General features: G+C 38.6%; 3 protein-coding genes and 2 long non-coding RNA genes across 17 annotated transcripts; 2 read left to right on the plus strand and 3 right to left on the minus strand.

The window, feature by feature from the left end:
- Positions 1-1,460: 1,460 nt before the first annotated feature.
- On the minus strand, positions 1,461-124,219 carry MANBA (mannosidase beta). Of its 2 annotated transcripts, none has more exons than XM_059376645.1 (17): positions 123,957-124,219; positions 107,202-107,296; positions 104,052-104,157; positions 102,843-103,013; positions 96,186-96,309; positions 80,740-80,915; positions 79,727-79,837; positions 51,493-51,644; positions 49,188-49,305; positions 47,462-47,548; positions 43,786-43,953; positions 32,026-32,244; positions 23,917-24,081; positions 10,883-11,027; positions 6,728-6,870; positions 5,606-5,863; positions 1,461-3,093 (listed from the first exon to the last, which is right to left on the minus strand). In XM_059376645.1, the coding sequence occupies exons 1-17, from the start codon at positions 124,131-124,133 to the stop codon at positions 2,869-2,871; spliced, it is 2,640 nt and encodes an 879-aa protein (XP_059232628.1). In that variant the 5' UTR covers positions 124,134-124,219; the 3' UTR covers positions 1,461-2,868. The 2 variants fall into 2 exon arrangements, with proteins under 2 accessions (XP_059232628.1, XP_059232635.1); XM_059376652.1 differs by lacking the exon at positions 123,957-124,219 and adding an exon at positions 110,977-111,047.
- A 33,294-nt stretch (positions 124,220-157,513) lies between these two features.
- UBE2D3 (ubiquitin conjugating enzyme E2 D3) lies at positions 157,514-185,678 on the minus strand. 9 transcript variants are annotated; one of them, XM_059376698.1, is made up of 8 exons: positions 185,591-185,678; positions 184,124-184,278; positions 171,778-171,841; positions 171,657-171,709; positions 164,621-164,698; positions 163,458-163,563; positions 160,982-161,075; positions 157,514-158,996 (listed from the first exon to the last, which is right to left on the minus strand). In XM_059376698.1, exons 2-8 carry the CDS (start codon positions 184,145-184,147, stop codon positions 158,951-158,953), a joined length of 465 nt encoding a protein of 154 aa, XP_059232681.1. In that variant the 5' UTR covers positions 184,148-184,278; positions 185,591-185,678; the 3' UTR covers positions 157,514-158,950. The 9 variants fall into 9 exon arrangements, with proteins under 9 accessions (XP_059232681.1, XP_059232689.1, XP_059232663.1 ...); XM_059376706.1 differs by lacking the exon at positions 185,591-185,678 and adding an exon at positions 185,379-185,467; XM_059376680.1 differs by lacking the exon at positions 185,591-185,678 and adding an exon at positions 185,324-185,414.
- On the plus strand, positions 185,436-189,656 carry LOC132001832 (uncharacterized). Of its 4 annotated transcripts, none has more exons than XR_009399696.1 (3): positions 185,436-185,522; positions 186,454-186,518; positions 187,602-189,656. It is a non-coding gene; the product is annotated as an uncharacterized LOC132001832 (long non-coding RNA). The 4 variants fall into 4 exon arrangements; XR_009399695.1 differs by lacking the exon at positions 185,436-185,522 and adding an exon at positions 185,757-186,113; XR_009399693.1 differs by lacking the exon at positions 185,436-185,522 and adding an exon at positions 185,757-185,961.
- A 12,290-nt stretch (positions 189,657-201,946) lies between these two features.
- LOC132001855 (uncharacterized) lies at positions 201,947-223,097 on the minus strand. The gene is made up of 3 exons (XR_009399698.1): positions 223,006-223,097; positions 211,367-211,562; positions 201,947-202,102 (listed from the first exon to the last, which is right to left on the minus strand). It is a non-coding gene; the product is annotated as an uncharacterized LOC132001855 (long non-coding RNA).
- Positions 223,098-223,294: 197 nt separating this feature from the next.
- Positions 223,295-238,546, plus strand: CISD2 (CDGSH iron sulfur domain 2). The gene is made up of 3 exons (XM_059376766.1): positions 223,295-223,522; positions 235,580-235,794; positions 237,437-238,546. The coding sequence occupies exons 1-3, from the start codon at positions 223,420-223,422 to the stop codon at positions 237,524-237,526; spliced, it is 408 nt and encodes a 135-aa protein (XP_059232749.1). The 5' UTR covers positions 223,295-223,419; the 3' UTR covers positions 237,527-238,546.
- The last annotated feature ends 9,414 nt before the right edge of the window (positions 238,547-247,960 follow it).

Genomic DNA, 247,960 nt, shown 5'->3' on the forward strand with positions numbered 1-247,960 from the left:
CTGACCCAGTACATGTGGCAAAATAAAATCTATTAAAATGGTAGAGAGGACTGAACACAGTGCCACACATGAGCTGTGGAGACTGTTTCCGATGTCACCGTTCTCTTACAGAAATAATATGCGTACAGCAACAGCACATTCCTCTCCTTCTACCAGTTGTTGTCCACATACACTCATGTCTGTTCATTCATTGTTTCTTCCTTTACAGATTCATTATTTTCTGATATCTTCTTCCCCTCTTAAAAGTACGTCTAGAGGGGCGCCTGGGTGGCTCAGTCAGTTAAGCGACCGACTCTTGGTAAGAGCTCAGGTCTTGAACTCAGGGTCATGAGTTCAAGCCCTGCACTGGGCTTCAATAGGCATGGAGACCACTTAAAAAAAAAAAAAAAAAAAGTCTGGAAGACATTTGCCTTTAAATTTACTTTATTTTTTACTCTCGCATCATGTTTTAATTGGATAATAATGATTATGGTGTTAAAAAATCCAACCACCATTTACTTAGCATTTATTTTGTTCCAGTTGTTTAGTCCTCACAACTACCTTGAGGGTTAGAGATTATTATCTCCATTTTACCAATGAGACAATTCAAGTCCCAGGTCAAGCAGTCAGCCAAGCTCACAATAACCTACACGCCTCAGAACCTCAGCACACAGATTCCAAACCGTGTCAGTGTGGCTAGAAGCCCAGCCCTCTCTAGGACAGGACGGTCCCCAACCCAGGATGGTGCTTCCATTTTCAGGGCCCTTATTATGGGCCAGCACAGGGCCTAGTCCCCATGTTAAATTTTAAATTCATTCTTCAAGACAAACTTGCAAGGGCATTGTATTTATTTCCATTTCACCATCACAAAACTGAACACAGAAGTGAAATAACTTGATTAAGAGCTGGTAAAGGCAGAATTGTGATATAAATTCTGGTCCATCAATTTCAAAGCCCACCTCACAGGGTGTCTGGCCTAGAAAATTCTCTAGTTTAATGGAGACAGGATTTTCAACATTGACAAGAAAATTATATATTTATTAAGTAAAAATCTTCTAAGATGCATCCCCAAGCTCCAGGCTTTCATAAGACTTTTATAAACATATTGAAATAGCTGAACACATAAGATGAGGAAGCTCTTAGATACTGAAGAGAGGCCTGGATCACCTGCATTTATTGCCATTTAATCAATGAATCATGACCTAAACCTTCTCAGGTTTAAAACCAAATCTATATCTAATTAGGCTTGATTTTCAAGTCAAACTCTCATTGCCACTCCATTCCATAACCAATTACACGATTCTTCCCAGGGAAAACCACTCAAGTACCTTAACCTAGGTTTCTTAAACTCTCCCAATTTATCAAGCAGAATAAAAAGTTGGCCAGAGCTAAAGGGAAATCAATGCCCAGCACACAAATGGACACAAATGAATGTTTCTGGAATGATTAAACAAGCCACAGATGAAACATCACACTGTTAATGCAATCTATATAACTTTTATTTTTTGATCATTTTAAACTTATAGAAAGGTTGCAAAAGCAGAAGAAAATAATTCTTGCACACCTCCACCCATTAACATTTTGCCCCAATGGCTTCATTATGAATATAATTTATAAACATGATCATATATAATAAAATAATTTTATAGCAACTTACAATTAAACAATATTAATAAAAATGACTTATTTTTAAAAAGATCTTTTTGTTTATTTGTTAGAGAGAGTGAGAGCACAATCGGGGAGGCAGAGGGAGAAGCAGGCTTCCCGCTGAGCAAGACCAATGCAGGACTTGATCCCAGGACCCTGGGATCATGACCTGAGCTGAAGGCAGACACCTAACTGACTGAACCACCCAGTTGTCCAGTAAAACTGATCTAAACCCAAGCTAAAAGAAATACACTTTGCTGCCAGAGTCAACAAATATAAATCTAATTCTCGGATTTCGAATTGGGAAGTACATTGGATTTTGCCACATCTACAACCCACACATAATTATGGGTAACAACTTATGTTAGGACACTCAAGAATCTTCAGAGTGACCATAGAGATGTCCATTTCAATGTCAGCTTATTTTTCAAAGGAGAATCACTCTAAATAGACTTTGAAAAAAGCTGTTACTGTCAAAAAAAAATTTTTTTTTGAGAGAGAGAGAGAGATGTGGGGAAGGGCAGAGGGAGAGGGAGAGAGAGAATCCTAAGCAGGCTTCACACCCAGTGAAGAGCCTGACTCAGGGCTCAGTCCCAGCCAGGTTCCCCAGTCAAAACGATACTTTGTAATAAAACCCACAAATGAAAAGAGAATCTTATCCAAAAAAGTAATCAAACGGCAACAATCAACTCCCCAAACTTTCCGACAACCAATATGGCTACTATCCAGAACCCTCTATTGTACCAGCTGAACCTCCATTTCCTCAGGGAATAATAACAAAGCAGCTTCATTTTGATTATTCACTATTTTTCAAGGCTAACTCTGAGAGGCTTACACGAACCTCACAGCCTTCCAATTTGGCTCCACAGACACTGCAGTCGTCATGTTCCTGTGATTCCCTGACAGGACTTTATGAGTGGACTTCCTTTTCTGGGTAGGAAGAGTGGTTGGGTTATAACTGGGTCACATGGTGCCAGAGCTGTGGGGGGAGGGCTAAAATCAAAGGCCTGGCACAGGCTGAAGAACGCCGAACCACGGCCTTGTTGGAGGATATCACCGGAGTATACAACCTTCCCGGACATAACACACTGGACAAACTCTTCAGAGTCATGACTCAGACAGGTGGAGGCAGGCAGACACACTTCCCAGCTTCTTCAACTTGTCTCTGGGTGTCTTCAGCTCCAGACGGTGCCTTAGAAAGGCTTTATTCCAGGGTCTGCTAAAAATACCACCTGCAACCCCTCAGTAAATATCCATCAGGGAAGTCACACGAAGAGACTGCTCCAGTTCGCTCTTGCTGGTGGGTTTCCAAGGGTAAAATAACACAGTCCGTGTCTCTTCAGTCATGAGGAAACCGTTGTCACTGAATCTCCCGGGGATGCTTCCTACATCTAACCAAACAAAAGGAGCAACAGCGGAGGTTTCCAGATCAAAAGCGAATGTGTCACCTTGCTGAGAGATGATAGCCTGAAAGAAAAAGATAAATTAAGTGAACGATGAGGGGAGACCTATTTATTCTACCCACAATGCCTATCAGAATGTGTCTGTGGGCCAACAAGGAGCGTGTCTCTTACAGCTTTGGCTCCGCTGACAAAGTCTCATACTCTGCGCACTGTCTAATACCAAAAAACAAAGGACATTTATTTGAGGCTGTGGAAAATTACCAAATGGTTATCTCCAGCTAAGTGTAAAATATGTCAGTCTCTAATGATTAAGGAGGATATTTCACAAGAAGCTCAAAGCTTTATTATCTCTCACAGCTTTTCTCCGGGGACCAAGAGAGGAACATTTTGGCATAAGGGCCGGGAAGTTTCGATGACTTTCTCAGGATGTATGGTGGAGTTAGCACCACCAGGAAGCTTGTTCTAGAAAGATCCAGCAATCTAGACAGCTGCCTGCCAGGAATTTACAAAAGCTCTACCGTTACAGCCTCCTCTCTTTTGCTGCATAATACCAGAAAGTCACGTTATTAGCACTTTTAACATGTGCAAATCCCACACAATATCAGCAAAGGCAAGTGTAATTTAAGCCCTGTCGTTCACTAGCCAGTTAGTGCACACTGAGGAGAGGCTAGGTTGGGCGGTGCCCCAGAGGGTTGGGGTTTGTGAGGTTCTTTCAGTGCGAGCGAGCACGCTGCTGAGAGTGATCTGGTATTTAAAGCCTCGCCTGACACAAAAGGTGACACCTCAACATGCAGACATGCCACACTGTAGGTGTGACGTTGGGCGTGATGTGTGGCATAGAGAATTCCAAGGTGCAATTTTTACTGTATGTAATTTTGGACTTACACATCATGTGGGGTTCTGAGTTATAAACAAAAAAATGTACTTTGGAGGAAACAGCACAGACACTTCATAAGGTGTATCAGGTATCTCTTTGGATTCAGATCTGAAGCTAGATGTTAAAGTCCCAAACCATACCGCCCAGGGGTTCAGTGAAGACCCTACGGCAGTCACAGGCATGCAATTCCCATGGCGGGCCCCAGTCCCCCTGCCAAGTCTGCCAGGGAAGCCTCGGCTACTGCGGCTCCCCGGCCAAAGCCAGCAGGGGGACTGGGGCCTGCTTCCCATCTGAAGTCTCATCTCTGTACAGGACTGCAGAGCCCAGGGTCAGGCCTGTCGCCTGGCTTCAGGGAGGTGTGGTAAACAACTTCCCAAATCCTGCTGGGGAGAGCACACCTGAGTGTCTGGCCTATGGTAAGCCTGCAGAAAATGTTAACTATTATTACTATTATTAGATCCCTCTGGAAGGGCAAGTCTCACTGAAATCCAAATGAGGCAGGACAAGGGAACAAGTCCCACTTCTCTCCCACACCCACTCATCCTAAGGTAATGAAGGCCTGGTTTAGGAAAGAGAAAAAAACTTCGAAATCCTAAGTCTAGAGCCTGCAAATTGAACTGCTACAGAGTTTTTTGGTTTTATTGTTGTTATTTTTCTGGAAAGAAGCTGTGTGATTGTATGGTATTCCCTTCACAGCTGCTCCACATCAGCTGTTACAGATTACTTATATTTCATTATGTGAGTATCTCACATTAATTAGAAAGATATGTTTTCACTTCAAGGACTGTTTTCATATGATTATTTCTAAGTAGACACACACACACACACACACACACAAACCCTGTCACTGAAGCATTCTCAATGACTTATAGGTCTAAAACAAACGTAACTTTCATTAAACATAGAGAATAAAACTTCTTAGAGAATACATCCAATCACCATGTGTAGGGGAAAGGGTAAGAGAGATTTTCAACCAACTAGACAGATTCCACATTCTCCAGCTGCACAAATTTTAGAACAACACACGCTGGTTATTCCATTTTTTTCTTGGCAATTACAGATTTGATGATTAAGCTACTTGGAAGCAATAAATCAAAGAGAGTAGAGGGATATTTTTTTAAATTTCCTTAGTTTTAAGGACTTTCCTTAAATTTAAATTTTTAGTTTAAATATTTAATTTAAAAATTTAATTTTATTTTTTTAAATTTCCTTAAATTTAAATCCTTAAACTTAAATTTTTCTTAAATATCCTAAATTAAATGATTGTCCTTAAGCCTTCCAAGTCAGAGTGCTTCTGCTGGGGATTCCTGGTCCCCCCTCTACTAAGGTTTGCTGGCTTGTCAGGGTGGCACATGATACTTCAGGGATGAAGCAGGAAAGCCTGGGGACAGAGCCTAGGACATGGTGCAGGAGCAGTTAGCGGCGATGACTCATGCAGCCTTTTCCTGTTGTGCTCAAGCCCACTTCAGAGGGGCCAAGGGCTAGTGGAAGTGGCAGGAACCCTAAGCTCGGACAAACACTGAAATAGAAAAAAAAGTCTTTTGGTCTTTGCTTCTAGTGGGAAGAGACGAACATTCCCCAAGTCTCAGGTAAACTTAGTATCAAGGGGAAATTCTGCAGAATGCAGGAGGCCATGTGCTTCGCTCAGGAGCAGGAAAGGTTGGCAAGGCAACGGGGACCCCAGGCCACTGGTACTTACAGTGATGTACGCCTTGCGCAGCCCCACGCTCTCACTCAGTGAGGACAGGAAGTGATAGTTGGTTGGGCTCCCAAGTTGGCTGTCAGTTGAAAGGTAAAAGGAAACCACACAGCTTTGCCGGGTACAATTCCCACAATTCTCCAATAATACGGGTACCGGCTCCTTATAGAGGAGAACGGCCTTCCCTGCTTTCAGGACAAAATGGTCAGTCTCAGAGGAGCACACCGGCTCCAGCGAACTCCACGTGTGGACTTTCACCTGGGAGAAACAAGACAGGGCCAAAACAAACATTCTTGGTTTCGTTTTGTTTTGTTTTGTTTTGTTTTGAAGAGAATAATAGATGAAAGTCTGAATAGCAGAACTAGTTAAGAGCCTATGAATCCTGGGTTTAACCCCACCCCACTCAGTCCTAGAGCTCATAAGAGAGCAAGTTCCTCAGCTTCTCAAAGGCTCTGCTTTTTCACATGGAAAATGAGAATAAGAACAGCATCAACTTCAACGGCTGACGTGAGATTTAAATTAAGTAATCTGTGGAAGACACAGGACCCGGTGAACTGTCAGGAGTCCATAGCCGTGACCTCTCTGCAGTGTTCTCCAGACTGCAGCCGCCTGAGACTCTGAGTCTCTACCCTCTATTTTTGCCTGACATTGTTTTAAATACAGGAGTGTTTTTCCATATATGTTCGGAATTCTTTTACAGATTTTCACTTTAACAAGCCATTTTTAAGGATTCCTTTCTGTCAAGTTTAGGCTATTTCCAGCTTCTTGTGATTATATGACTTTATGTTATAGCGGCACTTTACAGTTTATAATTTGCTTTCAACTGCCCATCGAAATCCTTCAGGATTGCCTGATGAGGGAAAATATGATATTCGCAGATGAGGAAACTGAATCACCAAGGCATTAAGCCTTAAGGTCATGGGATAAATGGCAGAGTTTTACCCTGAAGGTAAAGGTATTCTGAGTCCAAGGACAGCCCCTTTCCTGCGACAGGCACTAGAAACATTTTGATACAAATCAATTTCTCTTTTCTTTTTCCCAGAAGAAATATAACCAATAACTAAAGAATTATGAGCAAAATCTCTCCCTCTGGCTTAGAAAAAAAAACTCGAAGCAACTTACAGTAAGCTTCGCCTTACAGTCAGAGTGAAGGTCTGAAACACCATAGATGAAAAACACGTCTTGATCCTCAAAACCCATGGGCAACAGTGGAGCGAAGAAATGCCGAGCAAAGTAATGAAGCATCTTCCACTTTCCTCCATATTCTAGAAACAGGCGAGTTAAGAGATGGGTAGGGTCAAGCAGGCAGGGTCATCTCGCCCACAGTCCAGCTGTCTGACTTGTCATGATTCCAGGGACAGAGCATAGCAGAGAGACTCAACAGGGTTACAAACCCACATTTCATTAAGGCCTCGGGGCATTCAAGCCTTTTCCTGGAGGCACCCTCACATCTTGGTGAGGTGAGCATTCACATCTCCCTTACAATGAGGGAAGGGAAGCTCAAGTAGTAAGGCAAACATGCCACAGGCAGGACTCTGAGCCCGACAGGACTCCTAGGCAGCACTTTCTCATACATAATTCTGCTTCTGGGAGCTCGATGTGCCAATATTCCTTTTCACTACATATGCATGAAGAGGGAAATCGGTACATGGCCATAAAAATATCACATATATTAGTAACTGGGTTTTTTAAATTTAATTTAATTTTTTCAGTGTTCCAAGATTCATTGTTTATGTACCCCACCCAGTGGTCCATATATTAGTAGCTGTAAGAAAATATTACAAGTGTATAAGATACCATAAATATTTATTTATAAGCGTTATAGAGAGGGGTGCCTGGGTGGCTTAGTTGGTTAAGCAACCAAGTCTTGATTTCAGCCTCAGGGTCATGAGATTGAGCTCTGTGTGTCCATGCTCAGCAGCTCAGTGCAGAATCTGCTGGAGACTCTCCCCTTCTTTTTCTCTTTGCCTCTCCCCCTCCCATTCGCACGCACTCTCTCTCTAATAAATAAATAAATAAATAAATAAAATCTTTAAAAATTTTTTTAAAAATAAGAGTTGTAGGAAACATAGTCAATAACACTGTAATAACTTTGTATGGTGACAGATGCTGACTACACTTATCATGGTGAGTATTTCGTAACGTATAGAAATGTCGAATCACTGTATGGTACACCTAAAAAAAAAAAAAACATAAACAAAACACTTGGGAAAGAAAAATTTAAAAGGTGACAGAAAGAGTTATTTAGAACTCAAAGTCTTCCTTTTCCCATAAGCACAAAAGGCTCTGAGTGAAATAAAACAACCATTATCATAAATGCCGCTGGCAAGTGCAGACTCGAGGAGAACATCCAAACAGATGATAATTAATGACAGTTGCTCAGATACAATTAGAAGCTGTTGAGAACCTATGAATTCTGTGCCCTGCTGGCAAGTCTAGGATGCTAAACCCCCAAACTGAAAAATATGTCACCATGCCTCTATTTCAAAAAAGCTCTTTCCCACAAAGCACTGCATCACTGAACAACTTCCAGAGAGATGGTGGGGAGGGAGAGTGGGAGGAAGGGGTGGGGGGTGGGGAGTATCGTGTCCAGAATTCAGTGTAAGCTGCTGACATGGGAAATGTGGTTTGAAGTTCAGATAGAACCAACTTATTTGGGTTTTCCAAAATTTCAACTCTCAGCACTTCAACTGCAACTCTTAAATTTCCCCTTAAAAAACAACAAGCGGGAAAAAAAAAAAAAAAAAACAAGCAGGGAGGGGTGGAGAGCCTTCCATATTAGACCTGTAGAATGAACTCACACTTACAACACTGACCTTGAACAACGTGGGTTTAGGGGCACCAAACCCTGCGCAGTCAAAAATCTGCATATATAAAAAATAATAATAAAATAAAAATTTAAAAGTATGTTTTTAAAAATCCACATATACATTTTTGACTCCCCCAGAACTTAACTACTAATAGCTTACTGTTGACCAAGCTTTACTGATAACATAAGTGGTCAATTAACACGTATTTTGTACGTTATATGTACTATATACTGTATTCTCACCATAAAGCAAGCTAGAGAAAAGAAAATGTTATTAAGGACATCAGAAGGAAGAAGAAATACATTTACAGTACTGTACTGTCTTTACCCAAAAAATCTGTATCTTCTTGAACATGCACAGTTCAACCTCATGTTGTTCAAACATTAACTGTATTTGGAAAGTTTTCTCATAAACAGAAGATGGCTCAGACCTGAGGTAACTTAGAGATGCTCGCGTGTGATATCCATTACAGAAGAGACTTTACATGCATGGTTCCAACTTCGCGGCCACATGCAGAACACAGGAGAACAGCAACTGAAGCACAAGGTCTCACTGGGCCAGACACTAGTTACTCATCAGGGACAAAGTATGGCTACCAATTTAACATCTTGCAGTCAGCTGAAGATGTTCTGTGATTTCTGGCTTTTCTATTAGCTCTCAACCTGTCCAAGTTTATGACCCAAGCAAAATAAAATGCCCAGGAGGATTTCTGTATTTGCAAAATTGTAACTAAAAATGAGACTAGTTTTTTTTAAAAGGAAATATATAAGAATCTAGAGATTCCAAGCAGCTATGATCCCTTTAAAGGATCACATTCCCCATCCCCACCTGTATATTAAAGGATCCCCTTTTCAGGTGATAAGAGGAGACACATTCGTTCCCCCACCCTCACTGGCACACACTAGATGCACCAGATTCATTAAACCAACGAAGTAGAGTTAAACAGAGGCCATGAGGCTGCCCAGAGCAGGAGCAGACATAGCATATCATGTCACGCCTTCCCCCTGGCACCTGTTTTCTGTAACAGGTACAAGAAGATGGTAAACCTCTCCATGGAGGCACTGTCCTGCTAGACTTTAGAAAACAAATTCTTGCTCTGCCATCACAACTTCTGTTTCTGGCTTTACTCGCCTTTTCTCTCTCTCTTTTTTTTTTAAAGATTTTATTTATTTGGCAGAGAGAGACAGCAAGAGAGGGAACACAAGCAGGAGGAGTAGGGGAGGGAGAAGCAGGCTTCCCGCTGAGCAGGGAGCCCGATGCTGGGCTCCATCTCAGGACCCTGGGATTATGACCTGAGCCAAAGGCAGATGCTTACCCACCGAGCCACCCAGGCGCCCTACTCACTCTTTCTAAAGAACTCATTAAAATAATCTGCAGTACAGTCATTTAAGGCGAGATCAACAAAGACTAGGTTCTCCCAGTTCTCGAACCAAACTCTGCTTCAGGAGTCCACAACCTCATCCACAGACAAGAAGGCAGGTTCAGAGTCCAAGCGTCTCTGAACAATATCTCTTTGTCCAGTTTTAAGCATCCCAGAAAGGCTACTCTCCCTAGTCTAGAGCTGATTCTCATTCAATACTCTTTTATCTGGTTGGTGTTGATAAACAGTTTGGTCGGAGAAACTTGATCGACACTCCGACTTACCACAAGAGGTGATTCAGCACACTGATCAAAGCACATGGGTAATGGACTCCTTTGGATCTGTATACACAGCTGGTTTAAGAGTCTGACCCAGCAAAGGGGCTTTTTTACTGTGGGACCTTGCCTCACTTTTGCCCCCAAATTCTTGTGTACATTATTAACTGTACTTTGCTTCAAACCACCACTAGTGAACACCAAAGATTCATCATTACTCCTTAATTTTTAAAAATATATCAAAATAGAATAATTCAAACTGCTGGTACCGTGCCAGTCATCTCTCTGTTGCCAACTGATGGAACTGATAACCTTTCCCATCTTAATTTCTGACTCCACATGTTTTGCCTGAGAGATAAACAGAGCAAAAATAAAGATGGCCTTATGAACCTAAAAGGGAATCCGGAAAAAGAACATTTTAACACTCGGCTGGGCCAGCATTCCACTTGGCTGAATTCTTCTTCTAAACAGAGGAAAAGAGGCTTAGGTAAATGCTTCTTTTGCCTGGAAATTCCTCCTAATTAAATTCAAAATTATAAGCAATAATTATAAGACACATGGCTGAGATCTTCATGCATCTACACCCTACATTAGCCGGCTTTTGTGACTCTGCACAGCCCACAACTCCAACAAGGCAGCCTCCAAGGCTCCTGGAGAGACCAGGAAGGTGGGTGAGGTGGCCACAGTTCACCAGCTGTGGGAGGAACCTCTCCACTTAGGTGCCAGAGTCTACTCAGTTTAGTCTGATCCTCAGGCCCTGGGGCTTTGTCAGCTGCCTCTCTGCCCTGGAGTCGCTTTCTCTCAAGGACGCAGAGAATGCAGCAACACTTACCTAGAGAAGCCCAGGAAGGAGCCTGCCAGATGTCATTCAGCTGCCAATAAAGGGCACCCATGGTATAGCCTTGCCCATCCACTATCTCGCTGCGACTGCGGCGGTAGAATTCAGTCTCTATTTTGACACACTGGGCCTGCGTCACCTGACTCAGGGGAAAACACCGAAGCACACAAGTTATTGTTAGGCTTAAGTGTCCAGGTCTGAGAAAATGGCATGTTTGAGCTGTTTTTTAAAGCAGGTTGGATAAATTAGGGACTCTGATTAACATTATGTCTACCATTATCATACTAGATCTGGAACTAGCCCCTCAGCATAACAGAAGGGTTGTCTATAATAGCTGATTTGTTTGGGAGTCTTAGTGTTCTGTTTATGGGTAATCAAGGAAACAGGATGGTATGAAAGGTTCCTTGCTAATGACAGTATAGGCAATGATGGAAAACAGACTATTATTCCAGAATAAATGATAGATGTAGTCAAACACTAATTTTTTTTGAAAGTGATGGGTTTTATAAATATATTCATAGCTACTAATGAACAAAGTTTTATTAGAAAAAAGTTCTATAGGAAAAATAACATTATTTTAAGTCTGATACTGTCTAGTCCCTAGCCCCTTTTTTCTACTCAAGCAACTTTGTCCTTATATCGTGATTTTTGATAATCGTAAATTTTTTTTTTAAGATTTTTGTTTATTTGTCAGAGAGAGAGAGAGATAGTGAGAGAGGGAACCCCAGCAGGGGTAGTGGGAGAGGGAGAAGCAGACACCCCGCTGAGCAGGGAGCCCGATGCGGGGCTCGGTCCCAGGACCCCGGGATCATGACCTGAGCCGAAGGTAGACACTTAACCGACTGAGCCATCCAGGCACCCTGATAATCATAAAATTTTTTTATAAATGTAACTCCTTCATTACAGCAGAACAGATGGTAAATTGTAGCAATGAGACCCATGAATTTAGTTCCCACTGAAGAGGCACTGAAGAACTTCATATAGGACTCTTAATTATTGGCAACATCATTGAAATATCACCCTTTCATTGCTACTATTATCACATACTTTTTAAAAGAGTTTACTTTTTTATTTGGAGAATGCGAGCCAGAGGGGAGAGTCCGTCCCAAGCAGACTCTGAACTGAGTGCAGAGTCCGACGCAGGGCTCGATCCCGCTAACTTTAGATCACGACCTGAGCTGAAACCAAGAGTGGGAGGCCACACCGACTACACCACCACCCAGGCGCCCCTGTTATCCCATGCCTTTAGAGTTGTAGTAGGGGAGGCTCACGAGTGAGAGGTTCTCAGGCTGGTTTGGAGAAGTCACCAAGGAGACCTTGCAGAGATGGTCAGTGCTGCAAGGATTCCTCACTAGAGTGAGGCCTGGATTTTCAAAGGAAGGAAAAGAAGCATGCAGATAAGGTTTCTAGGACACTAAGCCCAGACACTTCCCAAAAGCTGGAAGAGCTCAGGTAAAGGTAGATCCTTTAAACAGAGTTAGGCTGGCTAGTGAGAAAGTCATAAGTGAAGATATGACTTACTTATATGAGATGGTGCCATAGAATTGCAGAAGAGTGAAGCAAGAAGAAATCATGGTCATTCAATAAAGATGTATTAAGTACCTATAGTATGTGTTACATGCTGGTATGGTCCACCCCTCTCCCAGCAGAAAAGATACAAGCGCACCCTCATGGAGCTTACTGGCTTGTGGAGAAGACAGGACTTCATCAGAGAGTCACGCAAATGAATGTAAACTCTAAACAGTAATAAGTGCTAAGTAGGAGGGGTGAGCAATGTTAGGAGTGTGGATCACAGGGAAAGCAGGCCTAGCCGAGGAATGACGATTGGCCTCAGAGAAGAGGAAAGAGAAAAAGAGAGAGGGCAGAACCTGGCAGCCAGACAGGACATGTGCGTTGAGCAGAGAAAATTCAAGTGAAGAACTGAAAGGCACAGAGAGCCAGGAGCAGTGGAAGGGAGGCCAGTAAGATGCAGGGATCAGATCTGGGAAGGTTCTGATGTGTGTCCTGGAGGCAACCATAAGCTCAAGGGGTGAAAGGACCAGATTCACTTTCCCGAAGAAGATGCTGCTGACCAAACGGAGAAACAGAGGTGCGGTGGGGGTTTACAGTGGGATTAGGGCGACCCTTCAGAAAGCTATGAAAACCACCCCAGCAAGAGATGATACCAGCTGTGAGCAGATAAAGAAATGTCCTCATTCAAGAACCAGACCACGGGGACCACAGCAACGAGAACAGCGAATACACTCTAAAGAAAGTAAGAATCTCACAGACGGAGTGGCAATGGTGCCAACTGAAAATGACCACAGGATACATTCGGCATATATTAGTCCGACACTAAGTCAAAGGGAATGAAACAGAAAAACAAACCTATGAAATCTGATGTGTTAGTCAAGCCAATCTGCAATTATACTCAGAAATCTCTAGCCAAGTTCCTTGTAAAAATACCAATCTTGTCCAAACTAAAAGAGAGAGAGAGAGAGAGATTTATTTACTTCTAGGCCTAGATAGGTAGGCAAAGAGAAATTAAGTCCCTTAGTAAGCATTCACGTATGTTGAGTTTTGAGGTACAAAATCAGTGTTGTGGAGCAACTTCTAGAAAATTCAGTGAAGATGAAGCAGGCCCAAAGTGGAAATCTCAGTAGGAACAGATTCTAGGACACCATCATCCATGCCCACTAGAGATCTTTACCTTATATCAGCATGGAAACAACCTTTACAGTTGTTTAAAAGATCTTATCTCTGAACTCATTTATATCATCCTGAGCCTTCATATAACGCCCCCACAAACCAAGCTAAATTGGGCCTATAGCACAAAATCAAGCCAACGATAGTCTCTGCCTCCATTGCACACATATCCACGACCTTGAACAAGAAGAAATCTCAGTTCTCATCCAGAGATTCCTGAAAAGCAACCATTGCTTTATAGACTGTGTGTGGAGTGAGCATGAGAGAAGCAGCTGAGAAGTCCCCATCGGACTGGTGAGTAATCACAGGAGGAGAGGAATTCTAGTCACCAAACATTCCAGAAACGATGGGTCCAGCCCTGACAAGCTGAGAACAAGCATCCAATGGCAACCACCATGGACAATCCACCTTAGATGCCAGCCCACAATCCGGAACTCCCCCTACCTGAAGTATCCCTGAAATCTAGATATACCAAAGAAGCCAAAGAACCTGCAATATTCTGCTATTACCCCCTGAGACTTGGGTCACTGTCAACTCATAAGTGGTGTGGAAGGACGGGTGTCATTCATAAAGTCTGGGACCAGAATCACTATCCTTGGATCCACATTTATAAAGTAGGGTGAATCGGAAAAAAATAACCTCTGTTCTGAGGTGGGAACAAAATACCAATGTGTATCAGAGTAGGAAATTAAGTTATCTCTTTCAGGCGGAAATGAAAATGGAAAAAGCCATACTCTATGAAATAGTCATGCTTCTGCTTAGCTGGATCTAATCCAGAAGACAACTATATATTTTACTGATGGCCTTAGTAGAGGTGACTGCATTTTCTTTTTCTTCATTTAAGCTTCTTTTCAGGAAAAAAAAAAAATCTCACAAACATCAAATTATTTATATTGCTCCAAATTCTTTTCCAATCTTTGTGAACACATATTGTAGCATATACATTTAGTGTTCTGTTCTTAGTTTTGACATGTGTACTTTTTCATGCCCTGGCACTGGCTAGCATCTCTGTGCTTTAAATGGTTACACAGTTATTACCACAGTGTGATTCATCATTCTCCAATTATTAGGCATTTGAATGGTTTCCAGTTTTTTCTTTCAATGCAAGAGCTAAAAACATTGTATGTTCTTGTGTTGCTTCTTTTGGTAATAATAGATGACAAACATTAAACTCCTCGCTGCATAATGCTATATTAGGTTCTAATCAAGAGGCTGCTATAAACTGTTGACCTCCAGGCTGAACTTTGCCCCATACAGATTTTAACTGGCCCCCAGAGATAGGCAGTTTTTGGTTTCTTGTTTTTTGTTTTTGTTTTTGTTTTTAGGTGGGTTTTTTGTCTCTTTATTGTTTGAATGTTGCTTAATGTCTTAAGTCAGGGCCTATAGTTCGGTTTTATCACAATTCCCAATAATCATACTCCTATCCACTTAAATTACCTTCCTAGCCCACACAAACATTTGAGTTTTAAGTCTCTATTTCAATTTTCAGAACTACTTGCAAGATATCTTTCTGTTCTAACTACTTGCAAGATACCTTTATATCTGTTCTAACAATCTCACTGTAATTTATCTTTTCTGGTTTAATAGGTAAGTATTAATAATCTTTTAGAATTTTTAAACCTTTTCTTTTTTTTTTTTTTTTTACATGCATACAGGATTCCTACCCCTGGCTAGCAATGAAAGGAAAAGGACATGAGGCAAGCCCTAACTAGGAACTTGTCATAGCTGAACTTCGTGGGAAGGATAATCAAGGCTCTTTGAACACTCCGGGCTCCAGCACAGTGCAGCATACTCCACAGATAGATAGTGCCATGCCAATATCATGGATCCGGGTTTACCCAAACCAGTAGGTGCCAGTTAGGGCTAATGAATGATGCCTTTGTTCATAAAAATGCAGAAGGTCACTGCCCACTATCCTCCTTAAAGGGATGTTGTAGAACCCCATTTCCCTGGAAAATCTCTGCAACTGCCTTTCCCTTTAAAATTGTACCTGTATTTATACACTCATGCATCCTTCCCTAAAGAGGACAATCTCTACATATAAGAAGAATAAATGCTTAGTCATTTCCTAGGCTTCTAAGTCCCACTGTTAGCAGACAAATCTTATTTTAGTTTCAAAAAAGTCTATTTTCAGCAGCTTGCTTGATTACACTTATGAAATCAGTCTCCTTGGAGAAACAGATGGTAGGGTAAAAAGAAATTAGACCTAGGATACCAAGACCTAGGTTCCAATTCCAGTTTTGCCACTGTGATGGAGATTGCTAGCTGTTTATAAAAACCTACCATCCCTGTCCTCCAGAGTCACAGAGCTATAGGTGGGCTACATTCTCCAGAATCACACCCCTGACCCTTGGAACTAGGCATAGCCATGTGACGAAGCCCTGCTGACAGAATAATTTATATTATTTATTTACTTAAAAATTATTCGACACTAAGACTCTCCTAATAAAGCCATGTTTCAAACTGATAAAATTCATACCATACAATTCACCCTTGTAATATCCAATTCATTGGCTTTTAGTATAATCACAGGTTGTGTACTCTTACCCCTACCTAATTCCAGAATGTTACCACTCCAACAGGAAACACCATATTGTACTAGTTAACAGCAACTCCTCATTCTCCCCTCTCCTCTGTATCCAGAAACCACTCATCTACTTTGTCTTTTTGGACTTGCCTATTCTGGACATTTCATGTTAAGTGGAACGAGATAATATACGCCCTTTGTCACTGGTTTCCTTTACTCAGAATAATGTTTTTGAGGTTCATTCATGTTGTATTATATATTCATATTCCATTCCTTTCTATTGCTGAATAATATTTCATTATATAGGTATGCCACATTTTGTTTCTCTATTCCTGAGTTGGTAAACATTTGGATTGCTTTAGCTTGTTGGCTATGAAAAATGCTATGAACATTTGTGCACAAGTTTTTGTGTGAACACGTTTTCAATATTCTCAAATATACCTTAAAGTAGAATTTCAGGGTTGTTGTTTTTTTTTAAGATTTTATTTATTTATTTGACAAAGAGAGAGAGCTCTTAAGTAGGCAGAGAGGCAGGCAGAGAGGGAGGGGGAAGCAGGCTCCCCGCGAGCAGAAAGCCCAATGCGGGGCTCAATCCCAGGACCCTGAGACCATGACACGAGCAGAAGGGCAAGGCTTAACCCACTGAGCCACCCAGGCACCTGAATTTCAGAGTTCTATGGTAACTCTATGTTTAATTTTTTGAGAAAGGTGTAGGTAGTATCTTTTTGTGGGTTTTGATCTGTATTTCCCTAGTGACTAATGATGTTAAGGATATTTTCGTGGTACTTATTGGTCATTTTCTTTGGAGAAATGATTACTCAAATCTTTTGCCTGTTTTTTAATTGGGGTATCCTTTTCATTATTGAATTGTAAGAGTTTTTAAATATATTATGGACATTAGATCCTTCTTACATATATGACTCAAAAGTCTTCTCCCATTCTGTGGATTATCCTTTCACTTTTGTGACATATTGGCCTCTGACACACAGTTTCTAATTTTGATGAAGTTCAATTTGTCTATTTTTTCATTGGTTGCTTGTATTTTAAATGTCAAATCTAAGGAACTGTTGTCAAATCAAAATTCACAAAGATTTACATCTACTTTTTCTTCTAAGAGTTTTATGACTTTAGTATTAACAGTTAGATCTTTGGTTCATTTTAAGTTAATTCTTATATATGGTACAAGGTAGGGGTCCAAATTCATTTTTTTTACATGTGGATATCCACTGTTCCGATACCATTTGTTCAAAGCACTATTTTTTTCCATTTTGTTATCTTGGCACCCTTGTAGAAAATCAGTTGACCATAGACTTATGTGTTTATTTCTGGACTCCCAATTCTGTTCAATCTATACGTCTGGCCTTAGGTCAATAGCACACTATCTTGATTACTGTAGGTTTGTAGTTAAGTTTTGAAAGTAGGATGTGTAACACTTCCAAATTTGTTTTTTTCCAGATATTCTGACTATTCTGGGTGCCTTGCATTTCCATATGAATTCTAGAATTATTTTTCTCATTTCTCTGGAAATGGTAATAGGAATTTTGATAGGGATTATGTTGAATCTGTGGATCTCTTTGGGGAGTCCTGCCATCTTAATAATATTAAGTCTTCCAATCCATGTCTTTCCATTTCTTTAATTTCCCTTAATAATGTTTTATAATTTTCACAGTGCAAGTCCTGCATCTCTATATATGTATCTGTATATTCTAAAATATTTTATTCTTTTTGATACTATTATAAATGTTATTATTTAGTTTCATTTTAAAATAGTTCATGCTTAGAAAACAGCTGACATTTGTATATTGATCTTACATCCTATAAAGTTGCTCAATTAACTTATTAGCTCTCACAGGTTTTTTACTTTTTTTTAAAGATTTTATTTATTTGCCAGATAGCGCAAGTAGACAGAGAGGCAGGCAGAGAGAGAGGAGGAAGAAGGCTCCCTGCTTGGCAGAGAGCCCGATGCGAGGCTCTATCCCAGGACCCTAGGATCATGACCTGAGCAGAAGGCAGAGGCCTCAACCCACTGTGCGACCCAGGCACCCTCTCACAGTTTTTTAGGTGGATTTTTGAAGCTTTCCTATATATAAAATCATGTCATCTGCAAAGAGAAAGTGTTACACCTTCCTTTCCAATTTCATGCCTTTTATGATTTCCTGGCCTAAGTGTTTTGACTAGAATCTCCAATGCAATGTTGAATGGAAGTGGCAAGAGCAGGTACCCTTGTTTTTTTCTTGATCTTGGGAGAAAACTTTCTGTTTTTCACTATTCACAGTATGATATTGGCTATAGGTTCTTCACAGGTGCTCTTGTCATGTTGAGGAAGTCCCTTCTTGTCCTAGCTTGTCAATTTTTTTTTTTAATCACAAAAGGGTACTGTATTTTTTCTAATGCTTTTCCTTCATCTATTGAAATGATAATGTAGTTATTTCTCTTTTAGTCTATTAATATGATGTATTATACTGATTGACTTTGGTATGTTGAACTAATCTTACATTCTGGGTAAATCCCACTTGATTATAATTTATAAACCTTTTTATATGCTGCTGGTTTTGAATTATTAGTATTTTGTTGAGGATTTCTTTTTGTCTATATTCATAGAAGATCTTAGTCTCTGGTTTGCTTTTTTTAATATGTCTTTGTCTGTTTTTAGTATCAGAATAAACATGGCTTCACAGAATGAGTTACGAAGTACTTTCCCCTCTTCTGTATTTTGGGAAGAATTTGTGAAAGATGGTGTTAATTCTTCTTTAAGTATTTTTTAGAATTCACTAGTGAAGCCATCTTTGCAGAGGACAATTCTTTGATTACTAACTCAATCTCTTTAGTTGTGATAGATCTACTTAGATTTTCTATTTCTTCTTGAGTCAATTTTCATTGTTTGTGTCTTTCTATGAATTTGCCATTTCATCTAGGTTAAATGACTTATTGTCATACAATTATTCACATATTTTCTAACATATTTACTTACCCTTTTTTTTATTTAAGGTCAACAGTAGTGTTCCTTCTTTCATTCTTGATTTAGTAATTGGAATCTTCTCTCTTTTTTTTTCTTGGCCAGTCTAGCTACAGTTTTTTCAATTTTGTTGCTCATTTCAAAGAACTAACTTTTTGGTTTTGTTGATTTTCTCTATTGTTCCAAAGAGGCCTCTTTTAATGTGCCAAATTTCTGATGTCTGCTTTACTTAAGTGCTGAAAACTGATAAAATGCAACCTCAGTAGTTACAGAATTTCCCTTATCTCAACTGTGAAAGGATAAAATACTATAGTTTAAAAGGCAGAAACTTGTTCCAATCATTGCCTGAGAACTTGGAAAGAATACTTAACCTTTCTGAGCCCGTTTACTCAAACATAAAATTAAAACAGAAACACAGATGTCTGGAGATGATGTCAGAATTATGTGAGAAGATATACAATGCATCTCGTGGCCCAGGGCCAGCCATTTGGTAGACACCCAAAGAATGCTGACTGTGTACTTGACTGCTAAATTACATGTTGCATATAAACATAATACATTAGTGTGTAATGTGCTCTATTAATCATTCCCCTCCTTTACTCATCCCATCCATCTTAAGAGCTCAGCATAGACTTTATCTTCTATCAAATCTCGGTGCTGCTTACCAAACAAATAACCATTCCAAGGTAGCGAGTATCATCAACACCTGGGTCTACAACATAGTCTGTTTGTTGTTGTCATTGTTGTTGTTGTGATCAAGTTACATGCAACAGGAAGATAAAATGGACCCCTAAAGAATATGTATCTCTTAAGGACATCCCCAAGTATCTAGCCTTCACTACATGCTTAATACATATGTGAGGAATAAATGGAGGCACTAGAGGGAGCTATAAGCTAAGGGGTTAATAAAAATAGCCCAGCTTCCTCTTTAAGTGGCTAGTGAAGAGACCATACTGGCAGATTAAATTGATCAAAATTAAATGTGTTAGTATAGACAGTCCTCAAACTAATCAGTGAGCCTGTGCAACCCAGCTTAAGAGAGTGTGCCTGGGTAAGTAGGCTATTTGGAATACAATATAACAGGATAACGCAGGAGAAAGAAAGGTGAGGCAAGATTATTTTGGAATTATTAGAAGAATTAAGGAAGTAAAAACCGAGAGGGATACTTTTGCTGTTATAAGGAAAAGCCAGGAAAAGATCTAAATGTGAAGAAACTTACTGCACCACCTTCTCAGCCAAGATATTTTTGAAAGTTGCAAAAACTTGCTTTACAGATCATCTTTTAGAAGTGGTACACAAGCAGGTACTCTGTTCTTCAGAATAGTATGACAGACAGTAAGAAAAAGAAGAGAGGCTGGAGGCAGGAACAGAAAACATGGACCAAGGAAGTTTTATTTCTAATGCACATGTCAAAGATGATTGTTTAAAATCAACATAGTAAGGAGGAGAAGAACGTTTTACTTTTAACATTTCCTGTTAAAAGAAAATCCAACACTAAAAACAAACAAAAATCCTAATTCTGATTTTTTTTCATCTCAGATCCCATCTAGTACAACTGAAGTTCTAGGGGAGAACTAACACAATCCAATTCCAAGCCAATGCTTGATAAGACACCAGTGCTAAACTATCAGATGAAAGCCATCACCAACAAAACCAGCAACAAATAATTCCACTTGTATCATCAGCTCCTAACTACATACCACTAATGCTAATGAGTTCAGAAAGAACAATTATTTTTGTGAATGCTTTGTTTTGAGGAAATAAAATAAAGTAACAGTAATAAAATGAGCAGCTGGGAAGAGGGCAGCCAGCATGAAAAACAACAGCTGAAAAGGTTCCCATGTGTGCACACATACATACACACAGGAATGAGGATCGTCCTAGTTCATATATCAAACCTGAGGCATTCTGATAGAATATTGGCTATGAAAAGCTAATAAGATGAACTTCAACACTTTAAAAGGGACAGATATCAATTTTATCTTTTAATTTGCTTTCTGTGAGGTAGGTTCATAAATTATACATCACACTGGCAAAGCTTCCCTAACTGATAAGCTTATGGTTAAAACATTAAAATCCTCTTTATTAGTTTATCACCTTCTAAAAAAGGGTATTCTTTTGGCTTCCAATTTTCTGCTTCAGCTTCCATCCAGATTTTTGTTTTTATATAGGAGAAAACTGATGTGAGTAGGCATGAGTTTAGATTAAAATTGGCATATTTTTAGGTGCTAAGATGCAAAAATTAAAATGTGATCATGTTTAACAAAAACTTTGAGTCTATTTCAGATCAACTCATATGACTGGGATTAGGCTCCTGCCTTCTCTCTCTGACTTGAAACAATCATGGCAAAAACATCAGATAAATAAGCGGTGGCTTTAATAGTCTTACGCATGCAAGTAGTTCACAGGTTCATGAGATAAAAGTGGCAAACAGAGAGAGTAAATGGAAACACTAAGAAGAAAATATTACCTAAAATTCAGCTCAACAGTTTCTTACTTTAAACATAAATTTAAATTTACCATATAATTCAGCAATTTCACATATATATTTCAACTCAAAGGAAATGAAGATATGTACACAAAGATCTGTATGCTAATATTCATGGTGGTATGATTCATAATAGTCAAAAACTGGTAATAATCCAAATGTGCACCAACAGATGAATGGATATGTGAAATATGGTACAGCCAATACAACCGGATACTATTCAGCAAAAAAGAGGAGTAAGTACGTGTATTTGCTACAACATGGAAACACTTCAAAAACATTATGCTGAAAAGAAGCCAGATGCAAAACATCACACATTGTAGTTACATGAAATATTGAGAAAAGTAAAATCTACACAGACAGAAAGCAGGTTAGTGTTTACCTGCAGCGGAAGGTGAGAAAGGAGAGTAACTGCAAATGGACACAAGGGACCTTCTGGGGATCTGAGAAATGTTCTAAAATTGGGTTATAGTCACGGTTGCATTATTCAATAAATATTCTAAGAATCACTTAATTGTATACTTAAAATGAGTGAATCTTATGGCGTGTCAATTATATCTCAACAGAGCTGTTTTAAAAATAATCCAGGGACACCTGGGTGGCTCCGTCATTAAGCATCTGCCTTCTGCTCAGGTCATGATTCCAGGGTCCTGGGATCCAGCCCCATGTCGGGCTCTCAGATCAGCAGGGAGCCTGCTTCTCCATCTCCCTCTGTCTCCCCTTGCTTGTGCCCTCCCATCTCTCTCTCTCAGATGAATAAATAATATTTTAAAAAATCCAATAAGGTGATAAGGTAATATGCAGAGATTTTAAGTGTACACCTCAGTGAACTTTATCATGTGTATACACCATGTACCAGCACCCAGATCAAGACATAAGGCTTTTTTTGGCACTCTGGAGAGTCTCCTAATACCCATGTCTAACCATAATTCACTATCCCCTCCACAAGAGTGGTGATCACTAAATTTGCTCTCCATCATGCTGATTCATTTTGTCTATAACTAAAACTTCAATGTTTCTTTTGCTCAACACAATGTTTGTGAGATTCATCCAAGTTGATGCTGATATCAGCAGTTCATTCTTTTGTATTGCTATGGAATATTCCATGATGTAAGTATACCATAGTTTATAAATTCCTCTGTTAAAGAACATCTAGGCTGTTTTCAGTTTGGGGCTATTATGAATAAAGCTGGTATGAACATTATTTTAGATGTCTGTTGGCAGACATATGCACTCATTTTTCTTGGGTACATAGCTTGGAGTAGAAATGCTGATTCAAAGAGGAAGCAAATGTTTAGCTTGGATAGAAAGTGCCATAAAATTTTCCAAAGTGGTTAAACAAATTTCTATTCCTACTAACAATGTCTACAAGTTCCAGCTGTCGTATATCATCACCAACAGTTGGCATTGTCAATCTATTTAATTTTAGCCATTGTGCTAAAAAGACATTGTATACCTTGTAGTGTATACTCTAGCATGATTTTAATTTGCATTTCCTTGATTGAGAATGAAACTGAACACATTTTCACATATTCACCGAACACTGGGTGTCTTCTTTGATGAAGTGCCTGTTCAAGGTTTTTGTCCATTTTTTAAAAGGTTATATCCTTTTCTTATTACTTCATAGAAGTTCTTTATTTTGAATACAGATCTTTTATCAGATACATGTTTTGCACGTACTACTGCCCAATCTGTGGCTTGTCACTGCTCTCTCTTAATGGTGTCTTAATTTACAAAAGTCTATAATTTAATGAAGTCCCAATTTATCATTCTTTTCTTTCATAGTTAGTTCTTCTTATGCCCTGTTTAAGAAATCTTTGCCAAGGTTATAAAATTGTTACCTTTCATAGTTGATTCCTTGATCACTGATCAAATTAATTTTTGTATGTAATTTTTGTATGTGGAGTCTAAGTTCACTTGTTTTCCTATAAAGATACCCACTTGATACTGTACCGTCTACTGGAAAAACTAACCTTTCTCATGGGGATTACGGTGGCAAATGGCCATCAACCAAGTAACTATATCATCTGTAAGTCTGTTTCTGGACTCTACTGTGTTCCACTGTTCCATTTTATCCTTGGGGAAAGCTATTGTCTTAATCACTGACACTGTATGGTGATCATGAGCTAGGGAACATGTTAATACACAATTTGTTGTAGAACATTGTGAACCGTTTGTTCTCTCCAAGAGAGGCAAATGCCAAAAATTAACTATTTCAAGTACTATATGTCATCATTTATCTATTTTGAAGAAGATATGCTCCTCAATCAGTGAAATAAAATGCTTTTTCATCACGTAAGGCTTACAGAGTCTATAGGATCCCTTGTGTTAACTGCAGGAACCTGCTGAACTCCAGGATGCAAATGTCTTACCTGAGTAAGGTATATGGTATCCTTGAACGCCTGTAATGGATCTGGGCTTTCCGGGAGTGTGAAGTGAAATTCGACCTGACGCAGCATTTCACTGTTACCATCTGCATGATGTTGTCGGTGAAGAGAAAATTTGCTGTTGTAAGACCAGTCCTCTTTAGATGAAACCTTTCGAGGAAAGAAGAAGAGGTACAAATTGGGAAGTTAGGAGTGAAACTACTTTTCCACACACTTCTGACAAACTCAAAACGTACTCTGCACAGAGAAAAGAGCTCAAGGTTTGCTCTGCGACTCTAATTTCACAGATGGTAGATGTTTTGTACTTATTACTAGTGGAAGAGTAGCCCTGTGCAAAGTTGAATCACAAAACCAGAATATGGCACCTATACCTTCCCTGACTCAAACCTAGGAAGTTTCACTTTGGCATTTCTTTTTCTTTCTTTTTTCTTTTTTTTTTTTTAAGATTTTATTTATTTATTTGACAGAGATCACAAGTAGGCAGGGAAGCAGGCAGAGAGAGGGGGAAGCAGGCTCCCTGCAGGGCTCGATGTCAGGACCCTGGGATCATGATCTGAGCCAAAGGCAGAGGCCTTTATCCACTGAGCCACTCAGGCGCCCCTCATTTTGGCATTTCTATCAAAATTCTTATCTTATCAAAACATTATTCCTGTGTTTAGAACACTCATCTTGCTCATTTTTAAATGTCATTTTATCTATTCAAGTAAATAAATTGTCAAAAAAAATAATGGACTGAAAACAGTAATCTGTTAAAACTGTCAGTTCTTTGACAGGAATAAAATATGACTATTAAGACAGTAAATGCTTAGCACTTGCTTATTTGTTTCTCAATTACTACTAAATATATTTGATATATACAGATGTTTAATTTTGATATAGTTGAAGACAAAAACCAAACAATGATACTCTTTCCCCCTAACAGTAAATCTTTTTTTAGAGCCAGGCACAATTTATGTGATCTGTCATCTCCTTGAGAAGCTATCATCAGGTCAAGGTAAAAACAAACAAACAAAAATACCACACACATATTAGTAGTGTAACTTTTAGAGAAAAACAGACAATCATTCTGCCTTCTAGGTCTATGATTTAATGCTCTTTTAGCATTTGAAAAAGATGTAAGACAACTGCTGTCTACACCTGAAAATATCAGTTTAATGCAGGTTACACAAAGGCTTTGAAAAACAATCTACCGCACACTCAAAAATCCCTAAAAATTAAAAATATTAATCCCTGTTCATAAAATATGACTTATACTTCCCTAGAATCATGCAAGCCACAGACCAATCACCTTAAAAGGAAAAAACTACTCTTTAGGAATTTATTTATAGTAAAATGTAAGTAGTGCACATTACTCATGTTTGATGTGAAAGTTTTTCCAAATTATATGTATTTTCCAAAACTGGTATCACCAGACAGTTTAGAGAACACTAATTACTTCAATTACTTACTTAAAAGAGGTATTAGCATTTACAGTCATCTTGTACACATTTGAGATGCACACCTTTACCAACTGCCTTCCTTTCCTTTTAAAAGCCTGAAACACATCTTCAGGCTTCTCAGCCTTAACTGGTAATGATATGAATGTATCCCATAACTGGTAAACTTGATCTTCTGTTATGTGGAAAGCTTTCTAACTTCTGATAGTCATGGTTTGAGAGTCTATTATAAATTTCAGCTGTAAAAACATTATCAGTAGGAATTAGAAAGTGCCAGACAAGGCTCTAATTGTTTTAAGAATATTACCTCACTCAATCCCCATGACAAGTCTACACTTGTTTTTTTTAAAAAGATTTTATTTATTTATTTGACACAGAGAGAGAAACATGACAAGTAGGCAGAGAGGCAGGCAGAGAGAGAAGGGGAAGCAGGCTTCCTGCTGAGCAGAGAGCCTGATGCGGGGCTTGATCCCAGGACCCTGGGACCACGACCCAAGCCGAAGGCAGAGGCTTTAACACACTGAGCCACCTAGTCAACCCTGGCAGTTCTAGAATTAAAATCCAAATCTGGGAGCGCCTGGGTGGCTCAGTGGGTTAAGCCGCTGCCTTCGGCTTAGGTCACGATCTCAGGGTCCTGGGATCGAGTCCCACATCAGGCTCTCTGTTCGGCAAGGGAGCCTGCTTCCTCCTCCCTCTCTGCCTGCCTCTCTGCCTACTTGTGATCTCTCTCTGTCAAATAAATAAATAAAATCTTTAAGAAAAAAAAAATCCAAATCTGTTTATTCCATAGCCCAAGCTTTTAATCACTATGCAATACTGATAATGGACTATTGAAAATATTATTTTGGGTTCCTGGGTGGTTCAGTTGGTTAGGCCACTGCATTCAGCTCAGGTCACTACCCTGGAGTCCTGGGATAGAGTCCCATATCGGGGTCCCAGCTCCATGGGGAGTCTGTTTCTCCCTCTGACCTTCTCCCCTCTCATGCTCTCTCTCAAATAAATAAATTAAATTAAAAAGAAAATATGATTATTTGACAAAGAAGTAATGCATCCTAAACTAGAAAGGGACATTTTAATATTTTTGTTAAATATATGGGGGGAAAAAAGCCTCTAACTAAAAACCTAAGTTTTATGTAAAGTTATTCTTTTGGTTTCTTTCATTTTCCCAATTACCTAATCCAAATCCTCAACTAAGCAATGTAGTTCAAAAAAAGAGGAATGGTTAAATCAAGGGTTCATAATGAATAGTACATACATAACTTAGCTTCACCTTTCCCTATGTGAAAACACAGTGTTTTGTATCTTTGAACATCATCAGGCATTTCACAAAAACACGGCAACTGCATTATTATCAGAAGGTAAACAGAAAGGCTAATAGATTTAAGAAAAAAGTTTAGCAATTTATAACACTCATCCCTCCCAAAAATGTGAAATGAAAATGATTCAGCTTCTGTGTTAGACAGTAAGCTTGAATCCAGATATCCTACTTGCTATCTGGGGATAATGATGGAACTCTCACTCTCTAGAACCTTGATTTCCTTCCAGACCTCAATCAAAGGGTTGGGGGAGGGAGGAGATCATTGCTAAATGAAACAATGGGTCTCTGGTAAAGAGCACCTGCTCAGTAAATATTTTTGCTTCTTTCTTTCCTTCCTTCCCATTCGAACACCTATTCCTACCTGAGTCAGTATACTCAACTCCATCCTTCATTTTGAAACAAAAGTATTCCTAAAAAATCCACCTTGTAATATGGAAGTGCTAAAAAAAAAAAAAGGAAAGAAAGAAAGAAAAAAGAAAAGAAAAGAAAACAAGGGGTAGATCTAAGGTTACGACATTACTTATTAAAGTTAAAAATATAGGGCCGCCTGGGTGGCTCAGTGGTTAAGCATCTGCCTTTGGCTCAGGTCATGACCTCAGGGTGCTAGTTTCAAGTCCCACATCACCTTCCCTGCTCAGCAGGGAGTCTGCTTCTCTCTCTCCCCCTGTCCCTGTGCATACTCTCTCTCTAATGCTCTCTCAAGTAAATAAATAAAATCTTAAAAAAAATAAAGTTAAAAACACAATATGACTGCATTGTGTGGAAGCAAAAATAGTTGGGTTCAGGTGGTAAAATTGAAGAAGATTCTGAAACTGTCTTAAAATTTTTTTTGTGGTGGGACGCCTGGGTGGCACAGTGGGTTGGGCCTCTGCCTTCCGCTCAGGTCATGATCCCAGGGTCCTCGGATCGAGCCCCACATCTGGCTCTCTGCTCAGCGGGGAGCCTGCTTCCCCCTCTCTCTCTGCCTGCCTCTCTGCCTACTTGTGTCTGTCTCTCTCTCTCTCTGTCAAATAAAAAAATAAAATCTTAAAAAAAAAATTTTTTTTTGTGGTTACTTTACACAAGTAATAGGGGAGGGGAAACAAAAGTTCGTATTTATTTTAAGAGAGCGCACCTGCATATATGAGTTGGGGAGGGGCGGAGGGAGCCAAAGAATTTCAAGCAGAGTCTGTGATGAGTGCAGAGTTCAAAGCGGGCCTCCAGCCCATAACCTGAGATCATGACTTGAGCCAAAATCAAGAGTTGGACACTTAACAGACTGAGCCACCCAGGGGTCCCCAGGTACATGATTATTTCAGCAGATGCAGAAAAAGAGCATTTGACAGAATCCAATACCCTTTTATGATATAAGCACTCAGCCAACTAGGAATAAAAGGGAACTTCCTCAACCTGATAAAAGGCATATATGAAAAACCTACAGTCGGGGCACCTGGGTGGCTCAGTGGGTAAGCCTCTGCCTTCGGCTCAGGTCATGATCTCAGGGTCCTTGGAAGGAGCCCCGCATCGTGCTCTCTACTAAGCGGGGAGTCTGCTTTCCCCCCTCTCTGCCTGCCTCTCTGCCTACTTGTGATCTCTGTCGAATAAATAACTAAAAATCTTAAAAAAACAACAACAACAAAACCCTACAGTTAACATCTTACTAAACAGTAAAAGACTAAAAGCTTTCTCCCTAAGAAAAGGTGTCTGTTCTCACCATTTCTATTCTACATTGTACTGGAGGTTTTAGCCAGGGCAATTAGCCTAGAAAAGTTAATAAAAGGCATCCATATTGAAAAGGAAAAAGCAGAAGTAATTCTATATGCAGATGACATGCTCTTAAATATAGAAAAACACAGAGGATTCACAAAAACTATTAAAGCTAATAAATAAGTTCTGCAAGGTTGCAGAATGTATGTTCAATCTACAAAAATCAACGGTATCTTTATATACTAGTAATGAACAATGTGAAAATAAATTAAGAAAATAATTCTACTTACAAAAAGAATAAAATACTTGGGAACAAATTTAAACAAGGAAGTATAAATTCTGTACAATGAGATTACAAAATAGTGAAAGAAGACATCACATGTTCATGGATCAGAAAACATCTTATTGTTAAAATGCTAATACTTTTGCAAACTAATCTACTGATTCAACACAATCCCTATCAAAATCCGAGTGGACTTTTCTGCAGGAACTGCCAAGGTGATCGTAAAAATTGATATGTAAATGGAAGGCACCCAGAACAGTCAAAACAATCTTGAAAAGAGGAACAAAGTTAAGTGAACTCACACTTCCTGCTTTCGAAACTCACTCCAAAGCTGTAAGTAATGATGACAGTGCATACTGGCATAAAACAGACAGGCAGATCAATGGAAACAAATTGAGAATCCAAAAATAAACCTTAACATTTATGGTTAATTGATTCTGACAAAGGGGTCAAGAAAATCAATGGGGGAAAGAATAATGCTTTCAATAAATGATGTCTAGGTAACTAGATATCCACATGCAAAAAAAAAAAAAAAAAGAACTTGGACACTTTCTTCACACCATATAGAATAATTATCTCAAAATAGATTACAGATCTAAAATTATGAGCTAAAACCAGAAGACAACACAGGAGTAAACCTTTGTGCTCTTAGGTTAGAAAATGGTTACTTAGATACAATAGCAAAAGCACAAAAGATAAATGAGAAGACTGATAAGGACTTCATCAAAATTTAAAACTTCTGGGGCACCTGGGTGGCTCAGTCAGTTAACCATCTACCTTTGACTCGGGTTCTGATCCCAGGGTCCTGGGATTGAGCCCCACATCGGGCTTCTTGCTCAGGAGGGAGCCTGCTTCCTCTTCTCCCACTGCCCCTCTCCCTACTTGTACTCTCTCTCACTCTAATGAGTAAGTAAAAAATCTTAAAAAAAAAAAAAATTAAAACTTTTATGCTTTAAATGACACCATCAGGGCACCTGGGTGGCTCAGTGGGTTAAAGCCTCTGCCTTCGGCTCAGGTCATGATCCCAGGGTCCTGGGATGGAGCCCCACATTGGGTTCTCTGCTCCGCAGGGAGCCTGCTTCCTCCTCTCTCTCTGCCTGCCTCTCTGCCTACTTGTGATCTGTCTGTCAAATAAATAAATAAAATCTTTAAAAATAAATTTAAAAAAATAAATGACACCATCAACTAAGTAAAAAGAAAACACACAAATTAGGAGAAAATATTTGCAAAACATAGATCTGATTTTAAAAAAATATCCAGAATATATGTATAACTCTTTAAAATTTTTTTTTAATTTAAATTCAATTTAGTTAACATATAGTGTATTATTAGTTTCAGGGGTAGAATCTAGTGATTCATCAGCTGCATATGTATGGAGCCGGTGCTCATTACATCAAGTGCCCTCCTTCATGCCCATCACCCAGTTACCCCGTCCCCCCAGCACCTACCCTCCAGCAACCCTATCTGTTCCCTATAGTTAAGAGTTCCTTATGGTTTGCCTCCCTCTCTCCTTTTATCTTATTCTATGTTTCCTTCCCCTCCCCTTCTGTTCATCTGTTTTATTTCTTAAATTTCATATCAGTGAAATCTATGGTATGTCTTCTCTGACTGACTTATTTCACATAGCGTAATATAGTCTAGTTCTATCCACATCATTGCAAATGGCAAGATTTCATGCTTTTTGATAACTGAGTAGTATTTCATTCTATATATATACCACATCTTCTTTATCCCTCCATTTGTTGATGGACATCTGGGTTCTTTCCATGTTTTGGCTACTGCAGACACTGCTGCTATAAACACTGGCACAATTCAATAACAAAAAAACAACCCAAATTAAAAAATAGGTGAAGGGTTTTTGAATAGACATTTCTCTAAGGAAAATATACAAATGTCTAAAAAGCACATGAGAAGAAGCTCAACATCATTAGCCATGAAAAAAAGCAAATTTTCTGTAAATGCTAATCTCCAGAGAAATGTTAAAAAACACAAAAAGGGAAAATTAGTGTTGACAAAGATGTAGAGACATTGGAACCTTCATACATTTCCTGGTGGTAATGTAAAATGGTGCAGTGTTTGCAAACTATGGGAAATAGTTTAGCAGTTCCTTGCAATATTAAACATACAGTTACCATATGGCCCAGCAATTCCACTACTAAGTGTATACTTAATAGAACTGAAGACATCGCTCACAGACACACTCACACAAAAATGTATACAAATATTCACAGCAGCTATTATTTTTCATATTGGCCAAAAAGTGGGAATACACAAAGTACATCAACTGATGAATGGATAAACAAAATGTAGTATATCCACATGATGGAATATTATTCAGCAATTTTAAAAAATGACAAACTACTACATGACAGAACATGGACAAGTCATGAAAACTTTATGCTGAGTAAAAGAAGCCAGTCTAAAAAGATCACATATCTTATGATTCTAATATATGAATTGTACATAAAAGGCAAATGTATAAACACAGAAAGCAGATTAGTGGTGCCTAGAGCCGGGGTGGGAGGAACTGAGAGAGTGGGGAGTAATTTGGATATAGAGTTTCTTTGGAGTGATGAAAATGCTCTAAAACTAGGTCATGGTTAATAAATAAAAAAAAAAAAAACTAGGTCACGGTGATGACTGCACAACTCTGTGACTAAACCAAAAACCCTGAAAGTGTACATTTTAAATGGGTGGATTTTATGGTTGGTGAATTATATCTCAATTAGGAACACATACAACTCTGAAATAAAATCTGCCTATGAAACTGAATCTTTCGGAACAAAGAGTAAAATGCCATAGTGAAAGTCAGATACAGCAACATGAAAGAAAAAGGAGAAGGAAGAGGAGGAGGAAACAGAAGACAAAGGGGAGGAGACAAACGAAAAGAAATAATTCCACCTGGTAACAGTTAGATAAAACTTTACTTATCACATTCATTTCTCTTACTGTAGCAAACCATCCAGTTCTGAATATCTGTAAGTGAAAACAGTTGTAGGATATACAGAAAATAGCAAGTGAGAATTACTTTCATGCATGATAAGAAGTCAGGCTTAAGCAACCCTGGTTCCCATTCAATTTTTATAAATGTAAGTGAAGGAACATAATTAAAAGCAGGTTCGAAAAGTTATAATTCTCAAATTGATGACTACAAGGAATTTAGCTCCCCAAACTTTAAAGAAAAAAAGTTCTCTTCTATGATCTTCCTCAACTTTCATTTAAATACTAGGCACATTTCATTAGACTGTCTATGGCCATACCACCCCGAACGCGCCCAATCTTGTCTCATTTGACTTTCTGAACCTCTGCTGAGAATGACCTATGCCCATCACCTACCATTCTGAATCACTGGGAAATCAAAAGTGGCTTACCTTTTTTAATGTACTGAAGGAAGGCCAGGACTGATATCCATATTCAGATACAAATCGAGCTTTTGGGAAAACTTTCCAATCCCAGCAATCACTGGTATAGTCATAAAAATGTACATCACCAAAATTATTGTCATATGGGTTGACAGAGAGCCAGCCTTCTTTAACAGATTCGGCCCCATTTGTAGGGCTGGATATAATAAAAGGACGAGTCTTGTCTTCCTGAGTCCAGAAATAAAATGAGTGTTTGTTTTAATTCCAATATAGTTAACATACAGTGCTAACATTAGTTTCAGGTGTACAATATACTGATGCAACACTTTCACCCTCGCCCAGTGCTCAACATGACAAGTATCCTCCTTAATCCTTATCACCTATCTCACCCATCCCCCTCTCCCACCTCCCTCTGGTAATCATCAGCTTGTTCTCTATAATTAAGAGTCTATTTCTTGGTTTCCCTCTTTCTCTTTCTCTTTTCTCTTTTTTCCTCTGCTTATTTTTTCTTAAATTCCACATATGAGTGAGATCATAACGGTATTTGTCTTTCTCTGACTGATTTAATTCACTTAGCATTATACTCTCTAGCTCCACCCATATCTGTGTAAATGGCAAGACTCCATTCTTTTTTATGGCTGAGTAATAGTCCATTATATATACCATAGACACACACACACACACACACACACACACACACACACACCCCACATCATCTTTACCAATTCATCTGTCATGAACACTGGGTTGTTTCCATAATTTGGCTATTGTAAATAACGCTGCTATAAACACAGGGGTGCATATATCCCTTTGAATTAGTGCTTTTGTATTTTAGGGGTAGATACCCAGTAGTATGATTACTAGATAGTCAGGTCTGTTTTTGACCTTCTGAGGAAACTCCATACTTTTCCACAGAGGTTGCACCAGTTTACATTCCCACCAACAGTGCCCATGGGTTCCCCTTTCTCTGCACCCTCCCCAACATCTGTTGTTTCTTGTGTTTTTTATTTTAGCCGTTCTGACAGGTGTGAGGTGATATCTCACTATAGTTTGATCTGCATTTTCCTGATGGTGAGTGATGCTGACCACTTTTTCATGTGTCTGTTGGCTGTCTACATGTCTTTGGAGAAATGTCTGTTATGTCAGATCATTTACTTTAAAAAAAAAAAAACACTGTCAAGTTACAGGATGCCAAATGACTGCAGAAAAATAATAGAACCATTAACCTTCTACATTCAACAACCACCAGCACCTGCTATTCACCAATCCTTTCTATCCATTTGTAATTAACACAGCTTACTCCTTAGTACCTGCTCCCAATCTTTTTCAAGAATGCTGTGCCTCTACATTACCTTCTACCAACATGGGTAATGTACAATCTACTGCAGAAGTTCTTATCCTTGGCACTACTGACATTCTGTGCTTGATAAGTTTTGTGCATTGGTGACCAGAAAAAGGGAGCAAGGGGAGACAGAATGTTTAGCAGCATCCCTGTCCTCTACCCACTAGATGCTAGTAGTACCCTGTACACACACCAAAAAATGTCTACAGACATTGCCAAATGCGCTCCTGTCCCTTGGAGGACAAACTCGCCTCTACTTAAGAAACACAGGTCCAGTGCTTAAGAATTAGAGGCTAAGGTGCAGGATATAAAATTAATACCCAGAAATAAGTAATATTTCTACACACTAAAAGCAAACTAGCAGGAAGAGAATTTTTTAAATTATATACACCGTTTATCCTTTTTAAAGATTTATTTATTTATTTATTTATTTGACACAGAGAGAGAGACAGCAAGAGAGAAAACACAAGCAGGGAGAGTGGGGCTTGATCCCAGGAGCCGGAATCATGACCAGAGTGACGAAGGCAGCCGCTTAACCAACTAAGCCACCCAAGCACCCCAAGAAGGAGAAATTTTAAAACAACACCCTTTATAAATGCACCAAAAAGAATAAAATACCTAGGTATAAACTTAACCAAAGAGATGAAAGACCTCTACTCTGAATACTATAAAACATTGATGAAACAAACTGAAGATGACCCAAACAAATGGAAAGATATCCCAGGTTGTGGGCTGGAAGAACCAATATTATTTGAATGTCCATACTACTCAAAGCAATCCACAGATTCAGCGCAATCCCTATCAAAATACCAACAGCGTTTTTTACAAAACTAGAACAAATAATACTAAAATTTGTATGAAATCAGAGAAGACCCCAAATAGCCAAAGCAATCTTAAAAAAGAAAAAACAAATCTTGGAGATATCAAAGCTCCAGGTCTCAAGATTTACTACACAGCAGTAGTAATCAATATAGTATGGTACTGGCATTAAAAACAGATACATAGATCAGTGGAATAGAATGGAGAGCCCAAAATAAACCACTGATTATATGGTCAGTTAATCTGTGACAAAGGAGGCAAGAATATACAATGGGAAAAGACGGTCTCCTCAATAAATGGTGCTGGGAGAAATGGACAGCTACGTACAAAAGAATGAAACTGTATCACTCTTTAACATCATAAACAAAAATAAACTCAAAATGGATTAAAGACCCAAATGTGAAGTCTGAAATCATGAAGACCTAAAAACCATAACAAAACACAGGCAGTAATTACTCTGACATTGGCCATAGGATCATTTTTCTTTATAGGTCCCTTTACCCAAGAAAAACAAAAGCAAAAATAAATTATTTGAATACCATCAAAGTAAAAAGATTTACACAGCAAAGGAAACTACCAGCAGCGTGCGCACACGCACACACACATATCAAGAACATGTACAACTCAATACCAAACCCCGAATAATTCAATTAAAAAATGGGCAGAGGACTTAAATAGACATTTTTCTAACAAAGACATAAAGATATCCAATGGACATATGAAAAGATCCTCAACACCACTTGTCATCAGGAAAATGCAATTCAAAATTAAAATAATCACTTTATACCTATCAGAATGGCTAAAACCAAAAACACAAAAAACAATAAGTGTTGGTGAGTATATGGAAAAAGGGAAACCCTTGTGCACTGTTGGTAGGAATGCAAATTGGTGCGGCCACAGTGGAAAACAGTATGGAAGTGCTTTGAAAAATTATAAACAGAAATACCATATAATCCAGTAATTCTACTACAGGTATTTACACAAAGAAAATGAACACACTAATTCTAAAAGACACGTGTATGTCTGTGTTTATTGCAACGTTATTTACAACAATCAATATATTGAAGCAATCTAAGTGTCCATCAATAGACAAATGGATAAGGAAGATGTGGCGCATACACACACACACACACATTTCATTATATATATCCCATTATATATATTCCATTATATATATATATATATATATATATATATATATATATATATATAATGGAATATGGCACAGCCATAAAAAGATGAGATTGTGTCATTTGAGATGGACCTTGAAGACTAGGATGGATGCACCTAGAGGATATTATGGTAAGTGAAATAAGTTCAGACTGAGAAACACAAATATTATGATTTTTTTTTTTTTAAAGATTTTTTTATTTTTATTTATTTGTCAGAGAGAGAGTGAGCGAGAGCGAGCATAGGCAGAGTGGAAGGCAGAGTCAGAGGGAGAAGCAGGCTCCCTGCGGAGGGCAAGGAGCCCGATGTGGGACTCGATCCCAGGACGCTGGGATCATGACCTGAGCCGAAGGCAGCTGCTTAACCAACTGAGCCACCCAGGCGTCCCAATATTATGATTTTACTCACAAGTGGAATCTAAAACAAAAACAAAAGAATAGACAAACAAAAAGCAGAATCAGACCTATAAATACATAGAATAAACTGATGGTTGTCAGAGGTGAATGGGTCAGCAGCTAGGCAAAATGGGTAAAGGGGAGTGGGAGATACAGGGTCCCCATTATGGAATGAATAGGTCATGGGAATAAAAGGCATAGCAGGAGAAAAAAAAGGAAATAATAGAGGATATTCAGTCAGAATGACTTGAGTTTAAATCTCAAATCAGAATCTTATTATTTTTGGACAGATCTAAGCCTCAACAGACTCTTCTGTAAAATGGGGAAAATAACAGTACCTACTTCATAGGACTACAGTAAATGGTAGAGAACTCATGTGTGGAAGATATGGTTAAATTTCACTGAGATTCATGTTCTCATTTCCATAATATAGAGCTGTTTCTAGGAAGTGACTTTCTAACCTCTTTGCATCACTGTGGGGCTATGTGTCTCCTTCTCATCCTCCTGGAATCATGAGATCTTAACCACTGAACTGTGAAATGAAAATGCTCAAATATTAAAATCCATTTCTTAAATCCATCAGATATGAAAAATGTAATACCAACACTATGAGTAAAAAGATTATAAATGTTTTATAAATATTAATTAAAGCTTATACCATCATAGGTTGTGTATAGAAAAATTCTTCATGACACATGACTAAGCATATCAGATAAGCTAAAAATCTGAACCTAAGTTTTTCATAAATTCTCACTGAAATGTCTTCACATAAATGAATAATACCATAAACTGTACATATTTGGGTGCCAAAATCACATACTATTCTTTTCCCTTTCCAAACTGCTTCAGGATATACCCAAATATTTAAAATATCTAATTAGAGATAAAAAATATAAGGATAATCAGATTATTAAATCACACTTTGAACATTAAAGTTTTTAAAAGTTATATCCTTTGGGCGCCTGGGTGGCTCAGTGGGTTAAGCCGCTGCCTTCGGCTCAGGTCATGATCTCAGGGTCCTGGGATCGAGTCCCGCATCGGGCTCTCTGCTCAGCAGGGAGCCTGCTTCCTCCTCTCTCTCTGTCTGCCTCTCCGCCTACTTGTGATCTCTGTCTGTCAAATAAATAAATAAAATCTTTAAAAAAAAAAAATAAATAAAAGTTATATCCTTCGAAGGCATTAGTACAAAAGCAAATGCTGCTTCCTCTCCCTATCAGAAAAAGTTAACTTATATTATCATATAATGTATATGTAGCAAATACTAGTATAATACGCTTATTAAAAAGTAGTGATGAAAAAGAACCACCATAAAGGAAGGGCTCTATGGTGGAGTTGGGAAGAAGCTCTTTCCTTTCCCTTTCTCCTTATTTCACATATCAACATATTCATATATATCAAGTTCTGCTTTAGCGTTTATAATTACAGAATTTTAAATGACACATTAGACCAAATAGACTTTACAGACAGACACAGTATATACCATCCAAGAGCAACAGAATACACATTCTTCTCAGGTACACATGGAACACTCTCTGAGAGAGATCACCAGTTTGGCCATAAATCAAGTCTAACAAATTTAAGAAGACTGAAATCACTCGAGCATATTTTTGGACCACACGGGTATGGAACTAGAAATCAATTAGAAGAAGATGACTGGAAAATTCACAAATACATGAAGATTAAGGAATATGCTACTGAACAAACAATGGATCAACAAAGAAATCAAAAGAGAAATTGAAAAATACCCTGACAAATGAAAAGGAAAATACAACATACCAAAACTTATGAGATGCAGCAAAAGCAGTTTAAGAGGAAAGATCAGAGATAAATGACCATTTCAAGAAAGACGAAAAATGTCAAATAAAGAACCTAACTTAACATCTTATTAAACTAGTAAAAGAAGAACAGGGCTCCAAGTTAGCAGAAGGAAGGAAATAACAAAGACGAGAGCAGAAATAAATGGAATAGAGACTTAAAAGACAATAGAAACGATCATTGAAATGAAGAACTGGTTCCTTTAAATAAATAAATAAATAAATAAATAAATAAACAAAACCAACAAACCTAATTTAGCCAGACTTGCTTAGGAAAAGAAAGAGAGAGGACTCAAAATCAGAAATGAAAAAGATATTACAAATAATATCTAAAAAATACAAAGAATTTTAAGAGATTACTATGAACAACTATACACACAAAAAAATTGAGCAACCTAGAAGAAATGGATAAATTCTTAAAAACATACAACTTTCCAAGACTGAATCATGAATAAATGGAAAAGGTAAACAGACCAATTAACTAGTAAGGAGATTGAATCAATAGTCAAAAATCTCTGAACAAAAAAAAATCCAGGATCAATTTCACTGGTGAATTCTACCAAATATTCAAAGAAGAACTAATACGAGTCCTTCTCAAACTCTTGTGAAAAAAAGAAGAGGAGGGAAAACTTCCAAATTCATTTTATAAGACAACCATTACCCTGATACCAAAACCAAATAGGGTCACCAGAAGAAAATTACAGGCCAATATCCTTGATGAACACAGATGCAGAATTCTCAACAAAATACTAATAAACCAAATTCATATAAGTAAAAAAAAAATATATATATGTATATATATATACACACATATATATATGTATATGTATATATATATATATGATGATCAAGTGGAATTTATTCCAAGGATGTAAGATGGTTCAACCCTGGCAAGTCAATCAACATGATACACCACATTAATAAAATGAAGTATAAAAATCATATGCTCATGTGAACAAGTACAGAACAAGTGTCTGACAAAATTCAGCATCCATTTATTATAAAAAGTCTCAACAAAGTGATTACAGAGGAAACATACCTCAACATAGTAAAGGCCATATAGGACAAGGCCACAGTTAACATCATACTGAATGGTGAAAAAGTCAAAACTTCTAAGATCAGGAACATGATCAGGATGTCAACTTCCACCCAACAGAGCACTGAAGTCCTAGCTAGAACAATTAGACAACAAAAAGAAATAAAAGGCATACAAACTGGAAAGGAAGAAGTAAAGCTGTCACTCTTTGCCGATGACATGATATTATATGGAGAAAACTCTAAGACTTCACAAAAACCTTTTACCATAAATACAGTAAATTGTAGGCTACAAAATCAATATACGGAAATGTGTTGCATTTCTGTGTACTAATAATTACTAGCAAGAGAAATTAAGAAAATAATCTTATTTACAACTGCATAAAAAAATCTAAGAATAAATTTTACCAAGGAAGTGAAAGACAGAAATTATTATTAAAAATTATAAGACACTGAAAGTTGGGGTGCCTGGGTGGCTCAGTTGGTTAAGTGTCTGCCTCTGGCTCGGGTCATGATCCCAGGGTCTTGGGATTGAGACCCGCATTGGGCTCCCTGCTCAATGGGAAGCCTTCTTCTCCCTCTCCCACTTCCCCCGCTTGTGTTCCCTCTCTTGCTGTCTCTCTCTCTGTCAAATAAATAAATAAAATCTTAAAAAAAGAAAAGACACTGAAAATTATAAGACTTTGTTAAAAGACACTGAAGAAGACATAAATAAGTGAAAAGATACTCTGTACTCATAGACTGGAAGAATTAATACTGCTATAATGTCCATACTATCCAAAGCAATCTACAGATTCAATGCAATGCCTATCAAAACCACAATACATTTTTCACAAAATAGAATGAACAATCCAAAAACTTTTATGGAACCACAAAAGTCTCTGTATAGCCAAAACTATACAAAGCAATCTTGAGAAAGAAAAACAAATCTGGAGGCATCATGCTTTCTGACTTCAAAACATGTAACAAAACAAAAGTAATTAAAACATTACGGTATTGGCATAAAAACAGCCACATAGGTCAGAATAGAGAATCAAGAAATAAATTCATATATGTATGGCCAATTAATTTATGACAAAGGAGACAAGAATATACAATGGGGAAAGGATAGTCTCTTCAGCAAATGGTGCCAGAAAAACTGGATAGTCACATGCAAGAGAATGAAATTGAATAACCATCTTCAACCACACACAAGAGTTAATGCAAAATGGATTAAAGACTTGAATGTAAGATCCAAAATCACAAAACTCCTAAAAGGAAACATAGGTGGTAAGCTCCTTGACACTGGTCTTGGCTTGATTTTTTTGGATTTGACACAAAAAGCAAAGGCAATAAAAAAGAACAAGTGGGACTACATTCAAACTAAAAAGGTTCTGTACAGCAAAGGAAACCATCAACAAAATAAAAAGGCAACATACTGAATGGGAGGAAATACTTGCAATCATATGCCTGCTAAGGGGTTAATAACCAAAATATATAAAGAATTTATTTGTTCAACCCAACAGTAAAAAACAAACAATTAAGAAATGAGCCAGGGATCTAAACAGACATTTTTTCCAAAGAAGACATACAAATAGCCACTTAGTACATGAAAAGGTACTCAACTAATTATCAGGGAAATGCAAACCAAGACCACAATGATGTATCATCTGACACCTGTTAGGATGGCTATTACCAAAAAGATAAGAGATAACAAATGTTAGCAAGGATGTGGAGAAAAGGGAACCCTTGTGCTTTGTTGATGGGAACGTAAGTTGGTATAGTCACTAAGGAAAACAATATGGAGGATACCTAAAAAATTAAATGTAGAACTACCATGTAATCAAGCAATTCTAGTCGTGGATATCTGAAAAAAATAAAAAACATTAACTCAAAGAGATATATGCACCCCCATACTCACTGTGGCATTATTTATAATAACCAAGATACTATAACAATTGAAATGTTTATTGATGATGAATGGATAAAGAAAATGTAGCATACACACACACACACACACACACACACACACACACACACACACAAAATGGAGTATGACTCAGCCATAATAAAGAATGAAATCTTGGAGCACCTGGGTGGCTCAGTCAGTTGAGTATCCAACTTTTGATTTCAGGTCAGGTCATGATCTCGGGCCCAATGTATCAAGCCCTGCATGTGACTCTCTGCTGGGTATGGAGTCTGCTTGGAATTCTCTCTCTCCCTCTCCCTCTGCCCCTCCCCACTTGTGATCACTCTTTCTCTCTTAAAAAAAGGTGGGGGGGGTGAAATCTTGCCATTTGTGACAACACAGATGGACTTTGAGGGCATTATACTAAGTGAAATATGTCAGAGAAAAGCAAATATTGTATGATCTCACCTATATGTGGAATCTAAAAACAACAAAAACAAGCTCATGGAAAGAGAACAGACTGATGGTTGCCAGAGGTGTGAGGTGGGAGGTGAGTGAAATAGGTGAAGGTAGTCAAAAAAATGAAAAGAAAAAGTAAGAGTCTATATGTCTCTTAGGAAGGAAGGAAGGAAGGAAAGAAGGAAGGAAGGGGAGGGGAGGGGAGGGACGAATGGAGGAAGGAAGAAAGGAAGAGAGGAAGGAAAGGTAGGAAGGAAGGAAAGGGAAGGGGCAGGGAGGAAGGAAAATAAGAAGAAAGAAAAATAGAAAAGGAATATCCATAGAACAGTTGAACCTGCCCTGTGCCTTTTTCTCCCTGCCTATGGAAACTGTCTGGTAATTCCAGAAATTACCAGATGTCTGATAATTCCAGACATCCACAATGGATGCACACGTACACACACAGACACACACATACACAGACACACACACACACACAAGAATAAGAGCAACTTCCACATTCAAACATTATTTGCACTGACAATCCTGGAGTCTCTCAGCCTATATAACTTGTCTACTTATAGTCTAATCTACAAAGCATGTTTATTTACACAGAAATCTTCTAAGTTCTAGGTGAAATGCTATGTTCCTAGGAAATATAAATATCCATACTTCCAGGAATTATAAACCCAAATTGGATAATAACTTCAGAAGAAATGAAATATATGAGGCAGAAGATCATTTCTGCTCCCACAAAGGCACTGGGCCCAGAATGTTTTATGGGTGAATTTGTCTCAGTAAAACTAATAATCTGTATTTTATTTAAATTGTTCCTGGACTATAAAAACAACAACAAATGGCTCCTAACTCATTCTGTGCAGGCAGCATATGCACATACACACATACCAACCTGGGCTCTCTAGACTAAATCTGTCTCAGAAAAAGGCTTATTTATTTATTTATTTATTTATTTATTTATTTCAGTGTTCCAAAATTCATTGTTTATGCTCTACACCCACTTCTCCATGCAATACATGCCCTCCTTAATACCACCAGGCTCATCCCACCACCACTTTCCCCCTCCAAAACCCTCAGTTTCTTTCTCAAACTGTGGGTTTTGTCTCTCACGGTATGTATCCCCCTCCGATTTCCCCCAACTCACTTCTCTCCATTTTCCCAGTGTCCTCCATGTTATTCCTTATGTTTCACAAGTAAGTGAAACCAAATGATAATTGACTCTCTCTGCTTGACTTATTTCACTCAGCATAATCTCTTCCAGTCCCATCCATGTTGATTCAAAAGTTGGGTATTCATCCTTTCTGATGGAGGCATAATACTCCATTGTATATATGGACCATATCTTCTTTATCCATTCATCTGTTGAAGGGCATCTTGGTTCTTTCCACACTTTGGTGACCGTGGCCATTGCCGCTATGAACACTGGGGTACAGTTGGCCCTTCTTTACACTACATCTGTATCTTTGGGGTTAATACCCAGTAGTGCAATTACAGGGTCATAGGGCAGCTCTATTTTTAATTTCTTAAGAAATCTCCACACTGTTTTCCAAAGTGGCTATACTAACTTGCATTCGTACCAACCATATAAGAGGGTTCTCTTTTCTCTACATTCTCTCCAACACTTGTTCACTGTCTTAATTTTGGCCATTCTAACTGGTGTAAGGTGGTATCTCGATGTGGTTTTGATTTGAATCGCCCTGATGGCTAATGATTATGAACACTTTCCATGTGTCTGTTAGCCATTTGTATGTCTTTTTTAGAGAAATGTCTGTTCATGTCTTCTGCCCATTTTTTGATGTGATTATCTGTTTTGTTTGTGTTGAGTTTGAGGAGTTCTTTATAGATCTTGGATATCAGCCCTTTGTCTGTAGTGTCATTTGCGAATATCTTTCTCCCATTCCATGGGTTACCTCTTTGTTTTCACAAAAAATTTTGTTTAGATATCATTTTTTAAAATACTCAATATAAATGAGACCCAGCATTCATTTGCTATTACCATAGTCCTCCCTTCTCTCTTTATGAACCTCATCAACTCTACTTAATTTTTTAAAACAAATTTGGCTCCTCTAGGCATTTGAGTTAACAATTCCTACCACAGACTGAGTTTGCTTATGAACATAAATTTTCAAATTCTAACCAAAATATTAGCAAATCAAATCTAGCACAGAATAAAAGAAAAAAGAATTATAGCTAAACAGAGTTTATAGTAGAACTAGTCTGTCATCAGGAAAGTAATTCATAGAATTCATTATATTTACTGAGAACAAGGAAGGAAGGAAGAAAGAAAGAGGGAGGGAGGAAAGAGGGAAGGAAGGAAAAAGTAGCATATGGATAAGTCATCCAAAGTAGAAATTCTCAACATTTGGGGTTCCATAGATGGGCTCCAGAAAAGAGTACATGACAATCTGCAGATGTAAACACCATATTGTTGTATGTGTGGTGAGCTCCACAGATTAAGTTCATCCGCAAAGAAGCCCATAACCCATAAATCCATTCACATCCTGCAGCATTACAATGGACTGTTCTGTATAAAAATGGTATTACTGAAGGTTGCTCTAAAAAAGGGTACAGGGGCTCCTGAGTGGCTCAGTTGGTTAAGCAACTGCCTTCAGCTCAGGTCATGATCCTGGAGTCCTAGGATCGAGTCCTGAATAGGGCTCCCTGCTCCACAGGGAGTGTGCTTCTCCCTCTGACCTTCTCCCCTCTCATGCTCTCTCGTCTCTCAAATAAATAAATAAATAAAAATATTTTAAGGTGGGAGGAGTTTAAAAACATACTACATCAATATTCCAACTGATCCATTTTCAAAACACGTTCTTAAATTCTATTACATGAGAAATCATTACTTACAGCCAAGACAATCTTTCGAATATTCTTCACGTACAGTACCACATAGTCCTTGATATAGGTATGCAGTTCTCTGGCAGGGATATTATACCAATTCATCATCAGTGCTGCTTCATTTTCATTATTTCCACCCCAAATGATGATGGAGGGATGATATTTCAGTCTCCTGATCTAAAATTTCAGAAAACATGAAACAATTTTGCAATAATCAACAAGAAAAAAAAGCCTCAGAGCTGTAATGATTCATAAAATGATAGCCATTGCATTTTTGCACATAAATTCTTATGTACAGAAAAATCATTAGAAAATGGCTTGTAACATTACTTGCAGGAATACACGTTAAGAAATCTGATTCTTTTTACCTAGATTTTATAAACACCAGTAAAATAGGATTCCTCTTCTTTACTGTATAAAACCTGAAGAAAATATAATCAATTTTATTAAAAAAAGAAAAATAAATCAACCCCATTGTTACCTGACTTGCCACAAGAAAAGGCTCTAAGAAATACAAAGGGCAGCAGACATTACATTACAGAGAAGTTTCTCAAGAGTAAGATGGAGTTTTGTGTGAAGAAACAAACGAGGGAGGACAACCAGTTCTGCTGAAAGAGGGACTGAGAGGTTGTCATGGTCTCCACTGAGATCAGAAAACCGCAAGGACAGCTAGAGAGGGTTTTACAAACCAAGAGAGTTCCCAGAGATACTCTGTAAGTTAAAGACAAATATGTGAAATATTCTAAAGGAAAAAGGATGAGGACATCAAGAGGATATCTCCAGGGCACCTGGGTGGCTCAGTGGGTTAAAGCCTCTGCCTTCGGTTCGGGTCACAATCTCAAGGTTCTGGGATCGAGTCCCGCATAGGGCAGGGAACCTGCTTCCTCCTCTCTCTGCCTGCCTCTCTGCCTACTAGTGATCTCTGTCAAATAAATAAATAAAAATCTTAAAAAAAAAAAAAAAAAAAAAAAAAAAGAGGGTATCTCCAGAAATAACTATCAGTGTCATGTCCTGAGAAATCAACTAAGGTTAAGTAAGTTACTGAATATATCTGAATATAGAAGAAGAAATTAGAGAATCTGTCTGAAAATCCTGCAGCCCTAAGAACTGAGCCTCCATGACCTGGGCTCTCTGTGACCAGCCCTACACAAAGGTGGAAGGATCCAGTTCTTCGGATACACTGGGAGATGGACTCCGGCAGAAGAGGACAGTTAAATCTCTTGGAGAACACAGTGAGTCAATAATCAAGAAAAACTCCTCTGGAACCCATTTTAGCAAAATAACCATATTGGTATTTATAGCTTCTCTTCCATGAAATGCATAATTAGAGTGATCCCAGCTAATGAACACTATGATCACTCATCATAATTAGTGATCCCAGCTGATGTTCTCACTGTGGCCTCCTTTCAAGATGCCAAGTATCTCCTACATGACACAGAGATCCATTAAGGATGCATGCATTAAAGGGATTTATCTCATTCTTAAAAATTATAGTCTTGTGTTTTTCTAACCCAGCCTTATGAATACTATTTCCTTTATTTGTCTCTGTGCATGCCCAGGTACGTGACGGCTACTACCAAGTTTGACTGGCACAAGAACACAAATACTTGGGCACCTGGGTGGCTCAGTTGGTTGAGCAACTGCCTTCGGCTCAGGTCATGATCCCCAACTTCCAGGATCGAGTCCCACATCGGGTTCCCAGCTCTTTGGGGAATCTGCTTCTCCCTCTGACCTTCTCCTCTCTCATGCTCTCTCTCACTCATTCTCCCTCAAATAAATAAATAAAATTAAAAAAAAAAAAGAAAGAAAAAAAGAAGAAGAACACAAATACTCAAGAGGCAGAAAGCTCCAGTAACTCTGTGCTACACATACCCTTCAAACTGACCTAGAATTTTTGACAAGCTTTCCTTTAAAATTTTAACAAAGTCTTCATAAAAAGCTCTCCTGTTTAATAATACATAAAAGAATTGAAGGTACATAGACACCATAATTTATTTATATGAGAAAAAAATGTTTAAAAAACTGAAATGTCTGCAACCTACATAACTATAATTAATATATCTTAAGCTCATCTATCCATTCATACTCCTGATGAAAAACCTGGCCCGGTAGTGCGGATACAGAGAGGAACAGTCCCCGAGGCCGCAGGGAGATTACAAACTTGCAGGGGAAACAAAACATTGAACAAGTAATTCAAAGTGTGGTATAGGTCATACAGGGCAAATTTTGTGATCTAGACTTGCAAATATAGAAAGGATCTGCCCCTCCCCACCGAGAAATTCATGCTCAAGGTAGGACGTGACAGAAGAAAATGAGAGAGGTGGTTCGGAAGAGGGTGCTTGATGGGGCCAGGGACACCAGCAGAGACAGGAAATGCCCGGTGTCTTTATCTGGAGGATTCAGCCAGAGATGATTCATTTGTATTTTTTAAACCTTTTTTAAAAAAATAAAACACAGGGGCGCCTGGTTGGCTCAGTGGGTTAAAGCCTCTGCCTTCAGCTCAGGTCATGATCTCAGCGTCCTGAGATTGAGCCCCACATTGGTCTCCTGCTTGGCAGGGAGCCTGCTTCCCCCACCCCCTCTCTCTCTGCCTATCTCTCTGCCTACTTGTGATCTGTGTCTGTCAAATAAATAAATAAAATCTTTTAAAAAATTTAAAAACATAGATATAAAAAAATTATGAAATACTAAATTACTATAACACAATCACCCTCGTAACCACCACCCAGATCAAGAAAGATAACCCCAGAAGCCCTCATATACTCCTTTCTAATTATAGTCCTTTCCTGCTCCCAACAGTAACCACTATCTTGTATTACAGTAAGCACTTCCTTCCATTTCTTTTGGTTTTCCATGCAAATGTACATCCCCAGACATTGTAACAACAAAATCACGGATTTTAACTTGCTTGATGGATTTCAATCCACTGACATCCTTATTGAGTTTCAAATTGTCCCATTTTTGGTTTGTGAGACTCTCATCAAAGTTTTTTTTAACATATCTTTGATAGTGTCGTTGGTATCTCTAAGTCCAACTATTCCAGGGTCATCTATTACACTTCCTGCCCCAGACCTAGAATTGGCCATTTGTCTAAGAGCCCCTTCTCTTAATGGGAAGAATTATTTCAATAGAAGGATACACCATATTATTAGGTTGTCCTAGTTCTTTTGATGGACACAGCTAGGTTGCAATCACTTCCTTGCACTTACAGATCTATAAATAGAAGTGTGTACATACGGTATGCAAAAGAAATCAAGGAGTCAAGAATCACTTTAAATTTTTGACCTGAGAAACACAAAGACTGGCTTTGCCATTTCTCAAGTTGGGGGAAACTGCAGGGAAAGCAGGTTGGGAGATGGTAATGCAAGTTTGGTTCAGATATGTTACACTGGAGATGACTATGAAACCTCCCAGAAGAGGCTCCAAGTAGGCAGCTGGATATAAGAACAAGGAATCCAGCAGACATGTCAGAACTGGGGATAAATCTGAAAGTCATCAGCATATAGGTGGTGTTAAAGCCATGAGACTGGGTGGAATCACCTAGGAAGTCAATTATCTGACTGATTTTCATGGGATTTAGTAAGGAGAACAAAAACACACACAAAAATAAAAAATGAGGAGAGGTTTAACGAAAGACAAATGAAACAAAAGCATTATCCTTCTTCTTGGAATGGTAATAACATACCTGGTAAGCAACTTCTGCTCTCACCGAATTCAGGAAGTCCTGATTGGTTGGATAAAGGGCACAGGCGAACATAAAATCCTGCCATACCTATCAAACCAATAAAGAGCAGTAAAGAACTTCCATAGACTTTATTACACAGAAAGAAATTCTTCATTTTGAACTCTGGGGAATTATCTTTCAGGCAAATGAAAAAACAAATTAGCCTGCTGAGTGTAACCATTTTAAGGCAGTGGGAGAGGCTCTCATATGCTGTTCTGACCTTCCAGAACAGCATAAAACTGTGGGGGGAACCCAAGAGAAGAAAATGTTAAGTAGGGAGAAAAGAAAGAGAAGGAAAGGGAATTCAAAGAAGGAAACAGTGAGTGTGTTGAGGGGAACATGAAATTTGAAAAGAACCTTCCCCCAGCTCCTCCTCACTCATAATACTTTAATTTTCACTGGGAATTTGCTGTTGAGAGATGGGCCAGATTGTTTATAAAAGAACTAATTTTGGGGGCGCCTGGGTGGCTCAGTGGGTTAAGCCTCTGCCTTCGGCTCAGGTCATGATCTCAGGGTCATAGGATCGAGCCCTGCATCAGGTTCTCTGCTCAGCAGGGAGCCTGCTTCCCCCCTCTCTCTGCCTGCTTCTCTGTCTACTTGTGATCCTCTCTCTCTCTGTCAAATAAATAAATAAAATATTAAAAAAAAAAAAAGAACTAACTTTTCATGGCCAAAAGGATTTTTGATGAAACCACATTAAGTTCTTTTTTCTCTCTTTCTTTACCTCTCTCTTTCTTGAGAGACAGACTGTGTGTGCGAGTGTGGGGCGGGGGGTGGCACAGAGGGAGAAAGAGAGAATCCCAGGCAGGCTCTGAATGACGCAGGGCTCAATCTCATGACCCTGGGATCATGACCTAAGCCAAAGGCAGACGCTTAACCAATGGAGCCGCCCAGGTACCCCAAGTAAGTTCATTTCTAGAGAGGCTGTTATTACGCAGTGCTTAAGGGCCCAGGCCCCAAATCAGTAGACTGAGTCAGAATCTTGGTGCCACCACATACACTGTGTGGATTTGAGAAGGTTATTTCACCTCTCTTCCACTTGTCCATTTCCTTACTGATAAAATGGGGATGGAGAACAGCAGTAACTACTTCATAGGATGGGCACGAAGATGAAAGAAAATAACAGAAGCAGAGCACTGAGAACAATGCCCGATCCTCAGTAAGTATTATAGAACACTGTGACACTATCATGACCATCGGGACTGCCAATATTGTAATTACTATTCTTCTATGGAGTGCTTTATATTTTAGAACTATAATACCAGAACTAAAAGATTTTATTTTCTGTGCTTAACCCTCACGAATGCAAAACACGCCTGGAGTACTTGGTAGCAATATTATGTATAGCTTTTCTTCACTGAATTTTACTATTTTTCTTCTCTCTAGATCTTGTTAAATCTTCTTCAATTTAAAATTTTTAAATTGTTTATGCATACCCTTATATCAAAAAGAAAATTACAAATACAGAATGCCTACTACTTAAAAATAATTAAATAATTATGATATTTACCATCAACTATGGTTCTGGGTTTGCAAGATGCCATTTATTCCTTTGCAAAAAAAACCCAGAATATCAGTGCTGGCTCTGAGAAAAGAAGGAACAAGCCATAGCACTCACTCAGAACACAGGTACTCAAAGTGAGTCTATAGTAACATATCAGTCAATAAAATGCTGTCAACTACCCACCATTATTCCTAGTTCATCACAGAGTCTATAGAATTCATCCTGCTCATAAATTCCTCCTCCCCAAACCCGGAGAGTATTCATGTTAGCATCCACAGCAGACTGCAGAAGGAGCCGTAACCTATAGAAGAAATTGTAAAAATAAGTGTTAATATGAAAATCTGGGGATGTTTAAAAAAAGATTTTAAAAACACATGGTGGGGGCCACCTGGGTGGCTCAATCGGTTAAGCGTCTGCCTTTGGCTCAGGTCACAATCCCGGGGTCCTGGGTTGGAGGCCCGCATCGGGTTCTTTGCTCAGCGGGGAGCCTGCTTCTCTGTCTCCCTCTGCCTACCACTCACCCTGCTTGTGTTCTCCCTCAAGTCAAATAAAAAAATAAATAAAATCTTTACACAAAAAAACACACATGGTGTTGATAAATATGTTTCAAAACTCCTTTAGAAAAACATGTTCTAAAATTATGGTTTGGATATAACGCTAGGTGAAGAAAGTGAGACAAAATTATATAAATATTAACTGCAACCACATAAACAAACCTGGAAAAATTGTAGGTTATATCTTTTCTCTGCCCTCTAAATTCACACTGTTATCATACTGCTTTTCAAACTAAATTATTTATTAGTTATTCTTATAGAAAAAAATGTTGTAAACCTTAGGAAGTATGAGGTGATTTTATACAACCATTTCAAATTTTAAGACAAAAACCAAAGTTTGCATAGTAGTACCCAGCTTACTCTTATTTCCTTTTTTCAATTCCTCCAGTCTAGTACAGAATTTCCTCAATTTACAGCGGGATTATATTCCAATTGGCCCATTGGAAATTGAAAATATTGTAAGTCAAAAATGCATTTAACACAGCTAAACCTTCCAAACATCCCACCTTAGCCTCACCTACCTTAGATGTGCTCAGAACACTTACATTAGCCTGCAGTTAGACAAAATCATCTACCACATAGTCTACTTTATAATAAAGTATTGATATCTCATGGAACGGACTGAATACTGTACTGAAAGTAAAACACAGAATGGGTATATGGGTACAGAATGGTTGTGACCATATCAGTTGCTGACCCTCAGTCTAGCGTGGCTGACTGGGAGGCTGCGGCTTTTGCCTCTGCCCAGCATCACAAAGGAATCCTGTACCGTTGTTAGCCCAGGACAAGATCAAAATTCAAAATATAATTTCTACAGAATATGTATCATTTTTACACCATGATAAAGTTAAAAGATCATGTCAAACCATCGTGGGTACCAGCTATTCCTCTTTCTCTAGTCAATTAAATTTCCATTCTGACTCTTCCAATTCCTATTCACATTACCCACAGGAAAATGTATAGCCACTCTAAGAACATCTACTTTGCATCTCCAGAACAGAGCCCAGAGAGGAACCAAGAAGCCCCCAACCACTGGCCGGCCAAGGACCCAGAGTGTTGGGCTTCAACAGGTATACTAGTTGGCCCAGCTGTACTAAACAGTCACTGTCCAAACCAGCCAAATGGGAGGAGCAAGGAGATGAAAAGGAAAAGAAGCAGCAAATTATGTGTCTATGTTGGGAGAATAATTTCATTTTCATGTGAAATTCAAGACAATATGTTTAAAGTAAAAGCAAATTACTACAACATTTGGCAAATTCTAAACACCAAATAATATGGTACAATGCATATTTATACATATGTAAATAAGTTAACTGTGTTTATTTCTCTTCCCAAAGTTTGTTTTTACTATCACAAAGACGGGTAATCACAAACAGGAAATATTATTCTCTTGTGAAGTGTTATTCTCATAGCTTCAGATAAACACTTTAAATTTTCTTCTAGATTTAAAACTGTAAAGCTTTTTTGGTTCCTTTTACTAAGGTAAAAGTAAAGGAATATACAAATAGCTTAGAATGAATAAGGAAATATGGGTTTCCATTTTTAAAAAAGAATGCACAGAAATAATTAAGGTATTTTTTGAAAAATTTAAAAAAAAATTTAATCATTTTTTTTCAGGGACTAACTATCCAAAATATGCATTAGTCATTTTCTTGTTCCTCCAGAGGAAATATATAATAGTTTTCTAAAAATTGGATGGTTTCAGCAGTCTCAAGTCACTTAGCTGTTAAGACTTGTTAAGACTATCTATAGCTTGTGAAAATGGAATGTATGATTTAAAAATCCTTTCCATTCTAAAGTTTCCATCATCCTAGAATTCTGTCTTACCTCTCAGTTCCTTCTACTGCAACCAAAGAAAACAAAAAGGAGTAATTCTTTAGCTTTGGGGGCTTTTAATAAAAAGAAAAACAAGAAATAAAAAAATCATAACTTACAAGTCAGAGGTTACTCGATCCTGGAATGAATCTGCTGGGATCCAGTTCGAGCCTTTCAGAAATATGGGCAATCCATTAATTTTGAAATAGAAACTCAGACCTTGAGATCCTTCAATGGGCTCTTCTATAAGTTCGACTGTCCTAAAATAAACCTTTTATGAACAAAATTAAACAATGAATATCAAATTTAAAACATAAACAAGAGATTTTTTTTTTTAATTTTATTTATTTGACAGACAGAGTTCCCAAGTAGGAAGAGAGGTAGGTGGGGGCTGGAGGTGGGGGGAAGCAGGCTTCCCTCTGAGCAGAGCATAATGTGGGGCTTAATCCCAGAACCCTGAAACCACGACCTGAGCCGAAGGCAGAGGCCTAACCCACTAAGCCACCCAGGCGCCCACAAGAGATTTTATTTTTAAAAAGGAAAGCAAATTTCTGAACAATTTACATGAACATATTTAATGTTAATTTCCTACTTGCTATGAAGCACTTAATGTAGAAGTGCATATTTCAGAATATATATATAATTATTGCCAGATTCTATCTTTTAATAGATATAAAATATAGAAACTATTAAAGAGGAAATATATTCTAGTCTTCCTTATGAAACAGGCATTTGTAATTCCATCAAAAGAAATATATTTGAATGCTCACCATTCTTCTATTTTGAAGGGTGCTTGGGTGGCTCAGTTGGTTAAGCATCTGACTCTCAATTTCAGTTCAGGTCATGATCTCAGGGTTGTGAAATCGAGCCCCAGGTTAAGCTCAGCATGGAGACTGCTTGGGATTCTCTAACCTGCTCTAACCCCCCACTCAAATAAATAAATAATCTCTTTTATAAAAATATATATATACATATATTTGAAGATAACATTTCAAAGTTAGAACAAAAACTTATACTATTTCACAAAATCAGGGGAAATCCCACCAGTTAAACTACGCATCCTGAATAGAAAACACACTCTAATTTTAGTGTTAACATGTGCCTAAATACGCATCTTAGAATCAAAGACATATAGCACTCATGAAAGAAATTGAAGAAGATACAAAAAGATGGAAGACCATTCCATGCTCTTGGATTGGAAGAATAAACATTGTTAAAATGTCTATACTGCCTAGAGCAATCTATACTTTTAATGCCATTCTGATCAAAATTCCACCGGTATTCTTCAAAGAGCTGGAGTAAATAATCCAAAAATTTGTATGGAAGACCCCGAATCGCTAAGGAAATGTTGAAAAACAAAAATAAAGCTGGGAGCATCACGTTACCTGATTTCAAGCTTTATTACAAAGCTGTGATCACCAAGACAACATGGTACTGGCATAAAAACAGACACATAGACCAGTGGAACAGAGTAGAGAGCCCAGATATAGACCTTCAACTTTATGGTCAATTAATCTTTCACAAAACAGGAAAAAATATACAGTGGAAAAAAGACAGTCTCTTCAATAAATGGTGCTGGGGAAACTGGACAGCTATAAGTAGAAGAATGAAACTCAACCATTCTCTTACACCGTACACAAAGATAAACTCAAAATGGATAAAAGACCTCAACGTGAGACAGGAATCCATCAAAATCCTAGAGGAGAACATAGGCAGTAATCTCTTCGATATCAGCCACAGCAACTTCTTTCAAGATATGTCTCCAAAGGCAAAGGAAACAAAAGAGAAAATAAACTTTGGGGACTTCATCAAAATCAAAAGCTTCTGCACAGCAAAGGAAACAGTCAAGAAAACAAAGAGGCAACCCACGGAATGGGAGAAGATATTTGCAAATGACAGTACAGACAAAAGGTTGATATCCAGGATCTATAATGAACTCCTCAAACTCAACACACATGGAACAGGCAAACATATCAAACAATGGGCAGAAGATATGAACAGACACTTCTCCAATCAAGACATACAAATGGCTAGCAGACACATGAAAAAATGTTCATCATCATTAGCCCTCAGGGAGATTCAAACTAAAACCACATTGAGAAATCACCTTACACCAGTTAGAATGGCCAAAATTAACAAAACAGGAAACAACATGTGTTGGAGGGATGTGGAGAAAGGGGAACCCTCTTACACTGTTGGTGGGAATGCAAGTTGGTGCAGCCTCTTTGGAAAACAATGTGGAGATTCCTCAAGAAATTAAAAATAGAACTTCCCTATGACTCTGCAATTGCACTCCTGGGTATTTACCCCAAAGATACAGATGTTGTGAAAAGAAGGGCCATCTGTACCCCAATGTTTAAAGCAGTAATGGCCATGGTCGCCAAACTATGGAAAGAACCAAGATGCCCTTCAACAGATGAATGGGTAAGGAAGATGTGGTCCATATACACTATGAAGTATTATGCCTCCATCACAAAGGATGAATACCCAACTTTTGTAGCAACATGGATGGGACTGGAAGAGATTATGCTGAGTGAAATAAGTCAAGTAGAGAGAGTCAATTATCATATGGTTTCACTTATTTGTGGAGCATAACAAATATCATGGAGGACAAGGGGTATGAGAGAGGAGAAGGGAGTTGGGGTAAATTGGAAGGGGAGGTGAATCATGAGAGACTATGGACTCTGAAAAACAATCTGAGGGGTCTGAAGTGGTGGGTGGGTGGGAGTTTGGGGTACTAGGTGGTGGGTATTACAGAGGGCACGGATTGCATGGAGCACTGGGTGTGGTGAAAAAATAATGAATACTGTTTTTCTGAAAATAAATTAATTAATAAAAAAAGACATATAGCACAGAGTATTTCACAATTTAACAACTTACCAATCTTAATAGCACATTAGTGTAAAATCATTTCGTTTAACGGGCAATTTAATCCCAACTAATCATCACATTAAACTCAATGTTTGAGAGAGCTCTAGAGATGTAAGTGGTGTTCCAAGTGGAAGACAGAATAGGAGCACACACTCCAATATTATAACCACTGAGTGAGAAGAAGCTGAGACCTTTGTCCCTGGGACACTCTAGCCAGGTTAAGCGGAAGCACTTAAGCATGAGCAGCAAGACTCCAGATAGAGAAGACTGAGGTTTTTATCCAAATCTTCATTCCTTTCAGTCATAAACTGGAGCAAGGAATGAGGAAGTGGTTGTACACCAATGAAGCCTCGCCTTGAACCAAGATTATGCTTTTCTTCTCTAATTAAAATAAATAAATGAATTAATCACTTTATTCTATGAAATAAAAGTGCTCACCGTTCTTCTATTTTCTTACCCTTGCTCTTATTACTCTGACATGACAAAAAGATATGAATTAACTTTATGAGAAGACAGAGAATAAGGCTTGGTTGAGGAGGATCTTGACATGGAATTACTATACCTGCTTTAGGGTTGCAAATGTAAAATATGTAAGGCGATTTTCACAGACACTTTGAAAACACTTTGAGGGGTAGATTCAAATATCTAGAACAGCAGTTCTTTAAGTATGGCTGGGGACTACATGGGACCCCTTGGAATCCTGTAGGAGATCCTTGTGTTCGAAACTATTTCTGTAGTAAAGCTAAAATATTATTTGCCGGGCGCCTTGGTGGCTCAGTGGGTTAAGCCGCTGCCTTCGGCTCAGGTCATGATCTCAGGGTCCTGGGATTGAGTCCCGCATCGCATCGGGCTCTCTGCTCAGCAGGGGGCCTGCTTCCCTCTATCTCCCTCTCTGCCTGCCTCTCTGTCTGCTTGTGATCTATCTCTGTCAAATAAATAAATAAAATCTTTAAATAAAAAATAAAATAAAATATTATTTGCCTTTTTCACTCTCTCACTCTTCTGAATGTATGGCCTTTCCAGAAATTACATGATGTGTGATGACATCACTTTTTTGGCTAATGGAATGCATGCTTGCATATTCTGGTGTGTTCTACTTCTACGGTAGAGGTTTAGTATTTAAAGGGGTGAGTTTTCAGATATTAACTCAGTTTGTTCTCAGCTTCTACTGTGTTCTTTGTAGTGTGTCTGGTTATTCCTGCTATAATCTCTGTAACCTCACTGTCATTCAATAAATGCTCCTTTTGAATCTCAAAGTTTCCCTTGCAACCTACACAGAAACACAAAAGAATTAGGTACCATTTGTTAACTTGTTTCACAGTGGTTATTTTTAAGTTTTCAAATGAAAATGAATGTTAATTTTAATTGAAATTCATTTTACAGTTCAGTATTTTTTATTCTAAAGAAGTATTTCAAATATGCTTTTTCTTAAGTTTGAGTTGCAACTACAAGACTAACATTCTCAACCTACACCTATATTGTCTCCATTTAAAAAATGCTGGAAAAAAAAAATGAAATTGACATATCAGAAGTTTTCTTTCTCTCTCTCTTTTATTTTTTTAAAGTAGGCTCCACAGCCACTGTGGAGCCCAATGCAGGGCTTGAACTCACAACCTTGAGATCAAGACCTGCAATGGCATCAAGAGTTGAATGCTTAACAAGTGAGGCACCCAGGTGCCCAACATTATTAGAGTTTGCTGATTCATGGAAGGGAAGAACCTACTCCAAAGAAATTGGGTAAAATTACAAATAAGTAATGAAATTGTGATGAAATCCATATTCCCTCAACTTTATAACTGTTAATAATTTATCTTACTGTGCCTTATGCAATGTAACATTTGAAAAACAATACTTATGGTGCCAGTTAAATTGCAGTATCATTTTGAGACCCATCATTTTTCATATAAAGAAAAAAGAATGGAAGATTTTAGACAAGATAAGCTCTTTAAAAGGCAAACATTGTTTATTATGCTCTAATATATTATTTTATATTATATTACAATGCTTTCAAACCAGAAATGAAAAAGTCACTGGAGCATGTTACAGGACTCATTATGTTACATAGCTGGAAAAGCATTCACACACACACACACACACACACACACATTTTATGTTCAGTTAGTCAACATATAGTATATCATTAGTTTTTGATGTAGTGTTCAACAATTCATTATGAGAAGCACACATATTAGCTGACAGAGTTTTACAGTTGACATTGCTGAATGCCTACTAGATAAAAAGTCAAAAAATGAAATCACAGCATTGTCACTTGGCAATGATAAGTAAGTCATCCAATTAAAGATTTAGCTGCAACAGGATACTGAGCTGATCTCTCATCTGAAGTATCACTGTTTGCCTGAGAAATGGATGAATCTCCAGAATGATGGACTCACTGTTTGCTTTTATTTGTCTGTTAATAAGCAGAATGAATCATCAAAGATTTCTTTTATGTAAATCTCTGGCAACAGAATACAAGAAATGCTGAAATATTCAACGTACTGAATAGTTTCTTTGAATCTCAAGGTTAGCAACAAGTGTGTTAACAACATTTGCCCCGATGTTACAAAGGCAGTGGTGGGTAACAATTCCTGGCACCTCCACAAAAATCAAGGCAGTAGATCCCAACTGTGCTAACTGTCACTGTATCCTTCACCTTCAAGCATCAGCAGGAAAAAAAAAGTCAGTTTCACTTAAGAATGTCCTTGGTAAAGCAGTAAAAATTACTAATTCTATTAAACCCTAACCTTGAGCAGACATCGTTATAACAGTCTGTGTGATGAAAAAATGATAGAATGGGAAATACAGATGAAGTCCCACAAAATAGATTTCTTGAGGAAAAGCATCTGGGCCACTGCTTGAGTTGTAAACTGAATTAGTCATCTGGTTTGTGAAACTTCATATTCACTAGAAAGAACTGCCAGACAAACTATGGTTATTCAGACTTGGCTATCTGGCAGACATTTCTTGAAAATGAATGAAGTGAGCCTTGTCACTTCAAGGAAGATAAGTGAAAGTATTGTGGACAAGGATAAAACTCAAACTTACAGGTAAAAATTAGGATTTAGGAAAACTTATATCTACTCCCATGAGCTCGAGAGCTTCCCAATACTTAAAGACTTCTCCGTAATATCAGTGTGATATTAACAAATGTGTATGTGATATTATATAATGGAATGTTTCAGTATTTGGAAACATCTGGATATCTTAAGACACCAATATTTTTCCAATAACCAATGCACTACGTTATGATATCACATAAAAGATCCATTAAGAATGAGTAAGGCATGGTAATACAGAGAATACAGAGAATAGAGTCAGGTAGTGCTGTAGTAACATTGTAGGGTGACAGGTAGGAGCTGAACTTGTAAGCACAGCATAAGTCACACAGTTGTCAAATTACTATGCTGTATACCTGGAACTAATGTAATGCTGTCAACTATGTCTCAGTAAAAAAAATAATAATTTTAAAAATCCATTAAAGGTGGAAGATACACCAACAGATTTTAATGTAACAGAGTACAAAGTTTTTTAAAATGGCTTCAGATTCCACTTTGCAACTAACCTTTAAGAAACCACCACTGCTTAAGTTCTCCTGCAGTACCAAAGAAGGGCCTCGATCATTTGAAAAGGCTACTAAAGGACTCCTCTCTTTTCCATCTACATACCTATGTAAGATCATTTTTTCTTCGCATGTTTCAATGAAAACAACATGTTGCAAATTAAATGCAGAAGCCGATGAACATCCAGCCATCCTCCATTAAACAACACATTAAAGAGACTTGTAAACATGTAAAATAATGTCATTATTCTCACTACATTTTCTGTTTTATAAATATATTTATTCTTCATAAAATAACTCACACATTAACATATCATGGATTTGGTACTGTGATTTGAAATGAGTAAATATTTAATCCTCAGTTTTAAAATTTGCCCACATAAACAAAGGTACATTGGGGTTCTCAATAATTTTTATGAATGTAAAGTGATTGTGAGTCCAAAAAAAACTGAGAATCACTAATCTAGAAAACAGAACTCACTTACTTCTTTATACCAATTAATGCTACAAACAGTATTAATGATAAAACTCATCTGCCCCAATTTTCTCTTTTCTGTTTAAATTTTCTCATGAAGGGGTGCCTGGGTAGCTCAGTGGGTTAAGCCTCTGCCTTCGGCTCAGGTCATGATCTCAGGGTCCTGGGATCGAGCCCCACATGGGGCTCTCTGCTCATCAGGGAGTCTACTTCCCCCCCACCCCGTCTGCCTCTCTGCCTGCTTGTGATATCTGTCTGTCTAATAAATAAATAAAATCTTTAAAAAAAAATTTTTTTCTCATGAAAAGCAGCTATCCCTATCTTCCACTCCTGCAGTAACAATTTTATGGCCCAGGTCAAAGTAAACCCTAAAGCACCTGAGAGTCCTCAGAGGTGAAGCAGGAATTACCAGGCACCTTTCCCTTTGGACATTCCCTGACAGGTTAAAGGCTGGATCTATGACAGTAACTCCCCATGTCCTCTGGGAGTCCTGATAGGTTAATATAAAAGCCTTCTTCTACAACAGGTATTTTACTTCCAAGGAAATAATGAGCTTTGAAAGAGGTTTTTTGAAAAGTTCCCTGAGTAAAATATATTTACATCGAGAGGGAATTACAAGATCAAAACTATATTAAAGAACTCAAAAAAATATTGTCTAAAAGTAGAAAAAAATACCTAAGAACCTAAATGTGTAAGCCAAGCAGTTTGCATTTAAAACTTTTTAATTTGCAAACTTGTCTATCTACAGTTGAAGATTCCACTGGCAACTCACCAGGTAAGTTTTTAAATTAGCTTTAATGATTACATTTTTGAAATAGAAGGACTAACTCAAAGTACAGAACTGAACACATTTTTTAGACTAAGAGGAATATCTTTTTTTTTTTTTTTCTTTTTAAAGGCAGGCAGAGAGAGAGAGAGGAGGAAGCAGGCTCCCTGATAGGAGAGAGCCCGATGCGGGACTCGATCCCAGGACCCTGAGATCATGACCTGAGCCGAAGGCAGCGGCTTAACCCACTGAGCCACCCAGGCGCCCAGGAATATCTTAACTAAAGGGCTTAAGAGGTATGTGACTGATAACACTGTGCTTCTCAAATTTCTTTCTCTGGCAGACCAGATGATGATGTAATGAATCATTGAGTCATAAACTGCATATCGCCTCTCAGCTGTTTGCAATCAAATACTAAAAAGGCTGCCATAGTTGGGGCGCCAGGGTGGCTCAGTGGGTTGAACGTCTGACTCTTGGTTTCGGCTCAGGTCATGATCTCAGGGGGGTGAGATCGAGCCCTGGGTCAGTCGGGGCTTCCTGCACAGTGGGGAGTCTGCTTCTCCCCCCCTCCCTCTGCCCTGCTCATGCTCTCTCTCTTTCTCTCAAATAAATAAATCTTAAAAAAAATAAAATGCTGTCATAGTATCACTAGATACTAGTAATTTTCTTCTTAAAAAAATCTTATTTCCAAATATTGACAAATGTTACCTGAACTACTTTTTTACTACTTTTTTTACTTTTCAAATAATTTTCATGAATTTCCAAAAACATGAGTCATTTCATTTACATTACATTACAGTGTTTTTAGAGACAAGCAAACACATTTCTGTCTGCTCTAAAAGTGCTTTAACAGGCAGAAGCACTGAGAAAACATGTGCTGGGTTTCCACAAAGAGCTGTCCTCACACAGGCCTGTGCAGGACCACACAAGCCCTAGCAACATGCAGCAAGCGCAACCAGAAGGTGACATCTTCAAGTTTACACCCGCACAGTTGTCTGGTATCTTTGTGGCCAGAGGTGCATTCCCTTATCTGACAGAATAGACAGAATCACTGTTTAACAAATCCCCTCTTCTCTATGACAAAATTATTTTCAGTAATAATAATGAAATGAAATGAATAATGATAATATCCAGAAAAGAAATGCAGACACTTTCCTTTATTTAACTTCATATGAACAGTCATACCATTTTTAAGTAAAATAAAAGAATAGAAAAAAGGAGAAGTGGACCCCTAGTTCGCTCAGTCAGTTAAGCACCTGCCATCGGCTCAGGTCATGATCCCAGGGTTTTGGGATCAAGGCCCTGCATCGGGATCCCTGCTCAGCAAGGAGCCTGCTTCTTTCTCCCCCACTGCCGGCCATTCTCCCTGCTCGTGCTCTCTCTGTCAAATAAATAAAATCTTAAAAAAAAAAAAAAAAAAAAAAGGAAAAGTAACAGATTCATGTACTCAATTATATTAGTGTTTTTGGAAAAAAGTAAATGACATTTCCATATATCGGTTCATTATAGAAATGAATAATATTTGTTATGTTGAGCCTTAACTTCTAACAATGTCAAGAACTTTGTCAAAACTGATCTTCTTTGTGTGTATATGCTTTATAAAGAATAAAGCCAGATTTGTTGATCTATCCTTACATAGTTGACAGAGGAACACTTTTTATTAATTTTAATTTATTAAATTTCATTTTTTTCAAATGAAGCCCAAAATATGCAAATATTTGGGGGGAAGTATTAGACAGAAAGTTAAGTCTGACAGAGATTCATAGAAAATCCCACTTCTCATTAAATTCCAAAAAATGCAGTAGTACCCATGCCTTTGTTTCTTTGAGAACCACTCCAAGTATTTACAAATGCCTCTGGGGTGAAAAGTATGCCTTCTGAAAGTAGCAAAATCAAAGAAAATGCCTACATGATCGTGAACATAGACATTACTTGATCCACTGGTTTAGAACAAGTATCCAGTTCTTGGTGAAAATGACTGGGATATTCAACACAGCTGTTTCGATTCCTCTGGGCACTGTAAGAGCTCATCTTTTGTTGCTCCCCCTGACACTCTTCTTCAGAATTTGATTCTTTTTTTCTATGTAAATGTTCATTTCCTTACATTTTGTTGTTGCACAGTAAATAGCCTTCACCAAAATTTCTGTGTGCTTATCTTCAAAGAAAAGTTTGAAAGCTTGGTATTTCACTGTACATTGTTCAAGGCAGATTCTGGCTATTTATAAATAATGTTTGTATCTGATTAACCTCAACTAAAATTCTACACAGGAAAAAAGAAAGATAATTCAAAAGAGGAAAACTGTAGTAGCAGAGGACAAACTCTGAGCGGATTCTCATGCATCCACATGTCTTTGGATCACAGAGTACTTCAAAGTGGAGATTAACTTTTCAAAATTTACTGTATCCTTGCCTCCTAATGAGCACTCCATCTCGTCTAGGAAAGACTTTCTGTAGCTTTTTCCAACAATGAGATTTAAAAGAATGAATAAAACTTTTCCAAAGTTCACAAAACATCACACATGAAGAAATGTTTCCCAAAAAGAAAACTTCACAAGGTTCAGAGAATGATTTCCAGAAGATAGAAATCAAATATGAGATTAATCTCTTGAATTCCTGTATGAACTCCACCTCAAATATTGGCCACATATGCAGCACCCTCCTGTCACTGACTACAACAGAGGTTTATGAAACAAGCATCCAGTTGTTTCAAGGTACCCTCTGTGAGGTCAGCTGCAGCCTTTCCAGAAATATAAGAATGACTTTTTTATATCAATTCTTATCACCTTTTATACAGACAAATCTTTTATACAGAGTTAGATTTGATCTCTATGAAGCATCTGAAGTGTTAACAAAAAGAATTCCAAGTAGGGGTGCCTGGGTAGCTCAGTGGGTTAAGCCTCTGCCTTCAGGTCCTGGGATCAAGTCCCACATCGGGCTCTCTGCTCAGCAGGGAGCCTGCTTCTCCCCTCTCTCTGCCTGCCTCTCTGCGTATTTGTGATCTCTCTCTCTCTCTGTGTCAAATAAATAAATAAAATCTTAAAAAAAAAAAGAATTCCAGGGCATTTTGGTTTTTTTAATATCTGCCACTACTAAAACATACACTGATAGTTTTAAAACAATTAACAATTCCCACAGTTGTGGGAATGGTTAACTAATCTTCAAGAAAGCAGGAAAGAATATCCAATGGAAAAACGAGTCTCTTCAACATATGGTGTTGGGAAAATTGGACTGCCACATGCAGAAGAATGAAACTGGACCATTTCCTTACAGCACACACAATAATAGACTCAAAATGGATGAAAAACCTCAATGTGAGACAGGAATCCATCAAAATCCGAGAGAAGAATACAGGCAGCAACCTCTTTGACCTCAGCCACAGCAACTTCTTATTAGACATGTTGCCAGGGGCAAGGGATACAAAAGCAAAAATGAACTACTGGAACTTCATCAAGATGAAAAGCTTCTGCACAATCAACAAAACTAAAAGGCAACTGATGGAAGGGGATAAGAAATCTGCAAATGATACATCTGATAAAGGGTTAATATCCAAAATCTATAAAGAACATTTGAGACTGAACACCCAAAAAACAAATAATCCAGTTAAGAAATGGGCAGAAGACATGAATACACATTTTTCCAAAGAAGACATTCAGATGGCCAACAGACACATGAGAAGATGCTCAACATCACTCATCATCAGGGAAATACAAATCAAAACCATATGATGAGTGAGATATCGCCTCACACCTGTCAGAATGGCTAAAAGTAACAACACAGGAAACAAAAGATGTTGGTGAAGATGTGGAGAAAGGGAAACCTCCTTACACTGTTGGTGGGAATACAAACTGATAGAGCCATTCTGGAAATCAGCATGGGGCTTCCTCCAAAAGTTAAAGATAGAACTACCCTACAATCCCACAACTGTACAACTAGGTATTTACCCAAAGGATAAAAAAGCACATATTTGAAGGGCCATATGCACCCTGTTCTATAAACAAGAGCCAAATTATGGAAATAACCCAGATGTTCACTGACTGATGAATAAAGAAGATGTGGTAAATACATATAAAATGGAATACTATTCAGCCATCAAAAAGAATGAACTCAGGGCACCTGGGTGGCTCCGTGGGTTAAAGCCTCTGCCTTTAAATCAGGTCATGATCTCAGGGTTGTGGAATCGAGTCCTATGTTGGCTCCATGCTCAGAGGGGAGTCTGTTTCATTCTGTCCTTCTGTCCCTCCCCACCAAAATAAATAAATAAATCTTAAAAAAAAGCAATCTTGCCATTTGCAACATGGATGGAAGTAGTGGGTTTTATGCTAAATGGGGTAAGTCAGTCAAAGAAAGACAAGTACCATATGACTTCACTCATATGTGGAATTTAAGAAACAAAACAGATGAAATATGGGAAGGGAAAAAGAAAGAGAAAGGGAAGCAAACCATAAAAGATTCTCAATGATAGAGAACAAACTGAGGGTTGATGGTGGAAGGTGGATGGGGATGGGCTAAATGGGTGATGGGTATTAAGAAGGGCACTTGTTAGATGAGCACAGTGCTCATGGGTGTTTCCATGAGCACTGGAGTGAATCACTAAATTCTATTCCAGAAACCTATATTACACTATACATTAACTAACTAGAATTTAAATAAAAATTTGGAAGAAAAAAATTAACAAATAAAGAATTTCAATTCTAAAGATATTAAAACTAGTAAAATATTTCATATATCAATTCAAATATCCACTTACCAAACAAAATATTATATATTCTACATCTCAGTTCACACTTTCCCCCAAGTTTTTTTTTTTTACAGACTTTATTTTTTTAGAGCAGTTAAGATTCATGGCAAAATTTAGGGGAAAGTAAAAAAACTTCTCATATACTCTTTGCCCCCACAGTGCATGGCCTTCCCCATGACCAGCATCCTCCACTATGGTGGTACATTACTTACAACTAATAAACCTGTATTGTTATACAGAGTAGTTCCACTGCCCTCAAAATCCAATATGCACCACCCCTTCCCCTCTCCCTCCTCCCCACAGTCCCTAGCAACCACTGATCTTTTTACCACTTCCACAGTTTCATCTTTTCCAGAATGTCACATACATGGAGTCATGCCATATGGGCCCTTTCAGACTGGCATCTTTCACCGGGTAATCATCATTTAAGCTTCCTCCAAGTCTTTTCAGAGCTAATAGCTCTTTTCAACACTGAATAATAAACAGTCCATTGTCTGGATCCACCAGGTTTACTTATCACTTCACTTACTGAAAAACTTCCTGGTTGCTTCTAACTTTTGGCAATTAGGAATGAACCTAATGTAAACAGCAATGTACAGATTTTGTGTGGACATACGTTTTCAGTCCTTTGGATAGTAAGCAGATCAACTGCTGGATCATTTGGTAAGAGTATGTTTCGTTTTATAAGAAACCACCACACTGTCTTCCAAAGTGACTGACTGTATGTACCACTCTGCATTCCCACCAGTGATGAAAGAGAGTTCCTGTGGCTGCATATCCTCACCGGCATTTAGAACTGTCAGTGTTCCAGGTTTTGGCCTTTTTTTGTTTGTTTGTTTGTTTTATTTATTCACTTGACAGAGAGCACGAGCAAGCCAGTGAGCAAGTGAGATCATGAGCAGGGAGAAGGGTCAGAGAGACAGGGAGAAGCAGACTCCCCACTGAGCAGGGTGCTTGATGCAGGGTGCCAACGCAGGACCCCAAGATCATGACCTAAGACACCCAGGTGCCCCATGTTTTGGCCATTCTAAAGGGTGTATAGTGCCATCCTATTTAAATTTGCATTTTCCTAATGACATGTGATGTGGATTATCTTTTCATATGTTTATTTGCCATCTGTATCTCTTCAAGTTTGCTACGGTCTTTAGTCCATCTTTTTTAAAATTGGTTTATTTTCTTACTGCTGAGTTTTAATAGTTCTTCGTGTATTTTGTTTAACAAGATATGTCTTTCGCAAACATTTTCTCCCATCTGTGACTTGTTTTCTTATTCTCTCGACATTGTCTTTGGCAGAGAAGTTGTTCTGAATTTTTTTTAAGATTTTTTATTTGAGAGAGAGAGAGTACAAGTGCAAGCTGGGAGAGGGGCTTAAGAGAGGGAGAGAAAGACTTCCAGCCTAACTCCCTCGGAGTGTGAAGACTGATGTGGGGCTCAATATCACGACCCTAAAATCATGACCAGAGCCAAAATCAAGAGTTGGATGCCCAACTGATTGAGTCACCCAGGTACTGCCCCAGAAGTTTCTAATTTTACTCAAGTTCAGCTTATCAATTATTTCTATATTAAAATTTTAAGCTTTAGGTCACACTGAAGTAGCTCATGTTTAGTTTCTGTTTTTTTATAATCACTCTGCTATTGTTGTTTCTAATCTACTTTTAAATGCAACAATATGTAAGAAGACAGAGACTAGGGACACAAACCATTCCAAAACAAGTTTAAACTGTTTTAAACTATTATAAACTTACTTTCAAAATGACTATATGCAGCTGAGTCTCCATGATCCTGGGGACAACTATATAACTAAGAGTTCTCCAAATTTATGTCCATGTAAAATGTAACATTTATTAAAGAGTTAATAATAAAAATGCGCTAATTGAAGCCTACATATATGTTATTAAAACTCAAGAATAATTGCACAGATGGATAAAACTTAAACCAACAAAAGATTCTGCAGGGAAGAGTATTTAATCACTGACATTGTACAGAATTGCCAGACACACTAATACACATAATGCACCCACTTACTGCCTGTACCCAGGGCTAACTGCTCCCATGACCCAGTCTGGGTAAGCTGCTATCCACAGCCATTTTGGAAATATTTAATTAAAATGTGACAGTTGGAAAGACAAAAGGGTGGGGGGCGCCTGGGTGACTCAGTCCATTAAGTGTCTGCCTTGGGCTCAGGTCATGGTCTTGGGGTCCTGGGATCGAGCCCGAGTCAGGCTCCCTGCTCAGTGGGGAGTCTGTTTAACCCTCTCCTTTTGTCCCTCTCCCTGCTTGTGCACTCCCTCTCTTTCTCAAATAAATAAAATCTTTAAAAAAAAAAAAAAACAAAAGGGAAATTTACTGAGATGAACAGTGTCCTTCAAAATTCAAATCACTCAGAAACTCAAATGTGACCTTATTTGCAAATAGGGTCTTTACAGATATAATTAGTTATTAAAATGAGGTTATACTGGCTTAGGATAGACCCTAATCCAAAGGCTGCCATCCTTGTAAGAAAAGCAGAGACACACACATACACAGAGAAGGCCATATGATGAGAGAAACAGAGATTTGAGTAACCCAACTATAAGCCAAGAAATGCCAAGGATTACCGCAACCACCAGAATCTGGAAGAGGCAATGAAGGATCCATCTTGGAGCCTTTAGAAGGAACATGGCCTGCCAACACCTTGATTTTGGACTTTGAGCCTCCAGGACTACGAGAAATTAAATTGTTTTTGTTCTAAGCTACTCCATTTGTTACAGTTGCCCTAGGAAACCAGAGACCCACAGAGGGTGACATACTTCACAATCTCTGTGAACTCTCAGTACTGATCAGATGTACGAAGTAGTCAGAAATAGACCTTGATTATTCTGAACTCCACATTTTTTTGGCTATGTACTTGTAAGGTCTTTAAAGAGCCAAAAGCAGCATTTAGAAAGAAAAAGAAAAGAAAAAATCTCACAGGCATTGTGCTCTCTTTCTGCCCTGCAGATACTGCAAAGATGAAACTGGGAACTTAAGAAACAAAGAACAAAGCAAAATTTGGAAAAAAAAAAAAAAAAAAAGGAATAAATCTCCATCATTTTCTAACTGTAATAGCTAGGGGCAGTTTTTTATCTCTTCTGGTTTAGGAACTGCGCAAAATAATTTCTAATTCTGGAATACATATTACTACATTGTCTATTTCCCTACATAATTTAATTAGAGAATCTTGATGCTAAGACAAATACAAACAACTGCTTTCTGTTGCTTTTAGCAAGATTTACCTTACACAGGGACTACATGAGAGACACAAAATAAGTTGTGCTAAAGAGAAATACCAACTAATTGATTTACTATTTTTCTAGAAAGGTTAAACTGTAATAGTCCTTCAAACGTACTTATTATGTCTTTGACATGTATTAGGTAGGAATTCAGTATAATCAATTAGTAGGATAAAAATATTCAATTAACCTGGGCAGAAGATGGCAAAACAGTGATTAGGAAGATTTTTTTTAATCTCATTTACCCAGAGCAGCCTTTCCCACTAAATGTATACACAAAACTTCCTTTGTTAAAAGCAAGCTGACTCTACCAAACTTGCACTTTAGGGTCCCTGTGAAATGACATATTGGACAGAATTTATAAGAGCCCAATGCCTAGCTTTTACTTTATAATTTATTTTTAAATTTCCTATATTTTCTTCATATGACCTCCCTTCATACCTACAGTATGAATAACCTCAAAGTTATTCCTTTCAACAATAAAAAAAGTTCAGTCATTCAGTCAAAAAAATATTATCAAATATCAAATATTATCAAATATCAAATATTATCAAAAAGAATGTCAAGATATTCTTCCCTGTTCACAAAGAAATGTAGTCAGCCCTTTCCCCTCCTATTAGACCCAGTACATCTCTGCTGCATGGGCTGCATCCAAAATTCCTAACTTCTCCAAGGCCTTTTTGTCTGAGTTAACTGTGCTGCTGTCTTGAGACAGACTGAGTTAACAAAAAATAAAATACCCTTATGTCTGGGCATGTGGGTGGCTCAATTGCTTAAGCGTCTGCCACAGGGCCCTGGGATCGAGTTCCACATCAGGTCTCCCTGCTCTTCGGGGAGCCTGCTTCTCCCTTTGCCTGCTGTTCCCCCTGCTTGTGTGCACTTTCTTTCTCTCTCTTAAGTAAATAAAATCTTTTTAAAAATGAGTATGTCTAATCTCAGTGGAAGAGAGGCATGAAAGATATAAAACTGAAGCAAGATGGATTACAATAAGATAGCTTCAAAATAGGAACAGTTTTACATAGAGCAAGCCCAAGGTAACAACAGAACTGTCAGGATACCAGAGCCACTGAGGTGAGATAAGGAGGTGTCTGTGAGGAGAACAGAAGTCCTGACACAACAGCTAGCGCTGGGGGGCACGTGAGCATGGGCAGTAGAAGTGAAACCTAAGCCCTCTGGAAGGCAGCTCAGCAGGCTCTCTCAAAGCTGACCTACGTGTCCCCTGTGATCCAGTGATTCCGGTCCCAGCACAAACGTTGTGCTCTGACTGATCATCATTAATGTTCACAGGGTTTTTAGAGGGGCGGGAAGTGGCAGGGAGGGGTGACCCTGGTGATGGGCATTAAGAAGGGCATAGACGGCACAGAGCACTGGGTGTTATATGCAAACAATGAATCATGGAACATTCCATCAAAAACTAATGATGGACTGTATGGTGACTAACATAACATAAAAATAATAATAATAATAATGTTCACAGTAGCATTACTCAGAATAGCCAAACCTGTAAACTACCTAAATTTCAACAGTAGAATGTATAATACATTGAAATATAACACAACAGTATAAACAAACTACAGCTATATATAACTACATACCTAAACACCACAAGTATAATGTCGAGCCAAGTTGGCCAGACACAAAAGAATATATACCATGTGGTTCCATATACATAAAGGTTAAAGACAGACAAAAGTACACTAGAGTGAGAAGGCAGGAGAGTGGATCTTCGGGAAGGACAAAGGCGCAGTGATTGGGGACGCTCACAAAGGGGGAGGGGGAGCTTCAGAGGTACTAGCAATTGTTCTATTTCTTGATCAGGATAAGTGTAACATAATTCTTTTTCTAATCCCTCATCCAGCATTTCACACATGTTTCACATGTTCTGTAGAGTTTTCTGTATGTGTGTTATACTTCACAATAAACAGAAAATAAAAAGAAATTCCAATCTGGCAACATGGATGGGCCTAGAGGGTATTATGTTAAGTGAAGTAAGTCAGAGAAAGACAAATACCATATGATTTTGCTTACACATGGAATCTAAAAGCCAGAACAAACAAATAAGAGCAGAAAAGAAAAAACAACCAACCACACACACACAAAAAAAACAAGATCCATAAAAACAGAGAACCAACTGACCACTGCCAGACAGGACAGGAAGGGGTGTGAGGATGGGTAAAATGGGTGAAGGGGAGTGGGAGGTGCAGGCTTCCAGTTATGGAATGAGTAAGTCGCGAACATAAAAGGCACAGCATAGGGAATATAGTCAATGGTATTGTAGGAGTGTCACATGGTGACAGACAGTAGCTCCACTTAGTGAACACAGCATAGTGTACAGAGTTATCTGAACTCTATATTATACACCTGGAAATAACGGAACATTGTGTGTCAACTAGACTTCAGTTTAACAAGACAAGAAAAGAAACCCCAATCTGACACATTCCCACCAAAGAAGTTAGACTAAGAGACCCCTGTCAACTCCTTGCTTGTTGAAACACTAGCAAGTCTGAAACCATCTGAAAACATGAAGAAATTTAGGGCTGGCAAGTACTGAATTCCCTGTAAAAACCACCCTGGAAAGGTCAATTAGGTATTATTTCTCACTTACAAAATGTGAAATTAGTCTATACCATTAATCTAAATTTCAAAGGCAAACACTGATTCCTAAAACTTGCAGTGAACTCAAATTTTTATTTCATTCCGGTTTTCTCTTCTGAGCAATCAGAATTGTGGGGATGTGCAAGAGATCCTCTGATCAGCCTCTACCATCCTAGTCTAACGGACAAATGGACATAAATACTCTTCAACATTCCCACTGCAAGCGCATGCTAAGGTGTTCCTCTGTGGCCCATTCTAGGGTGTACAACCTTGCCACCACCACCACATAGCCACTCCCATGGGTGGCCTTGGTGTCACAGGCTCCACTCTAAATTCACTTCCTCATCCAACTCTTCCCTATTACAGATGAATGAAAAATTTCATGAATAACAAGTTAAAGAATTAGCAAATGTAGGGGCGCCTGGGTGGCTCAGTAGGTTAAGCCTCTGCCTTCTGCTCAGGTCATGATCTCAGGGTCCTGGGATCGAGCTCCACATTCTTCAGGCTCTCTGCTCAGCGGGGAGCCTGCTTCCATCCTGCTTCCCATCCCCCTCTGTCTGCCTCTCTGCCTACTTATGACTTCTCTGTCAAATAAATAAATAAAATCTTAAAAAAAAAAAAAAAGAATTAGCAAACATGTCCTCAGCTCTCTGAGGTAAATCACCTTATTCCTTTATCCTCTTTTTTCTTTAATCACCTTCATGGCTATCTTCTAAGCCTTCTAATGAGCAGAATACAACACTGATTTAAATGTTACAGTAAGGTTTTAACAGGCTAACTAAAACAGTACCTTAAGACTCTTACATGACATAGAACATTCTAGAAATAAGATAATTTCAAAAACCACAGCAGGGAAAGATACCTAGTTTTAGACCCAATCCTCACCTCAAATACAAGGAATTTCATCAGCATGTGTACAAGCAGGGTTGGTGGAGGGTCCAGAAAACAATTTCAAACCACACACCAAGACACCTTATAAAACACCATCAAACCACCCTAACATGTCCTAAACAGAAATCAGTACTTTATCCAAAGTGAAGGTATACCAACTTTCAGATAAAGAGATTCCGTTCTCAGCCTCAGATGAGCCCTCAATTCTTGTCCCAGAATCCTGCCATGTTGCCTTAACCCCTTCTAGCTTTTCTCTATAGCAGCTATCTCAAGACTTAACTTTCTCAAATTTCTCACTTGGCCCCATTCCTCTCAACAAGACATTATATCCTAGTGCCCAGGAGAAGAAACAGTTACCTGAGCAGAACTCCCTAAACTTTCTTGCTAAGGTTCACTTTTCCTCTTAAGACTCTGCTGAAAGAAGAGCTTGCAATTCCCACAGAAAGAAATTATATCTTAAGTGGTCCTAGGGATCTTCAAACTTACTTCCATCTTTAAGCTCCATCCTTTCCTCTACATATGTTATTTTATCTTTAACTCCTACGGCAAGATAACAGAGCCCTTCCTCCCCCACTGAATCCATTCACTAGTGTGGTGATGTCATCCCCTACCTTATCAGAGATTTTGCCCCTGAACACCTCTCTGGTTTTGAACTGTTTTCAGTCTTGCCCTGTCTCTGGCTCTTTCCAGTCAGGATTTTGTTGTCATTGCTCTTCATTCTCTTAATGGTGTTCCTTCTTGTGTTTCAACATTTGAACTTAACAGAAAAGTTGCAAAGGAAGTACAAAGAACTGAATACCCTCCACCCAGGGACCCCACTCAAGTTTTTTCAGTTGTCCCAATGATACTGTTTATAGGGAAAAAAGATCAGGCACTGCACTCAGGTGTGATATCTCTGTAGTCTCTTTAAATGTAGAATAGTTCCCTACCCTTCTTTGACATTTTTTAAGATTACTGTAGACTGAAGTACATTTGAAGGTTTTAGCTCATGGAGCTCAATTTGAGACTGCCTGATGCTGCTACCTTAGGATTAGATCCAGGTTATCTGCTTTCACTGGACTGTCACAGAAGTGATGCCATATTCCTCTTTCCGGCTTGTTGGGTGGACACCATGTCACTTTGTCATATTGGTGGTGATAACCTTAACCACTTAATCAAGATAGTGTCTGCTAGATATCCCCACTGTGTTTTTTTCTCCATTATAATTATAAATATTTTGTTGAGAGATGCTTTGAGGCTATATAAATATCTCATTATTTCATGCCTCAGTTTTAGCATCCATTCATATTTCTTACTTGAATTACTTACAACTATAGTAGTTATCAAATTATTATTATTCTAGCTCCATTATTCCTTCTACATTTATCAGCTGATATTCCACTTTAAGGAATCACTTTCCTTCCTCTCATTTACTTGTTAAATGGGTTATAACTTTTTACTACCGCTTTTTATTTTAATGCTCAAGTTTCTCAGATTTGGCCAGTGGGGGCACATTAAACAGTTTCAGTGTCCTTTTAACTTATTCCATCCTTCTTTTTTTTTTTTAAGATTTTATTTATTTATTTGAGAGAGAAAGTACACACATGGGGGGTGGGAAACAAAGAGAATCTTTTTTTTTTTTAATTTTATATTTATTTGACAGAAAGAGAGATCACAAGTAGGCAGAGAGGCAGGCAGAGAGAGAGAGAGGGAAGCAGGCTCCCCAGTGAGCAGAGAGCCCAATGTGGGGCTCCATCCCAGGACTCTGAGATCATGACCTGAGCCGAAGGCAGTGGATCAACCCACTGAGCCACCCAGGTGCCCCAAGAAAGAGACTCTTAAACAGACTCCCCACTGAGCATGCAGCCCCAACATGGGGCTTGATCTCACAACCCTGAGATCATGACCTGAGCTGAAATCAAGAGTCTGATACTAGGAAGGCCTGAAAAGAGCTAGGAAATGTGTGTGTGTGTGTGTGTGTGTGTGTGTGTCTGGATGTCTAGCTGTAAATATACACACATGCATTTAAATTTGTATAGCTCTATTTTTATCTACATATGTTGAAAATCATGAGTTCCCACTACTCCAACTCCACTGGACTCAGGCCAATCCATTCTAGCTTTTCTCTTTGCTATAAGTATACTACCTTCCACCATCCATGAAAAAGCTGGGTCTTAGTCGTTCGCTATATATACCTATTTGCACAGTCTCCTACATGTAGCCACTCTTCTGACCCCAACTGGCCACCATTCCCACTTGGCTCAGGGGTGGTTCCCATCAAACATTTCTCAGAGTCATCTACTCTCTCTGTCTCCACTTCCTCACCTTCAGGCACTTCTCCACCTACTGCAATCTGACTCCTTCTGGTTGAGTCCAACAGTCATCTACTTATTACCAAACCTAAGGCTCTTTCTCACTCCTGGAGTTCCTTGCAGCTTTTGACACTCCAAACATTTTTGCTTTTTAAAATGCCCTCTTCCTCTGGCTTCTGTGACTCCCCACTCAACTGGTTTGCCTCTACCTCTTTGGTCATTTCTTCCTCGATTCTTCCATGGACTTCCCCACCACCTTGGCTTAATTATAATGATGCTGAGCTTTGTCCTAGCATTCCTCTCCATGCAGTCCCTGAGGTAGTTCATCCCCTCCTATGATGACATTAACTTAGTCTGTGGATTTCTGCATCTACTTTTTTAATCCAGACACAATTCCTAAATCCAGACCTACATAATGAAATGCCCATTGAATATCATTCCTTAAGTGTCTCTTAATCACTCCGTACAAAACACATCTAACACAGAAATAATTTGCACCCCATACTGCCCTTCAAACTTGCTCTTCTTTCTGAGTAACTGAGTTCAAAGAAATGCAATCTGTTCAGTAGCCCAAACCAGCATCTTAAGAACCATTAATAATCCACTCCTCTCTCTCATCCCCACATCAACAAGTCTGATGGTTTTAACTCCTAAATCTTTCTCAAATCTACTTCCTCAGCTAGTCTATTGACCGAGCAACCATCATTTTGTGCCTGGATCACCACCACAGTCTTCTAACTGGCCTCCTATTCTTGTCATTCTTCCAATCTGATCTGTAAAATCTTTGTAAAACAAATATGGTCATGGCTGTCTCCTTAAAACCCTTCAGAGAATACCCACTGCCCTCGTGGCCAAGTCCAGTTCCTTCACATGGCTTACCAGACCCTGCATGAACTTGCCATAGCCTACCATTACAAAACCATCCCTTGTGCTACTTCAAACTCAAACTCAGCCACACTGAAATGACTTTCACCTCTACAATCACACAATATTCCTACAAGTCCCTGGGCCCTAACATAGTCTTGATCCTCTGCCTCTTTGCTACACACTGCTTGGTCAAATTTGCCTCATCCTTGAGAACACAGGTATCACCTTCTCTGGGAATCTTCCCAGAATGCTCCTGCTCTGGTCCTTCTACAGTACTCTGTATTTCTCTAGAGTGCTTATTACACTTAATTGCAATTGCTTGTTTAATTATTTAATTTCCCAACCAAATTGTAAGCTTTACTAAGACCTCAGAGAGAAATGGAAACAATGTTTTACTCACCGTTCTACCACCAGACTCTAATAAAATGGCTGAAACCCAGTAGATGTTCCCTAAGTATTTAGTGAATGAATGAGTCTCAAAAATAACAAACCCAAAATGGTTAAATAACTTCAATGTGAGACAGGAATCCATTAAAATCCTAGAGAATATAGACAATAACCTCTTTGCCATGGACCACAGCAACTTCTTTCAAGACACATCTCCAAAGGCAAAGCAAACAAAAGCAAAAATGAACTTTGGGGACTTCATCGAGATCAGAAGCTTCTGCACAGCAAAGGAAACAGTTAACAAAACAAAGAGACAACCCATGGAATAGGAGAAGATATTTGCAAATGACACTACAGACAAAGGGCTGATATCCAAGATCTATAAAGAACTCCTCAAACTCAATACATACAAAACAGATAATCATGTCAAAAAAATGGGAAGAAGACATGAACAGACACTTCTCCAAAGAAGACATACAAATGGCTAGCAGACACATGGAAAAATTTTCATCATCATTAGCCATCAGGGAAATTCAAATCAAGACCACATTGAGATACCACCAGATACCACTGGTGTTAGAATGGCCAAAATTAACAAGACAGTGAACAACAAGTGTTGGAGAGGATGTAGGGAAAGGGCAACCCTCTTAAATGGTTGGTGGGAAAGCAAGTTGGTGTAGCCACTTTGGAAAACAGTGTGGAGATTCCCTAGAAATTAAAAATAGAGCTACCCTATGACCCTGCATTTGCACTACTGGGTATTTACCCCAAAATACAGATGTACTGAAAAGAAGGGCCATCTCTACCCCAATGTTCATAGCAGCAAAGGCCACACTCGCCAAATTGTGGAAAGAACCAAGATGCCCTTCGACAGACGAATGGATAAAGAAAATATGGTCCATATATACAATGAAGTATTATGCCTCCATCAGAAAGAATGAATACCCAACTTTTGTATCAACATGGATAGGACTGGAGGAGATTATGCTAAGTGAAATAAGTCAAGCAGAGAAAGTGAATTATCATACGGTTTCATTTAGTTGTGGAACATAAGGAATAACATGGAGGACATTAGGAGAAGGAAAGGAAAAGAGAACTGGGGGAAATCGGAGTGGGAGATGAAGTATGAGAGACTGTGAACTTTGAGAAACAAACCAGGGTTTTGGGGGGGGGGTAGGGAATGGGTGAGCCTGGTCGTGGGTATTAAGGAGGGCACATATCGCATGGAGCACTGGGTGTGGTACATAAACAATGAATCTTGGAACACTGAAAAAGTAAAATTTAAAAAAAAAAAAACCTATATTCACCACAGCCAAAGGGTACACTTCAGAGACACACATTAACAAAAGGCATGGGAAAATACAGCTTTCACTCCCCTTGCTGGCCAATTCAAAAAATGGTAACTTTAAATGTAATAAACAATAATTCAACCATGCTAGCCAGAATGAAAATAATTATTTCCCACAAACAGAAAAACACGTACATTCCTGTTTCATCAAAGTAACACATAACAACTCAACATGTGAGAGAGCAGACATCTTGTACCAAGAGAGTTAGAGTAAGAGTGAATGTTTTGGCCCTTTAGACGGCTCTAGGATATTCTCCCTATATACACTGTGGACACACACACACATTCACAAACACTCAGAATGTTCAGAAAATACAGAGCATGATTAAACAAAGAAAAACAAATAATGATCTTCTAAAGGATACATTACATGGTGTCTGGCCCAAAGGACAGGTAACACCAAATGTGACAGATGATGCCAGAGTATAACCCCAGCCAACTGCAAACACCAAAGCTTGATGATGGGGGAAGGAGGAGACCTATGAAGGGGATTAAGATTGCTACTACTTACTGTACACTATTACAAGCCAGATTAGGTTATGTCATTTTTACTGTACCTTTTTACTATACAGAAATGACACTTGAAAGACTAAATAAGGGGGCACCTCGGTGGCTCAGTGGGTTAAAGCCTCTGCCTTTGGCTCAGGTCGTGATCCCAGGGTCCTGGGATCGAGCCCTACATTGGGCTCTCTGCTCAGCAGGGAGCCTGCTTCCTTTCCTCTCTCTCTGTCTGCCTCTCTGCCTACTTGTAATCTCTGTCTGTCAAATAAATAAAATCTTTAAAAAAAAGAAAGAAAGAAAGAAAGACTAAATAAGTAGCCTATAGCTAATAAATTCCAAAGTGTAGTTCTTTCCAATCCTTAGTGCTGTACCCCAAACCAGGCAGAACCTAGTCATTTCTTTAGACTAAAGACAAATTTTCCTTTCACTATCCTCTAGTTAAGGTTACCACAAGGTTTATTCACAGATTTAGGGACAAAAAAGATGGTTATACCTTCAGGGGGAAACATTTTTATTGCATTTTTAATTTTTTAATTTATGTTTTTTTAAAGAATTCTTATTAATCTAGATGGATATGATAAAGGTATCATGGTTAGTTTTTTCAAAGATTTTATTCATTTATTCATGAAAGACAGAGAGAGAGAGGGAGAGGGAGAAGCAGGCTCCTTGCTGAGCAGGCAGCCCAATGTGGGACCCGATCCCAGAATCCCGGGATCATGATCTGAGCTAAAGGCAGACGTTTTACTGACCGAGCCACGAGGTGCCCTGTATTCTTTTTTTAATAATGGTCCCTGACAGATGGAGGCACTGGATGAGATTTTTCTAGAGGTACTTTGAGAGCAATACTTTTGAGTACAGGGATTTTGTCCCTCATTGTCCTTTCTAGATAGCTCCAGTTTCAATCTTGACTCTATTTTAGAATTTTTTAAATGACATGAAAAGGCAGTTTTATGTACAATGACCTATATAAGATGTTTTAATTCTAAAAGCAGAACTCAAGGACATTGCTTTGGGAAAAGGGATCCTGAGGCTCACCTATTGTTTTGCCTTTCAGAACCAGAGAGACTTGAGCATATAAAGCACAATGTGAGAGGGGGAACAGATGAAACTGTAGCTCCATGTCAGAAATTGAGTCCCCTTCTGCCACTAGACTCCCTGAATGGTAACAACCAGTCTTATATTCCCCAGGCAAGAGAATAGAGAATGTCTTCCCTGGCAAACACACACACACACACAAGATCTATAACTACGGACATGTGGGTATCACCACAAGATAAAGCTGGGCTTCCACCTGAATAATGAATATTGAAGCTTATATAGGACTTATGTGGACAGTCTCGCTGGCTCAGTTGTTAGAGCATGCGACTTTTGATCTTGGGGTTTTAAGTGTGAGCCCCACACTGTGTGTGGAGATTACTTAAAAAAAAAAAAAAAAAAAACGGGGGCTGGGTGGCTCAGTTGGTTAAGCATCTGCCTTCAGCCCAGGTCATGATCTCAGGGTCCTGGGACTGAGCCCCGCATCAGGCTCCCTGCTCAGGAGGGAGTCTGCTTCTGCCTCTCCTGTCCACCCCTGCTTGTACCCTCCTGCATGAGAGAGCAGTCTCTCAAATAAATAAAATATATTTTTTTAATTTCTTAAATAGATCCTTTAAAAGATTAATAAAATAATAAAAATAAAAAACTTTTTAGGGTGGTTCAGTGGATTAAAGCCTCTGCCTTCGGCTCAGGTGATGATCTCAGGGTCCTGGGATCGAGCCCCTCATCGGGCTCTCTGCTCAGCGGGGAGCCTGCTTCTCCCTCTCTCTCTCTGCCTGCTTCTCTGCCTACTTGTGATCTCTGTCTGTCAAATAAATAAATAAAATCTTTATAAATAAATGAATAACTTTTTAGAGATTTTTTTAAGTGACAACAAAAATAAAGTATCTAATTTTAAAAACTGAAGATAAGGGGCACCTGGGTGGCTCAGTTGATTAAGCAACTACCTTCAGCTCAGGTTATGATCTTGGGGTCCTGGGATCAAGTCTGATTTTCCCTCTTCCACTCTCCCTGCTTGTGTTCTCTCTCTGTCAAATAAATAAATAAAATCTTTAAAAAATAAAAATAAGAATAAAAACTGAAGATAAACTCAACTAAATCTACCAGAAGACAAAATAAAAAGATAAGACAGAATACAGAAAAGAAAATCGAGGTATATTGCTGAGTTCAGGAGGTCCAATATCTGATTAACAGTTATACCAAAAAAATAAAATAAAGATAATGAATGAAAAATTATAAAAGATATAATACAAGAAAACTTTCAGATTGGTTTCTATATTCAAAGAACCCACAAGGATAACTAGCACAAGAACAACAACAAAAATCTACTCATTTTCAAATTTTTAAATTCAGATTATCAGAGATAAAGAAATCCTAAAAGCTTCTAGAAGCCAACAAAAATAGTCCTGTACAAGAAAACAAAAATTAGAATATAATTATATTTCAAAACAAACATAGAAAAGCTGAAAGCTAATGAAGCAATGTCTTCAAGATTCTGAAGGAGAATTATTTCCAACCTAGACTTCCATACCTAGCCAAACTATCAAATAACTGTGAAGACAGACTTTATGTATTTGCATGTTCAAAAAGTTCTCAAAAATGTTATTTCCTACACAGCCTTTCTCAGGAATCTATAATGTATCAGTAGCTATGGAAAGTCAAATTTAAAAAAAGAGAGAAACATGGCTCCAAAGAAACAGGGTTCCATGTTTAATCCAGAAGAAAGATGAAGAGAATACCAAGAATTCACAAAGGACAAATAAATAAAATTCTAAGAATAATAATAAAAGGAAGTTCTAGGACTTAACTGTTGTAGTTAACTGTAGTTAACTGTTGTAGTTAAGTAGAAGGTCTAGAGAGTAACCAAGCAAGATCAAGGAGATGAAGAAATGGGTCTGGAAGAAAGAGTTTTTACAGAGAACAAAAATGAAAATAACAATAAACAATGGATAGAGCACCTAGTGAGCTGATTAAATTTAAAAGTTATTTCAAGTATGTCAGAGAGTTTGTATATGATTTAGAGGAAGATAAAAGATTTTTTAAAAAGCAGCTAGTAACACGAGGCAATTATTAAGTCTAAGGAAAAGAGAAAGTTGCAAAGGAAAGGAAGTATGATTTTAGTATGCCATGCAATTCAGCTTTGAACAGTATATTCATAATATAATAATGTAAACACTGAATACTAAGTTAACAAAAAGGACCATTTGACAACACTGGATGGGCAGAGGGAGGCAAAATATGTACACTGGGGACTAAGAAGAGGTCAAAAGAGAGAATCATATAAGAGAGCTATATCCTTATCTTCTAGGTTTGAAGTCAATAGGTAATACATCAAACTGAAAAATTAGAAAGCACCAGTAGAAGCAGGTTATTTGGGAAAATGAAGAGGTAAAGTTAAAAATGATTGATTCAGAGGAACAGAAAATAGGAACAGGAAGCATTGGTCAAGTTACCCTATTACCTTCTGGTAGTATCAGAGCTTTAAAATTATATATATATATACTAATTTGATAGAATGTAGAATTTAAAAACACAGTAGGAGAATTATTGATAAATAAAATAAAATAATATGTAAAGTCTGATTCATTTACAAATATAAATACACACACATATGCACACATTGAAGCTTTGGAATGCATAGAACTGTTACTAGGGACTGTCTCTGTGTGATTAAGTTACAGGAGTTTTGCTGGTTTCTTCTTTTCCTACAAAGATGTTTTGCTATTTTAACAAGAAATATATTTTTTCTTCACAAAGTATTTTAAAGTATTAGCTTACCTTAGCTGATTTTTCAATACTTAAGCCTCCATCCAGTTTAAAAAGAATTGTCATGTTGTATCCCGTCTGGTTTCCATGTCCATGAGGCCACCAAGTTTCTATGGTAACATTCTTTGAAGAAACAATGTAAGTCATTCTAAGTAATCTATGACATATTTTTAACAAAATAAATAGTGATTAAGAGCATGATATCAATGTCTCATAGATTAAAGCACAGAAATTCTAGGCTCTGTATATGCCAAATTACACCAATCCATAGTAATATTTAAAAATCAACATGCTAGGTGTTTTAGCATGGATTAATATACCAAAAGGAAAAGGTAAGAACAGAGTAACACGGATTTTCAGAAAAACGATTATCTCCATTTCTAACACTGACGCTTACATTTTTCTGTATTCTTAACAGTTAGAATTGGATGTTGAGGTTGACTTTTCTTCCAAACCCAGAACTAGAAATTGTTTGGGGTTCTCACTTTATCCGAATAGTCACAATGTTGCTTTACACCATCCTGTTCAGTTCACAATGATCAATAAGAGGAATAAAAAAGAGAAAGGGAAAATCCAGCCAACTTCTACTCATGAAAGATCATGAGTTTAGAATTAGAATTCTGCATGTAAAATAAGCATCAATATTCAAAAAAATTTACTGTATTTAGTAATTATTGAAATCAGAAATTATACAAAATTATACAAAAATAATCACTGCATTTAAATGTAATGCTTAGAATGTATTCTGGATTTAGGACACTGCAAACAGTGCAGAAAAATTAAGATACAATACCCCTGACTTCTTGAGAGAAAAGGATGTTAAATCACATATTCTCCATTTTCTTAATCTTAAAATTTGGGAATATCATTCCTTAGGTCGTAACATACATAAAATATATGAGAGGTTAAAAGTGAAGAAGGTGGAAAAGTACATTTTTCTTTCATTCTCAGTCCCTTTCTAGCCATTTCTTTTGAATAGTATTGCTTTTCATCTAGCGCTTCTGAAGAAGTACCACATCATTCACCTTATTAATTTTCACAAACAGCTCAACAATTCTTTCCCCAGGTTGAAGTTCAATGCTGTATGACTGCTGTGTTTGCAGTTCAGGGATGGCTACCATCACTTGACCAGAAATTGGCTTTGAGCTGACAACATCAAAAGAAGACTCTATTTCAAGATTCCACCCCTGGGTATGGTTATCTAAGGCACAGAGGAAAAAAAGAAAAAAGAAGCATTATATATATATATATACACACACACACACACACACATATACATATATATATGAATGAAATATGCTAAGCATTATTGCTGCACTCCTTAGGATTCATTGAAGAAAAACTGAAGCAGCTTCTAAACTAATAAGCACTCCACAGATCCTGTCATGACAAAAAGTCCAGTAGAAATTCTCATTTAATCTTTAGGTTTTAATCATTCATTTTGGGTTTTTTGTGTCTTTTTAAGCCATTCATTCTGAAGAAGAATAACCAAGAGTATATATATTATATATACTTCTACCCTAAAAAAGGTTACAATCATAAGTCATAAAATCTTTATTAAATAGGGCATGAAGAGAATATCACAAATGAAAATATAACATAAATTTTCTAAGACTGATATATGTTCAATTCCTTTTCATAAAGCAAAGTAAAAATATAGAGGTTTTAGGCCATATAATAAGGTATAAACTTAGATGTAGTAAAATGTGAAAAAACAGAGATAGACAGTTGACCCTTGAACGACAATGATTTGAACTGCATGGATTCACATATATGATTTTTTTCAAAAAATATATTGGAAAACTTTTTGGAGATTTGTGACAATTTGAAAAAACTCATTATTGAACTACATAGCTTAGAAATACCAAAAGAAATATATAAGAAAAAGAAAGTTAAGTATTATTGTAAAAGTACAGTATCTAATACATATACAAAATATGTGTTAGTCGACTCTGTATGTTATTTATAAGGCTTCTGGTCAACAGAGATTATTAGCAGTGAAGTTTTGGGGGAGCCACTGTGGCTCCTGGCTAGGTCAGTTGGTAGAGCTTGCATGTAGGTGTAGAGATAACTTAACAACAACAAAAAAAGTATATGTGAATTTTCAACTACACAGGAGGTTAGTGCTCTTAATCCCCATGTTGTTCAATGGTCAACTGTTATTTTAAACGTAGATTATTTAACAAATAAATATTTACTGAGAACATTCTATGTGCCATGTACTTTGCTAAGTGATTGGAACTACATGATGATCAGGATAAACATGGCCCCTGACCATGTGAGTTTAGAGTGTAACAGGATATATAGCCAAGTACAAAAGTGAAATAATTCCAGGATGGGAGAAATATGAAGTTTTCTGAAAAAACATTCACAGGATGGGAGATCACTTAACTTATAGAGGGTGAGGGAAGGCCTTTATGAAAAAGCAGTAGCTAGCTGAACCCAGAAGGATTCTTTAGCTAAGTTCAGAGGCAGATGAGAAGTATTCTAGGCACGATGAAAACCAAGGGTGAAGAGCCGTAAGCAATGCTTTACCAAAAACTTGAGCAATAATCAAACTGGTAAGGAAGATCCTTACAGAGGATGTAAGCACAGTCCAGCTCATCCTGGTTCATGTGAGGAGTCCAGAGACTTTACCCTAGATCAGTGAGGAGCACTGGAGATTCTTCAACAAAAAGGAAAACACCCGGTCCTGGGTGGCTCGGTCAGTTAAGCCTCTGCCTTTGGCTCAGGTCATGATCCAGGATCCCAGGATCCAGCTCCATGTAGGGCTCCCCACTTAGCAGGGAGTCTGTTTCTCCCTCTGACCCTCCCCCTTCTCATGCTCTCTCTCTCTTTCAAATAAACAAATCTTTTAAAAAAAAGAAAGAAAGAAAGAAAGAAAAACACGATCAGATCAGCATTGTAAAAAATTACAGAGGGCCCCATCACAATAACATAACAGGATAAAAACAGGAAAAGCAGAGAGATATGAAATTTCTATCTATGTAAAAGGAATAGAAGGTGCCACGTGGAAAATCTTGGAATGGAGAGGAAGAAAAGGGAGCAAGCCTGAAGAGGAAGGTCACGGGGAGAAAAGAAAGATGAGACAGCTGCCTAAGGAACAACACTTTGGGAGTGGAGTCTGTGAATGGCATAGAATGTTTCAAGAGGATTCTGAAGTAGTGTTTTATACTATGTGCGATATAACCCGTTCCTCTATCACCGGATCAACTTACATCACTTAGTCTCCAGAATAGAATCTGGGTTTGGTTTTGGTTTTAAAATAAGACGGTATGCTTTAGGCAAGAGCAGAGCGGAAAAGCTGACTCATATTTTTTAAGTTACACAGGAGAAACCAGAATTGGAGTACCCAAAAGGCTGCATAGGCAGAAAGTGAGAGCCACCAGTGAAAGTTCTCATTCCTTACTGCCACAGAAAGGACAGTGCCTGGTGAAGATGCACTTAGCTTTGTATGACCTATGGCAAGAATCTGAGGAATTTCCTGCTGAGTGGCTTCTATTTTCCTCCATGAAAAAGAGAAGGGAGAAGGTTATCAGCTGATGAATATCTTAAAGTCCCTTCTAGAAATAAAGAGGGGACTAATCATCATGGTTTTGCTGCAAATGAAGGAAAAGTATATATGCTGATCAATGAGCCAAGACTTTGTAACTGGCATTCCTTACAAATGCAGAGCCATAACCAGACCCACTGTAAAGATGATCATAGCACGTCTCATCATCTGCATCCCCCATCAAGCCAAAGTAGAGGTGCACTGGATGCACTCGGAAGTAAAACTAATCCTGGACTTAAGAACTATTTTATTTCTTAAATGATCCATTCTTTTTTTTTTTTTTTTAAGATCTTTTTATTTATTTGAGAGAGCGAGCAAGCACAAGGGGAGTGGGCAAAGGGAGAAGTACATGCCCTGCTAAGCATGGAGCTGGACGAGGGGCTCGGTCCCAGGACCCCAAGATCATGACCTGAGCCAAAGGCAGACACTTAACCAACTGAGCCAGCCAGGTGCCCCTTAAATGATCCATTCTTAGGAACACCTGTCAATGAGCTCTGAATTAATTTGTTCTGATCCAGCCAATTCTGGAGTTTACCCACCCATAGCCTGCAAGTTTTTCTAAGATACAGTAAACTATATCAAGACAACCACACTTTGTTCAAGATACTTTCTTCCTACCAAGTATATACTAAGTCTCTCAATTTCCCTTTCCAGCATTTTTATTGTTTTTTTTTTAAGATTTTTATTTATTTGACTGACAGATCACAAGTAGGCAGAGAGGCAGGCAGAGAGAGAGGAGGAAGCAGACTCCCCACTGAGCAGAAAGCCCAATACGGGGCTCGATCCCAGGACCCTGGAATCATGACCTGAGCCGAAGGCAGAGGCTTTAACCCACTGAGCCACCAGGTGCCCCCATTTTTATTGTTTTTAAACAGAAGCACACACTACAGTCTGATACATAGGTATTTATTTTCAAAACATCCTAAATCTTTGACAGCTACATGATCTTTAGCTCCCTATCATATTCCCTCTGGCTTCCTTTACTGTCTCTTACTTCAAGAAATAATAATAGATAATATTTACCAAGAACTTCCTATGAGCCAGGCATTGCTTTATGCTCTCAACATGTATTAACTTATTTAAGCATTACAACATTTCTATAAGGTAAATTCTATTATCACCACCATTGTCTAGATAAGAAAACTGAAAAATGGAGGAGTTAAGTAACTTGTCCAAGGTCACAAAGCTAGTAAGTTGCAGAGCTTGAACATGAACCATGACAGTCTGAAGCTAGAGACTGTACACTTAACCTCTAAGTTATGCCAATCGTAACCAAATAATGTTCCCCCAACTACGTCTTATTGGTACTCAGAATTTTTACAGAATTTAACAGTTTAATTATATAGGGGAGTATTTAACTTAAAGGTATCAAGTGATAATAGACATCAAATATAGTTTTTGGCTGAGTCTTTAACCACAACAGCACAGAGTCATAAAACTTTTGAACTAGAGGTTGACAGATCATCTAGTCTACTTTCTGGTAAGTGTTTATTTCCTTCTAGACCAAAGGCTGACAAACAACTGGTCTTTGGGCCAAATCTGACCCACCTCCTTTTATAAATAAAACTTTATTGGAACACAGCTGCTATGAACTGAATTGTGTCCCCCCTCCACCTCTCCAAAATGCACCTGTGGAAGCCCTAACTCCCCAACTTATCTGGAGATAAGGTCTTCAGGAGATAATTAAGTTAAGTGAGGTCAAAGGGGTGAGGCCCAATCTCATAGGTCTGTGGTCTTATCAGAGAAAGATAAGACCCCTCCCTCCCTTCATCTCATTCTATTTCCATCTGCCTGTGTCTGTTTCTCTTTCTTTCCCTCTGCCACCACCACCACGGGATCCTGCAAGAACAGAGCAAGAAACGTAGCTATCTGGAAACCAGGAAGAAAGCCGTCAGTACAAACCCATCAGCCAGCACCTCACTCTGAGCCCTCCCAGCTTCCAGAACTGTAAGAAATCAAAACCTGAAGCCACCCAGCCTATGGCATTTTGTTATCACAGGCCAAGCATGCTACACCAACCACTGTCATTTGTGTACATGTTGTCTTTGATTGCCTTTGCACAACAATGGCTAAGTTTGAACAGCTGCAACAAAGGCCAAATGGCCCCCAAAACCTAAAATGTTTACTAGCTGACCCTTTCAGAAAATGTTTACTAATCTCCATCCTTAAAATATTTCCCTAAAAAGGCTATTCTAATCTCTTTAATATCTGTAATGAAAAAACCCTCTGCCTCACAAAATAGCCTTCCTTTTTGCTAGCCTTGGCTATTGTAAAGTCTTCACATTGAACTGAAATCCCCTTTTCTTTAATTTCTAAGTAAAGATTTTAGTTCTACCCTACTAATAACCACCCAAGTTCAAGCCGACGCCTTGGATGTTTCCTATCACTTCCTCTTTGGTGAAAAATAGGAAGGCTCTGCTTGTAAGAGCCTCTGCCAGGAAGACAAATAATACAGTTCCCAAAGGCTACTGGAAGTTTCTACTGCTTCTAACAGGGAAAACATGCTAAAGTAAATCAGCAGTCCTCTGGGGCTCATCCAGTTAACTTCCTTGGGAGCTGACAACTGAAAAAATTAAGGCTGCGGAATTCAAAAACCCAATATGAACACTTGCAGGTGTTCATATGCAGGTGTTCCCCTGCAAGACTATCATGTCATCAGCAGAAGCACTATACCAAAATATTTTTGCCCCCTCCTCTTCTTCCAAATGGAATACAACACTTCCTTCCAGAAGTCATGGAGAATTTAAGTAATTTAGTTTCCAAAAGCACATACAGACTCGTAAATCATCAATAATTTTCCTGGTATTAAGTGGTCACTTCTTTTTATTTGTTACTTTTTAAACATATAATCCTATTTCTAGGTAAGGAGAGCTCCCTTTTATAAATTAAGACCCATTTCTAGAATACAGCTTCCTGTCATACTTCTCCTAGCACTGACAAAATTACCCTTTCCTAAAGAATACCCATCACTCCTCTCATGAATAGCCAAAGCAATCTTGAGAAAGAACAAAGCTGAAGTATCACAATTCCAGATTTCAAGATATACTACAAAACAATATGACACTGGCACAAAAATGCACAGACAAAGGGAACAGAACAGACTCCAGAAATAAACCCATGATTATACGGTCAATTAACTTATGACAAAGGAGGCAAGAATATGCAATGGGGAAAAGACAGTCTTTTCAATAAATGGTGCTAGGAAAACTGGTCAGCTACATCCAAAAGAATGAAACTGGTCCGCTTTCTTATGCTATACTCAAAAATGAACTCAAAATGGACTAAAGATCTAAATGTGAGACATGAAACTATAAAATTCCTAGAAGAAAACATAGGGAGTAATTTCTCTGACACCAGCCTAAGCATTTTTCTAGATATGTCTCCTAAGGCAAGGGAAACAAAAGCAAAAATAAAAATAAAAAAGCAGGACTATATCAAACTAAAAAGCTTTTGCACAGCAAAGAAAGCCATCAACAAAATAAAAAGGTAAGCTACTAAATTCAGGAAGATATTCACAAATGATATACCCTATAAGGGGTTAAGATCCAAAATACATAAAGAAGATATACAACCCAACACCAAAAAAACAAATAATCCAATTAAAAAAATAGGAGGAAGATCTGAACAGACATTTTTCAAAAAAAGACATATAGTTGGTCAACGGACGCATGAAAAGATGCTCAATATCACTAATATCAGCAAAATGCAAACCAAAACCACAATGAGATACCACCTCACATCAGTTCGAATAGCTAGAATCTAAAAGACAAGAAATAAAAACTGTTGGCGAGGTTGTGCACATTAATGGGAATGTAAACTTGTGAAGTCACTGTGGAAAACCATACAGAAGTTCCTCAAATAGTCAAAAACAGTAATACCAGGGCACCTGGGTGGCTCAGTGGGTTAAGCCTCTGCCTTCTGCTCAGGTGGTGATCTCAGGGTCCTGGGATCCAGCCCCGCATCGGGCTCGCATCGGGCTCTCTGCTCGGTGGGGAGCCTGCTTCCTCCTTTCTCTCTCTGCCTGCCTCTCTATCTACTTGTAATCTCTGTCAAATAAATTTTTTAAAAAATCTTTAAAAAGTTAAAAAAAAAGGGCGCCTGGGTGGCTCAGTGGGTTAAGCCGCTGCCTTCGGCTCAGGTCATGATCTCAGGGTCCTGGGATCGAGTCCCGCATCGGGCTCTCTGCTCGGCGGGGAGCCTGCTTCCCTCTCTCTCTCTCTGCCTGCCTCTCCATCTGCTTGTGATTTCTCTCTGTCAAATAAATAAATAAAATCGTTAAAAAAAAAACAAAAACAGTAATACCATATGCTCCAGTAATCCCACTACTGGTATTTACCTGAAGAAAACAAAAACACTAATTTGAAAAGATCTGTGCATCCCTATGTTTACTGCAGCATTATGTACAACAGCCAAGATATGGAAGTAACCTAAGTGCCCACCAACGGCTAAATGGATAAAGAGGATATGGTGTATATGCGTGTATTATGGAATTTCTCTCAGTCACAAAAAAGAATGGACCTAGAGGTTTGTTTTCTGGTTTTTTAAAGATTTATTTATTTATTTTTTAGAGAGAGAAAGAGAGAGTGCACAACCTTGGGAAGGGGTAGAGGGAGAAGCAGACTCCCTGCTGAGTGGAGAGCCTCCTGCTGTTTTGAGGTTCGGCCCCAAGATCATGACCTGAGCCGAAACCAGAAGTCAGAAGTTTAACTGACGGAGCCACCCAGACGCCCCTGGATCTAGAGGTTTTTATGCTAAGTGAAGTAAGTCAGACAGAGAAAAACGAATACTGTATGACTTCATTTACATGTGGAATCTGAAAAATACAACAAACAAAAGACAAGAACAGCTACATAAATACAGAGAACTGATGGTTGCCAGAGGGCAGAAGACTGGGGGGAACGGGGTGGGCAAAATGGCTAATGGACAGCGGGAGATACAGGCTTCCTATTATAAAATGAATAAGGTACAGCAGAAGAAATACAGTCAATGGTGTTGTAATAGTATGGTATAGTGACTGATGGTAGCTGCACTTGTGACCACAGCATAACATATAGACTCACTGAAACACCTGAAACTAAGGTAACACTGTGTCAACTACACTCCAATAAAAAATAAAACAAATAAAAATAAAGAAAAGACGGAGATTAAACAAAACAAGATAACAAATACCGATCACTCCCACCTCTCCAGCAGTGGAATGCAAACAATTCCAAAAAATGGATACAGCACTGGGGATGGGGATAGCTAAGAAGAAAAACGATTAAATGAGTCAAAATCTCCTCCCAGGTCTCCTTCCCAATTACACCAGATTTTACATCCTCTCCTCACTTTGAGCCCAGACAACACAGGAATTCTGCCAAAACAGGGCAAACAGGCAAGGCTGACCTGCTCTCTCTAGAACTTGAGGCCTTTCCAGAGACTCAGGGATACCCTCACTGATGTCCCGCTCCCTGCAAAGGAAACCATGGTCTATAGTTTGTTCCATATAAAATCAATCAGGCAGCCTATCCAGAGAAGGTCAGAGAATGTGGTTCTGGCCACTGACTCACTTTTAAGTTTTTCCAAAACTGATTCAGGGAAGACTTTTTAAATACCAACCAACCAACCACTAAGAATCTGACTTGGACGGAAATTTGTATAAAGAGTAGGCAGCTACATAACCAGAATAAGTGTGCTGCCACTTCATCCAAACAACCTTCAAGACAGTTCCAGTTTGCGTAGATGTGGCCAACACATTAACCTTTAAAAAACCTCTAAGATATACCAGTTTCTCCTCTTATATTCCCGTATGGTCTACTTCTTTGTTGAGATGTGGTCAGAAAAGAAAACAGCTTGGGGCGCCTGGCTGGCTCAGTTGGTAGAGCATGTGACTCTTGATCTTGAAGTTGTGAGTTCAAGCCCCATGATGCATATAGAGATTATTTAAAAATAAAGTCTTTAAAAAAACAAACAAAAAAAAAAGCTTTATTCAGTTGTTTAAGAGAAAAAGGAAAGTGTAAAAAGACACAGAAGTAGAAAAATAAGACATGGCTGAGTTACTTGAATTCAAATGTGTCCATAACTACCAGAAAGACTCTCACACTATATCTTAACCCTTGCCTTAACTGATTATAATTAAGCCCCAAGTATCAATGTCTTTATTAATCATGTGTCCAGCTTCAAGAAGAACTGAATTCTTCAATAAGAATTTCTTCTACTTGGCAATTTCCACATCACTTTGTAGACAAGGTTCCTGAGGCCCCAACTACAGAACGTAACTCAAAAGCTCCTGAGCCAAAAGACAAGTCAAGGGTCCAGGTTTCCTGACTCTAGGGCTCTCCACTTTGCATGCATTTCTCACAGAAGCACCTCTCAAAGAGAAAGACACTAGCAGGCACATGCTGAAATTTGTGTATAAACACTGAGGAAAACCAAAAGCAAAGATACTTTGAGGATCCAGGAATCACACTACTGGGTATTTAGCCAGAAAATGCAAAAACACAAATTCAAAGGGATACCTGCATCCTGATGTTTTTAGCAGCATTACTGACAACAGACAAACTATGGAAGCAGCCCAAGTGTCCATCAACAGATGAATAAATAAAGAAGAGGTGGTGTATATATATATACAATGGAATATTACTTAGCCATAAAAAGAATGAAATCTTGCCATTTGCAACAATGTGGATGGAGCTAGAGAGAGGCTAAGGAAAATAAGTCAGTCAGAGATAGACAAATACCACATGATGTCACTCATATGTGGAATTTAAGAAACAAAAGAGCAAAGGGAAAAAAAGAGATAAATCAAGAAAAAGACCCTTAACTATAGAGAACAAACTGATGGCTACCAGAGGAGAGGTAGATGGGGGGATAGGGGAAATAAGTGATGGGGATTAAAAACTATGCTTATCGGGCACCTGGGTGGCTCAGTGGGTTAAAGCCTCTGCCTTCAGCTCAGGTCATGATCCCGGGTCCTGGGATCGAGCCCCGCATTGGGCTCTCTGCTCAGCAGGGAGCCTGCTTCCCCCCACCCTCTGCCTGCCTCTCTGCCTACTTGTGATCTCTATCTGTCAAATAAATAAATAAAATCTTTTAAAAAAGAAGTATGCTTATCATAATGGAAAAATAAAATAAAATAAAATGATAAAAGCAAAGGTACTTTTTGTCTTTCAGAATCCTAAGTCCAAGTATCAGATACATTCAATGTGAAACAAAGAACGGGGGGAGGGCAGAATATAACAATAAAATATTAGCCTCTTAATAAAAGGGTCTGTGAAAAAGAATGCTGAAATCTACAACCATAAAGAGTGTGTCTGACCCTCTACTAAATGTATAATTATATGTTGCCACAGTTCCTTCATTTGTCAAAATACCATCTTTGTAACCTAAACTATCTCACAAGGGCATGACAACAGTTATGGGAGCATCAAAGAATACAAATATATTTCTTGAATCATTACTGTCTGTAAACCTTAACAGGCACTATAAATTATATCCCAACCCAAAGAAGCAAGAGGTTGAATCTACATAGAGAAATATACCCAAAGGTCATAGTTAAGAATACAGGACAGCATCTGGGGGTTAAGAATGAACACGGAGATGGAAGAACATTCGGGTCAGCATGGGAAAAAGGATCTGCAAAGGAAGGGAGGTTGCATATGTAAGATGAAAACCAATGCTCTAGGGCGCCTGGGTGGCTCAGTGGGTTAAGCCGCTGCCTTTGGCTCAGGTCATGATCTCAGGGTCCTGGGATCGAGTCCTACATCGGGCTCTCTGCTCAGCAGGGGGCCTGCTTCCCTTCCTCTCTCTATGCCTGCCTCTCTGCCTACTTGTGATCTCTCTCTGTCAAATAAATAAATAAATAATCTTTAAAAAAACAAGAAAACCAATGCTCTATCTGGGGGGCGGGGCAGGAGCTATTCAAAGATAGCTGCCTTGATTAGCTTCACCCTGCTGAGCATCTAACAGCTCCTCCTTTCGCCTGCTTGCTTCTTGCATCTTTAATAAGTGATGAAAAGCTGCAGTGTTGAGGTCCTCCTGTGCATGTGAAGAAACAGCAGTGACAACAAGCTGAAATGATCAAGCCACAGAAGGTTTCAATTCAAACACAGGATATTTTCCTGTGCTCCTGCTAGAATTATAGGACAGCCTTCAGCAGCTGCTTTTCAAAGAGCTAACAGCTTGCATTAGCCAGAAAGGCAGGCTCACAGTTAGTTACAACAGCTGTTTTCCCCTTCTTTTACCAAGCAGCAAGACCTCCTCGCTTACTCAGCAGGACAAAATCCTCAAAGATGAAACTAAGGCAAAACAGACCGCAAAGCACAATTTCCCCCCAAAGATAAGTTGGTAAATTCCAGAGGGAAAAAAATCTATTCAGAAGCTAATCACAGGAGAGATTAGTCAAGCAACCTACCTACCCATAAAGATATTTTCAAGGGTGAAAAATGTTATTTTATGGGTAAAGTAATTCGAAGATGGATGAAAAAGTGATTCAAACGAATGCATTCAAAAAATGCATCAAACAAGGCATTGTGCAAGACTGACAAATCATCATTATGTTGTAATTACATTCCCTATATCAAAGGGGAGCAATGACCTTCAATACAGACTTCTGTGGGGAAGGCCAGGATCTAGCCAAACTAAGTCCTCCAACCCAAAGGCTAGGTCTTGGAGAATGACGGAGGGGGCACTTTAGGCTGAGGCAGCAAGGAATGTGGATCGGGTCGGGGGAAGGCAGCATCTCTGAGATGGTGGAAGTGCACAAGCACCCCAGGTCAAAGACCCACAGCTCACCTCAGCTCAAGAGGAGGATTCACATACCGAAAAACTTCTCTATACTATTTTTTTTTTCCTGGCTGTGGTAACAATGCAGCATTTCATCAGAACATACTTATTATAGATTTGGACTTAATGTGTTTATGTAATCTTATGAAAAGCTCATAAAACTACATGATCAACCTTCCCTAATACATTTTCGGGCATAATGTGAACAATTTACATCAGATTACAAATATTAAAGACCTAGCATGGAAAAAACAATTAATAAATGAATATATGTATGAGTCTCTCTCTCTCTCTCTCTCTCTCACTCTCTCTCTGTCTCTCTCTCTCTCTCTCTCTCTCTCACACACACACACACACACACACCACCACCACCACCACCAGACAAGGCCTGCCGTTTGGGCCAGATTATTTGCTTATAAATGTCTTAATCTTTGGAATTGGGGCATCTACCCCCACCAGCTATCTTCTCCCCATCTCTCCTCCCCACCTTGGAAACCCAATTCCAGAGAGACTTCCCCCAGGCCCCCAGCAGATGGGGTCATTCTTCTACTCCCTCCCCAAGAAAAAAAAACAAGAGAATCTTCCTAGGTTTCTACATCCAGTAAAAAGCCTCTGGGCTTCCCTTTTCAATACCAGAGTCAATCTTTCACTGTTCAAGACACTGAAAATGTGGGTGCCCTAGAGCAGCTACTGCTGTTTAAAACCTGATTAGACTATTTCAGGGCTACAAGGGAATTATTCAAATAAACATTTTCTAATAAGGTTTTAAAGAAAGTCATGTCAATGAATTGGTCTCTCTTAATACCTAGATAAATGAATGACAGAAGCCTAAGACATAACGGGAGTAATTCTTGTTTTCCTTTGACCTCAGTATTTTTTTCAAATATAAATTTGTTTTTATTATCTTAAACATTAAGAATGGGTGGAAATCATTGAGGAAGCTGAGGTTAGGGCAAAATCAAACAAATGACCACAGGATACTAAAAAGTGAAAAAGTTTAGAAACCATCATTATAATGACTGAGAATGCAGAAAAGGATATCTATCTATCTATATATATGAATTGATATAAATATATAAGTTTGTAAATGTATTAATAGATATATAAAGTAAACTAATTCATAAGAATTTCAAGTTAATTTTTTAAATGTTAAAAAGACTTTTTACTGTCATCTGCACACGATTAAATTGGGAAGTTATGGTCAGTTATTTCACCTTCGGTGGTAAACCTACTAGTTTTAAATTCATAAATAAACTGAACATTTGGAAAAACAATAAGGTTACGTTCTTCTAGCCTCAATAGGGAGAAGGTAGAAAGTGCCACACAGTCAAATCAGTTAAGCCCTTCATAACAAGTTGGCTGAAATTACTAAATAGGTTGTTTTACCGACTTTCTTCCCTTACTACAGAAGGAATATAAGCTCAGCATAGAAATCTAGAGAAGACAGTCGAGCAAAAGTATAAAATACAAACTATCTGTATTACTATTCCCCAAGATAGTCCCATCTGCATTAGTTCTGGCCAGCCTCATTTCACACTAAAATCTTCAAAAATAAACACATGTGATTTTATTTTATTTTTTTTTAAAGATTTTATTTATTTATTTGACAGAGAGAGATCACAAGTAGGCAGAGAGGCAGGCAGAGAGAGAGAAAGAGAGAGAGAGGGAAGCAGGCTCCCTGCCGAGCAGAGAGCCCGATGCGGGACTCGATCCCAGAACCCTGAGATCATGACCTGAGCCGAAGGCAATGGCTTAACCCACTGAGCCACCCAGTCGCCCAACCTATGTGATTTTAAAGAAAAGTTATATTTGTCTAGTTTTGATTATGAGCTAATCCTCTTAAAAACCTTTTAATACCTCTCACAGTGCCTGCCTCATACTATATACCAAATAAATGCATAAAATATATTAGCTTATTCTCTTTATTATTTTTCAACTTTTAAATAACTATTGATTTCAGTGATGACTGCGGTCTTCCAAAGGAAAACTGGAAAAAGAGCTCTGAAAAAAACTCCTAAATGAAGTTCCTCTCCTCACTTTCACATGTTTATGCTTCAATTTTCTTTATTACATCCAACAACCACACTGAAATCTATATAGAATTAATCATAGTAAGAACTGATGTTTAATATGCACAGGGCATATCCTCTGAACAGGAAGCATATTTTTCTCTATATTAAGTACAAAATATATTGCAGTCACAAAATATCAAAAATGTAATTGAAATGGGGAATTACACTGAATCTAAATTAAATTTTAAACATCACTGAAATAGATTTAATTCCAATAAAATTCACGTAGTCACTAGGGACTAATAAACTGAACTCTAATGACTCATATTCAGGAAGAAATTTTAGTTTCATATTCAAAATTTTAAATTAAACCAGAACAGTGTTATTCAAATATTTGCAGGTATCAGGGTGTCTAGAACACAACAGCACTTTTCGCAAACCACCTAAAACATTCATTAAACTTCAAAACAATTTAAATAAATAACTCTTTGCAAAATCAGACCTCTCCTTCCACTAGATTCTATTATACCTGAGAAAAAAATATCGGTGGGAATAGGAAAGAATGAAGTGTTCTTTGAATTTAATAGCAAAACTCAGTTCAAGTTACACCTCTGAAGAGTTCAGAAGCACTAGAGTGGCCACATTTACACATGCAATTTAAATTACATCTCTTCATGCCCTTTTCCCATTTAAAAATGCCAGCAGCACCAATTACTTCAATTACCCACCATCTCTGATTGGCTTTTGTTTTTCCCTTTAGAAAACAGATTTGGCTCTGATAGACTAGCAATCTCCGGTCCCCAGGACCTTTAAGATAACGGAACTCCTGTACTGACCCATCATCTTCTTGCTGATTCCATCCAGCAGGCTTGCCCATAACTGGATCAAGTTTCACGAGGTATTATTCAAGAACCCCCTCATGGGATGCCTGGGTGGCTCAGTGCGTTAAACCTCCTTCTTCGGCTCAGGTCACGTTCCTGGGATCAAGTACCACATTGGGCTCCTTGCTCCACAGGGAGCCTGCTTCTCCCTCTGCCTCTGCCTGCTACTCTGCCTGCCTGTACTCTATCTCTCTGACAAATAAATAAATAAAATCTTCAGGGGGGAAAAAAGAAAAGATCCCCCTTCACTGGTTTCCCTGACTTCACAAATCCTCCCTGATCTTTGGTTTTCTGAACTACAGGGCCTCCCAACCCACAAGCCTATTACAGCCTTGTTTGGTGTGGTAAACTGTTCACATATCCCCACCCCAACCAATGTGCAGGCAAGAGTATACTCTAGGTCCTTTCAATGCCAAACATACACAGTGCCGGGCAAACAACTCAACAAATATCTGACCGGCTTTTCACTGATTTGTTGATGTCAGTGACACGTTTGAGGTTTTATTCAAAGCTCCTTTCTTATAAATAGTTCCTTCGGCCGAAAAAGTAGTATTTCTTTACCTTACGAAACTTTCTTTGTGCCTTGTTTGCATTCCAGTTTATTTCCAAGTCTTAACAAAGCTAGTTTGTCACAGCTTTCGGAGGAGAAAACGTGCAGTGATGGACAGTCAGCCCAGTGATGGGAGCAAATTAAGAATTCAGCACAGCTGGAGTTCTGAAAGTGAGAACCGAGACCACAAAGAGCAGTACAAGGCAGCAGGCCCAATTCTGTTAGAAGGGAACACTTAGCTCAGAGAAACCTCAAGTGCTCTTGCTTGCTTTCTTTTTTTTTTTTTAAGATTTTATTTATTTATTTGACAGACCGAGAACACAAGTAGACAGAGGCAGGCAGATAGAGAGGAAGGGAAGCAGGCCCCCTGCTGAGCAGAGAGCCCGATGTGGGACTCGATCCCAGGACCCTGAGATCATGACCTGAGCCAAAGGCAGTGGCTTAACCCACTGAGCCACCCAGGTGCCCCGCTTGCTTTCTTTTTCATTTCAAAATATGTTTAAAAATGTTTATCTACCTCCTTCCTATTTTATATTGTAAATTTTCATGACAAATCACAGTTTGTATATATTTTTAATGCTGATAAATGTGCCACAAAATTTTTTAAATGAGTCTCTGAAAGTATATCTACATATTCAAATTATAAGCCCAATTTTTATCACATAGAGGAGGCTCAAAAAAGAAAAACAAGAAATCACATCTCTTAGCTTACCATATATAGGGGAAAACACAAAGTAGTTCAGACGACAAATGTTATAGGCTTCAATTCTGACATCTTTCCAGATGCCCTGAGTAGGAAAGGACGGCCCCCAGTCCCAACCAAAGGAACTCTGCTCCTATAATGTCAAGGGGAAAAAAACCAGATCCCAATTACCATGAAATTTAAACACTATGGAAAACATGTTCTTCTAAAATATTACATACATGTATATTAGTTTGCTAGGGCTATCATAACAAAATACTACAGAGTGGGTGGCGTAAACAACAGAAATGTATTATCTCACAGTTCTAGAGGTTGGCAAGTCAAAGATCAGGGTGCTGGCAGGTCTGATTTCCTCTGAAGACTCTCTCCTTAGCTTATAGACAACCACCTCACTGGGCCTTCCCATAGTCTTTTCTGTGTGTGTGTGTGCTTGCGTGTGTTGTGTGTGTGTGAATGCGTGCCCTGCATGCGTACACACACACGCACACATTACCTTTTCTTAAAAGGACATCATTCATACTTGATCTCCCACCCTAAAAGTCTCATTTTAATTTAATCCCTCTTTAAGGACCTTATCTCCAAACAAGGTTACAGTTTTAGCAACTGAGGATCAGGATTTCAACAAAAAAATTCAGGGAGGAACACACAATCCAGTCCACAATAGTGTTTGTGTATATGTGTGTGTCCCATACAGAGCATCTAAAAAGGCCTCCGATGATCCCCTCCTGGTATGCATGCCCTGTGTAATCCCCTCTCCTCCAGTATGGATTACACCTAGTGAATCACTTCTAAACAAGAGAATACGGGAGAGGTGATAATCATTTCCAAAATTAAGTTATTAAAAAACTGCACCTTCTGTTCTGGGTACTCTCTCCCATAATCTCCAGGCCATGAGGGAAGCCAGCTGCCACGTTGTGAGGTGACCTCTGTGGAGAGGCCCATATGAGTAAGTGAGCTTGGACGCCAATCTGAGCCCTACCGATAACCACATGGATAAGCTTCGGCCCAAACACTTCAGGCCCAGTAGAGCCATGAGATTACCACAGCCCCAGTCCATACTTGACTGTAACCTCACGACTGGCCTTCAGCCAGAGGCACCAGCTAGTCCACACTCAGATTCTTGACTGACAGAAACTACGATAACAAATGTTATTTTAAGCTGGTAAGTTTTGGCATAAGTTGTTATACAGCAATAGATAACTAAAACAGTTAACTAATACATGAACCTATGCAACACAGTTGTTTGGCAGAAATGTGTTAAGAACCTAAAATCTGATTATGTACTTTTATTCTTCAAAAGCATATGACATTGAAGCACTCTTTAACCTCTCCAAAATGTATCTGAACCTATCATTGTATTTAACCATAAAGAACATTCTATTTAAGTGTGATAGCTATAAAGAATGAGGAAACATTTAAAAATAAAGATAATAAACACATTGAGGCTATGAGCTGAGCTTTAGAAAGGAATAAACACCACAATAAGTAGTAAGCTCTTTCTGAATGGAACATTTGTAGAATAGAGCCTGAGGAATCGGCCAAACTGTTCTCACTTAAATATTTCCTAAGATCTGTATTTATCTGAGATAGAGATAAATTAGTTTCCATTACAGAGAAAAACAGAGAATTAAAACCACTTTATACTATTCACATTTGTCTAAATTCACCATTTCAGCATCAGATTCTCATGTCTGGAATGAAAGTCATCTTGGGGCTATTTATTAAAGAGTTTATAAGTTCAAGTATGTAATTCCTTTATTAGAGACAGGGATAAGGAGGAGGGCGAAAATATTCAACATCTTATAAGCAAACTATTTTCCCCACCAAGGGCTACAAATCACTCTTATTCATAAAACTTCCTCAGATAAAAGTTTTCATTAGTCAAAAAAGATTTGTGAACTGCTTTTTATATTTCAGGCAGGAGTACATCAATGTACAAAACAGACAGTCCTTCCATTTATAGTGTTCACAGTATCCAGGAAATTCAGGTGCTGAATAAATAATCACAAGGGCAAAAGACACCAACAGGGAACAATCTAATGGGGGAGAGGAAAGAAAAGTATCAAGCAAGGTTTCCCTGAATAATATAGTATCTTTCATATGGAGATCTGAAGGGCGAGTACCACTTGTCCAGTGTGTTTAGGAGAGAAGTATAAGCATCCCTTCTGTAAGGAACAGCATGTGGCACCTGGATGGCTCAGTTGGTTAAGTGACTGCCTTTGGCTCAAGTCATGATCTCGGGAGTCCCGGGATCAAGTCCCGCATCCCGCATCCAGCTCCCAGCTCCGCAGGGAGTCTGCTTCTCCCCTCTCATGCTCTCTCTGACTCTCTCTCTCAAATAAATAAGTAAAATCTTTAAAAAAAAGAAGAAGAAGAAGGAACAGCATGTGCAAAGGCCTTGAGGTGCCAAAGACTATGACATATTCCAGGAGATGAAGAGGGAACAATAGGAAGAGAAGGGACGAAGACAGAAGTGGGCATGAGTCAGACTAAACAAAGATCTGTTACTTCAGCAATGAGAAAGGCAATGAGAAACTGTTGAAGAGTTTTAAGGACAGTGCTATAATGATTTTTGTCTGAAAAGAAGATTCTGGCTGCTCTATGTAAAATTAATTAGAGGAAGGTAAATTAGGTTGTAGGTTGCAGTTAGGTGGCCAGGATAATACTTCACGCAAGAAATGATGGCTTGAACTCAAGCAAGATAGAAGAAATAGAGAACAGGAAGATTAAAGAACTATTGAAGAGGTAATGTCCACATGGTCAAAATGACTTAGGAATGGACTGGAGGAGGGAAAAGAGAGAGGAGAGTTATCAAAAACAACTCTTGGGTTTCTGGCTTGAACAACTATCCTGGATGGTATTCCATTCAGCAAGTCAGGGAACCCTGGGAGAAGGATTCAGATCAAATGCAGTATTGGACATCCTGAGTTTTAGGTCCCTGTGAATCAGGCAACTGAAGATGCCAAGTAGGCAATCAGTATAAGGCCTGGAGGTCTGGACTTTAGATACAATATTAGAAGTCATTAGAAATTCGACTGGTGGGGCGCCTCGGTGGCTCAGTGGGTTGAACCTCTGCCTTTGGCTCAGGTCATGGTCTCGGGGTCCTGGGATCAGGCCCCGCACTGGGCTCTCTGCTCCGCAGGGAGCCTGCTTCCCCCCTCTCTCTGCCTGCCTCTCTGCCTACTTGTAATCTCTCTCTTTCTGTCAAATAAATAAATTCTTTTAAAAAAGAAAGAAATTTGACTGGTTATTGAAGAAGTGAAGCTAAATGAGATAGTTTAGAGAAGGTACAAAATTAAAGGAGGAATGTGTCTGGAACAGAGCAAAGCATGAATGATACAACTTCTAAGAGGGATAGGTTGATCTGGATAAGTAACTTAGAAGGAATGGCCAGAGATATGGGTAAAAAACAAGGGGGTGGTGGAGAATATTGCTAAGAGGATAGCTGAAGTGATATGCCCCACCATCCAGGCTGAACAGGGAAGAAAGCAGAGGTAAGAGGGGACCTGTGTTGATAGCGCTACTCCACTAACTTCATATAATCAGTAACACACTTAGAAGTCTGTAACCACAGAAATAAGTCTCCAAAATAAGTACAAACACTATCTTACATTCTGAATAGCTATATAGCCCTTCATGCATGCAAAATGCATTTACATTATTATTTCACTGTATGCTCCTATCAACACAGTCAAGAAGGGAACGATTAGCTCCATACATAAATGATGGACTTGCTTAAGATCATTCTGGTCCTAAGGCCAGAATTCAGATCTAAGATTCCTGACTTGCTCTCCAATTCAGGTCTTTTTCCACTAGACCATGCTAGTCTAGCCAGAAACATCAAGATGCAATTCAGTGCTCTGGTTAAGTTTGCCCCAGGGTTAGTGTTCCACACACCCTGAGAGCAGAATCTTGGGTCTGACTCCTGATTTCAGTGATAAGGGCTTTGTTCTATCTAGAGAAACTGAAAGTGTGTTTTCTTTCTTTTTAAGATTTTTCATTTATTCACTAGAAAGAGAGAAAGAGCTCAAGCAGGGGGGAAGGTCAGAGGGAGAGGGAGAAGCAGGCTAGATCCCCGAACCCCAGGATCATGACTCCAGGCAAATGCGGAAGCTTTACCAACGGAGCCACCCAGGTGCCCCGAAAGTGTATTTTATTTGCCACAAACTGAATGGTGGGGTAGAGGAAAACCACTACATGGATATATGCATAACATATACATCCTTTCACTGACGACTGGAAAAGTAACATTAGGATTCAGGAGGTTCTCAAAGATTAAAGACAGAAGAAGAGAGAGAAAACGCGCAAACTCTAGTATTCAAACCACTGTGCCATTTGAAGCCGAAGGCCAAAAACAAAAGGTGAATTTTAAACAAGTCTCAGTACACAGTATTCCACAGATACCTGACTGCTCAGTTACAGACCATTCCTTTACGGTAGTAGGAACAAACAATTGTATTGAGACACTGACACAAATATAAGTAGGTTGAATAAAAGCAGAGGAGGTATAATTTTGACCTTAGTACTTGTATCAGAGAAACATAATTTAGTGATAAATCCAGCCAGTCTGAAGAGAGCCACTTAACTTAAATAATCAGAATTTACTAACTGAGGCTTTAGCTAATAAATACTGGAAAAATATTCTCAATATCTTCACAGTGAAACCATTGCTTACATTTGTTTTTTTAAAACCAAATGCCAATTTCCAAAAATATTCAAAATAGAATTTTTTTTTTTTAAGATTTTATTTATTTATTTGACAGAGAGAGATCACAGTAGACAGAGAGGCAGGCAGAGAGAGAGAGAGGGAAGCAGGCTCCCTGCAGAGCAGAGAGCCCGATGTGGGACTCGATCCCAGGACCCTGAGATCATGACCTGAGCCGAAGTCAGCGGCTTAACCCACTGAGCCACCCAGGCGCCCTCAAAATAGAATTACCATACACTGTAGTATCCCACTTCTTGGTCTTGATGAAAAAGAACTAAAAGCAGAATCTCAAAGAGATATTGGTACATCCATACACAGCAACATTATTCACAATAACCAAAAGGAGGAAGTAACCTAAATGTCTACTGACAGATGAATGGATAAATAAAATGTGGCATGTACATACAATGGAATCTTATTCAGACTTAAAAAGGAAGGGAAATTCAGACACATGCTACAGCATGAAGAACATTATGCTAAACGAAATATGCCAGGCACAACAAGACAAATATGCATGATTCCACTTATCGGAGGTATCTAGAGTAGTCAAACTCATAGAAACAGAAATAATGGTGGTTTCCAGGGGCTGGGAGGAGGGGGAAATAAAAAGTTTTTATTTATTAATGATTTTATTTATTTGTGAGAGATAGAGAGCACAAGCAGGGGGAATGGCAGGCAGAGGAAGAAGCAGGCTCCCTGCTGAGCAAGGAGTCCGATGCGGGACTCCATCCCAGGACCCTGGGATCATGATCTGAGCCAAAGGTAGACCCTTAACCTACTGAGCCACCCACGCATCCCTGGGAATTGTTTTTTAATGGGTATGGAGTTTCAGCTTTGCAACATGAAAAGGTTCTTGGGATTTGTCCCCCAACAATGTGAATATACTTAATACTAGTGAACCACACACTTGAAAATGGTAGAGATGGCCAATTTTGTGCTATGGATATTTTATCACAATTAAAAATTTTTTAATAAAAATAAAATCAAAAAATTAATGCCACAGAGCAAACTAATCCAACCATACTGGAATAAACTCAAGTCATTTAGACTCAGATGAAACTCAAGGAAAAATAATCATCATGTGGATTTTGTCATTTTTTTTGTATGTCATTAGATTTTATGTGAACCTAGCAGTAAAATATAAGAACACATCAGCAAATATATCAGTATTTCCAGAAAGCTTCCTAGTAACACGAATCACTAATAAGTATAAACCATACAGTCTGGTGAAAAGTTGGATAAACTTAAATGCTAAAAAAAATAATTTGTAGGGGTGTCTGAGTGTCTCAGTCAGCCCAAGCATCTGACTTTGGCTCAGGTCATAATCTCAGGGTCCTGGGATCAAGCCTCACATTGGGCTCCCCACACAGTGGGAGTCAGCTTGTCCTTCTGCCCCTCCCACAGCTCATGTCCTCCTTCTCCCTCTCTCAAATAAATAAATAAAATCTTAAAAAAATAATTTGTCAAATTACATTATCAGTCACCTATTTTTCTTCTTTTTCTATTGTTACCTAAGTTTGAGGCATGCTTCAGGAAAAAAATCTAGAAAGACAGCGATTCTTCAAAAAATTCGTATAACCTTTTGGTTCTTATTTCAAGTGTTCCATCCCATGAAGCAGGCAGGAAAGAGATGCCCAACTTCTAAAATACTATTGGTGGGACGCCTGGGTGGCTCAGTTGGTTAAGCAGCTGCCTTCGGCTCAGGTCATGATCCCAGCGTCCTGGGATCGAGTCCCACATCGGGCTCCTTGCTCGGCAGGGAGCCTGCTTCTCCCTCTGCCTCTGCCTGCCATTCTGTCTGCCTGTGCTCGCTCTCTTTCCCTCTCTCTCTCTCTCTCTGATAAATAAATAAAATATTTAAAAATAAAATAAAATACTATTGGTGTCTTCAAACAAGCATTTCACATGCTGGCATACCTCACCCTCAAGCCTAACGCCCCCTCCATTTGCAAGACTGTTACCTTTCGAATGAAGTTTACATGGCATTGGCCCTTCTGCACAGGCGGAGGACAGTCTGGAGGCACAGAGTAGTTAGAGTGAGCTTTGCTCTGCTGGGCCGCATACAACACTGGTGACTGGAAATGCAGCTCAAGGGAATTCACATCTCTAACCACACTGGTAACATCAAAGCTCTGCATTAAAGGAAAGAACAGATGTGGAAGTGGACATGTGTGTAAAATTTTAGATATAGATATAGATATATAAAAATGCGTGAAAGATGAGTAAAATAATTGAAATCTTTAGGGTTAGCCTTTTTGTAAAAGAAAGCACTTCACTGAAATAGTATAACCTAGTTGCCTGCTTATAGGTACAAGCGAACACATTCTCCTACCCAAAAGTAGATTTCTAGGTTTCTCCTTCTATTTGTACTGACAGATGACGGTCCCGGGCAAAGAGAGCAAGCAGAAAATATCTTTAGTCCTGGAATGTCTGCTCTGGCTATTTGAGATGTGGCCTTGAACAGCCAGGGAATTTCCTAGATGCTTCGTGACAACCTGACTCTCTGGTATGAACCGCATGTTATTTCTAAGTCATAAGTTATTTTTGTTTTTGAAAAGTTCTACCCTGGAATGGAGACCAGGATATGATATCTTAATGCAACATCATTTGGCGTTTCACATGAAACTCTCGATCACCAAACAACAGAGAAGGGAACAGCATTCACTGAACACTTCTCCTGTGCCAAGAACTGTGTCAAATGTTTTACATCATTAGCTTATTAAGTCCTCACAACGACTCCACGACTCCTCCACGAGGTCTGTGGTGTTTTCATCACTCAACAATGAGGCAACTGAGAAAGAAAGTAACCTAATCCATGCTTCAAAGAGTATTGCCTGGGGCGCCTGGGTGGTTCAATGGGTTAAAGCCTCTGCCTTCTGCTCCCGTCATGATCTCAGGGTCCTGGGATGGAGCCCCACATGGAGCCCCACATCAGGCTCTCTGCTCAGCAGGGACCCTGCTTCCCTCTCTGCCTGCCTCTCTGCCTACTTGTGATCTCTGTCAAATAAATAAAATCTTTAAAAAACAAACAAACAAAACAAAAAGCATTGCCTGCGTGGGCAATTATGCACTTAACTTTCTCTATTCACAACAATTAACACACAAACACGTAACAATTAACACACAAACACGCATCAGTAGCTTTTAACCTGACGTCACTGGATACTTACATATCTTTTGAACATGTTGCCTGTTTTCCCAATAGGAACACTATTTAGCAGGACTTTTGCAACTGTGTCGACGCCCTCAAAAATCAAATTCACTTTTTGCCATTTGCTTAAAAAAGAAAATATTTTTAAAACAAGATGTGTAAAACATGAACTTAGATAAATCTTTTTTAATTAAAAACTAAAGGAATAAATATTTCACAGAGATTACACAATCTTAAAAGGCAGATTCCAATGAAATGTATTGATTTAATACATTTTTATTTAAATTCAACTAATTAACATATGACATATTATTAGTTTCAGAGGCAGAGTTCAGTGATTCATCAGTCACAAATAACACCCAGTACTCATCACATCACATGCCCTCTTTAATGTCTGTCACCCAGTTACTCCATCTTCCCGAATACACCTCCCTCCAGAAACCCTCATTTTGTTTTTGTTAAGAGTCCTTTACGGTTTGTCTCCCTCTCTGATGTCGTTGTATCTTATTTTCTCTTCCCTTCCCCTAGATCCTCTGTTTTGTTTCTTAAATTACACATATGAGTAAAATCATATGATGACTGCCTTTCTCTGATTGACTTATTTTGCTTAGCATAATACCCTTGTTATGTTGAGTAATCTAGCTTATCTTTCTTCATAGTATTTCAATTGCCATAAAACCATGAGCACAGCTTAACAATTTCCAAATGCATGGACTTTTTTTCTCGGACTTTACAAAATTCTTATGATAGTTTAGTTAAATAGAAGATATAAAGCATTTTCACAAAGTATTACCTTTATGACACTAAGAGAATGTATTAACCAACTAACAGGTATCTATGAGAGAATATGATGTGCCCAGTACTCTGCTAAGCCCTACAGGGAACTAAAACACTCTCTGAATTTAAGGAAATCTGTAATCTAGTTGCCATTCAAGCCTAAAATACAGGAATAAAGAGAAAACATTCAATTTCTTCTATTTTATAATATAGTCTGGTCAGACAAACTACAAATGCTATCAGAGCTTCTGTCATAAGGAAAGACTTCAAGAGAGAAATAAGAATTTCAAGATGAACAGAATAAATAAAATGGGGTATATCCATGCAATAAAGTATTAGTGATAAAAAGAAATGAAGGATCAGTGAATGTGACAACACAGATGGACTTTGAAAACACTGTTAGGCTAAGTGAGAGAAGCCAGTCACGAAGGACCACATGCAGTATGAGATTCCCAGAAGAGAAAAATCCATAGAAAATGAGTCAGTGGTTGCCTAGTGCCAGGATAGGGATGAGGGAATGGGGATGTTGAGAATGGGGAATGACTGCTAATGGGTATGACCTTCTCTCTGACAAGGATAATGATGGTGGCACAACGCTTTGAATATACTAAAAACTACTGAACTTTATACTTTAAAAGGGTGAATTGGTGGCACCTGGGTGGCTCGGTCATTGAGCATCTGCCTTCAGCTCAGGTCACGATCCCGGGGGTCCTGGGATCAAGTCCCACAACAGGCTCCCTACTTAGCTGGGGGTCTGAGTCTCCCTCTCCTCTTGTTCCTCCCCCCACTCATGTTTTCTCTCTCTCTCTGTCAAATAAATAAACAAGTAAAATCTTTTTTTTTTTAAGATTTTATTTATTTATTTGACACAGAGAAAGAGAGATCACAAGTAGACAGAGAGGCAGGCAGAGAGAGAGGGGGAAGCGGACTCCCTGCTGAGCAGAGTCTGATGCGGGGCTTAATCCCAGGACCCCGAGATCGTGACCCGAGCCGAAGGCAGAGGCTTAACCCACTGAACCACCCAGGCGCCCATAAAATCTTTTTAAAAAAAAAAGATAATGAGCTAGTTTCAGGTGTAGAGGTTATGCTAGGGAGCTAAGGGAAAGAATCTGATCAAGTCAGCAGGGCAGGAAGGGATGCAAGAAGTGGGACAGAATAGTCAAGATTAAGTAGTATTTTCACAAATAAGCAGGGAAGATGAAACTAGTTTTACCAATGAAAAATAAGACACTGTCAGAGCGCCAGGGTGGCTCAGTTGGTTAAGCCTCCAACTCTTGATTTCAGCTCAAGTCTATTCTCAGCATTGTAGGATTCATTCCTGCCCCCCACACCCACCCACTGGAGTCAGCCTCCCGCTCCCATTGGGCGGGGAGTCTGTTTGAGAGTCTCTTCCTCTCCGTCTGCCCCTCCCCCCACTCATGCTCTCTTATGGGCTCTCACACGCATTCACGTTCTCTCTCTCTCCCTAAAATAAACAAACCTTAAAAAAAAAAAAAAAGGGAAGACACTGTCATTCCTTTGCTCAAGAATGACAGTGCCTTCTTTTTCAAGACTTTATTTATTTACTTGGGAGAGCGAGGGAGACTCTTAAGCAGACGCCCACACTGAGTGTGGAGCACAAGGCAATATGGGGCTCCATCTCAAGACCCAGAGATCATGACTTGAGCTGAAACCAAGAGTTAGATGCTTAACTGACTGAGCCGCCCAGGTGCCCCAACACTGTCATTCTTGAGCAAGAACATCATGGTAAAACCAGTATGTTGGGAAGATGAATCTAAAGTTTGTGGAAGACGAGTCTAACATTTCCATATATAAGACCAGAGAATAAAAAGACAAAGCAAGAAATTTAGTTGCAGCTTTGGCCTAATTGTAGTCACTTGCTCACAAAGGCCAAGGCAAATGTGGAAGCTGGGAAATGAGGAGAAAAGGGCTGAATCAAGAAAAATTACTATGCTTTTCCTCATGGCTTCATGACATAACATAAGGCCAATGCCATAGCCTCAATGGCTGGCTAACACCACATGGAAAAAATGATATAGCTCTGATCCTACTTGACAAATTATAACTAACATTCTAGTGATTATGTGGTCGTAGGGGCAGAGAGAAGGAAATGGAAATAAGAGAACTCACTAGGTATAGGTGACTCCATTATAACCACTGGAAGGAGGACTGAGTAAGAGATAATTTCATGACTGATGGTCAGTGGCACCATTCTTACATACAAATCAAAACATAAATCAAATAGTCACTTTTATAGGAAAAGGCTTTGGTCTCCCACCTCTCTGACATGCAACCGAAACAAACAAAAGATTACTGCAGAGAAAGAAAAAGATCAATAATAACAATAACTAAATAAATACAGATGTAGATATAGATATACACACATACATACCTAATGTTAAAGGGGATTTTAAATTTCTTGCTATAAGTCCAGTTATCCAAGGAGATCCATCTGTAGTCAAGGTCATTAAATCTGTAGTACGGATCCTGTTGATAAAAATTATGGCAGACAATTATGCAAAAATAAATAAATTAAATAAACATTAAATAAATTATTAACAATAGCCATTTGTCACCTAAAAATTAATGAACTCTGAGCCTAGGAGTGTAAGCATTTCATATGCTGGCACATGCCATCCTCAAGGCTAAAGCTCCATCCATTTAACTTTCAACAAAGTTAACATGGCTTTCAGATAACAAAAAAATACTAAAAAATGTTTTCTTAAAAAATCCAACAAGGGGTGCCTGGACGGCTCAGTGGATTAAGGCCTCTACCTTCAGCTTGGGTCATGATCCCGGGGTCCTCGGATCGAGCCCCACATCGGGCTCTCTACTAAGTGGGGAGTCTGCTTCCCCCTCTCTCTATGCCTGCTTCTCTGCCTACTTGTGATCTCTGTCTGTCAAATAAATAAAATATTTTTTAAAAAAAGTCTAACAAAATTCCTCAATGAAAGAGCTTTGAGATAGAAATAACATAGTTTCATTATCAATAAGAACATGTATGGAGATGAAGATTAGCTGCCCTTGTTAACACCAAATACAGAACCTCCGAGGTATTAGCAGAAAATAAAAAAGTCAGACCGTCTGCTGTGAAGCCCTCAGTTTTGTCTTTTTTTTTTTTAAAGATTATTTATTTATTTATTTATTTGTTTATTTATGTGAGAGAGCGAGTGAGCGAGCAAGCAATAGAGGACAGCAGGGGTAGTGACAGAGAGAGGGGGAGAAGCAGTCTCCCTGCTGAGCAGGGATCCCGATGTGAGACTCGATCCCAAGACCCGGAGGTCATGACATAAGCCCCAGGCAGACGCTTAAAGGACTGAGCCACCCAGGTGCCCTGGCCCTCACTCTCTTATAGCCCTTTTATTGTCACCATGCTTATTGCTGCCACTATTCTAGCGGGCCTCAGGGGGGATGGTTCTCCTCTACTACCCAAACATCAGCAAAACGCCCACTCTTTGGATTCACATAGCATTCCCAAAGTTATTTTTCACCAAGCTTTACTAAATGAGCACAAAAAGGACCTCTACAGGAAACACACAGGCAGCATGGATACCATTGAATGGACCAACTTCAGGTTACCTATACTGTCCCAGACCAGGTCAGCAAACTACAACCTATGGGCCACATGCAGCTCACTCACTGTTTCTGTGCAGCCAGTGAGCTAAGAATGGACACATGTCAATAAATAAAGCTTTACTGGAGCACTGCCATGCCTGTTCCTTTACAAATCATACATGGCAGCTTTCATGCTACAACAGCAGAGCTGAGTAGGTATGACAGAGGCCATACAACCCATGATGCCTAAAGTAGTGTCCAGGCCTTTACTGAAAATGGTTGCCAATGTCTACCCCAGGCAACAGGCCTGCTGGGTGTTCACTGATGCTATTCTTACTGAGTGTCCAGCCCTAGATCCTTCCTTTCATAATACTCAGAGATCCTTCTTTTCCTACCCATTTTCTACACTTTACATTCCAGATGAGGACACAGAAAAGAAAGTGGCAAGTGACGCTTTTTGGTCCATCTTTCTGTGAACAACATCACAGCTACAAAGAAGGAAACAGTGCAGTCCTCCCCCACTGGGACGGGACAAAGGGTGATTTCCTCAGGAACTGCATCTCTAGATGGAGAAGGAAAAGCCAACTTTGTCTAACTTCCACAGAAGTTAGGTTGGCACCTGCTCAGAGCACAAGTCAGTAAGACACACTACAACATGGCTGGGTATATGTCAAGATGGAAAGAATAGTACCTGTCAGAAATTGCTCCTGACGAAGAAACACTTCATTTTATTTTTAAGATTTTATTTATTTTTAGGTAATCTCTCCACCCAATGTGGGGCTCGAACTCACACCAGCACAAACAAGAGTCACATGCTCTATGGACTAAGCCAGACAGAGCCCCTGGAAGAAATATTTTAATAAACTACTAGGGAAGAGTGCAGTTAATGAGATTTAGTAACAACTGATAATCACCAAACTGACTTTTAAGGGCTGATTAACAATGAGGTTTTATTCTGCTAAGTAGGGTGTGCCAGGCCCAGCCAACTTGTTTCCTTTTCGGCTCTTCCAACACACACACAGGACTTAAGAGTCCGATGAATAAGCATGGAATAAATATTTAAGGACACAGGTTTAAAGAAGTACCTAATAATTAGCCTGTCCATGTGTCTCCACCCAGCCTTATTTATAACTCTACACTGTGGACTCAGTCCAATCCAGTTAAAAATAACATGAAAAGGAAGGTGTGAAGGCTAATGTAGTTGCAACATGTCATCCTGCTAAGCTGTGGGGCTGACTGATGATCTGGTTTGTGTGGCACAAGTCCCCTTCCTGTCTCTCAGCCTCTTGAAGTAAGCTGCTTGTTGAGTTCGAGAGGACAAGCTTCTCAGATATATTTTTTCTAGACAAATAGAATTTGGAGGTTAAGTTTTTCTTTTACTTGAAAGAAGCCAAAATTTAAAGACCAGAAACTGGGGCACCTGGGTGGCTCAGTCGTTCAGCATCTGCTTTCAGCTCAGGTCATGATCCCAGGGTCCTGGGATGGAGCCCCAAGTCAGTCTCCCTGCTTGGTGGGAAGCCTGCTCCTCCCTCACCCACTCCCCCCGCTGTGTTCCCTCTCTGGCTGTCTCTCTGTCAAATAAATAAATAAAATCTCCAAAAAAAACACCACCAATCAAAAGGCTACATACTATATGACTCCAACTACATGATGTTCTGGAGAAGGCAAAACCACGTTAACAGTAAAAAGATCAGTGGTTGCGGGGCACCTTTGCCCCCCCCCCCAACTCTCTCTCTCTTACAAATAAGCAAATCTTTAAAAAAAACAACAACAAACAAAAGGGGGGGGGAGCAGTGGTTGCCAGGGATTAAGGATTAAGGGGGAGAGAGGTGAACAGGCAGAGCTCAGAAGATTTTGAAGTTAGCGAAACTCCTCTAAATGATACTAAAATGATGAATAGATATAATAAATTTGTCAAAACCCAAAGATATACAACACCAAGAGTGAACTCTAATATAAATTATATGCATAGGGTGATAATGATAGGTCAGTGTAGGTTCACTGATGATAACAAATGTACCACTCTGTGGAGGGATGTCCTTATGGGGGGCTGTGCCAGTGTGTGGAGGGGGGTATATATGGAAACGTCTGCATTTTCATTCAATTTTGCTGTGAACCTAAAATTACTCCAAAAGATGAAGTCTACTAAAAAAATTTCCTGTAAGGGAAAATATCTTACCTTCCCTAAAATAAAGATTGCAGAAGCTGGGCGCCTGGGTGGCTCAGTGGGTTAAAGCCTCTGCCCTCGGCCCAGGTCATGATCTCAGGGTCCTGGGATCGAGCCCCGCATCGGGCTCTCTGCTCGGCAGGGAGCCTGCTTCCCCCTCTCTCTCTCTCTGCCTGCCTCTCTGCCTACTTGTGATCTCTCTCTGTCAAATAAATAAATAAAAATCTTTAAAAAAAAAAAAAAAGATTGCAGAAGCTTAGATTACACTTTTAATAACTATTCCAAATGCTAAGCAACCAACTTAATTTAGTTCCAAACAGGTCTGACCCCCTTTGCTCATATTAAAACTCTGAGTCCTATTTAAAGCTAACAGCCCAGTCTATCCACTCCTCAAGGATAGCTATTTTTCTGGTCCTTCTGCTTAATTTGTAGTACTCAAACTCACTGCCATGTCTTCTGAAGAAGGAAAGCTTTTCGTGGGAGGGCTCAACTTCCACATCAATAAGCAGGATCTGGAAGACCACTTCAGCAGCTCTGGTCCTATTTCTGAGGTAGTTGTTGTCAAGGATTTACGAGACTCAGCAATCCCGAGGTTTTAATTTCACTACCTTCACCAAACTAGAGCTTGTCTCTGATGCCAGGAGAGCCATGAATGGAGAGTCTCTAGATGGTCACCAGATCCACATGGATCTCTCTGGCAAGTCAGCCAGGGGAACTAGAGGGGGTGATTTTGGGGCCCAGGGGCAAGGTTGTAGTTACTCTAGAGGTGGTGGGGACCAAGGCTACAAGAGTGGCAGATACGATGACCTGGAAGATATGGATATGGAAGGCCAGAGTGCTAATGACCGCTACACCAGAGGAAATTACAGAGACAATTATGACGAGGGAGATGAGGCGTGTGTACCTAATGTAGACACAGGAATAAAACTTCTGATCCAGGATCATCCTTCCAAATGGCTGTACTTACAAAGATTTTTAAAGCTACACTGAAACATCTGTTTCAGTGCATCAACTTCTATTTTTGAACTGACTCCCAAGGTAGCTTGTTAAAGACATTTTAGAAAGCTCAATGTGTTTTTTTTTTGGTTTGTGATTTTTTTTTTTTTAAAGAATGAATTTTTTTTTTTAAAGATTTCATTTATTTATTTGACAGAGAGAGACACAGAGAGAGAGGGAACACAAGCGGGGGAGGGGGAGAGGGAGAAGCAGGCTCCCCGCTGAGCAGAGAGCCTGATGTGGGGCTCGATCCCAGAACCCTGGGATCATGACCTGAGCCGAAGGCAGACACTTAATGACTGAGCCACCCAGGCGCCCCTCAATGTGTTTTTTAAACTTTTTTCTGCCATTTAAAGACAAATTCTGGGACATTTGTAGGGTCTGATTATTTTTCCTTTTACCATTTTTTTAGTTTGGGATCTCAGAGTTGCTGGTCCTGCCCCCCCCCCCAAAATAAGATAATAATGTGCATTTAGGGACATTTTAAGATTTTATTTATTTATTAACAGAGACAGAGACACAAGGAGGCAGAGAGGCAGAGAAAGGAAGGGAAGCAGGCTCCCTGCCGAGCAGAGAGCCCGATGTGGGGATCAATCCCAGGACCTTGGGATCATGACCTGAGCCCAAGGCAGAGGCTTAACCCTCTGAGCCACCCAGGTGCCCCTTAGGGACATTTTAGAATGTTTATCAGAGGTGGGAAGCAATTTCCAAATGCAAATTTGGATTATAAGAAATCAAGAACATGATCAGAGGTTTGTTTTTTGATTGTTGTTGTTTTAATTCGGGGTCACCACCTTGATTACATAGAAGTTTCCTTAAAACATTTGTGAATATCATTTTTATTTATTACTGGAAGAAAAAATATTCTGTTATGTCTCATTCAGCATTTAGGATGTCCTTCATAGCACAGATTAAAAAGTTGATAACTGAAAATAAACAAAATAAAGCTAACAGCAGTTCAGTGTTATACCTGATGACTAAGAAACCATGTAAGTCATTGGGATGCTAAGCAAACCCATGAGCCCTAAAAAACAACAGAAATATCATTTGTTGTCCAAGACAGGTACTCATATAGTCTTATCTTCATCCCAATCATATGCAGTAAATACCATTTACAGAGGAAGAAACTAAAGCTCTGGAAGATTCCACTCCTAAGTCCCACAAGTAAGCAGTACATCCAGGAACCAAATCACCTCAGTCTAACACCAAGGTCTGCATTCTTTCAGCTATCCTCATGCCACACACACCGACACTTTTATATCAGATGATCACCTGACCCAAGGGGAAAGGTATTATCATCATTGCCATCTCGGAACAAAGAGTCCAAGGCTAAAAGTTAAATGAAGTGGCGGAGCACTGATTTAGACCCAGGACATCTAGCTCTAGAGTCCAAACACTTAATCCATTACCCAGTGCTGCCATTATTGTCACAAATGCCACCAACTGTTACAATGTCAGTGCTACCTACCAAGCAGGAACCAGGAGATAAATATGCCATATAAAGCCTGTGCTAGTTATTTATAATTGGCATTTACCATGCTTGCATACGTCAACAAACTATATGGCAACACACCGTACAAAGGACATTATCAGTCTCATTTTCTCTGTAAGCTTCTGAACGCCATCTGTTAGGACTGCCTATAGATACATAAATTCTTTTTTTTTTTTAAGATTTTATTTATTTATTTGACAGAGAGAGATCACAAGTAGGCAGAGAGGCAGGCAGAGAGAGAGAGAGAGAGGGAAGCAGGCTCCCCGCTGAGCAGAGAGCCCGATATGGGACTCGATCCCAGGACCCTGAGATCATGACCTGAGCCAAAGACAGCAGCTCAACCCACTGAGCCACCGAGGTGCCCCAGATACATAAATTATTTAACCAGGTATAGCTTCTCCACTCTCCAATTCTGCTTCAATCCAACACCTGATTCTACCCCAGACATAATTACTTCAAATAGAGTTAAAAAGAGAAAAGGAAATCTTTGCAACTGTCTCATACATAGATGTCTTCTTGGACCACTTCGACAAAAAAAGTTTAAGAAAACATTTATACAAAAATGAGCAGAAGTAAACAATACATTGAGCAAACAATATATTAAGATACAGAGAAGCTACACTCTCCAAACCTCAGTTTGTCCATCGCCAAAAGGAGCTTCATCTATGATTCTTACTTCAGAAGGTGCACAGGTACAAGAGATTCTAAGTTCCTAAGTCAAAACATTTTGGTTGGCCTTAACATCATTTTTGCCTAAAATCCTTAAACTAGTAAATACTGCTTCATCTCTACCACAGCTAAGTAAAAAGGGGTAGAAGTTAAGGCAACTCCTTGTTTCCTGACCAAAGAGAATTTAAAAGGGGAATATAAAAGGAGAAACAAAATGCTTTTCTTAGCCCACTCCACAGCTCCAGACTAGAACTCATGAAAGATTAGCGTAAATGCCCAGAGAATGATTCTAGACTGACACAAAGGGTCAGAGGAGCCACAGATCACACCTGCTTAGGGAGCAAATTTGGGTGGTTGAACAGATCCACAGCCATAGCTCCTGCCTCTGAGATGAAGCTGGGGCAGGGAGAGGGGAAGGGGTAGAGCTCACAGGTAAGAGCAGCAGCAGGGAGCAACCTTGTTTGCATGAATTCAAGTCCCAGCTCAGCCCTAATATCTGTGAGATCCTGTGAAGCTCATGTAACACCCTACTCTTCCATTTTCTCAGTTCTAGAACAGAAATAATAGTACCTCCCAGGATCAGTATGAAAATTGCCAAGAGGTAACATGTGGAAAATGCTTAGAACCATTTATTGCATACAGCAAGCATTCAACAAATGACAGCTATAGTTACTGTTACAGATACTGATCTGAAATGACTTCTAGGGTATGTCAAATTAAAGGAAAAAGTCAGTACCAAACCATATGCATAGAATATCATCTGTAGAGAGAAATGTAGATAAATCTATTATGTATACAGACATCTGTCACAAGATACACGAATGTACACAAGACCCCTGTTAACAGTGGTTGTTTCTGTGGAAAGAAACCAGAAAACTAGGAGACAGGGATGCTTTCATTATATATCCCACCTTTACATTTTTTTTTTTTTATCATTACAGTTAACCCTCAGGGGTACAGCTAACAATATGGTGCTCCTAAACCCCACACAGTCAAAAACCTACTTACTAACTTTGACTCCTCAAAATTAACTACCAATCGCCTACTATTCACCAGAAACCTTACTAATAACATAAACAGTCAATTAACATATTTTGTATATCTATTATACACTGTATTCCTACAAGAAAGTAAGCCAGGGAAAAGAAAATGTTATTCATAAAATCAGAAGGGAAAGAAAACACATTTATAGTACTGTACTCACTGAAAAAAATCCGAGTATAAGTGGACTCGCCTAGTTCAAACCCATTTTGTTCAGGGATCAACTGTGTATCCTTTACCTATTTCTAAAAGTCCTTAAAATTAGTTGACCTCTTTTTTAAAAAGAAAACAATAAGCTGGGCTGATAGCAGTACAAATGACGAAGCAGGAATGGTTATAAGACACTGCAGGCTGGACCTACAAGATCCAACAAGCAGCAACACAGGTGACAAGAAACAAAAACAGCCTCAAAATTCCAGGTCTCATTCACTGAGAAAATATTGGTGTGTTGTTAGAAACAGATAAAAGAAGAGAAACTAAGGATTGGGAGAATTGAGAAAAGAGGCATTTGTATAGACTGAGTTTCAATATTCCATGAAGACATTCAGGTAGAAGAGAGGAGATAAATTTCCAGCCACAAATCAGCAGAGGACAGAGTTCCAGATTAAGACATCAGAGCAGCTCTAGGCCAGAGCCACAGTTTTGGCACAGACACCAAAACTAAGAGACTTCCAAGAGGCAGAGAACAGAGAAGAAGGGATGTGTAGAGTGACCCTCAGGAACTGCATGCATTTATCAAGAACTTTCAGCAAATGGGATGCTCTGGGTGGTATATTTTGAACAGCACATTGTGCTCATCACTGTTCTCACTGGACATCTTTAGATTAAGACAGTAATTGTTCTCTTTGCTTACTATTTCTTCTTGCCAACAGGCCACATGAGATGTGAAAAGATGTGGGTTGCATCCTTGTCCCCCCAACCATTTAAAAGATGCATGACCTTAGGCCATAACTTCTCTGAGCCTCCATCAGTGTAACTAATGATAACCTTCTCCACAGGGCTGCAGTGGGAATTATATGACCAGGTGCACCTGAAAGGGTCAAGGAGAGTGCATTTCACATGGAAGACATTAAAGCACTATTACATGAAGATGAGTTTCATAGTCTAGGTTGACTATATACATGTTCATGTGATAAAGACAACGCCTTACCTAAAGATTCAACTATCAGTTGTTTCTCTGATATCCAGTGTTGGGCCATAAGAAGCAAATCTTCTTATGCCCTAAACACACCCCACAAGGTATCAAATGAAGAAGCATATATCCAGGTTTAAGAATCAGAATTTTCCAAAGCTGTCTTTAAAAAAAAAAAAAAAGAAGGGGTGCCTGGGTGGCTCAGTGGGTTAAGTGCAATTGCACTTAAATTGTTTAATTTTTAAGGGCAATTGCACTTAAATTGTTTAAGGAAATAAGGATATATGGGACACCTGGGTGGCTCAGTGGGTTAAAGCCTCTGCCTTTGGCTCAGGTCATGATCTCAGGGTCCTGGGATGGAGTCCCACATTGGGCTCTCTGCTCGGCAGGGAGCCTGCTTCCCTTCCTCTCTCTCTGCCTACTTGTGAGCTCTCTCTGTCAAATAAATAAATAAAATCTTTAAAAAAAAAAAAAAGAAGAAGAAGAAGAAGAAGGCTTAAAAACCTCACGGTTTTCTCTTCCCCAAAACTGAATATCTGATTATTTCTGCTCAAATTTAAACAGAGTTCTTAACTCATTTATCTCCTTAATGCCATACATCATTTTTAAGCAAACTTTTAGAAAACATACAGACCTTCAAAAGATTCTTTTTCTATGTGTGCCTGGGTGGCTCAGTTGGTTAAGCGACTGCCTTCAGCTCAGGTCATGATCCTGGAGTCCCAGGACTGAGTCCCACATCTGACTCCCTGCTCAGCAGGGAGTCTCCTTCTCCCACTGACCTTGTTTCCTCTCATGCTCTCTCTCTCAAATAAATAAATAAAATCTTTAAAAAAAAAAAAGATTCCTTTTCTACAAGCTTTTGAGATCATTTCACATTATAAAATGATCAAATAAAATCAAATATTCCAGTTTTAAGTCTTTCATAGAAGATGAGTACAGACACCAAAGAAAAGACCTTCTATTTAAGGATAAATTTATATTTGGTCATTTTGGACCACAATCATGAGACTTCTTCCTCTGAAACACAACAAAAATATTCAAATGGGTGATAATGGCATTACAGTTAGAGATCCATAGTAAAATGTTTGAGGATGAAATGGTGTGAAGTCTAGAATTGCTTCAAAATTAGGGGTGGCATAGTGAATGGAGGAAGAAACAAAATGTACTGTGCTGAAGCTGGAGTGATGGATAAATGGGAGTTCACTTTGCTACTCTTTGTAGCTGTTTGAAATGTACCATAACAATAAGTTTTTAAAGTGTATTTACATGACAATTGTCTCTTGGCTACTTCAAGAATACAAAAATGTACATTTATCCACACTAATGCACATATTTTATTAGAATTTATCTGAGTGATAATCGGCAGATTAGGGCCTCCAAGGGCTCATAGGACAGAATGATTAAGACTAAATTGTTAGGCACATGTATAGCTACCATGATAGCCTTGACATTTATATTTTATAAACTGACATATCTAAAAAATCTTCTCTGATCATTTGTCCCAATTACATAAGAAGGATACAAGAGAGTCGTAAAATTTAGAGAATTCCTAAGTATTTGGTGCCTACCAGTTCTTAGTATATGTGTATATTCATATATTTATAAAATGTTTTTGTCAATTTTTAAGTGTAGATTTCAAATATGAACACATCTTCATAATGGGAGTCTATGTAGTTATTAAACATTAGTCTAGATCTATACTTACAGACATGTATAGATACAGAATGATGTTCACCATGTATTTTAAATGAATAAATACTTATAAAACCATTACAGGAATTGATTTCATTTTTATATTATTGTATTTGTATGTACTTAGAAAAATCTGGAAAGACACACATAAACATTTTTATAATGGTTACTTCTGCTTTGTAGTATGTTTTTTATTGTTTTTCCCTTATTCTTTATATTTTATATTTTTGTGCATCGATTTTTTTGTTCAATAAGCATTAAACATTTATAATTCTTTAAAAAATAATTTTAAGAGAGGAAATAAGAAAATTACCAGTATGTGAGAATTTCATACATGAAAAAGTAATGTTTTATATCAGTGAACAAAAGAGAAATTGTTAAATTATGAGATATAAAAAACTAACCATCTGAAAACCTCAAATGGATCAAAATTTTAAATATATAAAGGAATTATAAAGATACAAAAGAGGAAATACATGTAAATATTTACTTATTGGGGTAAGAAGGAATTACTTTCAAAGTAAAATATCCAAGGCAGAAACAATCATGAAAGGAAAAAACCTTACAAGATTTCAATATATAAAAGAGACATTTTGGGGGCACCTGGGTGGGTTAAAGGCTCTGCCTGCGGCTCAGGTCATGATCCCAGGGTCCTAGGATGGAGCCCTGTATCAAGCCCTGTATCGGGCTCTATGTTCAGCAGGGACTCTGCTTCCCCTCTCTCTCTGCCTACTTGTGATCTCTGTCTGTCAAATAAATAAATCTTTTTAAAAAAATAATAAAAAAGAAATTTTTGAAAATATATAACCAGAAGTCTAATAAATATGTATTTTAGATGAAGAGCCAACACAAAAATAAAGGACATAAGTAACCCGAAATCACCAATAAACATGAAATAAACATATAAAAGATGTTCAACCTCACTATAAACTGTGTTTGGTTTTGGTTTTTTTAAAATAATGTCCAAATGGGGCACCTGGGTGAGTATCCCACTCTTGATTTTGGCTCAGGTCATAATCTCAGGGTTCTGGGATTGAGTACCCCCACCCCAGGGGCCAGGCTGCCTGCTCATCAGGGAGTCAGCTTGGGAGTCTCTCTCCTTCTTCCTCTACCACTCCCTCTTCTCGTATGTGCCTGCACCCTCTCTCTAAAATAAATAAATAGTCGGGCCTGGGTGGCTCAGTGGGTTAAGCCTCTGCCTTCAGCTCAGAGGTCCTGGGATAGAGTCCTGCATCTGGTTCTCTGCTCAGCAGGGAGCCTGCTTCCCCCACTCTCTCTCTGCCTGCCTCTCCTAATTGTGATGTTTCTCACTGTCAAATAAATTTTAAAAATCTTTAAAAATAAATAAATAAATAATAAAATAACAAATCATTTTAAAAAATAAGTAAATAAAATAATGTCCAAATCTAGCACCTAAAATGAGCACTCTGATAAAAGAATGGGAATGTAAAACTGTTACAGTTTTTATTATTTATTGAGAAAAACTGTATTGAGAAGCAGGGAGCCAGGAGATCTCTCCCTCTCTCTGTGTCAAATAAATAAATAAAATCTTTAAAAAAGAAGTACATATTAAAAGACCAAAAAAGGGGGTGCCTAGGTGGCTCAGTGGGTTAAAGCTTCTGCCTTTGGCTCCAGTCATGATCCCAGGGTCGTGGAATCGAGCCCCACATCTGGCTCTCTGGGTTCTCTGCTCAGCAGGAAGCCTGCTTCCCTCTCTCTCTGCCTGCCTCTCTGCCTACTTTGATCTGTCAAACGAATAAATAAAATCTTAAAAAAAAAAAAAGACTAAAACAGTGTATACCCTTATGAATCAGCAATTGCACTTCTAAAAATTGTTTAAGAAAATAAGGATATATGGAAAACCTGGGTGGCTCAGTGGGTTAAAGCCTCTGCCTTTGGCTCAGGTCATGATCTCAGGGTCCTGGGATGGAGTCCCATGTCCGGTTCTTCACTCAGCGGGAGCCTGCTTCCTCCTCTCTCTCTCTGCCTGTCTCTTTGCCTACCTGTGATCTCTGTCAGATAAAAAAATAAAATCTTAAAAAAAAAAAAAAGAAAGAAAGAAAGAAAGAAAATAAGGATATATACTAATTAAAATTTATTTATTTTAAAGATTTAATTTTTTTTTTTTTTTTTTTTTTTGACAGAGAGAGATGCAGCCAGAGAGGGAACATAAGCAGCAGAAGTGGGAGAGGGAGAAGCAGGCCTCCCACTGACCAGGGAGCCGAATGCGGGGCTCAATCCCAGGACCCTGGGATCATGACCTGAGCCAAAGGTAGATGCTTAACGACTGAGCCACCCAGGCACCCCACAGTAACTAAAATTTAGTTAAAAGGATCTTCATCAAAGAATAGAAAAAATCGAGTCTGGTAACTATCCAACAGTGAGTGATTGATTATAAATGACAGCAAATATATACAACGAAATCAAAAAGAGCCCTTAACCATGGTTTGTAGAAATATGTTTATCGTGTACAAAACTATCAAAAATATTCTATACGAAAAAGTAGTTATGCTGTATATTTAAATAATTATCAAAAATGTGTATAGACAGAAAAGTTCTGAAAGAATATAGTGTATTTTAACCCACTGAGCCACCAGGTGCCCCCAAGAATATAGTGTATTTTAAAATTTTAATAGTAGTTATCTCTGAAAGCCAGGTTTCCAGGTTTTCTTCTTCTCACCTATATTTTCTAATTTTGGCATACTGAGAATATCTTTATCTAAGAAAACAGAAATGTGGGACACCTGGGTGGCTTAGTCAGTTGGGCATCTGCCTTTGGCTCAGGTCACGATCCCAGGGTATGAGAATCTAGTCCGACATCCAGCTCCTTGCTCTACAGGGAGTCTGTTTCTCCCTCTGCCTCCTGTTCTCCCTGCTTGTGCTCTCTCTCTCTCTCTGACAGATAAATACATAAAATCTTTTTTAAAATTTAAAAAAAAAAAAAAGCTTTTCAAACTTGCACCACTGAGAATTGCATAGGAAAGCTGAAAACAGTCATAACAAGTGTCCCCTTATCTAAGCACTTAAGATATCAGGCAGCTCCATTCATGCAACTCTATGCTCCAAACTCCCAACAGCTTCCCCATTACATGCAGAATAAAAACCAACGTGTTTCCCATGGCTTACAAGCCCTACAAGATCTGCAGTAGATGCCCTCTTTGAACACATTCCCTTCCCCAAGAGCTCACAGGGCCCTAGTCACACTAACCAGCTTACTATTCCTACAACTTCTCCAGCACGTTCCCATCTCAAGGCCTCTCCTCTCTCTGACTTTTTTCTTTTTAAAACTGATCTTATCAAAAAGATCTCTGCTTGGGCGCCTGGGTGGCTCAGTGGTTAAGCCGCTGCCTTTGGCTCAGGTCATGATCTCAGGGTCCTGGGATCGAGTCCCGCATCGGGCTCTCTGCTCAGCAGGGAGCCTGCTTCCTCCTCTCTCTCTCTCTGCCTGCCTCTCTGCCTACTTGTGATTTCTCTCTGTCAAATAAATAAATAAAATCTTTAAAAAAAAAAAAAAAAAAAAAGATCTCTGCTTAAAAGTTACTTTATCAAGACAGCTATCTTTAACCACTTTATTCTTTTTTTTTTTTTAGATTTATTTATTTATTTGACAGAGAAAGAGAGATCACAAGTAGGCAGAGAGGCAGGAACAGAGAGAAGGGGGAAGCAGGTTCCCTGCTGAGCAGAGAGCCTGATGCGGGGCTTGATCCCACCACCCAGAGACCATGACTGGATCTGAAGGCAGAGGCTTAACCCACTGAGCCACCCAGGCGCCCCTAACCACTTTATTCTAATAGCATTCTTCCCCACCAGCCTTCTACCTCTGCTTCCTCTTATCGACTTTATTTCTTTTCCGTGTACCACCTGCCATTATATTATCTATTAATTTGTTTATTGTCTATCTCCTCCACTGGAATGCCTAATGGAACAAAGAGTTTGTTTTCCTCACCACTCAGTTTCAAGCACTTTAAATAGTGCCTGCTACATTGGAAGTGTGGAATACTTACAAGATAATTAGGGGAATGAGTAAATAAATAACTTTGGCCAAGATATGTTTCAAGTTCTTGTGTAAAAACAGTATTTGGCCTTATCTGCTCTAAACGATAGATTTCCTGAGGCCAACACCAAAAGGGTAGTTGTAATAAAGCAGGTGGAGTAACAGCACCATATTAACTCAATAATACTGATGTTGCTGATGATTAGGCCCAGAGTTACCCAATCCCCAAAAGCCTCCCCCCCCCCCCCACCGACCTCTCACTGCACTACCATTTAAAACCTACATCTTGGGGCGCCTGGGTGGCTCGGTAGGTTAAGCTTCTGCCTTCAGCTCAGGTCCTGATCTCAGGGTCCTAGAATAGAGCCCTCCATAGGGCTCTCTGCTCAGCAGGGAGCCTGCTTCCCCCCTCACTCTGCCTGCCTTTCTGCCTACTTGTGATCTCTCTCTGTCAAATAAATAAATAAAAATCTTCTTTAAAAGGTTTAAAAATTAAAAATAAAAAAATAAAACCCACATCTTTGAAAAGTGAATTGTGGAAAATCAGAGAAGGAGATGAACCATGAAAGACTGTGGACTCTGAGAAACAAACTGAGGGTTTTAGAAGGGGGGGGAGATTGGGTGAGCCTGGTGGTGGGTATTAAGGAGGGCCCGTATTGCATGGAGCACTGGGTGTGGTGCATAAATAATGAATCTTGGAACACTGGGAAAAAAAATATTTTGATAAGGGGGAAAATAAAATAAAAAAATAAATAAATAAAATCTTTTCAGAAAAGAAAAAAAAATTTTTAAAAACCCACATCTACCTTACTGAACTTAAAGTTTTTCTAAGAACTTCTGAATATATTTAACAAACATTATAAATTATTTCCATGAAGAAAAGTGAGTTATTTCATACTCTGAGCAACCTTTCTCGTTAGCTAGTAACCAAACCCTGTTTCTTAATATGTAGCCTTGTAACATGAAATAATCATCTGATTTGCTAAAGCCACTAATTATTTCTCACTGCCCTTAATTTTTCAGTAAAATGAAGCAAGGAGAGACCCTGCAAAATAAACACAGGCACTCTCAAAGCATGTGTGAGGGAAGCCTCAGGGAACCAAGGTCTGCTGTAGCCTATGTCACAAGTAGTTTGTTAACTAAAAGTAGTTAAAGTACCCAAATTTGAAAATTAGTTATTTTAAAAAAGATAAACTGGACTATGGTCCATTAGTTATTTTAAAAAAGATAAACTGGACTATGGTCAGTGTCATTTACAAGGTTCACTTCCTTTCTGATACACATTTCTTGAAGAAAAGCTCATGTATACAAGATCAGAAATTCTGCATAACCCTACTTGATGATGCCGTCATTTAAGTAAACTGTGAATGATATTCCCCATAGTCAACCACAGGAATATCATAATTTTTCACACCACCACGGTAAGCGTAGTACAGTTGAGAACCCAGACTGTGGAATGGAGTCTGGCCAGCCTGGGCTAGGATTCCACTTCTGCCACTTAGTTGCTGTGTGATCTGGAGTAAATTCTCTACCTTCTCTGGTCTCCCTAACTCCGTATTATCCATAAAACGGAGATAAGAAGATCTACTCTTGTAGAGATGTTCTTGGGGCTGGTAAAATGTATCAAAAACATCTTGTCCCAGGCAAGAACGACTGAGGAATGGGAATGGAACAGTGCACAAAAACAGTGGAAGGTGTTAAAGTCTGGAAAAGCTCTCAACTTCTCTGCACACAGGCAGCCAAAGAGGAAACCGTCCTCCACAAGGAAATCTATAAATTGGAAGATCTCTTAACACACACACACAATGTGCCCGAAGAAACGGCACCTTTCTTCATATCCCAATCAGCCTTAAAAATTATCTAGCCTTTACACTAGCACTAATAATCCTAACCTTACGCTTGTATGTCTCATTCTCCTTATCTTAGGGTTGCATCAATCCCAACCCGACTCCCTGAGGTCTACAAGCTAAAGAGAAAAACCAAGATATCACTGAATATAGCTAACGCTTAGCAAAACTAGTGTCCCCTAAAGGGTCCATATAAACAGTAAACCCCCGCCTTACGCTTTGTCGGTAACAAGTCCCATCTATGCTCCTCAGTGAACTACAGCAATAGGAAAACCTCCAGTAGAAACACTAGGCGCCCAGTATGAACTTCCGCTTTCCGAATTAGTGCTGTCCCAGACTGGGTCCGGCGGCCCGCACCAAGCCTGGACCCCAGCGGTGCTCTCCGCCTACAGGAGATTAACTGCTTCAACATTTCCCCGCCCCATACCACAAGACCCAAAGAAAAGTTAGGACCAAACCCAGGAACACAGCCCTAAGGCTCGGGGGCTGCTAAGCCGTTCCTGCGCCCCTCTCAGCACATGGGGCACGCGGGTGCAGGTTGCGGCGGGGCGTCCGCACACAGTACCTGGATGAGGCCCCGCTGGAACAGGGCGCTGTGCACGCAACCGGGGACCCTCCCTGGCAGTTCCAGGGAGCCGTTCCCGCTGCGGATCCTCCAGCTTCCCCGCAAGCTGAGACTGCGCCCGAAGGCGGTGGGGCCCGCTCGGCACAGGGCGAGCAGGAAAAGCAGGCGGAGGCGCATACCGAGAGCCCGGAGCTGAGCCAACCGCGCCTGCGGCCGCGGAAGCGCGAGTTCCTCGGAAGCCGCCCGGGCTCCTGCGCTCCCCGTCCGGGCCCCGCCCCCGGCTCCGCCCCCAGGTCAGCTGAGAAGCTGGGGCGACCCGGGCTCCCGCGGCGGGGCGGGCTAGCGCAGAGCTCCGGTGGGTGGGTGGGCAGAATCTGGTCCTGGTGGTACCTCGGCAGTCTGGGCAATTTTCAGCGCTTATTCCTGCTGCTCCGCTGTCTGAGCCAAAGGCGAGAACAGTGCTGCGCAATTGGGACACACAGATCCCTGGGCACGAAGTGGCGCTCAAAGCCTCAGGGAGCTCAAGGACCGACAGTAGGGTGATGAGACGCAGCGAGAGAGGCTTCCAACCGCTTCAGACAACCGAAACACGGAGACACTCACCGCCTCAGCTCCCCCAAATTTCCCGGGACCTTCATCCACACTTCAGAGGCCTGTCGGGCGGCAGTAACGCTCACCTCCTGCAGCTCCACAGGTGGGTCTCAGAGCGCACTCCCACCCTTCAGAGATGAAGCAGTGACTAAAATTACCTGATTCGTAGGGGTCATTTTGAGGGCTGAGAAAATCCGTGTACCGCGTGGAGCGTAGGGCCTCCCCCAGAAAAAAAACAGCAAGTTAGTTAATGTTAGTGGACTACGACCCTCTGTTTTGAAAAGCCTCACAGAGGACGCTTCCTGAGGTTCCAGAAATGTGCACCAGATGTGCAGGCAAATTTAAAATCCTCCAAGTCTCCTCCTCTCAGTAAGGGTGAGACTTGAACTGGGAAGTTTCCTGAACTCAAAAATGTAGACAGTCCAATTTTTTCAGGTTGTTATACGCATAGAAGGAATTAACATGTATGGCTGTTCCTAACAACGCAGGGGTACCCAAGGAAGAGCACAGGTTTATTTCGGGTTTCATTGTCACGTGGTCTACTTAAGTCCCATTTTGCAATAGGATGTAACGCTGATCCTAGGAAGAGGACACGAAATTTTACATTGCATGAAATGGATTTATACCCGTGCTGATATTATCTCCCTTGTTTTCATATTTAGGAGGAAGCTTGTGAAGGGTTCTCCCCTCATCAAATCTGAGCTTTGTTTTGGCTATTTATAATGACCCTGGAAGTGCCTGAACCTGTAGACACAGGACAGTGTTTTACAGAGGCATTATTTTTTCACAAGCCTAGTGTCTTGGCTTTGGGGGTATTATGGATTATCCAGTCCAAGCCTCTGGTTTTGCAGCTAAGGGAACAGAGTCCAAAGAGGTCAGGTGACTGGCCTGTCATACAGTGGCAAACAGAACCAAAATTCTCCAGTTCTGACTTAGTCTCCCTGTAGTAGAGACTACTGATCTTGAGCAGGCTGTGGTTGGTTCAGAGCCTTCCATACTTCAGCAGCATTCTTACTTTTGATAGGAACAAAGCTCTCAACTCAAATAATTTGCCACAACTCAATGCAATAAATAGTCAGCCTTGGTCTGTTCAAAACTAATTACAAGATATGACAGCAAGAGTAGCAAAGGAATTTTTTCATAAATCTCAGAGATTCCATTAAACCCAGTCAAAGGAAAACTCATCCCAGCCAGTATATTTGGATATATTCTGTTGTTCTATTAAGAAATAGTTTAAAGGGGTTCCTGGGTGGCTCAGTCAGCTAAACATCTGCTTGCAGCCCAAGTCATGATCTCAGGGTTATGGGATCAAGCCCCAAATTGGACTTCTGCTCAGAGAAGAGCCTGCTTCTCCCTCCCCTTGCACCTGCTCACATGGGCAGTCATGCTCTCTCTCTCTCTCTTTCTCAAATAAATAAATAAATAAAATCTTTGGGGGGAAAAAATGAAACAGTTTAAGGAATCTATTTTTTTAAAAAAGAATACTCACCAGGACACAAACATGGCATGACATGGATTGCTTCACTTTGAAATCTTATTTGATGTTTTCCAAAATTCAGATTGTTTAAATTAAATGATAGTTTCCTGGTTTAAAAAGACAAGGCTTATAGAAATTAAATGATATGCAGGGTCAACATCCTGCTACAGAAGACCAATGAGGGCTTTTTGGCTCGCATGACCATGCTTCCATCATCTCTAAATATATGAAGTTGGTAAACTCATTAGATTAGAACACCAAGGTATACCAAGGCCAAGGATGTTCCAATCCCATGAGATAATTACATAAATTATAATGAGGGGAAGAAAAATGATTCAGTGTCTGCTTAATCCCCAAAGCTAGGGACAACAGGCCAGAAGTATTTCCCTAGAAAGTTATACAAAGAACTCTTAAACTCAACAATAAGTTCACAAATAACCTGGCTAAGAAGTGGACCAAAGACTTGAGCAGGCAAGTCACCTAAGAAGATATACAGATGGCAAAGAAACATATGAAAAGATGTTCCACATCATTTATCATCAAGCAAATGCAAATTAAAACAATGAGATACCACTACACACTTGTTAGAATGACCAAAATTCAAAATACTGACAACACCAAATGTTGGCAAGGATGTGGAGAAACAGGAACTCTCATTCATTGTTGATGTGAATGCGGAATGATAAAACCACTTTGGAAGATACTTTGGTGGTTTGTTACAGAATTAAATATGTACTTAACCTTATGATCCAGCAATCACAGTGCTTGATATTTACCCAAAGGAGTTAAAAACTTATGTCCATACAAAAATACTCAGGAGCACCTGGGCGACTCAGTCGATTAACCATCTGATTCTTGATTTCAGCTCAGGTCATGATCTCAGGGTCATGAGATCAAGGCTGGGTATGGAGCTTGCTTAAGATTCTCTTTCCCTCTGCCCCTCCGCCTCCTTCCTCTACTCATGAGTGCATGCATGCATGCTTGCTCTCACTGTTAAAAAAAAAAAAAGCATATGGATGTCTATAGTAGTTTTATTAGTAGCTGTTAAAACCTGGAAGCAACCAAGATGTTGACATCAGTAGGTAAATGGATAAATAAACTTTGGTATGTCTAGACAATGGAATATTATTCAGTGCTAAAAAGAAATGAACTATGAGCACTGGGTATTATGTACAACTAATGAATCTTTGAACACTATATCAAAAACTAATGATTCACTATATGTTGGCTAACTGAATATTAGAAAAGAAATTTGGAGAAAAGTGAGTCAGAAAAATCTTATGACCAAAAGAGATACCATATAACATGTATTACTACTTATTAGATATAAAATTATGATACAAAAATGGTATTTGTTATTTCTATTGCACTTTTTAAAGGATTTTATTTATTTATTTGACAGAGATACCGAGAGAGCACAAGCAGGCAGAGCAGCGGAGGGAGAGGGAGAAGCAGGCTCCCCACTGAGCAGGGAGCCCAATGTGGGACTTGATCTCAGGACCCTGGGATCATGACCTGAGCCGAAGGCAGTTGCTTAACCAGCTGAGCCACCCAGGCGCCCCTTTGATTGCATTTTAAAACTGATAAATTAATCTTGAAAAAAACAAAACAAAAAAAGAAACTATCAAGCCGTGAAAAGACAGGGAAGAAACTTAAATACATATTACAAAGTAAAAGAAGCCATTCTGAAAAGGCTATTAAAAAAATAAGATTCCAAGTGTATGATACTCTGGAAAATGTTAAACTATGAAGACAGTAAAAAAGATGAGTAGTAGAAAGATGCCAGGGGTTAGGGAGGGTTGAATATATAGAGCACAGAGGACTTTTAGGGCAGGGAAACTACTCTGTGTAACCATAATGGTGGGTATATATTGCTATACATTTGTCAAAACCCATAGAAGGCATCACACAGTGAGTGAACTGCAGCATCAACTATAGACTTTGGGTGATAACGTAAGTTCATCAGTGGTAACTGTTGGGTCCGTTATCAAAGGAACGAGACTGAGACAAAGTTACGCAAAGCCTTATTCCATGCCAAGCATTAGAAGTTAGACTGACCGGCCAGGGCCGCCTCTGAAGAGAGCGACGCCCCTTGGTCTTACAGGCTAGTTTTTATAGGGCACAATCACAGACATCTGCATATGTGGCTTTGGCTGATTGGATGTCTCCTACCTGTGTGTTTTAGTAACAGTTACCAATGGCCTTGTTTTAGGTATATGTTTTAGTAATAGTTACCTGGAATTGGCCTTGTTTTAGGAGTGTGTGTTTTTTTCTTTTTAAGATTTTATTTATTTGTCAGAGAGAGCGAGCACAGGCAGACAGAATGGCAGGCAGAGGCAGAGGGAGAAGCAGGCTCCCTGCCGAGCAAGGAGCCTGATGTGGAACTCGATCCCAGGATGCTGAGATCATGACCTGAGCCGAAGGCAGCTGCTTAACCAACTGAGCCACCCAGGTGTCCCTAAGTGTGTGTTTTAGTAACAGTTACCTGGAACCGAGAGCAGTAACTTTTCTAGACAACAAAATGTCTACCTAGGCAACATGGAGTCACCATGGCTAAGTAGGCCCATGCAGGCCCTAGGGGATTAACATGGTTTAAGGTGGAATCAACCCCAACAGTAACAAAATGTACCACTCTAGTAGAGGATGTGATAGTGGGGGAGGCTGTGTATGTGTGGAGCAGGGAATATATGGGAGATCTTTGTATTTTTCATTAATTATGCTGTTAACTTGAAATTGCTCTAAAAATAGTCTGTTAAAATATATATTTCTAGAAATTCTGTGGGTCAAAGAAAGAAGACTTCCAGTTAATGATGTGTTGTGTAAAGATCTTGGAAGTTATCACTGCATCCTAAAAATAAGCAAAAAGCTGAACTGAAAATCACTAATTCCATCAGAGAATTCAGGTGATGGCAAAACACTACCCCCAAAACTGGAGAGAAAGGTGGATACAGAGAATCATGGCTTACTATAAGCAGAAACCCATGAACAGAAAGCTCCTCAGGAACAGCACTGGGTAGGAAAACCCACACTATAAATGATGAATTGCTGGAGACTGTGAGTTAAAAGCTCTATAGGGGCCCAGGCTTAGGGGTCACCCAGGCTTTTGTGGGTTTTGCTTTCCAGAGCTCAACCAAATTCTCACACTGAAGATTAGAAAATAGTTCCCTGATACTTCAGCAGGAGGAGATGGAAAGGAACCATTTTGAAATACATCAGACCATTCTGATCTTCTTAATAAGACCTGTCATCAAGAGAAACCATTTAACCAAAGCCTAAACCTTTGGGGTTTTATCAGGGTCTAACCAATCTGGAAGAAGGGAAATTCTAACTCCAACATTATTTATATATTCAATGGAATTCCAGTTAAAATCCCAGCTAGTTATTTTGTGGATTTTGATAAACCTATTCTCAAGTTTATAAGAAGAGGCAAAAGGCCCAGAATAACTGAGACAATTTTGAATAAGCCAAACAAAATTGAACACTACCCTATCAGGAGCGCAGCAGAGTTGGGAGAGAGCTGAGCTACCAGGTGTTGGAACAGCCAATCAAACCAACAAGGAGCCAAAATGAAAGTAACAGTGAAGACTTTAATTACTTACTGTGATAGTATAAACAAAAGGCTAAAATCAAAGATGCCAACTCCCCCTGCTCCATTTCCCCCATGAAATGGCATACAAATTGAGGGTCAGGTGGATCAGCAGAGATACGGGCATTGTCTCACTGTTGAGGGAACCCTGAACAAAAGGTTCTGGCTGCTTTATGAGCCCTAGGGGGAGGGAAGAGAGGAAGGGCTAACAGTAGAAAATTACTGGGTAGTGAGTTTAAGTAGGGATAAATGAGATTAAGGTTTCCCATTTGTCCTGCCCCATAAGGAGGTATTGGCAGAGTCAGCTGAAGAAGACTTCTGCCCAGGACCTCAGATAAAGAGACCCAGGAATGAAGTTATAGGGGATGGGAATGTAAATATGTGAAGAACATGAACAGCGGACATCAGTCCTTCACAGCAACTCTGTTTAGAGACTGTACTACTTGACGGTATACCAAGTCTGATATGAGGGGATGGATGGCTTTTTCCCACAAAGCCTGTCAGGTAAGACCTTTGTAATTGCCTATGGTCAGGCCTGAAAAATTACACATACATCATGTGATCCAACAAATCTGATAGTGCTGGAGATTTATCCATGGAAGATATATAGAGTTTGGGACAAGCTCCAACAGAAGAGTCATGGTGTAGACCCTTATATTCTATAACAAAGCTATGCACTTCGCCATAAAAAACTACTCTGAAAAATGTGTCTTAGTATGCTACTGGGTCTTACCAAATACCAAACATCTGACCATGGTACATTAAAGGACTATGCAGCCTGAGCAGAGGATTATCAAAGCAACCAAGTCATAAAGCTGGGCAGAAGCATCAATGTCCCATTGTATGTAGGAAATGGTATATTCAGGCTCAAGCAAAGCCCAAGGCACGCAAGTAAACTATAAGAATAGGTGGTGTAAGGGCACCTGGGTGGCTCAGTGGGTTAAGGCCTTTGCCTTCGGCTTAGGTCATGATCCCAGGGTCCTGGAATCGAGCCCCGCATCAGGCTCTCTGCTAAGCGGGGAGCCTGCTTCTCCTTCTCTCTCTCTCTGCCTACTTGTGATCTCTCTTTCTCTGTCAGATAAATAAATAAAATCTTAAAAAAAAAAATAGGTTCTTGGGTGCCTGGGTGGCTCAGTGGGTTAAGCCGCTGCCTTCAGCTCAGGTCATGATCTCAGGATCCTGGGATCGAGTCCCACATCGGGCTCTCTGCTCAGCGGGGAGCCTGTTCCCTCTCTCTCTCTCTGCCTGCCTCTCCGTCTACTCGTGATTTCTCTCTGTCAAATAAATAAATAAAATCTTTAAAAAAAAAAAATAGGTTCTGTAGCCTTCCATGTCACTTAGTTTGCCATACCGATGACCTCATGGGGAGTTCCTTATGACCAACTAACACAGGCCTGATTCACATGTAGGCTGCTGGTACAATATATTGGAACTGAGTGTAAAAGTATAGCTGCCAGCCACATTACAGCACCATTCAGGAATGGCCCTCCATGACACTGGTGAGAGGAAATCTCATTACACAAAGTTGTGAGACCTGTGTTTGATTTTTTACTTCATGTGATACAGGTAGCTTGAGCTATAATTATATATTGAACATCTGAGCTGAGCCAAAAGTCTTGTTTGGTTGGGGCCTTAAAAGGGCTGTAAAAGAGAAAGAAGTGCCTGGGTGGCTCAGTTGGTTGAGTGTCTGACTCTTGATTTCAGCTCAGGTCATGACCTTGGGTCATAAGTTGGAGCCCCATGTTGGGCTCCACGCTTGGCAGGGAGTCTGTTTTTCTCCCTCTCCTGCCCCTTCCCGTGTTTGTGCTCACTCACTCTCGCACGCTCTCTCTCTAAAATAAATAAATCTTTAAAAAGGGGGAGAACCTTAAATGAGGGTGGAAACTGGGTGACATGGAGGTCTGGGTAGATAATATGTGGATGGACGCTATAGGAGTGGGCACAACACATGCAGTTTTGTTGTGTCTCACATTAATGCTCAAAAAACAACATGTACCACAGAAGAGGGTCTGGAGAATCAAGTACACAGAAAGCCCAGTCCTTTGGATTTTAGCCAGTTTCTCTGTGTACCACCCCAGTACTTGACATTGAACACATGAAGGAAGTGATCATAGGAGCAAAGATGAAAGCCAAGCAGACCCAACAACATGGGATTTCTCTCACCAAATACGATCTTACTGCCTTCGCTGGTTGCCCAACCAGCCAGAAGCAGAGACTGATGCTGAGTTCTAGATAATGGTACCAGCCTACCACCTATTGGCAGGTTGATTACACTCAATCCTTTGCCCCTTGTTGGGGCCATCACATTGATTTACTGGAATTAATACAATGTCTGAAAATGTTCTGCCTTCCCTGACTGCAGTGTCTCCATAGCACCATCCTAAACTTATAGAATTCTTTTTTTTTTTTTAAGATTTTATTTATTTATTTATTTATTTATTTATTTAAAGATTTTATTTATTTATTTGACAGACAGAGATCACAAGTAGGCAGAGAGGCAGGCAGAGAGAGAGGAGGAAGCAGGCTCCCTGCTGAGCAGAGAGCCCCATGCAGGGCTCCATCCCAGGATCCTGAGATCATGACCTGAGCCGAAGGCAGAGGTTTAAACCACTGAGCCACCCAGGCACCCCAAGATTTTATTTATTTATTTGACAGAGAGAGATCACAAGTAGATGGAGAGGCGGGCAGATAGAGAGAGAGAGAGAGGAGGAAGCAGGCTCCCTGCTGAGCAGAGAGCCTGATGTGGGACTCGATCCCAGGACCCTGAGACAATGACCTGAGCCGAAGGCTGCGGCTTTAACCCACTGAGCCACCCAGGCGCCCAAGTTATAGAATTCTTCTTTTGAAATGGTATCCCTATGACACTGCCTTAGAAAATAGACCTACTCAATGTCAAAAGAAATGTGAAAAAGGCCTCATGAACTTAAGAATCACTAATTTGACCAAGTACCTTATCAGCCAGGAGCAGCCATCCAGAACAAAACAAAGCAAACACTGAAACAGTGGAAATTTCAGCTTAGGTGTCAGAGGACAGTATCTTGTGAGGTTGAAGCCCTTTCCTTCAGGATGCAGTATATACACTGATTCTCTGGCTAGTTTTTGTGCTGTGTCTCCCAGAACTAGAAAACTCGGGTATAAGAACCAAGATGTAGAAGTGGCTGTTGCCTCTCTCATCATCATTATCAGTGACTCACTAATGGAATTTGTCTTTCCTATTCCTGAAACTGTTGACTCTGTTAGGTCAGAAGTCTTAATTCCAGGGGTGGGACAGATACAGGGTTCCACCCAATTGAAAGTTGTGACTAATATTTTGGAGTCACTTTGGGTTCCTCATGCTATTGGACAAACAGGTAAAAACATAGAGTTAATGTACTTGCTGGGTAATGAATTCTGATAGCCAGGTGAAGCTGGAGTTGCTACAGCCTAATGAATAAAAGGAGGATTCAGTTCAGAAACTTAGGGAACATCTCAGTGGAACATCTCTAACATCTCTAACTACTTCCATGCCCAGTGTTAACTGTCAATGGGAAATTACAATCAACGTAACCTAATAAACTCAAAACAACTCAACATGCAATCCACATGGGCCTCAGTAGCCCCAGGCCTACCCAGTCAGTCCCATGGTTATTCTGGCTGCTATCATCACTTTAAATCTCAGATGAGGCAACATGCCACAAAAACTAGAATCAGACTTTCCTAGCAACTGCCCAAAGGTGCTTTCCTACTTTCTCTGACTCACTTTTCTTTTCCTACACTCTCAATATTCTGGGATCTTACCTCCCAAAGAAAACATTAACAATTAAACTTTGCCTCCATCTCTCTTTGCTAGAGCATTCCAACAAAGAAAATCTTCTCTCTCAATTTCTATTCATTAGCTTAATTGTTTGTTCTAGGCTGTCCAATAAAAATTAGACTTCCAGAGCTATTCAGTAGAAATATAATGCATGACTCATAAGTTTGACAATATCTAGTAATCACATTTTTAAAAGTAAAGAGGAGCACCTGGTTGGCTCGATCAGGAGAGCATGTGACTCCTGCTCTCAGGGCCATGACTTCCAGGCCCACATGGGGCATGGAGATTCCTTAAAAAAAAAAAAAAAAAAGGAAGAGTGGGGCACCTGGGTGGCTCAGTGGGTTGGGGCCTCTGCCTTCAGCTCAGGTCATGATCTCGGGGTCCTGGGATTGAGCCCACATCAGGCTCTCTACTAAGCGGAGAGCCTGCTGCCCCCTCTGCCTGCCTCTCTGCCTACTTGTGATCTCTCTCTCTCTGTCAAATAAATAAATAAAATCTTTAAAAAAAAGAGAGAGTAAAAGGAAACAGTTGAAATAAATTTTAATACATTTTATCTAAACCAATATGTAAAAATACTATCATTTTAACATATTCAATGTAATTATTGAGATATTTTACATTCTTTAATACAAGGTTTCAAAATCTATTGTAAATTTTATACTTACAGCACATCTCAATTTGAATGGTAACTTTCGATCTGTATTCAATATCATACGTTTTACAGTGAAAAATATTCACATACCCAATTTGTTCTGAAATATCGGTGCACAATTTCCCATGGATCTCATATTTCTGAACATCTTGTGAGCAGAGGCCCTGGATACTTTTGTTCTGCACTATCTTGTAAAGGATATTTGTATTTCAAACAACTTTGGAAGAAGAACACCCACCCATGTCTTAGTTTAGGTAGTCAGGCAGAGAGCAAACTCTCCCTTCCAGTGCCTTTTTGTTCTATTTAGGTTCTCAGCAGATTAGAGGATGCTGAGTCACAACTGGGAGGACAATCTGATTTACTTAGCCTATTGATTCAAATGCTAATCTCTTCTGGAAGCATCTTCACAGACACACCCAGAAATGTATAACCACTTATCTGGGCATCTTGTGTCCTAGTCAAGTTAACACAAAAAGTCAGCCATCATACAGTTCAGTGAGTTTGGCAAATGTATATATACTTGTGTAATCACTAACCCCATTAAGATATAGGACATTTAATCCTAGAAAGTTTCCTTGTGCTTCTTTCTAATCAAATTATCCCCATCCCAGGTAACCATGTTTCTGATTTCTATCACCAGAGTTTAATTTTGTCTCTTCTTGAATATCCTGCAAATGGACTTGCACACTATGTTTTTTTACTTCTCTTTTTCAGTATAATGTTCTTCACATTTATTCATGACATTCATCCTTATTCTTTTTTTTTTATTTTTTTTATTTTTTATAAACATATATTTTTATCCCCAGGGGTAAAGGTCTGTGAATCACCAGGTTTACACACTTCACAGCACTCACCAAAGCACATACCCTCCCCAATGTCCATAATCCCAACCTCTTCTCCCAACCCCCCTCCCCCCAGCAACCCTCAGTTTGTTTTGTGAGATTAAGAGTCACTTATGGTTTGTCTCCCTCCCAATTCCATTTTACTTCATTGATTCATCTTCTACCCACTTAAGCCCCCATGTTGCATCACCACTTCATATCAGGGAGATCATATGATAGTTGTCTTTCTCTGCTTGACTTATTTCGCTAAGCATGATACGCTCTAGTTCCATCCATGTTGTCGCAAATGGCAAGATTTCATTTCTTTTGATGGCTGCATAGTATTCCATTGTGTATATATACCACATCTTCTTGATCCATTCATCTGTTGATGGACATCTACGTTCTTTCCATAGTTTGGCTATTGTGGACATTGCTGCTATAAACATTTGGGAGCACGTGCCCCTTTGAATCACTACGTTTGTATCTTTAGGGTAAATACCCAGTAGTGCAATTGCTGGGTCATAGGGCAGTTCTATTTTCAACATTTTGAGGAACCTCCATGATGTTTTCCAGAGTGGCTGCACCAGCTTGCATTCCCACCAACAGTGTAGGAGGGTTCCCCTTTCTCCGCATCCTCGCCAGCATCTGTCATTTCCTGACTTGTTGATTTTAGCCATTCTGACTGGTGTGAGGTGATATCTCATTATGGTTTTGATTTGTATTTCCCTGATGCCGTGTGATATGGAGCACTTTTTCATGTGTCTGTTGGCCATCTGGATGTCTTCTTTGCAGAAATGTCTGTTCATGTCCTCTGCCCATTTCTTGATTGGATTATTTGTTCTTTGGGTGTTGAGTTTGCTAAGTTCTTTATAGATTTTGGACACTAGTCCTTTATCAGATATGTCGTTTGCAAATATCTTCTCCCATTCTGTCAGTTGTCTTTTGATTTTGTTAACTGTTTCCTTTGCTGTGCAAAAGCTTTTGATCTTGATGAAATCCCAAGAGTTCATTTTTGCCCTTGCTTCCCTTGCCTTTGGTGTTGTTCCTAGGAAGATGTTGCTGCGGCTGAGGTCGAAGAGGTTGCTGCCTGTGTTCTCCTTAAGGATTTTGATGGATTCCTTTCACACATTGAGGTCCTTCATTCATTTTGAGTCTATTTTCATGTGTGGTGTAAGGAAATGGTCCAATTTCATTTTTCTGCATGTGGCTGTCCAATTTTCCCAGCACCATTTATTGAAGAGGCTGTCTTTTTTCCATTGGATATTCTTTCCTGCTTTGTCAAAGATCAGTTGACCATAGAGTTGAGGGTCTATTTCTGGGCTCTCTATTCTATTCCATTGGTCTATGTGTCTGTTTTTGTGCCAGTACCATGCTGTCTTGATGATGACAGCTTTGTAATAGAGCTTGAAGTCCGGAATTGTGATGCCACCAATGTTGGCTTTCTTTTTCAATATCCCTTTGGCTATTCGAGGTCTTTTCTGGTTCCATATAAATTTTAGAATTATTTGTTCCATTTCTTTGAAAAAGATGGATGGTACTTTGATAGGAATTGCATTAACTGTGTAGATTGCTTTAGGTAGCATAGACATTTTCACAATATTGATTCTTCCAATCCAGGAGCATGGAACATTTTTCCATTTCTTTGTGTCTTCCTCAATTTCTTTCATGAGTACTTTATAGTTTTCTGAGTATAGATTCTGTGCCTCTTTGGTTAGGTTTATTCCTAGGTATCTTATGGTTTTGGGTGCAATTGTAAATGGGATTGACTCCTTAAGTTCTCTTTCTTCTGTTTTGTTGTTGGTGTAGAGAAATGCAACTGATTTCTGTGCATTGATTTTTATATCCTGACACTTTACTGAATTCCTGTACAAGTTCTAGCAGTTTTGGAGTGGAGTCTTTTGGGTTTTCCACATATAGTATCATATCATCTGCGAAGAGTGATAATTTGACTTCTTTGCTGATTTGGATGCCTTTAATTTCCTTTTGTTGTCTGATTGCTGAGGCTAGGACCTCTAGTACTATGTTGAATAGCACTGGTGATAATGGACATCCCTGCCGTGTTCCTGACCTTAGCTGAAAAGCTTTCAGTTTTTCTCCATTGAGAATGATATTTGCGGTGGGTTTTTCATAGATGGCTTTGATGATATTGAGGTATGTGCCCTCTATCCCTACACTTTGAAGAGTTTTGATCAGGAAGGGATGCTGTACTTTGTCAAATGCTTTTTCAGCATCTATTGAGAGTATCATATGGTTCTTGTTCTTTCTTTTATTGATGTGTTGTATCACATTGACCGATTTGCGGATGTTGAACCAACCTTGCAGCCCTGGAATAAATCCCACTTGGTCGTGGTGAATAATCCTTTTAGTGTACTGTGAATCCTATTGGCTAGTATTTTGTTGAGAATTTTCGCATCTGTGTTCATCAAGGATATTGGTCTATAGCTCTCTTTTTTGATGGGATCCTTGTCTGGTTTTGGGATCAAGGTGATGCTAGCCTCATAAAATGATTTTGGAAGTTTTCCTTCCATTTCTATTTTTTGGAACAGTTTCAGGAGAATAGGAATTAGTTCTTCTTTAAATGTTTGGTAGAATTCCCCCGGGAAGCTGTCTGGCCCTGGACTTTTGTTTGTTTGGAGATTTTTAATGACTGTTTCAATCTCCTTACTGGTTATGGGTCTGTTCAGGCTTTCTATGTCTTCCTGGTTCAGTTGTGGTAGTTTATATGTTTCTAGGAATGCATCCATTTCTTCCAGATTGTCAAATTTGTTGGCGTAGAGTTGCTCATAGTATGTTCTTATAATAGTTTGTATTTCTTTGGTGTTAGTTGTGATCTCTCCTCTTTCATTTATGATTTTATTTATTTGGGTCCTTTCTCTTTTCTTTTTGATAAGTTGGGCCAGGGGTTTATCAATTCTTTATTAATTCTTTATTAATTCTTTCAAAGAACCAGCTCCTAGTTTCGTTGATTTGTTCTATTGTCTTTTTGGTTTCTATTTCATTGATTTCTGCTCTGATCTTTATGATTTCTCTTCTCCTGCTGGGCTTAGGGCTTCTTTCTTGTTCTTTCTCCAGCTCCTTTAGGTGTAGGGTTAGGTTGTGTACCTGAGACCTTTCTTGTTTCTTGAGGAAGGCTTGTACCGCTATATATTTTCCTCTCAGGACTGCCTTTGTTGTGTCCCACAGATTTTGAACCGTTGTATTTTCATTATCATTTGTTTCCATGATTTTTTTCAATTCTTCTTTAATTTCCCGGTTGACCCATTCATTCTTTACAAGGATGCTGTTTAGTCTCCATGTATTTGGGTTCTTTCCAAACTTCCTTTTGTGGTTGAGTTCTAGCTTTAGAGCACTGTGGTCTGAAAATATGCAGGGAATGATCCCAATCTTTTGATACCGGTTGAGTCCTGATTTAGGACCGAGGATGTGATCTATTCTGGAGAATGTTCCATGTGCACTAGAGAAGAATGTGTATTCTGTTGCTTTGGGATGAAATGTTCTGAATATATCTGTGATGTCCATCTGGTCCAGTGTGTCGTTTAAGGCTTTTATTTCCTTGTTGATCTTTTGCTTGGATGATCTGTCCATTTCAGTGAGGGGAGTGTTATAAAGTCCCCTAGTATTGTTGTATTATTATCAATGTGTTTCTTTGATTTTGTTATTAATTGGTTTGTGTAGTTGGCTGCTCCCATGCTAGGGGCATAGTTATTTAAAATTGTTAGATCTTCTTGTTGGGCAGACCCTTTGAGTATGATATAGTGTCCCTCCTCATCTCTTATTATAGTCTTTGGCTTAAAATCTAATTGATCTGATATAAGGATTGCCACTCCTGCTTTCTTCTGATGTCCATTAGCATGGTAAATTCGTTTCCACCCCGTCACTTTAAATCTGGAAGTGTCTTCGGGCTTAAAATGAGTTTCTTGGAGGCAACATATAGATGGGTTTTGTTTTTTTATCCATTCTGATACCCTGTGTCTTTTGACAGGGGCATTTAGCCCATTAACATTCAGGGTAACTATTGAGAGATATGAATTTAGTGCCATTGTATTGCCTGTAAGGTGACTGTTACTGTATATGGTCTCTGTTCCTTTCTGATCTACCACTTGTAGGCTCTCTCTTTGCTTAGAGGACCCCTTTCAATATTTCCTGTAGAGCTGGTTTGGTGTTTGCAAATTCTTTCAGTTTTTGTTTGTCCTGGAAGCTTTTAATCTCTCCTTCTATTTTCAATGATAGCCTAGCTGGATATAGGATTCTTGGCTGCATGTTTTTCTCGTTTAGTGCTCTGAAAATATCATGCCAGCTCTTTCTGGCCTGCCAGGTCTCTGTGGATAAGTCAGCTGCCAATCTAATATTTTTACCATTGTATATTACAGACTTCTTTTCCCGGGCTGCTTTCAGGATTTTCTCTTTGTCACTGAGACTTGTAAATTTTATTATTAGGTGACGGGGTGTGGGCCTATTCTTATTGATTTTGAGAGGCATTCTCTGAACCTCCTGAATTTTGATGCTCGTTGCCTTTGCCATATTGGGGAAATTCTCCCCAATAATTCTCTCCAGTATACCTTCTGCTCCCCTCTCTCTTTCTTCTTCTTCTGGAATCCCAATTATTCTAATGTTGTTTCGTCTTATGGTGTCACTTATCTCTCGAATTCTCCCCTCGTGGTCCAGTAGCTGTTTGTCCCTCTTTTGCTCAGCTTCTTTATTTTCTGTCATTTGGTCTTCTGTATCGCTAATTCTTTCTTCTGCCTCATTTATCCTAGCAGTGAGAGCCTCCATTTTTGATTGCACCTCATTAATAGCTTTTTTGATTTCAACTTGGTTAGATTTTAGTTCTTTTATTTCTCCAGAAAGGGCTTTTATATCTCCCGAGAGTGTTTCTCTAATATCTTCCATGCCTTTTTCGAGCCCGGCTAGAACCTTGAGAATTGTCATTCTGAACTCTAGATCTGACATATTACCAATGTCTGTATTGATTAGGTCCCTAGCCTTCGGTACTGCCTCTTGTTCTTTTTTTTTGTGGTGAATTTTTCCGTCTTGTCATTTTGTCCAGATAAGAGTATATGAAGGAGCAAGTAAAATACTAAAAGGGTGACAACATCCCCAGGAAAATATGCTTTAACCAAATCAGAAGAGATCCCAGATCGTGAGGGGGGAAAAGGGGGATAAAAAGAGGTTCAAAAAGGAAGAAAGAAGAAAAAAGAAAAGAAAAAAATAAAAAAAGAAGAATGAAGAAAAATATAAAAAAGAAAAAATATATATATTAGATAAACTAGTTAAAAAACGTTAAAAAAGAAAAGGGTAAAATTTTACGAGAAAAAAAAAAGAAAAAAAAAGAAAAAAATTAAATTAACTGCATGACTAAAAAAAATCACAGGGAGGAAGCCATGAGTTCCATGCTTTGCTTTCTCCTCCTCTGGAATTCTGCTGCTCTCCTTGGTATTGAAACCGCACTCCTTGGTAGGTGAACTTGGTCTCGGCTGGATTTCTTGTTGATCTTCTGGGGGAGGGGCCTGGTGTAGTGATTCTCAAGTGTCTTTGCCCCAGGCGGAATTGCACTGCCCTTACCAGGGGCTGGGCTGAGTAATCCGCTCAGGTTTGCTTTCAGGAGCTTTTGTTCCCTGAGCGCTTTCCATAGAGTTCCAGAGGACGGGAATACAAATGGCGGCCTCCTGGTCTCTGGCCCGGAGGAGCCGAGAGCCCGGGGCCCCACTCCTCAGTGCGCCCTCAGAGAACAGCGCCCAGTTACTCCCATCTGCCTGACCTCCGGCCGCGCTCAGAGCTCACTGAGCCTGCGACCGGTTCAAGGTAACACCAAGCTGCGAGCTTACTGTCGGCTCTGTCTCTGTAGCCGGCTTTCCTGTTCCAATACCCGCAAGCTCTGTGACACTCAGAGACCCTCGATCCCTCTGTGACCCTGCGGGACCTGAGGCCACGCTGACTCCGCGTGGGCTTTGCCCCGGTTTAGCCTCTGGAGCGATGTCCCTCAGCGGAACAGAATTTTAAAAGTCCTGATTTTGTGCGCCGTTGCTCCGCCGCTTGTCGGGAGCCGGCCCCTCCCCCCAGGGTCTATCTTCCCGTGGCTTTGGATTCACGTCTCCGCCAGTCCTACCTTTCAGAAAGTGGTTGTTTTTCTGTTTCCAAAATTGCTTTTCTTCTTCTCTTCGATCTGCCGATGGATTTGCAGGTGTTTGCAATCTTTAGATATGCTATCTAGCTGGTCTCCTGCTAGCTGAAGTAGTCTCAGCCTGCTACTTCTCCGCCATCTTGACTCCCTCATCCTTATTCTTGAAAGATCTTTTTCTTGATATAGTATTCCAGGGTGATAGTTATTTTTCCTCAGTGCATTGAATATAATATTCTACTATCTTCTGTTTCCAGGATTTATTGAGAAATATTTCATTTTCTTTTTTTTTTTCAATTTTTATTTATTTATTTGACAGAGATCACAAGTAGGCAGAGAGACAGGCAGAGAGAGAGAAAGAGAGAGGAGGAAGCAGGCCCCCCACTTGAGCAGAGAGCCCGATGCGGGGCTCGATCCCAGGACCCTGAGATCATGACCTGAGCTGAGGGCAGAGGCTTTAACCCATTGAGCCACCCAGGTGCCCGAGAAATATTTCATTTTCGTTCTTTAGTTGATCTACTTATTGTTTCTTTGCAGGTAACCTACTTCATTTGCAGAAGAAGTGGCAACTCTATATGGACCTCTGGACTACAAGTGGGAGGCACATGGCTGTGTTGAGGCTTGTAGAAGTGGGTTCTGGTGTAAGACACTCCAAGACCCAGGAAACTGTGTATAGGTCATACAAGAACATTGGTTTCCATATCAAGGTCTGCAAAAAGATGATCACCTGGCCAAGGTGGCAAAGTCTCCTATGAATTGTGTTGTAGGCCTGTGGACATTTATTGAATGTCTTTAGACCCATACCAGGCAAACAACAGTCCACACCATGAACTGCTAGAGAACTTTTTCGTTTTCCTATAATATCCCCCCCATTACCTTCTACTGAGAAAGCTTAACATTATGCTCATAAGAAATGCTTAAAGGAATTCAGATGTTTCTCACAAAGGATACAGGCATACCTCAGAGATATTGTCGATTTGGTTCCAGACCACCACAATAATGTTAGTGTTGCAATAAAGTGAATCAGATTAATTTGTTGGTTTTTCAGTGCATGTAAAAGTTATGTTTACACTATGCCGTAGTCTATTAAGTGTGCAACACTGTTATGTCCAAAAAGGCCATGCATGTACCTAAATTTAAAAAAATACTAACCATTGGGATACCTGGGTGGCTCAGTGGGTTAAGCCTCTGCCTTCAGCTCAGGTCATGATCTCAGGGTCCTGGGATTAAGCCCTGCATGGGGCTCTCTGCTCAGCAGGGAGCCTGCTTCTCCCTCTCTCTGTCTTTCTGCCTGCCTGTCTGCCTACTTGTGATCTATGTCTGTCAAATAAATAAAATCTTGTAAAAAAATTTTTTTTAAAATACTAACCATTATCTGAACTTTGAGCAAGCCATTATCACTGATTGCAGATCTCCATAACAAATATAATAATGAAAAAAAATTGAAATATTGTAAGAATTACCAAACTGCGCATACACAAAAATTAACTCACAGTGGGTAAAAGACCTCAACGTGAGGCAGGAATCTGTCAAAATCCTAGAGGAGAATATAGGCAGTAACCTCTTCGACTGGGCCAGAGCAACTTCTTTCAAGACACATCTCCAAAGGCAAAGCAAACAAAAACAAAAATGAACTTTGGGGACTTTATCAAGATCAAACCTTCTGCACACCATAGGAAACAGCCAACAAAACAAAGAGGCAACCCAAAGAATGGGAGAAGATATTAGCAAATGACACTACAGACAAAGGTCTGACACCCAAGACCTATAAAAAACTCCTCAAACTCAACACACACAAAACAGATAATCACATCAAAAAATGGGCGGAAGACATGAACTGACACTTCTCCAAAGAAGACATACAAATGGCTAACAGACACATGGAAAAACGTTCATTATCATTAGCCATGAGGGCAATTCAAATCAAAACCACGTCGAGATACCACCTTACACTAGTTAGAATGGCCAAAATTAACAAGGCAGTGAACAACAAGTGTTGAAGAGGATGTGGAGAAAGGGGAACCCTCTTACGCTGTTGGTGGGAATGCAAGTTGGTGCAGCCACTTTGGAAAACAGTGGAGATCCCTTGAGAAATTAAAAATAGAGCTTTGCTATGACCTTGCAATTGCACTACTGGGATTTACCCAAAGATACATATGTAGTGAAAAGAAGGGCCACTTGTACCCCAATGTTCATAGCAGCAATGTCCACAATCACCAAACTGTGGAAAGATGCCCTTCAATGGATGAATGGATAAAGAAGATATGGTCCATATATACAATGGAGTATTATGCCTCCATCAGAAAGAATGAATACCCAACTTTTGTATCAACATAGATGGGACTGGAGGAGATTATGCTGAGTGAAATAAGTCAAGCAGAGAGAGTCCATTATCATATGGTTTCACTTACTTGTGGAGCATAAGGAATAACACTGAAGACATTGGGAGATGGAGAGAAGTGAGTTGGGGGAAATTGGAGGTGGAGACGAAACACTAGAGACTGTGGACTCTGAGAAATGAACTAAACGAACTGAGGGTTTTGAAGGGGAGGAGTGTGGGGGTTTAGTGAGCCTTTTGGGTGTTAAGCAGGGCACATATTGCATGGAGCACTGGGTGTGGTGCATAAAAATGACTCTTGGAACACTAAAAGAAAAAAATTAAAAATGTAACTTAATTTAAAAAAAAAAAAGAATTACCAAACTATGACACAGAGATACAAAGTGAGTAAATGCTGTTGTTAGAAATAGAGCTGATGCAATGTCCATAATAGCCAAACTATGGAAAGAACCTAGATGTCCATCAACAGATGAATGGATCAAGAAGATGTGGTATATATACACAATGAAATACTATGCAGCCATCAAAAGAAATGAAATCTTGCCATTTGCCACGACGTGGATGGAGCTAGAGGGTATTATGCTTAGCGAAATAAGCCAATCAGAGAAAGACGACTATCATATGATCTCCCTGATATGAGGAAGTGGAGATGCAATGTGGGGGGTGTTGGGGAGTAGGAAAAGAAAAAAATGAAAGAAGATGGGATTAGGAAGGAGTTAAACCATAAAAGACTCAATCTCAAAAAACAGATTGAGGGTTGCTGGGGGGAGGAGGATGGGAGACGGTGGTGGGGATATGGGCATTGGGGAGGGTATGTGCTATCATGAGTGCTGTGAAGTGTGTAAACCTGGCAATTCACAGACTGTACCCCTGGGGATAAAAATACGTTATATGTTTATTAAAAATAAAACTGAAAAAAAAAAAAAAAGAAATAGAGCTGATGGACTGGCTCAATGCACAGCTGCCACAATTTCAATTTGTAAAAAATACCGTATCTGTGAAACAATAAAATGAGGTATGCTTGTATGTTGAAAAGTGCATTTGGAACCTAGAGGCAATAAATTGAACTCAAGCACCAATTAGACATTAGACTTACTCATGTTTCTTTCTATATTTCATAGACTCTCATATTTTACATTTCTCTGTGCTACATTCAGAATTTCTTTATGTTACCACTGCTCTAATTCTTGCTTCAGCTGTGTCTACTGGGTATTAAACCTATTCTAAGAGTTGAAATTTCAATTACTCTACTTTTTTTTTTCCTGAAAATACTGCTTCTGGTTATTTTTCAAGTCTGACTTGTCATTTTTATAGTCTCTTGGTCTTTATACTTCAAACTTCTTTTATTTCTGGCATAATATTTAGGAGTAAGACTCTGGAATTTGATTACCTGGACCTAAATCCCAATCTTCGTTATTAGCCGAGTAACCCTGGGTAAGTCACCTAGAACCGATGCGGGGCTCTATCCCAGGACCCTGAGATCATGACCTGAGCCGAAGGCAGAGGCTTTAACCCACTGAGCCACCTAGGTGCCCCAGGCCACTACTTTTTGAGCAGGGACCCCACAAGTAGCAGGTCTGGGGAGACCCTCCTTCCTCCGTTGGGAGGAGTGGCATGGGAATGCACTGCAGGAAACTGCTGGGTTTAGGAACTCTAAGTGGGGCTGTGTGTCAGAAATAGAAACGCTCAGTCACAGGCCAGGTGAGCATAGAGCACGGTCAGAAACCAGGAAGACAGGTGTGATTGACTCCTTTTCTCTGAGGGCCACCGAGCTCTTGGCTCCTCTGGGGTGGAGATTGGCAGGCCACCATCTTCATTCTTATCCTCCAAAGTGGTACAGAAAGTGTTCAGGGAACAAAAAGCTACCAAGAGCAAACCGGAACAGATTACATAGCCTGGCCCCTGGCAAGCGTGGCGCAATTCGGCCTTGGGCAGAATTTTTAAAATGTTATTAATTTTTTTCTTTTTCTATTTTTAAAATATTTTCTTCTCTCCTTTTTCAAGCAACATCTTACCTTATCAATTCCTTTTTTTTTTTTTTTAAGATTTTATGTATTTATTTTACAGAGATCACAGGTAGGCAGAGAGGCAGGCAGAGAGAGAGGGGGAAGCAGGCTCTCTTCGAGCAGTGAGCCCAAAGTGGGGGTCAAACCCAGGACCCTGGGATCATGACCTGAGCTGAAGGCAGAGGCTTTATCCCACTGAGCCACCCACATCAATTCCTTTTTTAAAATATTTTTAAATTTTCATTTTTAGAGTCATATTCTATCCCTATATATATATATATATATATATATATATATATATATGTTTTCTTTCTTTAAAATTTTGGGATACAGTTTCTTCTAACAGACCAAAATATACCCTAAATTTGGATGCCATTTATTTCTTTTTGTTACCTGATTGCTGAGGCTAGGACTTCTAGCATTACATCAGTGTTGGTTAATATCTATTCCTTATATTTTATATATTTTTATATATATAAATAAGTATACATTTTCAAATTGTTTATATTATGTTACATGAGTTTTGCCTCAATTTTATATATAAGGCAAAACTCACGTAACATAATATAAACAATTTCAAAATGTATACTTCAGCAGCTTTTAATACATTTACAATTTGTGCATCCATCACCTCTATCTAGTTCCAATTTATTTTTATCACTCACAAGAAAAACTCTATATCCATTCTCCACCCCTAATCCCCACAATGCTGGCACACATCAGTCTGCTTTTATCTGTATAGATTTCATTATTCTGGGTATTCATATAAGTGGAGTCATACAATATGTGATTTGTTTCCTCATATGTTTATTTTTTAAAAATTTTAATTCTAGTACAGTTAATGTAGTGTTAAATTAGTTTCAGGTGTACAATATAGTGATCCAACAATTCTATACTCAGTGTTCATCATAAGTGTGCTCTTAATACCATTCACCTATTTTACCTATTCCCCCATCCACCTCCTCTCTGGTAACCATCAGTTTGCTCTCCATAGTTGAGGTGTGTGTGTGTGTGTGTGTGTGTGTGTGTGTGTGTGTGTTTGTCTCTTTATGGTGGTTTTTCTTTATTTTGGTTCTTAAATTCCTTACATGAGTGAAATCATATGGTACCTCTCTTTCTCTGACTGATTTTTTTTTAAAGGTTTTTATTATTTATTTGACAGAGAGAGATCACAAGTAGGCAGAGGGGCCGGCAGAGAGAGAGGAAGGGAAGCAGGCTCCCTCCTGAGTAGAGAGCCTGATGTGAGGCTCGATCCCAGGACCCTAAGATCATGACCTGAGCCGAAGGCAGAGGCTTTAACCCACGGAGCCACCCAGGTGCCCCTCTCTGACTGATTTTTGACCAGCATTATAATCTTTAGATCCATCCCTGTTGTTTCAAATGGCAAGATTTCATTGTCTTTTATGGCTGAGTAACATTCCATTGTGTATATACCAGTTCTTTATCCATTCATCAATTGATGGACATTTAGGCTGTTTCCATACTTTGGCTATTGTAATTAATGCTGCAATAAACATAGAGGTGCAATAAACATATATCTTTTCAAATTAGTGTTTTCATATTCTTTGGGTAAGTACCCAGTAGCACAATTGCTGGTCAAAAAGGTAGCTCTATTTTTAATTTTTTGAGGAACCTCCATACTGTCTTCCACAGTAGCTGTTCCAGATTGCATTCCCACCAACAGTGCACAAGGTTCCCTTTTCTCCACATCCTTGCCAACAACTGTTCTTTGTTTTTGATTTTAGCCATTCTGACAGATGTGAGGTGATATCTAGTTGTAGTGTTGCTTTTCATTTTCTTGGTGATTAGTGATGTTGAGCATCTTTTCATATGTCTGTTGGAGATATATACATATATATATCTATACAGATATATATATCCCATATATATTGTCTGTTAATGTGTAACATGTCTGTTAATGTGTTATACTCATTTTTAAATTCAATTATTTACTTTCTGGTGTTGAGTTGTATCAGGTTTTTATATATTTTGGGTACTAACCCTTTATCAGATATATAATTTGCAATGTCTTCTCCCATTCAGTAAGCTGTCTTTTAGTTTTGATTATTTCCTCCACTATGTAAATGGTTTTTATTTTATTTTTAAAAAATTTGATAGAGAGCAGGGGGAGGGACAGAGGAAGAGGGGAGAGAGAGAGAGAGAATCCCAAGCAGACTCTGCTGAGTGCAGAGCCTGAAGTCAGGCTCGATACCATGACTCATGAGATCATGACCTGAGGCGAAACCAAGAGCTGGTCACTTAACTGACTGAGCCACCCAGGGTCCCCAGAAGCTTTTAATTTTGATGTAGTTTCCAGTAGTCTATTTTTGCTTTTGTTTACCTTGCCACCGGAGACATATCTAGAAAAATGCTGCTATATATCAGAGAAATTACTGTCTATGCTCTCTTCTAGGATTTTTATGGTTTCTGATCTCACATTTAGCTCCTTAATCTATTTTGAGGTTGATTTTTTTACTGAAATCATTTATCAGTTCTAGTAGTTTTTTGGTGGAGTTTTTAGGGTTTTCTATATATAGTATGTCATTTGCAAATCGTGAAAGTTTTCCTTCTTCCTTTCCTATTAAGATGCCTTGTATTCCTTTTTCTTGTCTGGCTATTATGGCTAGGACTTACAGCACTATGTTAAATAAAAGTGGACATCCTTATCTTGTTCAGGATCTTAGTCAAAAAGCTTTCAGTTTTTCACCACTGAGGATGTTGTTAGCTGTGGGTTTTTCATATATGGTCTTTATTATGTTGAAGTATGATCCCTTTAAACCTTCTTTGTTGAGGGTTTTTAGCATGAATGAATGTTGTACTTTGTCAAATCCTTTTTTTTTCATCTATTGAAATGATTATATTGTTTTTATCCTTTTTTAAAAATTGATGTAATGCATCATTGATTGATTTGCAAATATTGAATCATACTTGCAACCGAGGATTAAATCCCAGTTGATTGTGGTGAATGATTTTTTAAAATGTATTATTGGATGTGGTTTGCTAATATTTTATTGATGATTTTTCATCTATGTTTATCAGAGATATTGGCCTATGGTTCTCTTTTATTGTAGCATCTTCCTCTGGTTTTGGTATCAGGGTAATCGTGGCGTCATAGAATGAATTTGGCTGCTTTCTTTCCTCTTTACTTTCTGGAATAGTCTGAGAAAAACTGATATTAACTATCTCTAAAATGTTTGGTAGAATTTCCCTTTGAAGCCATTTGGTCCTGTACTTTTAACTGTTAGAAGGGTTTGTGTGTGTGTGTGTGTGTGTGTGTGTGTGTGTGTTTTAAGATTTTATTTATTTATTTGACAGACGGAGATCACAAGTAGGTAGAGAGGCAGGCAGAGAGAAATGGGGAAGCAGGCTCCCTGCCGAGCAGTGAGCTCGATGTGGGGCTCAATCCCAGGACCCTGGGATCATGACCTGAGCTGAAGGCAGAGCCACCCAGGCATCCCAACTATTAGAAGTTTTTTGATTACTGACTCATTTTCATTGCTGGTAATTGGTCTGTTCAAATTTTCTATTTCTTCCTGCTTCAGTTTTGGTAGGTTATGTTTCTAGGAATTTATCCAGTTCTTCTAGGTTGTCCAATTTGTTTGCATGTAATTTTTCACAATATTCTTTTATTCTTTGTATTTCAGTCTCTTCTGGCCTGTAAAATTCTGCTGGAAAATCCAGTGGTAGTCTTATAGGGTTTCCCTTGTAACTAATTTCTTTTCTCTTGCTGATTTTAAAATTCTCTCAAAAAAATATAATAAAATTCTCTATCATTACTTTTTGCCATTTATTTACTATGTGTCTTAATGTGAACGTCCTTGGGTTGATTTTGTCTGGGGCTCTCTGTCACTCCTGGATCTGGATTCTTCTTTCCTTCCCCAGATTCAGGAAGTTTTCAGCTGTTATTTCTTCAAATAAGAGTTGTTCCCCCTTTTCTCTATCTTCTTCTTCTGGAATCCCTATAATATGAATGTTACTAGGTTTGAGGATATTGCAAAGTTCCCTAACCTCCTTCCTTCCTTCCTTCCTTCCTTCCCTCCCTCCCTCCCTCCCTCCCTCCCTCCCTCCCTCCCTTCCTTTCTTTCTTTCTTTCTTTCTTTCTTTCTTTCTTTCTTTCTTTCTTTCTCTCTCTCTCTCTCTCTTTCTTTCTTTTCCTCTTATGTTCAGCTTGATTGTTTTTCCATTACACTTTCCTTCAGGTCACTAGTCCATTCTTCTTCCTCCTCTAGTCTACTATTTATTCCACCTAATGTATTTTAAATTTCATTTATTGAGTTCTTCATCACTGGTTCATTTTTTAAAATGTTTTCTCTTTGTTAAGGGTTTCCCTGAGGTCCTTCACTCTTATCTCAAAGCCAGTGAGTATCTTTATTACCATTACTATGTTATCCATCAGGCCTATTATCTCCATTTCATTTAGGTTTTTGCTGAGATTTTGTCCTGTTCTTTCATTTGGGATGTACTCCTCTGTCTTCTCATTTTGTCTGTGTCTGTTTCTATATATTAGGAAAGTCAGTTATGTCTCCTACTCGTGACAGTAGTGGCCTTATGAAGAATAGGTTCTACAGTGCCCTCAGTGCAATATCCCGTTTACCAGAACCTGGCATCAGGGGTGTGTCCTGTGTGTGTTGCATGTACCCAGCTGTTGTGATTGAGCTGTTTTTGCCTTCAGTCCAGTTAGCAATGGCTTCCCTTGCTTGTTTTTGGTAGGGTTTGGTCTTTGTGTTGTTGGTGGGCCAGTCTGGGGCTGCCTTGGGCTTGAGTCAGACCAGGCATTAGCCAGAGATGCAGTACTTCTGATGAGGGAAGCTCATCAGAAGTACTGCAGGTAGTACTTGGAGACAAGCTAGGTAGTGAGTGTTGACAACATGCTGGTTCCTGCAGGCGGCCTGTGTGTTTATGGAGGGAGGATAAGGGAGGCAAATGATGCCCTCCAGCTCCTTTGTTCCTGGAAAATTCTCAGAGGTCCCTGACCCTCCAGCACATGCTCTGAGATTAGTAAACAAATCTCCCTCCTGTGTACCACAAATATTTTTCAAACTGCTTCTATGCTATATATCTGTGAGACTGTTTACTGTGCTATCTCTTGAAGGGTTGGGACTCAGTTTCCTCCTGCTCTCCCAGCTTTCACACTGGCCCACTGATTTTTTTTAAGTTCCAAGTTTTAAGTTTCACTGATTGTAAGGACTTGTGAAATTTGACCCTTAGGTTTTCAAGGCTGAATGGTATAGAGATTCATCTTCCTAGTATGGGTCCTCCATGCCTGGGGTGCCTGCTGTGGGGCCTGCTCTTCTCTCCTTGCTGTGCCTGTGGCATCCCTCCCTCCTGCAGACAGTTCTGTGGGTCCATTTAGCTCCCAATTTGGTCTCCACCCTTCCTACCCTCTTTGATGGGCCATCTTTCCACATTTAGCTGTGGAGAGTTGTTCTGCCAGTCTTAAGGTCGTTTTCTTGGTTATTTACACTGATGTGGTGGTTATCTAGTTGTATCCATGGTACAAGATGTGCTTAGGTTCCTCCTATTCTGCCATCTTCCTCAGAAGTCAATATTGAACTCTCCTGACTTCTTTCACTTAGTGTGTCTTTAAGGTCCATCCACATTGTATCATGCATCAGTACATTCCTTTTTATGGCAAAATAATATGCCAGAATATGAATATATGATAATTTGTTCATTCATCCATTTTTTCCACCTTTGCTATTGTGAATAATGCTGCTAAGAACATTAATGTACAAACATTTGTTTGAATTTCTGTTTTCAATTATTTGGAGTATGTATCTAGGAATGGAATTGCTGGGTCATGTGGTAATTCTGTGTTTAAATTTTTAAGGAACTGTCAACCTGGTTTCCATAGAAGCTGCATCATCTTACATTTCCACCAGCAATGTAAAATGGCTCTAATTTCTCCAAATCCTCACTTATTTTCCGTTAAAAAAAATTATAGACATCCTAGTGGATACAAAGTGGTATCTTATTGTGGTTTTGACTTGCATTTCTCTAATAACTGATGGTGTTGAACATCTTTTTCATAGGTTTGCAGGCCATTTGTAGATCTTTTTTCGGAGAAATATTAAAATCTTCTGCCCATTTTTAAGTTGGGTCACTTTGTCTTTTTGCTGAGTTTTAAAGATCCTTAATATATTCTGCAAACTAGACTTTTGTCAGATAGATGATTTGGAAATATTTTCTCCCACCCTGTAGGTTGTCTTTTCACTTTGGTACTGTCTTTGGACATACAGAAGTTTATAATTTGGTAAGTCCAACTTATTTTTTTTTTCATTGCTTTTGGTTTTGGTATCATTTCTAAGAATTTGCCAATCTAGAGTCATAAAATTTATGCCTCCTAAGAGTTTTATGGCTGTAGATCTTACATTTAGGATCTTGGTCCATTTTGAGTTAATTTTTGCACAAAATCCTTTTTTTTGGGGGGGGCACGTGAATATTCCAGTTGTCTTAGAACTAATTGTTGAAGACTATTCTTTCCACATTGAAAGGTCTTAGCACCCTTGGTGAAAATCAATTGACTGCAGATGTGTATGGTTTTATTTTTGTATTCCCAGTTCTATTTCATTGGTCTTATGTTTTATCTGTATGCTAAGACCATACTCTCACTGTAACTTTGCAGTAAATTTTGAAACAGGAAGTATGAGCCCTCAAACTTTGCTCTTCTTTTTCAAGATTGCTTGGCTCTTTGTGCTCTTTTACAATTCTCTATGAATTTTAAAATCTTCCATTTCTGCAGAAAGTCATTAGGATTTTGATAGGGATTGCATTGAAGATGTAGATTGCTTTGAGGATCCTTGTAATCTTAATAATAAATCTAATCCACAAACACGGGAAGTCTTTCCATTTACTTAGGACTCTTTTTTTTCCAGAAATGTTTTGTAGTTTTCAGTGTACAAGTTTTAAACTTCCTTGGTTAAATGTATTCCTATTTTATTCTTTTTGATGTTATTGTAAATGGAATTTACAATTGATCATTGCTGGTTATAGAATAACCACCAATTGATTTTGTGGTATTTGTACCCTGCAATGATGAATTCCATTTTCAGCCCTAATAATTTTTAAAATTGTTATTCTTTAGGATTTTCATTGCCATCTGTGAATATAGTTTTACTTCTTTCTTCCCAATTTTTGATGGTCTGGTATTTTTAGTATCTGAAATTTTTGCAGGTCACCTGGCTCCCACTCATGGTGCTATATTCCTTTGTATATATATATATATTTTTCTTTCTGATATGTTAACTGTGAGCTATTTATTACTTACTGAGTCCCTGCAGAGTGTTTGCTTCTGCCAGTACTTGGCTCCTCTCTTTCTAAAAAATTTAATCTTTTCCTTGATTATTCTGGGATCACCTATGTAGTAAGATTCAGGGCTGCAAATTTTCACAAAGACCAAACTATTTCTACAGATTCTGAGAAAATATTCTCCTGCCACAGAGCACCAAGTTCCAGAATATGCAGACTCCTCACTGTATGCATTAAGGAGGGTATTCTCACTTGACACAACTCTTTGGGTGCATTCTGTGCTTTGCCAGGGTCACAAATATTATAGTTCACTTGGTTTTTCAACTGTTTTTGAGGTGAAAGTTGGGCTTCGGGCTATATTCTTTCTTTTTGGGCTCCTGGCTCCAATTTGTTTTTGGCTTATGAGTACTCTTTTCTTGATTATAGACATTAAAAGAAAAATGTAACTGTAGTTCTTTTACAGGAGAGTTGGTCAAGATAATCATCCATACTAATGGAAACTGAACTGTTCATCTACTGACTGTGATGCTATTTTTCTTACAGTGGCCAGAGTGTACGTTAAGTTTCCATTCATTTCATCAGTCTCCCTTATCTGTGGAGGATAAGTTCAAAGACCTCCAGTGGATGCCTCAAACTGCTGAAAAGTATTGTACCTCTATGTACTATTTATTTTCCAATATATACAGACCTACCATAACGTTTAATTTATAAATTAGGTACAGTAACAAAAGTAAACTAACAATTTTAACAATATGCTGTTCTAACAGCTTATAAAGTTACATCAATGTGGTCTTTCTCTGAAAATTATCTTATTGTACTGTGCTCACCCTTGTGATAGGAGACTAAAATGCTTGCGTGATGGGATTAAATAAATGTGATGTACTTGGGCTACTATTGACCTCCTGACTGGATGATGATCTGCTTCTGGACCACAGGTGATCCTGAGTTAATTAAGACTGTGTGCAAGGGAGAACTACTGTATTTTTTTTTATAGTGTATATATATTTTTTGTACGTTTAGAATTAAAAATATAGCAAGGAATATTTTTGGTGAAGTCTGTCATTTAGTTCATAATCATCTATTAAATATTTGGCCACTGAACAACATGCCAGTCAGGCAGTCATCTGGTCACTGACGAATGTAGCAGAACAAAACACAAAATCCATTCTAATGGCTTACATTCTGTGATAGGGTTGAAGAAACAAATACTACATGCAAGGTGGATAATACTGAATATGCCATGGCACACTCTAAAATGGCAGGGCTGTTGGTGTTTTATGTAAGATAGTTCAGAAACACCACTCTGAAGTTTGACATTTGAACACTTACAAAGAGAGCGCCAAATGGCATCTGAGATAATTCTAGGCAAAGGGAATCAATCTCAAGGGCAGACATCTTAAGGTGAAGAGTTCCCCATGTTCAAATCTTACCAGAGGTCTGTGTACCTGAGCTGAAGGAACTGGGGGCGTGGTAGAGTATACTAGAGAAGCAGAGGTGGTAGGAAAAGTCATTACAACTTGTGGTTCACCTTATTTCAGCTTTTACTCTGAATGAGATGGGAAATGTTTAGATTTGCAGTGATGACGTGAAGTGAGGTTTAAAGGGATTGGTTATCCGGGGTGTTACATGTGGGACAAACTGCTGCCAAATAAAAAGCAGGGAAGACCACTGAGGCGCCTACTGCAATAACCCAAGAGGTGATTAAGCTTTATACCATGGTGGCAGCAGTAAATACAGGGAATAGGTAGACTGAGTAAAAATTAAAAGTGGACCTGAAAGGAAAAAAATGCTATTTAATTTGGAAGCAGAAGTGTGAGAAATCATGGCTGATGACTAGGCTTTGGACCAGTGCAACTCAGTATTTACTGAGCCCAAGAAGAGGTAGTGGTGTGTGCATCTGTGTAGAAAATCAAGTGGGTTTTAGACACTTTGAAGGTACCTTTCAGTTAGCCAGGTGGATTATAAGGAGCTATACAGGAGTTTAGGAAAGAGAGCTGGGAGGTCAGCAAATGACAAGTTAACTATGTTCTCTTTAAGCAACAAGAGCACGAAACTCCAGTTTGGTCTTACTTGACACTATTCAAATTTAATATAACAAGGTACTGAGTTATTTAAGAGGCTCACAAAATATAGTATGCACAATGAAAATTAATTATTTCATAAAACCATTTTCAGTACAGGAAAACTTTGAGGGCTCTTCAAATTTAAAAAATTTCATTCAGAAAGTGAACAATTTGGCTAGACAATGGACAATGGGATCTTAACTAAAATTCCATGTAAAAGAGCAATTACTAGAAAGTGTGCCAGAGTTAAAAATCATGAATTCTTCAAAATGAGGCAAAAAAGGATCAAATAGTTTTAAGGTAGCAGGAAAAAATGCAAAACTGTAATTACTGAAGAACGAAAGAAAACAATCTTCCTAGCCTTTCTAGAAAACCATAGTTCTGGTCTTTCACAGTTCTTCCATTTAACTCTTTTTGGGGGGTTGGGTTCAGAGGTGGTCATGCTTTAAAATCCTATTTTCAAATACCTTCACAATTTATTTATATTACACTGGGACCGTTGAAACCTTTAATAGCTATTTGCGAGTATGTTTAATACATGCTAAACCCAATGAATACTGTGAACACCCTAAACATCAGATTTTACCTTTTCACTCACTTCCCCCAAGGCAGGGGGTACAAATAAAAAACCAAGCAATGTGAAGGCCACAGAATCAGACCAGTGTTCAAATCTTTGCTTCCATTTTCAACCAACACTTAGCCAACGTTTGTACCTGGTTACTCTTTAAATACTTGGCCATTGGTTGAGTTATATAAAGTTTTATCTTTTGTCATAAATTTCAAAGTCGCTAGGTTAGACTAACTGTAGGATGTACATTATTTGTAATTCAAAGTGCTATAAACTTGTCAGATATTTATAAAGATGGAAATGTATTTGGGCATCCAAGAGAAGTTCTCTTATCCCTGTGGAACAGCAAGACGTGTCAAGTAACTACTGATAAGGCTCAAGGACTGCTGCTGTGGGCTGTCAGATCTAGCAGCAGACTTCAGAATCAACCTGGATGGCTTTTTAAAACCAACCACTGGGTTTCTGTTTTCTCAATCTGTAGACCTGGAGTGTGGTCTGGTAATTTCCATTCTAAAGAACTTCCCAAATGATACTGATGACTAGGTCTTAGAACCACACTTTGAGAACCAGTCTTACTTTTTTATAAACCAGTTTTGTAACTGCTATTTTAAAAGGTTCAAAATAGACACAGTATTAAAGTGTGGATTTCATGTTAGCTGGAATTACTGAGACCGAAGTGTCTTTAAACACAGACTTTAATGGTAACAATTCCTTTAAGCTCAATTAACCTTAGCTATTACAAGTGTTATGCAGATGTCACTATTAAGACAATATTTAGTGACTTGTACTGGTTTCCTCATAAAATAGAAGACAAATTCACTTAAGTGTAATCAACAATCATTTAACAGTTTTGTTATGCCAACACAAATCACGGCTAATTTGAGTCACCTCCAAAATCACTAACACAGCATGATCAGTAACTGAAGCATATTTTAACTAAGCCATTAAAAAAAAAAAAAAAAAAAAAAGTGAGTGTTTCACTACCCCTGAGACCACTAGATAACTGTGGTTCATACTTTTAAAAAAATTGTGAGTACACCCACACAAAAAAAGCAAACTAACAAGCTTTTTAAAAAATCTGGTATCACATTGCAAACTTGCCCAGGAAAAATGAGTCACTTAGAATATAATTTACCATAACAGGTCAGCTGGACTATAATCCTCATAGATTGAGAAATTATTAAAAATTTGACCTTATGCATGAAAAAGACCTAGGAAATATAAGAACCAAAATCAATTTTTAATCTTCTAATATGCATCCAGTCCTACACATGGCACTAGTAATATATATGGGGGAAAGGGCAAATTCTTGGATTCGTTTGAAGGTTTCATTGGAGATGATCTCAAGTTCAGTGTCCATACATTCAGAAATGTTGGTTTTTCCAGGTACTTTACTGTTCTCTTAAACCTGGAGAAGCCTTTATGGCTTATTCCCTTAGAAGTGACATAAGAAATGTCATAGAAAGCATCAAATCAAAGATACAGAGAACTGGACACATCTAGTAATTATTATGACAATCAATGGTTTAAGTTATCTCTATCTATACTTAAAGGTTGTCTATGGCTAAAAAGAAAGATCAACTTGAAAAGGAATTCAGAAGCTCTGACAAACTGTTTATTCACAGCTGGCTTTCAGTGATATGCCTACTAAAGCTATTATTTTGAGAGTATAGAATCAGAAGTAATTATTTTGAAAATAGAGCAAAAGAACAGTATTTCTTACCTTACGGAGCAGTAGGCTACTAATTTTGTATTTGTAAGTTGAGTCCAAAATAGCTTTAACAGTATGACATCTACCTTTAAGGAGTAATTTTTAAGTAAAAGATGAAACGAAAAAAATTCACTCATTGGAAAATTGTATAGCTGGGTTGATATTTCTCAATGAAATGCTTAAATTACAGAATTAACAAAGCCAGAACATCTTCGGAAGGCATGCATTTCACTTGCAGTTTAGAGAAAAACCTTAAGTCAATAAACCATGTCCAAACTATGTATTAAAATGTTTATAAAAAAATCAAGCTTTAACATTTATTTTATCTAGCTTTCCACATCTGTATGCAGACAAGGAGTAAGAATGCACATAAATGTAAGCAGTGCAAAAATGTGGAAGTGAAGAAAAGTCACAGATGTGCTAGAAATAAATACAAGATTTTAAGAAAGCAATGGACAAATCAAAATAACTAGGAAAAAAGTAAAACTTTAGGGTCAGGATTAAGAAGGGTGAAGAATGATAATGCCCTTGTTACTACAGAAGTTAAATTAGTGGCACAGATAGCACTTGTCAAACAAAAAATAATCCAATAGCATTGACTTTTATTCATTCATGTTAAGTCACCTGAAATGATATCTGTTGCATTTAAATGCTCATTAATGTAAATGGCTGAACAAATCCATTTCAATGGATATTCAATATCCCACATAGTTAAGTTACTTCAACACAGCCTCATGACAACTCCCACACCAAAACAGTACTTTATTTTGTAAATTTTGACCCATTATTACTCCCATGTTATGGTTTCTTCAGCTGTCGAGTGTACAAGGTGAAGAAAAAAATTTAGTTAGATGGGGGTTGCACCTGGAAAATAAATTTCTCAAACTCCACATACATGTTTCAAAACTGCTGGGTCCCAAGTCCATCTATGAACTCCAGGGCTGCCAGTATCATGTGCAGCATACTAAAGCTACACTATTCGAATAGCTTATTAATTCTGCATAAATCAGGTCAATCAATGTGTCAACCTGTAACAGACTGTGCACTTTTAACTGAACATGGCAAAATATTCACTCTTTTGAACTTTACATCATCATTTGATGTCAAACAATGAAGCAAATCCCAACAGTATATACAAAAACAGCTTTGCATTTACAAAAGATTGTTTCCCATACTGATTAATTCAGGCAGCTAACTCATTGGTTTATGCAACTTTATTGAAGAAAAATAAATCAATTACTAGCAGAGCTATTAGTTGATCACTCATCCATTGACAACTTGCATCATTTATTCAGTGCTATATTAAACAGTGTATTGGAAGATAGATTAACTAATAGCTCCAAGCCTCCTAACAATTTAAATGAGAATTACAAAATGTTTGAGACCCTATTTTGGAATACAAAGGGTGTTTGACTTCCAATTTCCATTCTCTGTAGAACAAGAACAGGTCATTCCTTTATTGACATGCATAAAATACATCACATTTTCTGTTCTGCTGATGCTATAAATTCAATACCAATTCTCCAGCCACATCAGTTATGAGCATAAAGTATATCATGTAACCTCAAATCTCTAACAGTGGAAGGCTTAAAAAAAGACTGGATGCTAGAATAATGCTGCTTCTTTTGATGTGACAACTGAGCATCCATCTCCCTCCCCCTCAGATGATTTCTTCAGCATGTTAGAGCAGTGAGGAATGGTTTTAGTCTCATAACCAAGTTAGAGTGAAGACATTGGCCACATAATACACATGCTCCATTTTTAAAAAAATTCTGAATCTTGGGCAACTGTTCTCTTGTAACTACTTTACAGTTTCTAAAAGCAGTTATTGTCCAAAGCTGGAAGAACTTAAGTCTTCTCAGATGAGCATGTGAATGAATGGAGGGAGGTAAACAAAAAATAAAATTAAAAAAGATGAGGTCTGATAGGGGAGCAGCCGGATAAGAAAAATCAAAAAAGGAACAGTAATTTAAAGTTTATTCCAGCTATAATGCAGGTTATTCTGACTTTAAGGTAGCATCACATGGCATACTTCTGAGTCCATTCCCGAGATATTCTGTTGTACCTGTAAATAAAGAAGATGTTACTTAAAAAGTTAAAGAATTCTTAATACTTAAAAGGAAAGATTTCTGTTTTATCTCCAGACTCATCATGGAGTCATCTCTCAGGTTTATGATTAGAAAGCCAACTAGGAAAAAAAGCAATGTGGGAAATGGAAGCCTTATGCTTCTAATACAATGTTCCAATACACTGAAAGTGTTTTAATAGACACAATAAGGGGACACTGAGATTGGGGAGGCTAACAAAAATCAAAGACCAATTTTCTCTCCCCTACCACTGAGTTAAATGTTCTATTAGAAATTCTGTAATTAGTATCCATTACAACAAATTTTAACATTAAAAAAGTATTTTACAGTTTATAATGGACTTATGTCAGAGTGCAACACAGATTCTGAACCATCTATAAAATTTCCATCAAAGCTGGAACCAAACAATTTTATCTGAATCCTACACCTTGAGAAATTACTAGAGCTTGAGTAATCAGAAAATACCTTTGAGAGTTAAGCACAGGTAGAAGATTAGACACTGGGGAGGGTGGAAAAAAAAGGAATTTTCAAGAGGGATGTGGGTGGGACTGGTATGTATGTGTTAATTAGAACACTTATGTGTTACTTTGAGAAAGGGTGGTGACTGGAGCTAACAAGCCCCACTTAAGACCAGATAAATGGGAATTTCCACTAGGGGTACAATTTGGGGGCATCTATTTAAAAGATCAACAGATAATTCACACACAAGCAAGGTTATTTATTACTGAGGAACATCACTAATATTGACAAATGCTATCAATTTCTCCCTGTATTACATCCATGCCATAGGCTACTTACCAAAAATTATAGTGAGAACTTTAAGAAGTAAATATACATCAAAGGGCACAAGAGAACTTTTAGATTTGTATTTCTGGTTTACACTTTGTAAAATATTAACTAGCTTCATTTCAAACCAAGAACTAAACATGGTTCAACCATTTTTCTAAACTTCGGCATACAGAAGTTCTTTCTACCATTCATGGTTACCTTATTTAAAGACACCCTCTCAAAAAGCCAGCACTTTGAAACAAAGGTTTCATTTAGCATACACGGAGCCACACAAAGTATAGCTGATATTAATGCATGCTTGTCAGTAATGAATATTTAGTTTAGATGCGTAGAGACTTTATTAAAAAAGTATCTTCCCCTTATATTATTTCTGGGCCAAATTTGAACTAAATCACCACATTCCATGTAGTACTGGTATAAAGGTTAAAATATACCAAATTTAGAATGTAAATATCATGGTAGTTTGAGAAAGATACTACTTAAACTTTAATTTCTTACTTCTGCTATATATAACTGCTTTGCCATGCAAAAATTTTCTCAAGCAATAATGACTACTGGGTATACTTTCACACTAAACAGATCAAGCAGTTAACTGTACAGTTTTAAAAAAACTGTCACGTTACCTTTTGTTAGTTAATACAGTGCCTTAAAACATGCAGCACTCGAGTGCTGGCAGTACCATGAATAAGCGCACCATAGAGTGCAGATCCTCTTACCCTACAACATAGCGTATTTCTCTGTCCACTCTCTTGCTAACCTATTGTACCTAATTGAACAAGTATACTTAGCGTTAATTACAACATACAACAAAGTTATAATGGTGGAGTTGTACACAAAGATAATTCAAGTATTTGAGAAATTCAGATAAATTTTGACAGTACCAGTATTTGTTTTAAAAACGTAATTGGGGTAAGGAAAATTTTTGCTTTCTTCCCAGTGACAAAGCAATGACCATGTTAGAAAAATAGAACGTTTTAGACAGGCTATTCACTGTCACATAAACTAAAAACTATTTAAAAAATATCCCATTTCAAAAACTACCTTTCTGTACACTTTATTATCTTATCAGAAATAAACCATCAAATCTTCTTGGCACTGCCACAACTTACAACAGAGTGTAAGCCTAGCTCATTACATCACTCTATATTATTTCCTTTAACTACTATATACTTACTTATCTCTGTCTGTTTTATAGATCCGTGCAATCTCTGGCACTAGGGGGTCATCTGGGTTTGGATCACATAGCAGTGAACAAATGGATAAAAGAACTGCAAATTAAAAAAAAAAAAAAAAAGTCTGTTACCCAGCATTGGGAATTTGGATAAATAAAAGTATATTTAAAATCATATTATTAAAAACCTCAATCCTCAAAAGATTTTTTAGCCTGTATCTTAATGTCAATGAAACAAGTCTGTATAGAGATTTTGCTTCATAGGAGATAAACTCCTAGTAGATAAGGAATGCTAAAAACAGAGTTTTGTTGGGATCAAATTTAGTACTGACTAGCTATAAAAAAATTCTGCCCAACTCAGGAGTTCTCAGATATTCAAATGATGCTATATCAGTTTATTAATAATCATTTTTTAAAAGTGGCATTAAAATTTAAGTAACTGGAGTTTCTTGGTACTATGAAGGGAGGAAATCTAACAAAGCATATGCAGAACACCTGTGCAGTATTATTCTCAGCTGTTAGGCATGATGAAAAAAATCCATTCTCTGGGAGCCAGCTGGCTCAGTCAGGATAGTGTGTGACTCTTCATCTTGGGGATTGTGGGTTCAAGCCCCATGTTGAGAGCAGCAATTACTTAAAGATTTAAAAAGAAAAAAAAAAAAGAAAAAAGAAAAAAGAAAAAAACAATCTTTGCCCTACACTCAGGGATATTCACAAAAACTCCCAACTGCTCCACTGTTTCACTCCTTGAATTTATAAACTAACAGTACTCATTAAATCAATATGGAGATCTAGCTCTATTAACTCAGTGAGTCTTCTCAACTCTAGTTCTTACCTTGACCTATTCAATATATGAACTTGGAAAGATATAAAGCACCACATAGCATGTATCTAATTCAATCTGTACTCCTGCTATGTGCCAGACACTGCAAAAATGTTTTAAAATTTTAACATATAAAAGCTCAGAGTAGTTATAAAAATCTTCAAAGATAACATTACCATGAAAGACAGTACTAATGTAATGTATTACAGCCAAAAGGCAGGAGAGCACGTATAAAGGGAACACAGTGTTGAGTTTTATTCCCAAAAGTGATAAACCTGGAACCTAGTATTAAGATACTCTTGATACTGTATCTATATAGTATCTGTACTGTACTGTGGTATTAAGAGAGCTTGATTTGCAAGGGAACTGGAATGTATCCCAAAAAGGTGAAAAACATCTAAATTTATGTCACACTCGAAATTACAGCAGCATTCACCAAAACTGATTTTTTTCCTTCTCTAAGAGTAATTTCAAATTCATTGTACAAACATATTTGAAATACTGTCTTAATTAGTAACAGTATAAAACCCTCATTTTTTGTACTAAGGAATGCTACATCAACACCAAAACACAAAATTTACTGGAAGGCCAACTTCCCATTATGCAGTTTGTTGTAGGTCATTTGTGTGTGTGTGTGTGTGGGGGGGGGGTGACAAAAGCCACCATAGTCATTCAAAATGGAGGAAAGATGAAGGCACTCAATCTCTTATCTGGGATATTCATGTGGAGACTGGATAACCTATTTGAGATGACACCTAATGGACCCTTATTAAAAGTAGAAGACCAGAATTACTCTAGCAACATTTCCAAGACTCTAATTTTAGCTTATTACTAGGTAGGAACAATCTATTAAACAACACTACCCAAGTTGCTTTAAAAGCCTTTTTACCTAAAAAATACTGTAAGAAACACAAGAATGCAAAACCAGAATTTTCTTATAACGGAAACCAAGATTTAAAAGTTCTATTAAACATCAGATCTGGGGCGCCTGGGTGGCTCAGTGGGTTAAAGCCTCTGCCTTCGGCTCAGGTCATGATCCCAGGGTCCTGGGAAGCATGCCTGCTTCCTCCTCTCTCTCTTCTGCCTCTCTGCCTACTTGTGATCTCTGTAAAATACATACATAAAATCTTTAAGAAAACAAAAAACCTCAGATCTACCATTTTATAAAAAGCAGAAGCGGGAGTTGAGATGGGAGTGGCCTAGGACTCAAAAATACTACAGAAATCTATTAAAAAAACTTAACTATTATTTGCAAATAATGCCAATATCCGAATTTGAATTTTAACTTTTCCCCACAAAGTCTTTAATCAATACTGCTAAAAGCACAAATAGATGTAACTTTTTTCCCTTCTCCACCTCTTACCAAAATATTGGCATAAAATGGAAGTAGGCCCAAAATGGAACTTTATTTTTTTTAAGATTTTATTCATTTATTTGACTGAAACAGTGAGTGAGGGAGCATGGGCACACAAGCAGGGGGAGCAAGAGAAGGAGGCTCCCCACTGAGCAAGAAGCCCAACATGGGGCTTGGTCCCAGAACCCCAACTCTAGCCCAAGGCAGATGCCCAACTGACTGACCCACCCAGAAGCCCCAATGAAACTCCTTTAATTTGAAAATCAGAGGAGCTCAGGGCTCTTTCTCTAAAAGTACTTTACCTTTAGAAATAGTTAAAGCAGGAGACCACTGTGATCTTAGAATATCGAGACAAATGCTGCCATTACTGTTAATATTTGGATGATAAATTCTTGTTGTAAATGCAACCTAAAATAAATAAAAATGTTATTTTTCCCAAGTGAAAATAAGCATCCTAATCTGAAACAGAAGACTTTTAAGCCAGGCTTACAATACTGTGTGACTCACACACACACACACACTCTCTCTCTCTCTCAAATGGCTAAAACCTACTAATACATTTATAGACTAAAAATTACAGAAACTGGTTTGTATATTCTGATCAAGATCTTCCAGGACCTCCCTCTCTTTACTTAAAATAAAAAACATAACTTTGGGGCAAAAATTTTATTATTTAATGATATGATGGCATATTCTGAAGGTTAACTTTGGCTCTACCATGTCAGGAGTATCAAAAGAACATAGTTAACAGTAATCAATATTCATTAAAAAATAAAGGAACTTCAGATTGTAAACAAAATTTACAGACCAACTTATTTAAAGTATCAAGTTACAAAAGTATGTGTTTTAGTCTGCATTTCCACTGTACATAAAATACAAATCTGAATCATGAAAGTGTTTCATCTGAAGTAACTATTACACTGCACCTATAATGGGACTGCAAAGATTGCTGAAGTGCCAATGTTTTGTTATTTCTATGTTGAATTCATATAGGTTTGCTTTCCATTAACTGTTCTGAAAGTCAAGACCTTATGTTTTTAATAACTGTTGACCAGTCACCTTAGTGCATCAAGCAACTCTATGGGCAAATGCACAGGAAGCTAATACTTGAAGCCTACTACTACAAAGGTTAATAATATGCATCTCTATGAGCATAATAAACAGTGGAAAAAACCTTCCACATAATGTATCAGAGTCCTGCAACATTAAGGATAAGTCAGTTCTTATCTCCATTTACAAAGTTCAAATCCAGGCCTAACTGCTCTCTTAACTAAAGGTTAAAAGTCATCATTCTGTATTAGTGACTCAATACATATGTATTTAGCCTTAATTATTCCTAGTCACTACATGTACATACCCCAATTTAGCCTTACGTATGTAGAACCTTGATTTCTAAGAATATTCTACTCCTCTGAAATATTGCACAGATCTTATTTACTAATGGATTTTGGGGGTAAATACTTGCCTTAGGTGGTTTGAAGGGGTAGTCTGTAGGAAAATGAATTGTCAAAAAGAATACACCGCCTTGATATGGGCTGTCATTCTGGTGAAAAGAAAAATTTGCTTAACTCTGGTATTTAAAATACTAATGCTAAATAATGCACGTAACATTTCTATTTTCTAAGCATTTCTTTAACATGAAACAAGATTACCTGTTTATGCTGCAAGAGAGAATACAAATCATTCCACAATTCAGTTCACATTACTAAAACACCACAATCAAAATTTCTTACAGAACAATGAACCCTTATTTAGTTAGATCCCATTTTATTTAAGGCACCAAAGAACTGAAAAATTAACCAGAAACCAAATGTTCTAGAGCCTTATTTTCACAAAGGAAAAGTATACTTAGCAATAAGGTCTACATACAGTATTATATATCAAACCTGAATTTGAAAAAAGGTCTTATATTTATTTCTGAAAATGACAGCCATATACAAATATATGGCTTTGCACCTCAACACACCACTCGTCACTTTAGCAACCCAAAATGTTGGCTATTGCAGGTTAACCTGTAACTACCTTCAACAGAAGCAAAACAGAAACAAAATAGTTTTGTTTTTGTTTATTTATTTGACAGAGAGAGACACAGTGAGAGGCTACCACAAACATGTGACCTGAGCCGAAGGCAGATGCTTAACAACTAAGCTACCCAGGCGCCCCCAAATAGGTTTTTAACAAGTTTAATTCCCATCTGGCTCCTCAAAACCTTCATTTTTTAAAACATTTATTTAGATCATCTCTATACCCAACATGGGGCTCAAACTCATGATCTTGAGATCAAGAGTCACATGTTCTTCCAACTGATTCAGCCCGACATCCCTCAAAATTCTCATTTAAAACCACAATTTTTTTTTGAAGTTTTGAGAGAGAGAGAGAGAGAGAGAGTGTGTGTATGCGCATGCTAGCGCAGGAGGGAGGGGAAGAGTCTTAAGCAGACTGGCATTCTCCACAACAAATTAATGAACAGGATTACAAATCTGGAAAACAATGTGGAACTGCTCTGCCACTTCAACAGAGAACAGAAATTTTCAAGCTATAGCATCACTCTTCCTCCTTTGTTATTTTGCTTATTATATAATCTGAGTATGAAGAACTCTCTTAATATTATACAATGTTAGTACATAAATAACTTGCTAGAATTTTACATTTAGTTTAACCAATACCAGGAAAAAGGTAACACTGTATTCCCATTTTACGGCTAGATACAAATGGGACTTGAATAATTTGTGGCAGAAGAACCAAGACTGGGAACCCAGGTCTTATGAAGATCACTGGTCAATATGGGATCAGTGAATGATGAAAAAGACAGTGACCTCATTAAAACCTTTAGGGTCAAACATAGTAACTGCATAACTGCTTCTGGATATGCAAAGTCGTCACCTGGTGATGTCTTTAAAAATTCACGGTAATTCAGTTATTACCAACATCTACTCCTCTCCATTACAGACAGTATGTACATAGTGCTAATTATAAGCCTTTTATTATGCCCATTCTGGATGTCAGGAAAGTAAAAAAACTTTTCCAGATCTGACACTTAATACAGCTCATTTAATTCCGAGCCCTCTGTAAAATAGTTAAACAATAACTGAATTAATCTAACTCAGTTCTTAGGACACCTGGGTGGCTCAGCCTGTTAAGCATCTTTGTGGCTCAGGTCATGATCCTAGAGTGCTGGGATGGAGCCTCGAGAGCCCCGCGTCAGGTTCCCTGCTCATCAGAGAGCCTGCTTCTCCCTCTGTCCCTCACCCTGCTCGTGCTTACTCGTTCTAACAGATAAATATTTTTTAAAAAAACCTTAACTTGGGCGCCTGGGTGGCTCAGTGGTTGGGCCGCTGCCTTTGGCTCAGGTCATGATCTCAGGGTCCTGGGATTGAGTCCCGCATCGGGCTCTCTGCTCAGCGGGGAGCCTGCTTCCTCCTCTCTCTCTGCCTGCCTCTCTGCCTACTTGTGATTTCTCTCTGTCAAATAAATAAATAAATCTTAAAAAAAAAAAAAAAAAAACCTTAACTTGGGGTGCCTGGGTGGCTCAGTGGGTTAAAGCCTCTGCCTTCGGCTCAGGTCGGAGATTCCAAAGTCCTGGGATCAAGCCCTACATCGGGCTCTCTGCTCAGCAGGGACCCTGCTTCCCTTCTCTCTCTGCCTGCCTCTGCCTACCTGTGATCTCTGTCTGTCAAATAAATAAATAAAATCTTAAAAAAAAAACAAAAAAACAAAACCTTAATTGTTCTACAGATCAGGTATGTATAAGGGACACAAAGAACAATTTCTTACATTGGTGGGTAAGTGTTCTGGTGAAGAGACATGCAATAAAATGTTGCAAACATTATGAAAAATGAACAGGGCATACCAGCAACTTGAAGGAAAAATGACAATTTACTGATTAAGAATGAAGTTCAAAGAAACATATAACTAATATAATCAAAGAACTACATCTTGAGTCCTTCTTACTCCAAAGTCTTTTCATATTGCCTAAAAAATTTAAATTCAAAAAACTAAGACTGCAAAGCAGCATATAAAAAGTACAGAAAAAATAAAGCACAGAATATGATCTGAATTAAATAACATTCCTTTGTTAACAGCTACATTAACTGGGAATAGATGCTTCAAATGGCACAGTTTTACAAAACAGACTAATATGGAAAATGGTTACACAGTACTCCTGAACAGTAGAAGTTTTTATAAAACCAAATTACCAAAGTTTTAAGTTTTCATTCCAAGTTTCATACAATCAGAAGGACCGTATCTGACTGCCTCTAAATAAAGGCAATCTGATGGTAAGATTTAGGGAAAGCCAAATTTAAGAACTCAGGGATGAAAATATTTCAGTGTTACAATTTAACACTACAATTTCATCAACTCAAAGAGGAAAAACTGGTAAAACCACAAGATCCAGAGGTAACCAAACCAAAGTATGCTATCTAAAAAACTGAAGCTCTATTATCAAATTTACTATAAACTAAAAGCAAACAGAAAACAAAAAAAGAAAAAGAATACTTTAATCTGTAACATCACCCAAGTCTTAGAAATCCAGTATAAATTCTGGATTTATAACCTATCTCTTTAGACACCTTCTACTGGTTTTAACTACGATCAGTCCAAAGTCATTCTTTCTCAGTGTCAGTATTCCTCCCCCAGGGCAATCATAAAGTCTTGGTATTCCCCCCACTCCATCCATCTTTTGCTTCTATCTCCTGACTCATACTTATTTTGGTTAAATCTTGAATTTTTCTCTAGTTATTAATTTAATTCTCTAGTTATTAATTCCAGGATATATATATATATATATATATATATATAATTTATATAAAAAGCCTATAAATATTTATCCTTAGATGTCTCCTGTGTCCAAAACTCAAACCACAAACCAGTAACTCATCACTGATCAAAGTAGTTATTAATCTTAAAGATCCTTAAAATCTCTTAAACTAGCTTCCTCTTTTATGCCCACTGCCTGCCACTACCTCCCTTTGTTCATGATCTTACGATCTTTTGTTTATATTATGTTATAGCAATGGCTCACTTTTGATATTCCTGCCTTCACTCTGGTTTTTTTCTTCTAATTTATCCCTTACCCTAATGCTGAAGTTGTCCTAAAACACAAGTTACATTCCTGCTTGAAATCTAGCATAGCTTTCAAGATAAAAGTGCAAACTCCTAAGCACAAAAGGTGCTTTATGGTCTCCTTCAAACCAATATAGCTGGTCTCATCTTCCACCTCTTCTCCATATGCTCTCCCTACTGGACTTAAAATATTTCACACATCTCCTTTTTCTCCCACTTGAAATATTCTTACCTGTATCCTTTTTTTTTTTTTAATTTTTTATTTATTTATCAGAGAGAGAGAGGGGGAGAGAGCAAGCACAGGCAGACAGAATGGCAGGCAGAGGGAGAAGCAGGCTCCCCGCTGAGCAAGGAGCCCGATGTGGGACTCGATCCCAGGACGCTGGGATCATGACCTGAGCCGAAGGCAGCTGCTTAACCAACTGAGCCACCCAGGCGTCCCTTCTTACCTGTATCCTTATCTTCTTCATCTCTAGGACCTTACCTACACTGTACCATCCATCTCAAGTTTAAACATCCTTAAAAAGATAATACAGCCTTCTCTTTGTTTAGTTCAATATGCTTGTTGCCCTTCTTTTATACCTTTCTATACAACAGTTATTAGTACCCAACACACTTATGTAACTTATATTTTCCTCTTCCTCTAGACTACAAAGTTCCTTAAAAAGGTACTGAAAGGGGAAGTTTTCACACATCATTAGCCTCTGCAGGAACTGACAAAATACACTTAAAATAAGTTGAAAAATAACCCTTAGGGACCAGTAAGACAATATCTATGAACCAATTATCTGACCAGATGGTTTCTGCAAGTGATTCTCCTCAGGCTGGTTACATTGTATTACCCCAAAATGGTACCTTCTTCCATGGCTATATCAAAGATTAGGTGGAAGTCAGGGTGGTTCTCTAAGTAACTTTAAACTATCTTTCTGCCAGTTCCATTTCCAATTAAAGAAACATCAAGTGTATAAACTATCTGATAAGGAGTTAATTTCTCCTAACTGCATCAACTGATAGTGGGAACTGCCCTTAATACAAAAAACCAAAAACTTAAAAACTACCAGTTTAAAAACCCCACAGCCAGCAGTGCTCTGTCAATTCTTTTGAAGATTTAATTTTTATTAGTATTTGTGCTTCCAAAGTACCCTACCTTTGGAAAGAATAAGCCAGTTCAAACAGTTATTAGGAAGAAGCATTCTGCCTCATAAATTTAATGATTGAAAACATTTCAAGACTATAAAATGCTAAAATCCAATAGACGACTCTGTACAAAACTTAAAATGAGATGTTCCAGTCCTTAGTCAGGAACCTTTACTTATGTGGCACTGTCAATCACTTTTACTGACCTAAGAAGTACTCCAAAGCAAAAGTACTTTTGTCACCATTTATTCTTTCAGCAAATCTGCAAATATATGGATTGTTTTATGACCAATGGCCCTATGTTTTAGCTCATGTCACATACTAACAAAATAAAGCAATGAGTGATATAATCAAACTGTAATGTTTTATCACAAAATACAATCAAAAGCCAAACTAAGAATGACTTCACTGATGACTCTACAAGGATAACTATTAACTACTCGCAACCTGGCATCTAAACGTGCTTAAATATAGTTTTTGCTTTTGTTAATCACGGAATATATATTTTTTATAAGATTTGTATTTATTTACTTCTCAAACAGAGCACACATAAGCAGGGGGAACAGCAGGCAGAGGGAGAAGCAGGCTCCCTGAGGAACAAGGAGCTGATGTGGGACTCATTCCCAGGACCCTGGGATCAAGACCTGAGCCAAAAGCAGACAGACACTTTAGTGCTTTATTAATACTTAGAACTAATTTTAATAATGAGGTCATTTTAAAGCACCATCTGGATGAAAGATGAGCTTTTATTCGGTGCAAATTTTAAAATATTTTATTACATATGCTTTGAAAATGGGTTATCTATAATGAGAAAATTCTAGAAATTACAAATGCAAGTGCCTAAAAGGAAGGCAAAATGAGTGGATAGAAATAGTGTGAGACACAAGCTCCATATAAAAAAGGGAGGTAGCTGCTACTCCATCCCAAGCCATTATCTAGTCTGGCTTTTTATGTGAAGTTATCCAACTTTTAAAATGTTCTGAGGACCAAATTGGTTAAAAGTCACACTAAATTAACTATGTGTATTTAAAATAAATAAATCACAACTTTGTTACCAAATAAAAAGCAGCATTTTTAAAGCAAAATAAGATTTACAACAGTAAAAACAGGCCTTGAAAACAACTGGAAATGAACAATTCTGACACTGAATAGTTTCTTAAATTAGAATATAGACAGATTTCAAATTAAGAAGCTAAATATCCCCCACTACCACTATACCAAGTTTAACTATGATTCACAATCTCCTTACCTTTAAGTTCTAACATCATAATTACTCTAACTCAATCATTCCTGCTATGGATTTCCCATAAAATTTCTCCCACTAATCACTTCATTTATGTATCACTTACTTCCCACGTTAATCACACCTGTTTTAACTGTCTCTCCCAGTAGGTAAGTTCCTTAAAGAATGAGAGGGACCATGTCTATCCTTAATGGCTGGCACACAGTGAAGGATCACAATGAAGATTACAGTTACCAAACTCGGAACTACGGAATAAAAACTTACTAACTTTTCCAAGAACCTTTCTCCTTTAAGAATGACAGACATCTATCTATAGACCACTAACTCACCAAGTACATTATTGACATTTATGCGGAGATTAAACCACCAAAGGGAGGGGTGCAGATTAAGACATACATATACCATAGAAGAGAAATCCTAAAGAGCCTTTCAAGTCAGAAAAATATTAAGTATTGTGCAAGATACAGTCTTACCCCAGGTTGTTTTACTGCGCTCTAATTCTGTGAAATTCTTAGATGGTATCCATAATTCTGAATATTCAATTATCCAGCATATACAGTTTCTTATCTACCCAGGATAGAAAGGAATTTTGCTGTATTCAAAATACCACTTTCTACCTAAAATTTTTCAAATTTTGTAAAAAACTAAGGAAGAATCAAGTATCAAAATAATACAATAAAAATAGATTTTCAGCAGCAACAGGAATAAGATCTTTGAGTAACACCACGGTAGAGCCAGTTAAATTAATTGGCTCTATAAGTATAAGGAAGCTCTATGACAATGCTTTACATTCCTATGAAAGAAAACTAGAATAAGTGAAAAAAATATGATAGGCCAGAGATGCTATATTCTAGAACCTGAGTACAGGAACAGACACATAGCACATGTAACAAATTACTATTCATTGAATTGTTATGCCTTTCAAAAACAGTACAACTATGGCAATTCCAAAAAAGTACTACAATGTAATAAAATAAACAGAAGACTAAGTTAAATACAACTTGGTCAATGCTGAACCTTTAATCAAAAGCAAAATGTTTTAATTCTTAATACTTACAGGTCCCATAATTGTGGCTTGCCAATGAAACACTAGGGAAATACAAAACAAAACTGTTGTTATCTAAACACATACAAGTTTTTTGAAATTAGCCATTAAAATCTACTTGAGAGTTACTTACTATCATCCCCAACTGGACCTGCAGAACATTGTGCTGGAGGGTCACGGGCCAAATCACTAAGTTCCTACACCAAAACAGAAAATGATGGGTCATGTAACCATAATAAAAAATGTAAGCAAGCAAAGAAAGCCAACTGTTTATTTTCACCCCATTCTTTAAGGAACATATAATCAGTTCACATTAATATATTCTAGTAAAAGAGAGAAAGCGTAAGTAGCCAGTCCAGATCCTGGGACATAGCAGGTATAAATATGAAAATTTTTGTTACACCAACGAAAGCTGTGCAAACCAAAAAAGTTCTATCAGATACTTTCATGGCTTAAGAACTTAAGACAAAGCAGTTCTCAATATCCTTAATACTCATGTTGTCTAATGAACTTCCCTGACATCTCAGAGTTTCTACCATCTCAAATCCTGCTATTTCCAAACCACACTATCCACAGACCTCATTTTCCACTTGAAAAATCGCTCATGGGGCTAGGTAGGTATTCTTTTTTGTTTGATCTTATTCCTGCAACTCAACCATGTCTTTTAGACAACGTTGAGTAAAATTACAACTCTGGAAGAACCTGAAATTTGCTCATAGTAAAAACATGCAGTTTCCAAAAGTCCACCCCACCTTGTATTTACAAATACATACTGAGCTCTTCCACATGACTTGTATGTAACACATATGGATAATGCAGTAAGAAAATAGTTGTTTCTTCACTGTTTTAAAATTTAAGACGATATAACTTTATCTATGTACATATATACCTATATAGACATCTTTATAGGGATTTACAGACAGACCCATGAGGTAATAGTGGGCTTCTAAAAAAAAAAAAAAAAGGAATACACAATGCTGCAGAAAGAGAACTAGAGCAAATATCTGCCTCTGTTATACGGTCAAAATGCACTTTAGGAAATGGCCAATTGTTTGGGAGTGATCAATCTAGATTCACTCCATTAAAAAAAAAAATCAATGAAAAATCAATGCAGAAGAATTGTCCTTGTGGCAATCATTTCACAAAATATCAGAACATTATGTTGTATACCTAAAACTAAAAACATTACAAGTCAATTATATTTCAATAAAACTGGGGTGGGGGGTTGCTCTGATATACTCGATCTTGTTTCTGAAAACTCATACCACATTTGCTTTTAAGATTATTCAACAGCCAGACATCCCAAGATTCACAATTTCAGGATAATGGAAAACCAGATAATTTCTGCTTGCCTTTTAAATATACCTTCACATGTTCAGCATATGTAAAAATGGGAGAAAATTCATTTCAACCACTTTTGATCCTGATAATAGGAATTGCAGAAACTCTTGACTAGAAATTAAACAAATGGTTAAAAGAAACTATGTATGGTTTTGGCTTAAAAATAAAAACAAACACCCTTACAAAGTATCAAGTGATTCTGAACCACATTAAATTTTTGAAAACTATTCCTTTTTTGAATAAAAATAGAAATGTAGGGGCGCCTGGGTGGTTCAGTGGGTTAAAGCCTCTGCCTTCGGCTCAGGTCATGATCCCAGGGTCCTGGAATCAAGCCCCGCATCGGGCTCCCTGCTTGGCAGGGAGCCTGCTCTCCCCCCCCCCCCCCCCCCCCCCCTCTGCCTTCTTGTGATCTCTGTCCAAAAAAAAAAAAAAAAAAAAAAAGTACTTACAACTCGAATTGACTATTATGAAGCAAATTACTTTTTCATAGGCCAAATAAGTTTTCATATGGTATTTACTTACATCCCATAATCAGCCACTTTTATTATAATGGGAATCTAACACCATCTCAATGCATAAAAATTTTACTGTACGGGGCACCTGGGTGGCTCAGTGGGTTAAGCCTCTGCCTTCAGCTCAGGTCATGATCTCAGGGTCTTGTGATCAAGCCCTTCATGGCAGAGAGCCCGATTCTCCCTCTCTGCCTACTTGTGATTTCTTTTTCTGTCAAATAAATAAAATCTTAAAAAAACAAAGAGGTCTTTTAAATCATGTACCAGCCCTCATCTCTAAGATAACAAGTAATTCTCATAACATTATTATGCCTATAGCATAAGCAAATGAGATTACAGAATAATATCATAGCAAGGAAAAAATATGGGAGAAAGCATAATTAACAAGTCATTTTAGACATTCTTCTATATATATATATATATATATAACATTTTGTCTACTCAATAAGTATCTTACCCCGCTTTCATGAAAATGTTTTTTCCTCCAAACTTGTGATTGTAGTGTTCGGTTAATGGTGGCTGACAATCACCTGTTACTCAGGGCTAATCACAGAATTTTGTTACTTTGGCCTGTGATTAGCTCAAAGGGTTGCAAAGCAACCCAAGCCAGGACCTGACCTAATCAAGTCCATCCATCTCTGCCCGGTTTTTCAAACTGAAGCTGGAACACTCTTCCCTCTAAATCAAAAGCTGTATGATTGTGACCTAGAGCTGTTGGCAGCCATGTGCCCTGAAATTACATGGTGAATCCAAAGAAAAAGAGATCACATTGAGCAGTGGAGATAATAAAAGCTGACTTGGCATATACACGTGCAATTTTAGTCCCTGAGGTTATAGCTTGTTCTGGGTTCCTATAGCTATATTTCCTTTGATTGTTAACCACTCCAGTTTTCCTTCTAATAAATCCAAAGGGGGAAAAACCCCAAGCGTGAGGAGACCCATTCTAAGGCAGAGCTACTGGGACCCACATAGACTTTACCCACTAAAGCACAATGTAATGCTCAAGTCTTGTTTTCTTGAAAAACATGTAAGAAAGAAAACTAAGTGAAGCAGTCTTAAAATTAAGCTAGAGGGAGCAGTCATGTGTCCTGTCTAGCAACTTTTAATCTAATCACAGAACCCAGAGGTTAATTTAAATTCATTTCTAAAATGAAAAGTGCAATATCTGCTATTAAAGTTTCACTATCAAAACATTTATTCGCTTATAGGAAGACTGCATTTTTGGTATCCAGCAGGTTAGGTTTGAATAATACCAAGATAAAACATGAATGACTTTCCCAACAGACTGAGGTAATATCAAGTAAGCAAAATGCAAAAACAAAAAACTACATTTCAACAACTCAAGTGCTTAAAATAAAAGCATTCAAATACTTTGTAAATCTTAAAAAGGTAACCACTAACCTTGTGAGGGTTTAAAAACAGTGACAACTGAGCTGGGTCTTGATGGAAAGGGATAAGCATTCCAAACAGAGAAACTCATTCAAAGTTGAGGGTGTGAAAGAACACAAGGCTGTAAAAATTTGCTTATAGTCTTACATACCAGAAACACAACAGGGTATAGGTAGAAAGTAACCCATGTGGCCAGAAAGGTTAACCATGGCTAGGATCTTCCTTGGGTTTGAATATGTCAGACTACCCCAAACACAATGGGAAACGAACAGTTTTATTTTTGTTTTAAAGATTTACTTACTTGAGACAGCAAGCACGGTGGGGGGGCCACGCAGAGGGCACCCTACATGGGCCTCAATCTCACCAACTCATGAGATCATGACCCAAGCTGAAACCAAGAGTCAGATGCTCAACTGAGCCACCCAGGTGCCCTGAACCATGGATAGTTTTTAAGCAAGAATAAGACAAATCAAATTTGGTTTTCACTATTTTTTTATATGTATGGACAAATACTACATTAGGAGGGATTCTCTGAATTTAACTTACTAGGTCATATCCCCAAAGTACCCATAAATCTGTGTACCAACCTGTTAGTTAAGCAAAGCTTAACATTTTTAAAATGTTGTAGATATAATTGACGATCCCTCATATACTCCTTAAATTCCATTTCCTTTCTCCCACAGTAGGTAACAGATTATCCCAAATTTGGCTTCCACTATTTCTCCACATTTTTACACTCTACTAGGTATGTATCTTTTCACACATAGTATTGTTTTGCAGGTTTTCAAATTTTAAGAGATAAAAAACTATGAATACACAGTTATACAAAGACCTATATCTACATATTTCTATGTATGTCTACTATTCAGAACACTGGCTCTTAACACTGTTTATAATAAGGACTTCTAAGACCAATTTAATTACAGCTCTTCTATCCCCCCAAATACACACATACTTGCACAAAATTTTAATTTGTGGGGTTATCAAAGACCCATCCCCATTTTGTAGGAATCCCTAATACAAAGGACAGAGAAGTAGGTAACTACATTAGGAAGCTATAGCAGTAATTCAGGTGAAAGAAGAACAGGAGAACTAAGTCACTGAGGATGATAAAAGATCTTAAATAACAAGCATTTTATTTTTAAAACAATCTTATGGAAACAGGCCTTCTTTCTATTTTTCCATCAATCACCTTACTAGGGGAAAGAATGCATTCAAAGTGTAGGACATACTACTCTTTGGTGTCTCTACTAGACCACTTGAATATTAGAGGTCTAAGGATGGATTTCCAAATGGTTGCTTTTTCAAAAGGGTATCCTTACATCAAAAATGTAGTTTAAAAATTTGATATGGAATTTGGAAAACTGAAAAAAAAAATTTCAACTGTACCAACTCAAGTCTTTATTCTACTCAAGGTATATTTATTGGACTTAAGATAAATTTTCAATGAAGCATCTACTCAAAGATTACTCAAAAGTAATTTTGTCTTTGGTTTTAACTTTACGAAATGACTTTAAACCTGAAATTTTCATAGGCTTTAGGGACAAAAACAGTTTGTAAAATTATATGAAGAACTGAAACCATTAGCTCTTTGCTTCCTAGCAGGGAGAGACAGTGGCAAGGACCAAAGAGAACAGCTCACATAATAGCACCTATAAAGGGTTCATACTGTTGACCACCCCTTTCCCCAAGAACGGCATTACTAAGGTTGTCTCTTGGCCAACTATTAAGACCACTAAAATAGCAAAGAGTCTGGCAGGGAGACTGGCACACACTAGGAGTGGCTAACGGCTCCACTCACAGTGAATCAACTCTAAAGCTGACCAAGGGCATACAAGGACATAAAGAAAAATAAAACCTCACCAAAGTTAGACATCTCTTTGCCATGGTGTGTTCTTCTGGAGGATATTTTCCTTTTGGATCATCTTCCTATGAACTGCTTCTCCTAAAACCTTCCTGTGAAACACCTGGCTATCATGAGAATCCAGGCCTCTTCTCACTTAGAAATACGCTTCTCCTTCCCATTTAAAAGCCTAAACAGACTCATAAGGAGTCAAGCAAATCTCTCTGTAAGGAAACCAAAAGGTACAGCTTAAGCCACTGAGCATTCTCATCTGGAGGTATGTAATTAAACAGTAAAGAATCTGACCATTCCTTTTCTGAGACTCATAAGAGAAAGCCTACAGTTTATCTTGAGAAAGATCTTTGCTTTGATCATTTTAGCACACAATATCTCTTTGACAGTTGACTGTTAGAAGCAAATCATGAAAAGGCTGAGACACTTGCTTAGAAGTCTAAACACACTGCTAAATATTTGCTTCTTGCTTCTCTCATTACACGTTACTCATTTCAAAGAAGTGAAAGGACGGACATAGACTATGAAGAACAGGAAACCAAGGTATTAAACACAAAGGTATCAGAAGTGATAGAGACATAAAAAATGGTCTCTGCCTTTAAAGAACTTGTAAATTGGGAATTAAGAACTATTTATGAATGATGAAGCTATACAGTAGCCACTTCAGATCAGTGTCCAGTAAGTTAATAGGAGTAACTGTTTAAGCATTCTGCTAATCGTTCTTCAAATGATAGCCTCTACTTATGTTAGATTAACATAACCAAAGTCAGCATTTATGAAAACAAAGATGATTGCTATGGTAACACCAAGTTCACAGGTTCCATCCTTGAGTAATTAGCACCACCAAGTTCACAACCATTTGTCATCCCATACTCCACCATTCATCTTGAACATTATCACACAAAGGTCAGAATGATAGTAGTATCATAAATACAATTCCCATCATCACTTTTGGGGAAACTGAGAAGTTCATGCCATCACCGAAAGGTAATTTCTTGTATTAAAGAGTCCACTTCTTTAAAAACTTCTGACTTAAAGACAAGATGTGTGTAACTATGTGAATCAGTGTCATACAGACGGTCCTGCCTCTTAAAACCTATACTGAGCAACAGAAACTACTACCTTGGGGGCTGGATGAGATGAGGCTATGAGGTGGAAGGCAAGAAGAGAGCCTTTACAAGAAATTTTGAGGTAAGAATCACCCTCAAGGAGCCTTTACAACCTAGCAAAATATAAAGGTACACACTCAGACCAATGTCAGGATGAAATACAGTATAATTGCCTAATTAGGCAGATGAGAACTGCTCTAATTGTTCTTATAAAGATCAGGTTTACCATGAAGTAGAAATTTGTATTAGATTTAATGCTCTGAAATTTTTACATACCATGTGTAGACACAAATGGTAAGGAAAGAAACAGCATACATTTCAGAAATGTATCCTTACCATAAGTTACTTAACAAGGAAGCTTAGCAAAATATTTTGGGATCTGAACAATTTCATGGAGCTATAGACTCAAAATAAGAAGGAATAGTCACTTTAAAATCACTACAGCTTGGAATTTAGAATTTGAGAAATAGTTAAAATTTCTTTTACCTTAAGGATTAACAGGTAGGTAGGTTCTACAAACCATGTCTCATTGTATCACTGACACTACATTAATTTCCTGTTTAGTTGTAATTACAGGTTAGACAATGTGCTAGTTTGCCTGATTAGACAAGATACAAAGAATGGGTTGAATAATACTACAATTTTCTTTCTTTAAATCACCACTTAAGTCACTTAAAATTATTCAAAGCTATTTTTCTGTAAGCACTATCTAAATGAGCAAAACAGCCAAATTTAGGTTCTCAGCTTTGATATATAAAAGCATACAAGACATTTCATAAACATAAAAAACAAAATTAACAACAGTCCAGTGGTGGAACACATCCAATTATAAATTAGCTTTGAAATGCTAACAAGACTAAGATGAATGTGAACAAGTACTCCATTCTAAAAATGAACCAGTAACCAAGTACTGATTCACAACTGAAACCTACGAGACCAAATATGACATATCCAGCAATGAAAAGTTGGAAGGCCCGAATGAAACAAGATTATGTTGAAGGTATCGTTAGAGATAAAAATCAGATGTTAAGGGAGAGTATAAAACACTTCATTGAATTTTTCCCTTCCCCAAAGGCAGAGGGTAGTTTTGAGACTCTTACATACCAAGGTTAACTTGGCTAATAAGTTATTCAGTAAATTCATCTATTCTGAATTACACCATTCAATTTTCAAATAAGATCACTATTGTAGCAAAACCAAAAAGAATACAAAATTTTCCATTTAAATAATGAAAATCCTTTAACTTTGCTTATTTCAAAATTTTGACACTGAGAATTAACTACAGTTAGAAAAACCACCCTGAGATGACAAAACATAGTATAAGTAAAATATTTAGATAAACTATCTTTAATAATAATGGGTAAATCTGATATATGAATAGCCCTTTCTTTTCAACAGGTGTTTCTCATACTTGATTTATGTTCTTAAAAGGTAAGTTGCACAAGGTGACAAACACCTATTCGTGTGTTTATATGCTTGTTTCTTCCACTCAAAGCAGAGACTCTCATGGGTAATGACAAGGCTTCCTCATTTTTCTTTATCTCTTGGGACTAGACTACTGTGCCAAACAGTAAAACCTCAGTAAGTATTGATTAAATGATTATTGCTAAGTCTGTGGATCTTAACCAGAGGAAGGCCTCAGAATCATCTGGGTAATTTCAAAATTATGCCTGATCCCAGAGAAAATGATTCCATAAATATGCTTAGTTCCCATATACCATATTCTTTAAGATCTCTGCTCAATATCCTGATATATAAATGCAACTCGTGTCAAAACCCACAAACCGTAACATATTCTACAGAAGGCAAAACCCAATCTAAGACTTGAGATTTCAACCTGAAAACTTTCACGTCAGTGGTAGGAACCTAGTATCTTCTTTACTAGAAAGGGATCATTATAGTCCAAAGGATTTGGAAAATCTTCAAGAATTGACTGTACCTTAAGACTAACAAGGGGTACTGAGTCCTTGAGTTAAGTAACATATAACCTAACAACACATACCTTGTAAGTAGTTTTCCTCTAGTGCTAGTAAGAGTATTCAACTTTGTATTCGTAGGAGTAACGACAACTAGAATAACTGCAGATAAGCAGGATGATCAAAGCAATGTCAAAGTCAGTCACTCTTAATAAAATTAACACCAAGGTCACCATCAGCATCCATGAGTCACACAACCGTCCCACAAATTGAGCTAGCTACTGAAGCACCTTGGGGATCTTAAAGAGACACCTGCAAAATCATGTATCTGGTCTATAGGCTCTTTGGGGACAAGAGTATTTTAAGATATCCCTAACAGTTGGCACATGGTAGTTTCCATAGTCCTTGAAGAGACTAATCAAAAAGGAACTCACTCCTGCTTTCAAAACTTAGCAGTCAACAGCTTAGTTCACAAATTAGCTATTACCTGGGTGTAAGAGTCAAGTCAAATCCCAATTATTTAAATGTGGCCTGGGAGAAGAGAACAGCTTATTCCAGGTAGCAAGACCAAATAACATTCACTGGATAAGACAGAAATTGAAATGGTCTGAAATAGCAGAACAGCATGAAGTTTAAGAGCTTAAGCTCCCGAGGCAGACTATCTGATCTGAATCTCAGTCTCTTCTTACTAACTGTGAGACTGGATAAGGAACTTAACCTCTCTGTGCCTTTTCTTTAGATATCACTGAGTAATAAAGTGCCTCTATCTCAAGAGAATTGTGAGGATTAAATGAACTGATTCTTATAAAGGCCTTATGAACAGTGCTGCGTATGTAGTAAAGGGTAAGTCCTAGCTACTATCAGCAGTACAATAATGCACAAGAAAACATTTTTGATTACCAAAAACCTAAAGGATGATGATGTAACAGTTAAGACACATTGTGGAGCCACACTGTTCAGGTTCTGATCCCAGTTCTGCCTTTCAGTGCCTCAGGTTTCTAATCTCAAAATGGGGATAACAATTTAATTGTAACTACTTCCTGGAGTTGTTGTAATACTAAATGAGTTAATGCTGGTGTCTCAAATAGTTCTGACACATTGCAAACACTCAAAACATTATTCTTCTAGGCTCGGCTCACATATTTTATGTAGTTCTTTCTAAACGCCCCAAAACACAAGCACTGTAGTTACTTTAATAGCAGTAGTAAAATTGTCTGTGGTTCTCAACCACTAATCAACTTGGGAGTTCCCATTTTTGATTCTTGTTGTTTAATAAATAGCACTGTAAAACCATACTACAGCTTATTAAATAAATAACACAGAAGAAAACCAAGTTAAGATTATATGATAAGGCTGCCTGGTCTAAGAAATACTCAAAATATTGTAATGTAGCTTTAGAAAAAACAAATCCAAAGGCTAATCAAATAAACTATTAATGGCTAAAAATATCCCAACGCTACCATTTCAATAAAGTATCAACAAGGAATACAGATATCTTAATATTTGGAACTTGGGAGCTTCAGAAAGTAAATTCAAAATAAACAGGTAGGGGCACCTGGGTGGCTCAGTGGGTTAAGCCTCTGCCTTCGGCTCCAGTCATGATCTCACGGTCCTGGAATCGAGCCATCGAGCCCCGCATCCGGGTCTCTGCTCATCAGGGAGCCTACTTCCTCCCCCCTTCCTCTGCCTGCCTCTCTGCGTACTTGTGATCTCTGTCAAATAAATAAATAAAATCTTAAAAAAACAAAACAAAAAAACAAAAACCCAAACAGGTCCATGACAGAAGAAATACCACACTAACATCAATGCCTACTTGACCTTGTATTTCTAGAACACAGGACCCTAAAAGAGCCACCTCCCATTAACTATCTACTCACTGAAATTCTTTGGATCTTGGATCTTTTCCCCTCCAAGTTTCATCATGTGTTTCTGATATTAACAGCTAAGCATCAAGCCATAAGCCTTTCAAAAACTTCGTATAGGTTGAATGAACCGTCCCACATAAACACTGTTTCTTCCAATTTGTAAAGTATTATGTCTAGTTTCTGTATTACACATACCTTCAAAATATTTCTAACAGAAGTCAATCTGGTACTAATGAAAACAACTAAACCAAGAAAGTTCTTTAAAGTCTCTGAAGATTAAAAATAGTGATATAAAATAGCAGTAATAATAATCTGAGTGCCATGTGCCAGGGGCATATTCAAAGCCACACGTCAACCTCTTTAATCCTAAAATAAACAAAATCTAGAAACCTAAACCCGTTTTTGCTCATTGCCGCATCCCTAGAGTCTAGAACATACTAGGCACTCAACTATTGTTCGTACATAACAAGTATTTGTTTCATAGAAGCACACAAATAATTTGCCCACTCCTAGAACTCTAAGTGGAACATTTCTACCCCAAAGTTCACATTCTTAACTATTATATTGCCTCTCTAGATCTTTTAAATCATTAAGTGGTGTCACAGCAGCTGGGTATCACCTATAAAAGAAAAAAAAAAAATAAATGAGACCTTCCTTTGAAGTGTGCTGTTCCACACGCATAAAAAGCTATGGATTTGAGATTATTCCACATCTTAGTTTCCTGAACTAATTCTCATATATAAAAGATTTTGATCTGTACTAAATGTTATATTCCTTATATTAACTATGCTGTAAAATAGGACTATGCTTCTCCAATCGTACTGCTGGCCTCAGAAGTGGTCAGAGAGGTTTAATCTAATCCTTTTGACTTAAAATCTTAACTCCTAAAAATTTGTACCTCTCCTTTTCCATTCTCTCAAAAACAATGATTTTTTATATTTCACATAAACGCACAATGACAAAGCAATGATGAACTAAAATCAAAATTCAAGATTTCAGCCTCAATACATTGCCTGAAGATCTGCAGTCAAATGCTCTATCCCTGAGCTATAACCCCCCCATCGCCTGAAGATCTGAACCATTATCTTTCATAATACCAGTTTGGTCAAATACACTCCAAAGTTACAGGTATTAAATAAAATTAGGCAGCATCAGGTCTACTTACTAAAGCCAAGTCTTTCCCATTCCTTCCACGTAGAACCCCTTTTAAAAAAGTAATCCATCCAAGCCAAAGTTTCTAACTCACAACATCCTCTGTCTCCTAGTTTTAGTAAGGCCGAATTTATTCCATGACATTTTTTTCAAGTTAGCTGTAAATACTCCACCCTCCTCGATTGTGCAAGAACCAAACACACCACACATACACAAGTTACAAAAAAGGGCAATACAGTCTCAGAGTTTGAATATAAAGTCTCCAGCATGACGTCTTAAGAGCGGCATACAATCTGATGTCAAAGTTAACATTTAACAAAGAACTTTATTTCATATTATTACGAAAGGAGATGCCGGAAAAAGCCTGAACCAGTTAAAGCAGCCGCCATCTTAAAATGCGGGATAGAAGTTAGAGCAAGAAAATGAGACTAAACCACCGGAGGTGGAGGTTCCGCTCACCCCCCTCCTACTTCGAGCCTCGAAAAATCCCATTTTTTCAACTTCTATCGATAGTTCAGTATCAAACCACGTTTTAAGTAGCGAAACAATCTTCTCCGAGGGTGTTATTAAATAAGATGAGGCAAAAATAGGTACACTGAACCTCCCCTTACTGCCATCACACCCCTAGTCCTCCCTCCCCCCAAAAGAAGGGAGCTTCCAGAAGCCTTTTACATCAGTTCCCAGTGTCCCTCTGATAAATACTTTCGGGTGAGAAGTCTCAACTACAAAACATAGGAAGTGGTAACATAGTGTCAGCCCATCTCCTCCCAACCCCACTTTTTCTTGTGTAACCTGCCCAGAGTCGATGAAGTTTGACTAGGCTCAGTGACTACTCTTCCGCCACCAAGAGACTTCTACACCGACCCCCCAACTAAGTTCGGGACCCGACAAATTTCAATGATCTTCTCCCCTATGAATTGGCCATGGTTCTTCCCCCTAGAAAACCCAAGAGCCTTGCTCTTACAACTGAAGTTTTTAAGCACCGAGAATAGAGAGCGCCATGACATTTGCTGGAGCGTTCTCGACAAATCTTGACCCTCAAACAAGACTAAATCTTCTTTCAGAAGCAGAACCAAACCGCCTGAAATCACTCCCCCCCACCCCTAATTTGAACCGATTCCAGTGAAACACACTCAAGATAACCTCTCACTTGCCACAAGTGTTCTGTTGCTAGCTTTAAGCATCATTTCTTTAAAGTACATCTGCGTTTCCCATCCCCCAACAGAAGTGACCCAAGGAGAGACGTTTTCATAATTATACTTCCTCCCCACCCCCACGCTTTCCTCCGAAACTGAGCCTTGCATTCCTCCCACGACCCCATTCCCAGCCCCACGGGTTACCTTATTAATCCGTTTCAGCGCCATAGTCTGTGCTTTTCGTCTGGCTCCTCACTCTCTCGGTGTGTGCTCAAAGGTCCGGCCAAAACTCTTGATTATCCGGGCGGCAGGGAAGGATTGTCTCTTCGTCTCACACCGGCTCGGCCAGACACAGGCGCCTTTTGCAAAAACGGAGCAGATCAGCACTCGCACGGGCCCCGGAGAGACCCTGATGAATCCAGGTCCCTTAAAACGGTCGCGCTCCGGGGTGGGTGGGCTGGCGTGGCAAAGCCACCAACAGCCTCTATGCCGTGCTTCGGCCCGAAGAGGAGGCAAGGGTGACGGGAAGAGCGGAGGGGCGGCTACAAGTTTGACTTCCCGGCCTCTCGAAAGGAAGAGACCCGGGTGGGAGAGGAAGAGGCGTAGGAGAAAGGGGTGGGTGCGGGGCAGGGTCCGGAGCCCAGCAGAGGAGGAGCCGGGGCCTAGTCGGCGCTATGCCGGCGTCACTAGGGCAAAGAAAGGCTGGGGGGGGGGGGGGGGGGGGAAACAGGAGACTCCGGACTGACGCCGGGCTTCTTTCGGTTTCTGCTCAAAGGTGCGGCCAGTAAGGGGAAGGAAATAATAGAGAAGAGACTTGATATATGTTGCTGTCCCCGCAACTAGAGCTATTCTGTGTCGGTCCCTGACGCCACCGTACACTCCGCCTTCCAGCGCGCTCCCGCACGCGCCCGCCCAGCCACCGCCACCACGCGCCCGTGCTGCCCCTGAGGCTCCGGCTTAGGCGCGAGGACGCGCCCATTCCCCCACCCCCTCAAACAGGAGAGGCCCTGGCTTCCCCAGCCTTCCCACCCCACCCCACCCAACAGGCTGGTCACTCAAGCCACCCCAGGCCTGTGTTTCCCCCTCTTACCCGGCCGGCCAGTGGGCCGGCCCCCCTTCCCTTCCCCTAGCCGTCCACACCCACGCGTACAGAGGGGCCGGGGCCTCCCTCAAGCTGCGGCCTCGGCCTCCTCCCCGCGCGGCAGCTGGTGCCTCCCCGGCCCTACGGGGCTCACGCGCACGACACAGCCACAAGATGTCCGCTCTGACGGAACTACTGCCAGCTGCCACGCTCCGCCCCTCCCCCCTCCTCCTGTCTCTTCACCGCCGCGTATCAGTCCGCCAACGCCGCCGTCGCGAGCACAGGACGAATCTAAGGGTGAAGGGGGACGGTTTACTTCCTACGTCCAGGGCCGAGGTTATCCGTGCTACCCCCTTTTCCTCCTTTTCGGAACAGCACCTCCTTACTAAACAGATCGGAGATTGGACTGGGAGGGCGGGGGCCGGAGGCGGGTCATGGGCTTGGGGGGGAAGGGTGGACGAGCGGCGGAAACCCTCAGCCTCAGAGAAGCATCGAGAACCGGAAGGAGACCATGGGAGGAAGGTAATGGAAGCGGCAGCTGCGCGGTGGAGACCCACGCCCCTCCCAGCAGCGTCCCCCAATTTCCTCACTTGGTATTGAGGCGACGGATCTCGCGAGAACCTCGTGGCTGGCTAACAGGAGCTATAACTCTGCAATGACTTAAGGGCAGTTTTGTGCGCTCTTCCGGGTGGGAGCCCGCCCACAAATCCACAAATTCTCGCGAGATGCAGTAGGAACCGGCTCGAGTTGGGGCGGGCCGTGTCCTGGAAGCACCGCCCCTGAATGGTCATGCTGGTGGGAGGGAGAGGAAATGGAATTCCCCCGACGGGTTAGAGCGCGCGCCGACACATCGGTCTTTCACGCGCCCAATCAGGAATGTGCGGTGGGCGGTACCACGGTCTAATTACTAGATACCTTTAGTCCTGCTTGATCCGGGTTTTTGAAGTTTTCGGTGAAGCAGGTGAGCGGTATTTACTCGCTTGCCTGTGTGGGCTGGTTAACCAGTAGGAGGAGGCACCTTTCGAAATGGAAAGAGTCATTTTAAGTAGAACCTGGTGGACCGCTGATCAGCGCTCTCACGTGCCAAAATGGAGCGCGTTTCTGACCTAGAAGGTCAGTCCTGAAAGAAGTGGGCCCATGCAGCCCTTCCCAGAATTACAGCAGGCTGGAAGTCAAATGCAACTATGAATTAACATAAAGAATGGGGAGATAGGGGCGGGGTATTTATTTGCCTCTCACGGTCCGCCAAGATTGAGGTACGGGAATAGACTAAATATATTTTTCTTCTTTTTGCTCTGTTCCATTTTCGAGATCCACAAAATTGGCAAAACTTAAGAGCTCAGAGTTTGGGGTCTCAACTGAAATAAGGGGGGGGGGGCAGAAATAGAATTGGCCTGTTTTAATCTTCCCGGTGTAAAATACGGAGATGGTGGTTTTGCTCTCTATCCTTCAGGCAAAGGGTAGTACGACATTCAGGAATAAAGAACGGCAATAAATAAATGAATAAATGGGATAAAGGTAAGTGCTGACTTGTTTAAAGCACTTGTAAAGTGCTGACTTTTCTAACATTCCTTTCTAACCTAACGAAGTGGATATTTAAAAGAATTAAATAGAAGTATAAGCTTGTTTTTAAAATATACATTAAAAGAAAAGCAGCAAGTTCTTTCTTGTTAAAGTATTACCTAATAACGGAAATAGGCCTGTGATGAATGGGCTAATGTATACTGTTTCAGTGACCAGAATGAGTGTCATAGAGCAATTAGTGAAACAGTGCTGCTCAAACTAGTGTGTATTTGAATCACCTAAGGATTTTGTTCAGAATGCAGATTTTGATTTAGTAAGCTTTGGTGGAGCATGAGATTCTACAGTTTTAACAAACTCCCAAGTTTTGCATATTATTCTGGTCAGAAGACAATCCTGTGAGTAGCAGAGCACTGAAGTGCTCATCACATAGCCTATTTCCCGTCTTCCAAAATAATCTTTTTTCTCTGTTTTAACCAGCCTAATATAGTAGAAACACAGAATTAGGCAGTTGGGGTAGAGAGTGAAATCCAGGTTTGAGTTCTTGCTCTATGCCCATTTGTGTGATACTGTGTGGTTAACTTACTATCCTAGTTTCTTCCAACATTTGAATTATACATAATAATAGCTGTCATTTTTCACAGGGTCATAGTATGGTTCAGATGTCATAAAATAATTGAAAGGGTGCTGTAGACTACAGTGGTGTATAAACCCAAGTTATTAACATAATCAGTCAGACATTAACTGGCCATAATGTGATACCTATGTAGGAATAATCATAAATATAGGTAATGTTTATGCAACACCTGTCATTTGTCAGGTACTGTGCTTATTAATCTCTTTACAAATAAAGAAACTGATGCATAGGGAGATTGTTACTAATCCCAGGATCACATAGCTAATAAGTGGTAGAAGTAGAATTTGAACCCTTGCAATTAACTTCCGGGTATTTAACGAGTGGAGTTTCATATTGTCTTTTAATTTAGAAAGTAGGAGAATAGGATGTTTTATATTTCTACTTATAATGTCCTCTGAATCTAGTTTTGTTGACTTATTTCTCCCTCTGTTTTGTTATTTCAGAACCCAAGGTTACAAGAGTGGTAGGAAACATTCCTACCTACCCAAAGGCAACTCACAATATCCAGGAGTTCCATAAAGAAAAATCCCAGATAAGCCATTTGTATTACCCTAATCTAAACAGTCTTTCAGTATGAAAGTTCCATATAAAGGAACATGTTAATGCTCTTAATTAACAAAGCACAGCAGACTGGGACAAATTTGAGGTCAGAGTTCTTAACTTTTGTGCGACAGACCACGCTGGCAGTCTGGTGTAGCCATGGACTCTTCTAAGAATAATGTTTCTAAATGTTTAAAATAAAATTCATAGCAATGGTAATAATATGATATAAAGTATCTCATTCCTAGTGGTGATACAGACATAGGTATAGCTGTTTGTCGCTTACATTCAAAATTTAAGGCAATGCTAAATTTCAGTTAGAGATTAGTAAAAATAAAGATTTTTTTTTCTCCTCCATCAAAGTCCACATACACCCTGGATTCTATCCAAGAACTTCATGATAAAAAATTTTTGGTAAAGTCTAGTGCGCTTACTCTTCTTAGTGAGCCTTGAGGGGATTGTAAAATTTTAACATGCAGTTATAATTTATATTCATAACAGTAGTGATTAATTTAAAAAAGTTTAATTACTACCAATATACTCATTAAGAGTGCATGGAAGTACATACTAGTTTTAGGAAATAGTTTTATTTCATTTGTTGATTTTTTTTTAAAAACTAAACCTATAAATATATCCTATAGAAGACTTTCCTGTCCAGATAACTTATTCCCCAAGCATTCTGGTAACTTAGGTTTTACTATGTTATTCTTACTTATCACATACCTTTGCAAATACGATGTGGTAGAAGTAAAATGAAAATAATAACCAAAGATTAAATTAAAATACTGTATAAATTTTTTAATGAGTGTTAATCATTATTTTTTGAAGTACTATGAGTGGGGTCTTTTTTTTTTTTAATATATATTTTTAAGACCTTATGTATTTATTTCTCAGAGAGAGAGAGAGAGAGAGCGCGTGCAAGCACAGGCAGGCAGAGTGGCAGCAGAGGCAGAGGGAGAAGGCAGAGAGAGAAGGCAGAGAGAAGAGCAGGCTCCCCGCTGAGCAAGGAGCCCGATGTGGGACTTGATCCCAGGACGCTGGGATCATGACCTAAGCTGAAGGCAGCCACTTAACCAACTGAGCCACTCAGGCGTCCCTGAGTGGGGTCTTTTAATTCATTATCTTATAAAATCTCTTTTATATAGATGAAACACTCAGGGTCTTAAAATTATTAACTAATTGTCAGGATTTAAACCTAGGCAGTCCGACCTCAAATCTCACACTCAACTAGTAAGCTATTTGATTATTTTTTAGTCCTTTGATTCTTAGTGAATATTAATTTGCCCAATAGTGCAACAAGTACATATTTGCTGTCTCAACTTCTTATGCATTTTGTAGTATTCCAAGTAAAATTCCACCCAGTGACTGAAAGGAATTTTCTAAACTTTTCCTTTGCAGCAGTATTGCTTATGGTATCCAACACCACCTTTAAATAAGTGGGTGACCGTTTGGGGCTGGACAATTGTTATGCAGAGGTTCTTGTTGCAATAAAGTTTTGCTTAGAAAAATCCACTTATGCCTTTGCCTGCCCTACAGACATACTTTCTCATCTGAAATCAAGACTTTGTTTTATAACGGTGCCACTATATTTTTATGTTGGCCACTGTCAAGGTTGTATACAAGAAATAATGACATACAAATAAATGTTAATATATGAAAGTATAGATTATATATGCTGGAGACAAGTGGTTGTGTAATCCCCAATTTTTATTTGGCAATGAAGTGAATTTATTGGTTGATTAGATTTCCTGTTTATTTTTTTTTCTTGTAGTTACATTAGCAAACTTAACAATGTTACTCAGTTTTGTTAAGGGTAGAAATAAAAGGAACATACATGGCTTAGAAGCATTTTGATGCTTTAGAGCAGCCTAGGATTAGCTGAAAATTTAAAACGCTATTTACAAATCTAGTGTTAGAACTCCTTTTACAATTGCAAATAAAGTTAAAAGTGACTCTCATTCATTTGACTTTTTGAATTACAGTGGTTGAAATGTCTATCTGATAAAAAGGAAAGATTTTTTTATTTTACAGTCTTATAAAGGGCTAAAAAGGTTTTATATATGAAAGAAACATTGACATTCAAAAATTAATATAAATACAAAAATGTTGAAAAGGTGAGCTTTAAAAAATCCTTAGTGAATATTGAAGTCTCAAAAAATGTTGAAAAGGTGAGCTTTAAAAAATCCTTAGTGAATATTGAAGTCTCAAAAGCTTCCTAATTGTGGTAGATCAGATCTTGTGTGAATTGACATAAAATGCAAGAAAAATATAAAGGTTCAAGAAAATTAGTATAAAAGCGGCAGTGAAGTAAGTAATAACTAATGAAATTTGTCAAAGTCCTAATGTTACATGAACATATCAGCAAAGCCACATAATTATAAAAACCTGAGTACCAGGCTTAATTAAAATGTACTTTTGAATAAATACAGTTAACATAGATTGATACGTATACTTAGGTTTATTGAGTCTGTATTTTCAGATCTTTGTAACTTTGTCATGGAATTTTATAACTTGCTAAGGATACTACTGGCTCTAATACACTGTATGCCATTTTATTAGTTTAAATTGTAAATGCTGTGATCCAGATTTTATATTCGAATCTGTGCTTACATATGCTGCTTGGAATAGGTAATTTAGAACCCAAGTCAACCAAATGTTATTTCATATTTGCATAAAAATTAAATTATCCCTTCTCTGTACTTTACCAGTTCAGGTCTCATTTTATGATCAAGACAAGTTAATGTGGTTTAGGGACCTACTTTATTTTTGCTTTGAACATCATTTGACCTTAAATTAAGGTGGTTTTTGGTACATAATGAGCTAGGCACAAATGTTGGGCTAAAAATAAATTTGAGCATTTTCACATAAAACTTGTATACATGACTGTTCAGAGTAACATTAATCATAATAGCTAAGATGTGGAAAGAACTAAATGTCCATCAGCTGATAAATGGATAAATAAAATATGGTATACCTCTATGATGGAATAATATTTATTAGAAAGAATAAAATACCAATATATGTCTCTTGTAGCTTGAAAATGCTCTGCTAAGTGAAAAAACCCACACACAAAGGCCACATGGTTGTTTTTGTTTTTTTAAGATTTTATTTGACAGAGAGAAATCACAAGTAGGCAGAGAGGCAGGCAGAGAGAGAGAGGGGAGGAAGCAGGCTCCCTGCAGAGCAGAGAAGCCGATGTGGGGCTCGATCCCAGGAGCCTGGGATCATGACCTGAGCTGAAGGCAGAGGCTTTAACCCACTGAGCCACCCGGGCGCCACAAGGCCACATGTTTTATTCCATTTATAGGAAATGGCTAGAATAGGCAAATCCATTGAGACAGAAAGGAGATGACTGGCTGCCAGGGACTAGCTAGCAGTGGGGAGAATGGGAGTGATTGCTAAAGGAGTATGGGGTCTTTTGGGGGGAGATGATAAAATGTGCTAAAAGTAGGTAATGGTGATGGTTGCAGAGCTCTACAGATACAGTAAAACCCCCTGAATTGTACACTTAGAAAGAATTTTGTGGTATGTGAAATACCTCAGAGTCTTAAAAAAAAAATTTAATTAGAACCAAATGTGAAATCAACCTGAAGCTTATTACTGAATATTTTCAGTATCTCAACATTCTCAGATTACTGATGATAAATGAGAAACGATATCTTTGTAAAATGGAAAGTTAACAGCCAATAGTAGGTTTATCCTTCATTACAAACAGTATAACCCAGATTAGATTTTAATACGATAATAACCTTTGCTATCAATTAGTTTTTAATTTGGGGTATTTTCACCAATCTTAATGAATAAAACAGTGATTAAAATTAACTTTAAGTAGCATTGTATTTCCTTGAAAATAGAAGTTCGTAATTATGGCTGGAAATAGAATATATCCAATTACAAATTGTCTAAATAGATTAAAAAAAAACTTTTCTTTTAAAATTTCAGATGAAGTCAAGTTAGGTTGGAAATCATGGATAAATCATCTAGATATAAGGATTTTGAGGATTAGATAGTGTCAGATGAGAAAACCAATTTAGTAACGAGTTCAATGTCCTTTATTGGGGCAGGTGAGGGGGATGAGCCTGGTGGTTGGTATTGTGGAGGGCAGGTACTGCATGGAGCAGTGGATGTGGTGCACAAACAATGGATTTGGGAACAGAAAAAAATAAAATTAAATAAAAAAAAAGTTTGATGTCCTTTATTGAATGTTAACAATCTGTGGATTGGGGGAGCAGACTACCTAACAAACAGCAGAACATTCAGGGGATTTTGGAAAGGAGCCATTGTACAGAGCATAAGAAGCAGTAAGATGGTAGCAGCATGATTGGCTAGGAGGCCAGGGATTTCCTTGTAAGGCTAACAGTTCCTGTTTTCTAGGGTAAGGTATGCTAGCTAAAGCGGAGTTGAAGGACTGTGGTTGGTGTGTGCTGTTTCCCTGGCAGGTGTTTTCTGTAAGCTCCAGTAAATATTCATTTAGATTTGTGATCATGTGGGCCAGGCCATTGAGGTGGTCTCCATTTTGTGGATCTCAATATAAAAATTAACTTTATTAGTACTTAAGTAAAAAATAAGTACTTTGAATTAGTATTACTTCCCAACTATAGATATAATCTGTTGCTTCAATAATAATACAGAAAAATCCAAAGGAAACAGGTACTGCGATTTAGGCCAGAAATGGATCATTGTTTTAAAAATAGTGGATTTGATTATTTATATCTATGTGAAAATTCTTTTTTTTTTTTTTTTAAGATTTTATTTATGTATTTGACAGAGATCACAAGTAGGCAGAGAGGCAGGCAGAGAGGAAGGGAAGCAGGCTCCCTGCTGAGCAGAGAGCCGGATACGGAACTTGATCCCAGGACCCTGAGATCATGACGTGAGCTGAAGGCAGCGGCTTAACCCACTGAGCCACCCAGGCACCCTCTATATGAAAATTCTTTAGTAAGTTAATAAATTCTATTATTTGTTAAAGAATTGTAAGGAGTGATGGGAATGCTGTACATAGTGGTTCTGAAGGATCTGATCTATATACTATCTAAGTAACATAATAGAGGCACTAGACTTTTAGTTTTTCTTAAATATTTATTAGAGCATGCACGCATGCAGCGGGGAGAGGCAGTTTTAAGCAGACTCCATGCTGATAGCAGAGACCATGTGGGGCTTGACCTCAGGACCTTGAGATCATGATCTGAGCCAAAACCAAGAGTCAGATGCCTAACTCACTGCGCCAATTTTTAATACACACTATTTTGCACCTGTTGGTTTTTTTCATTGCACAAAAGTAGCGATTTTAACACATGGCACTAAAAGAATGAAACAAACGTTTCACTACGTCTGAAAAACCTTAACAACAACAAAAAAATAAATAAAAATAAAAATAAAAAACCTTAACAAATTTGGCTTATTTGGTATTTAAGAATGTGACAGTTTCAGAGATACCCCATCATCAAAGCATATTAAATTCCAAAAGTTAATGCTTGGTCTTTACCATATATATATATTTGGTAAGAGAACAGTATGATACAGGTTCTCCATCTTACAAAAAGACCCAGACAAAAATGGAGAGTCTTGCGTGTTACAATACTTGAAATTCAACTCCCAGAGAATACTTTCCACAAAACCCCCTGAGATTTAAGATATAATTAGATAGTTACAGATTTTTGTGAATTTAGCTTTTCCTTATTTTCCTTCTTTCTATTCTGCAGTAATGGAGAGAAGGGGATTACTCTGGAGCATTTTAGGGATAAAGCTAAATGCCTGCTCCTGGCTTGGACAGGGCTATAACTGGGGACAAAAGGTAAGGACATTGGAGACTACAAGGAGAGGTGTGCAGAAAGAAGTGGGAAGAAAAATGTCAAAGACAAAACTATTCTCAAGGAAATGAGGAATGAAGAGGATTTCTTTTCCCCCCTCTTCGCTTAAGCACCAGAAGATCTACCCTTGAGCATAGAATTCGGGCTACCACAATTGGGGTGGTTCAGTTTTACACAACTTGGTTACCATTTCTGTACTTGGTAACTTGAAATATAGTCACTATAACAGCATTGTTCACATATGATAGTGCATTCTGCCTTCCAAAAACCTCCTTATTTATGGTTTTTAAAAACATCCATTCACAATATGGGGCTGCTTTTGATGTAGGTTGAGGCAAAACCAAGAGACTCATACAGTTGGTCAGTCAGCGATACTTGGGTCTAACTAGACCAATTGGAAGTTTCTCCCTAAGTGAAGGTTTAGGCTGAAGAATGTTAATGTAATAGAAACCTATTGATATAATTATTCCCATCTTCCTAAAAAACATAATGCCCGTTATATGCAAGGCATTGAGCTAGATGCTGAAGATATACATAGATAAAAGACCCAGATGTCACCTTTTTTTTTTTTTTAAAGATTTTATTTATTTATTTGACAGACAGAGATCACAAGTAGGCAGAGAGTCAGGCAGAAAGAGAGGAGGAAGCAGGCTCCTGGCTGAGCAGGGAGCCCAATGCGGGACTCGATGCCAGCACCTGTGATCATGACCCGAGCCGAAGGCAAAGGCTTAACCCACTGAGCCACCCAGGCACCCCCCAGATGTCACCTTTAAGAAAGTCTTTTGAGTGGGGCGCCTGGGTGGCTCAGTGGGTTAAGCCGCTGCCTTCGGCTCAGGTCATGATCTCAGGGTTCTGGGATTGAGTCCCGCATCGGGCTCTCTGCTCAGCAGGGAGCCTGCTTCCCTCTCTCTCTGCCTGCCTCTCCATCTACTTGTGATTTCTCTCTGTCAAATAAATAAATGAATAAATAAATGAAAGTCTTTTGAGGAGACCATTAAGGATCAGACAATCACCATAATATGATGACATAGATACATGCATAGAGTAATATTTTTTTTTAAAGATTTTTATTTATTTATTTGACAGAGATCCTAAGTAGGCAGAGAGGCAGACAGGTTGCGGGGGCGGGGGGGAGCAGGCTCTCTGCAGAGCAGAGAGCCCGATATGGGGCTCCATCCCAGGACCCTGGGATCATGAGCTGAGCCGAAGGCAGAGGCTTTTTCTTTTTCTTTTTTTTTTTAAGATTTTATTTATTTATTTGAAAGAGAGAGATCACAAGTAGGCAGAGAGGCAGGCAGAGAGAGATGAGATGGGGGAGAAGCAGGCTCCTGCCGAGTAGGGAGCCCGATGTGGGACTTGATCCTAGGATCCAGGGATCATGACCTGAGCTGAAGGGTGAGGCTTAACCCACTGAGCTACCCAGGTGCCCCTGCATAGAGTAATATTAAGTACTTAATTTAACTGGGGGTGCCCAGGGCAAGTTTCTATATGGAAGAGTTGTCTTTAAAGAAATGAAAGAAAGGCATAGCTGGCCTTGGGGGGGATGGGGCAGGGGAGAAGGAGGAAGCTTCCTAGGCAGAGGGAACAACACAAAGAAGTCTCAGAGAACTTGACCTGGTAGGTTTTGGAGACTACAGGTTTGGCAAGTACTTTGGCTGGAGGCAGTCGGGGAATGGGGGAGGGCAAGGAAAGAATGGACGAGAAGAGACAAAACAGTTCAAAGTCAAAGCTAGATATAGTGAGGGCCTTAACATGCCATGGTAATGGGTTCAGATTTTCTTCTGAAGGGTATGGGATGGGTGAATTACAATCTCACAGAATAGAAAAGAAGAATACAATTCTTTTTTTCCTTATACTTTTGTTCCTCAAGCAAGTATGTACCTGTTAAGTTTTCATTAGGGTTTTAATTTCTGATAGTAGGATGTTAGTATTTATATCAGAGTATAAGCAAGCTGCTGATAGTATGAAGGTCAGCAAGAGAATAGTTGCTGTGACATAGTTAATGGAACTCTCATTTGATCCTGGTTTCCTTCTTATTTCCACGCCTCCACTCAACAGATCAGACTCAATAGGAAAAAAAATCACAAGATTCAACTATACTTTAAAGGAAAATTAGAAATGGCTATTGTCATACTCTTGATGTAACAAATTAGTATAAATTCAACGGCTTAAAACAACAGTTATCTTAGATAACTAAGATATCTGGAGGTTGGATAACTAAGATATTGGAGGTTGAAGTCTGAAATGGGTTCTACTTGTCTAAAAATCAAGGTATAAGATTTGTTCCTTTCTGGTGGTTCAGTCCCTTTTCTTGCCCTTTCCAGTTTTTAGAGGCTGCTAACACCATGGCTTATGATCCCCTTCCATCTTCAAAGCCAGAAATGTCCAGTTGAGTCTTTCTCCCATCGCGGCACTCTGACACACTTGCCTGCCTCCTTTCCTATAAAGATCTTTGTGATAATCCAGGAAAATCTACCCATGTGAAGGCCAGATGATTAGCTGCCTTAATTCCATCCACAATCGTAATTCCCCCTTGCTGTGTAACATAACATATTCACAGGTTCCAGGAACTGGGATGTAGACATCTTCTGTGGGGGTTGAAGATCAGGGGGAGACATTATTCTGAGTACTACAGCTATTTATTATTCCTTGGGTACTCTTGAGTTTGAGAGCAACTTTTTCCCTTCCCTCCATCAATTATCATTTATTCATTCAAAATATATTTGACTACCTATTCAAAATATCAAGTGTGAAATGGTATAGAAAGTTAAATATACTAAAGATTAGAAACTTGTCAACTAAATTTTGTCCCTGATGACTCAGAATTTTATTGAGGTAGTGTCGACAGAATTAAAAAAATTTTTTTAGGGGCGCCTGGGTGGCTCAGTGGGTTAAAGCCTCTGCCTTCGGCTCAGGTCATGATCCCAGGGTCCTGGGATCGAGCCCCGCGTCGGGCTCTTTGCTCAGTGGGGAGTCTGCTTCCTCCTCTCTCTCTCTGCCTGCCTCTCTGCCTACTTGTAATCTCTGCCTGTCAAATAAATAAATAAAATCTTTAAAAAAAATTTTTTTTTTAAGATTTTATTTATTTATTTGTAAGAGCACAAGCAGGCAGTGTGGCAGGCAGAGGCAGAGAGAGCAGCAGGCTCCTGGCCGAAGGAGCCTGGTGCGGGACTCGATCCCAGGACTCCAGGACCATGACCCAAGCCACACTCCGGGACCATGACCCAAGCCAAAGGCAGTGACCCAACCGACCGAGCCACCCAGGCATCCCGACAGAATTTAAATTTAAGCATGTTAGGGAGTGAATGGAAAGTGAAAAAATGCAGAGCTTGATCATGATAGCAAGTTAGAAGATAGGGAATTATCTTAGAGCAAGCGGGGTCAAAGATTTTTTTTTTTTTTTTTAAAGATTTTATTTATTTATTTGACAGAGAGAAATCACAAATACACTGAGAGGCAGGCAGAGAGAGAAGGAAGCAGGCTCCCTGCTGAGCAGAGAGCCCGATGCGGGACTCGATCCCAGGACCCTGAGATCATGACCTGAGCCGAAGGCAGCAGCTTAACCCACTGAGCCACCCAGGTGCCCTCAAAGATTTTTTTTTAAAGATTTTATTTATTTACTTGACAGAGATCACAAGTAGACAGAGAGGCACGCAGAGGGGGAGGGGGAAGCTGACCCCCTGCTAAGCAGGGAGCCCAATGCAGGGCTTGATCCCAGGACCCTGAGATGATGACCTGAGCTGAAGGCAGAGTCTTAAGCCACTGAGCCACCCAGGTGCCCTCCTAGGTAATTCTTTTTTGATGCAGTTGTCAATGGGATTGTTTTCTTAATTTCTATTTCTTGTACTTTGTTCTTAGTGTATAGAGATGAAACAGATTTCTGTATATTGGTTCTGTATTTAGCAAATTTACTGAATCCATTCATTAGTTCTAATAGTTTTTTGGTGTAGTCTTTAGGGTTTCCCATCTATGGTATCATGTCATCTGCAAATAGTGAAAGTTTTACTTCTTCCTTACCACTTGGGATGCCTGTTCTTTTTCTTGCCTGATGGCTGTGGCTAAGACTTCTACTATTGTGTTGAATAAATGTGGCGAGAGTAGTCATCTCTGTCTTGTTCCTGATTTTAGAGGAATGCTTTAAGCTTTTCACTACTGAGTATGATATTAGCTATGGATTTGTCCTATATGGCCTTTATTATGTTGGAGTACATTCTTTCTAAACCCTCTTTGCAGAGAGGTTTTATAAGGAACAGATGTTGAGTTTTGTCCAGCGCTTTTTCTGCACTTTTGGAGGTGATCATATGATTTTTAATCCTTCATTTTGTTAATGTGGTCTATCATATTGGTTTATTTGAAGGTGTTGAATGATCCTTTTAACATATTGTTAAATTTGGTTTGCTGAATTTTGTTGAGGATTTTTGCATCTATGTTCATCAAGGATAGTGATCTGTAATTTTTCTTTGTAGTATTTTTGGTTTTGATATCAGGATAATCCTTCCTGGCTTCACAGAATAAATTTGGAAGCATCCCTACCCCATTTTTTGTTTGGAATAGTTTGAGGATAGGTATCAGCTCTTTAAACGTTTGGTAGAATTCACCTATAAAGGTGTCTGGTCCTGTACTTTCTGTTTGTTGGGAGTTTTTTTTTTTTTTTTTAAAGGTTTTATTTATTTATTTGACAGAGAGGAATCACAAGTAGATGGAGAGGCAGGTAGAGAGAGAGAGAGAGGGAAGCAAGCTCCCTGCTGAGCAGAGAGCCCGATGCGGGACTCGATCCCAGAACCCTGAGATCATGACCTGAGCCGAAGGCAGAGGCTTAACCCACTGAGCCACCCAGGTGCCCCAATGTTGGGAGTTTTTGATTACAGATTCCATTTTGTTACTAGTAAATCCATCTGTTCAGATCTAATTCTTCCTGATTCAGTCTCCAGAGATTGTATGTTTTTAGGAATTTATGTTTCTTTCAGGTTGTCCAGTTTGTTGGCATGTAATATTTCATAGTAGTCTCATAATCCTTTGTATTTCTGTGGTGTCACTTGTAACATCTCCTCCTTTGTTTCTCATATTATTTTTTTAGAGGAAAAGGGAGAGAGAGAATCTTAAGCAGGCTCCACACCCAGCACAGAGCCTGATGTGGAGCTCCATCTCACAACACTGAGATTGTGACCTGGGCCAAAATCAAGAGTTGGACGCTTAACCAACTGAGTCATCCAAGCTCAGTTCTTTGTCTTTTTTTCTTGATGAGTCTGGGCTAAAGGTTTATCAATTTTATTTTTTCAAATAGCCAGCTCTTTCTTTATAAGTAATTGATCTACTACCATTACTATGTGTTTGGTTTTACAAGTGGAATTTTTTCCTTTATAGTTTTCTCTAATTATGGCCTTTCCATTTTTGCTTATGGAATTCCCTTTAATATTTCTTATAAGGCTAGTTTAGTGGTGCTTAACTTTAACTTTTGTCTATCTGGGAAACCAACTCGCCTTCAATTCTGAATAATAACCTTGTCCAGTATTCTTGGCTATTTTCCTTTGAGCACTTATCATGCATATATCATGTCACTCCCTTCTGGCTTGTAAACATTTTGCTGACAAATTTAGGTGATAGCCTTATGGGATTTCCCTTGTATGTAACTATTGGCTTTTTTGCCGCCTTTTTTTTTTTTTTTTAAAAGATTTTATTTAGTTATTTGACAGACAGGGATCACAAGTAGGCAGAGAGGGCAGGCAGAAAGAGGGAAGCAGGTTCCCCGCAGAGCAGAGTCTGATGCAGGGCTGAGTCCCAGGGCCCTGGGATCATGACCTGAGCTGAAGGCAGAGGCTTTAACCCACTGAGCCACCCAGGTGCCCCTCTCTTGCAGCTTTAAAGATTCTCTCTTTATCCTTAATTTTGGACATTTCAATTACTATATATCTTGGTGGACTGCCTTGGGCTCCCTTATTTGGGGTTCTCTGTGTAGCCTAGACCAGGATGTCTGTTTTCATCCTCTTAAACTTATGGAGGTTTTCAGCTATTTTCCCCAATAAGTTTTCTGCCGTTTTCTCCTTCTGGGACTCCTATACTATGAATGTTAGTATGCTTGATGTTGTACCAGAAGTCCCTTGACCTATCTTTATTAATTTTTTAAAATTTGTTTTTATGTATGGCTTGGCTGCTTTCCATTATGTCTTCCAGATCACTGCTCCATTCTTCTGCATTCTCTAATCTGCTGTTGATTTTCTCTAGTGTATTTTTCATTTCATGTATTGTACTTTTTTTTTTTTAAGATTTTATTTATTTGACAAAGAGGGACACAGTGAGGGACAGAACACAAGTAGGGGGAGTGGGAGAGGAAGAAGCAGGCTTCCCGCAGAGCAGGGAGCCTGATGTGGGGCTCCATCCCAGGACCCCATAATCAAGACCTCAGCCAAAGACAGGAGCTTAACCACTGAGCCATCCAGGCATCCCTCAGCTATTGTATTCTTCAGCTCCGATTTTTATATTTTCTGTCTAAGTTCTCACTGAGCTTGTATGCTTCTCTCAAATCTGATTAACATCTTAATGACTGTTACCTTGTATTCTATATCAGATTCCTTATCTCTTTCATAGTTTTCTGAGGTTTTTGTCTTGTTCTTTTGTTTGGAATATATTCTTCTGTCTCCTGACTCTGTGTTGTTTCTCTATATTAAGTAGGTCAGCTATGTCTCCTGATGTTGAAAGTAATGGCCTTATGTAGAAGATGTCCCTTGGGGCCAAGTCACACAGTCCTCTGTGTCACCAGAACCAAGTACTCCCAACGATATCCCCTGCCTGCATGCAACCTTCCTGTTGTGGGCAGATCTGGCCTCTAGCATAGCTGGTTACAGTGATTAGCCGTGATTACTGTGGGCATACTGGTGGGCAGGGCTGGACCCCTGAGCAGCTAGCTAAGAGATCTGACTGTCGTGGGTGTACTGGTGGATGGGGTTAGCTCCCAGCATAGCTGGCTAAGTTTTAGCCACAACTGCTGGGGCATGCTAATGGGTGAGGCTAGCACACCCACTTCCTGGGGCAAGAGTTGCTCTGGAGGTGTACTGGCCTGGGCTGGGGCTGCCCACCATGTGTGGTGGGATGAAAGTTGCTTTGGGGAAACACTGTTCAAAACTGAGGCTGCTGGGGTGCCTGGCTGGCTCAGACAGTGGAGCATGTGAGTCTTGATCGAGTGTAGAGATTACCCCAGTAAAATCTTCAGAACAAAATAGTGTTTGCAGTTGTGGTGCCGATTGGGATGGGCAGGTCTGCAGGGGAACACTGGCATAGAGAAAGTGGTATTATCAGGACAGATGGAGAGTGTCAGAACTGGCTCCCACAAGCATCTGGCCAGCTAAGCTAAAAGGCGGCAGGAAAAATGGTGCCCACCAGCATTTCCCTGACCCTTTAGCATACACCCTAAAATCAGTAAATTTCCTTCACATATAAACCCATGTATAACCATTTGCTTTTCAAACAGCTTGCCTCTATGTTGGATCTCAGACCAAGTGATATAGTGCTCTGACCCTGCGTAGTCTTGGTTTCTTACAGCCTTCTGGCTCTCTTGGCGTTAAGATAAGCCCTGCTAATTTTCAGAGGCAGATTTTATGGGGGTTTATTTTCTTTGTGCAGGTCCCCAGATCCAGAGGTACCGATGTAGGGCTTGATTCCCCTCCCTCCTTGGAGAGGACCTCCATTCCTGTGGTATCTATCCTGCTTGTGGGTTGCTGGGCCAGGGTTTTGATTCCTGAGTCTCTGCCCCTTCTACCCTTCTGAATGTGGTTTTTTCTTTATATCTCTAGCTGTGGAAAAGCTGTTCTGCTAGTCTTCAGGTTGTTCTCAGAGTGACTTGCATTAAAAGTAGTTGCAGCCTTGGTGTATCCCTTGGGGGAGGTGAGCTCAGGATCCTTCTACTCTTTGTCTTCCTTGCAGTTGTTACCTTCTGTAGTATAAAATCAACAGCTCTTCTCAAAAATTAATACTCCCATCTCAAGAAACTCAAATGGCAGAATAAAAGTTTATGTGCCACGTGAAGAGTACAGAAAGAAGTAAAAGTGGCATTTTAAATTTAATCAAAATCCATTTAGATATTTATTCAGCAACTACTATGTATTAGCCTTTGAGTGTGGCTTTTGGAAAACTTAGATGATTTTCACACTTCTTTCCCAAGAGTCCTTAAGTCTACAAAACAAGCTGCCTGAGTTGGAGGCTGAAGCCTTGCCCATTCAGAATCTTTATCACTTTCCCTCTATCTCCAATCCCATACCCACTAAGGATACCTTAGATGGTTCTGTGAGTATCCCTAGTATTCATTGAACACAGTCTGAAAAACCAGTGGTCAAATATTAATACCAAAGCCTCATTATAATAGTTATGTGAGGAACAAATAACATGAAATATATTATGCACATGCACTCTCTCTCAAATAAATCTTTATTTGACAGAGAGAGACACAGGGAGAGAGGGAACAGAAGCAGGGGGAGTGGGAGAGGGAGAAGCAGGCTTTCCACCGAGCAGGGAGCTGGATGTGGGACTCGATCCTAGGACCTGGGCTGTCCTCATGACCTGGGCTGAAGGCAGATGCTTAACGACTGAGCCACCCAGGCGCCCTGAGACCAGTTTTAAAATTTTCATAGCATTATTATAGTGCAATTGACATACATTGCATTTACTTAAAGTGTACAGTTTGGTAATCTGACATATGTATATACCCATCAAAACAATCATCATATGATAAACATATGCATCACTACAAGTGTCTGCGTACTCCTTTGTAAACCCTGTTGTTCTGGTAACCCCTCTCTCCCGTATCCATAGGAAGACATTGATCCGTTTTCTGGCCTAGTTTGCATTCTCTACAATTTTAAATAAGTAAAACTGTATGCCCTCTGTGACTTTTTTTACTCAGCGTAATTATTTTGAGATTTACCTATGTTGTGCAACTCAATAGTTCATTAATTTTTTTTTTTTATTGCTGAGTAGTATCCTTTATGTGGGTATGCCACAATTTCCATATCCATTTACCCATCAGTAGACATTCTGGTTGTTTCCAGTTTTTGTCTATAACAAATACTATTTTTTTTAAAAGGCCCTATTTATTTATTTGAAAGAGAGTGAGAGAGCACAAGTACAGGGAGTGGCAGAGGGAGAGAGAGAAGCACACTTCCTGCTGAGCGGGAAGCCTGACTCGGGCTCAGTCCCAGGACCTTGAGATCATTACCCGAGCCGAAGGTAGATGCCCAACTGATTGAGCCACCTGAGCATTCCTATAACAAATATTCTTCTACAAGTGTTTGTATGGACATAGGTTTTTATTTCTTTTAGGTAAATAGCTAGGAGTGGAATAGCTGGCATTTGATAGGTATATGTTTAATATTTCAAGAAATTGCCAAGCTGCTTTCCAAGTGGTTGTACCATTTTACATTCTCCCCAGCTGTGTATGAGAATTTCAGTTCCTCCTGACTTGTTATGACTAGTATCTTCAATCAGCCATTCTAATAGGTATGTAGTGGTATATCTCATTGTCATTTTAATTTGCATTTACCTAGTGACTAAAGATGTTCGACATGTTTTTATGTACTGCTTTGTCATCTATATATCTTCTTTGAAGAAAGGTCTCTATATTTTTCCCACTGTTTATCAAATTCCTTTTGTTTGTATTTATTTACAGATGACACAAATGGAACATTTACAGTAGCCTTAGAAGATTTTTAAAAAGTAAAATCATAACAAGGAAAACATGGAGGAATATGAAAAAGGCATGAAGGATTCAATTCATATTGGCTAGTGCCTAAGTCACTTGCAAAACTAAGTGTGCAGGCAGTAGTTTGCTAGAGCTGGCTTATGTTATGAGTACCAATTTGAAAATTAAAAAAAAAATTTACAGACTGTTAAACACAGCCATTATTAAAAATTAATTATATAACCTGACAATTATGTTAAATCCAATATATAAGATTTAGTAATACTCAAAATTCACTCTATTTTTACTATTTTCCATGTTTTTGTGGTTATCATATCCATATTGTAGAAATAACATTTTATAATTATACATCTCCTTCCATTCTGTGTTCCATGATGTCCTGTGGTAGCTTGAAATGAGCCAAAGCAGGATTATTTACCCCCTGAAATTTGCACATGATCAATCGCCCCCACTGCCCCCAGCCATGAGCTAGTTGTCAAACATTTATCAGCTCACCAGTAATGGCAAGGACCTTCAGACTGCACTGACATACTGTCCATGATGAATAACTGAAGCTTTAGTCAAATGGAGAACTCACTTTTGTGAAACACTTAATTCCTCAAGAACAGATCAATATTTTTGTTGCAGAATAAAGCTTATAAAACCTATTTTCCCTGCTGCTTTTTTTTCTTACTTCCAAGTACCCTGAGGTTGAGAATGCCAAAGTCTACTGGATAAGGGAGAATGCAGTACATTATTTCTGTGGTCCCATGTAAAAAATACAGAATATTTTATTTTAAATAGAACTAGAAGGGCTGTTAAATATTGAAAATTGTAATGGGAAAAAAAAAAGGCAAAGAGCTCTGTATAACCAAATTTCTATTTACGTTAAGAGAAGGGGAAACTGGGTGCCTGGGTGGCTCAGTGGGTTAAAAGCCTCTGCCTTCGGCTCAGGTCATGACCCCAGGGTCCTGGGATTGAGCCTCATACCAGGCTTTCTGCTCCACGGGGAGCCTGCTTCCTCCTCTCTCTCTGCCTGCCTCTCTGCCTACTTGTGATCTCTGTCTGTCAAATAAATAAATAAACAAAATCTTAAAAAAAAAAAATAAAAAAATAAAAAGGAAAAGAAAACATCTTAAAGTTCATGGTCTAAATTAAAGGCATATACATTTAAAATATAAAACAAATATAGCATGCACATGACTTTTTCCCTTTTTTCCAAGATTTATTTGAGCATGTGAGCATGTGTGGTGGGGGTGGGGGTGGGGCAGAAGGAGAGGGTCAGAGAGGAAATCCCAAGTAGACCCCCCCAACCAACCTGAGCACAGAGTCTGACGTGAGCTGAAACCAAGAGTTGGATGCTTAACTGACTGAGCTACCAGGTGCCTTGATCATGCATATAACTCTCAATAAGATATTTATTATATCTCACATGAAATTCAAATAGAAATTAAAATGTTCGCCTGATTTTTAGTAGGGTACTAGTAACCTAAAGTACTAATTGTGGTAACTTTTAGAGTGATGCATATTGAAGAATATCAGTTTGGTATTAAGTTAGAGGAACAAATAATTCTTAAACCAGGAAGTGCCCATATAATCACATTTACTAATAAACTGGACAAAATAGATGGAACTTTTTATCAAATCAGCAGGTACAGGCTTTATTTTTTAAATTAAAAATGAGGAGGAAACACATATTCTCAAGGAGATAACTTCTTTCTCTCAAAACTTTTAATTTTATAAAGGAGATTGAATCATCTCACATAAAAATATCTAAGAATATATAAAACTAATAGATGCAACAGAACTGCCAGCTGAACATTTCCACAATTTTTTTAAAAAGATTTTATTTATTTATTTATTTATTTGACAGAGATCACAAGTAGGCAGAGAGGCAGGCAGAGAGAGAAGAGGAAGCAGGCTCCATGCTGCGCAGAGAGCCCGATGTGGGGCTTGATCCCAGAACCCTGGGATTATGACCTGAGCCGAAGGCAGAGGCTTTAACCCACTGAGCCCCCCAGGAATCCCCATTTCCACAATTAAAATGAAATAAATCACTGTTTTTTCCCTAAACTTTGTCCTGATCTCCCAAATCCGTTCCTCTACTGACTGACTGTTTTAAGTGACTCTATTTTCTAGTCACTAGGATTCATTTTTTTCTTTGACCCTCTCATTCCTTACCAGTTTCCATTTTTCTTCTTTGGATCTCCAATTGCATATTACAGCTTAAATTTTATAATATACATTTAAAAAGATTCTTATCATTATATATGTATAACCACTCTGTGAGTTAAGCAAAAGTTATTAGCATTTCATCATTCCTATTAAAGGCCTCCAAGGTGATGGGCATGTAAATAAGTAGAATCAGACAGGTTAAATGACTTGCCCAAGTTGACAGGACCAGTAATTACAAGTCCTATGATTCTAGTGTCAACATTCTTTTCATTACACTATGACGCCTGTCATCAACAACTCATATTTGGTCCATTACTATAGATTCCCAATGGTTTTCTCTGCCTCTATTCCTACTTCTTCAGTCTATTTTGCATGTCACTATCAGAGTAAACACAGCTTTTATTAAAAGATAACCACAATGAGGAAATTTCCAATGGCTTCCAATTATATAGAGAATACAAATCAGAACTTGATCTCTGCTTTTGTATATGAAATCTCTAATCAAGCTGGGCTCCTCATGTTCCTTCAAATACACCTGGCTGGCTCAGTCAGTTAAATGTCTGCCCTTGGCTCAGGTATTATTTCTAGGTCCTGGGGTCAAGCCTGTTGGGCTTCCCGCTCAACAAGGAGCCTGCGTCTCCCTTCCACCAGCTCGTGTGCTCTAATAAGTAAATTTTAAAAATATCTTTCAAATATATCGTAACTTTCCTGAGACTTTGCCTTTGCTTCCAGTAGTGTTTCCCTTCCTTGAGTTACAAATCCCTGAGTAACAGTTATTGCAAGGAACCTGGACATAAATAAATAACACACTATTATGTTTATTACATATTTATTTATAGTTTATATGTGAAACATGTACAATTACTACCTTGTATGTTTTGATAAGAGAGGGGACAGGGGCCTCCAATAAAAATTTTTGACATTAAAAATGAGTCTTCAGGGTGCGTGGCTGGCTCAGTTGGTGGAGCATATAACTCTTGATCTTGGGGTTGTGAGTTCAAGCCCCATATTTGGTATAGAGATTACTTAAAAAATATTAAAAAAAAAAAAAGTACTCTGCAGTTACACTTCTGGTAATGAAGAACTAGGTGGGTTTTGATCATGCTTTAGCTGACAATAACTAGAAAAGTGGACCAAGAAAAAGAAAACTGTATTTCTTTAGAGGCACTGAAAAGCTGCCAAATTGGTGAAGATTGCAGGGCCAAGATCTAGGAGAGGGAGATATGTTGGAGAGATGCTTGAATATCTGGGGTTCCCCCCATTCTGCTGAGGCATTGGTCTCTTCCAAAAGCGACTGAGAAGGTAAACAGATTTTTGTGAGCTCACAGGCCTAGGAAAGGGTGCAGGGAGGTTGAAAAACTGGAGTTTAGGGCTCACCAAGGAAGAGATAAACACCTCACCCAGCCTTTCAGTTGAGATCCTGAAGGGATGTACCCTAGCAGTCAAAGTGAACTGAAAATAGGTCAGAAATGGCAGGGACTGAATCATCTCTGGCCCTAACTTGACTATAGTGATCTGAGTCTGCTAACAGCTCCAGTTGAGTTGCCTAATGGAAGTAAAAGAAATCCTCTCTAGAGGAAAGCAATGCTATCCAGAGCTTCAAAATACTTCTGCAGTATTTTATATATAATACCCAGCACACACACAAAATAATCAGGTATGTAGAAGGTACGACAAAACCAGAGAAGCCACAGATCATAGAAACAAAACCCACAGGGATTATGAAACAAAGACTTTGAATTGCTGTTCAAAATGCTCAGGAACTTAAAATATAAGAATAAGAATATGTATAGAGAATGAACACAAAAACAAATAGAAATCCTATTGTTGAAAGACTGTAACAAATTAAAAACCCAGTGGATGGACTTAATAGCCAATTATACAGTGCTGAAGACAAAATTAGGGAACTGGACAGAATTCAGAAGAAAATATTCAGATTTAGAGACAAAGGATGAAAATAATGGCAAAAAATTTTTAAACAGTGGAAGAGACTTCCGGTACAAAATTAAAGAAAAAAATTTTAATATAATTAAGGCCCAGAAGGAGAGGAATGAGAGACTATAACAAAACCATACCTGAAGAGATGTCTAAACTAAGTAAAAGACATCATGCCTTGGATTCAAGAAGCATTATAAACATTAAGCAAGAAAAAGGCAAAGAAAAACATACCTAAGCACATCATAATAAAACTGCTGAAAACCAAAGAGAAATTTTAAGCATCCAAAGGAAAAAGATAAATTACTTTATCAGATGAATGACAGTAAGGCCAATGGTTGCAACCAAAATGATGCTATCTTTAGAGTACCAAAGGAAAATATCATCAACTCAGAATTTATGTTCAAACAATATAACTTTCAAATATTGAGGCAAAATAAGACATTTTCAAACAAACAGAAACAATTTGTACCAGCATTTCGCCTTACAAGAAAGAGTGGACCTTGGGCATAGAGAAATGATCTCCGATGGATGCTCTCAGATTATGGAAGAGATGAGCAATGAAAAGGAAAAATATATAGGTAAATCTCAATAAATAGTAACTTTACAAAACAATGCTAATATATTGTGATGTTAAAAACTTACAGATTTAAAAATGCAACAATACAGTAATTGAGAAGGGAAGGTAAACAAACTTAAAGTGGTCCAAGCTGGTCCCATTGTTCAGGAAGTGGATAAAGTACTAATATATCTTAGGCTTTTAAAAGTCAAGGATGTACATCCTAATTTCTAGAGGAATTAATAATATTAAAAGAACATAAAACCAAAAAGCTAATCAAAAGAAAACAATTAAAAAAAAAAAAAAACTTGAACAATCCCCAAGAAAGTAGAGAAAAAAGGAATGAAGAACAGGTGAGATAAAAACATCAGGATGGCAGCTTTAAAGCCAATATATCAATAATTACATTAAATGGAAACTGATTATCCCAATGCAAAGACACAGACTGTCTTGGATTTATAAAGGTACACCTTTAATCTGTTTCAAGAGACAAATCTTAAGTAATAGAATGTAGAAAAACTTAAAGTAAAAAGATAGATACATCATGCAAAAACTAACAAAGATGGTGTGACTATGTTAAATCCAAGTAGATTTCAAGCAAGAAGCAATATAAGAGATAAAAAGTTCACGGATGCCTGGCCGGCTTAGTTGGTAGAGCACGGGACTTTGATCTCAGAGTCAGTTCAAAGCCCCATGTTGGGCATGGAAACAAAACAAAACAAAACCAAAAAACTGTTCATGTGTCCAAGAATCTGAACAGGAAACAAATGATACACTTAGGATAATTTAAAGATTTACCTACAAAACGATTAGTTACAAATGTGTGTGTGTAGGGTATAACAGAATTACAAGGGGGGCTCTAAAAGAAGAGGAAAAAATTAATCAGAACCAGGGAAGAGAGAATTGTGAAGAGTTTACTTTGAGAGAGGCAATGACCTAAGGTCAAGGTATACATCCAGTTCCAGGTAGCCTCTACTGGAGGAAGCCAGAGGGAATAAATACGCTTACCTCACTCTTCCACTACACAATTTCCTCCCATCAGCTACAAAATCATTATGGGGTGGTGTCATTCAGTCCTGAAACCATAAACATTAGCCACTCCAGAAGTCTTCATATATAGTACAGGAGAAAACAAACAAGTTCCAAAATAGTCTTATAAAACTTGCTTTTTAAGCTGGTTATGAGGCATAGATTCATAAAAATAGTTGTTCTCTTTCACCATCCATTCTTGGTTTCTCTCACTTTTTGCTGTACCTCACCTGAATGGAATTTGATTTTTTTTTTAAGATTTTATTTATTTGAGAGAGAGAGAGAGGAAAAAAAAAAGGGAAGAGGAGCAAAGAGAGATTGAGAGTAGGGAGAGAAGTAGAGGGAGAAGGGGATAGAGTATCCTAAGCCAACTCCATGCTGAGCATAGAGTCTGAGGCAGGACTCAATCTCACAACCCTGATATTGTGACCTGAGCTGAAACAAAGAATCAGATGCTTAACAGACTGAGCCACCCAGATGCACCCTGAACAGGATTCTTTACAAGGTTGGGTGCTCCAACATTCATTCTTATATGAGTCCTAGTGGAGGTCCTTTTTGGGCTACTCTAGTTTTTTATTGGACTACTGGCTAAGAGAATACAAGTAAGCATTTCAGAGAATACTCTTACATTCCATATATAGTCATATTTATTCCATCGTATAGCAGCAATGCAATTTCCTCATTAAAAGGGATCCCATGGGGTGCCTGGGTGGCTCAGTGGGTTAAGCCTCTGCCTTCGGCTGAGGTCATGATCTCAGGGACCTGGGATTGAGCCCCGCGCTAGACTCTCTGTACAGTGGGAAGACTGCTTTCCCCCTTCTCTCTGCCTACTTGTGATCTCTCTGTCAAATAAATAAATAAAATCTTTAAAAATAAATAAATAAAAGGGATCCCATGGCACCTGGTTGTTGCAGTCAGTTAAGCATCCGACTCTTGGTTTTGGCTCAGTTTGTGATCTCAGGATTGTGGGATCAGTCCCAATTTGGGCTCCATGCTAAGCGTGGAGTCTGCTTAGGCTTCTCTCTCTTCCTTTCCCTCTTCCCCTGCTCTAATAAATAAATCTTAAAAAAAAAAAAAAAAAAAGATAAAAGGGATCCCTCACCTTGCCAGAAGAGTGATCCCTTTGTTGGTTTGTGACAGAAAAATCCCATACCTGCCACTGAGCAGTGTCCACTTATAATTCACTGAAACTACTTCCCTAGGAAGACTTCCTAGTAAACATTCCTCTCTTCAGTACTAAGACCTCCAAAACTACTAAGTCCAAAGTTTCAGGGACCAAAAATTCTTCAAGTGGGTTATTAGGTATAATAGAAAACCCAACAAAAATGCATACATGTGTACATCAGAAGAGGTACACAGAATGTTCATAGTAGCAGTCCTTATAATAGCTCCAAATTGAAATACCTCCCTTGGCTGTCAACAGCAGAATGGATAAATGTGGTAGATTCATTAAATGTGGTATATTAAATATGGGGTAATCAGTGTTGAAGCTAATGAAGTGGGTGCTGATTACATAGTTATCTTCACTTTGTAAAAGTCATGCTAAATAATTATATTTGTGTACTTTTCTATTCATGTGTTATGTTTCAATTAAAAAACTTTAAAATAAATGCAATAATAGCTTGTGTGTAATGTGTACTTGTACTGAATGCTTTTAAGATGTTTTTCTTTTTCTTAGTTTTATCAGTTTGACTATAACATGCATTGGTGTGATTTTCATTGTAATTTTCCTACTTGTGGTTCACTTAGTTTTGTGGATCTGTAATTTCATGTAGAAAACGCAATGCCAATTTTTTTTTTTTTAATTAGACATGTATAAAATAGAGGAGCTACTCTCATCTCCACTATGTGTACTTTCTGGTTAAGATAGCACTATATATTGATTATTGGGGTTAAGCATATACTTCATTCCATTGGTCAGCATCCTTAATTTGCAGGTTATTGTCTCTTGGCTAGCCCCATAAACTGAATCAGTTTTCCAGTTTGTTCTAAGCTCTTGTCCAGGCCTTCAACTCATAAGCCATTAAAAACGAACCCTTACCTCAGGCCATCGTCTCCTAAAGTTCTTCTCAATGAAAGGATTTCTTTTTACTGTTGTGTTTCAGGGCTACTAATGAGTGATGTTGTATAGTGACCACTCACACCCAGTTATTGCAAACTCACTGCAGGCCCTTTTTTGAATTAATAAGACCAAGGGGTGCCTGGGTGGCTCAGTGGGTTAAGTGGCTGCCTTCAGTTCAGGTCATAATCCCACGGTCCTGGGACTGAGCTCTGCACTGGGTTCCCTACCCCGTGGGGAACCTGCTTCTCCCTCTGCCTCTCTCTCTCTCCATCTCTGATGAATAAATAAATAAATATCTTAAAAAAAAAACCCCACAAACAAACGTTTCTCTCTTCCATTAATTGGTTAGAGGAACTCTTTTGAAGCCAGTTTATATGGATTGGGGGAGAAGTGCTAAAGGAATAGGGGCGGGTACTAATAGTCTGAGTCACCTGCTTGTTCAGTTTAGTTGTGACGGTATTCCCAGTCTTGTAGGGCGTGGACTGCTGTTGTGCTCATCAGTTGTATGGTCTGGTGAATCAGATAACACCAGGTCATGATGGTTGGTTTGATTATTCACACAGTCACTTGATGTCGCATGGTCAAGTTTTCCATCTCTACCAGGTACCAGCAGCAAATCAGGAGCTACTTTTCAACAAAACAAAACAAAACACTGGTTGAGGAAAATAGATCTTTACTCAAAAATCAAGGAATCCGTGTTGTAATTCTCCTATTGGCACTTATCAGAGGCTTCATAGAACATTTCTACCACATGAGTTTCCAATACCACTGGATTTGCCCAATCACAAGGTCCAACTGGCAAGATAGTTTGCCCTGGGCTCCACTGAAAACTACAGTTACCCAGAAAATAGGTTAGAGGAGGCCACCCAAATGTCCTATTTTGTTGTCTTCAGAACCCAAGAAGGTCTGCCATATGTTTTGCCTTTTTCTTTATTGCTTGTGATGAAAAACACAATACACTGTCACTTACTTGAATGGATAACCTAACATGTCTCAGGACATTGGACTCCTAGAAATTTGTGACCGGTCCTGGAAGTTTTACAGGGTTTTTCTTGCACCTTAATGTTGCATGCATGGGTCTTACCAAAACATGTGGAGTGCTTACTACTACTTCCTGCTCATTGGATTCATTTAACATTCATTTTTATAATAGACTACTGTAAACATTCTATGACATAGCAAGATGATCAAGGTCCCTTCACACCACAGAACAGAAAGCTGACACAGCCCTGCAACAAAACAGTAAGGGCCCACTCTGTCCCTGGCAGTTCAGTGTGATCTATTTCTGACTTCCCTCACTAACTGGAATGGAGTGAAGGGGGCACTTCCAGACCAAAATCTATATATCATGTCAAACTCTGTATTAATTTCCTCCAGTGAAGATCCCACACTGAGAACAGCAACTACCACTGGCATCTCCGCCTGACCAAACTCTGCAGTAATCCAGTCATTCTTTACTACCCCTCTGGTTTTTACACTGTCATTCCCTATGACTCATCTGGTGACCACAAAAGGAATTTAAGTGGGAATGTGGTATGAATCACTATTCCAGCATGAGCTTCCCAGGATGTGGTACTTTCTGTATATAGTCTAGTGTGAGAGTGGTAGCAAGCAGTTATGAGCACCTATATAGCCCTTCCTACTGTAACAGCAGTCACTCCATTGGTCAGGAAAACAAAATGAACACTGCTTTGGTTATTAAAATGTATCTACTCTTACTACACTTCTAGGACTGGAGAAATAGCCACAATATGGGTCTTCCTGGACTCACTGTTACCCAGACTCAGGCCAAGACTATATCCATCACTTGACTTTCTATTTCAACCAGTTGTCCAGGATGGTGTTTGGAGTCTCTAGGTATCAACAGATATTAAGAGGCAGTATCTAATAAGCCTCAGGAGGTCTGGTATTTTCCTTTCTTCAGTAAGTGGCCACTAGAGAAGGATTATGGCAGTTGATCCCCTAAATTCTCACATAATTTACCAGGAGAGTTTTAAAAAGTATCAGTGCCTGGATCTCACTCCCTGAAATTATGATTTAATTGGTTTGGAGTATGTTCTTTAGAATTCTCAGGTGTTCTAAAGTACAGACAAGTCTGGAAACCACTGGATAAGGGGAAGGTTCATGGTTATACAACTGTGGCTGCACTGCTGGGGACTTCTTCACAGGGACCCAGTCTCCTTCCATTATCAAGGAGTTCCAGGTCTGTGAATCGGATGGGAGCCTTCAAATTTCACTATGACAACACAAGTTTGTTCAGAATTTTCCCACCTATATATGTCAGGCAGCACCTCATGTCCTACTTAAGCCATTTCATTTCTAGGGACTTTGTTATCATTTGGTCATTATCCCTCTTTCCCTGCAGGTCAAAACAATCTGACTAACTTTTCTTTTTTGACTTATTATGGTAATCGTATCCACAGTGTCTCTGGTTGTTATATGCCATCATGTGGGCTTTGCCACTTTGGGATGGCATTATTCTCTTTGGAATTAGGAAACAATTCTACCACAGCATTCATCACCATCATTTTGACAGAGGACAGCCGCTTCAGAGCTCTTTGGGAATGCTGATGCTCCTATCACCAAAGTGCTTCTTAATGACTTGGTGAAAAGAGAATGTCTAAGGAAACTTTGTACTCCCTCCTCATGGTATGCCAGGACCCTGGGATCATAACCTAAGCCGAAGGCAGGGGCTTTAACCTACTGAGCCACCCAGGCGCCCCTTTTTCAATTTTTTAAAGATGTTGTTTATTTGACAGAGAGACAGTGAGAGGGCGAACATAAGCAAGGGGAGTGGGAGAGGGAGAAGCAGGTTTCCCACTGAGCAGGAAGTCTGACTCAGGGCTTGATCCCAGAAACCCAGGATCATGAACAGAGCCGAAAGCAGACGCTTAATGACTGAGCCACCCAGGTGCCCTTTTTTTTTTTTAATATTTTATTTATTTATTTGACAGAGAGAGAACAAGAGAGCATAAGCAGGCACAGCAGCAGAGGGAGAGGGAGAAGCAGACTCCCCAATGAGCAGGGAGCCCAATACGGGGCTGGATCCCAGGAACCTGGAATGGTAACCTGAGCCGAAGGCAGTTGCCTAACCAACTGAGCCACCCAGGCACCCCTAGCTTGTGAGTTTTAAGGTAAATCCTCACTAGAGAACTAGTCAACAGTAGCAACAGAGATAAAGCACTATAGCTCCTCTGTGGTACCTGGAGCTCTCTGCTCTCTAGTCTTTAAACTTGTGGGAAGGGATAAAAGCTAGGGTCTGCTCTTTTTCTCTTCCTCCATATCCATTATCAGAAAGGGTAGCAGAGGGGCACCCGGGTAGCTCAGTTAAGTGTCTGTCTTTGGCTCAGGTCATGATCTCAGGGCCCTGGGATGGAGTCCCACATCAGGCTCCCTATTTCTCTCTCTCCCTCTGCTCCTCCACCTACCTTCAACCCCACCCCCACTCATGCTCGCTCTAGGGTGCACTCTCAAGTAAATGAAATCTTTAAAAAAAAAAAAAGGTAGTAGAGAATATAAGCTAGTGAACCAAATATCTAGACACCTGAGGAGTATGATCATTATGTAACACAGCAAATTACATAACATATACCAACTGAAGCAGAACTATAGGCATATAGGTATTTTAAAACATGTTTTAAGTTTAAGAATTTAAAAACAATTCAATTAATCAACAAATTTTTACTGAGCACTTGCTAGTGTCAGGCACTGAGGATTCATCAGTGAATAAGACAGACAAAAACCTTTCTTCTTGTGTGTTTTATTTTCAGTGGTAGGAAATGGCATGAGGGACAGAGACAAAAACATCAAACAACTTACTATCTAAGGAATAAAACGTTTTAGAAAGTAGTATTTGCTATAAAATAAAGTAGGATAAAGCCGATTGGGAATGCTAAAAAGGATCATCAGTGTAAAAAGAAACTAAGCCTAGGGGCGCCTGGATGGCTCAGTGGTTTAAAGCCTCTGCCTTCAGCTCAGGTCATGATCCCAGGATCCTAGGATTGAGCCCTGCATCAGGCTCTCTGCTCAGCAGGGAGCCTGCTTTTCCCCCTCTCTGCCTGCCTGCCTCTCTGCCTACTTGTGATCTCTGTCAAATAAATAAAATCTTAAAAAAAAAAAAGAAACTAAGTTTAAAATAGGAGTCAAGAGGATGCTGAGTGGGAGGTTAGTAATATATAAAGAAGGAACAAGAAATCATTAAAAAGCCATGGGAGACTCTTAGGTATGGAAATATGAGTTTAAAGAACAACATAGATAAATTAAAATGAAATAAAAATTTTTTTAAAGATTTTATTTATTTATTTGACAGAGATTACAAGTAAATGAAAATAGAGAGTTCCTATATCACACATACATATTCTCCTATTATTAATATCTTGTATTAGTGTGTATTAGTGGTATATCTGTTACCTTTGATAAGCCAATGTTGATATATTAGTATTAATTAAAGTCCTTAGTTTACAGTAGGGTTCACTCTCTTTTGTACAGTTCTGTAGGTTTTGACAAATGCATAATATTATGCATATATTATCCTGAGCTGAGATCAAGAATTCGATGCTTAACTGACTGAGCCACCCAAGTGCCCCAGAAGCCTTAAGTGAAACTTAAAATTTGTGATTTAAAGAAGTAATCTGTTAAAAATATCACATTAATCAAGGGTAGCACATAAAAAAAATGTTTTTCTTTTTAAAGATTTTATTTGACAGAGAGAGAGAGACAGAACGAACACAGGGCACAGGAGTGGGAGGAGGGAGGAGCAGAGGGAGAAGGGTCCCCGCTGAGCAGAGGGCTCTATATGGGGCTTGTTCCCAGGACCCTGGATTCATGACCTGAGCCAAAGGCAGATTAACTGATTGAGCCACCCAGGCATTCCCTCCACACCCACTAAAAAAAACCCCAATATGCTTAAGAATTATGAGAACAAAAGGAAATATAGCTGCAAAGATGTAAATAGTCATAACTGACATGTTGAATATTTTATAAGTTAACAGGACATGGAAGAATCAGGAAATCATTAATCTACTACACTTGGTGTTGCTTATATTCTTAAACCATTTATTTATAGGTTTTTTTTTTAACCTAGATATGTCCTTAACAAATCAGTCATCAACAAGATATTAATGGGTGCTTTTAATCTAAATAGCACGATTCCATACACAATTCAGCTATCTCAAATTTATGCTATGCACAACAGTATTATCACAAAGCATTTGTTTCCTGTTTTCTTTACTGCCCAATTGATCACACTTGGAGTAGGCTAGTTCCATAAACTTATGAGGTAATGAAGAATCTGTTATATTATTTTAATGATTACCTATGAAGATTACAGTATATATGGAATTTCTATGGCAAAGAAAGGTGGCTTCCAAAAAAGAAAACTTCAAAAGTCTACAGAATCAAGCTTTTTATTATATATGTTGCATTTATTATGTTTGCATTTACTTCTTAATTGTAATCTTTTTCTAGTCAGTGACTGCAAAAGTGGCATGTCAATACAGTATTGTTTGACTCACAATTTTTCAACTTTATAATAAAGCAAAAACAAGGTGTATTCAGCAGAAACTGTACTTCAAATTTTGAATTAGGACTTTCATCTGGGCTAGTGATAGTGACAACGATACACTCTAGTGATCCTGGGCAGTGGCAGCAGCCACAGCTCCCAGCCAGCCACGAAATCACCAGCAACAACCAATACATGTACAGATATTCTGCACCAATACAACTACCTTCAATACAGTATCCAATAAATTAGGTGAGATATTTGGTATAAACGAGGCTTTGTGTTAGATAATCCTGCCTAACTATAGGTTAATGTAAGTGTGCTAAGCATGTTTAAGGTAAGCTAGACTAAGCTATGATATTCATTAGGTTAGGTGTATTAAATTCATTTGCAAATTACAGTATTTTCAACTTACGATGGGTTTGTTGTGGCACAACCCATCATAAATTGAGGAAGAACTCTATACACTTACAGAATTACAGGGGCACCTGGGTGGCTCAGTGGGTTAAAGCCTCTGTCTTCAGCTTGGGTCATGGTTGGGATCGAGCCCCACATCGGGCTCTCTGCTCAGCGGGGAGCCTGCTTCCTCCTCTCTCTCTCTGCCTGCCTCTCTGCCTACTTGTGATCTCTGTCAAATAAATAATAAATAAAATCTTAAAAAAAAAAAAAGAATTATAGAGTAGAAAGGTTTTTTCAAAGCTCACTCTAGTCCACCATATGTCTCTAAGAATTTCTAGGAATTTCCCATTAGGCAATCTGCTTGTTTACAGTACTAGGAAGTACTATGGAAGATGGTTTTAAAGTTTTACCGTATGTTATTAATTTACCAACACCAGTTTTGTTTCTCTAATTTTGCCTTTATTTCCAGTTTGTTGCATTTCCTCTTAGAACTGTGGGTAAGACAAAGCAGTTAAAATATGTTTCCTCAAGAAGAAAGGGGAAGTATAATGTGACACCAAATGCCAAAATCAAAACACTCTTTTTAATAAATTTTGTTTATCCCTTTAAAAATGTTTGAATAAGGGCGCCTGGGTGGCTCAGTGGGTTAAGCCGCTGCCTTCGGCTCAGGTCATGATCTCAGGGTCCTGGGATCGAGTCCCGCATCGGGCTCTCTGCTCAGCGGGGAGCCTGCTTCCCTCTCTCTCTCTGCCTTCCTCTCCATCTACTTGTTATTTCTCTCTGTCAAATAAATAAATAAAATCTTTAAAAAAAAATGTTTGAATAAAGTTTAAGAAAAAATCTTTTTAAGAATCTGCTTAGTTTCTAAATCATTCATTTAACCCCAAACTGCAACCCAAGAGGGAAAGCCTGCAAATAATCTGTTCAGACATACAGGCACATCTAAGCAATATAGTGGGTTCAGTTCCAAACCACCATAAAAAGGCAAGTATCTCAATAAAGTGAGTCAAATAATTTTTTTGGTTTCCCACTCAATATAAAAGTTAGGTTTACTCTGTACTATAATCTACTAAACATGCAATAGCATTACATCAAACAATGTACATACCTTAATTAAAAATCCTTTATTATTAAAAATGCTAACCATCATCTGAGCTTCCAGTGAGTCATAATCACTGATCACAGATCACCAAGACAAATAATAATGAAATTTGAAATATTGTGAGAATTACCAAAATGTGACAGAAACACAAAGTGAGCAAATGCTGCTGGAAAAACAGTGCTGAGAGACTTGCTCTGTGCAGGGCTGCCACAAAGCTTCAGTTTATAAAAAATACAGTATCTGTGAAGCATAATAAAGTGATGCACGGTAAAAAGCTATCCTTGTGTTAGATGTTCCATTAATTTCATCTTACTGTTCCAATCCATCAAATGCAATTCCCTTACCTCTCTCTTATTCTGGATTTCATATTTCCTTAATAACATGCCCTGCTTTTTCCTGATACAATCCTCATTTAGGTGGTACACATTCTCTATTAGCTTTTTGAGAGAGGATGTATGGAGTGTGAGACCTTTTAGGTTTGAACATAACTTTATTCTAGTCTCATAACTGATAAGTAGGTTGGCTTATATAGAATTCTAGACTAGAATTAATTTTCCCTTAGAATTCTGAAGCACTGCTCTGTTACCCTTTTGTTTCCAGAGTTGTTACTGAGAAGTCCAACACATTTACCTTTGTGTGCCTCATATGAAACCTGTTTTTTTTCTCTATAAACTTGTACAATCTACTCTTTGTCTACTTGCTATCTTTATAGAAATGTGCATGTGGTCCCCTTGAAGCATTTTAAGCAATCTTAATAAGATCCCCAACAGCCACATATGATTAGCACTGACACATGCACTATCATCACACTGACCACACAGACGTAGTGCAGCCATGGTAAAAAACCAAGTGTAGCTATAATAAACAAGATGTGCTAACAGTGATGTAAGAGAGAAGATAATGCAACTGTGCATGTGTATGTGCCAAGTGGGTTTAGTTGCTTTGTATATATTAATCCACTAAACTAGTATATACAATACAGCCTTAAGAGGTAGGTATTATCTGTATTTTTATAGGTCACAGAATTTATTTTGGCAGAGCCAAAATTCTAAACAGTCTAGCTCTAAAGTCTATGGTCTTACTGTTAATGTTACCTTCTAGTAGTAGGTGATAGTAGTTTTTTGTTATATTGCTTTTAAGTATCTTTTCTTGGCAAAATAAAAAGTTGGCAAACCTATGTTGATTATCTCAATTAAAAAAATTACTGGTGAAATCTAAAAGCCTGGAGATCAACAGTTTGTGGGGCCAGTAGAGAAAGAAAAATGAAAATTTGAGATGGTAACTGATGAAGCAAGGTCTTGGAGGATGAGCTCTAGAACACAGGGTGCAGAAGACTTGGAGAGCCGGGCAAATGTTAATTATAGGAGGAATTTCAGCCACATCTAGAGATGCTGGTGAGAAGAGCTTATCTGTTAACTAAAATTCAGAGTCATCAAAGCTTAAAATAAGCATGGTAGTAACAATTAGAAAGCTTAATAAGTAATGTAAAATAGTGAAGATCTGAAGGAATGAATAAAGTAAATAAATCCAGGAATGGACTGACAGACTAGAAAAAGAGTTTCAACACTAAATATCTTGATAAAGTTAAAGAATAAGTTTAGTGGGAGTAAGGGAGTGGAAGATGTATAAAGAGCTATAGTAGGTTGTGTTCAGAAGGTAGTATTTTTGAATTTAAGATCTCAAAGCCAGAGTAAAGGCTCATTCACTGATGATGATGATGATAATGATACAAATGACAGCAACCATTCATTAAGCACATGAAAACGATTAATTTTATCTAGTCATAACAACCATTAATATAGGCATATTAGGGGAGAAACTGAGGTTCTAACAATTTTTCAATAAAACTCTTACGTTTTTTCAATAGATCTTAACAAAACTCTAAAATTTATATAGAGTTATCTATAACTGGCATTTCCAAGATAATTTTGAAAAAATATGTGGGTTACTAACTGCTGTTAATATCCTCCTGGATATTAACACTTATTATAAATCTGTAGCAATTATAATACTGTGGTAATGTCACAGAAGTCATACAAATTGACTGATGGAAAACTACCCACATATGTGTAGAAACCTGTTCTGAGATGAGTGACATAAAATAAAAATTACATTATTCAATAAATGCTTCTAGAACGATTGTACATATATAAATAAAATAAAATAAAATAAAATTAGATCCCTACCTCATGCACAAAAATAAGTTGATTAAAAACGTAAATATGAAGAATAAGAGTTTTAAACTTTTAGTAAAAAGATAGATAAAAATCTTTGTTATTTTGAAGTAGAAAAGGATTTCTTAAACAAGATCTCCAAAGCACAAAATATAATGGAAAAGATAAATCTGACTACATTAAAACTAAATTTCAGTATAAGAAAAGACACCACAAACAAAGGTCAGAGAAAAGTCTTAAACTGGAAGAAGACAGGTAACCAATATAACCAACAAGGTATTATTTTACAGAAAACATAAATCAATGAAAAAGATGAGCAAAGCATTAGCAAAATGAGTAAAGATGCACAGAGAGAGCAAAGCATTAGCAAAATGAGTAAAGATGCACAGAGATATCCAGGAGGCATTTGGGACTGCTGTACAAGAGAAATCTGGCCTGGGATTAGAGATCTGGGCTAGGTCAACATACTGATCACATTTGAATTCATGGGACTAGATGAGCTTACAGAAGGAAACTTGTAAAGAAATTAGAGACTTGGATCTAGCTAGGACACAAAGTAGGCAGAGAATTTACCAATCTTCATTCAAATTCTTAACACTAAATAATAGCTCCTTTAGCTTTATTCACATATTATTTTGTCTGTTCTTTTCTAACCATAAAATATCTTTATGGCTTTTAAAAATGGCATCTTGGGTGCCTGGGTGGCTCAGTGGGTTAAGCCGCTGCCTTCGGCTCAGGTCATGATCTCAGGGTCCTGGGATCGAGTCCCGCGTCGGGCTCTCTGCTCAGCAGGGAGCCTGCTTCCCTTCCTCTCTCTCTACCTGCCTCTCCATCTGCTTGTGATTTCTCTCTGTCAAATAAATAAATAAAATCTTTAAAAAAAAAAAAATGGCATCTAAATCTAAGATACAAATACTAATAAAACCAGATTTTGTTGGACACCATGTCAGAAAGTAGTTAGATAAGCCTGTCACTTCTGTGTAGGATATTATTTTCAGTCCCTCTGTTTCACATACTACCAAGAAGGCAGGGTTGTGGAAATGAAATGCAAATTAAGATATGAATGAAACAACATTTATATTTGAAAGTAAAAGGAATTTAAGAAAATATTCCCTAAAATACACAGTAAGAATTTTATTGGTGGTGTTAGGAAACTATCACCTTTTATACATTAATGTAGTTTGTGTAATGCATCTCCTCTGAATTATAAGATTAGAGAAAGAAAGAAAGAGAAAAGGTAAGATAAGATAGATATGGGGAGGGGGACCCCTGGGTGGCTCAGTGAGTTAAGCCACTGCCTTAGGCTCAGGTTATGATCCCAGAGTCCTGGGATCGAGCCCCGCATTGGGCTCCTTGCTCGGCAGGGAGCCTGCTTCTCTCACTGCCTCTCTGCCTGCTTACGTGCTCTCTCTCTCCTTCTCTCTGACAAATAAAATCTTAAAAAAAAAAAAAGATAGATATGGGGATAAGACTTCCACTCATTACATTTCTTCTACTTGGAAACAGCAAACCAGCTATCCACATTAACTGCTCAGGAAAGCCAATCACAAAAGAAGAACTATGTATACTGTATAACTCCTTTTATACGAAGTCCAAGAACATGTAAAGCAAGACAGAATAGTAGTGGTGGTGGGGTAAGGAGACATGGTTGGAAGGGGCACAACGAAGCTCTCTCAGGTGTTGGAGATATCCCATATATACCGATCTGCACAGTTGTCGCATCAGATTCTACCTTTGGCACCCTAACATTTTACTACGCTGTATCTCTTAAGCATTTATTTTTTAATGCTCATAAAGAAAAACCTTAGAAGCCTAAAGAATCTCACTCAACACAGCTTGCTTTTTGCCCTTGTCAAGGCTACAAAGCCTCTAATTAAGAAAAAAGTATTTAGGGCACCTGGGTGGCTCAGTAGGTTAAGCCTCTGCCTTCGGCTCAGGTCATGATCTCAGGGTCCTGGGATGAGGGCCCGCATCCAGCTCTCTGCTCAGCAAGAAGCCTGCTTCCCCCTCTCTCTATGCCTGCCTCTCTGCCTACTTGTGATCTGTCAAATATAAATAAAATCTAAACAAAACAAAACAAAAAAGTATTTAGAGGTTATATCCAATCTTTTATTCCCCTAATTTGCCTCACTCCCAACCCACCCCTAGGTCCATCATCTCTCCAAGGGTACTTCTACATCTGATCAACAGAAATTAAAGATAACCCCTAAGGGGCGCCTGTGTGGCTCAGATAGTTAAGAGCCTTCTTAGACTCAGGTCATGATCCCAGGACTCTGGGATCAAGTCCCTCTTGGTGCTCCCTGCTCCCTGGAGAGCCTGCAGCTCCCTCTGCTTATGCTGTCTGTCAAACAATACAAACAAATAAAATCTTTAAGAAAATAATAAAGATAACCTCTAAAAGAACAATCCAGAGGACGAGGATATCTGAGAATATCATATTCATAGTAAACAAGCTTCAGGGTCCTACTTTCACCAAACCAACAGTAAGCTCTCAAAAGGAAACTGAAAAGAAATCCTAACATAAACAACTTTTTTTTTTTTTTTTAAGATTTTGTTTATTTATTTGACAGAGAGAGATCATAAGCAGGCAGAGAGAGAGGAGGAAGGAGGCTCCCCGCTGGGCAGAGAGCCCGATGCGGGGCTCGATCCCAGGACCCTGAGATCACGACCTGAGCCGAAGGCAGCGGCTTAACCCACTGAGCCACCCAGGCGCCCCTAACCTTCTCTTTAAACCTGGCTTGTTGGGGTGAGGGAACGGAGTCAGGCACCGCAGGGTGGCGGGGAGGGTGGTCGTGGTGAGCTTGCAATCCTAGGGCCCCGGCACCCGACCGGTTCCGGGAAGAAAGGGGCCGGGACGAGACGCCAAAGTAAAAACCGACGCCAGGAGCAACTCACTTTTGAAAGGCGCTTTCCGGTTACAAAGCACCCTCACATGCTTTACCTCATCGGCCACAGTATCCTTTCTGCGGGCCTCGAGCGTCTATGGATGCGAAGGGCCCAGCGTGCACGCGCGCCCTCTTCAAAACCGAGATTCCCCGGAGGGCCTCGTTACTCATCCCTGCCGCGACTCCACACCTCGCGGCCGCGCGCTCTCCCTTGGCGTCCGCGGCGCGCGCACGTCACTCGCCGGCTGCCAATCGGCGCCCAGCAGGTCAACCTCTCCTCTGGGGGCCCTCAGCACCGCCCCCTCCTGCCTGCCGCGGGACCCAGGCCGCGGCGCCCGCCGGGCGCTTCCGCTCTCCGCGCACGCGCGACAGCTCGGCCGGAGAACGGCGCGGGCCGGGAGGGGAGTGGACGCTGCTGGCGAGGATGGTGCTGGAGAGCGTGGCCCGCATCGTGAAGGTGCAGCTCCCGGCGTATCTAAAGCGGCTTCCTGTCCCCGAGAGCATTACCGGGTTCGCCCGGCTCACAGGTAATCCCCGCCTTCCTCCAGTCCCCATCCGTGCACGTCTCCCAACGTGGGAGTGGGGGGTGGTCTAAACCTCCCCCGGCCAAGGGGCGGGGCTTGGCGAGTGGCGCGTTACTCCGTGACCCTGTGCGCAGACGGCGGGGGGCGGGCGCCGGCGCAGCCGCCTCGGAGCGCGGATGATTCCACCTCTCGTCCTTGTCTTAGTGCCTTTTCCGAGTCCTTTCGTGATGGGAGACCGGGTTTTTGCAGAGAAAGTGCCGAGTTAGTTGGTAGCGAGCCCGTATCTTTCATCTCTCTCTCTGTATCTCTCACTGCTGTGTGCTTGTTTGTGTTAGAGTGGGATAAGCCGTCGTTATCTAAGGCGCTGTGCAATCAGACATTCCCAGCTCTCAGCGGGGTTTTACCCACAGCGTGTGTGTGTGTGTGTGTGTGTGTGTGAGTGTGAGAGGGGGCGGGGAGGAACAGAGCCATACACGCAATATGTGTATGACAGCTTTATTCGGTAACAAAATCCGAGAACAACCTCCATTCCCACAGGGAAGACTTGAAGTACCCCGAGGGCATTCGAGGTCAACTCCATTACCTTGGGCCTGGATGTAGTTAAGGTAACTTGAGTTCAGGAAAGAAAAATTGGCCAAAAGGTATTCAAAGGCCAGTACGATAGATCAAATGTTAGATAATGAAATTTAATGAATATATATGTAACATCGTGGTTTTAAGATCCGTTCTTTACAAAACAAAAACCCCACACACTCAGGATTTCACATCTAAAAGACGAAAATTTCCATAATGCAGCCAACACTTGGAAGATTTTGTTGGGTTTGGGATGTTAACAGTCTAAGAGGGGTATTTGCAAACCAGACTGAGACTGATTGGGATGGTGAGGGGAGAAACAACCATTTTGATTTGGCAAACTTTGAACTCATAGATCCAGAATGGGAATAAAACATGCATTAAGATAATTTTAAGATCAATAGGGCTCCTTAGCCTGGAACAGTCTGGAGTTCTGTGGTAGCTGACATGAAACATAGCGTTTGGAAGGCTTCTTGATGGAGGGAGAATAACATATTCTTTGTAGACCAAAAGACAGAACTAGGACCAAATTAGTGAAAATTATTTGGAAATGGATTTCAGCCCCAATACACAGAATGCTTCTGTTTGGTTGTTTTTTTGTTTTTTTTTTTAAGAGAATACTGTCCCTAAAAAAGGATAATATTTTTTAAAAAAAGGCAGAGTCAGATAGTAGATTTAGAAGAGGTAAACTAGAGGACATTCTAAATCTAGAGATTCTTTGAATTCTGGCTTGGTAGGAAGCTTGTAATTGAATAGAAAGCGTGGTAACTGAATAATTAACATTGAAAGAAGCATCAAACCTCAGAATCAGGGTAAAAGTAACATAAAATGAAAAAATGTTTCAAGTATTTATAAACATCAAAAGATTTTGATCCTGTAATTCTGATAGATTTTCTGCAGTTATATAAAATTTTGACTTTTTCCCTTTATCATTGCTTTTACTTTAGTACTTTACATATTTTAATATATTTCTCTTTTTCTAACAACTGTATAATCCTTTTTTAGACTAACGTCATGGTAGGCCTAACCATTCCCCTACAGTTGGAAATTTGTAATGTTTGTGCATATATATCTTTTATTCATAATGTTCTGGTAAGTAGCCCTATACCAGTTGTTAAGGGTTTTTTCCTCCTTTGAATTATACCCTTGAATGAATTCACAAAAGTGGTAATACCAGGTCAGAAGAATATAATTGTTTTGTGACATTATTTCCCAGTTCCCAACTTATATTAATAATTTGCCCAAATTAACTGCCAAGTTTTTAACAGGAAAGAAAGAAGTCCCCTTACTCCCACCGCAGTCCAGTGTAAACTGAATTATGTGTGCTGATTCCAGTGGTGGCTGGTTTTACATTAGTTTCAATTTTCTGTAAATGCAGTGTAGTTGTAACAATACAGAGTATGTAATTTGATTGAATGGCTAGATTTTAGAAGTGTTTTTTTTTTCCCCATTTTTTATTTTTCCCCTTCAAAATCTCCACTGTCAACAAATATTTAATTCCTATTAAAGGCATTAAGGAAACTTAGCCTAAAGTTTTTCTCCCTTAAATCAATAATAATAGTAACTTCCTCTTCAAAGCTGTTGAATATTTAAAGTGGGGACTGTTGTCTCAGGGAGAGTGACAACATTGAGAAATATCTTAAAAACATGTATTTAAGTTCCATTATAATGTGTCTATTTTAGTTCTTATTGTATTGCTTGTTAGGAAACGTTTGTAATAACTGCTTTATGAAAAAATGAGGTAGTCTATTTCATACTAGACAACAAGATAACAATTGCATAATTTGTTTTGGAGCACTATGGAAGAAAATTCCCACTGATCAATTTCTACTCTGAGTCTTCCCTACAGAGTAGATTGTAATAGCTAAATAATAGATAAATTACATTTATCTGTCTTGATTGAGATACTTACAGAATCCATACTTAGACTTTTGTTGAAATAACCTGGAGGACCACTTTTCAGCAAATGTTTAAAATGTCTAAGGCACCAAAAGTGTTTCCATTTTCTATCTGAAAATTAGAAGGAAGTAATGGCTTACATTTTCATTGCTTTTTTTTCCCCTTCCCTATTTACATGTAGTGGTTTTTTTAAAAGCACTTGGCTCTCTCATGATGACTCTGCATTCTTAGTAAACACTTGGAGATCCTTAATCACCATACAATATTTACAGACCGTCCTTATCTATTAGAAACAACTTACCTATTTTTGTTTAGGTCTTATGTTTAACAGTGAGTCTTTTAAGATAAATTTGTATGATTCTGCCCTTTGGAAATGTAGTCTATTCTAATACTCTGACCTTAAAAAAGCTTTCCCTGTTGTATAAACTTTTAAAATAGAACAACAACAAAATCCTCCTATGCGGAAGTCAGAAGTAGTTTACTTCTAGATTTAAAAGCTTGCTGTGAAACTGAATGTAGTAGCTCTTCCCTCCTTGACTCTGTTTGCTTCTTTGAAACATAACAGTTTTGCTCCTAAAGATAATGCAGTGAATCCCAAGATAATCAATATGTTTTCTGGAGTAACACAAGCATGTCAGAGCTGACAGCTTTAAAGGCATTAGCTCTGTTTACCTAGAAAGGGCCAATTTTGAATGAAGAATTTAGAAGTGGAAAAGGGTTGAAAACTTAGATGGGTAAGAAGACTTCTACAGGCATGTTTATAGCAACCTTATTTATAATAGCCCCAAACTGGAAGCACCCAAAATATCTACCAACAGGAGAGTGGATAAACAAAGCGTAGTATACTACACTACAGAGTGGAATATTGGTTAGCCGGAAAAGGGAGTGAATTACTGATCCACTGGATGAATCTCAAAAAAACTTAATGTTGAGTGAAAAATCTTTGTTTGTAGACATCACTGGTGGGAGGATAGACTGGAAAGGGACAGAAGAATACTTTCTTGGGTGGTAGAGTATTTTGCATGTTTTTATGTTTTCAGTGGAGGCTGCTGGGGTATATTTAATTGTACTGCTCAGAGCTAAACACCTAAGATCTGTTTAGTGTATGTAAAATTTGTCACAATATTTTTTAAAGAAATAGAGGAAAAGGTGAGTTTTCTCAATAGGGATGTATAAGAAATTATTAAATTCAAACTAGAAAGTTGCATTTATTACTATGTAAATACTAGAGATTATTTCTAAAAGATCAAAGAATTTTATCTTAAAAAACTGTTTTTGAGAATTTGGGAAAAGAGTTTCATAGTTCCCAGAAGTTTTAAAAGTTTTTTCCCTCTTCCTAGTGAGACCAACTGTATTTAAGTCAGTGTAATTAAAGAATTAAAGATTATACTAGCCTTTGTGGAGAACAGTTTCAGTCTCATTAACACATTTTGTGCCATCTAACTACTTTGCGGTGTAAAATTTTTCAAGTCATCAGGTGTTTATTGAGTACTTGGTCCAGGAAATATTCTAGACACCAAAACACTGTTCATAAGAATGAATGGAAAAAAGTTTTTTAAATTGATCATTAATTTTGTTTTATTGGCTTTTGGTCCTGAACAGTTCGTATTAGATTTGAAGTGGCAATAATAAAACCATCCCTTGAAAATATTTTACTTTCCTCTTTTTACAATTCAGAAATAGAAATATTTCTATTTTATCTAATAAGAAAGCACGTTAGTAAACTATCAGCAACCATGTTCCCAACATTATTTTAATAGTATCATTATACACCACCTTTTGAGATGGCAAAAGTCTGTCCTAGATTCTTAGAATATTATTCCTAATAGAGATCCATGTGTGCCTACGTGTGCTTCTACAAATGTTTTTATCATTGTATTTGTTTATATATCATGGTCAGGAATAGGGTGTGATAGGTAGCCTATCTTTATAAAAGTTTGAATCTGCCCTGTCCTAATCTGAATTCTGTTTCTCTGAGGAGATTCTTTGAACAGTATCTAAACTTCCAAAAAATTATGTGAAAATTGCTTGCTATGCAGGTTGCTTTGAAATGTTCTTTTTGGTGTAGATTTTGTTACTCTGATGGTATGAGTTGTTTCAGTGTACCTTCTGAGGCTGTTGCTTATCTTAATAGTGGGAAGTAGAATATTACAAAACACATTTAGAACTCTGCTTGGTATTTTAGAATGAGTGTGGTCTGATTTTTTTTTTTTTTAACTTAGAAACAGGTATTTTAAAAAAATTGGAAACAGGAAAACTTCACTGGAGAGGAGGAAGATCTTTCTGAAGTGAAAAATTTGAAAGAAAAAAATTTGAGGAAATTTAAGACTTTTACGTTCAAATGAGTAAGCAGAATGTTGCCTAACTGGGTCCCTTTTTAGTGGATTGAATGTTGAGGTCACACTAAGGTCCATGTACTTGACTTAATTATAGCCCAAAATACCTACACCCCACACTCTCACACCCTTGATCTCTCACACTGTTATCTTCTACTCCTGGCTTGTCTACTTCATAATTTTTCATAGATGCACCTCCTTGCCCTAAATGAAACAGAGCTCTCCCTGAGGAAGTCACTTCCCCTGCCTGTAGCTCTCTCAGTGGTATCTTTTCTTTCTCTATCTTTTCCTTGTCTTCTCTGGGATGAGGGGGCAGAGAAAGTTGGCATCTTTTAGGCTCTGCAGAGCAGCTTCCACACTGTACTACTTCACTGTTTCAAAGAAAACTGTGACTTGTGCCATCCTTCTGTATCCCTAATTTTTTGCTGCTAACTATTGACCTTTTAGTCTCTCTCTAATATTCTTTATTTTATTTATTTGACAGAGAAAGAGAAATCACAAGTAGGCAGAGAGGCAGGCAGAGAGAGATGGGGAAGCAGGGCCCTGCTGAGCAGAGAGCCCGATGCGGGGCTTGATCCCAGGATCCTGAGATCATGACCTGAGCTGGAGGCAGAGGCTTAACCCACTGAGCCACCCAGGCGCCCCTCTCTTTTATATTCTTTAAAGATGTCAACACCTCATATTTTCCCCTTTCTTCTACAACACTACACTGGTCTTAATCTGATTAAAATTGCTCTTCTTTTAAAAAAAAAAAAAAATGCTCTTCTTATGTTCTGTTTTGTTTTGTTTTTAAATTAGAGACCAGTATCTCCATCCGTTCAGATAATGAAACCAGAAATCTGGGAATCAGAAAAAGCCTCACTTCCTCCATATTTGATCACGCACCCAATCCTATCGATTTTATTGAGTTAGTGGTTCTTATGCTTCAAGGCAAGTGAAGATTGATCACAGACCTACTCGGTGTTCCCAATGAAAGCATCAAACTATTCTCAAAAAATGCATGCACACATACACTGTTAAGGCAGTTTCAGGGGATCCATTTGGCCCTTTTTACTTTAATGGCCACTGCCTCAGTTTAAGTTTGCATGATTTTTTTTCAGAATTATTTCTGTGGATTTCTAACAGATTGTCTTGCATTTTGTCCTCCCATTACCAGCCCTGTCTGCTCTTACCTGTTTCTCCACCAGTCCATCTTCCATCTGATACCATAATTCCATCTGATTTCATAGAAAATAGCTTTCTATTTATGTTAATATTTAGATATATCAGTGGTTCCCTTTCATGTACAGAGTAGATTATTACCTACCTGTTGATTTTTTTTTTTAAGATTTTATTTCTTCATTTGACACAGTATGAAAGAGGGGGAGCTGCAGGCAGAGCTGCAAGCAGGCGCCCCAAGGAGCAGGGAACCTGACATGAGACTCCATCCCAGAACCTGGGGTCATAACCTGAGTGGAAGGCAGACGCTTAACCGACTGAGTCACCTCGGTGCCCCTCCTGATGATTTTTATCATTTGGCACCTGGTCACCTGTATAGTCCTTCCCTGTTTCATGATATTCCAGCAGTATTGTCACTTTTCATGCATCTTGGTATCTCTGCCTTTGCCTATGCTGTTTCTTCTGTATGAAATACAGCCCCTCCTTCCATAAGGACTCCTATACTCTTACTCATCTTTCAGAAACCTAGTTAGGTGCCATATCCTCTCTGTAAAGTCTGCTCATCCCTGCGGAGTTAATCATGTCATCTTCTGTACTGCTTATTTATAATTATACATACTATACAGTATTGTAATCCTTTTTTATAGATCTGTATTCCATTCTAGATGAAAAGTTTCTTTGGGTTAGGGATTATGTCTTATAATTTTTGTATCTTCACCTCTCATATCACCTAATCTGTTTGTGAGGTCTTACACTTCTTGAGGGCGCTTCAGATTTTTTTCTTAAATGTCTTAAACAGAATTTTTATCTGTTAACTTACACTATTCTCATTCATAAGCCTTGAATAAAGGCAAACAAGTGCATACTAATGGGAGTTACCTTAAATACCAGCTTAATGGGGTACAGACTCAATTCAGTTAAAATTAATTGAAGTCTTGGTTTACATAAGTCTGTTAGAGGATAGTGAGTGAGTGAGGAGACCAGTATTTTAGTTTCAGGGTGGAATGTGTTAGTAGCTTCCTTTTGCATAGTGCTCAAAAGTTTCTAGAGTGGTTTCCAACTTCATTCATTCATTCCTCCCAACAGTTCTATGAAGTTGGAAGTTTCCTTACATGTATTCTTTGTTGTGCCTTGAAAGTTCTTTCCTCAAGTCTTTGAGCTCTCTGCTTTTCCTTTAGGTCTTGGCTTAAAGATCTTTTTTCCTTCCTGTGTCCCTTACCTAAAGTTGCAGTCAGCCTATTGCTTTGCCCCTAGGATCGTCTCTTTCTTATATGATCCTGTTTGTTTCCTTCATAGCTCTTACTATAGTCTAAAATTATCTTGCTTATTTATTTGTTTACCTGTTTGTGGTTGTCTCCTCATCTAAAATGTATACTGTATGAGTATACAGGGACCTTGTACATCTGCCTGAATCCCCAGCACCTAATGTAATATTTGGGATGTGGTGGGTACTTGTATTGTTGAACAAATGAATGAATTATGTAGTTCTGTTTTATAGGCCAAAGAAACCTAATTCCGAGTATTTGAAAATTTGGATATATTCCACAAGTAAACTGTGAATTCATTATGTATTGAAATCCTACTTTTGTACCAGGCACTGTACTGAGCACTGGGTACATAGAAACAGATAAGAAAGCTGCTACACTTTCATTAGCACATTGTCTCCACATCGTGGGTACTTACTGTGTAGTCAAAAACTAAATTGGAATTGTTTAAGAATAGCAAAGAGATCAGATTTCTTAATTCATTAAAATATATTAAGTACTAAAATTGGCAAGGGAACTCAGAGGGGATTGATTGTACAAGAGCAAACTTTTTTTTTTTTAAGATTTTATTTATTTATTTGACAGATAGAGATCACAAGTAGGCAGAGGCAAGCAGAGAGAGAGGAGGAAGCAGGCTTCCTGCTGAGCAGAGAGCCCAACTCGATCCCATCCTGGGATCATGACCTGAGCTGAAGGCAGAGGCTTTAACCCACTGAGCCATCCAGGTGCCTCCAAGAGCAAACTTTTTAGAGTGAGGGAAATACCCCGTATTTTGCTTCAGGTAGTGTTTATAGGTATAGGTAGGTGTAAAGACTCATCCAGTATAACACTTAACTCAAAGCTCAACAGTCTATACTATAAATTATGACTCAATATAAAATAAAATAAATTGAAGCAAGCATTATTTAGGCACGGAGGATATAGTGGTGATCTGGACAAATAAGGTGTCTGCTTTTGTAGATCTTACATCCTGACTGGGGAACATGATAGATGGATGTAGCTGTTAAAATTCATGTTTCCAAATGATGCTAAGAAATTGGGAAATGTTCCTGATATAAAGTGAAAAATGTAAGATATGGACTGTATATACAACATGGTCTCGGTTTTTATGTATTGAAAACACGTATTTACAGAGCAAAAAAAAAAAAAAATGTTATCAACTCTTGACTGATAGTATTATAAGTTATTTTTATACTTTCCTAAATTTTGTAAATAAGTGCTGTAAATAAAGAATATACTGTACAAAATATACATTATACCTGACAATTAGGAGGTAATAGTTTTCCCCTCAAAGTATCTAAAATTTCTGTAATAGCTCAACATGTATCAGGTAGGTTCATTGGAAATAGCTGTTTTAAAATTTTTAAAAATTTGTTTGATTTTTCAGTATTTCATATTTGTTTGCTAAAAATCAACCTTAATAAATACATTTAAAGTTATTAAGCTTCAAAGTCTTTATTATTTTTCTTTATAAACCTTTTCTTTAATTAAATTGAAGATTATCACCTTCAGAAAGTAGATTGTACTCAGGCTTTTGTTTGAATTCCTTTGTTGTAGGAGGTAATAGTACTTTTTATTCCCATACTATCACAGAGTAATGCTTTACTGAGGAATTAAGTACGTCAAAGGAACATTTTCTGAAGTAGATTTTTAAAAGTATTAACACCATTTTTTCCCCTGAGATTTGTGGGCTAGGACAGGAAATGCCAAACTTAAGAATCTAGGTTAAGGTTTTCATCTTTAAATTTCTATTTACTTTTTGAGTTTGAGCATTTAACCTCATGACTTTATAATTTTGTAATATACAGAATAATACTTAAAATTTACTCTACATTTAATAAACATTTACTGGATATCTACTACTTTAAAATATTTTACTGAGTATTGGGTCAATAGATATTCATTGCCGGATCTACAAGATAAGTGCAAATAAATAATTAAGTACTGTGTGGTGAGTGAGAAAGGGACTGACATTTATGCTCTGCATTCATTCATTAAGTCATTCATAAAACACCTATGAGGTATCTACTTTGTGTGAGAGAGAGTGGTAGGGACAAATGAGTCAGTTTTATAAGCAGATGACAATGGTGTGATAAAACAAACAGGTAAAGGGCTTGGAAGTACAAGAGGAAGTGATAGATTTTGCTTTGTGAAATCAAGGAAGACTTCTGGAGAAGGCAATATATGACATTAATCTTAAAGGATCTACACAAATCAGTCCAGTAAACTAGAGGCAGAAAGAAGGAATCCCTTATGCAAAGAACACAGGAAGGCAGCTACTAGATAGTAGCTTTGGGTGGTTTCAGGTAGGTAAGAGATGGGTGCCGAAGTTGTCAAAGCAGCCTTGCCATGCTATAGAGATGTTACTTTATTGAAACAATGGTCTGTAGCAGTGCCATCCAAAAAACATGATGGAAATGTTCTTTGGCTGTCAGAGTAGCCACAAGTACCATGTCATTATTGAGCTGGTGATATGTAACTAGTTTGTCTTAGAAACTGAATTTTAAATTTTACTTAATTTATTTAAAGTTTATAGCTTTATGTGTGTTTTAATCATGTTCTTAAATTTTCTATATTTTATGATGCTTTGACATCATGAGGGCCAAGAAGAACCTGCACCTTCCCAGCTAATTCTTAGAGATAATGAACAACCTGCCCTATGAACACACTTTTCATATGCAAACCAACCACCTCCTTTAAAACGCTCTCACGTAGCACACCAGTATTTCTCCTGCCCTAATCACCGAGGGCTAGGTACTAGACAACTAGGGACTACCCCTATAGTCCAGAGCCCATGGAAATTATTCCTTCACCTTTTCCATGGAAAACACAAGATTTGTGTGGGTGTTTTCCTTTTGCCTTCCTCCTGACCAAACCTGGTACTTCCTGTGTGGCTCTGTGACATCGTGTAGCTGCTCTTGGGAATACAAACAGTAAACTTTTCTTTCAAGGCAGTTGTCTCCTTGTCTGTCATCTTACCATACCTGGTTAAAATAAAATCACAGGTACAAATCAAAGCAGTGTGGCTTGTGGCTACTATATTAGACAACAACTGATCTATAGATAGAGCCCTTCTCCTCAAGAAACAGTTCTTTTCATTTCCAGAACTTCATTCAGAGAATCTATGGGGTGTCTCCACTTTGGTTATGAGAATAGAATGGTGAACATGATAGGTAAGGTCCTTGTCCTTACAGAGCTTCATTCTGGCAACTAAAAGATTATATCCCCAAAGATTTCAACTATATACTATTATGTTGAGTTGGCAATATTTTTTCAAAGTAGTGGCTACCAATTTCCATAACCTACTGATAAAAATTATTATATATCTTCTCTGCTAGGCACTGTTACAGTTTCTATTCATATAGTATATAGATATGTGTTTCATTTAGAAACTTTGGCATGGTGGTGTATCAAAAATAGTTTCATTTTGGAAGACTTCATACTAAGCCAGTTTTTTCCTTTAATACTTGAATAGTAAGAACAATTATCTCTGGGGTAGTTTTACCAAGAGAAGAACAGATAAAATTTTAAATCTGTTGGATTCGATGAAATCAAAACAGGTTAGGATTTATTTCCTGCACTAAACCTGCTTATTAAGCTGTAGTTTACCCACATGAATAATGGATATAATAATGGTACCTACCAAGTATAGCTGTTTAAAACAGCTTAACAGAATTAAATAAAGTAATGCAGTTGTACTCTTAGCATAGTGTGTTAACATTCATTAGCATGCCTTGGCACATGATCTTTAGTTCTTCTTTTTTTCTTGACTAAGCTATTTCTACATAGTGCTTAGCAAGATAGCAGGTAAGCACTCAGTGGAAGATTGTCAAAGGATAACATTTTAAGAACAGAAATGTTTCTCTTACAGAGGCATGGCACTAGCCAACATTTGATGAACGCATGCTGAAATGTTGAAATCTTGGTTATGTGTTTGTCTTCACAGACATAGGGACCATTTTATTTAGTCACTTAACCCCCTTAAGACAGTACTTTGTACTCCCGAAGGCATTTAATGAACGCTTAGGGAAAAAGATGTATCTAATAATGAGAACATTCAGTGTATGAAAATTTCAATTAGTTCTTTAAAATAGTAGCTTTTAGAAACATTTCTTTCTTTTTTTTTTTTTTTAAGATTTTTATTTATTTGACAGAGATCACAAGTAGGCAGAGAGGCAGGCAGAGAGAGAGGGGGAAGCAGGCTCCCTGCTGAGCAGAGAGCCCAATGAGGGGCTCCATCCCAGGACGCTGGGATCATGACCTGAGCCGAAGGTAGAGACTTTAACCCACTGAGCCACCCAGGCGCCCCTCTAGAAACATTTCTTAAGGAATCACTGTGTCTTACCAAAAATGTAAATTAAAGCACTGAAGACATGTTCTTTCTGAAATCCTAAATCAAGGGTAAAATATTCATTTTTGGGTATTCTGTTACATGATTTTAGACATGGTGGAAATGTTTTCTAAACCTATAAAATATATCAGTTTTGTTTGTAATAATCGTGATCATTATTCCTGAAACAAAAACAAAGTAAACACAAATATCCTTTGTGTGAGGATAATGAAATAAAATATTTGACGTAAGATAGGATCTATTTCTCCAAGTTTTGTGTTTTAAGTATTAAGTTAGCCTACAGATAAAATGAAGTGGTCTCAGGTATAGGTGGCTTGATTGTGTTAATTAGATAAGTTATCTATATTGTGTTATAGATAAGTTAGTTTTGAGATTAACATGAGAAGTAAAGAATAGGGAAAGAGTAAGCTCAAGGACAACACGTGCTGTTTGAACTCTGTTATGAAAGGGCCGCACACTTAAATCTGTACGTGTTCAGTTGCAGAATGGCTTCGGTTACTGCCTTTCCTCGGTGTACTTGCACTACTTGGCTACCTTGCAATTCGTCCATTCCTCCTGAAGAAAAAACAACAGAAGGATAGCTTGATTAATCTTAAAATACAAAAGGAAAATCCCAAAGTGGTGAATGAAATAAACATTGAAGATCTGTGTCTCACCAAAGCAGCTTACTGTAGGTGTTGGCGTTCTAAGACGGTAAGATGTGTGCTCAAACGTACTCTAACACCACACCGTTAAAGTTGTTCTGCTTGTTAAATCATCACTTTTGAGGTTCTGGGAGATGAACGATTTTTCCACAGGGTTCTGAAATTCTGTATTCCTAAGTTAAAGTTTGCATTTTATGATGGATATGTACCTATTTTAGAAAAGTTACAGCAGCAAGGAAGGATAGAAATATGATGCTTTAGAGCTCATGTCTGCCACTGATAGTGTGACTCTGGTTGGGCAAGTTACTTAATCCTAAATCTCTGATGTTCAGGGTTGGGGTTTTTTTTTTCCCCAATAATAGGTCAACATCATAGATAGTTTTTAGGATTTGGTGAGATGCTGTATGTACAGTACCTTATATATAGATAAGCTAATACATGGCATCTATAATTATGGATGACTTTTAATGTTGAAATAATAAAGAATATGGAGTGATGAGTATTACAAGTGGCTGGTGATATGTATTTTCTTCTAGTACTATGATCATAGGTTATTTGAAGTTTTAAGTATGGGAGTGTTCATCACAACATTTTTTTGTGATAGCAAAGTTCTGGAAATAATCTAGATATGTATCTGAAAATGGGAATGATTAAAGTATAGCATAATACAAATTAAGGGATGTTAGGAAGCTATTACAAATCATGTTTTTAAAGACTATTTTAATGACATGAGAACATGATATAATTAATAAATGCACAGTACATTCAGTGGGATCCCAATTTTGTTTTTTAAAAAAGGAATACAGTAAATGCAGAGGAAAAATAGATCAAAATCTTGATTATTGTTACTTATGAGTGAATTTTTAAATGTATTTTTAAAGTTTGTTTTAAAAATGTTATGTGTGAGTTTTATAATAAGAAAACATGAAGTAATGTTTTTTGAATTTAAATTGCAATTAACCCTTGAACAGCATGGAGGTTGGGGCAGCCACCCCCTGCACAGTCAAATCTGGGTATAATTTTTGGCTTTCCCAAAACTTAATGGCGTACTGTTTACCAGAAGCCTTACTGATGACATAAACAGACAATTAACACATACCTTGTATGTGAGATGTATTACTTACTTTATTCTTACCATGAAGTAAGCTAGAGAAAAAAATACGAAATTTTCTCTTCCTATGGTTAAAAAAAATATATATATATATATAAGAGATTTATTGAAAAAAAATCCACAGTTACGTGGACCCACACAGTTCACACCTGTGTTGCTTAAGGGTCAACTGTACATTCTTTTTAAATTTAAATAAACGAAGAGGTAAGCTCTAATTTGGAGTTCCACAGAGAACAAGGGCTTATTTTGGTCCCCCTTTAAACTTGTTTAATTGACTCTTGAAATAATTCAAAGCTCTTTATTGAAAATCTGTATCAAATAATACATTATTTAAAATTGTTAGATTTGCTTTGATATTGGATTGAGTTAGGTTAGATGTAGAATACACATTACTCAGGAAAGCTGATGATCTATTTCAAAGTTATGTAATTTCTTTATAAGAACATTCCATAAATATTCCTACTTATTACATCATTTTAAAAATAACACTTGTAATACATTATATGTTAATAAAAAATTAAAAATTATAATAAAGAAAAAAATAAATAAAATAACACTTGTAACTCTTTTTCCTTTCTAGTTTCCTGCCTGTGATGGTTCACATAATAAACATAATGAATTGACAGGAGATAATGTGGGTCCACTAATACTGAAGAAGAAAGAAGTATAATAGTAATGAATTAGGATTGAATTCGGTTGTGTGCTGTAAAATCTTATAACAATATTTTTTCATTCTTTGTGTATAGAGGGTCTTTCAAATGGTGGTCTTAATGATTGCTACTGGTTGAGTAATTATTTCTGCCAATTTATTTTCTTGCTACACTACTGTTCATATTTGATATTTTGTATATTCAGTCATTTATATAGAGGTTAAATTGTACACCCCTTTCATTCTTAATGTATCTTCCTGAATAAAAGCAACAGTCTTGATTTTACCTAACTGAGAAAAATATGTTTTGGTAGTGAGTCCAAAGCTATTCCTCTGAATTTCAATATTTTCTATAGAATCTACAATTAAAGTTTTTCTCCCTACGTACACTGTTAAATATATTATTTTTCAGTCCCCTTCTGTTTTGATCATTTGAAGTGATTTTTCCTCTTGGCCTTCCATTCTCCATTCTTTTCAGATCAATAAGAAAAACACTGCTTTCAAGAATTACTTGAGTTTTTAAAGAGATAAATGCTTTGCTTTATAAAGACTGTGTCTAGTAAGTGTGAATATCCCAGTTTCTGAAAAGACATGAACTGGATATAGAAAGTTCCAAAAAGGAACAGTTATATGCATTATAAAAAATTTGTTTACTTTATAAAAGGCTTGTTTATGTTTGTTTAGGTGTGTGTTTTGTAAAAGTATCTTGAACTTTCCACTCAGTGACAGAGTGGAATGGGGTGGCAAGAATACTTAAACTCCCAAGCTGCTGCAATTTGAAGGTTAATTAGAAATAAACATAAAAAACATCTGAATTCATATTAAAATGATAAATTAGTGTTCAAAATCCTTTACATTTTTCTCTTTATAACAGTGTAAGCCAATAAAGCATAAAATACGAAAAGGTTGCAAAATTAACTTATTGGAGAATCTTAAAACTTTTGTAATTTTTTAGCCTAAGTCTATTTGGTTTTATTGTATATCATAGTTCTTACATTAATAGCTATCCTTACGTCGTCTATTAAAGGTACAATCCTGTCAGTTTACTGTGTCTTTTTTATATACAAGGAAGGTACAGGAGGCCAACATATTTAATTCTCCCAATAATAATCAAAGTTAATAGCATGCATATATACAAGACCCTGCACTAAGTCTGGTATGTAGATTTGTAATTTATTATGTGTAATGTCAGTAGGTTCTATTGTGTGATCTTTGATCTTGACTCTTGTGACCAACGGCAGGAATTTTACTTTTATTTATTTATTTATTTTTAAGATTTTATCTATTTGACAGAGAAATCATAAGCAGGCAGAGAGACACGGGGAAGCAGACTCCCTGCTGAGCATAGCGCCAATGGGGGCTCCATCCCAGGATCCTGAGTTCATGACTGCAGCCTAAGGCAGAGGCTCTAACCCACTGAGCCACCCAGGCGCCCCAACAGCAGGAATTTTAAAGTTAGAGTTAGAAAGGCAGTTGCAATTTTGAGAAGTTTTACAAGGCATATGTACAAAATAGTTGCTCTTTCCTCGTGTATGAAGAGGGAGCAATCTACCCCTGTTGTCACTGGCTCTGGGTATTCTGTCCTACAGCCTTCTCTTCGACGCTCTTAAGGGGCTTCACTGTCAGATGAAGCAAGCATTTTTCCATAGCTGATCATAAGACTTTGGGAAAAATCTTCTGTATCAAAAGTTTGAATATCCCTGGTCTGTGGTCATAAAATGCTTTTCTTTAAAATTATTTACTGCAGCACAACGTGTATATTCTAATGGTTCCCATATTTAGATTTCACAGAAGGTAAAATTTCCTAAAAATGTGGAGACTAAAATGAAATTATCAAGTTTAAGTTTTGTCAACCAAACATATATAATGAATTGGAAAACTAATTATCTCATAAAAGGTAACTTTAACACCCCAGAAGTATCAGGGCTATACTCTCAGGATAGTTTTGCTCCCCACATTTTCAACTTTTAAAATATGTTAAAGAGCTGTGTCCAAATATTTTCCTACCTGTACAGATTTTTCAGAAGCCTGGGGCTGGTAGCAAGCTGTTATTTTAATGACTCCCTTTACATAAGCATTATTGTCAGTTGCTGTCACTTCCTCTTGTAAATTCACAGAATTCTGTCTGCTTTTAAAAAATGGATATCTAGTAACTGCTTCTTAATTGTTACAACAGACAATAACAGCTCTTGAAATACCTATCTTGGGTTTCTAGAACCTTTAAGAAACAACGCTATCACTGTCACGTGATTGTTTTGAGGTCTGTTTCTCCTTACCCAGGGAATTGCTCATTGCTTTACTTAGCAGATGAGCACCACCATTACATAAATGTCAGGTATCCAAAAGTGTTGAGCAGGCTTAAGGTATTAATGACTCATTTATATGTGTAATTAAGGAAGTTGTATTGTGAAAGCACCTTACAATTCAGCTTTGAGTTCAGTGCCTCATGTGATGATTCATTGAACTGCTTTTGTATTTTGTAACCTAATTTGTTAATAAGTTTATGGGAAGCTACTTAAGCCAGTTCTACCTTCCTTATTGCGATTCCTATAGTTTCCCAGTAGAAGCATGCTGTCAGACTCTCCCTCTGCAAAGAGATTTTTGAAAACTCTACTGTTCATTAGGGTTCTTAAATTATGGTGGATATCTTATTAACTAGCTACCAGAAACATCTAAAAATTGAGTGCCTCGGGTCCCCTTCCTCAGAGTCTGCGTATTCTTACTTCACAACTAATTCCGATAAATTTGGTTATCTGGTTTCTGCTCCTTAAAAAAACAAAAACAAAAAACAAAGAATAGACAGGGTCTTGGCTAGTGGCAGGTAAACAATAAAATGTAACAGCTGAGAGCAGGGGAGGGACCCAAACAATAAATTTAATGTGAACATTAAAAGCATGGCAGCTTGAGAATTTAACATAGGACCCTGCACACCACAGTCCCTGAGAGCATCTCTGTGATCAAATTATACAAATGATGTTTCATAACGAATTTTTTTTTTTAAAGATCTTATTAATTTGTCAGAGAGGGAGAGAGAGCGAGCACAGGCAGACAGAATGGCAGGCAGAGGCAGAGGGAGAAGTAGGCTTCCCGCCGAGCAAGGAGCCCGATGCGGGACTCAATCCCAGGACACTGGGATTATGACCCGAGCCGAAGGCAGCCGCCTAACCAACTGAGCCACCCAGGCGTCCCTCATGACGAATTTGAATCAAGATAGGTAGTGTATGGTATTTAAGAAGACAGGATATGTGTTGCATTTGGTGATACCAGTTTCCACTTCAAATAGTGAAAAGTTTAGTACTTAAGTGATATATCCAGGAGGAAAATTTTATGCAGGAAATACCTTGAGTCATTCTTGGATATGTGGAGGATTATCATAGGAAATTCTTCCATTCAATTACAAACATTTTTCAAGTTTAAGGGCGGTAATTCACTACACAATTTAATTTGTTAAAGTATGAGGAAAACTAGAGGAACAGTGATTTAAACCACACAAATCACGTTAGAGGACTTCCACCTTTGGGAGGATAAAATATGCTTGTTTGAAAAACCGCACAGCAGCAGTTCTGTGACTGACTGTCTTGCTGGTCAAGGGGTCCCTTTGCACCAGAGGTTGGACTGCAGAGGACTCCCATAGCTGTTTTGTTTCGTTTTTGCTATGCCACATCATCTGAAGCTGTGTTGTAGTTTGTCACGATAGTCCCTTCCTGGAAGCTCACTTTATTTTAACATGTTCAGATAGTGAATACTTTTATCTTTTGCAGAGATCCAGTTCAGTGGAGTCATGTCATAGCAAGCATTATTTTAATATAAGAAGGAGACAGTCTATATTATTTGTGATTGTATTATGCCATTTTATATTCATTATGGTCTTGAAAGACACTAGAAATCTGTTCAGAGAGGCATACTTAAGTTGTTACTCAGAGATGACATCACCCTCTAATTGTCCTTTGGTTTAAGTATTTGATTCTTTGCTTATAAAAAGAGTATATCTGTGACTCTATTCTCTGTTGTCAAATTCAATATTTACGGTTATCAAGGAGATCAGCCAGGGTTAACAAATTCCTGATCTCTCCTATAAGACTGGAATTTTCCATTATGTAGAAAAGGGGAAAAGGGTAGTAAATTGCCTAATTACAGAGGCGAACCCTGTACTCATGAGAAAATAAAAAATGTCAAGAAATAATTCACTAAATTTTCAAATTTTATGTAATTTTCCATTAGTATTCATCATACATTCCTCTGCCTTATCACACTGAAGATAGGAATCCATAACACCCATTCAACAAATTTAAGAGATGCAAAACTTAGTACAGTCTTCAACTATGTTGAATGCTGCTGAGAAGTGAAATAAGATGAAGATAGAACGATGTTCATTTTAAAATGCTGCATACGACTATATAAGTAACATGTTGAAAAACTTAGAGGAAATGGATAAATTTCCTAGAAAAACATAAATAACCAAAAGTAACCCAAGATGGAATTTAAAATGTAAGTAGGTTATCAAATAAGAACATAAAAGTGAGGTTTTTAAAAGCGATTTTTAAAATCCACAATTTAAAAAGTACTTGGGGCACCTGAGTGGCACAGTCTTTTAAGTGTCCTACTCTTGGTTTCAGCTCAGGTCCTGATCTCAGGTTCATCAGATTGAGCCCAATTGTGTTTCTATGCTCAGTGCAGAATCTGCTTGTGATTCTCTCTCCCTCTCCCTCTGCCCTACTTCCCCAAGCATCCCTTCTCTCTCTCTAAAATAAAATAAATCCTAAAATAAAAAATAAAGTAAAAAGTACTAAGATTGTAAGAAAAATAAGTTACTGATTTTTTAAATAGGAAAAAATTACCAACTCATTTCATATAGTTATATAACAATATGAAAAGCTGATAAACACACACACAAAAACTCAGAGCAATGTCATTTATACATATCAATAAAAATTCTAAAAAATTCAACACAGTTAATAAGAAAAAGGTTAATACACTCCAGGAATTAAGAGTATTTTGATCAGTAAATCTATTAATTTAAAACTCTATTTCTAATCTATTGATTAAAAACAATCAATTACATAAATGAATCAGAAGAAAATATATCAATAGATGCTGGAGGACCTATCGCTAAGATTCAATAACATCAGTTGGAGATTGATGATTCTAATCAAGATTCTTCAATAGAAATTGAGGGAAACCATTTAAACAATGAAGGTATTTATGAAAAGACTACAAGTATTTAAAAATCAAACTCCTTTAGGGGCGCCTGGGTGGCTCAGTGGGTTAAAGCCTCTGCCTTTGGCTTAGGTCATTATTCCAAGGTCCTGGGATCGAGCCCCGCATTGGGCTCTCTGCTCAGTGGGGAGCCTGCTTCCTCCTCTCTCTCTGCCTGCCGCTCTGCCTACTTGTGATCTCTCTCCGTATGTAAAATAACTAAATAAAATCTTAAAAAAAAAACCAAAAATCAAGCTCAATTAAAATCATTAACTAGGGCGCCTGGGTGGCTCAGTTGGTTGAGCAACTGCCTTCGGCTCAGGTCATGATTCCGGACTATCGGGCTCCCAGCTTCTTGGGGAGTCTGCTTCTCCCTCTGACCTTCTCCTCTCTCATGATCTCTCTCACTCATTCTCTCTCAAATAAATAAAATCTTAAAAAAAATTTTTTTTAAAGAATTTATTTATTTATTTGACAGACGGATATCACAAGTAGGCAGAAAGGCAGGCAGAGAGAGAGGAGGAAGCAGGCTCCCTGCTGAGCAGAGAACCTGATGTGGGGCTCGATCCCAGGATCCTGGGATCATGACCTGAGCCGAAGGCAGAGGCCTTAAACCACTGAGCCACCCAGGCACCCCCCAAAAAATTTTTTTAAGAAAATAAAATCATTAACTAGCAGGAATGAATGCCTACTGTCATTATATAATATTAAAAATTATCTTGGAGGATCCAGTGAATGTGAGAAGATTAAAAAGTGAAATTTTTAAAAAAGTGAAATAATCAGTACAAATACAGGAAAAATAGAAAACTCTGTTGATGTAATTATATACCTGCGAAAACAGACATTAGGAAAAACAGAGATTTTGTAAGGTATTTGGAAATAAGATGAATCTACAAAATTTAATAGCAATAAGCACCCTGATATGCTAATAGGAAAAATCACAATAGTGAAAAAAATTAATAAGTATCAACTAAAATTTATCAAGGAAGTTAAAAGACCACAGGGGAGAAAAAAACCTATGAAAATATTATTTAAAACAATTGAATGACATTTAAACATATGAAAAAAATTTGCTAGTGTAAAAGTATAAATCTTTTAAAATTAATATATATGGGCACCTGGGTAGGTCAGTCAGTTAAGTGTCCCGCTGTTGATCTCAGCTCAGCTCTTGATCTCAGGGTTAAAGATAAATAAAAATAAAAAATTAAATCAATATATAAATTTAATAAAATTCACATTAGAATCCCAAGAGTATTTAAAAATTGGATTAAGTTATCTTAATGTTCATATAGAAGAATAGTCAGAAAATCCTACCCAAAAGAAAAGACCATCGAGAGAGACTTTACTCACCAGATAATCAGCATACCCTATAAACCCATCGGAATCAAGTCAGCTAATATAAGAAAAGCAATTGCATTAAGTAAGAATAAACAAGATTGGTAGAATTGTGACTCCAGATATATATGAACATTTAATATATGACAAATGTGTTTCAAGTCAAAACAAAATTGGATTCCCAATTTACACTACATGCTTTGATGTGACACCTAAAATTTTAAAATCATCTTAGAGGTAGAATGGGAGCCAGGGGGAGAGGGAGAGAAAGTAGACTAATGACAGGGGAAAACTGCTGCAAAAATGAACAATTTTTGTGATAAAAGATAAAGTCTAATAATAATATAAATACGGAGAAAATTGCAATATAGGTTACAAACAGTTAACATCTCTACTATACTACAGAAACCACCTACACACATAAGCCCTCTTTCTGATGCCTTACTCCTCTAGGAGTTCCCTTGCTGTCTTCCCCTTCTGAATGATGGCCTCTTTGTCTTAAGGCTCTAAATGGTCTGGTGTTGGGGCCTTACCAGTAAGCAAACCTTCAAAGTAGCACCCAAATAAAGCTTGTGTATGCTACTGCCACCTTATGGCCATATCTTCCCCCTGGGATCAGCCTTGAAATGCTCAAACTCACTCCCTTTCACTAGATAATAATAAAAGTAAAAATTCATGAGGAAGATCTACCAGTTCTAAAATCGTAGACACCTAATCATATATTTTCAAAATAAATAAGACCAAAATTAATAGAATTATATGTAATAATTGATAAATACACAAATACACAGAAATTTTAACACATAATTTTTAATAATTGACTAAATGGATTTAAACTTCGTAAGGTTGGGGCACCTGGGTGGCTCAATCATTAAGCGCCTGCCTTTGGCTCAGGTCATGATCCTAGAGTCCTGGGATGGAGCCCTGCATGGAGCCCCACAATGGGGTCCCTGCTCTGTGGGAAGCCTGCTTCTCCCTCTCCCACTTCCCCTGCTTGCGTTTCCTCTCTCTGTGTCAGATAAATAAAATCTTTGAAAAAAAATAACTTAGGGGCGCCTGGGTGGCTCAGTGGGTAAAGCCGCTGCCTTCTGCTCAGGTCATGATCCCGGAGTCCTGGGATCGAGCCCCGCTTCAGGCTCACTGCTCAGCAGGGAGCCTGCTTCCCTTCCTCTCTCTCTCTCTGCCTGCTTCTCTGCCTACTTGTGATCTCTATCTGTCAAATAAATAAATAAAATCTTAAAAAAAAAAAACATAGCAAGGCTATAGAGATGATATAAAACTATAATCAAATAATCCCCATTCTTTTTTTTTTAAGATTTTATTTATTTATTTGACAGAAATCACAAGCAGGCAGAGAGGCAGGCAGAGAGAGAGGAAGGGAAGCAGGCTGCCTGCTGAGCAGAGAGCCCGATGTGGGGCTCAATCCCAGGACCCTGGGATCATGACCTGAGCTGAAGGCAGAGGCTTTAACCCACTGAGTCATCCAGGCGCCCCAATCCCCATTCTTTTTAAGTAAACTTGAAATATTTACAAAAATTGACCACATATTGGGCCTAAAGGTATCATATTTTAAAATTCATATATAGACACAAAGCACTAGTATTAGAAATAAATAACAAAAGCTTATCCAGGGGTGCCTGGGTGGCTCCATTGGTTACATGTCTGCCTTCGGCTCAGGTCATGATCACCAGGGTCCTGGGATGGAGCCCCGCATCAGGCTGTCTGCTCAGCAGGGAGTCTGCTTCTCCCTCTCCCTCTGCCCCTCCTCTCTGTCTTATAAATTTAAAAATAAATAAATAGATAAATAAGTGATCCAAAAGAGATACGTAAATTTTAGAAATTAAAAGCACAAATCTAAATAATTTATGGAACTAAGTAATTGTACTAAATTTAGAACATATTTTAAATGGGATAAAGATTAAAAGATTATAGACCAATAGCTGTACACTACACCTGAAGCAGTACTTTAAGGGACATTTACTAGAAGCAATTCACATTCATGAAAGGACAATATATGTTTATAGGCTTGTCCAAAGTCTATGTTAGCTTTTCTACCCTCTGTCATAATACAGTCCAAAGAGACCCGGACTTCTGGATATTCTGTAGAATGTCACATTTGTTCATTATAGGGACCAGTTAAAACAGACTGGGTAAATAAGAAGTTGCAAGTATATTGGACATGTGGGACAGGCACATCCCTCAGAGTATGAGAAAACCCTTTGAGGATTAAGGGACCTACCACATTAGAGATTTTAAGGGTCCAGTGTTCCAGTGCTATGTGGTAGGTTTAAAATAAAGTATAAACTATTGCATCTTGTATTCCCACCATGTCTCATGGGCATCTTTGGGTTCTGGCGGTAGCATAGTCCACACTTAGGGATACTGCTCTGACACATTTGCTGAGGGACACAGAAGGCTGCCAGCTTTGACAGGAGCTTAGAGTAGGAAAGGGCTCTGCAGCAGGTCCAAGCCACAGTACAAGCGGCCCTACCACTTGGCCGTACAATCCAGCAGACTCTGGCATTAGAGATACATGCAGTGGGAAAGACACCATGTAGAGTGTACAGCAAACTGCAATAGGAGGAATCAAGACATAGTTCTCTGGGGTTCTCTAGCAAGGCCGTGTTATCTGCTGGAAATTATATGTCATATTGTATAGTATAATTCTACATCTTAATAATACTGGGTTCACCTGGCAATGGGTATTGAGTGACCTTGCGACTAGAACCTCTCATCATGAGCTTGGTTTTGTTAGGCCTACTGAGTCATAAGGTCTCGTAGTAACCCATCACAGGATGGAAGTAGCATGGGCATGAGAAATAGTACAAGGCACAAGTAAACAGTGTGAGCAGGTGGCGCATCAAAAATTATTTCACTAGTTTCTCTACCTCAGCTCGCAACTATAGTTGTGTAGGTATTCCCATATTGCTTAGAGAGGAAAAAGGTTAAACTTGGTTTATCAAAAGTTTAGCTCAGGATATGGATGAAAGCCAAAATTGTATGGCTGCCTACTTTAGCTCTGGAAAGAGCAAAAATTAACATCTTGCCAGTAGTTAAACTTTGGACTTTGTACCTTGTCATTCATTTTGCATGTATGGAGAGGTGGCCGAAAGTAAGAATATACTCATATATTCATAGCCAAATGGCTTGGCTGATAGGTCAGGGGTTGGAAGGAGAAAGCTTGTAAAATTGAAGACAAAGAAATCTGGGAAAGAGGCATATGGATGAAACTATGGAAATAGACAAGATATGAAGATCTTTGTATCACATATTAACTCTTACAGAGGGTATCTACCAATAACCAAGGCAACAAAATGATTCAGCCAATTAACATCAGCCAGCTTCTTCTATTGGCCACCTAAGTACTGGCACAATTGTGCATAAATGTAGTGGCAGGGATGGAAACTATAAAGAAGCCCAAACAGCAGAAGTTCCTTCTGACCAAGGCTGATATAGCTACCGCTGCTGCTGAATGTCCAAACTGCCAGTAACAGAGAACAACACTGAAGGCTCAGTATGGTACCATCCATCAGGAAGACCAAATAGTCACACAGTGGCAAATTGAATACATTGAATCCCTCCCATTTAGGAAAGAGAGCAATTCGTCTTGACTGGAACTGAGACTTATTCTGAATATGGGCTTACTTTCCTACTCCTAAGACCTCAAACGGTACCATTATCCAAGGGCTCACAGAATGTTGATCCACAAACATGGAATCCTGGTCATCATTGCATTGGACCAAGGAAGACACTTTATAGTACAGTGGTTGCAGCAATGGACACATGACAATGTGAATCAGTGATCCAGCAAAAATTATGAAATCATTACAACCAGAACCTGCCAAACTGATAGAGCAATAGAAAAAGCTTTAGAAAGAAAGAAAGAAAGAAAGAAAGAAAGAAAGAAAGAAAGAAAGAAAGAAA

This window comes from Mustela nigripes, chromosome 1 (genome assembly GCF_022355385.1).
Source record: "Mustela nigripes isolate SB6536 chromosome 1, MUSNIG.SB6536, whole genome shotgun sequence".
In the NCBI taxonomy this organism is placed as follows: domain Eukaryota; kingdom Metazoa; phylum Chordata; class Mammalia; order Carnivora; family Mustelidae; genus Mustela; species Mustela nigripes.

Bases quoted from the DNA above. Each gene is read 5' to 3' on its own strand.
- CISD2 (XM_059376766.1), top strand. From the start codon at position 223,420: ATGGTGCTGGAGAGCGTGGCCCGCATCGTGAAGGTGCAGCTCCCGGCG. The intron at 223,523-235,579 runs GTAATCCCCGCC...GTACGTGTTCAG, and splicing joins CGGGTTCGCCCGGCTCACAG to TTGCAGAATGGCTTCGGTTA. The intron at 235,795-237,436 runs GTAAGATGTGTG...TTTCCTTTCTAG, and splicing joins GGTGTTGGCGTTCTAAGACG to TTTCCTGCCTGTGATGGTTC.
- UBE2D3 (XM_059376698.1), bottom strand. From the start codon at position 184,147: ATGGCGCTGAAACGGATTAATAAG. The intron at 171,710-171,777 runs GTAAGTAACTCT...AGATAACAACAG, and splicing joins AGGTCCAGTTGGGGATGATA to TTTTGTTTTGTATTTCCCTA. The intron at 164,699-171,656 runs GTAAGTATTAAG...TCTTTTCACCAG, and splicing joins AAGCCACAATTATGGGACCT to AATGACAGCCCATATCAAGG.
- MANBA (XM_059376645.1), bottom strand. From the start codon at position 124,133: ATGCGCCTCCGCCTGCTTTTCCTGCTCGCCCTGTGCCGAGCGGGCCCC. The intron at 11,028-23,916 runs GTAAGACATTTG...CCCCTGAGTCAG, and splicing joins ATACCATATACCTTACTCAG to GTGACGCAGGCCCAGTGTGT. The intron at 3,094-5,605 runs GTAAGTACCAGT...TTTTTCTTTCAG, and splicing joins TGCGCAAGGCGTACATCACT to GCTATCATCTCTCAGCAAGG.